The sequence below is a fragment of the Microcaecilia unicolor genome, chromosome 1 (assembly GCF_901765095.1).
Source record: "Microcaecilia unicolor chromosome 1, aMicUni1.1, whole genome shotgun sequence".
NCBI lineage: Eukaryota > Metazoa > Chordata > Amphibia > Gymnophiona > Siphonopidae > Microcaecilia > Microcaecilia unicolor.
The window spans coordinates 694076129-694316922 of NC_044031.1; the positions used below are offsets into that span (position 1 = coordinate 694076129).

Consider the following 240794-nt stretch of genomic DNA (forward strand, 5'->3'; position numbering starts at 1 on the left):
TCTGCATTCTGACCTCTCTGTGACTTTCTTACTTGCTCCTGTTTCTGCTGCTTCACTATCTGATGAAATGACATTCCTTTCTGTTTTCAAAGTTACATTGTAAACCTCCATGATTTGACCCAAGAAGGGTGGTATCTAATATAATAATTTGTACCGTCAACATTCTGTGGCTGACTGTCTGGGTTGTTAACATCCTGATGTCAGCAAGCCGCCAGTGTTCCATTCCTTCTCACTGTCCCGCTCTCATGTAAAGACGAATGACATCAAAGGGCGGAACAGTGAGAGGGAAGGGAACACTGGAAGCGAGCTGAAGTCAGGATGTTACGAATGCAAGCAAGACAAGTGAAGGCAACAGAACGCTGGACATGGAAGGGAGGACAGAATCGAGGGACATCGAGGGGAGGGGAGGGCAGGGCAGAGGAGAATTGACATGGATTGGATGGGAGGAGAGGAGAGAATCGCGTGACATGGATGGGAGGGCAGGGCAGAGTAGAATCGCTGGACATGGAGGGGATGGGAGGCAAGGGGAGAATCGCGGGACACGGAAGGGAGGGCAGGGCAGAGGAGAATCACTGGAAATGGAGGGGAGGCCAGAATCGTGGGACATGGAGGGGATGGCAGGGCAGAGGAGGATCACTGGAAATGGAGCGGAGGCCAGAATTTTGGGACACGGAGGGGACGACATGGCACAGGAGAATCACTGCACATGGAGGGGAGGTCAGAATCACGGGATATGGAGGGGAGGGGAGGGAAGAATCGCTGGACATGGAGGGGAGGGCAGGGGAAAGAGGAGAAATCGCTTTGATGAGAACCTTAGAAACATAATCAACATTACAAGATAGCCTTGCTAGCGCCTGTTTCATTTTTTTGAGAAATGGGCCTTTTTTACTAGTATAAAATATAATAAACATAAGCATAATCTGTGTCCCTTTGTTTAGGAGACAGTTACCTTTCAGGAAGAGCTACGCTGCCTCTTTAAAGTCTGCTGTAGCTAGCCCATGTCTGTGTCTTGTATGTCTGTGCAAAATGAACCAGAAAAAGTAACATGTACTGAAAGATTAACTCAGTCATCTAAATAAAAGACCTATTAGAAGAACTCAACTAACCCAAATGGATAGGAAACAAAAAAAATGCCAGGTTTCTTTTCCATTAATTGCTATTATGCAAAAGCCAGCCTTGATCTTGTAACCTTCACTTTGGAATGCAGCCACCACTGAGGAGGAACTATTCTGCTCTCAAAAGCCTGCTATAGCCAACCTGTGCCTAGCTGTGTTTTATATTTCTGGTAATCTTGGTTCCTGTTTCCTGACTGGTCCAGCAGAAGTCAGCTCAGGGCAGACTTCATTTCTGTTCCTCCTCTGGGCTTGTTTCCTGTTGCTTCATTATTGTTCTTGTCCAGTTGGACTTTAAAAAAAACGTATACAAACAAAGCAAGGCAAAATGAAAATGTACATAAAGAAAATGAAAGGGCCTGCAAATGGCACAGGGAACTACATTTTTTTCCTGCACATCCCTAGAAATAACACCAGGTAAGGAACCTTCCTGTACTACAAATTTCAATTTTCAAATTCATTTGATGTATGATGATATTTGATACACTGCCTTATAGTCAAACTATCAAGGCTGTTGTTGTTTTCATGGTGTGTCCTTTTGTTTTTGCAATAGTTGTAAGGTTAAACAACTGTTCCCTATTTAACTGTTCCACCTCATTTTTTAGCCTGCAAGCTCTTTGGTCCATTTTTAAAAGGAACAGCCATGTATTATTCTCCTTTGAGAATTACCAGCCGCAAATAAAAGCTCTTATGTAATTTGTACCTGCTATTTGTATGGGCAAGAGAACGGAGAAGGGGTTAAATTAGCATGCATGTTTTTAAAAATGCCAAATCCACATGTGTTTTACTCATCAGATCTAAACCCACCCAAAAGATTGCCTGCTTTTATTGCAACTGAAAGTATTCCACTCAGAGAAGGGCAATTTGCACAGGTCAACTAATCAGGGTAAATCCATATTTACCTCCATAAATGGCTTTTAAAAATGTCCATAATGTATGTACATGGTGTTGCCAAGCTTTAGAAATTCATGGCTTCTAAAATATTGTTTCTGAATGTCTCAGAAAAGTACGCTGGGGATAATAAAAATACTGATGTCCTTTAAAAGACTGTAAAATAAATTTTCAAATGTGCTATGGAAACAAAAGGTAAGCAAAACTATTTCCACAAGGAAAGAGAGGTTCTATTATTCTGTCTTCCACACTGTCTTTGCACACTCAAAGATACTTAGCCCAGTCTTCCTCACTTATAACCAATGTTCCCTCTAATCTGTGCAGGAGTCCTCCAATCATATTGTTGCCAGTGGGGGATGTTGCTTCAATTTTGTGTTTTCAATCACTAGGAACAGACACGTTCTGGAGGATTCCAGAGGACGGACCTGCCTGTCCCTAGTGACAGTGTTGCCAATTACCCAGTCCCCAAACCCGCCCAAAAAGTTCACACCCCCGCCCCCGCCGTCATCAACCCCGCCCCTGCCGTCATCAACCCCGCTCCCACCGTCATCAACCCCACCGTCATCAGCTCCACCCCTGCCGTCATCAGCTCCACCCCCGCCGTCATCAACCACGCCTACTCCGTCATCAACCCCGCCCAAAACGTCATTAGCCCCGCCCCTGTGGCTCGAAAAACCGCACAAAAAACAGCACAAAAACCCCCAATAGCCCAAAAAACCGCGACCCACAGCGGACAAAAATTTCCCGCAGCGGGTTGCGGAAAACCGCCCAATTGGGCGGGAAAACCGCCCACCTGGCAACGTTGCCTAGTGATTGAAAGAACAATATTGAAGCAGTACCCCCTACTGGCAGCAATGCAGTTGGAAGACTCCCACACATCTTAGAGGGAACATTGCTTATAACCAGTCTGAAATGGAGGGGATGAGCCTGAGCACAATCAGAACAGCAAAGAAGCTGAAATACTGTCAGAATAACTGGGAAAGGTATCGTAGCACAACCTGGAACCAGAAATAAATCTAGTGTAGGCTTCTGATTTGTGCACTGAATTTCAGGAAGTCCATCATTTCCAATTGTTTTTGGGTCGTCATCTTCTCAAACCCCTGTATCAATGGAGATTAGAAATTAGTTTTCTAATTGAGACTCATTCTGATCTCCATATTATATATTGTACATAGTTCAATAATTCTACTGAACTTAAATCCTTAGAGGTAATATGCCTGTACTAGTCCTGAGGAACAGAAAATACATTTATTGATGTATTGGAGGGGGTTCCCTTGGGGCTCTCAGAAGTCCTTAAATTATTTTATGATAAACAAAGGGTGTTTCATTGAGTGGAGCCCCTTGACAAGAGGCTGGAAACATATCACTGGAAGTTTCCCCACTGAGATTAAAAAAGAAGAAATCATTCTGACATATGGAAGGTGGTCAGACACAATGGGCTCAGCTATTACTATTGTCTTTGTGCCCATCTGGTCTTTGAATCAGATCAGTGATCCTTTTCCTTGTTAACATCACATGAAAACAAGTCCTAACTCAGAGCTTCTTTTACATAGGAATTGAATGGGCTTCCTCTCATTTACCGCACCGAGAATTGGTATTACAGCTTTGTAAAAGAGGCCCTCAATGTTCTTACTTAGGGGCCTTTTTACTAAGCCACGTAAGCGTCTATGCATGCCCAATGTGCGCCAAAATGAAGTTACTGCCCAGCTACTGTGTGGTTCTTGAGGTAATTTCATTTTTGGTGCGTGTCCGATATGCCCATCTGAAAAAATATTTTTGGACATGCGTATTGGGCACGCGCCAAGTGGCATTTGATGCACATAGGTCATTACCATCCAGTTACCGCATGAGACTTTACTGCTAGGTCAATGGCTGGCGGTAAGGTCTCAGACCCAAAATGGATGCATGGCAATTTTCATTTTGCTGCATGTCCATTTTTGGCAAAAAATTTTAAAAAGGCATTTTTTGTAGGTGCGCTGAAAAATGATTCTGCACATGCCCAAAACACACGTCTATACTACCGCAGGCCATTTTTCAGCACACCTTAGTAAAAGGACCCCTTCGATGGGCAATAAGAATGGCACAAGCAGGCAGCTGGGCCTTCCAAACTTTATGCATTTCCTAGCTAAGATACTGTATTAAACATAGTGAAACTGTATAAAATTAAAAATCAAGAGAAGCAGCACTTCTGAAACATATGCTTTAACCTATTTAACAGTACACACTCTTCTTCAGCAGCCCTAATAAGGGAATTTGATCCAAATTGAAATTCTTCCGCTTGGGTACAAACATGCAAGCAACCAGACAGAATTTATTTAACCTTCAGCCAACTGCTCAACCAGCTTGAAATTATTGATAGCCCATCAGCGATGATCAAGATGGAGAGGTTCGATAAAGAGGTGCCTTTTTTTTTTTTTTACATTTTACAAGAAAACCATTGAACTGGTAACAGGACTTGAAAGGCCATGTCAGCTCAGCTAGCATGGTCAAGGAGCTCAGCTGCAGAAGGGAAATAAAACTGTTAGGTTATGGCTGCCCTCCAATCAGTCACAGAGGTAATGATGTTTGGCTTTATTCGGGTTATATGTCAGCAAATATACATCTTTCAGGCAGCCTCTAAGAGAGTCATAAGATCCTGCTTATTGTTTTATATAGATAAGGGTGAGATACTGATATATGGTGGTCACAGGCCAGGGAAATAAATTGTGCAGTGTACAGCAGGTAAAGTTAATCTCAATACACGAAAGACTGCAAAACCACTATTGATAAAATATTCATTCTATTGTTAGTGATGGGCTAATTTTTCTTATTTATGAGGTTGTGTAAATCAGCACACAATAGACTATTGTTTTATTTTAATTGATCAAAAGTGTTTTCATTGCACTGGAAAATAGCTCATCTCTATCCTCTGCATGTCTACCTGCAATGATAACATCTGATTCAAACATATTAACACTGTGGCAAAATCTTCACGGAACTGGGAACTTAATGCAGTAAGGCACTCTAGAGCTCATACCATTTCAAAATTACTCCATTGATACTTGATTTGTGGTGTTGGAAGATTATAGTGATGCAAAAAACTATAGAATAGTAGAGTTCCAGTTTGAATAAGTGATCTTGGGACAGTGATATCAGATTATTATGAATTGATTTAGCTTGCAGATTGAAGAATGTAGGAAACTCTCAAATTTTCATAGTAACAGCACTGGCAAATTGAACATTGTGCAAAATAGAGGTTTGATAGATTTCTCTATAAAGGGGTCATGGATTTAATATGCCGTCTTTCTGTGGGTACAGCCAAAACGGTGTTATATAAATGCAGATACTTTTTCTGTCCCTAGTAGGCTCACAAACTAAGGGCCCCTTTGACTAAGCCGCGTAGGCGCCTACACGCGCCCAACACGTTCCAAATTGGAGTTACTGCCAAGTTACTGCGTGGCTCTTGCAGTAATTTCAATTTTGGTGTGCATCTGAAAAATATATTTTTTCTTTTCTGGCGTGCGTAGCGGACGTGCACCAAGTGGCATCTGATGCGCATAGGTCATTACCGCCCAAATTCTTTCCCACTAGGTCAATGGGTGGTAGTGAGGTCTCAGACCCAAAATGGATGCACGGCAATTTTGCCACATGTCCATTTTCGGGAAAAAAGAGACCTTTTTTATAGGTGCACTGAAAAAAGAATTGGCGAGCACCCAAAACCCGCGCCTACACTACCGCAAGCCATTTTTCAGCGTGCCTTTGTAAGAGGACATAGTAACATAGTAACATAGTAACATAGTAGATGACGGCAGAAAAAGACCTGCACGGTCCATCCAGTCTGCCCAACAAGATAACTCATATTTGCTGCTTTTTGTGTATACCCTACTTTGATTTGTACCTGTGCTCTTCAGGGCACAGACCGTATAAGTCTGCCCAGCACTATCCCCACCTCCCAACCACCTGCCCCTCCTCCCAACCACCGGCTCTGGCACAGACCGTATAAATCTGCCCAGCACTATCCTCACCTCCCAACCACCAGCCCTGCCTCCCAACCACCGGCTCTGGCACAGACCGTACAAGTCTGTCTAGCACTATCCCCGCCTCCCAACCACCAGTCCCGCTGCCCACCACCGGCTCTGGCACAGACCGTACAAGTCTGTCCAGCACTATCCCCACCTCCCAACCACCAGCCCCGCCTCCCGATCTTGATTAAGCTCCTGAGGATCCATTCCTTCAGCACAGGATTCCTTTATGCTTATCCCACGCATGTTTGAATTCCGTTACCGTTTTCATTTCCACCACCTCCCGTGGGAGGGCATTCCAAGCATCCACTACTCTCTCCATGAAAAAATACTTCCTGACATTTTTCTTGAGTCTGCCCCCCTTCAATCTCATTTCATGTCCTCTCGTTCTACCACCTTCCCATCTCCAGAAAAGGTTCGTTTGCGGATTAATACCTTTCAAATATTTGGACGTCTGTATCATATCACCCCTGTTTCTCCTTTCCTCCCTAAGCTTGTTTTGTGATTAACCTCTACCAATAAAAGAGCTAAACTAGAGGCCCCTTTTACTAAGCTGTGGTAAAATGGGGACTGCAGTAGCGGTGCGTGCTTTTGACATGTGCCGAGGCCCCCTTTTACCACAGCAGATAAAAGGCTTTTTCTTTTAAGGAAATGGCCATGCACTAATTTCAGGGATTGGTACATGGCCATTTCTGGGGGGAGCCCTTACCGCCACCTATTACCTGCTCCCTCGACCCCTGCCCATGAAAGATAGTGCAGAAGGCAAGTATGGCTCTCATAGAAGGTGCCACTAAAATTTTGAACTCCTTTCTTTCTAATGGGCAACTGCCAACAGCATTGAAAAGGGCAGTGGTTCACCCTTTGCTAAAGAAAAACAACCTTGACCGTGACAAACTTGAAAGTTACCGGCCAATATCCAACATCCCATTTCTAGGGAAACTTATAGAACAGTCTATGTTTAACTTAATAATTAGCTAGAAGAGAGAAACTGGCTAGATCCATGTCAATCTAGATTCAGACCCAGTTATGGAACAGACACAGTCCTTGCATCCCTACTAGATGATCTTCACAGAAGCTGAGATAGGGGATTCGCCTTGGTGTTAGTACTGCTAGATTTCTCAGCAGCTTTTGACGCTGTGGATCATGATGTCATGCTAGCATGACTAGCAGAAACAGGTATCAATTGAACAGGCAACAATCCATAATGTTTGGCAGCAACTCATCGCCACCATGGGCACTGGCCTGTGGGGTACCAAAAAGATCGATACTGTCACCTATTCTGTTCAATATCTACCTCAAGACACTAGCCGAGTTGATTAGGTCAATGGACACTCAGTTCTACATCTATGCGGATGATGTGCAGCTACTCATACCCATTGAACCTGACTTACTTACATCCCTGCTGTGGCGTAGCTAGGGTTGTTGACACCCGGGGCTGGTCATTTTTTAACACCCCCCTCCAAAATCTAGTACGAGGCATGCCGAGAATACAAAACACTCAGGACCTATAGAGCAATTCTACCATAACATAAGCAGTCATTTCTACGAATCACACAAGGAAAAGGAAAGCATCTTAAACACTACAGTGAGCACTAGAACATCAATTCACCTATTGTAAAACGAAATCAGACAGAATAGTACAGATCGTCGATCCTGCACAGTCAATGCCAACTGAAAGCCATGTCTTTTTCACAAACACAGATACACCCTAATCCACTATAGAATAAGTAATAATAAACTTTCTAATTAGACAAAAATTAAACTGAACCCCCCAAGATGCCAGAGTCTGCATACAATGGAACACCACAGAAACAGAAAATGTCCCCTAGTACTGTGCAAAATATAAAGACAGCAGATGTAAATTTGAAAAAACTAACAAGTACCAATCACCACTTTACAAATTAACAAATAGAAATAAAACAAATATAGAAAATAAAATAATACCATTTTATTGGACAAATACATTTAGCTTTCAGAGGCCAAAACATCCTTCCTCAGGTCAATACAGTATAGTGCTGTTACAGTATCCTAGCCTGACCTGAGGAAGGGGGTTTTGTTCTCCGAGAGTTAGCCAAAATGTATTAAAATTAGGCCAATAAAAAGATTACCTTGTTTACATGTTCTATTATAAACATTTATTAACACGGCTACAATACTACTTTGTCCTAAAGCAAAAAAATATATATATTTTTAAATATTTTATTTATGATTTTACATTTACTAAACAACATAAATGTAATGGAAATATAAGAAATTGTTTACAAAAAGAAAAAATAAACATTGAAAATATTACATCTATTACTTTGTCCACAAATAAGGATCCAGATACTAGGCAAACAGGAGGAAATTAATTATCCATAAGCATGAAGAGCAAGTTTATCCTGCAAGCCAACTTTACAGCATATTACATTCTTTGGGGTTCAACTAAGGAGTATTAACACTTTCCTTTGCTGTTATAAATTGTTGCAGTTTCAAGGGGTCAAAGAATACATAATTATTTGATTGTAGGGATACTAAGCATCTACAAGGAAATTTCAGTTTAAAAACTGCGCCCAAGTTGAGAAGTCTTGCCCTATATTGCAAGAATTCTCTCCTCCTCTTCTGCGTGTCCCTCGCCAAATCAGGAAAAATTTGAACCCTTGAACCCCAAAAAACTGCATTAACATGTTGAAAATAAATCTTAAAGATGTTGTTCCTGTCCATTTCAAAGGCAAAAGTAGCCAGCAGTGTGGTCCGTTCTGTCACTACATCCAAGGAACTCTCTAAAAATTCAGTTAGATTTAGGTGCTGATTTTGCGGTTGTTGTTCATTTAAGTTATTTGTAACTCTTGTTATGTACTGGGCCTTAACAATGGGCGGAAAACCCTCCACTGGTAGACCCAGCACGTCACCAAAATATTTCCTTAACATCTCCACTGCAGGGATCAATGGCAACTTGGGAAAGTTTACAAACCGCAGATTATTCCTTCGAAATTGATTATCAAGAAATTCAATTTTTCGTGCTTGGATTTCTTTATCTTTAATTAAATTTGTCGTAATGTTCTTAAGTTTACCGACTTCTCCTTCCAACAATGCTGTTTTATCCGATTGTTCTTGAGCTTTGGCAGTCAAAGTTTGGGAAATTTGTTTAACCCCCACAATCTCATCTTTAAGAGAATTTGTTATCGTTTTAAGGGAAGTGTTTAGTCCTTGAATTGAGTCCCAGAGCACTACTAGTGTAACAACAGCCGGTCTTACCACAATCCCGCCACCATCCATGGTGTCTCCTCGATCTGAGAGCGATTCCTTCAGCTCTCCCTCTGTTGTTCCGATCAGGGTAGAGAAGCCAACAGGTCCTCCCAACTGAACGGGTAGGGGCTGCATACCAGCTTCCTCTATCCAGTTCCTCTCCGTCGGCATCTGAACACCTGTTCGTGGGGGGGGGGGGGCTGCCCCTGCGGAGGGACTCAGCGTCACCTCCTCTATGCTCTGACCCGTTCCCACAGAGCTTGCACTTCGAGCGGTCTCATCCCGAAGGCTTCTAGTGTGGCTTGACGAACAGCGGGACCTATAGCAAGGTTCGGGGAGGCTTGAGCCTTTGCTTTCCCCTTCCTTTTCCCCATTCTTCAAACAAAAATGGGGAAAGTCTGACATTTTACCACAACAATCCCTCGGAGACAAGAAAACGCCCACACAGCTCAAATCGCCATCTTGGATAGTTCAAAATGTATATTTTATTTACAGTTTGTTGTCTCTGGTTTCTGCTTTCCTCATCTTCTTTTCACTGTCTTCCTTCCATGCAGCATCTGTCTTTGTTCTCTCTCTGCCATCCAGTGTGTGCCCTCTCTGCTGTCCCCTCCATCCAATGTCTGCCCTCTCTCCCTGCTCCTTCCATCTACATCTGCCCTCTATCTCTGCCCCTTCCATCCACCATCTGCCCCTGTCTTCAGTCTCTCTCCCCCTTCCATTCACTGTCTGCCCTTTCTATCCCTTCCATCCACTATCTGCCCCTTCAATCCACCATTTGCCCTCCCTCTCCCATCCATCCAGGGTCTGCCCTCCCTCTCACTCCCCCTTCCATCCAGGATCTGTCCCCTCTCTCTAACCCTTTTTTCAGCCCCCAGTTCCAGCCCCACTATCCCACCAGTACCCAGTTTCAGCCCCAGCCCTTTTCTCCCACCAGTCCCGAGCTTCAGCCCCCAGCCACTTCTCCCTGTCCCCTTTTCAGCCCCCAGACAGTTTCAACCCCAGCCCTTTCTCTCACCAGTCTTGAGCTTCAGCCCCAGCCACTTCTCCCTGTCTCCTTTTCAGCCCCCAGTCCCCACAGTTTCAGCCCCTGCCCCTGCCCCTTTTCAGCCCCCAGTCCAAGTACTAGCCCCCTTATCCCACCTACCCTCCTTTTCTGCCCCCAGTTCCAGCCCCCTTCATCCACATGCCTTGCATTAGGGCCCCTCTTTTCATCCCCAGACCCATTCTCCCACCTGACCCAGGCATGCCCCATTTTCTCACCAGCCCCAGGCATGGCCCCTTCTCAGACGCTAGTTCCAGCCCCCTTCTCCCATCTGAGAACCCCCTACCCCATCCCCTTCTTCCATCTGGGCACCCCATCCCCTTCTCCCATCTGGGCTCTGCATCCCCTTCTCCCATCTGGGCTCCGCACCCCTCCCCACCCCATCCCCTTCTCCCATCTGGGCTCCCCACCCCCTTCTCCCATCTGGGCACCCACACCCCTTCTCCCATCTGGGCTCCCTACCCCATCCCCTTCTCCCATCTGGGCACCCCACCCATCCCCTTCTCCCATCTGGGCACCCCACCCCATCCCCTTCTCCCATCTGGGCACCCCACTACGACAGCCCTCTTCTGCTGCTCCCACCATGCCTTTAAAAAAAACATTCTGAAGCGGAGTCGCAGGCAGGCAGCGCCTCGCGTCTGCTCTGCTTGTAAAAGGAAACGCAGGCTTGCTGTCTTCACCAAATCTTTTGTGACACATCTCCCACCTGTTGGAGACACACCAGTGTGTCTCGACACCAGGGCTGCTAAGAGTCAGAGCCGGGCCCGGGGCAAGGACGCCCCCCCCCTCAGGACGCAGCCGCTGGGCCCCCCCACTCGGGATACAGCCACAGCCCCCCTACTCAGGACGCAGCCGCCGGGCCCCCCACCCACAGTTAGGACACAGCCACTGGGCCCCCCACTCGGGATGCAGTCACTGGGCCTAACCTGAAATGCAGCCGCTGCTGCTGCTGCCCCTCACTTTCTTGGGCTGCCATAAGAGATCCCAGAACAGGACCCCCCTTTGAGACTGGGAGGTGCTGACGCACTGATGTGAGGGGCCCCACCCCCTACATCAGTGCGTCTGCTCCTTCCCGGCCTCCAAGGGGGGGCCTGGCACCGCTGCCTGTCTCTCACATGCTCCAGTGTACCGGGACCAGTTCCCGATAGGAGTAGGAGAGAGACAGACACTGGGACCTGGTGCCGGGCCCCCCTTGGATGCCAGGCCCAGGGATTTTTGTCCCCCCTAACCCCCCTCTCGGCGGCCCTGCCCGACACAGTAGTTGAGAACTACACAGCTTTCAGGGAACAGTGTCTTTGACACTCAGGATCTATTGTTCTGTCTTGAATGCAGCTGCTCTGTGCTTTTCCCCCCCCAAACACACCTCCCCGCTCCCCCCATTTTCTATTTCTGTTGATAGCTCTCTCATTCTCCCTGTCCCCTCAGCTCGAAACCTTGGGGTCATCTTTGACTCTTCTCTCTCCTTCTCTGCTCATATCCAGCAGATTGCCAAGACCTGTCGTTTCTTTCTTTACAACATCCATAAAATCCGCCCCTTTCTTTCCGAGCACTCTACCAAAATCCTCATCCACACCCTTGTCACCTCTCGTTTAGACTACTGCAATATGCTTCTTGCTGGTCTCCCACTTAGTCACCTCTCCCCTCTCCAGTCGGTTCAAAACTCTGCTGCCCATCTCGTCTTCCGCCAGGGTCGCTTTACTCATACTACCCCTCTCCTCAAGACCCTTCACTGGCTCCCTATCCGTTTTTGCATCCTGTTCAAACTTCTTCTACTAACCTATAAATGTACTCACTCTGCTGCTCCCCAGTATCTCTCCACACTCGTCCTTCCCTACACCCCTTCCCGTGCACTCCGCTCCATGGATAAATCCTTCTTATCTGTTCCCTTCTCCACTACTGCCAACTCCAGACTTCGCGCCTTCTGTCTCGTTGCACCCTAAGCCTGGAATAAACTTCCTGAGCCCCTATGTCTTGCCCCATCCTTGGCCACCTTTAAATCTAGACTGAAAGCCTACCTCTTTAACATTGCTTTTGACTCGTAACCACTTGTAACCACTCGCCTCCACCTCTCGTAACCACCTACCCTCCTCTCTTCCTTCCCGTTCACAGTAATTGATTTGATTTGCTTACTTTATTTATTTTTTTGTCTATTAGATTGTAAGCTCTTTGAGCAGGGACTGTCTTTCTTCTATGTTTGTGCAGCGCTGCGCACGCCTTGTAGCGCTATAGAAATGCTAAATAGTAGTAGTAGTAGTAAAAGAAGTAAATCTGCTCCTCCTCGTCGGAGCTTCCATCACTATGTCCCGCCCTTGCGGAAATAGGAAGTTACCTCAGAGGAGGGCGGGACACAGTGATGGAAGGCACAACGATGAGGAGGAGGAGCAGATTTACTTCTTTTACAAGCAGGGCAGACGCGAGGCGCTGCCTGCCTGCGACTCCGCTTCAGAAATTATTTTTTAAAGGCAGGGTGGTGGGAGCAGCAGGAGCGGAGCACCCCCCCCCCCCCCCCCCCACCTGCTCACACCCGGGGTGGACCGCCCCCACCGCCCTGCCCTTGCTACGCCACTGCATCCCTGGATAAACTGATTATCTGTCTAACATCAATTCAAGAATGGGCTAAACACAACAAACTTTGCCTGAACCCAAGTAACACCAAGCTTCTCTGGGTCCCTATCTCAAGTGGACATGTACCTGACATCAAAATCTCTTTTGGGAAGTATGAACTCCCCCTCAAATCACAAGTGAGGAACCTTAGATTCAACACTTACTCTGATTTTCCCAAATCCAAGCAACCTTCAAGAGCTGCTTCTACTATTTATCACATCTATGCTGCCTCTCTCCTTAAATTGAAAAAGGAAAATCTTATCCCAGTTTTGCATGCCATGATAAAATCAAGACTGGATTACTGTAATGCACTCTACAATGGTCTGACTACAAAGGATCTGCACCAGCTCCAATTGATTCAGAATGTTGCAGCAAGACTCATAGAATGTTTCAAGCAATGTGACCACATCACACCATTTTTGCAAAAGCTGCATTGGCTACCAGTACAATACAGGGCTAAAATTAAAACTCTATATCTGATCTTCAAGGTCCTTAAAGGAAATGGCCCCAAATACTTGAAGAACAGGATGATCCTCTACACACCTCCAAAAACACTAAGGTCTTCCCAAGGAGTATCCCTAACCACACCCTCTCCAAAAGACATTACACGATGTGATACCCGCAAGCGAGCCTTCTCCGGAGTAGCTCCCACACTCTGGAATGCACTCCCTGAAAGGCTCTGCTTAAAACAAGACTATCTCTACTTCAGCAAGTGAAAGCTTGGCTCTTCAACCAGGCCTTTAATGGAAGAAGTAACTAACTTCTTAGTCTCTCTCACACACACAAGGAGTGACACAGGCTGCACATACTGCAGCAGGACATGTTTTTGCACTCCTACCCTTGCTGAGATAACATTGAATCATCTCTCTGACCTCATGTGTGACTCTTTTTAAATTTGTCACCTTATTTTCTAATTCCTCTTACGCTCTTACCTATATGTTCCATTTTGCTGACCCTACGCTGTCAATCAAAATGTTCTGTTACATATTGTGTTGACATTGAAAGTAGTATCTTATGCCATACTTTGTATTGTTATTTGAATATTTTTACTGCTATAATTGTCTATTGCTTATGTTTGATTTATTCTTACTGTACACCACCTTGAGTGAATTCTTTCAAAAAGGCGGTAAATAAATCCTAATAAATAAATAAATAAATATTTAGGTGATAGTAAGGGCTTTTGTGCTAACCCGGCAGGAACCGGGTGGCATGTGGCACTGCCCAGTTACTGCCAGACAAGCCTCGCCACTACAAAAATACAAAATATTTTTGGAGTGTCAGAAATGGGGTGCACTGGGGATCGGAACTACTGCCGGGCTTCTGCGATAGCCCGAGGTAATCCCAATTTGCGGTAAAATGAGGGTAGCTCTACCTCTGCTTTGTAAAAGGGCCCCTAAGTACTGAGTAGACAAGCTGATAGCAAGGACACACTGGTATGTAAAATTACTCTTGCTTTTGCTGTTAATGTAATCTAGTGATCAGAGTTTAGCGAGTTGAAACACAGAAATCCAGGCTTGAGTTCCATCAATCACACTCATTCAATTCTCCTGCACATATATGCTGTCTTTTTCTGTGCTTTCTTAAAAAATAGCTTTCTATCAATGATTTCTGGGGGAAGAGAGCCTAGCTACTTAATAATTATTGATATGGATTTGATCTGCTACCACATGTGATGTTCAATTCAAAATGAGACAAAGCCAACATTTAACTTCATCCATATACTAGGAAAGCCAAGTGAGCCTTATAGAAGGGAAAACAGTTATTTTCCATCAGATAGCATGTTTTCATTTCAAAAAAGCTATTCTACTGAAGCCTGAGTTCTACCTTTTAAAAAAACATGTGGAGGGACATTTTCGATATGACGTATGACGTCTAAGTCCGAGTTTGGAAGTTTTGCACAAAATCTGAATAAGAAAGAAGGTCATTTTTGAAAAACAAAAATGTCTATCGTTTTTTTTTTTTTTTTTTTTTTTTTTTTTTTTCAAAAATACTGTTTCCAACAAGGTGTTATGCTTTGGACATTTTGGTTTTTTTGGTCCATTTTCAAAAAAAAAAAAAAAAGAATAAGTGCAAAACATAGAGATTCATGCCATTGGGATGTAGGAAGAGCCAGCAATTTTAGTAGACTAGTCCCCCAGACATCCCAGGAGAGCAATGGGGCACCCTAGAGGGCATTTCTGTGCAATTCACAAAAATGCTCCTAGGTACACATCTCACTTTTGCTTGCTTATCTTGTCCCCTGAGCCCTCCAAAACTCACCCAAAACAGACTGTCCCCCACTGTATACCACAACAGCCCTTATGGGTGAAGGAGACACCTATATGTGGGTACAGTAGGGTTTTGACAAGTTTGGGAGGGGTCACAGTTTCCATCTCAAGTGTAACAGGTAGGGGGAGATAGGGACCTGGATCCCCCACTGTGTACTGCACCAACCACTACATTACTCCAGGGACCTGCATGCTGCTCTAATAAACCTGTTTTTAACATCTGACACTATCATAGAGGCTGGTAAGTCATATTTTTATTTACATTTTTTTGGGGGGTGGGCAGAGGTCAGTGACCACTGAGGGGGGGTATTGGGGGTCACCCCTGATTCCCTCCAGTGGTCATCTGGTCATTTAGGGCACCTTTTTGTGCCGTATTCATTCTGAAAACAGGTGTAAACCAAAACATCTTGGTTTTAGTCCCGGACATTTTTGCTTTGTTCCATAATAACTGTAAAACATCCAAGTGTTAGGCAAACCCTAATCCTGCCTTCAAAATGCCCCCAACACGCCGCCTTGTGATTTGGACACACTGCAGATGAATTACATAAATAAATGTCTGCAAAATAGGTTTCAAAAATACCAATTTGAACATTTTATTTTTTTATTTATTTATGCGTTCTTGTATCCCACTATTATCCTAAAGCAAGTTTCGGTTCAAAGTGGCTTACAATTTACAGTTAGGTTACAGAAAACGTCCAAATGGTGCTTTATGACACTTTATGGACATTTTTCTCTTTCAAAAATGAGCCCCTTAGTCATTAGATCATCAAAAGTGAAAAATCATCACAGTATTGTGACTGCTTGCGTCCTTCATGAATTCAAGTACTACCCAGCCAGTGACTTAAGAATTGTAGAGGTATCATTGTAGAATATATGCAGTTATGAATAAGGCTAACTTTTGTCGCTGGTAAGATGATACACCTTCCAGGATAAGCAATTCTAAGTTCTTTGTAGGACTCTGTGGTATGGTGCCCAGATTCTTCTAATTTCAATTTGTAAATTCTGGTGCTTTATGATCTTTTCCAATTCTTTTTCTGGAACTCAACTATTACGTAGTACTGTCAATTCAACAAACCATATGTATTTTGATTCTGTCACTATTATATCTGGCATATTGTAGCCTGTCATTCAGTTTGGATTCTAAAATCCCACAATATTTTTGCATTTTTATTTTTTCTGACTTCCTTATTTCACAATCCCAATAATATTTAGTCACATCAAATGCATTTTTTTACATAAATGCCAGTGAAATAATAAGTACATAAGTAATGTCACACTGGGAAAAGACCAAGGGTCATTGAGCCCAGCATCCTGTCCACGACAGCGGCCAATCCAGGCCAAGGGCACCTGGCAAGCTTCCCAAATGTACAAACATTCTATACATGTTATTCCTGGAATTGTGGATTTTCCCCCAAGTCCATTTAATAGTGGTTTATGGACTTGTCCTTTAGGAAACCATCTAACCCCTTTTTAAACTCTGCCAAGCTAACCGCCTTCACCACGTTCTCCGGGAACGAATTCCAGAGTTTAATTATGCGTTGGGTGAAGAAAAATTGTCTCCGATTTGTTTTAAATTTACTACACTGTAGTTTCATCACATGTCCCCTAGTCCTAGTATTTTTGGAAAGCGTGAACAGACGCTTCACATCCACCTGTTCCACTCCACTCATTATTTTATATACCTCTATCATGTCTCCTCTCAGCCGTCTCTTCTCCAAGCTGAAAAGCCCTAGCCTCCTTAGTCTTTCTTCATAGGGAAGTCGTCCCATCCCCGCTATCATTTTAGTCGCCCTTCGCTGCACCTTTTCCAATTCTACTATATCTTTCTTGAGATGCGGCGACCAGAATTGAACACAATATTCAAGGTGCGGTCGCACCATGGAGCGATACAATGGCATTATAACATCCTCACACCTGTTTTCCATACCTTTCCTAATAATACCCAAAATTCTATTCACTTTCCTAGCCACAGCAGCTCACTGAGCAGAAGGTTTCAGTGTATTATCGACGACGACACCCAGATCCCTTTCTTGGTCCATAACTCCTAACGTGGAACCTTGCATGACCTATCTATAATTCAGGTTCTTTTTTCCCACATGCATCACCTTGCACTTGCTCACATTAAACGTGGTGGCTGTGTTGTGTTATTTCCTATACTTGGTTTTAGTAATTCTCCTGCAGCTACTGATAGTGTGGTCTATCATTTCCTCTTACTATTTACACAATCTATATTTACAGTCATTAAATTTTTTTTAATTTTTTTTTTGGCTTGCTTGTTTTTGAGCAGCTAAATTACTGCTTCTGTTTCATTTTTTAGTATCCCAGTCTGTGTCCATTTCTATGTTAAAACATTGCCTGCAATTCCATTTCTATTTTTCAAATATTGTCAATGCAAATGTTTTTGTAATTTTGCGATTTATTTTTGGGTTTTTTTTTTTTTATTCTTTATTCATTTTCACTTATACATTTACATAAAATAAATGCCAGAAAAATAAAATATCATACCATAATTACTCAAGTTAAATAGCAGGAAAAATAACATTTAAATTCGTCCACAAATAACTCCAAGATATAAGGCAATTATTTAAAGAGAAACGTATTATTTCAATCTTTAACAAAAAGAGATATTATGAGAGGCTAGGACTCATTACACAACCCGTGGTTTCACCTACCTGTTGGAGCAGTCAAGGGCCGCTCAGTTGTGTCACTTTCCTTATGGGAAATAAGTTGTGCCAATTTACCAGGGTCAAAAAACACATAATTAACTGAGTTCAGAGAAATTAAACATCTACAGGAAAATTTTAAAGTAAAAGTACCTCCCAGTGCTAAAATACGTGGCCTCAGCACTAGGAATTCCTTTCTCCATCTCTGAGTAGCTTTACTTAAATCCGGAAAAACTTGTATCTTAGACCCAAGAAATTGTTGAGAAATGTTTCTGAAGTAGAGCCTCAAAGCATTATTTCTGTCAGTCTCGAAGGCGAAGGTTACCAATAAAGTTGTACTTTCTGTAATTACCGTACCTCCAAAGAGGTTTGCAATAACTCAGATAAATTTTGTGATACAGGTGGGACAGACGATACTCTCTGTCCTGTAATATAATATGCCTTTATAATAGGTGGAAATAAATCAGTTGGTATTCCAAAAATTTCCAAGAAATATTTTCTCAACATTTCTATTGCAGGTAACACTGGTGACTTTGGAAAGTTCAGGAATCTGAGATTATTTCGTTTTAACTGATTTTCTAAGTATTCAGTCTTCTTCTGAGTCTTATCAGTATCAGCAATCAGGGTTTCAGAGCACACTTTTAACTTTTTAATCTCAGAACTATTAAACTCACATTTTCCTTCTTGTATCTTCACCCTTTCGTCTAACGTATGATGTTGAAGTTTCCTTTCAGCTACTTCAGCTTTAAGCAAATCATTGGTTTGTTGCACAGTCGAACTCAAAGCCTGGATTGCCTCCAACAGGGTTTCCAATGTAACAACGGCAGGGCTTACGAATCTTCCAGGACCCGTCGCTGGGGTCGCCAGGATAGGGGAGGCCTGAAGAGGTATTCCCCTCAGGCCACCTTCAGTTGATAAGTTTCCCGGCGTTGACGTTCCCGCAGGGCCTCCTGTAGATGCTGTCGATATCTGCAGCAGCTCTCCTTGCGGGACAATCACTCCAGCAGGCCTTGGAGGTGCCGTTTGTTGAGGCGGGCTCAATGAGACCGTCTCTGAGCTAAGATTTCCAGAAAGGACCCCCAGAGACCCAACCAAGGTCGGTAACTGTAGTCCTTGTGTTGGGGTGTAGAACGTCTCCATCGGGTCTGATGCGCAGCAGGGATAAAACCCGGGCTAGAGGAGGCTTTAGCCACTGTTTTCCCCTTTCGTTTCCCCATTAGGAGGTTAGAAAGAAAGCTTAGCGCAGATTGGTGGACAGTTAAGAACGCTCACAGCACAGTGCCTCTCACGAACGCCATCTTGGAAAAGGCACTTGTCTTATCTTATTTTTGGTTTCTTTTTGTATTCTTATTTAGTTTCCATAGATTTAAATATGTCTTCATTTCATACTTCTAACAATAGTTCTTCTGTGTTGTTTATAATTTAATCATTTAGGCCTCTTTTCTCTTCTTCCACAGTTTGTTTCACTTGTAATAAACCTCGTCCACCATTCTTCCATGATAAAGCCTATCTATATCACTTCGTGGGTTAAGAGTATGATATGTGGAGGGGCATAATCGAACGTGAACGCCTATCTCCATGGGCGTCTATGTCCGAAAACGGGTACGTGAAGAGGAGGGACAGACCGTATTTTCGAAAAAAAATGGACGTCTTTGTTTTGTTTCGAAAATACAGTTTGTACGGATCAAATGCCATGGATTTGTTCGTTTCTGAGCTGGGCGTTTTTTTCCGATAATGGAAACTAAAACCGGCCAGCTCAAAAACGTCCTAATCTGAGCCATTTGGTCGTGGGAGGGGCCAGGATTCGTAGTACACTGGCCCCCCTGACATGCCAGGACACCAACTGGGCACCCTAGAGATCAGTGTGGTGGACTTCAGAAACAGCTCCCACATGCATAGCTCCCTTACCACGAGTGCTGAGCCCCCAACCCCCTCCCCCAAAACCCACTACCCACAAATGTACAACACTACCATCGCTCTTAGGGGTGAAGGGGGCACCTACATGTGGGTACAGTGGGTTTTGGAGGCCTCCCATTTACCAGCACAAGTGTTACAGGTAGGGGGGATGGGCCTGGGTCTGCCTGCCTGAAGTGCACTGTGGTACCCACTAAAAGTGCTCCAGGCCTCTAGGACTTGTTGCTGCTGTAGAACCTTGGCACACCAGTTGACACCTGAAGACTAATGTCTCCGAAAACGTCCTTTATTGGAATAAGCACGTTTACTCACAGTTAACTGTAGATCAGAGGTTGTGCCCCACTGGCAAAAAGTCTCCCTGGTACTGAGATTAGCAGTAGGTCAGAGCTGGCAGAATGCTGTACAATGCCCACTTTCAGTAACGTGGGTAACACATGAAAGGGAGCTAAAACTGGCTTACAAAAATGGCCACTACCTCATGGACTACTGGAAACAAAACAGGGCACACTCTGACCCAGTAAGCAGAGGGAAAAGCACCATGGGAGTAGAGCCTACCAACTACCAACATCGTGAGCATTTAACACAAGCTAGTGGAATCACGGAGCCCAATACCCTACACCCACCACAATGCATTGCTGATGTGACTCTGCAGTGCGCATAACAGAAAAGGTGTCACACTCACCCGAGAGCCACATCAGAACCAGGGAAAGGCTATCAGAGGATAAAACACATTCTGCTGTCATGGAGGTGGGTACGGCATTTGAGGCTGGCATACAGGCTGGCAAAAAAGTTTGTAAAGTGGGTTTTTTTTGGTGGGAGGAGGTTAGTGACCACTGGGGGAATCAGGGGAAGTGATCCCCGATTCCCTCCGGTTGTCATCTGGTCAGTTTGGGCACTTTTTGAGAACTTGGACCTGAAAAAAAAGGGTCCAAATAAAGCGGACCAAATTCTCATCAAAAACGCCCTTCTTGTTTCTATTATCAGCTAAAGACACCCATCTCTCCTCGGCCGATAACCACGCCCCAGTCCCGCCTTCACCACGCCTCCGACACGCCCCCGTCCACTTTGTTCGTTCCTGCGACGGAGTGCAGTTGAAGACGACCAAAATCAGCTTTCGATTATACCAATTTGTTCGCCCACGGGAGAAAGACGCCCATCTCCCGATTTGGGTCGAAATATGGGCATCTTTCTCTTTCGAAAATAAGCTGGATAGTCATTAGCTGTCTAGTTTTCTGGTCTAGACTGTCTAAATCTGATTGTGTCCATTCAGCTATGTCAGCAGTGTATGCAAGTATGGGCACAGCCCATGTATTTATTCCTTTTACCATAGTTCCTCCATTGAGTTTGGCTTTAACGTTTTCTGAACAGACATAACATATTCTGTCATAGTTTTCTTTTTAATCTAATCATGCATAATTTCAGAAATTTTGACAATTCCTAAGTTTTTGTAAGTTTCTTCAAATGTTAGTCCTTTAATGATGCTACAATTCAGAAGTTTGATTTCTTCTGTACTTTTACTCTTTTTACTGATAAAGTCACACATATGTCAAGTTCAGATTCCATTGAAGTATCCTTACTGAAAATGTGGTGTTGAGTAACTACTCAAGTTCAGTCTTAATTTTCCATATAATTTCTAGTCATCCATGGGAGATTTTCAGACTTTGCTTTGAAATTTGATAACCATGATTGGCATTGTTTAATATTTTTGTTAGAGTGATCAATGATAGAATGAAGAGCAAAGGTGATAATCTCCTTGAATAATGCCTGTTCGAATGTACACTGCCCAACTCCTTACTATTTAGCATTAGACTTTTTTTTCCAAAATGGCATTGTTTAAAAAATTTCTGTATATTTTCACTAATACCAAATAAGAGGTCCTTTTTTCAAGCGGTGGTAAAAGGACCCCTGTGGTGGCATCAGTGCATGGGTTTTCCATGTACTGAGTCTTTTTTTTTACCACCGCCAGTAAAAGGACTTTTTTTTAAGGGAAATGATGGTGCAGTAAGTGTACCAAAACAGAAGAAACTAGTCCTCGCAAAAAAAAAAAAAAAACAATAAACAACACAGCGAAGATGACACATGAAAAATAAAAGAATATAAAAAGAAAGAAAATATATATATATATATATATAAAACAAAAGAAAAAAACTATTGAAAAAACAAGACGACACTTCAAACAAAAAAATATATTAAAATAGCGTGGAAATTTATTGAAAGGTGATATGACTCGACACAGCTGTGTTTCGGCCCAAGCTGGCCTGCGTCAGGAGTCTTTACACCATGTATGTATTTTCTTGTCTCTTTAAACCATACATACAGAGTATTCTGGAAGCCAGAGCTTTCTTTGAAAAACGGAGTCTTAATACAGACTCTATACGTACCGACTTGTAACAGTCTCCGTGTGGAACTGTTGAACTCAAAACAGCCGGAGCTGTGTCTCTCGCTTCAAACAACACTTGCTGCACAGCCATTTCCAGAGGGATTCCTTACTGCCTCTTATTTAGGAAGCAGTAAGTGCTCCCACGCTAACCTAGCGGTAACCGTGCAGAAATAAAAAAAATAGTTTTTTGACACCAGAAATGCCATGTGGTAGGAGTCGGTAGCCCAGTGGTAGGGCCAAATTGTCGCATGTCAAGCCCAAAGTAGTCCTCCTGCAGCTTGGTAAAAGGGCCCGTCAATGTATTGTATGATCCAGCTATTTTGTAAAGAATCAAAAGTGTTTCTGTAATTAATGCATGCCATATGCAAGTTTGTTTTTCTTCTTCTGCATTTTTTTAGGATCATCGTGACAATTAGTAATTGATCCAGATCCTTTGTTCCTTTTGAACTCCTGCATTTTCCCTTTTGCTCCACTGGGAAGAGAATTTGTTTGTAGGGAACTGGGAAACATAAACTGACTTAGCTAAAATTCCAGTAAACAATTTGAATGTGGTTGATAAACATGTTAAACTATTTATTTTAGAGGCTAAGTTTTTGTAGCTACATTCAAAGCGGTTTACTTAATTCAGGTACTTATTTTGTACCAGGGGCAAAGGAGGGTTAAGTGACTTGCCCAGGGTCACAAGGAGCTGCAGTGGGAATTGAACTCAGTTCCCCAGGATCAAAGTCCACTGTACTAACCACTAGGCTACTCCTCCACTCAAAGCAATAACAAAAGTTAGTTTGCCAACATGGGAGCTCATGAAGTTGTGGTAACAGCACATTTTGACTAGTTTATATTAGAGTAACAAATCTAGTCTATACTACAAAGACTTCTTTTTACAATATCAGTAAAGAACTAACAGAAAGCAATAATGAAATTAGTTACACAAAACTCTGTAATAAATTATAGATAAAGTGGGCCTGGATGGTATTCCAAAAATATATAGGACATGATGTACATTCAGCATTCTGAAACGTATCAATGTTCAGGGCATGCTTTCCTTGGAGGAAGTGTTTTCAACTGATTTCTGTACAAGATGATTATTCTGTGTTAGGTGGGGAGGATACAATGCATACCCAGTTACATGGCACAGTAGTTTTGATTCCTGCATGACTGGTAAAGCTATTCAGAAAATACTAGAAAGTGCCTATTGCCTCTGTGATGTGTATTTCTCATCTGGAATGCTTTCTAATGTGGTTGTTTTATGTATGTATGTATGTATGTATGTATGTATTAATTTGTGACATTTATATCCCACATTAGCCCAAACACATTTGAGTTCAATGTGGCTTACAATAAACAGTATAGGATACGTAACAAAGAATAATGCATAAGAAAGTAATTTGTTGTAAGAATCCAATTTTACAATACAATATCATAAACATACTGGGATAGCTTTGTATGTTTAACATTTAGAAAATCTATTATGAATGAGAAATTGTACATGAAGCAATGAGAAAGTTAATGGTAAATAGAGTAATAACCAATTCGAGTAATAATTGTTTGAGATATGGTCATTCTTTGTGAGGGTTTATTTTCTAGGGAATAAAGACAAAGATAAAGTGCAGATACAATGAAAGGGGTAAAGTAAAGAATTAACACTGGAATGTGAACACAGTATAGGGAAAAGGAAATCCAAAAAACAAAACTCTAAGCAAACATATATACGAATTTCAAACTCTTGCTCTTTTTTGCTACATAACGTCCTCTCCTGATATTTTAATGATCTGATATATGTGTTACTAATAAATTAATTGGAAAGGTAGAAGAATGGATCACCATATTGTGACTACTCCAATTTTATAAGAACTACAAGCAATGTTAGTAGGCATGAGACCAGAATGGGAAAGAATATGAAACAATTTCCATCAACAAGCATGAAAAGTGTTAGATATACAAGTGGGTGACATCATCCAACAGCACCAGGACAGAACTGCTCTCCCAGAACTCAGAACTTTGATGTAAAGTTCTGAGCATGCATGACCTTCCCCTGTGCATTGTTCTCCTCAGCTCCTCACACTCATTTGAACAGATGTGAAATAAAGTTCTTATTCATTTCTTCCTAAGATATTTACCAACTTTGTGAAGGAATATTTCAAAAATCTATTTGATATTCCTTCCCTTCTGTGACCTAAAGAGCCATCCCACTCTTCTCATCTTACTCCTGCAGAGAGTGCTACCTATTCTGATTCTATTTTGTCCATACTATCTTCAGATTTCGGAGCATGAGCCTGTTCATTTGCTTCATCCTCTCCAGACTCTTTTGTCTAATGTTGAGGATCTCCTAGATCAGTGGTTTCCAAACCTGGTCCTGGAGGCACCCCAGCCAGTCAGGTTATTAGTATATCCACAATGAATATTCATGAGATAGATTTACATGCAGTGGAGGCAGGGCATGCAAATCTCTCTCATGAATATTTATTGTGGTTATCCTGAAAACCTGACTGGCTGGGGTGCCTCCAAGACCAGGTTAGGGAACTACTGTCCTAGATCTTGATATTCAGCTACCCTTTATGAAACATGACGAGGAAGGATTTACAGGAATTCCATCTGACCCATCTCCTCTACCTCAAAGGAATGAGCCTCCATATGTGGGGCATATACAGATAACAACCTTCTAGGGATTATTGGGGAACCTGACACTTAGAATAAATCACAAAAAGAACAGTATTTTGTCATGGTTTATTACAAGAAGAGCTAGTGTCAGAAGCAAGTGTTCCCGCTTATCCCTATATCCATGCTAAAAATGCCCAAATGATAAACAGAACTAACCCCACACCAAGGGTATTATAAAAAAAATAAGTACTCATTTATTTACAATAGCAGCAAGAACAAAATGAAAATGCAAATCATGAAACAACAGTGATTTTATCATGAGAACAGCATAGAGTAAACGCACACTTCCCCAAAGGTTCCTAATGTGGCCTGTAACTATAAACCCACAGCACTACACAAAAGATACATGGCAAACACAGGACCTTGGTAGATGATACAGGCATCCAGCAGATGTCCGATGTCAGCTTATTCCTCAAATAGTCAAACAGATGTGGAGGTGGGCCACACTTCAGATGGAATTCAACCCCCGTATCCTAGCTTGCAGCCCCTCTTATAGTGAAAGAGCCCTGCTGCAGCCAGGTTGACATACATTCTTGGCCTTGCTGTCGAAGCACAACAACTGTTTGTCTGCAATGCTGTGGCTCTAGGGGCACCACAGTGAAGGGCACTCTAACTATGAGGTCAGTGTTTCAGGTAAACAAGTGCTTTTCTGGGGTGCAAAGGTGCCACTAAGTCTGGAATAAAAGGCCTGGGACTTTCCAGTACTGATTTAGAGAACCAAAGCAGTACATCACATTCATTCTACCAAAGAGCGCATTATCCAATAACAACATCTTGTGTCACTCTGCTGCTCCAGCCATTATGTTGGCTTAGTCACCAAGGAGATTTTTAGGAGCCCTTGGCTGGCTGGCTGGCTGGCTGGCTGGCTGGCTGACAGTCCTTGATGAGGTTTTTGTATTGCAAGGGTTTTGCTGACAACACACATATTCACAGGCCTTAGCAACAAGCTTCAGTAATGAAAGATGGAGTTAGCTAAAGTCTGTATGTTAAAGTTCAGGTTGAAATTGCCATATAGCAAGTAGTACTGCATATAGGTTTTTATGCCTGGCCCTTTTGCTCCCATACATACAAGGAAATTTCATATCTAAAGTTTGTCAGTAAAATGGCTAAGGACATTCATGGCTAAGGAGGAGTAGCCTAGTGGCTAGTGCAATAGACTTTGATCCTGGCGAACTGAGTTCAATTCCCACTGCAGCTCCTTGTGACTCTGGGCAACTCACTTAACCCTCCTTGCCCCTGGTACAAAATAAGTACCTGAATATATGTAAACCGCTTTGACTGTAGTTGCAAAAACCTAAGAAAGGCAGTATATCAAGTCCCATTCCCCTTTCCCTTCAGTAGAAACAGAACCCAGATAAGACCTCTTTAGATTTAGAGATGGGAGTAACTAGCGAAATAATTAAATTTGCTGATGACACAAAGTTATTCAAAGTCGTTAACTCGCGACAGGATTGTGAAAAATTACAGAAGGATCTTACAAGACTGGGAGACTGGGCGGCTAGATGGCAGATGACGTTTAATGTGAGCAAGTGCAAGGTGATGCATGTGGGAAAAAAGAACCCGAATTATAGCTACGTCATGCAAGGTTCCACGTTAGGAATTATGGACCAAGAAAGGGATCTGGGTGTCGTCGTCGATAATACACTGAAACCTTCTGCTCAGTGTGCTGCTGCGGCTCGAAAAGCAAATAGAATGTTGGGTATTATTAGGAATGGTATGGAAAACAGGTGTGAGGATATTATAATGCCATTGTATCGTTCCATGGTGCAACCGCACCTTGAATATTGTGTTCAGTTCTGGTCACCGCATCTCAAGAAAGATATAGTGGAACTGGAAAGGGTGCAGCGAAGGGCGACTAAAATGATAGCGGGGATGGGACGACTTCCCTATGAAGAAAGACTAAGGAGGCTAGGGCTTTTCAGCTTGGAGAAGAGACGGCTGAGGGCAGACATGATAGAGGTATATAAAATAATGAGTGGAGTGGAACAGGTGGATGTGAAGCATCTGTTCATGATTTCCAAAAATACTGGGACTAGGGGACATGCGATGAAACTACAGTGTAGTAAATTTAAAACAAATCGGAGACAATTTTTCTTCACCCAACGCATAATTAAACTCTGGAATTCGTTGCCGGAGAACGTGGTGAAGGCGGTTAGCTTGGCAGAGTTTAAAAAGGGGTTGGACGGTTTCCTAAAGGACAAGTCCATAAACCGCTACTAAATGGACTTGGGAAAAATCCACAGTTCTAGGAATAACATGTATAGAATGTTTGTACGTTTGGGAAGCTTGCCAGGTGCCCTTGGCCTGGATTGGCCGCTGTCGTGGATAGGAAGCTGGGCTCGATGGACCCTTGGTCTTTTCCCAGTGTGGCATTACTTATGTACCCTTTTAAAATATAAAGACAACCATAGCTGTATCTATATGTGGGATAAAGCTTCTACTGTGCCCTTCTTCATTCCTTGCCATCACTGCCTCTAACATCGCTTTCAAATGACCCAGGTGCATGCCATCGCAATCTATCTCTGCCATCAGTTTAAATCCCCTTGGTTGTCCTGCATGGACCTAATATACCCATACCCATTTGCTTCTAATGATTCCATCTCCTCTTTGAATCTTTCTTTACAGTTTATAAAAGAGATTCTGTGATGCCTAATTATGATAATGAAACATGGTTACTTGCAGTGGTGACTTTGACAATATTGGTTATCTTTCTACTAGTCTTCTTGCTATCTTGTTCTGTGATCAGTGTTTGTGTGGGTAGATGCCAGTTTTTCCCCTCTACCTGTTTTGTGCCTTTCTCTGTGTGTTGGGTTTCCATTCCTCGATTTCTAGTTCACCTTTATCCCTTCTGCATTGCCTTGGGGTGTTCTTCCCTGCATGGTACATACTGTAGGAGAAATGATTGCTGCACCTTCTAGCCCTAATTACCAAGTGTCTTGTAGGAGAACATTTTGTAGACTAATACATTGTGTGCATACAAGTACCTCAGGAGATCTTGGAGTATGGCTGCCTCTTAGAAATGTCGCTCTGCCATTGACCTTTATAAGAGGCCTTTTATGTGGTAAAGCAGGGTTTATGTGTGAAAAACCCTTTATAAGTTTACCCCCTAACTTTTTAAGGTACACTAATGAATCGCATATGTTCTAATGCATGCACATCCTTACAGTGACTTATGCTACAATTAAATCTTTTCTTAGCTTGCAGATTTAAAATGATCTTCCGTTACTGCCAGAAAAAATTGATTCCCCGTTTGTTAAATGATGACCCCTTTCCATATCCAATATTTTAAATAAGGACTCTAAATAGCAGGCCAGTACAGTGGGCAGTAAATAATCCTTCTAAATTGTAATCATCTTTGGTTTTAGCTAATAACCCTGCTTCAAGTAATATGCAGTAAAATCAAAAATGGCAGTGTTTGCAGTGTGTGCATATCACTCTTAAGACCTAAAGTACTGAGGTAAGCCCATTTATTAATGAATTGAAGTAAGCTAAACACTAGGAATGTTATTAATTGCTCAGCCTCATTAGTTTAATGTTTTTAATTCTTCAGTTTCAGTTTCTGACCTCATTCTAGGAGGTACTTTTTGTCTTTCACTCATCTTTTTTTCTTGTATGACTAAATACGTGAAAGACTATTCTATAACTTGGCACCCATGGTTGCATGCCCCTTATCCCCTGGATTCTATAAAGGTTGCTCAAATTCGGATGCCCAAATTTGCATGTGATACTGGGATGTGTGAGCAACCTAATTGATTAACAAGTCAATTAACATCAGTAATTGGGCACTAACAATTATTGATGTTAATTGGCACAACCTATGAGTTGCACGCACATCTGGCTGCACACTATTCTATAATGTGGCATGCCTAAATTCCATAGACTGCAACCCAAAAGGGGACATGGCTATGGGAGGGGCATTCTCAAATTATGCAAGCGATGTTATATAATTCCAGGAATCTGTGTCCAACTGCTCAGTGTGCAATAGAGGCTAAGAAAGCAAATAGAAAAGGAATGGAAAACAAAACTGAGAATGTTATAATGCCTATCACTTCATGGTGCAACCACACCTCGAATACTGTGTGCAATTCAGGTCACCGCAATCTCAAAAAAGATATAGTGGAATTAGAAAAGGTACAGAGAAGGGTGACAAAAATGATATAGGGGATGGGATGACTTCCCTATGAGGAAAGACTAAAGAGGCTAGGGCTCTTCAGCATGGAGAAAAGATGGCTGAGGGGAGATATGATACAGGTCTATAAAATACTGAGTGGAGTGGAACGGGTAGACGTGAATTGCTTGTTTACTCATTTTCTATATGCGTTTTATAAGTGAAGTATGTAATAATAGTTCTTTTATTATATCTTAATATTTTATATGTATTGTATTATATATTTCTAATTGTTGTTTTTTTATAATTTGTTAGATCCCTGATGCAGGCGTCTTATCACTGAAATATGGTCTGTGTCGGGTCTTCTTAATAAAGATCAACCATTGTCCTGTTCCCAGAAGTCCACTTGTGCTTTTTTCTGCTAAAAGCGGTTATCAAAGCAGGGTTTAAAATAAATTTGGATAATTTCCTAAAAGAAAAGTCCATAAGCCATTATTAAGATGGGCTTGGGAAAATCCACTGCTTATTTCTAGGATAAGCAGCATAAAATCTGGGATCTTGCCAGGTACTAGTGACCCGGATTGGCCACTGTTAGAAACAGGATACTGGGCTTGATGGACCTTCGGTCTGACCCAGTATAGCAATGCATATGTTCTTATATAATGGCACCAGGACATCTAGGTGCCATTATAGAATACTAACATAACACGCCATTGCTGTGCCTAACATTTACACGGCCACAGTTACACTAGCCATACACCCAGCATCATTGCGATTACATAAATGCAGCAGGAATGCGCAGAACTGTATTCTGCAAATTATGTGGGTATGTAGGAGTCCCCCATCCATGTCTTGTCCATGTGAATGTCCCTCTTGCATTTATGTGCTATGCCACTTAGGTGAGCCTTTACAGAACAGTGCTTAGGTACCCTGATGCAGGGGCGTAGCTAGGTAGGACCGTGGGGGCATAGGCCCCTACATATTTAGTCTTGGCTCCCTCTACTTTCGACTCCCCCGCCGACCCTTCCCGCCACTTTCGACCCGCTGCCGCAAGGTACCTTTGCTGGCGGGGGTCCCCAACCCCTGCCAGCCTTACTCTTCTTCAGCGCCGGACATCAAGACTCACAGCACAGATCAGCGAACGTGCCGGAGACCGGCGCTAAAGAAGACTAAGGCTGGCGGGGGTTCGGGACCCCCGCCAGCAAAGGTTCCTTGCGGCGGTGGCAGGGGGGTAGAAAGTGGCGGAGGCAGCGGGGGGAGGCAGGCTAAAATGTGCCCCCCACCACCTTGGGCTCTGGACCCCCCTCCCGCCGAGGTCTGGCTATGCCCCTGTCCTGATGGCACTTTTTGGGTAAGTTTACACTTCTATGAATAAGTGCTAGTATTCTGTACATTTTAGCACACAAGAGGCGTATAAATGCAGCACCCAATTATACAGTTGTCCTTAATATGCTACAGTATAGCAGCATGTCAATCATAACAACCAACTAAAAGAGATTAAGCCTATGGGCCCTGTTTACTAAGGTGCACTAGTGTTTTTAGTGTGCACTAAAAATTAGCATGCCTTAATACTACAGACACCCATATATTCCTATGGGTGTCTCTAGTGTTAGCACATGCTGATTTTTAGCATGCGCTAAAAATGCTAGCGCGCCTATAGCATGGCTTAGTAAACAGGGCCTGTGAAGAAATAGTGTGTTTTAAGCCTGTAAAATGTATTGGATATTTTCCTGTCTTAAATATGTCTGAAGTGTATTTTCCCTGTTTGTCCAGCAGATGTTGCATGTTTATGCTTAAAGCTATTACAGAGGACTGACTTCTCTTTCTTTTAGTTGGCACACAGATAATAGGAAATGCCTCTAGTGATGTAACCAGTTTTTATTTTAAACTTGACTGTTCTGGGCGCTGATTGGCCTGCAGTTTGAAATTATCCAGCATATGCTGGCTGTTGCTTCAGTTTCAGCCTGAGAGGAGAGAGAGAGAGAAAGAGAGAGAGCTGTTTGGTGAAGCTCTGTAAAAAAACAGTTATAGTTGATAACTGGTGAACAACTATATATGTCCTGATCTCCCCAGGTACTTTCTAGGAAGTATGCAAATGTTTAGTTAGTTTTCTAATTGATCCATTTTCAGTTACTTGTTACTGTTTGCTATTTGCACATTTTTTTTGTCCAGTGTTCCAAGTTCTGAGAATAAACACATTTGCTTGTTTGTTCTGCCCGTCTGGACTGATAAAGAATCCTGGTGGTTTGTGTGTAGGGTCTGTGAGTGCTTTATGAGATTTATTTTCTGCTTTATTGAAGGAATTCACTGAAAGCGGTGTACAGCATATATGATCACATATCCTTTTTTGCTTTTAATGTGATTTAAATGTGATATATATATATATATATATATATATATATATATATATATATATATATATATATATATATATATTAATGTATAATAGACCCTGACACAGGCAAGGTGCCAAAACACAGTTCATGATGGGTCCACTTCTACAAGCACTTCAGTAAACATCTTTTATCATTTTGATAATTCAGCATTCTTCTTTCTGTGATCAATTTCATTACTGGTTAAGGGTCTGATCTACTACTACTAATCATTTCTACAGCACTGTACATATTATATACAGGTGCTTTCTCTGTCCCTAGGGGGCTCACAATCTAAGTTTTTTGTACCTGGGGGAATGCAGGGTTAAGTGACTTGCCCAAGTTCACAAAGAGCTGTAGTGAATTGAACCCAGCTTACCAGGATCAAAGCCGGCTGCACTAACCATAAGGCTACTCCTCCAAAGCATATAAAGGCCCTGATCTATATGGTCAATTTCCTCTCTTGACCGGACTTTTATCTGAGGGGGACAATATACTTAGTTTAAAAGAGCATTTATATAATATTTTTGAAAGAATAAACAATTGATTTGCATTTAGCTATTTCACTCTACTCATTATTTCAGCCCTCTATTATAATCTGCCCTCAGCCATCTCAGAGCTAAAAAACCTTAACACCTTTAGTATTTCCTCTTAAGGGAGCCATTCCATCCTCTTCACCATTTTGATCATCCTTTTCTGTACCTTCTCCAGTTCTGTTGTATCTTTTTTTTTTGGGGGGGGGGTGACTAGAACCATACACAATACTTAGGGTGCTATCGCATTATGGAGCGATAGAGAGGCATTATGGTATGTAGGTCGCTATATATCCAGGAGGACAACTCCTAATATATATCCAGAGGTACTTAGCTGACAGAACACTACTAAATAGCAATTATTCTGGACTCGTGTCTAGGGGAAGCGTACCTCTTTGGCCCAATGGTTAGCTAGTTGTGCTGGAAAAAGGAACAATGCCACATTTGGAATATATATTATTTATTAGGTAAAGAAATATGTATATATAAATAGTTCTGAAGCAAAATGCCAAGCAAAATACCAAAACATAGATAATGAAATATGATTATCCTAATGGACTAACTAAATGAGTGATTACACAACCAATCACAAATACTGATATCCTAACGATTATTATGAGAACTTACACCACACGTCTTATGCAAAATACACAGTTAGCAGCTAAATTCACAGACCAGAAGTCATGACATAAAACCCATCTGTCTCAGACAAAAAGCCAAGGACTAATTATCCCCAGGACCATAGGTAGTATATCCTGTTATCTCACCTTGCCTGTCTGTGGCAGACTTCCAATGGCAAAAAAGCGGATTCCTCCTCTGAGACTCAAGCTGAAGCCTCATCGAGTCTCTCAGTCCAGGAATACGTCCGAGATCTGTATTCTGGATACAGATGACACAGTCATTAGGTATTGTAGCTGAGCTAACCTTGTGAGTTTGTTACAAAGTATGCAGTTTACTGGTGTTTAGGAAAATCAGTCTCCATATACACGCCTACACGGTTAGCGCTCGCGCTAATTGTAGGCATCTTATCAACGCTAACATGTTTTAGTAAACAGGGCTCTTATTTGTAATTGTGAGCCCTCCAGGAACAGAAAAATACCTACTGTACCTGAATATTACTAAGCCGCGTTGGGCCAGTTTTTACTGTGTCCTGGATAAAGGGCCTTTTTTAAGGGGCCGGAAAATGGACGTGCGGCAAAATAAACACCAGCACACATCCATTTTAAGCCTGAGGCCTTGCTACCACCCATTGACTTAGTGGTAAAGTCTCAAGCGCTACCCAGGCAGTAGGCATGCTGCATGCACCCATTGCTGTTTACCACCAGGTACGCACCATGTGGGAGAAAATAGAAAATATTTTCTACTGCGTGTCTTTGGCACGCACCAAATTCAGAATTACCACCCGGGGCACACAGTAGCTGGACGGTTAATGCTGATTTGGCATGTGCTGGATGCACATAGGCCCTTACGTGCCTTTGTAAAAGAGCCCCTTAGGGAGGAGGCAGCAACCACTGGGGAATTAAAGAGGCATCATGCCTTAATCCCTCCAGTGGACAGCTGCTCAATCAAAGCACCTCTCTGTATCCTGGATGTTCCTGAAACAGGTCTAATTAAGGATGTTCTTCCTTTTAAACTTGGACGTTTCTTCCCCTTCAGTAATTGCTGTTGGACATCCTGATTTTGGACCGTCCCTTGTCCCCCCCAAACACACACCCTTTCTATTTGGAAGTACAGTAATGTTGGACGTCCAAATCCTGCCTTTACAAAATTAGGATTTGGACATTTCAGCACATGAACATATATGTCAGCCTCCGTTTCCCCAATGCACTTAACCCTCTATTGCCCAGGTGCAAAATAAGTACCTGTATTTAATATGTAAACTGCTTTTGATTGTAACCACAGAAAGTTGGTATATCAAGTCCCATTCCCCTTCCCTAAGTGTGCCTATTGATCCACATAACTGATAGTTTTCTATAAGTTCCGTGTGTCACACCCAGATCCATCCATGCTCCTCTCATGTTGATGCCTACCTTGAATTTATGTACCATAGAACTTAGGTGCTTACTTTATAGAAGAGCACCTAGTATACTTATGTGTGAAACCACCAATTAAAGGTGCCTTTGATGCACATAAATGGGCTTATAGAATTGCCCTAATCTGTTTTTAAGTTATATATCAGTGGAACATCTTTTTTGATTGGAAGGGGTCCAAAGAAATCCTCTAGTTTGGGGGCCCATCCTCTAGATTTTTTAGCTGCTAATGCTGTATGGACAAAAAGTTGAGTCATAGTCCCTGTGGCCCAACCCATTCCACTGCCCATATACTTTACGCATTAGAACTGCTAAAGATTAGCTTAAGTGGAAAAATGTTATTGAAAAAGCCAATACTGACACAAAGTATATGACCATGCATTTGGTAATAGTTTTAATACATCCCTACTGTCAAATTTGTGCATTTGTCTAATAATTTTATGTGACAGTGTAATTAAAGTGGAAAACAATTCCCATTTCCTATGTGTTTTATCTATTTATCATCATTTATTTCTTTACTTTTGTTCTTTGCAATAAATATTATTGTAAGGAGAGTTAAATAAGTTAAACCAATGCAATTACTTTTACAGATTGAAATTAACTTCATATATCAATTTATACCGGTTTGTTTGTGGCACCTATGAGTTGCCCTGTGCAAATAAATGCATTTCTTGCAGCTTATTTATGATGTCACCGTGGTTTCTGTGTTTGCAGTCCTGGTGAATAATGATCTGTATGTTAAAACTTGACATTTTAACAGTATTTTCAAACAATTTCATTCATTATCAAATAACCATTTATTACACTATGGCAACTTCACACCATTTACTGACCTCTTTAGACATTGCTAAATAATGATTTATCAACCAACGTGAACATTTTAATGCTTATCACAGCAAATATATAGGCAACAGCATTAGCTAGTGGCTTGACAACAGCTCGGTGTAAATGATTTTTCTTTTTTCAATCTTGATGAGTCATGTTTAGTAATAGCTAGTTTGCCAGCTTATAAATGCATTGGATATCAAGGGCAATGGGCTATGCTGCTGCTGTCTAACATTTAAAAAAAAGTTAATTATGACGCCTAAGAGGCACACACTGTGCTGTAGATATTTAAATGCAGTCTTGCACTTTGAAAGAAAATGGTACATGCCTTCTCTGCTTTGTGAAACACTTCTAAAGTAGATCCATGGTAAGTACAGCATCATAATTTTGCACAACACATTTGAAACTGGAATCAAAACAACAATGAATGCCTCACCTAGTGACTGAATGCAGTTCATTAAAAAAACAAAACATTTCCTGGTTGATATACAAAATGATTTAACAGGTCTGAAATGGCTGACCAGTTAACTCACTTGTTTGGGGCTATCCGCTGATTTTCAGCAACACTTAGAGGGTCTTTTACTAAGCTGCAGTAGTGTTTTTAGCTCATGGTAGAAATCAACTGATGGTAAATGCCGAGATGCCCATTATATTCCTACTAGTAAATCAGGCCCGTTTCTGACACAAATGAAACGGGCGCTAGCAAGGTTGTCCTCGGAGTGTGAATGTTTGAGAGTGTGTGTGTGAGACTGACTGTGTGAGAGAGAGAGAGAGAGTGAATGTGCGAGTGTGTGTGTGTGACAGAGAGAGAGACTGGGTGCGAGTGTGTATGTGAGAGAGTGTGTGTGTGAGAATGAGAGTGTGTGCCATGGGCCCCCTCCCTCCGAGTTCCAGGGTCGCCCCCTCCCTCCCTCCAAGTTCCAGGGTCACCCCCTCCCTCCCTTCGAGTTCCAGGGTCGCCCCCCCTCGCCCTCCAATTTCCAGGGTCTCCCTCACTCCCTCCCCCCGAGTTCCAGGGTCACCCCTCTCTCCGAGTTTCAGGGTTCCCCTCCCTCCCTCCCAGTTCTAGGGTTGGCTATAGAAATGCTAAATAGTAGTAGTAGGAGTCATCCCTCCCTCCCTCCCTTCCAGTTCCAGGCACACTCGCTCCAAATTGTAAAAATCATCTTCACACAAAAGCAGCGTTAAAAGGTGTGCAGCCTCGGCCCTTCTCTCTGTGTTAGCTCTGGTCCCACCCTCATTGCGGAAACAGGAAATGAGGGCGGGACCAGAGCTAACAGAGAGAGAAGGGCCGAGCGTGCATGCCTGGGGGCGGTGATCTGGGGGGGGATGTGGCGTTGCGGCGAGGGCAGCAGGGGCGGGGCCTCATGCTGGTGTCATGCTGTTGGTCAGTGCTGCGGCTGACATACCCGGAAGTACATGACGTCGGTTCAGTAGATGGAGCCTCACAGAGCGCAGGAATGCTTCAGCCACGGTCCACGGAGTCAATGTCAGAACATTGGAGGTGCGCTTTATTAGATAGGATGAGCATCTCAGCATTTACCTCCAGCTGATTTCTACCGTGAGCTAAAAACACTACCCCCTTAACCAATATCACCGCTGAAAATTAGCAGCTATTTGGGGGGCATTCCAAGAGCAGAGTCGGCATGGTAAAGTGCCAATATTCAGCACTTAACTGCCCACAGTAACTGCATAAATGGGACTTTATGTGACAACCCATGGCCAGTTAAGTGCTGAATATCAACTTAACTGGCCATGTGTTAGCCAGTTCCACATAAACCAAATATTCAGTACCAAAGCCCGGACATAACCTGGCATTGAATATCCAGGAATAATACTGGCAGCCGTTAGCAAAACACAAACTGCCACTGGTTAAATATTGACCCTTTTGTTTTTGAAAATTCCAAGGAAATGTTTTCTTATTTTTAAAGGGAGAGATTACATGTGTACTGAACTAGTCCATCTTGAAGAGTTTATTAAATCACAAAAGCAGAATTTGGATGAGTGGGGTAAATGTATTAGCAGTTTAATCAGCTGGATGAGTTAAGTAATTTAAGTAGGGCCTTTTATGCACTTAGCAAGCTTTTATTCAGACTGTTTTCAAATATTTAATTTCTGTCCCCCAATGTTGTGGTCTCTGAAACACTAGTGACATGATATGTATTCTTGGGGGGGGGGGGGGCAAGTTATTAATGTGCTCAATTTTCCTCAGAGTTGGCGGTTAAGTCCCAGGTTCAACAAAACTTGACCCAGGCTACTTCTCAGAGGGTGGAAGCTTTGGAACAGGAGGCAAGTCTTCATTGGAATAATAGATAAGTCTGCTATACATAGAAAGATTGAGAATATGGAAAATGCAGCTAGGCATTTGAATATTCAAGTGCTGAATTTTCCTCAAGTACTTTCTATATCTGCTAAAAATCTATGGGGTCCTTTTACTAAGCCATGGCAAAAAGTGGACTGCGGCAGTGCGAGTGCATCTTTTGGGCGCACGCTGGGACATTTTTTGCCGCATCCTGGATAAAGGGCCTTTTTTAAGGCGCCAGAAAATGGATATGCGGCAAAATAAAAACCAGAGTGTGTCCATTTTCAGCCTGAGATCTTACCGCTACCCAATGACTTAGCGGTAAGGTCTCATGTGCTACCCGGGCGGTAGGCATGCAGCGCATGCGCACTGCCATTTACCGGCAGGTAAGCACAACGATGTAGAAAATAGAAAATAATTTCTACAGTGTGTTTTCAATGTGTGCCAAAATCAGCATTACCGCCTATGTTAAGTCTCTGTGGGATTCAGCAAGTTGCATCTTCTAATGGAACATTGAAACTAAGTGAAATATGCCTTTACTGTTCTCTTGGCTGTTCTTTTGGATGCATAAAGTTTATTATTGAATTGAAGTCCGGTTTATTCTAAGTTAAATTAAATTCCAGGACTTTTTTCTCCACTGTGTGAAGAATTAATGTTTTATGCAGAGTTTTTTTGCCCAGATTCGTGCACCGATGATTGAGTGTGCTGTAGCCTCTTGTTTGAACTCTGATTCTGGTGGAGGTGTTTAGCTCGGAGATCTTTTGCAGTGATCTCTGTATGTAATACTTACTCTGTAGTGTTAATTTGGCTTCTCGGGAGAGGCAGTTCCACCTTATATTGTTGGTTCGGATTATCTTCTGTGCTCTATCTTTATTTGTATTACATATGCCATTTTATTAGAGTCATTTTACATGTGTATCTTGCCATATACATGTAAAAATAACTTTTAAAAAATTAACCTCAGAATGGGAAAGGAGCTTTGATAAGTCAAACCCTTAAATGTTAAAAAAAAAAAAAAAAAAAGAAATTTAGAGCAGTAATTATCAAACCTGGTCCTAGAGGCACTCCACCCAGTCAGGGTTTCAGGATATCCATAATGAATATTCATGAGAGAGATTTACATGCACTGCCATCACTGCATGCAAATCTCTGTCATGATTACTCGTTGTGGATATCATGAAAACCTGACAAACTATGGTGCCTCCAGTGCCAGGTTTGGGAACCACTGATTTAGAGAGAAAAATAAAATTCCACTTTTGAAAATAGCCTAGACCAGGGGTTCTCAACCCCATTCTTGGCATACACCCATCCAGTCAGGTTTTCAGAATATCCACAATGAATATGCATGAGATACATGTGCATGCACTACCTCCATTGTATGCAAATATCATTCTCATGCATATTCATTGTGGAAATCTTAAAAACCTGAATGGTGGTTATGTCCTATGGATTGGGTTGAGAACCCCTGTCCTAGACACATACCTTGACTACAAATATACCTAACTAGATCTCTAAGCAGTCCATAAGTTTTAGAAAATTTAGTTCATTCTTTTGATTGCATCTGTCAACATGTAGGAAGCCTATTATTATCTACATTCCATAATAGATTAAATTGACACTAATTGAAAAAAGACTTAGCTTAGTCAGTCTCTGTAGAATTCTATTTGAAAATGAAAATGAATGACTAGTAGTAAAACAAATACATTTTTCACTAGGTAAAGAACTGGAGATTAAAACAATATTCTGAGGCAAATCCTTTTAGAGGAACTTTCCTCTAAAATGGACGTGTGCTAAAGCCATTTTTAGCACAGCTGGAAAATGGCCAATTTTCCATTTTCCAAATTAATAGACATGCACTAATATTGCCATTAGCGCATTGCCAATAACAAAAATTAGCACATGAGCTCTTACTACTTATTTTGTAGGCAGTAAGGCCTCACATGCTAATCAGTTAGCGTACAGTAATACAGGCATGCTAACTTATTAGCACAGAAGTACCCACTCTCTGCCCCAAACATGGCCCTTCTGCAAAAAAAAAAAAAAGATAATAAAAGGGGCATGGATTTCATAATGCAGTTAATGGCACAAGTGTCAGCATGCAGTACTTACTGTGCACTGGCACATATGCAGGTACTTACTTGCACTGGCACTTATGCAGGTATTTATTGTACACTGACACATTTAATTACTTACTGTGCACTGGCACTTATACAGTTGCTTATTGTGATTTGGCATATATATAGTTATTTATTGTGTGCTGGCACTTATACAGTTACTTATTGTACACTGACACATACAATTACTTACTGTACACTGGCACTTATACAGGTATTTTATTGTGCACTGGCACATATGCAGGTACTTACTGTGCACTGACACATTTAATTACTTACTGTGCACTGGCACTTATACAGGTACTTATTGTGCACTGGCACTTATAGAGTTGCTTATTGTGATTTGGCATATATATAGTTATTTATTGTGTGCTGGCACTTATACAGTTACTTATTGTACACTGACACATACAATTACTTACTGTGCACTGGCACTTATACAGGTATTTTATTGTGCACTGGCACTTATACAGTACTTACTGTGCACTGGCACTTATACAATTAACATTGGTCAACTTAACACTTCTTCAATCAGGTTTACCTGTGGTAGGACAGATTGCAATACAATAATTTCCACAAGCACCCCAACAATTAGTGCGCAGCCTTTGCATGTACCAGGCATTAATTTTTGCTGATAAGGTGTTTAAATGCAAAAGTGTTACACACAGTAATGGGGCCTGTTATTGAGATCATAGGAGGGAGCCTGGCTAACTCCTGCACTCAGCGATCAGCCCAGATATTCAGTGCCATGCCAATTCCAGTGACCAGCACTGAATAGCCGGTCTATTTTTGGTTGGTTTAAACTTAACTAGCCAAGGTGATATTCACCACTGGCCAGTTAAGTTTAAACCAACTAAAGATATTCTACCTATTTCAGCGATCTAATTTGGCCCCCAAACTTAGCCGGTGATGAGCTGAATATCGGTGGATAGCCAGTTACATTGCGCGATATAACCAGCTATCTGTTATACGTTGACCGCGAATATTCAGTGGGACTTATTTGGCTATGTCCCACTAAATATTCACAGATAGCCAGTTAAGCACTAATAACTTCCCCTCTCAGCTGTTCTACTAGCTATTTTTGTTATTATTCTACTCTTCATTTATGTAACCTTTGTTCTCCAAGGACAAGCAGGCCATTAATTTTCACGATTGGGTATGAGGCACCGCATTGTCTGGCCCAGAGCTTTCTACACCTATCCGAGTCTGGTCTCAAGACCAATTCCGTAAGGGTTCACCTCAGTGCAATTAGTCTTGTCTTACCACCATATAGAGGGTAAGCCCATTTCTGGACAGCCTCTAGTTGTTTGCTTCATGAGAGATTTGCTTTTGTCAAAGTCCCCTGTCAAACCTCCACCTGTGTCATGGGACCTCACCCAGCTGATGAAAGCTCCTTTTAAGCCACTGACTTCCTGCCATCTGAAGTACTTGACCTGAAAGGTCATTTTTCTTGGTGGATGTTACTTCACGTAGAGTCAGTGAGCTTCAGGCTCTAGTAGCGCCTGCTCCTTATATTTTCATCAAAACAGAGTAGTCCTCCACACGCACCCTATGTTCCTGCCAAAGGTTGTGTCGGAGTTCCAGTACTGCAGCAGGAGGTTGAAAGAGTACAGTACAACCGGTACTCTTCCTCGTCTACGAGCGGGACTTCGGGAAGCTGCTCGGTCCGGACCCATATGACTGCTGAAAGGAACGAAGGGAGAGGAGGGTGGAGGTGGGGTTTAGGGATGAGGGGAGGTACTCCAAGAGTCCAGGGAAGGCATTTTGCGGGTGGTGGGGACACATTTTGGGTGGGTTTTCTCGGACCAACAGTTGGGGAAAGAGGCCATGGGAAGATACATTGAGGGGACCCCGGGGGTGGGTAACTGGGGGCCCCATCTTCAGGTCTTAATGCAGCCGTGGCCGCTGGGTGAGGTGGTGGAGGCCATTGGGGCCTTGCGGTGCAAGACGGCGCTGGGGCCGGATGGGCTCCCGGCGGAGTTTTACCAACGGTTCAGGGACCAGCTGGCGCCGCTCTTGTTGGAACTCTGGGAGGAGGCGCGAACAGGGGGATCCTTGCCGGAGTCTATGGGAGGATCAGCATTGGTCCTCCTTAGCAAAGGCAAGGACCCTCAAGACGAGGCGAACTGGCGACCAATAGCACTACTGAACAGCGACCGGAAGATCTTTGCCCACATGCTTCATGCTCACGAGGAAGGTCTCCGTGGAAGTGCTGGCAGTCCTGCAGGGGTGTGGGGTCCCAGGAGGGGGGGGTGCTGGAGGCAGTAGCCTGGGTGAGGGAAGGCTTGGAACATAGCCGGGTGGGAGACGGTAGGTTGGTCGTGGCCTTGAACCAGGACAAGGCTTTAGACCGAGTGCAGTGGGGGTTCTTGTGGAAGGTCCTGGATCACTATGGCTTCCCGGGGGAGTGGATCGCACAACTGCAATTGTTGTATGCTGGGGCGCGAATTTTTCCCCTGGTGAATGGATGGAAGGGGGCAGAGGTGGGGGTCACGGCAGGGGTGCCCATTGAGCCCCCTGCTGTACGCTTTCGCCTTAGATCCCCTGGTGCGGAGGCTGGGAAGGGGGGGGAAGGAAGGGCTCAGAGGGGTAGAGGTTGGCAAAGGGAACGTATTGAGAGTCATCACTTATGCAGACGATGTCACCATCTGGGTGGCAGACCAGAGAGAGAGGACGATGCTGCGGGAGACCCTTGAAGAATATTCCAAGGCATCGGGGTCACAGGTAAACCTGGGTAAGAGTACTAGCTTGAGGGTGGGTCCAGAGGAACGGCGGTTTAACCTAGGGGGCAGGTTTCCTGCAGGGATTGAAAGAATGCGGGTGTTGGGAGTGTATTTTGGGGGGGGGATTACGGGCGGGAGAGTTGGGAGCAAAAGATATCGGAGGCAAGGGAGAAGGTGGATCGTTGGAAGGGGTGGCGGATGTTCATGGCGGACAGGGTCCGGCTGTTGAAGGCCCAGATAGTCCCCATGTTTCTCTTCTTGAGTTACATCTGCCTTTTACCGGAATGCTGTTTCACTTCATTGTACAGAGTGTTCTTTCAACTTTTGTGGGGCAACTGGATGAACCCGGTAAAACGCAATATTACTTACCGTTCACGGGAGGAAAGGGGGGTGGGGTTGATAAACCCTGTCTTACTATTCTCCTCCCTGTTCATCCAGCTTAACCTTGGGTGGGGGGGGGGGGCTGGAGGCCCCAGGGTGGGCACAAAGCGTTGTACAGTGGTGGGAGGGATTTTGGGGCCCTTGGTGGGGGAGGGGGGAAGGTGGGGAGGTTGTGGAAGGGTTTCCCGGGGGGGGGGGTAGGCTACTACAAATCCTTAGTAAAGCTGGTCCAGTTGTGGGACATTACATGGGAGGAAATAAGGGCGGGGGAGAGGGAGAGCTGGGTGGAGCAGGTTCGCTCCCAGCATTTCTCATTTCCCCTGACTCTTAGGGATGCTCCAGGGCCCGTGCTGAGGCAGGGCCTGCACTTTATTTCATCTAGACGACTCCCGAACAAGTACAGGGACATTGCCTGGCTGTCCCTTCACAGTAAATTGTATGTTAGGGCAAATATGTATCGAAACATGCAGGACCGAAACTGCCCGAGGGGGGAGTGTGCTGGTCAGCTGGAGACGATGGACCACTTCCTTATGGAGTGTCCATTCTCCAGAGCAGTTTGTTGAAGAGTGGCCGCCTTGCTGGCCATCCCCGGCTTCACGTCCTACACCTATGCAGATACGGGAGACAGCAGGGGACGGGGCGGCTGGAGCCAGGTACCGCCTTCCTCATATCAGGCGACCCTCAGGGGGAGGAATGCTGGCTTCAGCCTAACCCCTGGTAAGCCTTTCCTCAGCTGAGAGGTGCCTAGCTCTACCACCGGCTGCCTTTCAGGTGCTGTGGAGGACTTGCAGCTCATCTGCATATCCTTATAGCCTTCTCCGGGGTGACACCCAGGTCCACTCCGATCCACTCAGGGCCTCTGCTCTAGGTGCCGCGCGCCGGGGCATTTTTCTCTTTACACCTAATCTTCTTCCCAGTTGCTAAAGTACCTCAGTCGTTTATGGCCCCTATTCACATTCTCTTCCTAGCCCTGTCCCTTCCTAATCTTTTCCCTCACCCCCTACCTCTCTCCGCTACAGGAACTCACTGCCCATCCATCGACTTCATCACCTCACCTTCTCTCCTACCCTCTTCCTCCCTCTTGGCTTTTAATCTCCAGCTCTTTCTTCCCTCCATTTTGCCTTCCCCATTCCACCTAAATACCTCTCGCCTTCGATGCCACACCTCTCCTACTCTCCTCCGCTCTCTTTTACTCCTTCTCTTACTCTCAGCCGGTGACATCAATCCCAAACCTGGCCCCCCTCACCAACTATTATCCCAACTCTACAGATCTCACCGCGACCTCTCTAACCTCATCTTTATTCCTCTACTCCCCTCCTCTTCTCTGCCCTTCTCTTGCACCCTATGGAATGCCCGCTCTATCTGTAACAAACTCCCCTATATCCAGGACCTCTTTATCTTACGTCACCTCCATCTGCTCGCCATAACAGAAACTTGGCTCTGCCCTGATGACTCTGCTTCAGTCGCAGCCCTCTGCCATGGTGGTTATCTTTTTTCACATACTCCTCGCCCTGCTGGTCGCGGGGGTGGTGTTGGACTACTTCTCTCTCCCTCCTCCAGATTTCAACCCCTTCTTCCACCTCAATCTCACTGTTTTTCCTCCATTGAAGTCCACTCTGCCTGCCTTTTCTCTCCTCTGCCTCTTCGAATAGCGGTCATTTATTGTCCCCCTGATAAGTCCCTTTCATCCTTTCTCAGTGACTTTGATGCCTGGCTTGCCTTCTTCCATGATCCTTCCTCCCCCTCTCTCATCCTTGGTGACTTTAATATTCCTGCTAATGATCCTTCCAACTCTTATATTTCCAAATTACTTGCTTTAACATCCTCCTTTAATCTCCAACTATGCTCCACCTCCCCCACTCATCAAAATGGTCACTGTCTTGATCTCATCTTCTCCTCCAACTGTTCACCCTCTAGTTTCCTTGCCTCTGATCTTCTCTTCTCTGATCACGATCTTATAACTTTCACACTTAAATCTCCTCCCTCCCAGTCCCATCCTATCTTATCTAATTTATCTAGGAATCTGCACGATATTGACCCTTCATCTCTATCCTCCCATGTTTCAAACCTCCTCTCTACTGTGGCACCATCCACGTCTGTCAACGAGGCTGTTTCTTCTTACAACAATACTCTATCCTGTGCCTTAGACACTCTTGCACCTTTGATGACCCGCCCTATAAGGCGTACAAAACCCCAACCTTGGCTGACTTCTAATATCCGCTACCTACGTTCCTGTACCCACTCCGCCGAATGCCTCTGGCGGAAAGCTCGGGCCCTTGCTGATTTCTTACACTTTAAGTTCATGCTGACCTCCTTCCAATCTGCTCTTTTACGCACCAAACAGGATTATTATATCCAACTGACCAACTCTCTTGGCTCTAACCCTCGACTTCTCTTCATCACATTGAACTCTCTCCTCAAGGTGCCCCCTCCCCCAACTCCCTGACAAGGTTCAAAAGATAAACCTTGAATTCTCTACCTCGCCATCTCTCCCTCCGCTAGTCCGTTCCCCTCTCTCTCCTTCCCCTCATTCTTTTTCCTCCTTTCCTGAAGTTACTATAGAGGAAACTACACTTCTCTTTTCTTCCTCAAATTGTACCACCTGTTCCTCTGATCCCATTCCCACCCACCTTCTTAATGCCATCTCACCTGCTCTTATTCCTTTTACCTGCATCTGCAGGGGTCAGAAGGGAGAAGCGCAGGAGTCATGGAGCGATAGAAGGATTGGTGTTGAACTCGCTGGGGATTGAAGAGGGGGTAGTTGTGCTGAACTCACTGGGAATGGAGGGGTGCAGTAGTGCTGGACTCACTGGGGATATACGAGGGGGGGAGAGAGGGAGAGATTGAGGTTCAGGACCTGTAGGGGGAGGACAGGAGAGATGCTGAACTATGATTTGATTTATTTATAACCTGCTCTTTGGGTAAGGGAACAGGGGAGAGAAGGGGGGATGGTGGACTGGGGAGGGGGGCTGGGTCAAGGGGGAGGAGACAAGGAGAAATTCCAGCCTGTAGGGAATGAAGAGAAGGGAAGCGATGCTGGACAGGGTCAGAGAGGACAGAGACAGAGAGATGCTAAACCACATGGGGGTGGAGTGGGTGAAGCGTAGGCCAGAGAGAGACTATATTGGGCAGGAAGGACAGAGAGCAGTGATAAGGAACAAGAACACAGAAGGGAGATGCTGGGTATGGGGGAGCACTGGAACATGGACACAGATGGGTGATGTTGGATGGGGTGGGAATGCAGGACAATGCTGGATACAGAGAGGGGGTATGAACAGGTACACAGCAGTGATACAAAGGGGTGATGCTGGACATAGGATAAGGAATCAGGGACAATCCTGAATGGGGGTGGGGTGGGGGGAAGGAGACAGAAACTGCACTTACTAAACTGCACTTACTAAAGTCTCCAATGACCTATTACTGGCTAAATCCAGAGGTCAATATTCCATCCTCATTCTTCTTTATCTTTCTGCTGCTTTTGACACTGTCGATCACAGCATACTTCTCGATACCCTGTCCTCACTTGGATTCCAGGGCTCTGTCCTTTCCTGGTTCTCTTCCTACCTCTCCCTCCACACCTTTAATGTTCACTCTGGTGGATCCTCTTCTACTTCTATCCCTCTGCCTGTCGGCGTACCTCAGGGTTCTGTTCTTGGTCCTCTCCTCTTTTCTATCTACACTTCTTCCCTTGGTTTATTAATCTCATCCCATGGCTTTTCCTACCATCTCTATGCTGATGACTCCCAAATCTACCTTTCTACCCCTGATATCTCACCTTGCATCCAAACCAAAGTTTCAGCGTGCTTGTCTGACATTGTTGTCTGGATGTCTCAACGCCACCTGAAATTAAACATGACCAAAACCGAGCTTCTCATTTTTCCCCCCAAACCCACCTCCCCACTCCCCCCGTTTTCTATTTCTGTTGATGACTCTCTCATTCTCCCCGTCTCCTCAGCTCGAAACCTTGGGGTCATCTTTAACTCTTCTTTCTCCTTCTCTGCTCATATCCAGCAGATCGCCAAGACCTGTCGTTTCTTTCTTTACAACATCCATAAAATCCCCCCCTTTCTTTCCGAGCACTCTACCAAAACCCTCATCCACACCCTTGTCACCTCTCGTTTAGACTACTGCAGTCTGCTTCTTGCTGGCCTCCCACTTAGTCACTTCTCCCCTCTCCAATTGGTTCAAAACTCTACTGCCCGTCTTGTCTTCCGCCAGGGTCGCTTTACTCATACTACCCCTCTCCTCAAGTCGCTTCACTGGCTCCCTATCCGTTTTCGCATCCTATTCAAACTTCTTCTACTAACCTATAAATGTACTCACTCTGCTGCTCCCCAGTATCTCTCCACACTCGTCCTTCCCTACACCCCTTCCCGTGCACTCCGCTCCATGGATAAATCCTTCTTATCTGTTCCCTTCTCCACTACTGCCAACTCCAGACTTCACGCCTTCTGTCTCGCTGCACCCTACGCCTGGAATAAACTTCCTGAGCCCCTACATCTTGCCCCATCCTTGGCCACCTTTAAATCTAGACTGAAAGCCCACCTCTTTAACATTGCTTTTGACTTGTAACCACTTAAACCACTCGCCTCCACCTACCCTCCTCTCCTCCTTCCTGTACACATTAATTGATTTGATTACTTTATTTTTTGTCTATTAGATTGTAAGCTCTTTGAGCAGGGACTGTCTTTCTTCTATGTTTGTGCAGCACTGCGTACGCCTTGTAGCGCTATAGAAATGCTAAATAGTAGTAGTAGTAGTTATTATCAGGTACTGCCTATAGGTGGCCCGATGCGGGGTGTCTATGCGCCAGGAGTGCAGGTCTGCTGAGCAGGTTGCCTGGGACGTTGTCCGAGCCGTCCAGGAAGTGGCGCGCTGGGAAAAGTTGGAGGGGGGGGGTACAAAATTTTGGGGTTTGGTGGAAGCATGTACGCTTGAAGTTGATTTGAATGTATGGTGGGGGGGTCGGGTTTTGTAGGTTTTGTATAAAAGTGTAGTGGGGCTGGTTTTACAACTGCATGATGCAATGTCTTGAATATTGTTTTTTCCGTTTTCATTTAATAAAGGCATTCTCCAAGCATCCACCACTCTCTCCATGAAAAAATACTCCCTGACATTTTTCTTGAATCTGCTGTATTTTCTCAGAATAAGAGCACTATAATGCGTATGTATTTCTGCTACCAAAATACAGATTTGTTTTGGGTGGCAAGATCTGAATATTTAATGATGTGTGTAAAAAGACCCAGGAGCGTAGAAAGCAGCTTCTTGACCTTAGGCAGGAGGTGCTAGCCCCGGGGGCTAAGAGTTTTGTAAAATAACCTTGCAAGTGTTTAATACAATTGGAGGGAAGCATCTTTTTTTTTTCCTATATCTGGAGCAACTGTGGATTTGTGTACACAGTCAGTTATCAAGTACACCAGCAGCTAGGTCTGCTGGTACTGAGTAGGGAATTATAGTATTAGGCTTGTGATTTATGAGTAAATGTCTTGTTTGACTTATTTCTTTATGGAATTGTTCTCTGATTTTTTCCAATTCTTAGATCTCCATTGTCCTGGGCTAGAGTCTCCAGAATGTATATGTATTTGTTTTTCTTTTCTTCTATTTACTGTTTTTTCTTCATCTGGAAAATTTCCTTTCAAGATTTGTGATGTCTTGATATTGTACAAAATCAATAAAGATAAAACAAAATATATATATATTTAATTTATGCATGTACCTGTGTTCATCCACCAGCAAATTATGCACATCAAATCATGACATGTACTATTCTATTAGTCAGTATTCTATAAGAGACCATTTATGTACCTCAGCAGCCACTTATACATGCATATTACTAGAATACCACCAGTTAGGGGGAAGTTATCAAGCTGCATTAAGGCCTTAAGTTGCATTATTTGCCCTGTGGTTACATAGTACTGAGATGCAAAACATGAAAATTTAAAGCAGCTCATTACTCTGTAAAAAAAAAAAAGTTGTGTTCCGGGCATAAAGGGACCCTTTTAGAAAGCTGCGGTAAAAGGGCCCCTATGCTGGCACCGGCGCATGGATTTGCCGTGCATTGAGGCCCCCTTTTTACCACATCAGGTACAAAGTTTGTTTGTGTTTTTTAAAAAGGAAATGACTGTGTGGTAAGTGAACCACTTGCCGCTTGGCCATGTCCCAGAGAAGCCCATACCGCCACCTATTTAGGAGTTGGTAGGGGCCCCCACATTAACCTAGCAGTAACCAGGCAGTGGACAGGGCTGCTCAATTACCACCAGGTAAGTCCATGGTGCTAAAAAATATTTTTTAAACGCCAGAAATGGCGTACGCTGGGGGGGGGGGGGGGGTAAGCACTATCACCGGGATCCTGTGGTACCCCAGCGGTAGTGCCAAAATGACACATGGCAAAGTGGTGGTACGGGTACCTACGCTTTATAAAAGGGACCCAAAATGACAAAATAACCCCAGCCAAAAGCTGGAGTTATTTTACCGTGCAGGGCCTTGATGCTCCCAGGCCAGATCCTAAAAGGGAAGGTTCCCCCACCATCTTCTTGGGCCTACCAGCACAATACCTAGTGGTCCAGTAGTCTGTGGGCAGGAGTGATCCTCATTCGGACTATTGCTGATGACCAGCTATGTAATGGGGCTGCCCTGGACCTCCCATAACCCAACCAATTAAGAAATGGCCACTTAGCAGTGATATTCAGTAGCACTACCAGTTAAGTCCTGCTGAATATTGGTGGCTGGCCAGTTCATTGGGATTTACTGGGCAGGAGCCTCTCCTGTCTGGTTAAACTCTTTGAATATTAACCCCTAAATACTCATTTCTAACTTATGGGCATGCATTTTCACTGTTACACCAGTATTCTTTAAAGCAGGAATTCTCAACCCAGTCCTCGGGACACAACCAATCAGTCCTGAGGGAACACCAAGCCAGCTGGGTTTTCAGGATATCCACAATGAATATGTATAAGATAGATAGATTTGCATACATTGCCACCTTGGTATGCAAATCTCTCTCATGCATATTCATTGTGGATATCCTGAATACCCAACTGGATAGAGAGTGTCCTGAGCACTAGATTGAGAAGTACTGGCCTACAGAAGTTATCCTGCTTGATGGGCAGATGATCAAAAGCCCCACAGCTGTAAAAATAACACTGGAACAGCGCAGGGCTTTACCGCCTCTATGAGCAGAGATAATTGCATGCAAATTTAAGCACACAAATCTCTATGACCATAGGGTAGAAGTGCAGGAGAATGGTGCCTGAGCACAATCCTCCTGCACTTGTTTGACAAGTCTGGGCTGTGTGAAGATGAAGCTACTACTCCTACTCTCCAGCAGGTCTCACTAGCCTGTAGCCTCTGAACAGGCCTCCAAACAGACTCTTTCTAGCATCCTGAGCAATCCAACTTCAAGCTGCTGGGCCCCTTTCTCACTCAGGGTGAGCTGGTTCTCAGTATGCAAATTGTATGCAGATTAGCATGTTATCCTTTCACGCTCAGGGTGACCTGGTTCTCCAGAGGCAAAATTAAACAGGTCTTTCCAACAGCATATTCAGGCAATTCTTTATTCCAGCCCCTGGGCACAGTTCTTCTAGCTTAAATACTTTACACATTTACATATCTTCACACTGAGCCTCCCCACACAGATTCCTGGGCTCAGCATTAACCTCAATACTTTGGGGACTTCTAACTCCAGGCTTTGCAGCCTGCTTCTCAGTACTGGGACACACAGCCCTACTTCTTCTTTGGACACCCAATCCTTCCTTCCTTTAGACTCCCAGTCCTTTCTTTGAACACACAGTTCCTCTAACTGAGGCTACACAGTCCAACACTAATGCTTTAGGGACTTCTTACCCCAGCCTGTTTTTCTTCCTTGACCACACAGTCCACCACAAGTCCATAGGGTTTAGTCAGTTCTTTCCAGGGGGATTCTCTTTCTTCAGCTGCCAGCTCTCTTCTCTTCCTTTCCCATCTCAGGTGGGGTATAAAGTGGTTAATTAGCTACACAGGACCCAGCCCATAACCTCCTACACCTGTGGACCTCCCAGGGCTCTCCCCGATCCTAGTGACCTCCATCTATTCTCCTAGCGCCCTCTAGTGGCCTACCCCAGACATCCTGGACATTTTTAGGGGAACAGAGCCATCTAGGGGCCTGCCCCGGCTAGGACAGCCTCTTATTTATCACAGCTGTCAAAAGCCTAGACCTGTCAAACACAGGGGCTGGAGGTCCATGGGACCACCAGACCCCAACTACCCCCCGCCCTGAGCCCTCCGACCCCCCCCCCCACAAGTTTGGGGAGCTAGAGATCTGGGGGGGATTCTCCAGCCCCTAATCCCCTGACACAAGCTTGGGGGGGCTGAAGATCCAGGGGGTCTCCAGCCCCCTTCCCCCCCAGCATCCTTCAGATGTCCCTAGTGGCCCAGTGGACCACAGGCCAATCTCCCCCACCTGGTGGTCTAGTGGGCCTTCCCCACCCACTTACCTTCAGTTGGAGGAAGGAGGTGGCCTCCCTCCTCTTCCATTGGCACCACCTCGAAAATAGCAGCGCCCAGCCCTGCCCAAGTGCATCCTGGAATGTGCTGGGCAGGGCTTCACAACCTATAAGGGAGAAATATGATGTGAAGCCTCGCCAAGCGTATCCAAGGATGCACTGGGCAGGGCACTGCCCTTTGAGGTGGCACTGATGGAAGAGGTCACCTCCCTCCTCCAACTGAAGGTAGGGGGTGGGGAAGGGCCGCTAGACCACCAGGTGGTGGAGATTGACCCACAGCCCACTGGGCCACCAGGGGCATCTGAGGGATGCTGGGTGGGGTTAGGGGGGACTAGAGACCCACCAGATCTCCAGCCCCCCGCACCTGTGTCGGGTGGGGTCTGGAGGACCAGAGGTCCACCAGACCTCCATCCAGTCTCTGGGGGGGGGGGGGTCACAGTTCCTGCAGGGGCTGCTGCATTGGGGGGAAAGGGGACCTGCTAGCATGTAAATGCATGCTAGACAGGGCTCACCATTCCTCCCCAATGGTCTGCAAACCCTAACGCCAGCTCCGAGCTAGCGTAGGGTTTGTCACAGATAGTGTGCCAATCTTTGGCATGCTGGTCGCTGATCATTGGGGATGAATAGTTTTGCATGCATTTGCATGCTAGTTGCATTCAGAGCCCACGAGCTCGTTGTTTCATGCACTTGGGGGCTCTGATCATGGGGCGGTAGCAAACGCAGGCGCTAACAGTCTCTAGCGCCTGCATTTGCTTCTGATCATCGGCCCATGAGTGATTCAGAGTTAACAGTCTACGGCTTTTTGTGCTGTTGAAGACTTCAGTTTGGATCACGCATTTACCAAGTCAGACTCTGTGACTCATTCAATTACAAATTCTTGTAAGTGTAGAATGGGAAAAGGCTTTTTATTGTTTAGAATCATTTGGAATTGTAGCTTAGAAAATTATACAACCAAACGGTGATGAACCCAAATAGTGGTGAATAAAAACAATCACATTCAATGTAATCTCCAGAAATTAGGAAATTGTGAATAATGCTAACATGGTGTTTTCTTCTAAAAGCTCAATCATCAGCATCAGTGCAAGCTAAAGTTTTTAGATATGCTTCTATAATACTTCCCATTACAAAGACATTCTGCTTCCTACTAACAGATGTACATTCAAGAGAAATCAAATGTGCTAACTATAATTTATATTACAATCTGGCTGCAGGACAGGAACTGAAAAGTGATGCAATTGAAGCAGGTCTTTAAGGGAGAATTTATCAATGTGGGCCACCATTAACATATGTTATTTTACTGTTTACCTCAGTTATTAGTAACTAGGTCTCACTGCATAAAATGGGACCTGTGCTAAAAGAGCACATCTTAATGGCTCATGTTATAGTTTATTCAACTTGACATTCCACTCCTCAATGAAGCATAGCAGAGCAGTTTAAATTGATAAAATGGAAAAAAAAAACAAGAAAGAAAGAAGAAGGAACGCCATTATAAGTAGAAAAGAAAAGGTAGGGAGCAGGAAATGGTAAACTACCTAATGTTGACTGCCCTAGATCTTGTGAATTTTTTTTATTTATTTTGTTTTTGGTTTTTTGCCCAGCAGTTTCCTCCTGTTCTTTTCAGGCTTCAAAATCAATCAGAAGTAACCTCTACTGCAGTGGTTTTCAATTTTCAAGGGCCATAACTGGGTGAGGTTTTCAAGCTATTCCTAATCAGTATGCATACAATAAATTTGCATGAATATTGCCACCACTGTATACAAATTTATCACATACATATTCATTGGCGGTATCCTGAAAACCCAATGTGTCTGAACCCCTTGAAGACTGTCACCGAATGTCATGCTAGTGGGCTACGGTAACAGAAGCCTCTATCCTCCACTATCTAGGGATTCCCTCCTCCCCCCACCACCACACAAACCCTGTCCATCACAATTCAGCCATCAGTGACAATCTTGAGCCAGGATCCTGGCTAATGTGGTTTGGCCACTAGCTGTTGTCATTGTGCCGTCAAATATACAAAGGAACAAACCAGGCTAAGTAATATGTAACAACTATAACCAAACAATGCCCAGGCTTCAATGCTTAAGGTTCTTGCATTCATGACTATCAGGCTTATTTTCGAAAGAGAAGGGCGCCCATCATTCGACACAAATCAGGAGATGAGCGTCCTTATCTCAGGGTCGCTACAATTGGCATAATCGAAAGCCAATTTTGGGCATCCCCAACTGCTTCCCATCGCAGGGATGACCAAAGTTCCCGGGAACGTGTCGGAGGCGTAGCGAAGGCAGGATTGGGGCGTGCCTAACAGATGGGCATCCTCAAGCGATAATGGAAAAAAGAAGGGTGTCCCTGAGGAACACTTGGACGACTTTACTTGGTCCTTTTTTTTTTTATGACCAAGCCACAAAAAATGTGCCCTAAATGACCAGATGAAGGACGTCCTCAACTGCCATCATGGAGGCATAGCGAAGGATATCCTTCACGCATACTCTAAAAAAAAAAAGACAAAAGTTTTTAAAGTTGTTTTTTCCGGGGTGGGAGGTGGTTAGCGACCACTGCATGCCTTTTTCCATTCAGTTAATGCATCAGTTAGTCCACTGTAGTGCCCCAAAGGGTGCCCGGTTGGTGTCCTGGTATGTCAGGGGGACCAGTGCACTACGAATGCTGTCTCCTCCCACGCCCAAATGACTTGGATTTGGTCATTTTTGAGATGGGCGTCCTTGGTTTCCATTATCGCCGAAAACCAGGGATGACCATCTCTAAGGTCGACCTAAATGTTGAGATTTGGGCGTCCTCAACCATATTATCAAAACGAAAGATGAACGCCCATCTTGTTTCGATAATACGGGTTTCCCCGCCCCTTCACCGGGACGTCCTTAAAGATGGGCACCCTTAGAGATGGTCATCCCCATTCGATTATGTCCCTCCATATTTCTCAAAGGACGAAAAAAAAAAAGACCACACACCCTGTTTCAAACAAAAAACTTTTTGCCCTACATGCAACCTTTTGCTTGTTGCTAGGCTGTGGTACCCTTCATAGGTGTAAAAACCTCCAGTGAGCATGTGAATTTATATTTGAATTTATTGATTATTTTACTTTTAACCCCATAACATATACAAAAAATAAGGGATCATGAATTTGATATATCGCCTTTCTGCGTTACAACCAAAGCTGTTTACATTTATAATATACAGGTACTTTCTCTGCCCCTAGTGGGCTCATAATCTAAGGGCCTCTTTTTCTAAACCACACAAAAGATTCCCAGTGCAGCAAACAAGACGAAGCCCAGTCAATTCCTATGGGCTTCCTCTCATTTGCTGAACAGGAATCACTAGCACAGCTTTGTAAAAGAAGCCCTATGTTTTTCTACCTTTGATCATTCCATCTGTGGGGTTTTCTGTCAAAATAAAAAGTTGTTTTTAACTGAAACATTTTTTGCAACTGTTGTGGGTATAAGAGGAAAATAATAAAAAAAAACAGTATTTATAAGCAAGATGCCTAAGCATTGAGGACCAGTCATTGTTTAGTTATATGTTTCTTGTACCCCAAGGTAGTGAACCTTGTCTTCGCATTCCCAGTCTACAGTGTCCTTTATACAACAGTGTGTAGCGCCAAGCCAATGCTACACTTTTAAATCTTACTGATATTTATTTTTAAATAGTTTGTTTTCTGTAAAAATAAAATCAATATTTTATGTATTTGGTGTTTAGACTAAGAATTTCCAGTGGAAAGATTAAATATCTGAGCAGGAAGAATACCAAAGTTCTGTAACCGTTGTTTCTACAGTGTGCATGATAAATGTTAATGAAATGTTACTACCCCCACAAAGCTGTTCTTTTCAGCGCTGTTCTTTCACACAAGATTCTGCTTGTGTTTGCAACATTTATTTGATGTTAATAAAGTTACTTCCTCTACTGTTCTGTTGTCTCATTTCTAGGTGACATAATTCAGCATGTTGTTATTTCAAATCATCTTCTGCCACCCTGTGGAAAATACAAACTACTGCAAAGCATTAATGATGCAGCTCGGAAGATTACTGCCCATGAGTAAGAATAGTTTCCGTTCATCTGCAACTGGGCCACAGATCACACAAACGATGCTCACTGGTTTTATTGCAATCTCACTGTTGCATATACTTCTGGAGGAGTAGCCTAATGTTTAGTGCGATAGCCGGATAACCAGGGGAACTGGGTTCAATTCCCACTGCTGCTCCTTATGATTACAGGCAAGAACCCAATTGATGGCAGGATATTTCAGTTAAATTATCACACGGACTGTTAATCTTCATATGTGATTTATATTTTAAAATGTGAGTGCCAGAAAATATATGTGGGGAAGATCATGAGAGCTTTACATTTAAGGATCACTAAACATCACTCTTGTGTAGCTTAGCAGAGTTTAAAAAAGGTTTGGATGGCTTCCTAAAGGAACAGTCCAAAGATCATTATTAAATTGGACTTGGGGAAAAATCCACTATTTCTGGGATAAGCAGTATAAAATGTTTTTGTACTTTTTTGGGATCTTGCCAGATATTTGTGACCTGGAATTGGCCACTGTTGGAAACAGGATGCCGGGCTTGATGGACCTTTTTTCTGACCCAGTATGGCAATACTTATGTACTTATGTGTAAAGAATATGAAAAGGGGAGCACCTCTAGTTGCACATTGCCAGGAAAGACAACGTGGATTTGAGGCATTTCAGTGCTTCGTGATAGATTAGATCCCTCCCAATGTGAGAAGAGGCGAAAGGAACAAAATATTGGTGAGATGGGAACAACGCTGGATATTTACTTTAAAATCACTTGAACTTTCAGGTTTGAATTCTCAAATTGAATGGTCTGTATTTTTTAAAGCATATTTAATAACATTCAAATTGTAGATAAATTCAGGTAATGTGTGTGATGTAATCCCAGTTCCAGTCTTTATAAAACAGTTACCATCTTGAAGTGAGAAAACGCCATTTTAAAATACAATGAACAAGGATGGATTAGTAAGTTAATCATGCCACTGTTTCTGTCTCATAAAATTCATTATGGGTGTGGATGACACAATGTTTTTCTTGTAGGAGAAGCACTTAGTCCCCTGAAGAAGCCTTCTATAGAGTAAAACGGAGAGCCCCGTTGGGCAATTTGCAAAGGTAAGTGTCTTCATTCATACTCTAGTCACAAAAATGTTTTGAAAATTTAAAAGAAGAAATGAAAAGTTTTGGAGTTTATTCAAAATAAGTGGAGGATTTTTTGACTGATGATAAGATCGGAGTCTATGAAGTGCCAGCATGAAGAAATTAATCTTGCTGCTGTGCAACGACTTTTAATGTCTTTTTTTCCTCCACAACTAATAATAATTTTTTTTTAAAATGATAAAAAAACGTTTTTAACTATCAGGGCAGTTTGAATGGATGAAAAATAGTGTTAGTTTGTTTCAGCTTTATAGGTTGTTTATAACAAAAGTTTTTTTGCTGAATTTGTGTCGATTTTTGATTTGAACTTTGTATCATCAAGAGGGGCATAATCGAAAGTTTGGCTGAGGATTTCCTCGTAAAACGTCCCGATGGAGGGGTGGGATCGAAACATGATGGACGTCCATCTTTCGTTTAGATAATACTGTCGGGGAAGCCCAAATCTTGAAATTTAGGTCATCCTTAGAGATGGTCGTCCCTAGACTTGGTCGTTTCTGATTTTTGGTGCTAATGGAAAACAAGGACACCCATCTCAGAAACGACCAAACGCAAGCTCTTTGGTTGTGGGAGGAGCCAGCATTCGTAGTGCACTGGTCCCCCTGACATGCCAGGACACCAACCAGGCACCCTAGGGGGCACTGCAGTGGACTTCAGAAATTGCTCCCGGGTACATAGTTCCCTTGTGTGCTGAGCCCATCCAAAACCCACTACCCACAACTGTACACCACTACCATAGCCCTTACAGGTGAAGGGGTGCACCTAGATGTGGGTACAGTGTGTTTCTGGTGGGTTTTGGAGAGCTCACATTTACCACCACAAGTGTAACAGGTGAGGGGAGGGATGGGGCTGGGTCCGCCTGCCTGATGCACTGCACCCACTAAAACTGCTCCAGGGACCTGCATACTTCTGTGATGGACCTGAGTATGACATTTGAGGCTGACATAGAGGCTGGCACAAAATATTTTTTTTGAGGGTGGGAGGGGGTTAGTGACCACTGGGGGAGTAAGGGGAGGTCATCCCCGATTCTCTTCGGTGGTCATCTAGTCAACTCGGACACCTTTTTGTGCCTTGGTCGTAAGAAAAACAGGACCAGGTAAAGTCAGCCAAGTGCTCGTCAGGGACACCCTTTTTTTTTCCATTATGGGTTGAGGACGTCCATGAGTTAGGCACACCCGTCCCGCCTTCGCTCGACCTGCCTCCGTGAACTTTGGTTGTCCCTGTGACGGAAAGCAGTTGGGGATGTCCAAAATCGGCTTTCGATTATTCTGATTTGGATGACCCTGTGAGGACGCCCATCTTCCGATTTGTGTCGAAAGATGGGTGTCCTTTTTCGAAAATGAGCCTGATCGTCACTGAGTGGAGTGGCCTAGTGGTTAGTGTGGTGGACTTTGGTCCTGGGGAACTGGGTTCGATTCCCACTGCAGGCACAGGCAGCTTCTTGTGACTCTGGGCAAGTCACTTAACCCTCCATTGCCCCAGATACAAATAAGTACCTGTATATATAATATGTAAGCCGCATTGAACTTGCTATGAGTGGGAAAGCGCGGGGTACAAATGTAACAAAAAACAAAACAAAACTTAACCCTCCACTGTTCCAGGTACAAAGTAAATATGTATGTAATCTGTAAACCACTTTGATTGTAACCAGAGAAAGGCAGTATATCAAATCCCATCTCTTTCCCTTGTTATTAGCAACCTATATTTTTGTGTTGTCACTCATAAGTGCTACAAGTTTGTTTCAAATCATTTTTATTAAGAAAATCCATACAATACAAAAGCTCCAGTATAACTGTTTGCTTTCAACATGAACCCCTCCCCCCCCTTCCCCTCCGATGACCTCTGCAGATATAACTTAGCATAAAATATATAAAAGCTATGAAGGAGAGTGAGAATATTTGAGCTAAAAGTTCAGTAAGCTACTGCATGCCTGATGGGGCAAAGTCAGCCAAAAGGTCTCCCAAGTATAAATAAAATCCCAACCAGAAGGGCTATTAAGATTATGCACTCTTCAAGTGGTCCATACGCAATTGCTCAATCATATTTGCTCTCAAGTGCTGAGAAGAAGAAAGCTCAGTCTGCAACCAGGCATGCAATATACATTTAAGGCCAAATAGGCGGGACAGTTGCAGAAAACACTTAAACCCCAGTGGAACTGGATCATTTAGCACACAATGACCAAATAGAATGTGGGGTTGGAGGGTAACCGTACATGTGCACCATTGATGAAGGGACCCAACCAAGACCTGCCAAAATAAACGTACCTGTGGACAATGCCAGAACATATGGCCCAAAGTTCTGTTCCCCAAAACACATTTTAGACAGGTCCTCCAGAAGGTAAGCCCGCTTTGCAAGCTCCAGAAGGAGAAACATAAAGCCTCAATGCAAATTTGGATTGAGTTTCCTTATTTTACACATTATTCATATGTTTGTGAAGGCAACTGATACAATCCTGCAACATGCGAGATGTAGCTAAGAAGTTGAGATCTCTCGTCTAACTTGCTGCAAGCACTGCATAATCAGTATCTGTAGTAGTATCCTGGAGAAAACAGTGATAAAAAGTTAAAGGTACATCCTGCAGAACCCCCAAGGTCAGGGCTTCCGCAAGAGTGTCCTACATGTTCTCTGTTAGGTCAGTCCATAACAATGTAGAAATATAACGTAAATACATTTATGCAAAATAATGAGAAGAGGGTAAATCATAGGCTCGTTACAAGTCCTGAAAAGATTGAAGTTTACCTTCCTCTCTAAGCATATTAAGTACATACTTGGACCCTTAAGCAGCCCACAGAGAGAAAAATTCCTCAAACCTGCCCTGTTGGGAAGGCTGGATATCACAGATGGACATAAAAAATTCCTGTACGTAATGGACACGTACCATGTAAAATGTGACTGATGGATCCAGGGGACTAGACCAGCCTCCAATGACGTGATGGAAAACTGCTCTTCTTCTTGAAGCCAATCATGGATGTGTCTCATTCCACTGGACACTGCCAAGTGTCTAATATTAAGTAAACCAATTCCCCCATGTAACTTGATCTTCTGCAGAAGCTGATTCAACAAACGTTCCTCTCTGGTTCTGAGATATAGTAGCAGGAGTTGAAAAACAAAGCCCACCTTCAGACTTATGCTCCCCTCAATCAACTTTTAGGCCCTTAATCTGTGTGTGTCTGAGGGCAATTTCTAAAAGCCATTTACCCACATAAATGGACTATTTGCAAACTGACACTTCCTGCAGGTAAAAGTGCACATTGATGGTTCTTTGAGTTTGTGTGACTGTCAGGATCTATTATTTCGCTTTGACTAGGGCTACCAGACATGCCCAAGTCACATGTAACATAGTAAAAGAAGGCAGAAAAAGACCTGTACAGTCCATCCAGTCTGCCCAACAAGATAAACTCATTTTACATGGTATGTGCTACTTTATATGTATACCCGAGTTTCATTTGTCCTTGCCTTTCTCAGGGCACAGACCATAGAAGTCTGTCCAGTACTGTTTTTGTACTAAGTTTTGAAGCTAACATCGAAGCCCTTTAAAATTTACACTCCAGCCCATCCCTATCTATTCACTCTCTGGCATGTGACAAATGCAATCGGACCCCTTCTCCAGCTCACACAGTTAAGGGACCTGATCTCGCACAATGGCATCCTCCCCTTGCCACCCAATACAGCATCTTTCTCTTTCCTTTCCTCCTCTCTTCTTATCTGCCACAGTACTGATGTCTCTCTCCTCTACCCCACTCCAGCACTTCTCCCTTCTGATCCCTGCGGGTGCAGCTCTCCTCTCTCTTCCGCCCTCAGCGACCCTTGTCCTTAGGCTTCAAGCCTTTCTTCTTTGCTGGTAAAAGGCATAAAAAATGCAGCCTGGGCCGGCTCCAGCTTCTTTCCTCTGCCACAACTTCCTATTTATGCTTGGGTGGGCAGCGGTAGAGGAAATAAGCTGAGGCCGGCCCAGGCTGCATTTCACTGCCTTTTACTAGCAAAGGAGAAAGGTTTGAAGCCTAAGGATGAGGGTCGCTGAGGGAGGGAGAAGGGCTGCATCTGCAGGGGTCAGAAGGGAGAAGCGCTGGAGTCATGGAGCGATAGAAGGATTGGTGTTGAACTCACTGGGGATTGAAGAGGGGGTAGTTGTGCTGAACTCACTGGGAATAGAGGGGTGGAGTAGTGCTGGACTCACTGGGGATATACGAGGGGGGGAGAGATTGAGGTTCAGGACCTGTAGCGGGAGGACAGGAGAGATGCTGAACTATGATTTGATTTATTTAAAACCTGCCCTTTGGGTAAGGGAACAGGGGAGAGAAGGGAGGGATGGTGGACTGGGGGGGGTGGGGCTGGGTCAAGGGGGAGAAGACAAGGAGAAATTCCAGCCTGTAGGGAATGAAGAGAAGGGAAGCGATGCTGGACAGGGTCAGAGAGAACAGAGACAGAGAGATGCTAAACCACATGGGGGTGGAGTGGGTTAAGCATAGGCCAGAGAGAGACTATATTGGGCAGGAAGGACAGAGAGCAGTGATAAGGGACAGCTAGTCCATTGTAAGCAAGGAAACCAATTAGGACAATATGAGTTTCCCCTTCCCAGCATGGCCATCATCCCCGTTTACTCAAAACAAAGCAAGCAAGCCTATGTAGTGCTGCATCCACATTGTCGTTTTTTTTTTTATTTTTTTTATTGTTGGTCTATCTGCAACAAGTCTAAAGATATTTCAATTGGATAGGCAGTGCCTTAAAAGGTGGAGGACAAAAGTTTTTTTTTTTTTTAACTTATTGGACAGATTTTTAATTTATTTGAAAGCTTCCCATATGTAGACCTGTCGCTTCTTCCTCTTTAACATCAGCAAAATTCGCCCTTTCCTTTCTGAACACACTACCCGAACTCTCATCACCTCTCGCCTTGACTACTGCAACCTACTCCTCACTGGCCTTCCACTTAACCATCTATCCCCCCTTCAATCCGTTCAGAACTCTGCTGCACGTCTTATATTCCGCCTGAACCGATATACTCATATCACCCCTCTCCTCAGGCCACTTCACTGGCTTCCGATCAGATACCGCATACAGTTCAAGCTTCTCCTTCTCACCAGTCTGCAGCCCCTTATTACCTCTCTACCCTCATCTCCCCTTACGTTCCCGCCCGAAACCTCCGCTCACAGGACAAATCCCTCCTCTCAGTACCCTTCTCCACCACCGCCAACTCCAGGCTCTGCCCATTCTGCCTCGCCTCACCCTATGCTTGGAATAAACTTCCTGAGCCCTTACGCCAAGCCCCCTCCCTACCCATCTTCAAATCCTTGCTCAAAGCCCACCTCTTCAACGTTGCCTTCGGCACCTAACCTTTATACCTTTCAGGAAATCTAGACTGCCCCTACCTGTACATTTGTCCTTTAGATTGTAAGCTCTTTGAGCAGGGACTGTCCTATGTTAAATTGTACAGCGCTGCATAACCCTAGTAGCGCTTTAGAAATGTTAAATAGTAGTAATAGTAGTAGTAGAAGGAACACAGAAGGGAGATGCTGGGTATGGGGCAGCACTGGAACATGGACACAGATGGGTGATGTTGGATGGGGTGGGAATGCAGGACAATGCTGGATACAGAGAGGGGGTATGAACAGGTACACAGCTGTGAAACAAAGGGGTGATGCTGGACATAGGATAAGGAATCAGGGACAATACTGAATGGGGGTGGGGGTGGGGGGAAGGAGACAGAAACTGCGCTTACTAAACTGCGCTTACTAAAGTCTCCAATGACCTATTACTGGCTAAATCCAGAGGTCAATATTCCATCCTCATTCTTCTTGAACTTTCCGCTGCTTTTGACACTGTCGATCACAGCATATTTCTCGATACCCTGTCCTCACTTGGATTCCAGGGCTCTGTTCTTTCCTGGTTCTCTTCCTACCTCTCCCTCCGCACCTTTAGTGTTCACTCTGGTGGATCCTCTTCTACTTCTATCCCTCTGCCTGTCGGCGTACCTCAGAGTTCTGTTCTTGGTCCCCTCCTCTTTTCTATCTACATTTCTTCCCTTGGTTCATTAATCTCATCCCATGGCTTTCCTACCATCTCTATGCTGATGACTCCCAAATCTACCTTTCTACCCCTGATATCTCACCTTGCATCCAAACCAAAGTTTCAGCGTGCTTGTCTGACATTGCTGTCTGGATGTCTCAATGCCACCTGAAATTAAACATGACCAAACCCGAGCTTCTCATTTTTCCCCCCAAACCCACCTCCCCACTCCCCCCGTTTTCTATTTCTGTTGATGGCTCTCTCATTCTCCCTGTCTCCTCAGCTCGAAACTTTGGGGTCATCTTTGACTCTTCTCTCTCCTTCTCTGCTCATATCCAGCAGATCGCCAAGACCTGTCGTTTCTTTCTTTACATCCATAAAATCCGCCCCTTTCTTTCCGAGCACTCTACCAAAAACCCTCATCCACACCCTTGTCACCTCTCGTTTAGACTACTGCAATCTGCTTCTTGCTGGCCTCCCACTTAGTCACCTCTCCCCTCTCCAATCGGTTCAAAACTCTGCTGCCCGTCTCGTCTTTCGCCAGGGTCGCTTTACTCATACTACCCCTCTCCTCAAGTCGCTTCACTGGCTCCCTATCCGTTTTCGCATCCTGTTCAAACTTCTTCTACTAACCTATAAATGTACTCACTCTGCTGCTCCCCAGTATCTCTCCACACTCGTCCTTCCCTACATCCCTTCCCGTGCACTCCGCTCCATGGATAAATCCTTCTTATCTGTTCCCTTCTCCACTACTGCCAACTCCAGACTTCACGCCTTCTGTCTCGCTGCACCCTACGCCTGGAATAAACTTCCTGAGCCCCTACGTCTTGCCCCATCCCTGGCCACCTTTAAATCTAGATTGAAAGCCCACCTCTTTAACATTGCTTTTGACTCGTAACCACTTAAACCACTCACCTCCACCTACCCCCTCTCCTCCTTCCTGTACACATTAATTGATTTGATTACTTTATTTTTTGTCTATTAGATTGTAAGCTCTTTGAGCAGGGCCTGTCTTTCTTCTATGTTTGTGCAGCGCTGCGTACGCCTTGTAGCGCGCTATAGAAATGCTAAATAGTAGTAGTAGTAGACAGGGACACAGAGAAGCAATGATGGATAAGGGGGGATAGGGATACAGAGGTGCAATGCTGAACATAGGGGACAGGATAGACACAGCAAAGAGATGTGGATAGGGGAAGATAGGGACACAGTAGAGATGCTGAACGGGGGAGAGGGCAGGAATACAGGGACAATGGATGATATACTTGAAGAAAGAATAAACATCAAATGGACAGGTTACACTGGCAAGAAAAAAAACAGAAACCAGAGACTAGGACCAACACAATAAGAAAAATGAAATGACCAGACAACAAAGACAAAAAAAAGAATTTTTTAGTTTTAGGAATGTGCATCATAATCTGCCAGAAGTAGTTGGCTAGGGCCTGTGAGAAAAAACTCACTCATTGGCCTTCAAGCTCCAGCACTGGGATGGGTCACCCTTGGTGTCTCTGGGATACTGTCTGCTGTCCCCACAAACAACTGTCTAGCCATATCTAATGGTTGGACCCACACTACTCACAGACTCAAAGAGGAAAGACACAGCACATGGAGCCAAAGAACCCCAGGCAGGCAAAATGCTATAAAACAGACTTGAGTGAGTTTTTGCAAAACAAGCAGCCAACAACAAACAAAACCTGAACATTATAGCTCCTGCTCTCTTCCTAGTCTTTCCTCTTTGGTACTGTGTATTTCACAAAAAGATCAACCTTACGCTTTCCAATGCCTGCCTTTCTTAGAAATATCTAAAACCAATTAAACCCATACATAAAACACATTTTTATATCAAGAACAACCAGCCTTTTCTTTTATTGAGACGTCTAACGCCAGTAACTCCAGGGAATCTATTTTCTTTATGCCGAAAAGATCATTTATCCTGACTTCATATTCTCTGGCTTCCAAACTCCTCCTCTGAGCTGCAGGCAGCAGTCATCATACTGAGAAGAGAGATCAACAACCTAAACTTCAAAAACACAAAAGAAGTAGGTGGGGTGCAAGGAAGTTTAAAAGAACATGAGAGGGCAGGAGCGTGCTTGGCCCATTCTGTGGCCTGAAGCCAGTAGGTGGAGTTTGCCGCCATACTGAATCAGCCAGAACAATAGCAAACTTTATTAGAAACAAGGAAATAACAGACTATGCATGGATCGTCACTAAAAAGACTTTATCATAAACATTTAAGTACAACACTGTATTTTTAAAGCAAACTTAAAACATGATTTTCCATACTAAAAAAACCTAATATTACTACTACTACTACTTAGCATTTCTATAGCGCTACAAGGCATACGCAGCGCTGCACAAACATAGACAAAAGACAGTCCCTGCTCAAAGAGCTTACAATCTAATAGACAAAAAATAATTGCCATGATTCAGAAACCGTGAATTAGACATACATAATATAAAAATCAGAAACTGTTAACTCATCACACACAAGGGTCTTGTTCTGAATGTGCAAATACAATTGAAGTGAATATCAACCATGTGCCGCTACCAATAAAGGGCTCGGGTAAAATGATCCATATTTTACCCAAACCCATCAATAAATGCCACAATCCAAAAGTCAGACAACTCAACTTATCCAGAAGTATCATGGACCAATTACAAAGGATGAGCAGCATTATCTGATGTTCTTATCAAGCAAGAATTACCCTTAGGACTTCACCTCACAAGTTGCCCAAGAGTAAAGCTGCCAACTCACAAGTAAGTATTGGAAATTGGTCTAAATCATTCCAATGGACTTTGGAGACTATCCAGCTCGTCACAAAAGTACTGGTCTGAACACTTGCCTCTCAGTAAACTTGTTTGCATCTCATCAGCAGGAGGTGACAATAAATGATAAATGATGTTACATGTTAAAAAGAAAAAAGCACTAATTTCTGTAGCCAGCTGCTGTACCTTCAAGCATGAGCAAAAATAATACAAGATAATGTGAATAATGAAAGATAAGAGTGGATAACACTATTCTCAGACATTTGCAGAGATACTAAAATACGCTCACAGGCCGAGCAACCCTCTTCACATGCATTCAAGGACTCGGGACCCCCACCTGTAGTTATGTCATTTCTCCCTTCTTCCATTATCCATGGCTCAGCAGGTCCTTCCCGTCTGTGGTCCGGCAAACCGCATCTGTCTCCCTCCACTCCCCTACCCCGTCCGTGGTTTGGAAGCTCTCCCAACTAGCCTAGCCCTAGGCTGTTTGGTGAGAATCCACGAGTCCCCACCCACAGGCGTTCCATCATTGCTGTGCAGCAGTAGGTAGTCCAGCATGCTGCTAATCTGTAGTGGCACTGGGACACTGTGCAGTGGTTCACTCAGCGTGGTCCCTCTCTAGGGATCCCACTTTTACCGCTGTTGCCATTGCTGCAGCTGCTCTGCTCAGCTCCTGCTTCACACAACCAGTATTCCCAGAAGGGTTGGAATATATAGTAACATAGTAAATGACGGCAGATAAAGACCTGTACGGTCCATCCAGTCTGCCCAACAAGATAAACTCATTTTACATGGTATGTGATACTTACTTTATATGTATACCCGAGTTTCATTTGTCCTTGCCTTTCTCAGGGCACAGACCATAGAAGTCTGCCCAGTACTGTTCTTGTATTAAGTTTTGAAGCTAACATCGAAGCCTCTTAAAATTTACACTCTAGCCCATCCCTATCTATTCAGTCACGATCAGGGCGTTGACTACTACTACTATTACTATTTAGCATTTCTATAGCGCTACAAGGCGTACGCAGCGCTGCACAAACATAGAAGTCTGCCCAGTTCCCGTTTTATTTCCAATTACCGGCATCGCCACCCAATCTCCACTAAGATTCAAAGGAACCATTCCTTCTACACAGGATTCCTTTGTGTTTATCTCACGCATGTTTGAATTCCATTACCATTTTCATCTCCACCACCTCCCGCGGGAGGACTTTCCACATATCCACCACCCTCTCCATGAAAAAATACTTCCCGACATTAGTCCTGAGTCTTCTCCCCTTCAACCTCAATTCACATCCTCTAGTTCTACCGCCTTCCCGTCTCCGGAAAAGGTTTGTTTGCGGATTAATACCTTCCAAATATTTGAACGTCTGTATCATATCACCCCTGTTTCTCCTTTCTTCCAAGGTATACATGTTCAGGACAGCAAGTCTCTCCTCGTACGGTTTGCAACACAAATCCCATACCATTTTCGTAGCTTTTCTTTGCACCACTTCCAGTCTTTTTAGATCCTTTGCAAGCTACAGCCTCCAAAACTGAACACAATACTCAAAATGGGGCCTCATCAACGACTTGTAGAGGGGCATCAACACCTCCTTTCTTCTGCTGGTTATGCCCCTCTCTACGTAGCCTAGCATCCTTCTGGCCACGTCCAGGTTTTAACCCAAACTGGCTCAGTCTGTTCTCCTTTTTCTGGAGCCATATAGTACTGTATCCCAGAGTCCCCCGGTGTAACACAGGTGTGGGTTTGTATTAATCTGGACCGGGGTAAATCTCAGGTATGCAGCCATGGCACAGGCGGATGCTCTACTCCCCTTCCTAGAGAATAGATGGCTCTGAGAGCAAGAGACTGATTTCCTAAACACCAGTGAACTGCATACCTTGTAACAAAACTGACAAGGTTAGCTCAGCTACAATACTTGGCCTCACCCGAAAGACTGTGCTATCAGTATCCAGAATACAGATCTTGGACTTTATTTCTGGACTGAGAGACTTGCTGGGGCTTCATCTTGAGTCTCAACAGAGGAATCTGATTCTTTACCCTTGGAAGTTCAGGGTTTAGTTAGTTCATGGTTTTATCTGTGACAGATTGGTTTTTCAGGACTGGTGATCAGGAAATCATTAGCTGGTAAGAGTATTTTGCACAAGACACATTAGTTGTGTAGGTTCTCATAATCTCATTAGGATATCAGTATTGTGATTAGTTGTGTGATCACTTAGAGGGGGATAATCAAACGGGGCGCCCATCTCTAAGGATGGCCCTGTAAAGGGGCGGGGCAACCCATATTATTGAAACAAGATGGACGTCCATCTTTCGTTTGCATAATACGGTCGGGGACGCCCAAATCATGAAATTTAGGTCGACCTTAGAGATGGCTGTCCCCGGTTTTTGGCGATAATGGAAACCAAGGCCACCCATCTCAGAAACAACCAAATTCAAGCCATTTCGTCGTGGAAGGAGCCAGCATTCATAGTGCACTGGTCCCACTAACTGAATGGAAAAAGCTGCTCCCGATCCGGAAAGGAACGGGCATGCATGAAGGAAATTGCATGCAAATGAGCTGCTTGCTGTTAGCTCATTTGCACACGATTTCCTTCCTAAGGAGGGGAAGCAACGGCAGTTGAGGCTGTCCCTCCCTGTGACGGCAGTTGAGGACATCCAAAATGTGGATGTTTCTGTGAGAAGGACATCCATGCCTTTGCTATGCCTCTGACACCCCCCTTTATTTATTTATTTGGATTTTTGATCACGAGTAGCAGCAGTGGGATTTCAACCAGTCACCTCTGGATTGCAAGACCAGTGCTCTAACCACTAGGCCACTCCTCCACTCCACTCCCTTGAAATTTGGCCATCCCTGTGGGGGGCAGTTGAGGACGTCCAAAATGTCTGAAAGAAGGATGTCCACGCCTTTGTTATGCCTCCACTGACACACACATACTCCCCCCCCCCCCCCCACAGGGATGGCCAAATTTCAAGGGAATGGAGTGGAGGAGTGGCCCAGTGGTTCGAGCACTGGTCTTGCAAACCAGAGGTGGCCGGTTCAAATCTCACTGCTGCTACTTGTGATCCAAAATCCAGACAAATAAATAAAGAGGGTGTCGGAGGCATAGCAAAGGCATGGATGTCCTTCTCACAGAAACATCCACATTTTGGACGTCCTCAACTGCCGTTGCAGGAAAGGACGTCCTCAACTGCCATCGTAGGGACGGAGGCATAGCGAAGGTCATAATCTTAGAAAAAAAAAAAGACAAGTTTTTGAAGTTGTTTTTTTCGAAGCGGGAGGTGGTTAGTAACCACTAAGTTAGGAGAGGCCATCCCCGATTCCCTCTGGTGGTCATCTGGTCAGTTTGGGCACCTTTTTGATGTTTGGTCATGAAAAAAAAGGACCAAGTAAAGTCGGCCAAATGCTCGTCAGGGACGCCCTTCTTTTTTCCATTATCGGCCAAGGACGCCCATCTGTTAACCATGCCCCCGTCCCGCCTTCGGTACAACTGCCAACACGCCCCCTTGAACTTTGGTCGTCCCTGTGACGGAAAGCAGTTGAGGACGCCCAAAATCGGCTTCGATTATACCGATTTGGGCAACCTTAGGAGAAGGACGCCCATCTCCTGATTTGTGTCGGAAGATGGGCGCCCTTCTCCTTCGAAAATAAGCAGGATACTTAGTCTATTTGGCTAATCATATTTCTTTGTATATATCTTGGTGATAATATATTTTTGGTAGCATAAGTCTATTTTTGTAAATCTGCTTTGCATCTGCCATATAACTATTACTTTTCTACCTAATAAATAATATATTTCACCCTGTGGCATTGTTCCTTTCATTGGTACAGCTAGCTAGCCTAAGGGCCAATTAGGTACTGTCATATTCCCTGAGCAAACGAGTCCAGAATAATTGCTTTTGCTGATATAAATGTACCTTACATTAGTGGTTCACTACTCGTTTGGAGCACTATTGAGTCCTGGGAGTTGTAGTACATATATATGGCCAAGTAACCAATGCAGTTTTCCCAGAAACACCAATTCCCAGCGTCCTATAGGTGTGCTTGTCTTGTAAGAATGAAAAGTTTCAGGGAGTTATTCCTTAATTTCCATCTTGGCCTGCAGTAGTTGACACTATGTTTTCTTGCTAGACCAGAACAAATCCCTCAGAAGCTTACTATTAATAATGTTTATTTCCAACTTTCCTCAGTTATTAAGATTTTGGGGGTTCAAATTAACAGTACTCTCTTATTAAAACCACAGGTAAATTGTGCAGTTTATAAAGTGTTTTGTTTTGCAGAAGAAGTTTCGTACAATTAGGAAATTTTTTGAACTTAGTCAATATGAACAACTGATACCCTCTTTGTTGTTGTCAACTCTTGATTACTGCAATTTGATCTCTCTGGGTTGCTCTAAGAGCTCATTAAGAAAGCTGCAAACAGTGCAGAACACGGCAATCAGATTGATTTTTGGTTTATCTGAGTTTGACAGCGTTTCTTTTTTTCTATATAAAACTTCACTACTTGCGTGCTGCAGCCGGAATCTCATTTAAATTAGCTTGCTTTCTTTTTAAAGTGTTACAAGGGCAGATTCCTAATTGTATGTTGACTCACTTTTGTTTTGCTTCCTCTAATAGAGCCTGGAGATTTATTGCTGATAATGTTTTCATATTTTCTACAGTTAAAGGAAGGAAAAGATTAGGTCTTTTTGATAGGTTACTAGCAGTTCAGGGAACCCGTTTATGGAAATAAATTGCAGGATTGTTTTTTTTCTATTTCAATCCTACTTGTCATTTAGGAAGCTTATAAAAACCCATTTATTTCGAAACTTTTTTTAACTAAATTGTTTTCTTTTATTTTTCTAGTGCTTCCCAGAAGTTTGTTCTGGTTTCTTTAATTTGGAACCTGCTTAGAACTGCAATGTGTTAGCAGGATAGAAATCCAGATATAATTTAATGTAATGTGTAATACTGTCCATTTTCTTTCAAGTTTCCAAAAAAAAAAAAAAAAAAATCTTAAATTTTCAAAAGCTCTTTGTCAAACCAATTTTGCCTCACTTTGTCAGGTCACTTGCTATGCAGTGGTGCTATTTCATCAGATTTTTCTGCTGAGATCATTCCAGGTTAGTAATAAAAAATCAGCTTCTTGTTCTAAACTAATCTACCCTACTCCAGAAAGTATTATCAATTTTACCTCTTATAATGTAATTATTAGTTGACATGTTGAAATGTTTTTCATAAACTTATAAAATATAGTCTGTAACGACAACTGACTGAGTCACAATGTTGTCCTGATACCAAAATATTATTGAGTATTAGTTTTATATGCAAAGATATCTAACTGATGACCCTTTGAATATGTGGTAGTGGTTGGGGGTAATGTATTTAATGAGTTCAGAAAGGAATTTACTGTCCTGACCTTAGGATCAGTACCTTGTTCTAAATGTAGATTCAAGTCTCCTAGTAAGATAATATTGGCATATTCCATATTAACTGCTGATATAAAATCTACAAAGTACTCATGAGCAATTTTCCATTTCCCTGGCAAACAATAAAATAGGATACAATACAGTGAATCATCTGAACAGTACAGGATAACATCTCTAATGAAGATGACATAAAAGCGAGCTTCCTCTGAACACTGAGGAATAACTATAGATGAATGCTAAGCCCCCTCCCTTTCCTTATTTCCCTGGGTTAGTGAATCAGCTTATATCCATTTGCAGGATTATCAAAAAGTTATAGCCAGGTTTCTGAAATGACCACCAGGCCTGGTTGTTCTTCCATGTCAACTGGCATGCAAAACCCACGTTCACGTTTCTAAATCTGTTATGTTGTGTCTTCTGTGTCATATGATGATATTACTTCTACTAAATTTGGCATAACCCTCACAGTCAAGTAAAGCATTATGACTATGAGATACATAATACATTTTAGGCTGACTTGAGGTATAAAACGGTCAGTATCTGCCAACCAAGAACGTAGAAGATATTGCTGTTTCCCAGAAGTAAGATAAACAGAAAACAAGCCAACTATCTCAGCTTCATGGCCATGCTAAACTCACAAAATTATCTCACCACAATAAAAACAAATTAAAAGGAACCTTCCAGCCTGCAGTCTTAGTGAAGTGACCACAATAAAATACAGTCCTACATAACATTACTAAAAAAACGTATTCCAAAGCCAAAATCAAACTTAAAAATTGCACACAAAATTGCGTTTGGAAGCAGTTTCTAGAATTGGATCAGGAATGATTATCTTTCAACCAATCTGTTCCAATAAGGGACCCAGTTTCTGAAAAAATGCCACCATCTGTCAAAGTTACCCCCAAAGGGCAGGCCATGCCCCTTTGATGTGCCCCTTTGGTGGTGCGCCTGAGGCAGTGTGATTCATTCTTGGTGCGCTTTTCAGCTTGAACAGGTAGGAAGAGATGACACAGTGGGTTCAAGCCACACTGCTGGAGATGTTGCCGTGCATAGTGAAAGAGGGTAAGATAACAGCACTGCTGAAATAAGATGTTACCAACAATCAGGATAAAAAGCACAGTTCAGAGGGATAGTAGACAGTAAAAAAAACCTTCCTTGGCCCTGGCTTGCTTTTAAGCTTGAACAAGCAGGAAATGATAACACAGAATGGAGTGGGGCTACGCCACACTACTGGAGATGCTGCTCTGCACAGTGAAAAATGGTAAGATAATGGTGCTGTTTTCTTCAGATGTCTGAAGCTAGTAATTCCTGGGAACTGGTTTTCTTAGTACAAGCACCACAAAGCTCTGAATCGAACAGAAAAAATAAGTGGAGACACCAGAGTCTGCCTCATTCATGACTTTGTTTAAAGGTATGAGGCATTCTGAACAAAAAAGAACCAAGTCACGAATTTACACACTTAAAATATCACATCCTCACAGACAGGCAGGTGCTCTGTTCCATTCCAGCTGGCTAAATGTAGCCTGTGTCGGTTACATCAGCTACAGCAAACTAGGGCTAACTACAAAAGCTTCCTACAAGCCGGTAAGCTGCATAGTGAGTGGCTCTAGCTGGACAGCCAGCGTGTCCTTGATGTCTCCTTACTGTAGTGGTGACAGATGTACCATGTGAATCTGTAACTTCTGTCAAATGTATAGTCAAATATGGTTCCATGAAAGATATTAATAGTAAGAAGAAACTTTGAGTGTAGATCTTGTTTAAGATTTGTGTCTGTTGTAAATCTAAATGCTCCTGGAACACAGTACTTTTTTGCTGTTTGTTCGTTTTATTGCTGACATATATTTCTTCTCAATTTTCTGTCCTGGTCTTCCTCCTAGTGTGGGCTTCATAGATGCTATTGAGATTTATTTTCTCTATTATATATAATTTTTCATTTATAATAGTTTGTATCTTTAGCATTTTCTGTACAAATGTATACTGCAATATGTACATTTAAAAACAGAAAAAACATTGTCCACCTCGGACTGCGTTGGCATCTGTGGCAGGTATCCATGCATGTTCATCACTTCCACAGTGTTGTCTTTTCACCACGTTTCTTCCCCACCTTTTGTCAACATATCTGCTGTTCTTGCTCATCGGTCAAGTTCGCATTGATCATGAGTGCATCCCTTGGGTGGTGTGGACCATCATCTGAGAAATGCCAACAATTTTTTTTTTTGGTAGCACGCCAGGGATATCTGTCCTAGTCCATCACTTACGTCTTTTTCAGTGCATCCTAGAAAAGAAAGGAAAATGAATATTAAATTCAGACAGCAAAAATATAATAGAAATATATCAATATAGTACTTATAAACCACTAATTTCCCTAAAAGGGTTCACTGTGGTGTACAAAAAATTAAATGCCAACTGATTTTTACCATGAGCTAAGCCTTCATTATGCGGCAGGGTATGGAATGGATCGCTCCTGTAAATGTTACCTCCCCGCCCAGATGGTTCACCTTTGAACAAGCCCTTATCGACCCGTTAAAGCATTCCCATATAATTGGCATGCGCCTTACCAAAAACATTGTTTCTAATCCGATAATTAACACTGCATATAAATTAATGGTATCCTTAAATAAATCGATGGATATCCCTTGGTCTGACACGCCACTCACCCCTATACATAGGCGCCCAGTATAAGAGGCTTGGAGAGAGGCTAAGCCTCCCCTGCTGTGCTCTGAGGGGTTTAAATTGTTGATTTACCTCATCCTCACAGCAGGAGCTGCAGTGAATGCCCTCTAGCCTTGTGTAACCAGTTGTAGAAATTGGTTTATGGTTTGTTTACCTTACTGCTGGGAGAGCAAGGGGGGTTGGCTGGAGGTGTCTTGGGTTGCCAGGGAGATATTTAACGACGATGACTTCCTGACCTGCACTGAGGACAGATAGCAGCAGAATCGATACTGGGCCAGCATGATCAGAAAAAGTCACCAGACAACAAAGGTAGAAAAGATCATTTTATTTTCATTATAGTGTTTGGAATATGTCCACTTTGAGAATCAGGTGCTCAACATTAAAAGCTTATATTTATTTACGGCATTTTATCCCACATTAAACATGAATTAGGGTGTTTTGTGGCTCTACATGAGAATTGTGATGATATGATCCCTTGTTTCATATTGTTGACGGTCTGCAGTTTCTGTATGTGTGGTATATTGGTGTATTAGGTTCTGCCCAGTGTAATATTTATGGTACAGTAAGGTTCTGAGTGTGTTTTTGCACAAAGTTGTGCATAGTGTTTTGCAGTTGAGCGATTGTGCTTAGAATATGCTTTGAGCAACCACTTTATTCTTTGACATATGATACATATCTAATATCTACATTTAATAAAAGGTATTGTGAATTTTATTTTTATTTTCTTTCTACTACTACTACTACTACTACTTAGCATTTCTATAGCGCTACTAGGGTTACGCAGCGCTGTACAAGTTAAAACATGGGGAAGGACAGTCCCTGCTCAAGAGAGCTTACAATCTAAAGGTAACAAACTATGTAGTCAGTGTATCGTGAATGGGGAAGGTGGTTAGGCGCCAAAAGCAAGGGAGAAGAGATGGGTTTTGAGTAAGGACTTAAAGATGGGTAGGGAGGGCGCATGGCGTATGGGCTCGGGGAGTCTGTTCCAGGCATAAGGTGATGCGAGGCAGAAGGGACGGAGTCTGGAGTTAGCGGTGGTGGAGAAGGGTACAGATAGGAGTGATTTGTCCTGAGAGCGGAGGTTACGGGTGGGGACATAGGGGGAGAGGAGGGTAGAGAGGTAATGGGGGGCTGCAGATTGAGTGCATTTGAAGGTCATTAGGAGAAGCTTGAACTGAATACGGTAGTGAATCGGGAGCCAGTGAAGCGACTTGAGGAGAGGGGTGATATGAGAGTATCGGTTCACGCGGTAGATAAGACGTGCAGCGGAATTTTGGACAGATTGAAGGGGGGATAGGTGGCTAGGCGGGAGACCAGCAAGGAGAAGTTTGCAATAGTCAAGACGAGAGGTAATGAGTGAGTGGACGAGGGTTCGGGTATTGTGAATTTTATTTTTATTTTTTTTCTGTGTGTTATCAGACAATTATGGATTTAAGCTCCACCCCTGGCCTCACCCCTAACCCCACCCCCTTTAGCCTTCCCAAACAGTTGGGCCACCGACCGCCTATGCCCCTATATGGAATAACCCTAACTTTAAAATTGGCAATAAGCAAATTTTGTGGGCTCAGTGGCAGCGTATAGGAATTTGGTCCTTAAAAGATATGATCCACATAAGTGGACAGACATGGAAAACTTTCTCAGATCTGAAAACAGAATTTGCATTATCAGACACCCAATTTTACCACTGGCTTCAGATTAGCTCCATGTTAAAAAAGAAAATTAAAGGTAGATTACAAACACAGTTCCAGACCCAAACCCCAGAGCTTATAGATTTTAATTTGAAGCTTCAGCATACTGGTCACGCTGCTTCCCACATTTACAAATACCTTCTCAGCAAATCCTGCACTAAATGTACAGGATTACGTAGATGTTGGGAGGAAGACATAGAGCACCCTACATCCGATGAACTGTGGGAACAGCTTTGGAAGTCCCTTTTCAGATGCTGTAACTCTTCTTCTACTTCTACACAGTCTATGTATTTCTTTATGCACAGATCTCTATGGACGCCACATAGGTTACATGTTATTTCTCCCTCTAATCCTAGTGTATGCTGGTCTTGCAACTCTCAAGTGGGTAATATAAAGCATATATTTGACTATTTGTGCCTTCGTAAATACTGGCTAGAAATATGGTCACAACTGAAAACACTAGCATGGCTTTGTAAATGGCCCCTTAGTATTTCAGGAAATGATTAAAACTTGTTTATTTGAGCGACCTTTGTAAAAGACCCCCTAAATAACTCATTGCTGGATTTCTAGTTAACTACACAAATGACTACTAATACCCAGTTCAGCTTTTTTCCAAATGTTTGGCTTATGAACTTAAGCCAGCCATTATAGCTTGTCTACATAAAGGCTGAAAAGTGCTTCTGCTATATTTTTTATTATATTTGGCAAATGTTGAAGACATCTTTCATGGAAAAGACTCCTCATCTAAGTAAAATGCTTCTATGGCCCTTTCCAATTTCTACTAATTTACATTCTGTTTTGGATTTACTTAATGAGCATGTTTGCAGATGAAGTGTTATAATGGATTTCATGACCTGTTTACACAGATGGGAAATTCTATACTTTACCTTGAAATCTCCCATAGCCTCTCTTAGTGCTGTCAAGTTCATCAGAAGAATCTCACATAAGTAAACTCAAAGACAAAACCCATGTCTTATGTTCCCACTGTTCCAATGGAATAATACCCCAGTGCTCTGGAGGAGAGGGATGGTGGGTGAAGCAAAGGCAGCACTGTTTCCTCAATCTGGTGACCTTCCACCGACACCTCCCGCACTTCTGAAGGACAGTTCATCTCGATATTGTTTACTGTAGGAACCAATTCACACCCAGGGAACCTTCTTTCTTGACAAACCTGTTCTGAAAAATTAGAAAGAGTAAGAAACTCAAAAGAAAAAAACTGAATTCAGTGGCTTTTTATAGGCAAGGATGGAAAACTGGCACCTATCTAAGTACTTTCTTGGGAAATTCTTACTTGATCTAATAAGAGATATTTCACTGCCTGCAAAGAACTGAACAGCAGCAAATTTAAGAACATAACAATAAGGCAAATCAGCCAAAAAAGATTTAAGGCTTGACCACCGTCCTAAAATGAGAAAGAGAGAAAAAAAAAAGCTTTAGTAAACCAAACCACTGAACAAGCTAAGATTAAAACAAATGGTGAAAGTTATTCATACCTGTTAATTTCCTTTCCTCGAGTCCTACTAGACAAATCCATACCAGTGGGTTAAGTCCCTTCCTGACCAGCAGGTAGAGGTAGAGAAAGCTGAACTATTCCTATAACATCACTAGTGTAAAGTCTGGTGCCTGCCGGAACCCTTCAGCATTTATTTTGCTCAAGCAGTATAATATCCAAACCAAAAACCTTTCCCTGTAAGGATAACCCCTACAGAACATTATAATTAATAATTTCTTGCTTCAAGCAAAGAAGAAACAGCAGTCTTCCAGGACAGGCCTCGGACTGTATAATAGGGTTCATGGAAAGGAAATTAACAGATATGAATAAAATTTTACCTTCCTTATTGTCCCATTAGACCAGTCCACACCAAAGGAATATACAAGAGCAGTCCCGTAACAGGAGGGGGTAAGACAAGGCCCCCTGAATGAGTGTCCTGCCAAAGGTCACATCTTATTTGGCCAGGATGACTATTTTGTAATCTTTTACAAAGGAATGTAGCAACAACCAGTAGATATCTTTTTGTGGAATGGCCCGAGCCTCTTCCCAGGATGCTGCCTGGGCTCAGGACAAGTAAGCTTGCAGCTCCATCACAACAACCTTGCATCTCACTATGTAGGCTGCGACAATGACCAGTTTAATCCAGCATGCTATAGAGGCCTTGGATGCTGCCTCCCCCTTATGCAGCTCCTGAAACAGGACAAAGAGCTTGTCTGACTTTTGAAAGGGACTAGTCACCTTCAAATAGTCTAACATCCCTGTTTGCATATCCAACTTATGGACCTTGTTGAAGGAGTCAGAACCAATGTTCTTCATGAAGGCTGGCAGAACCCCGCCTAATTGAGATGAAAAGAAGAGATCACCTTGAGATCAAAATAATGTGCTCCAAAATACACGTATGGGTCCTTGCAGAAGGCCAATCTGGCTGAACATACCGCCTATAGTAAAATCATCTTCAGAGTAAGATCCTTCAGGGTAGCATGCTTCAAAGACTCAAAGAGGAGTGCTGAGGGTCCACCTAAGACACTGATAAAATAGGTCCCACTGAGGAGGGCCGAGATGTTTGACCCCCTGCAAAAACCTCACCTCATCCGGACGAGTCCTGGACTTTCTCCTAGAAGCAAGAGATGTCTGAAGTCAGGAGTCCCATAAGTCTCTTCATTATCTGCCCTTTTATTTGTTTCTGGTTCCAGTATGTAAACAGTTGACAGGGTTGGGCATTAAGTTATCGTTTATATGCTGATGACCTTCAGTTTTATTTTCCTGTTTCATCGCAAATTGGGGAAGGGGCCAAATTGATTGAATTTTATCTTAGAACAATATTGATCTGGATGAATAACAATTCGCTCTCTTTGAACATTGGCAAGATTCAAATTTTGTCGTTATCCCGTTCTGGTGAAAGATGCCTGGTTTCCACTTTTCAGTTTGAAAACATATCCCTGCCTATATTAGGCTCAGTGAAAAGCTAAAGAGTGATTTTGGATACTGCTTTTGTTGTTTAAGCAACAAATTTATGCTGTTATTAAAGTTGTGTTTTTTGAAATACGTTGGTAGTGAGACTTAAAGGTTTGCTTTCTGTGGAAAATTTTCAGTTGGTAATGCAGAGTTATGATCTGCTCCATTTGGACTACTGCAACGCTCTCTTTTGTGGTCTTCCACAAAATCTTTTAGGGCATTGCATGTAGTCCAAAACTCTGCTGCTTGGTTAACTGGGGATATGAATAGGGTTGAATATGTGACTGCCCAATTGCAAAAGCTTCAATGGTTGCCTATTTTTTGGCGCATCAATTTTAAAATTTTAAATTTTAAAATCTAAATCCTCATCTACCTTCAGCTTATTATCGACTGTATTTAAGATTATGTAATGACTATATCATTATAACACTCTGTAAGCCACATTGAGCCTGCAAAAAGGTGGGATAATGTGGGGTACAAATGCAATAAATAATAATAATAAAATGTTGTTGACAGCTTTTAAAGTCCAACAGAATGAAGTTCCTTTAATCATGGCTCAGAACCTTAAGGTATCAGCCTTCAAGGGAATTGAGATCTCAGGGATGTAATCTTTTGGATGTGCCTTCCATTCATCAAGTTCGTCTTGCAGAAAATCATGTTCGTATATTTCGGGTAGCAGCACCAGTTATGTAGCATGACCTTCCGTTAGAAATGCATCAAATTGTGTCGTTACCAATGTTTAAAAAACAGTTAAAGACTTTTTTTTTTTTGGTTTTGTGATGCATTTTTCTGATTATGCAAGTAATTCTATACTACACTTTGTTGTCAGTTTTGGGGAAGTTGTATGTTCTTTGTTGCCTGTTTTATTTTATAGTATATTTTAGTTTTGATGTTTGATTTATTTTTATGAGTGCATGTTGTAACCCGCATAGATGTATTGGATATACAGGATATAAATTTGATAAATAAGATAGTCGCCACCTGGACAAGGAGATAAGGGCAGATCTACTATTAGTGACCTGTAATATGTCATTATCATTCGTGGTACCTGAATGGTGGACAATATACTGTCAATTATTATAAGTGTTCCAGGAGTGATCTGGGAAATTACATACCAGTACTGATGTCAGTCCTAGGCAAAATGATAGAAATTATAAAGAATAAAATTAACAAAAACGTGGAGGGCCATTTTCAATATGACATCTAAGTCCAACTTTGGACGTTTTCGTCCAAAATCTGAATAGGAAAGGTAATTTTCAAAAAAGAAAAACGTCTATCTTTTAATTTGAAAATACCGTTTTGAACAAGGCTTTGTGATTTGTATGTTTTGATTTTTGGCCCATTTTTGAAAACAAAAAATCCAAGTACAAGACGCACAAAATCAAGCCATTGGTAATGTAGGAAGAGCCAGCATTTTTAGCAGACTGGACCCCCAGACATCCCAGGAAAGCAATAGGGCACCTTAGGGGCACTGCATTGGACTGTAAAATGCTCTCAGGTACACATCTCACCATTACTCACTTTTCTTGTCTGCTGAGCCCCCCAAAACCCACTACCCCAACAGTATACCACTATCATAGCCCTTACGGGTGAAGGGGGCACCTATATGTAGGTACAGTGGGTTTCTGGTGAGTTTTGGAGGGCTCATAATTTCCTCCAAAAGTGTAACAGGGGGAAAGGGAAGTATGGACCTGGGTCCACCTGTCTGAAGTGCGCTGCACACACTACTACACTACTCCAGGGAACTGCATGCTGTTCTAATGGACCTGAGTATAACATTTGAGGCTGGCAAATAATGTTTTAAATCACATTTTTGGGGGGTGGAAGGGGGTTAGTGACCACTGGAGGATAAGGAGAGGTCATCCTTGATTCCCTCCAGTGGTCATCTGGTCATTTAGGGTACCTTTTTGTGCTTTATTCGTTATAAACAGGTCTAGCTCAAAACATCTTAGTTTTAGTCCTGGACGGTTTTGTTTTGTTCCATTATGGATGAAAAACATCCAAGTGTTAGGAACACCCAGATCCCACCCTTAAAACGCCCCTGACATGCCCTCTTGTATTTGAATGCATTTCTGGACTTCATAGAAAAATGTCTAATGATTGGTTTTGAAAATACCAATTTGGATGTTTTTGTAAGAAAAACAACCAAATGCAGATTTATGCCGGTTTTTGGACGTTTTTCTCTTTTGAAAATGAGCTCCATAGACAAACATAGTTTAATTGCACAGGGGTAATGGTGAGCTGGTTGATGCAGGGTATCTAGATTTTCAGAGAGCTTTTGACAAAGCCCCTCATGAGAGACTCCTAAGAAAATTAAAAAGTCATGGGATATGAGACAATTTTCTGTTGTGCATTGGGAACTGGTAAAAGAAAACTAAAAGTAGGATTAAGTGGACATTTCTCTCAATGGAGGAAGGTGAACAGTGGAAAACCCCAGGAATCTGTACTGGGACTGGTGCTTTTTTAACATATTTATAAATGGCCTGGAAACAGGAATAACGACTAAGGTGATCAAATTTACTGATGACTCAGTTATCCATTGTTAAATCACCAGATGGTTGTGAGAAATTGAAAGACCTTACAAAACTGGGTGTCCAAATGGCAGATTAAATTTAATGTGGACATATGCAAAGTGATGCACATTGGGAAGAATAATCCAAATCGTAGTTACTTGATGCTAGGTTCCATCTGGTTCCATCTTAGGAATTACCACCCAAGAAAAAGACCTAGGTGTCTTTGTGCACAATATATTGAAATCTTCTGCTCAGTGTGCGGCAGTGGCCAGGAAAGCAAATAGATTGCTAGAAATTATTAGGAAAGAGATAGAAAATAAGAAAGGAATAATATAATGTCTTTATATCACTCCATGGTGCAACCTCACCTGTGTGCAATTCTGGTCACCATATCTCATTAAAGATAGTGGAATTAGAAGAAGTTCAAAGGGCAACAAAAATGATTAAGGGGATAGAGCTTCTCTCATATGAGAAAAGGCTTAAGAGGTTAGAGCTCTTCGGCTTGGAGAGGAGACGGCTGAGAGGAAGGATATGATTAGAGGTTTACAAAATCCTGAGTGGAGTGGAACAGGTAAACGTGAATCAACTGTTTAATCTTTCAAAAAGTTAAGATGACAAGAAGACACTCCATGACGTTACATGGTTAATAGTTTTAAACAAATAGGAGAAAATATTTTTTCCATTCAATGAACAGTTAAGCACTGGAACGCATTACTGGATGATGATGTGTAAAAAAGGAATTAGCATATCTGCATTTAACAAAGTTTTGGACAAGTTCTTGGAGGAAAGCCACTACTACTACTACTCATTTCTATAGTGCTACTAGACATACGCAGCACTGTACACATTATATGCAGTTACTTTCTCTGTCCCTAGAGGGCTCACAATCTAAGTTTTTGTACCTGGGGCAATGGAGGGTTAAGTGGCTTGTCCAAGGTTACAAGGAGCTGCAGTGGGAATTGAATCCAGGTCCCTAGGATCAAAGCCCCCTACACTAACCATTAGGCTACTACAAATGGTTAGTGCACTGCTATTAATGTAGACATGGGGAAAGCTACTATTTATCCCTGGGGTCGGCAGCATAAACACATTTTTAAATAAAAGTCATTTCCATGTGTAGAATACGGCTCACACACAAAAAATGCTTTAAGAAATTACATTCAAAGTGGTTAAAAGGGGATATCCCGTTTTCAAAATTGCAGTAACACTAAAATAAAGCTACAGGGCAGAGAAAGGTCATGCATTTACATATTCCAAGGCAGTAAGTGTGAGAATGTAAAATGCATGTGTAAGTCCATGCATACATGCATAAACATGAGCAATACAGGAGTCTAGGAGATGCCCTTTACTGGACACACACAAGACCTGCAGCTTGGAAACAGATGGGTGCTCTCTCCATAGAGATATTCAAGGACGGGTCCTGTGCTTTTCCTTCAGGCAGCTCCCAGACAACCCCAATACAGGGATTCAAGCAGCCGAGGTTTTAATGCCTCCTAGGGGCTGATGCTCAAAACTAATACCAGCATTAAAAAGCTGTTGGTGCCTGATTTTCACGCACATTATTGTGTACAAAATGTTCAAAGGGTTCGAGCACCTGTCTTAACATGTACACTAATCACTGCAAATGCATTTAAATGGATGCAAATGAGGTCAACCAGTATTCCTTCCCAATGCACCAAAGGAAATAATGGCCAATAATGCTGAAAATTTACTGCCAGGTCAGGAGCGGTGTAGAAGGTTTTGAGAAGATTTCTTGTCGAGTTTTCATCTTCTTGCCCTTGCAAATTTGAGCACTGCTAATGAGAACCAAGCATGTGCACAAGCTTGACAAAAAACAAAGTGAAAGCACGCTTTGGTGCCTGTTTTTTTGCGCTTAAATATGAGTCTTTCAAAAATTTAAAGTGCAGTTTTTGAAAGACTTATTTACAAGAGCAGATGAACAGTGTCGATGTGTGCTTGCACTTCCAGGTTTGACTAGACATGTATATAAGAACCACGCTTACTGCAAGTCCTTTGTTCGCATGTGCTAGGCACAATCCTCTCCTTGCTTTTGGTTTGTTAGCACCGATGAACTGCAAATTATCATTTGCATAAGATTTCTCTTGAGCATCGCTTAGCTATTTTTCTGTGCTGTTGTACCATAGGCTTTTCCATTGCAGGTATTAGTGCCCAGCTTTGAGCATCAACTTCCCAGTGTGGCAAGAGGCAAACCAGAAGAAGCAGACTGTCTTGTCTGGAAAGAAGGTGAGCCCTTAGGTCCCGCAAGGCCCCGAAGGACCTCAGAAGACAGCCGTGCAACCCCAAGACTTCACCCGCGGTGACCGCTGTTCACCGGGGGTTGAGCCAACCAGCTGCAGGCGGCCAACGGGACTTCCGGAACCGCAGGGTTGACGAACTGACCCAGAACCGGAACCGGGAGCGGGAAGGGCAGGTGGAAATCAGAGTAGTCCAGAAACAGGCAACAGGTCAGGGCAGGCAGCTCACAGCGTCGTCCAAACACAGGCAACAGGTCAGGGCAGGCGGCTAGCAGAGTTATCCAAAAACAGTCCAAAGGTCAAACCAGGAGAGCAAGGGAATGTACAGAAAACAAGAACACACAAAGACTGGCCTAGGGAAAAAGAACCTGAAGCAACGTCCTGTTTCAGCCCCGCTCCTTAAATACTGTTAGCATTCAACCACCCAGCCCCAGCCGACATGGCCAGCCAATCGGAACCCGGCTACTGAAGAAATCCCTCTGGTTGGTTCTGTCCGGCTTCCCAGGCGGGCTACAGCACCGGCATCCCAATCTGGTTCCTCTGAGGCGGAGCTTCGGGCTTCCGCGCCCGAATGTGGGGAAGACGCCGGCCATCACGTCTCGGCGCCATCCTCCCCGCTGGCGCAAGCACGGAGCCCATAGCCGGCGACCGAGAGCCCGGAAGCCGCGATCGCCGGCCCACAGGCTCGGCCCCGGACAGGGCGGCCATCGCCGCGGCCTCAAGAAGGCCGGCCATCGAAGCAATGGACAACCGGCTCGGCCCCGACTGCACCCGAAACAGGCGCCCATCCAGGAGACCGCGGGTAAGCCCTCTCTGGCTGCGGGTCCTTCCTCCCGGCCCTTGCTTCCCGCAGAGGAGCAGCCGGAGGGAGCGACGGATGTGACACAGACACTCAACAACTCACACTCCACACCCTCCCCCTCTATCCCTATTTGGTATCTCTCCCTCTCTATCTCAAACCCAAATCCCTAGCCCTAATACAGCATCTCTCCCTCATTCTCAACTCCCCACCCCCACGTCCCACCTTCCAAATAGAAAGCCGTGCCACAGAAATTTCACCCATCCCCACAATTAATCTCCTCCATCCCCACCTGTACCCATAACCTTCAGAAGTAGTTATTTAATTTAACTATGTTACTGAAGTATGTATTCTACCCAATTAGTATTTCCAAATAAGCAAAGGCACGTTATTAACATGAAAATATTAATTGGGAAGAATACATACTTCATAAATGAGTCTCTGTCAGAGCCTCGAATGTATTCTGTACATGTAAGGGGTCAGTCTAATTCTCTCTGAAGAAGGTTTGCATTACTTTGTTTGAACCACATATTGAATTTGTGCTCACTCTAATTGACTGCATTTTTCATTACATCAAAATATAGAAGTACTTATGAGTGGCCTTGTGGTTAGGGTGGTGGACTTTGGTCCTGGGGAACTGAGGAACTGAGTTCGATTCCCGGCACAGGCAGCTCCTTGTGACTCTGGGCAAGTCACTTAACCCTCCATTGCCTGCCGCATTGAGCCTGCCATGAGTGGGAAAAAGTGCGGGGTACAAATGTAACAAAAAAAAAAAAAAATCAAGGCAGATCATACATAAAAAGAAAGAAAATTTAAAAGAGAAAAGTGGAAGAAAATTTAAGTCACTGCATAGTACAATTCCCTAAAAACATACCTGTACCAGAATGAACCACCAGAAAACTAAGAGGGAAATTCATCAATAAGTGTTTAACCTTAATGCACATTAAGGGAATTAGCGCATGACTTAGGGGCTTTTAGCACACGTTTATTCCTTTAATGCACTTTAAGGCCATAACACTGCAGTTAGCAAGCACTCTTGCAGCCAGGATAGAATTATAATCTAAGCAGGAGCAATAACTATAGTCGATAGAACCTGACATTGTCTTTGCCTTTATAAATTCATTTTACTATTATTATTTTATAAGTTATCTCTTTCTGCACCACTTTCTGCTCATATTCAGTGGTTCTATTCATTTAAATTGCTACACTCATACATGGATTAAGTGATGGGACTGCCTGCTAGTCTATTTTAAAGCATGGAAACAAATGTTAAAAATAAAAAATAACAAGAATAAAGTGATACTCTTTTTCAAATCAAACTAACAATCCATATAAGTCTGCCACCATTCATGCATATAAAGTAGACCTTTTATTTAGTTGGCTTCTTATCTTCAAAGTAGCTTAATTTCTATGTTGACTCCTAATCTGCCCTTAACTACCCAACCAGCATAAACTTTAAAAAAACAGTAAAATAACTCCCAGTGCATTAACACTTACGGCTTTGGTGGCAAACAGCACCATGCAACAAGTTCTCCTAGTCCTCACTTCAATAATTCAGCCCGGCCACACTTGCACTCTCTGCCCAAGCTCATGCAAGAACCAATGTTGAGTTTCATCTCAACTGGCACATTTGTTTATAACTAAAAGGTCTTTTTTAAGACCATTCTGTATCTTACCATATCAAGACATTTGCTGTTTCTCTATTTAATACAGACTCCTGATGCAGGCCTAGTGGCCGAAACACAACATTGTGCCGAGTCTTTTTATCAATAAACATTTTTTACTCAAGCACGAGTGTCTCCAGTCTCTGGTACCCGTGGTAAATCCCCCACCTTTTTATTATCTTCTGTACTCTCCCATGGGACACTTGAGTTCTCCACTTCTGCGGATTCTCCTGGGCACGTGGAGATCAACACACACATGCACCAGTAGATCAGGTGACCTCTGATGCTGCTGGCACATGGATGTGACCAAGGAGGTTGAAGAAAACAGGAGGCGGGTTGTTCCTATCTAGTCCATTATATGGGCTGAAGCCAGTAGGCAGAGCTTGCCAGCAGTAGGCAGAGCTTTAAGTTCACCCAAAACAATAGCAAAATCTATTGAAAACAATAGCAAGAGATTATTAAAAATAAATGCGTGGTCCATCTGTAAAAAGCCTAAAGCTGTTCCAGTTGGATAGGCAGTGCCTTAAAAGGTAGAGGAAAAAAGATTAAACATATTTGTAATTTTATTTTGCAAAGTACAGGAGAAAATGCATTTCTGTTTCTTTCTTTTTTTTTTTTTACCAGTATTGCACTATTTAAAGAGTCTGGCTTCCTTGGGCAGAGAGGAGGGGGTTCTCTATTTCAATGTTTGTTGGTGGTTTCTTTTGGTTTTTTTTTTATTTTTATTTTTGTGGCTCCCTATTCTGTATTAGATTGAAATATTGTCACAATTTGGGTTTCTGCTAGGTGCTTGTGACCTAGGTTGGCCACTGTTGGAAACAGGATACTGGGCTAGATGGACCATTGGTCTGACCTAGTATGACTACTCTTATGTTATATAGATGAGGGTCTGTCCATGTTCTGCATGTGTGTCTGAGGTGAAGGATTCTGCTAGCATGTAGCATCTGTGTAGGAATGTGTAACAGTGCAGCTTGTTCCAGTTTCCTAATAGTAGGTTAATTGGTGCTCTAGAGCCCAGTGTAATATATATATAGCACTGTCTGTTCATAGGTAGGTTAGGGCTGTTATGGTGTGGTAAGTTTTGTGTTCTAGGGTAGTGTTTCCCAAGTTGGTCCTGGAGTACCCCCTTGCCAGTCAGATTTTCAGGCTATCCACAATAAATCTGCATGACATTGATTTGTATATACTGCCTCCATTACATGCAAATCTTTTTCATGCAGATTCATTGTGGATAGCCTGAAAATCTGAATGGCAAGGGGGTACTCCAGGACCATATATAGGGAAACACTTCTCTAGGTCCCACTGTAATATTTATAGCACTGTCTTTTCGTGTGGTGTGGTAAGTTTTCAGTATAGGTTTTGGGTGTCTTTTTGTAGGGGTTTGTGTTATTTCACAAAATGTCTAGCCCTATTTGAAAGTAGGCTCTGGGGCAAGGGCCGCCTTTGGTGGCCCTTGTCACCCAAAATAAAAATACTCAGGACTAGTGTTCTTCACATCCTGTAGAATCACCACACAAACAAACGCCCATCTGATTTAAACAAGGTGTCTAGCAGTGGAAGGAATGTGTGTGCTATTCCTGAGGTGATGGTCACGATTTGAATATTTTTACTTTGTAGTTAAGAAGACAGGTTGCCTGCTCTGGCCAGTCCAGGGATCTCTTCTGCGACCTGCCTCTCGATGTAACTTACTGTTTCCTTGTAGGCAGGATGCAACAGAGACAGCCTGTATTAATCAGTGCCCGCTATAGCCCCTGAGCAACACCACAGACACTGATGTGTAGCTGACACCAACCGGCGCCTATTTTATAAAAGTCTGCTCCCCCTGAGATCAAAACCTGGCTACACCTCTGGATGTAGGCACAGGAAAAAAAAGAAATGCTCCCAGTTTCAACCTAATTAATTTTTGTTTAAATTGTACTTATAAATAGTGATTCTCATAACATGATGTCTGTTTTGGTGGCCGTTTACTAAGTGAAAACATCTCTGCATGAATAGAAGGAGTCCCTATGGCCAGCCCATCCAAATGACACAATGATTTAAAATGTAGAACAAATTAGTACTCTACCCAATGAAACCAATACTTCCTCTGTGTACATCTGTATGCTGCACAAGCCAGCATGTTTGAAAATATAAGTGGAATTAAATAAAAATGCTACCAACAATAAAGAACAACAATGCGGATGCAGCAGCTCATTTGGAATGGGGTGGCCTAGTGGTTAGAGCACCGTCTTGCAATCCAGAGATGGCCGGTTCAAATCCTGCTGCTCCTTGTGATCTTGGGCAAGTCACTTAACCCTCCACTGCTCAGTTACAAACTTAGATTGTGAGCCCTCCTGGGATAGAGAAATATCCAGTGTACTTGAATGTAACTCACCCTGAGCTACTACTGAAAAAGGGGTGAGCAAAATCTAAATAAATAAATGTTTGCTTGGATTGTTTTGAGTGTACTAGATGACGGCTGCGAAGGTAAGGGGAAACACAAACCTAATTGGTTTCAACTTTTTGACGTCATCCCGCCTCCTGTTTTCTTCAACCTCCTTGCCTGTGACAGTGTGCTCTTGGTCATAAATTTCCTTGATATAAGCAAACCGTTGCATCAGCCCCGGCAGAAAGCAAGTGCGGCTGCGCTGAATATATCGCATGGAAAAAGTTCTTTTCGATTGCAATCACAGCAGCACACCGTACTGGTGAGTTTCAAGCGCTGGTACACTATGAACCATATAAAATACTGCATAATAAGATAGTCCTTCGACCACACCCAACATTTCTTCCTGAGGTGGTGTTTCCATTTATTTAAAATCAATCCATAATAATACTTCCACTATTCTGTCCATCTACTCATACAACCAATGCTAACCAACGTCGATTATATAGATTGTGCGCGATGCGCGAGCACTTACCATTTAACTCGCACATGTCCAGGCCACCCATCTCAGTTTTCTTCTTCTACGAGAGCAGCAGCTGCCTCAGCCAGTCACAAAATGTACTTTGTCGCAATGGATAGCGGCTTGTTATCTTTTTCTACTATGAAAATGCAGATTCCTCAAGACACAGCTCATCGTCTTCGGACTATGGCTAATAAAAACGCATCTTCATAGAGATTTGTAAAGAAGCAATATGGGTAGCCTTACATACTTTTACGGAGCACTAACTGCATCAATACAACCGAAGAAGCCCTGCTGCGCTTCTTGCAGCGCTCGTCTGACGCAACTTCCTGTTTCCTACAACAGGGCGCAGGATGTAGAGAGAGAGGTATTATTTGATGTGTTTGTATCATAGGGGACGGTCACGGGGCACCGGAGAAGAAAAGCTGTGAGATTGCTAGTGGCTGACTTCAGAGTCAGGTATGAATTTGATCGGGGGAAGGGAGGGGTTGAGGGACAGGTGTCGTATCGCGGACAAGGAGGAGAGTGGAAGATAGAGGGCGAGATGGCAGGGGGAGGCCGATCCCCGAATGCGCGTGAGGTGGTGGGTGTTCGTCGTGCGAGTGTGTCAGTACAGCCGAATGCGTGTGACTTGGTATCTTTGCAAATTGACAGTGTACGAGACTGTTGCAAAATTATTGATTGCAGTTGACATTGCGTTTCTAATAACGTTTTTTTTTTAATATATCGGTTTATTTTGGTATGGAATGTTTGTTTACGTGCTCCCGAGTGTGCTTCAGTTGTTTTAATTTTTACATTGTTATATTCTAGGAAATCCGTTACTTGGGTTATGTTTACATATGTTTGCTTGAAGTTGAGGAGCAATCTGTTCTGTTAGATATCTGATTATAGTATTGTGTACAGAGATAATATGCTTTAAAGCAAAATAATGTACAATAATATGAAGCAATCTGTACGGGGATTTTTTGATGGGGGGAGAAGGGGGCGTTCAGCTGAATAATTTCTGCTTCTCCTTTGGCTTGCTGCTCAAATCAGAATTGGAACTGTGTGATCGAGTGGAATGAACCTTCACGTTGGGTTTAGATTTGGTTTGTCCGATTCCTTTCTAGAAATTATATTCAGGTATAGTGGTATTTTCCTGCCTCTCAAAGGACTTATAGTTCATGTTTGTACCTGAGGAAATGGAGGGTTGAGTGATTTTCACCAAGACGGTTTTCAACCCACTGCTCTATTAGGTTACTCCACCGTTCTTAACTGCCTGGGGGATGTTTTAACTTTATATTTCTATTGCCTACCAACTTAATTTAGTCCAGTGCTTGCAGTCACAGCCCTTGGCTGGAGACCAAGTAGAATTTTTTTTCCTTTGCAGTATTGTAATCTTGAGTTCAGAATCTGTTGGCAGAGTGGACCAGTGTAATAAAGTTTACGAGGCTTTGTGCACAATTTTTTGTGTGTGGCTGAATTCACTAAATACTATAACAGCATTGGAGCAGATCAATATTTGGATTGCAAACTTCACTTAAGAAAAAAAAATCCTAGACTCCACTCACATGCTCAACTTGGGTTTTCTTCAGAACTTTAGACCCTTAAGTACAGAGGGTGGAAACTGGAAAGGAGATGTCTTAAATTCCCCTCCCCCCAACCAACCTGCCCTGAATAGTGTTACCAACAAAATTGACTTCACCAGGATCTACAGGCAGTCTTGCACAGTCTCCTATCAGTTAGCAAGACATGCAAAAACTTGTCCTCTCCATGCACAGACTTATGGGACTCAACCTGATATGTGGAGGGTTGATACAATCCTGAGAGGCCTTTGACTGACCACCTGCTCCTTCACCTGCCTATTAGAACAGGTGAGCAGGGACCTTTATGTAAAGGGCCACAAAAATCATGAACTTCTCACTTCCTAATGGACAGCTATAAACAGCATTTAAAAAGAGTAGTAGTGTTCCCTCTGCTTTAAAAAAAAAAAAAAGCCTAGGGCATGCTGGAAAATTACCAACCAGTATTTTATTGTCTGCATTCAACTTGGTGACAGACTAGAAGAAAGAAACTAGATGGGTCTGTATCAGTCTCGATTCAGATTTGGGAAATGGAATGGAACAATCCTGTCTCTGCTAAATGATCTGATGAGATCCAAAGATATAGGATCCAACTTGGTGCTAGTACTGCTATATTTCTCATCAGCTTTTTACATTGTGGACCACAATATTATGCTAACATGATTGGCAATATTTTATTTATTTATTTGCTGCATTTGTATCCCACTTTTTCCCACCTCATTGCAGGCTCAATGTGGCTTACATTATGAGTAATGGGTATCTGTGGCACAATACTTGCCTAGTTCAGGTCTTATCTATTGGTAATAGTCCATACCATACTGTTCAGCAGCACCTCATGGACACTGTAGGCACAGACCTGCAGGGCACCCTAGGGATCAATACTGTTGCCTTTTTTTGTTGTTGTTTAATATCTACCTTAAGCCATTAGAGCTGATTTTGTTGTTGTAGAAGAGTGTATCCATGTGGATGACGTGCAGCCACTTATACCTGTTGAACTAGGCTTAACCTACACCTCCTGAATAAACTGACTGCCTGTCTACCAGCAATTCAGGAATGGGTTAAAACCAAAGTAAAACTGGGACCCACAAAAACTCTAACACAAATGGTCACATACCTAACATCAAAACCCCTTTTGAAAGCTACAGATTCATGCTTAAATCATTAAATCAGTCCAGTGGTACCCCAAGGTTCCAGACCTGTGAACACTTGATTTGATTCCTCAAATTCAAGTAACCTTCAAATATTGCCTCTATCACCTGAGACAACTATGCTATCTTTATACATTGAAAAAGTGAGTTGTCACAATGGTTACACACCATGGTAACATCAAGGCTGGATTGCTGTTGGTCACTCTGCGTTATTGCTGTGACTACGAAGAGCTTGCACCTCTTCCAATTGATTCTGAATGCCACAGCTTGTAAGCGATATAATATCACATCATTTCTGCAAGAGCTTTACTTTCTAGCAGTAAAATACAGGGCTAAATTCAAAAACATGTCTGATCTGATTTTCAAGGCGCTTAAAGGAAATGGGACCAGAGTTCTTGGAGAATTTAGTGACATGGAGGTATGTGTAGATCCTGTTCAGGGAGTATCCCTGACCGTATACCCTGTCCAAAAGAAATCATGCAACACCTGTCAAAGAACCTTCTCTTGAGTAGCCCCCACACTCTGGAACACACTGGAGAGAGGTTTAGGGCCAGATGCACAAAGGCAGCAGTAAAATACGGTAGTATTGGTAAAATTTACTGATTCGCAAACAGCAACCAGTGCACAAAGGGAATTGCGTGCAAATGAGATGCATGGATCCCACTTCACGCATCGGTCGCTGTTTGCGACTTGAAGCTGTCGAATGCATTTAACAGCTTGCACACAAAATCCTGGTGGTCCAGTGGACCGCCTCTTGACGCCCCTGCCAAAACTTTCCATTTGTGGTCCAGCGGACAGTACCCTGGCAAATGACCCTGGTGGTCTATTGAACTCCTTCCCAGTACTTTAAAAAGGTTAGGCAAGAGCAACATCGCCTGCCTCTGGCCCCGCCGCTTTCAAAATGATAGTGGCCTGCCCCTGCCCGGTGCATTCTGGGATGCACTGGGCAGGGCTAAACACCATATAAGGTCTTGCATTAGGCAGTATGTACTTCAGGAAGGAGGCAAGAGTTGTTTCTATCAGAGGCTTTGGAGAAGATCAGTTAGCATTGGCTGCACATACACAGGATTCTTTTAGTTCAGGGGAGCCCATCATATGGTTTGCTACCCTAATTAGCTAGCATATGGGATTTCTGAAGACTTGAGGACTTATGTGGATATGAGGTTATTTCAGGAGAGGTTTTTGAATTTTTGAGTACGAATCGTGTTATAATGCCATAAATTTGTATGGCCCACAGGCATATGAACATCTGATCATATAGACCACTTGAGAAAACTTGGATGCCCCTGTCTTAATCAAACAGATATTTCCATGGGCCACAGGGGCCATGTCCCCACCAACATTTTACCCACACAGCATTAGCAACTAGAAATGGAGAATGGGAGCAGAGATTAGTTTGCATGTGTGTCCCCCCGTACACCACCACCACCAAAAAAAGGTGTTCACTGCCCTTGGGTGGTATGGTCCAATTCTGCAAAATTCAATGGCCTCTATGATCTTAGATTTATATCCGTAAAAATGGGCAAAACTTGTGTGTGAAGGCATCAGTGTGTGAAGGCATCAGTTCGTATAATGGAATCCATAAACTTGCAACCAGGCAGGGTTATTTTTTAGTTTACATTGTCAATACTGCAATGTAATTAGTCTAAATTGCTTGAAGAAATACAGGAAACTATTACAAAACAAAAAGGTGCTAAAGAGAAGATTGGGGACTAATCAATTGGTACTGAAACAGGTGGGAAATCAGGAGACGAAAGGCAAATTTTGGTTCCAAACAAGGCAACTTTATTGCTAGCAAGTGAACAGCACCGAGTAGCCTCGGGACACTGTGTGTCATAAATCATCTGACGCTTACATTTATACTTCCCTACTGGGCCTGCGCATTTGGCCCTTACACGTCATACTTGTCATGCGCAGTAAACATTTGTAGTTCTTACAGTACAAAATTGTAGTCCCAGTACGTACACACGTCATAACACTGAAATGATACTGGCAAGAAAAACGAAACTTAGCAGCTTATTCTGTACACACACAATGCTCCTTTCTAGCACAGGAGATAAGGTGCGGCTCAGGAATGCAGGGGGGTGTCAGCACCCTCCAAGGTCGCCTATTCAGATGGCGTTGCTACGTGCAAGCTGGTCTTGTATAGGCCTTGCAAACTACTGTTACAAGCTATATATCTAATAGCCCTGCATTCTGTCTGTACATTAGTAAACAGCAAACTTGTCTTGTTAGTAAACAGTAAAACTGGATAAGGCACAAATGTCCAGTGCAGTAATAAGGTGTGGCCAAATAGCCAAAAGCAGAGGTAGAGTGCATAAGTAAAAGTCCATCAGTAGGCACAAAACATGAGGTTGTCCTGTTGCTCAGTAGCATTCAGGTAGTACCGGCGTTCCACTCCTTCATTCCCCCCTTTTGATACTTGAACATCCATTCTGGTGGAGAGTATCACCTCCATGAACCCTGAAAAGGAAAGAAAGGACAAGGATAGTTAGCGAGGGAGGCAACAAGCGAGCCCTAAGCCCTTGCGCAGCCGTTGGTTGCTTCGCCGGGGTTGAGACGGAGGGCCCCTAGTGGAAGCCCCCCCCCCTTTGTAGCCGGTCTTTTGCTGGCACAAGGGTGATGGCCCATTGAGTGACTCAGGGGGTTCAAAGTGCATATCAGCCACAAGGTGCTTCATCGTCAGCTTCATCAGACTGGGGAATGGGGGAGTACATCTGGAGAGCCATAAGTTGGGCAGCAGCACGGCGGTCAGCGATGCTTTCCATGGTGGAGCGGAGACACCTGAAAACTAAGGGGAGAGACAAAGGTATTATTAGGCAAGACAGCAAGAACAGGCCACCCATGACGAGGAGGCCTTGCAGGCTCCCGGAGGTTGGGAGCCAGCTGGTGAGGGAGGAAGTCCAATCCCAGGCACTGTTCCAGGTCTGGACGGGGACGTGGGCTAGTTTGACCATCCGGTCAGTTATCTCCCTGATGACATGGCTCTGGTCATCAATCTGTAAGCAGCAATTACTGAGGTTAAACTTGCCACACACCCCGCCCTCCTGGGCTAAGAGGTAGTCAAGAGCCAAGCGATTTTGGTAGACGGCGGTAATGAGCTTAGTGTTCTGTCGAGCTAGGATATTGAGGGCCAGGGCAGAATCGTTAGTGAGGATTTCGAGTACGGCCTGTAGGCGAATAATGCGATTCAGCATGTAGATAGGGGTGCGGTACCCGTATGTACCATCTTCAGCCCATGTGGCCGGTCCATAGTAGTGAATGATACGTTCAGGCGGCCACTCGTTGTCCTTCCAGTCTCCAATCTGTACTTTGGGCTTGATGATTGGGAAAGACCGTTTTCGTCGGGTAGGGTTATCAGGCCCCTTTTCCACGTATAGGGGGATTCCCAAAGTTTCGCCGACTTGTATGGGCAGAAGGAAAAAACTAGGTCGGACCGTGCCCAAGAGGCAGGTACCGTACCAGCGGGTCGGGAGTTGTTCATAGGCCCGGCGTCCGCAGATATAGTAGTAGCCCGCCGGGGCTACCCACTTGAGGGAGGCGTTCCCTCCGTATGTCCATGTCGTGTTCAAGGTGGGTTCTGTCCAGATAGGCTCCGGGGCGGGCAGGTTGTCCGTTTGCCACCAGGTCGTCCGGCTGCCATTATACTGAAGAACCCCCGTACAAGCAGAGTCTCCCACTGGTACAGAGTAACGCTTCGATGGCGCTCGACTAGCGCAGAGGGTACCTATGATATTTGTTCTCAGGGCCCATTCGTATGGCTTCGGCCGTTGGGGAAAGGTAATGTTAGTGGTGTTGAGTGCATCCCATGTGTGTTGTCGAATCTCTCTCGCTTCCCAGGGCCATTGTTCACCCATGTCGGTGCCTCCACAGACGAAACAGTTGGCAATTCCGAGGGAGAGGGCGATGTTTTCAGCCAAATTGAGGAACATATTTCGGGCTTCTGGGGAAATGGGGAATTTAGTTTCGGTCTGCTCAGCACGAGCAATTTCATCAAATACGTCTTGGTAGCCGACAACAGTAGTCTGGTAGTGCGTAGGAGGCTTCGTTTCGAGACTCTGATATATGGTAATATATGTCAACGGATCCATTCCTCCGCCGTCAATGCCGAGGCCCCACGTTCCTCTCCAGGGCATGTCGTGTCCTCGGATGGGCCAGTCTAGGGACACATAGTTACCAGAACCTCGACGAAATTCGCCCAGGCCGGCGCATCCGGCATATCCTCCTCCCGTATAAGCACATACTCGGTCCCAGCCCGAGGCTCGAGTGTCGCCGGCGCATGGGAGCCACACCCACGGGGAGCAGCATCTCATGTCTGGACTGAAGGGGCAGACATACTTGTGGTCCTTAACGTATGCCTCTCGCCAACTCTGGCTACCACACTTGCGAGACCAAGGGTGCTTGTCCATGGCGGCACAGACGTCGAAGGTGAGGGTTGCTACAGTTTGGATGCCACCGACAAGGATACGAGTAGAATTAATGTAATACAGAATGCCATCTCCCTCGACTCCCGGAGGTCCGGCCACATACGCAGGGAGTCCTACGCTGAGGGTGACATTGTAGTATCTTGGTTTGGTAGGGCTGTGGCAGATAGTGAGATTTCCTTGGAGGCATCTGTGGAACTGTTGGAGGCCATTCGGAGTGATGAGGGCACAAGTCGGGAGAAACTGGCAATCGCCTTCCGGGGGCTGCGTCTGGTGAATGAGGGTAGTGACTAGGTGATATCCTCCCTCTATACGGTGGCGCACGAGGCGCAAACATTCAGTACAGTTCTGGCTCAAGGGGTAATAGCTCGGGACTGAGCAAAGGAGGAGTAGTAGGCTCAGCATCATATATGCGGTGGAAGGTATCCGAGCCTTTGCAGCAAGAAGATGATAAGGCCCACGATTATGGCTGCGATAAAGAGAGAGCCAAAAACGCAGTGGGTCCAGAAACTGAGTTCCTGTTGCTGGGCAGGCATGAATCTGGTGGTCACGTCTTTCTTAGAGTCAGCCGTAATGGAGCGTCAGGATGTTGGTGCGCAGTCCAACGCTTCAGGGAGCTGCTAGTGGGAGCAGCAGGCTTCAATCGGGTCCAATGTATCCACACTGGGCTTCCTGCAATTTTAACAGCGGTGGAGGTCGTTAGGAGAACAAGGGAGGGCCCCTTCCATTTTGGCTTTAGGCAGTCAGATTCATCCCACTCTTTTACCCAGACCTCGTCTCCCACCCTGAACCTGTGCGTAGGATTGGTGAGGACCAAGGGAGCTACTCTTTCAGTGTACTGCTGGATGTCTTGCACTACCTGGTGTAAGGCTCTCATCTGTTTCACTAAGGAACTCTCACCCTGTATCTGCAAGGAGTCGGGAAAGGAGGGTAGTGGTGGTGGCCTAGCATACATCATCTCGTAGGGAGTAAGGCCGGTAGCCTTGGGGGTACACCTAAGATGCAGCAAGGCCAGTGGAAGCAGGTCGGGCCATTTGGCTTTTGCTTCTTGGCATAGCTTGGCTAGCTGGTTCTTCAGGGATCGGTTAGCCCTCTCCACTACTCCACTGCTTTGGGGTCTCCAGGCACAATGCAACTTCCAGTCGAGACCCAGCCTTGTACTGAGTTGTTGTGTTACTTCACTAGCGAAGGCGGGGCCGTTGTCAGAGTTTATTTGCTTGGGGAGGCCGTATCTGGGTAGGATTTGATGAAGCAGTAGGGAGGTAACTTCTTTAGCCATTTCCGTTCTAGTAGGCTGGGCTTCAATCCATCCGGTGTAGGTACACACGGCGACGAGGATAGCTTTGTAGCCGCGCGCCGGGGGCATGTGTGTGAAGTCAATCTGGCACACGTGGAAAGGGCTGGTGCCTCGGAGAACATGTCCTGGCATAGGGCCGGGCCCCGTTCGAGGGTTGTTCTGGGCACAAGTCGCGCATCGGCTGGAAGCGTTTTTGGTCCACAGGGATAGTTTGTTGATGTAGTAGGTCTTCTCAAGTAAGCGCCCCAGGGCGTCCCTTCCCAGGTGGGTGCGGTCGTGAGCCTCCTTGGCCACCGTCCAGGCCAAGGCTTCGGGTATCCATATGCGCCCATCCTGTAGTATCCACCAGCCATTGCGTGACTGTAGACCCTCTTGTTGGGCCCATTCCGTTTCTTGGGGGGTGTAAATAGGGGTCTCCGTAGGGAGCTGGACGACGAGTACGGGGTCAGGAGGGTGAGAGGAGTAGGGGAGCTGACTTGCCCTTTTTGCAGCGTCGTCTGCCCGCTGATTTCCCCGGGCGATAGGGTCCGTTCTTCCCGTGTGGGCCCTGCAGTGCATCACAGCCACCTTCTTCGGCTTCCATACCGATTCGAGTAATTGGCAGATCTCAGCGGCATTTGCAAGTCCTTTCCCTTCTGCTGTCAAAAATCCCCTCTCCTTGTACAAGGCTCCGTGCACCTGGAGGGTGAGGAAAGCGTATTTGGAGTCGGTGTAAATGTTAACAACTTTTCCTTCAGCCCACAGGAGGGCTCTGGTGAGGGCGATTAGCTCCGCTTTCTGGGCTGATGTTCCGGGTGTCAGAGCCATAGCCTCGATCACATGGTCCTCAGATACCACCGCATAGCCAGCTCTTCGAATTCCCTCTATCACCTGGCTGCTTCCATCGGTAAAAAGGGTGATACCCCCTTGCCAGGGTTGATCCTTCAGGTCAGGTCTGCTCGAGTGCACAGTGGCCATTACCTCTTCACAGTCGTGGAGTGGTGGTTCAGGGGCCGGAAGGAGGGTGGCAGGATTGAGGTTGGTCGTGTCCAGGATCCGCACCTCCGGATTTTCGCACAGGAGGGCTTGGTATTTGACCAATCGGGAGTTGGTCATCCATCTGGGTCCGTGGCTCTCGAGTAGGCCGCGGATGGTGTGGGGTGTGGTCACAAAAAGTGTTTGGCCGAACGTGAGTTTATTGGCCTCGTGTATCAGGAGACAAGCAGCCGCAATGCTTCGTAGGTAGCCCGGCCATCCTCGTGCCACGTTGTCCATGCTCTTGGAGAGGTATGCTACAGGGCGTTGCCAGGTACCGACCAGTTGGGTAAGGACTCCAAGTGCCAATCCCTTCTTTTCGTCGATGAACAAGTAGAACGGCTTAGTCACATCTGGCAGTCCGAGCGCTGGTGGGGCCACAAGGGCCTCCTTGAGGTCCTGAAGGGCTTTCAGTTCGTGTTTCTCCCACTGGAGATTTTGGCCCTCGAGTTCAGGTCCTTTCAGTTTGGCGTACAAACTGTGGGTCAGGATGGCAAAATTGATAATCCAAATGCGGCAATATCCAGCGGCTCCGAGGAGTGCCCGTAGTTCCTTCTTATTTGCAGGAGTGGGTTGGTTGCGGATGGCTTGGGTTCGGGGGATACCGAGCCTTCGGGTTCCTTCTCGGAGGCGAAACCCCAGATACTCGACTTCGATCTCGCATATCTGCGCCTTCTTGCGACTGGCCCGGTACCCCTGGGCTTCCAGGGTCTTCAAGAGGTAGAGTGTAGCTTCAGCACATTCGGTGTACGTTTCACGGGCCACCAACAGGTCATCCACGTATTGGACGACCGGCCCATACTCGTCCTGATACGTCTTCAGGTCCTGGGCGAGTTGGTCGCCGAAGAGGGTAGGCGAGTTCTTGAACCCCTGGGGAAGACGGGTCCATGTATATTGCTGCTTGGTTCCCGTCTGCAAGTCTTCCCACGTGAAGGCAAACAACTTCTGGCTGTCGACAGCAAGAGGGATGGAAAAGAAGGCGTCCTTCAAATCAATGACACTGTACCACTTGGTCTGAGATGGCACTTGGGCTAGGATGGAGTATGGATTTGGTACGAGGGCAACTATGTCGGCTACCTGGTTGTTGACTTTCCTCAGGTCCTGGACGGGTCTGTACTCGGATGTTCCTGGTTTCTTAACGGGCAACAATGGGGTGTTCCATGCGGATCTGATTGGTTTAAGGACTCCCTGTTGAAGGAGTTTCTGTAGATGTGTATGCATACTATGCCGGGCTGCATAGGGGATGTGGTATTGTCCTTGGTTGACAACTTGAGCATTTGGTTTGAGCTCAATCCAGATGGGGATAGCGTTAACGGCCAGTCCGCCGGGGTTCAATTCTGCCCATACATCAGGCACTTCATCCATTATGGCTCGCCTCTGCTGGGCGAAAGGGGTGTTCTGGTCGTAACGGCAGTCGCCGGGTCCTACAGTTGGGGGAACGTGTAGTCTCCATTCTTCTCTTACTGGACAGATAAGTGTCACTGGCCGATCTTCAAAGCGAGCTTCCACTTCACCCGTAGTCTTGAACTTCAAGGTGGCCTGGAGCTTACAGAGTAGGTCTCGACCAATCAAGGGGACCGGGCATCCAGGGATGTGTATGAACTGATGGGACACCATCGTCCCTCCGATCTGGACTTGGCGCTCTTTGAGGAGGGGGGCCGCAAGGGATTTCCCGGAGGCTCCCACAATTGGTATAGTTTCTTTCGTGGCTGGGGCTATGGCAGTGGTGATAACAGATCGCTGGGCCCCCGTGTCTAGTAGGGCCTTCATAGATTCTGTCCCCACCCGAATTTCCACCAGAGGGTCAGTGGGGACTCTGCCCTCCCGGTTTCTTCATGCTGTGCTGTCTCGGGTAGCGTCCACAGCCATCTGCCATTCCCTCCGGTCATCCCGTCCTCTCTCTCTTCGGCCCCTTCCCCGGCCTCGCCTAGGGGCCCCCGTGCGGTCTCCGGTCTCCTCCTCTCTCTGCCGGTCCCATGATTCCTCTTCTCTCGGGTTGTCCCGCATCTCCTCTGGACAATCAGCCCACCAGTGTCCTTCTTGTCGGCAATTTGCACACTGGTTACGCCCTATGGGGGACCGCGTTCCTCTTGTTCTCCTGCCCCTCCCCTTTGGTCTAGACCTCATTCGTTCTTCCAACACCGTAGCCAATACATCTGCCTTCTCCCGCATCCGTCTGGTCGATTCCTTCCGGGCCTCCACCTTCTCCTCCTGGTCGCGATATCCGAACACGCGATCAGCTATAGCTTTCAGTTGGCTTAGGCTCATCCCTTCGAACCCCTCCGTTCTCTGTAGCTTTCTTCGTATATCCGGTGCTGACTGGCTAACAAAACTCATAACCACGGTTGGGAGATTCTTAGGGTCCTCGGGATTTATCGGGCTGTGCCTCCTAAATGCTTCCATAAGTCGTTCAAGGAAGTCCCCTGGACTCTCGTCCTTTTGTTGGACTACACTGTGGATTTTTCCCATGTTGGTAACCTTCTGCTTCCCCTTCTTTAAGGCGGCCAGGTACGCCTGTTGGTATCGGCGGATAAAGGTTTGGCCTTCGGCGGTTCGGTAATCCCACGTGGGGGCAGCGATGGGTGCCTCCGTTTCTAGTAGGTTCTGTAAATTGGCATGGGCCGGATTCGCATCCCGGATGGCTTGCTCCATATTTTGTTGTAAAAGGCGGCGTTCTTCAGAGGTCAGGATGTGGGCGCTCAACTGCCTAAGGTCGGCCCAAGTTGGATTGTAGCTGTATATAATGCCTTCCACCAGCTCTATCAGCTGCTCGGGTTTCTGGTCGTAGGACGGCCCATGGAATTTCCAGTTATACAAATCGGCACTTGAGAAGGGAACGTGACTATAGACTGTTGATTCGATGGGCTGGCCCCCCCCCCTCTGCCGGGTTAGGGGTATAGGTGGTGGACTGTCGGACTGGGAATAAGTGAGAGGTTCCCCCTTTTCGGCTGGACGGAAGGGCCTGTTGCGGACTCGATTGGGGGAACCGAGTAATGTTCTTCACAACCCGTGTACTCTTCCGTGTGGTTGCGAGGCCAGGTGACTCAGGTGAGGCTGGGCGGGACGTCTCCCCGGCATCCGACTCTGACCCGGAAGTCTCGGCGCCAGCGGGGCCTTCTGCTAGGCCCGTAAGGTCAGGGTACATAGGAGCATAGGGCGGCGGCGCAATGTCGTCTTCGTATGCCTCCGCCGTAGCAAGTATCGGGGCTTTTGGAGGCTTCTTCTCGGCCGAACCCTGAACTTTCCCTGCGGTTTTCTTCGGGGGTTTTTTCCTAGAAAGTGTGTTGGTAGTACTGGGCGTAGTTCCTGCCTTGACTCTGGTAGCAGGGGGCGTGGTCTCAGTGGCTTCAGTGCTAGGGGCGGTAGGCCGTATGGGGGCGGTCCCTGCGGCCTTCGGGACGGCAGCGGTTGCCGAGCTTTGGAGAGCGAAGGCATGGGTCGGCAGGGTTCTAAGTTTGGTTTTCCGGCCTTTTCTCTGCTTTACCAACATAAGGGCGGCCTTTTCTACCTTCCGTTGGGCCCAAGCCGGCGGATCCCGGACTACATCCAACCACGCTTCTATGTATGGAATGTCCTCGGGACAGCCGGGGTTTCCCTCAATTATAACAATATTCATGACCGCCGCCACTTTTTCATACTCGAATGACCCTTCCGGGGGCCATCCAGCAATTCCTAGCCCTGGCCACATAAATTGACATCTCTGTATCATCCCGGCCCTGCTACATTTATCTAGGTCGAACACTTCGCTAAAGTGTTCCGTCATTAAATCTAACGGTGAAGACCCACCCCCGCCCATCCTAACCTGAGTGCCAAAGGACAGGTGACGGACAAAGGGGGAAAGGGGAGGTGGAGGAGTAAGGGGTCTCGTTCCACCAGACACAGAAGGGTCAACACTCGGCCTGACCAGGACGCGGTCGCCCGGCCTGGAACTGCAAGCCCACTCACACACTTTCATACGCCACAAGAAACCCCCCCGTTCGTTCGCCGCTCGGTTTCGTCGCCGGAGCCTAGTGAGTTTCGGGACCTAGTCGGATACCAATAGTCCGTATTAGTCACTGGCTAAAAGAGGGTGATCACGCCTCTTCTTCGGTCCTTACTGGGCCGGTCACTACGTAGAGTATACTCGCCTGTCCGCCGGGGTCGCAGGCCGCGCCGTCGTGCGCTTCTCCCTGAAATGGAAAAAGGTGCCTTGTCGGAACCACACAGCCCCCTCTACAGTCAGGCGGAGTGGATCGGCCCTCCTCCGGGAGATGGACGCTGAAATCAGCGGTGGCCACTCACCACCTCCTCGGGTGGGAATCGATGACCCGATCCGACTGCAGTGGGGGAGGGGAAGAATATAATCCGATTCCCCTTTCTACTTCTGTCCCATCTGGGTCGCCAATGAAACAGGTGGGAAATCAGGAGATGAAAGGCAAATTTTGGTTCCAAACAAGGCAACTTTATTGCTAGCAAGTGAACAGCACCGAGTAGCCTCGGGACACTGTGTGTCATAAATCATCTGACGCTTACATTTATACTTCCCTACTGGGCCTGCGCATTTGGCCCCTTACACGTCATACTTGTCATGCGCAGTAAACATTTGTAGTTCTTACAGTACAAAATTGTAGTCCCAGTACGTACACACGTCATAACACTGAAATGATACTGGCAAGAAAAACGAAACTTAGCAGCTTATTCTGTACACACACAATGCTCCTTTCTAGCACAGGAGATAAGGTGCGGCTCAGGAATGCAGGGGGGTGTCAGCACCCTCCAAGGTCGCCTATTCAGATGGCGTTGCTACGTGCAAGCTGGTCTTGTATAGGCCTTGCAAACTACTGTTACAAGCTATATATCTAATAGCCCTGCATTCTGTCTGTACATTAGTAAACAGCAAACTTGTCTTGTTAGTAAACAGTAAAACTGGATAAGGCACAAATGTCCAGTGCAGTAATAAGGTGTGGCCAAATAGCCAAAAGCAGAGGTAGAGTGCATAAGTAAAAGTCCATCAGTAGGCACAAAACATGAGGTTGTCCTGTTGCTCAGTAGCATTCAGGTAGTACCGGCGTTCCACTCCTTCAGTACTAACTGATCAAGGTACCCTTTTACTAAAGGGTGTTAAGCCTTTAATGCACATAGGATACCGTGGAACCACATTAAGGGGTTTTGTGGCAGTTTACCTGTTTCCACGTGTTACTGCATTTTTTCAGAATTTGTGTCATGGGCAGAGAGTGGGCATGAAAGCATTAGCCAGCTAGCACGTTACACTTATCACGCACTAACTGATTAATGAAAACTTAATGTGGAACCACTTACCACCTAAATACGAGGCGGTACGTGATCCTGTTAGTGCACAGTACCTGCTGAGTTACTGGTAATGAGAACACTAACGCGTGACCTGAAGTAAAAATAGTGGGAATGTCCCATAAAACTTATATAAGAACATGAGTAGCCATATACTGGGTCAGACCAATGGTCCATCTAGCCTAGTATCCTGTTTCCAAACAGTGGCCAAGCCAGGACACAAGTACCTGGCAGAAACACAAATCGTGGCAGCACTCCATCCTACAAATCCCAGGGCAAGCAGTTGCTTCCCATGTCTGTCTCAATAGCAGACTATGGACTTTTCCTCCAGGAACTCATCCAAACCATTTTTAAACCCAGATACGCTGACCGCTGTTACCACCTCCTCCGGCAAAGAATTCCAGAGCTTAATTATTTGTTGAGTGAAAAAATATTTCCTCTTATTTGTTTTAAAAGTATTTCCATGTAACTTCCTCGAGTGTCCCCTGGTCTTTGTACTTTTGTAACGAGTAAAAAATCGATTTTACTTCTACTCGTTTTACACCACTCAGGATTTTGTAGACCTCAGACTTATCTACCCTCATCTGTCTCTTTTCCAAGTTGAAAAGCCCTAACCTCTTTAGCCTTTCCTCATATGAGAGGCGTTTCTTTTGGTCACTCTTCTTTGAACTTTTTCTAATTCTGCTATATCTTTTTTTTTTTTTTGAGATATAGCAACCAGAACTGAATGCAATACTCAAGGTGCGGACGCACCATGGAGCGATACAAAGGTATTATAGTATTTTCTGTCTTCTTAACTATCCCTTTCCTAATACCATACGGTAAAATTCTTCATTAATCGCAAATGTTAGCGTGTGTTAGTAATAGGCCCCTAAGTGTTTAAGGATTCTATATACATAGCATAGAGAAAACATTGCCACTAGTTGGAGGGATAGAATCCCTATTTATATCACCTAAACTTATCAGCTGCATTTGACATTCCAAATCAGACTGCTTTTTTAGCACACCTTAATTGACCTGGGATTAGGTAAGACCATTTTAGGTTGATTTGTATCATTCTTGTTTAATCAACCCCAAAGGAGCTGATGTAATAAGCTCAACTAGTCTCTGTTGCATGAGTTTATTACTGATTTCTCTGAGCTAATCTTATTTCCAGTACAAGAAAATCAACAGCAGAAACACTGTGCTAAAGGGTAGCGTGGTAGGCATGTAAAAGCCACATTGTAAAAGGCTTCCTGTATGTGAAAAAGGAGAAGTGTTAAATCTTTGGTGTGGTGTTTTTTTTTTTTTACTTGTAGCACTTTAATCTTTACTGTAGCTTGGGGCTGAAATAAATAGGTCATATAAGGTGAAATGTAGCACTTCATCCCAGATGATCATCTCCCCCCCCCCCCCCCCCGCTCAGTGTGTATATTTCTGGTGGCCCAGTAAATCACTGGACTCCCCAAACCTCCTGCCCAACCTTTTTAGAGTTGAGAGGCAGGAGTGATGCCCCCATGCTCCTGCCTCCAGCATGACCATCTTTATAAGATGGTGGCACCTGACCCAAGCGATACATCCGGACAAGTCACTAGGGGTCAGGCACAGCCATTTTACAAGATGATAGTGAAAGGAGCAGGACACCACTAGGCACGTCCCAGGACCTGGTGAGTATCAGTCGGGGTGTACCACTGTATTGAGGGTCTCTTGAGGGCCGTCCTGTGTTGGATGCCTCCCCCTCCTCCCCAAATGTCCCTTTAGGGCACTGTACTCTGAAATTTACTGTGTTATTTAATGCACAACTTATTACATTAGCCCCAAAGTGTTTGAGGCTTTGCAGATTGAGTTGGTAGGATACTACAGGATTTTGTTGTCCCCTGTTCTTTTTCCTTCCATAGTTACAAGTATAATACAGGTCTGATCTTCAAGACCCTTAAAGGAAAAGGATCTTTCTCTATAAAACTAAGGAGTATCCCTAACCACACACTCTCCAAAGGACATTGCGCAGTGTGATACCTGCCTATGAGCCTTCTCGAGTAGCTCCTCACACTCTGGGATGCACTCCCTGAAAGGCTCTGCTTAGCACAAGGCTATCTCTTTACTTCAGGAAGCAAGTGAAAACTTGACCGTTCACCCAGGCCCTTAATGGAAGAAGTAACTAACTTTGCTTGTCACACACACAAGGAGTAACACTTGCTGCACATAACATGAACATTATTTCAGCTAGGATAGGATTGGATAAGCAAGCATCTTTCTCACTTCATGTACAACTTTCTTTAAATTAGTCCTCCTTATTTTCTAACTCCTATTACTCTATATGTTCCATCTTTGCTTAAACCCTATGCTGTCTGTTAAAATCTTTTATTGCGTATTGTGTTAGCATTGTAATGTAGCTTGCCATACTGTTTATTTGAAGGTCTAACCTAATGTTTAGTGCTGTTGAGAACCAGGGGAACTGGGTTTCCTACTACAGCTCCTTGTGACTCTAGCCGAGTCACTTAACCCTCCATGGCTCCAGGTACAAAATAAGTACTTGTATATAATATGTAAACTGCTTTTCTTGTAACCACAGAAATCCCATTCCCTTTCCCTGCTGTAATTGTCTATTGCCTATGTTTGACTATACACTGCCTTGAGTAAATTTCTTCAAAAAGTGGCAAGTATATATGTTTAGTGTCATTAGCACTGTTAATTGAGAAACTCAGCTTTGTCACATTTTTGCTGACCCTCAGCTTGTAACTTGTTGAGAACTAGTAGGAGGGAATTTCTGAACCAAACGTGTTTAGAAGCACTTTCCAACAGGCTTTACTAATGTAAAGTCGAGTCCTATGAAATTTGAAGGCTTCTGGCTTTTCTTGAAGAAAGAGTATTTACTATGCTACTGATTTTTATTTCTAGTGTTGCTTGGAGTGGAGGAGGAGCCTAGTGGTTAGTGCAACGGACTTTGATCCTGGGGAACTGGGTTCGATTCCCACTGCAGCTGCATGAAACTCTGGGCAAGTCACTTAACCCTCCATTGCCCCAGGTACAAATAAGTACCTGTATATACTATGTAAACCGCTTTGAATGTAGTTGCAAAAACTACAGAAAGGCAGTTTATCAAGTCCCTTTCCCTTTCCTTTATAAACTCTCAAAAGTCAGTAGCCATCTTGGAGTGGAAGCTGTGTTTTCAGTTGTCCATGATTCCTCAAATCTTTGGTTCAGTTTGCTCTTTATTACTTTTTCCTAGGGCTGTAGATGTTAATGCTTTTTTAACATGATTAACATGTTAAAATGGTAACTCACATTAATAATTATAACGCGTTAATTGCATTACACTCCCTGCTCCTTGCCCCGCTACCTGTGTCTCTCCCATTGTCCTTTTTTTTCCAGCTTTCTTCTTTCCTGCTACCGCTGCCCTTCCTCCTTCCGTACACACACAGCTCTGGTATTCCCTCTCCCTCCCAGCTTGCCTTTACTGTCTGCAGCACCATTCAGATTAGTGCAGTACTAGACGCACGCTGCTTCTTTCAAGCTGGGAGCCCTCCATCTGTAGCTCCCGCCTCTTCTGACAGGACACTATAGAGAAAGGGCTCCTGGTTCGAGACAAGCGACAGTAAAGGCAAGTAGGGATGGTTGAGGAGAGTCAGATGCCTGAGTGCAGGGGGAGAGGAGAAGCAGAGAAAGACGCTGGGACCTGCGGGAGAAAACTGAGAGATTGGGGGGTGGCTTGTAGGGGGAAGGAGAGTGCGAGATACCAGAGTGCAGGCAAAGGAGAGGGGAGATGCAGCCAGACCCGGCAAAGATGACATGATCTGAAATAGGGAATGGGATAAACAAACAAGAGAGAGATTGTGCCCATGCAGGGAAGGAGATGGTGCCCTTGGAGAGGGGAAGAGAGCAAAGGGAAGAAAGAAGAGAAAAGATTGTGCCCAGAGAGGGAGGGGAGAGGAAAGGAAAGGAGAGCTGGTGCCCATGGGGGGAGGGGAGAAGAGAGGAAATTGTGCTCATGGAGGGGAAGGGAAGAAAGGAGGAGATGGTGCTCGTGGAGGGGAGGGAAAGGAAAGAGAAGAGGGTGCTCAGGGAGGGGGAAGGGAAGAGAGACGAGAGGAGAATGGGGCCCATGGAGGAGAGTTGAAGAAAAGAGAATAGATGAAAACTAGACAGATTTCAGGAGGAATAAAAATGGAAGAAAGTTGAACTTGAAAGATGAATATAGGGCAGGAAGTGAAGAAGAGAGAAAAATAATGAATGGATAGGATGCCCTGGAAACAGAGTTCAGAGCATAGACAGAGGGAAGCAGAACCAGAAGCAGGGAACAAGTGATTAGAAAAATAAAATCACAAGGCAGCAAAGGAAAGAAAAATTATTTTATTTTCAGTTTATTAATTGAAATAAATCAGTTTTTAGAATTTACATCTGCTCTGTATATTTTTCACTGTTCAGGAGGAAATGTGAGGGGGGACCCTTTTATGTGATTAAAAATTTTAATCGATATACAGCCCTACAGTTTGCCTAATTCACCAATTAGACCATACTTGGAAATAAAGATCAGGCAATTGTGCTACAGTAAGTTGGTTAGTTAATGAAAGTAATACTGTATATCAGGTGCTCCCTCTAAGTAGCCTAAAGCAGTAGTATGCTGAAGGGCTGGGGTGGAGGGACATGGCCCCAGAGCACTAGTCTTGGGAAGGGCGCACTGAGTGACCTAGAGTGGTGGAAGAAGCAGCAGATGGAAAGAGTATAGGCTGGGCAAGAGTGGCAGTGTACATGAGTGACAGACTGGGGAGTTGCTGGCTAAGGTGAAGAGGAGAGACTGAGGGGACTGATTTCGGGAAGAATTATAAAGAGGAAATTACTAGAATGCTTAGAGTGGGAGAGAAGATTGGTTGGGAGATAGGTGAAGGACCTAGAGGCTGACTGAATTTTGGTTATGGCTTTGGTACCGAAATTGTCCTGAAATTTGTGTTCCGCCTTCTTTTGGCTGAAAATGCCAGTGCATTTTCGTCTGGAATTGACACTCTTTTTCTTTGTACTAGATCCCCTAGCTCTTTTGCGCCCCCCCCCCCCCCCAAGCTCTTCTGCTTCCCTACCCCATGTCCTTTATACTGCCAGAATGGCTGCTGTGATCTGAGAGGACATGGGCAGGAGCAACTGGGAATCACTCTTGCCCTAACTAGCCACTCAGTAACCAGGAGATGTACAGTTGGCCAGGGGGTGGGGTGGGGGAGCTCAATCTGTGCTGGGCTGGGCCCTAGCAGCCAGTTTTAGTTTTGGCCTCAACTGAAATCAAGGGCAAGTTTTGGCCACAGATGCAGTTTCTGCTGAAACCGAAGAATTCAGTTTCAGTTGCCCTCTAGAAGGAGCGCATGGGAGAGAAGATGTGGAGATAGATGATGGCCAGCATTTCGTTATAGCTGTGTCGTGGATCTATAAATGGAAAAATAGAGACAAGTATATTTGCCAAAACAGCTCCATAAAACATTTACTTCAATGAAGCTCTGTTACATCTTATCGGAGCAAAAAGGCAGCCACAGTCCAAACCAAAAGCGTATATATAAGGTGACATCAGACGCCAATACACTAATGCACTAATCATCAAGCAAGCAGACCCGGCTTTAAAAAAAAATGCCTTTTTGAAAAATTGGCACCATTCAATTCTGGCATCTAAACCAGATGGAGCTAAAGAATTAAGCTGAAAGATCCACTACTGTTCTCGTTGTAAGAGAACACATCGTCTATCCCTCCTCTAGAAAATGATTGTATCTGCTGTAATATCACACACTATCAAAAGTATGGTTTAAAGCTACACAATGAACTGCCAGTGGAGATGTTGTCTTCCGGGTGTTAATTGTACTCTTGTGCTCCACCAAATAAACACAGAAGCATCGCATTGTCTGTCCCACATAAACCTTCTGGCAGGGGCATACAATACAGTACACCACATGCTCAGACTAACAGGTAGTATTCGTAAACAACTCTTATTCTTTATTGGTTTGTGAGTCTATAAACACTCCGATTTCAGTCATCATGCCACACATTGCACATGTATTGCACTTCTTATGCCCACTAAACACCTTTTAAACTTGCTTATTGGTCGACAAAATGGAGGGTCATAAAAGCTCTTTTAAATTTCTCCCTCTGCTATAGGCAAAGCAAAGATTCAATTATAAAAAATAGGCAGTATAGTCAAAATATTCCAGTGTCTCCTGATCACCTTTGCAACATTAACAGCTACAGAGGTTAATTTCAAAACACAAGTAAAAATATCATCTTTTTTTCTATTGAAGGTCGTGTGATAAAACCATCGGCATATGCCTCGTCAGATGAAAAATCTCTGTCTGTAAAAGACAGGTAGGTTCTCTTCTAGTTCAACATGGTTCCTTTACTTAATTGACATCACACTTCCATATCATAAGATGTACGATCCTGTACTACCACTGCCCACCTTTGTCTTTCCTTTGAATGACAGTTTGTAGATTCTTCATCAGACTAGACATAGCAGCTGGTTCCATTTCTGACAAATTCTTGTAACATCTTGGTTTTTCTACTTCCATTCGTTTCAAGTCTTGAAGGGAAATGGGACTTGATATACCGCTTTTCTGAGATTTTTGCAACTACATTCAAAGCAGCTTACATATATTCAGGTACTTATTTTGTACCAGGGGTAATAGGGTTAAGTGACTTGCCCAGAGTCACAAGGAGCTGCAGTGGGAATCGAACTCGGTTCCCTAGGATCAAAGTCCACTGCACTAACCACTAGGCTACTCCTCCACTCACCATGTGCTTAAAAATTGACAGTGCAGGATCTTTAAAAAGGTTGGACAAGTTCCTTTTGAAAAGTCCATAGTCTGCTATTGAGAGAGATGTGGAGAAAGCCACTTCTTGTGTCTGGGATCTGTAACACAAATCTTACTATAGGCCACAGTTGGAAGCAAGGTACTGGGCTAGGTGGACTATTCGTCTGATCCAGTATGGCTATTATGTTCTTACGTTCACAGAAGAACATGCGGAGACCTGTATGCCTTTCTTTCTATCCTCTGCTAAGGTCAGTGTTCATGACTCCAGAATAAGAAAAGGACGAGACAAAAATGGGATTCATGAGAAAGTAGCAAGGCGGAAACCACTGTTATCCAAGAGTAACATCAGTGCTTATCTTACATTTGCAAAAAGACACATGGTTGATTTCCAGCCTTTTGGGATAATTGTTCTATGGACAGATGAGTTAAAATGTGGAATACTTTGGACAGCACAGATCGTGTTATGTCTTCAAATACATTACGTGGTAAGAGCATCATACCAACAATCAAACATGCTGGTAGGGTGATAGTGTGGGGTTGCCTTGCCATCTCAGGACATGGAAAACTTGCCATTTTTGAAGGAATTATGAATTCTGCACTGTATCAGAAATTTCTTAGGGAGAATGTTGGATCATTTGTCTGTGACCTTAAGCTGAAGCGCAATTATTTATTTATTGCCTTTGTATCCCACATTTGCCTTCCTAGTGGTGGGTTCAGTGTGCTAATAGGAATAGCAGTTTACAAGTTCAAAGGCATAGATGGAAGAAGAGATGAGATATGTTCTCTTTGGGGGGGGGGGTGGGGAGGGGGTTGTGTCTTCCAGTGTGAGTGAGCTAGGTCCAGTTTCACTTCTTGTTTCTTTTTTCATTTCTCATTTTGTTCATTTTGAGGTTCATGGTTGTAGGGGTGTTGTCTGATTAGTTGTGTGGTTAGGTTATGTAGCAAGATAGTGTTCCAAAACATAAGTCTACATCTGAATGACTGAGTACAAAGTTTAAAGTTTTGGACTGACCTAGTCAAAGTCCTAATTTTCTAATTTAAACCGTAGAGATGCCATGCAGGACTTGAAACAAGCAGTTTATGCATGAAAACCTAAAAATGTGTCTGAATTAAAGCAGCTTGGCAACGAAGAGCAGGTTAACATTCCTGAAAAGTGATGTGAAAGACTGATTCCAAATTATAGATGGTTTATGGCTAAAGGTGATGCAACCAGTTAAGTTTAGGGTATAGCTACTCTTTCACATTAGTAAGATGGGTGTTGGAACAAAGCTAAACGAAGAAGTAATTTAAAAATTGTGTGCTCAGTCTCCCTTTTTCTAATTAACATTTTCTTTAAAATCAGAAACCATTCAGTATGAGACAGATGCAAGAATGGGGGGAAAACTTTGACATCCTGTACCTCTTAACTAAGGGGCATGTTTTCTAAAGTTTATTACATGCTAAGTGCTGTGCAGCCCATTTTATTCCTATGGGCCATACAGCACTTAAGGTACATTAAGCTTTAGTAAACATGGCCCTATTATGTAATGAAAAAGAGATGACATTTTCTCTCTGGCTTTTAATCCATTCTGGATCAGCAGTTGCTATTTAGCTGCAGGTATTTTTCATTACAGATATGCTTTTTAATAATAAAATATTTATGGATTTTAAAAATCTTATTAAAGCTCCTCTCTTTAGGAAGACACGTTTGGTCATGTTTCCATAACACATTCTTCTAGTTTGATGACTCTCTAGCGTACAAGTAACCATTTGAAATATAATATTAGCTATTAAACTTCCATTGTTAGTAGTGGAAAATAGACATGAATGATAGTAAAGAAATATTAGGTATAAGGTTAAATGATACCAAGTAACAGCTCTATGACTCATTCTCTTCTTAAGTTTTATTCAACAGTCTTGGTAAAACAAGCGAGCATTCACAGTTCAGATAGTTGTGCCGATATGTGCATGAACAGCTAAAATAGCCAGTTAACCAATAATCTGCCCAACTCCAGTGGTGGGCTCTTGCGTAAACAGGGAACAGTAAAATCCAAGTCCAAGGCTTGTTATATTTTGAAAGACTCTACATACTCCTTCACAGCAGTACTCTGATGAAAACACACATTCTCCCATGCACCCCCTCCCACCCATCCATACATGCCTCCCATACTAAGGGAGATATAAGCATAGAGGAGCAATAGAGCAGCACATGCGATAGCTACTGTTGAGAATCTTGTGGAGGGATAGTTACCATGCACTTATAGGTTATTGCTTGTGGGTGATTGGGAAGGAGATACTGATAAAGGTCACCCTCAGACCATCTTTAGCATTAAAAAAAAAATTGTCCTTTATGCACTATTGGGAATAAATAATTTTATAATTTTGGAGACAGGAGGAACCTCTGAGTTACCATATGGGTCAGAGCGCTCATACAGTGTAACACAATTAGAACTTTGCTCATGTTGCGCCCCCCCCCCCCCCCCCCCCAGACTTTTCAATATGTCAGATATTGGAGAGAGTTCTCCTCCCTGGGACTGATGGGGCTGAGATGCACTTGTGTACTGTAGAGAGATGATGCGCTTGTCTTGGATTCCAGGGCTCTGTCCTTTCCTGGTTCTCTTTCTACCTCTCCCTCCGCAGCTTTAGTGTTCACTCTGGTGGATCCTCTTCTACTTCTATCCCTCTGCCTGTCGGCGTACCTCAGGGTTTTGTTCTTGGTCCCCTCCTCTTTTCTATCTACACTTCTTCCCTTGGTTCATTAATCTCATCCCATGGCTTTTCCTACCATCTCTCTGCTGATGACTCCCAAATCTACCTTTCTACCCCTGATATCTCACCTTGCATCCAAACCAAAGTTTCAGCGTGCTTGTCTGACATTGTTGTCTGGATGTCTCAATGCCACCTGAAATTAAATATGACCAAAACCGAGCTTCTCATTTTCCCCCCCAAACCCACCTCCCCGCTCCCCCCGTTTTCTATTTCTGTTGATGGCTCTCTCATTCTCCCTGTCTCCTCAGCTCGAAACCTTGGGGTCATCTTTGACTCTTCTCTCTCCTTCTCTGCTCATATCCAGCAGATTGCCAAGACCTGTCGTTTCTTTCTTTACAACATCCGTAAAATCCGCCCCTTTCTTTCTGAGCACTCTACCAAAACCCTCATCCACATCCTTGTCACCTCTCGTTTAGACTACTGCAATCTGCTTCTTGCTGGCCTCCCACTTAGTCACCTCTCCCCTCTCCAGTCGGTTCAAAACTCTGCTGCCCGTCTCGTCTTCCGCCAGGGTCGCTGTACTCATACTACCCCTCTCCTCAAGACCCTTCACTGACTCTCTATCTGTTTTCGCATACTGTTCAAACTTCTTCTACTGACCTATAAATGTACTCACTCTGCTGCTCCCCAGTATCTCTCCACACTTGTCCTTCCCTACACCCCTTCCCGTGCACTCCGCTCCATGGATAAATCCTTCTTATCTGTTCCCTTCTCCACTACTGCCAACTCCAGATTACGCGCCTTCTGTCTCGCTGCACCCTACGCCTGGAATAAACTTCCTGAGCCCCTACGTCTTGCCCCATCCTTGGCCACCTTTAAATCTAGACTGAAAGCCCACCTCTTTAACATTGCTTTTGACTCGTAACCACTTGTAACCACTCGCCTCCACCTACCCTCCTCTCTTCCTTCCCGTTCACATTAATTGATTTGATTTGCTTACTTTATTTATTTTTTTTGTCTATTAGATTGTAAGCTCTTTGAGCATGGACTGTCTTTCTTCTATGTTTGTGCTGCGCTGCGTACGCCTTGTAGCACTATAGAAATGCTAAATAGTAGTAGTAGTAGGTGATGAGGGCTACTCTGGTAGTCATTGCTGGCACATGAGCGTTTACTGACACTTCTTTAGCCCTCAGTCAGTGAGAGATTTGTTTCTCCTGCACACATATATTTATCAGAGGAAGTGATGATAAAGTGGGTAAGGATTTAAGTTGTAAACAAACTACATCACGAGACATTCAAAATAGAGTTCTGTTAAATTGCTGATTTGTTTCTCTTCCTTCCTCCTGTTACTTTTCAGCCAGGAAGTGTTTTCTGGAACTCTGGAGCGCCAGGAATCAGTGGCCACTACAGAGGCCAGGCTGAGGATGGAAGGTGTGGAGCTCAAGGAAGAATGGCAGGATGAAGACTTTCCCAGGTAAGTAGGAGGTGGTGTTAGGATTTAATACCATGTTCTTGCTGGAATGAGGCAGTTTTGTGTTCAGAACCTTTTGGAAGTCTGGGTTTTCTGTTTGTATTCTTGTCTGTTCTCTAAAACAGACATGCAGTATAGCTGAAGCTTGTGAACATTGGCTAGAAAGAATAAAACCATACTAGAAACACAACAGAATGCTAGTAAGAAATAGTATACAAAGGAGGCAAAATAACAACAGAATAGGACCACATTTGGCAAGGAGATAAACTGGTGAGAAGGTGGAATTTTTTGAAAATAGACCAGGTTGAGTTGGGGGTTGCATAACCCAACTCCCCCCCCACACACACACACTTTTTTATTTAAGCCCTATGTGTTTCTGTGGAAGAAGCAGTTCGATAGCTGCAGCATACAAACATTGTTGACATAATGGCTAGGCATTTGCACCTTTCAAAATGCCCTCTACTCTCTCTTATTCTTTGGGTCAGAAAGAGTCAGTTATAGAGATATATATGCACACGCATGCAAGGACTGGAAATAATTTCATCAGGCATACTTCTGAATGCTTTCTCCATCACACTTCCCAGCCCTGTCCCTGCTTACCTGGTTCTGTGTGATTCAGATCTGTGTTTTATTTTGTCGAGAGACAGCTAACAGTAGCAAACAGCAAGGTTCAATCTGCCTGCCCGTTAGTGATAAAGCACAATAATGACTGTTGCTATGGGATAGTGATGCTGTGGTTAAACTGTAAAATCCGATCTGATTAATTTCTTTGACTGGGTGACTATAGGAGACTTTTAAATAAGTGAGTACCATTTAATATGGGCTTTAAAGTAACCGACTGGGTTAGAAAATAAGTGGAAAGTAACAAAGGGTAGTTGTCAGTAGATTTCAACCTGAGAAAAGGGGCATTATCAGAGGGTGCTGCAGGGATTGGTCTGGTTCCTTTAAGAATTTGTAAATAATGTTGCAGAAGGACTGTCAAGGTTTGTCCTTTTCTGGATGTTGGGAAGGATAATATAAAAGATATTGCAAAGCCTGAAGAATGATCAAGAATTTGGCAGTTAAGATTTAATGCTAAAACATTCAGGGTCCTACATGGGGCTACAAAACCCCAATGTAGTAATAACAATATAGGGGAGTTAAGTACTTCTATGCACAAAAGAAAAACAGGACTTGGAGTTATCATGTTTTATGATTTCAAGGTAAACAAACAGGTAGAAAAGGCGACAGCAAAAGCAAGAAAGAAGCTTAGGTGCATATGGAGAGGAATGACTAGCAGGAAGAAAGAGATGATAGTGCTTCTGTACAAGTCTCTGGTGAGACCTTATTTAAAGTACTGTGTACAATTCTGGAGATCACACCTTCAAAAAGATGCAAACGGGGTGGAGTCAGTCCAGGGGGTGCTACTAGTGGTCTTCAGCATAAAACATATAGGAGGACACATATCTCAATATGTATACTTTGGAAGGGAGGAGAGAGGAGACATTTTAAGTACTTCCATGATATAAATGCATGGGGAGTGGCCTCTTCAATTGAAAGGATGCTCTCTGGAACAAAGGGTTGTAAGATGAAGGTGAAAGGGGATAGACTAAGAAAATATTTTATGGAAAGTGTGGTGGATGCATAGAACAGCCTCCTAGAGGATGGAGACGAAGACTGTATCTGAATTCAGGAAAGCATGGAACAGGTACAGAGGATCTGTAATGGATGGGAAAATTATGTAAATTCCCAGGCTGAGGTAATTTTCTTTGCTTTAGTGGCTGCAGATGAATCCAGAAACCTGTGGGTTGTGTCCATCTGCCAGCAGGTGGAGATAGAGGGCAGTTTTGTGCCCTGTGCCTTATAGGGTATGACACTCCCTGGCCAGTCAGTATTACTTGTACCAAAGCAGAAGGAGAAGACCAAAGTCCACAGTCTAAGGAACCCCTCCTCACAGAAATTCAATGCACCAGGAACGCAAAGACCAAGATCCTAAATAGGAGAAACCACACAGAGACCCCACATCCCAGAAAACCTTGCAGCAACTCATGCAAGAAAGAGGTATTAGAAGCAGACTCAGGGAAACTGAAAAGGGTGGGATCCTGGATTCATCTGCTGCTGCTAAGGGAAAGAAAATTATTAGGTAATTTTACATATTTTTTTTCTTTCCTTAGCATGAGCAGCAGATGAATTCAGAAACCTGTGGTATGTAGCAAAGCAGTATCTAAACGTGGGGGGGAGAGAGACAGATGCAGGCTCAGCCGCGAGGACCACAGAACCAAAGGCAGAATCCTAGACCAAGTTGCTGCTCTGCAAATCTCACCCAGATTCACAACACTCGTCTCTACCCTGGGAGACACCAAAGCACGAGCTAGCAACTGGTTTGGAGGAGAACGCCCTGCCAGAAAAATAGGCAGAGGAAATCTCCTACCGAAGGCAATGGGCAATAGAAGGCTTGGAAGCCGTCTTGCCATGCGAGGGCCCGCAAAGAGCAACAAAAGATGATCAGATCAACGAAAGTCATTAGTAACTTCCTGGTACTGAAGAAGAACATGCCGAACATCCAGAGAGCACAAGCGCTGAAAGTCCTTTGGATACTGAGCCACCTGAAAAGCTGGCAAAAACAGCTGCTGATTAAGATGGAAAGGCGAAACCACCTTAGGCAAAAAGGAGTGAACAGTCTGGACCATCACCCCAGCAGGTGCAGAGAAATGGGTCTCTGCAAGAGAGAGCCTACAACTGTGAAACTCTGTGAGCAGAAGAGAAGCCACTAGAAAAACTGACTAGAGGGTGAGGTCTGCACCATGACTGAACATAAAGGGTCAAATGGAGGGGCTTGAAGTGTCCTCAGCACAAGATTCCAATTCCAAATCGGACACGGATGAAAGACAGGAGGCTTAGGCTGCGCAGCTCCCTAGAGTAAGCTATACAACCCTGGTAACATAACATAACATATACATAGTAGATGACGACAGAAAAAGACCTGCATGGTCCATCCAGTCTGCCCAACAAGATAAACTCATATGTGCTACTTTTTGTGTATACAGGGCAGCTGCCTGAACCCCTAGGGAGTTGGCTGCCAGGCCATTCTGCAACCCAGAGGGCAAGAAAGCCAAAATGTACGGCAAGGTGTTATGATTCTGCCGGTTTGGCTGAGGGGGAGGGGGGACGTCTCTTCTGATTGGCTGCCAGGAGTTGTGCTGACGTCAGGGGATAGTACTTTAGCCTGCAGCTGAAGAGTTTCTCTGCTTTTGCGTTACTTATTTGGTGGTAACAGGAAAGCCTGATAGGTTTCTCTCAGAACGTGCTCTAGGTTCTGACAGGGATCTGTGTTGATTTAGAGTATTCTTTTCCTTCCCTCTGGGTTAGCTGCTGCTGTGTTTGTGTGTGTGTGTGGGTAGCTCTGTAATCAGGGTCAGCTGCTCGTTTGTTTAGTGGGGGCTGGGCATTGCTCAGCCTCCAGGGCTCTGGGCTGAGTGAGAGCGTTCTCCTTTGTTTGTTTGTTTTAAAGATTTCTCTTCCCAGTGTCCCGGCCTGCTGGCTCAGTGAGTTTAACCCTTTGTGTACTGTGTGTATTGTATTCCTGCCTCTGCCTATGTGTTTGTTTGGATGGGCCTCACTCCCTCTGATTGTTTGTTGATTTATGTCACTCTCTCTCTGCTGGCTTCAAGCTTAACCCTTTGTGTTCTGGGTGCCTCTGTCTACAGTGGGGTTGAGGCAAAGGCTTTCTGCCTTCCTTTTGTGTTTGGTTCCTCTGGTTTCTGCCTGGGGCTCCTACCCTGGTGGGGGGGGGGGGTTGCTGTGTTAGTTTCCCTGTCCTGCGCTAGTCTCCTGCGTGGGCGTGGCCCGCTCTGGTCCTTTGTTTCCCCCTCTGCCCTATTGCTAGTTTTCAGCGCGTGTCTGGCCTCTTGGGGCCCTCTGGGTTCTTTCATCCCTCCCTGTGTGTGATTGGGTTCCAGTTCAGCCGTGAGGCTCGCACCAGTGGCTCTGTCTGCGTGGGTTCCGGTTCGGCCGCGAGGCCCGCCTGTATGCCTATTTCCCTTCTTCCTGAGGGACTGTGGGGAGGGGTAGCTTAGGGGGTATTGTGTAGCTGGGGTGTGCGGTGGTGGGTCGGTCTCCCCTTGGCCTGGGTCGGCGCCCTGCTGGCCTCGGCCAGGGCCCAAGGGCTCACGACCAACCCAACGGATTACACAAGGAAGCCGGAAATGGCGAAATTGCACTGTCGTAGCAAAAGGATTCGAAGTGCTGCCACACTCTAGTGTATGCTGCTGAAGTAGATCACTTCTTGGCCTGAAGCAAAATGATGATGATCGGGTCAGAATAACCCTTCCTCCTCAATTTCACCCACTCAAGAATCAGGCCATAAGAACAAAGCGAGAGGGATTTTCCCTGAGGACCAGATCCAGACAGAGAAAGTTGGGCATCGGTGGAAGATGCAATGGCCCTTCTACCACCAAGCGGATCAATTCCACGAACCATGGACTTTTGGGCCAGTCTGAGGCCACCAGAATGACCCTGCCCGAACATGGCGGAGAACTCTGTTGTTCAGTATCTACTTAGGAAAGACATAAAGTACCAGCTTCGCTGGCCCCTGTAGCAGTAGAGCATCAGTACCGCGCTCCCGTCGTCTGCTGAATAATCGAGAGACCTAGCACTGGCCGCCATTAAATACAGCCCGGGGTTCCCCCAGCGCTGGGCGATCAACTTGAAGGGAGAGAGCTCCCATTAGCGTGGATCCAAGGCGTCCTGGGTCAGAAGTCAGCCTGAACATTCTCTGCTCCCACAAGGTGTGCCGCAAAGAGCTGCAGCACATGAGATTCCACTCACTGAAGAAGTAGACTGGTGTGCTCCGCAAGGAGGGGACTGTGAGCATCCCCTTGGCGGTTGATATAAGAAACCGCTGTCAAGTTGTCCAAGAGAATCCTCACTGGTATCCCCAGGAGAAGTAGCTAAAAAGCCAGAAGAGCCTTGTGGACATCCCGAAGCTCCAATAGGTTGAAGGGCCATTGAGCTTCCAGGGGGACCAAAGGCCTTGTGAATACTGGGAGAGACAATGTGCTTCACCCCCGGAAAGGCTGGCATCCGAGATCACCACTATCCAGTCGGGAACCTGAAGGGCACAGCCCCGAATCAAACTGGCTGACGGAAGCTACCAATGCAGACTGTACCGGGCAGGCAACTTCCAAATGAGACGTCTCTCATAGTCCTTAGAGACTAGGGACCAGCGGCTCAACAGAGAACACTGGTGAGGATGCATGTGGGCCCAAGCCCACAGAACAACCCCCAAAGAGGCTGCCATCAGACCCAACATTTGGGCATTGTCCCAAACTCGGGGGACACGGTTCCTCAACAGGAGGAGCACATGGCTTTCAACCTGAGGCGTCTCTGGTGCAGGAGAAACACCTGGCCAAGAGTAGAGTAAAAAAGAACTCCCAGGTATCCCAAGGTCTGAAAAGGCACCAGGTGGCTCCTGGGGAAATTGATCACCCAGCCCAAAGGTTGGAGTTAGAGACAGTACACAAGCTGTGGCCTGTAGGCTGTCTTGGACCAAGAAAGCCCAGATGAGCCAATCGTCCAGACGGGAAAGAACCCAAATCCATTCATGGAGCAAACCTGCCGCCACAACCACCATCACCTTTAAAAAGGTCCTTGGCACCATTGCCAGGCCAAGAGGTAGTGCTTGAAATTGGAACTGCTGTTCCACGATGTCAAAGCACAGAAACTTCTGGTGAGGAGGCCAAAAAGGGAAAATGCAAGCAAGACTCCTTGAGATCTAGGGAAGTGAGGAACTCCCTGGGCTGCACCACAGCAGCAATGATAGATCTCACGGTTTCCATGCGAAAAAAGGCATATGCGCAAAGGCTGATTTCACCCTCCTGAGATCTAGCCTGGGCCAGCAGGAACCTCCCTTCCAAGGCACCATGAAATAAATGGAGTAACGGCCGAGCCCATGCTCTACACTGGGTGCTAGCACAACAACCCTGAAGTAAAGAAGTCGAGAGAAGGAAGAATGGACTTCTGCCCGCTTTAAGGAAGCGGCGCACAGATGCTCCAAGAAAGAAATCTCTGATGGGAGAAGAGAACTAGAGTTTGTAGCAGTCTAGAACAAACGCTAAAATCCACTGGTCCATGGTCAGCTTGGCCCACTCCTTGAAATAGCGGGACAAACATCCCCCTACCATGACCTTGGAGAGGACCAGCACCTCATTGATGCGAAGGGTGGGAAGGGACAGGAGATCTACCTGCAGCCCCAGAGGAGCGTTTATCAGCCCGATAGGACTGCCGCTGTGGAGGTTGAGATTTTACCGGGAGAGAAGGATTGCCCAGGTGATACCTTCTGGTATCACGAAATCATGACATTTTGTTGGCTTCCCCACAAAGAGGAGCAAGGCCTGTCCTCCAGCAAGTGCTGAGACTAGAATCTCCAAAGTCCTTGATCAACTTCTCCAAGTACTAGCCAAACAAAAGGTTATCCTTAAATGGCAACCGGACCAAATGTTGCCTGGATGCTAAGTCTGCAGCCCAGTGGTGGGTGACGGCTTATCACTGTTAAAACCATTTGCTTGGCTGAAGCTCTAAGTCATAGAGCGTGCCTGCTAAGTAAGCCAACTCCATTTCCTCATCAGAAAACTCAGAGGGAGGTAGTATTCCAGAGACGAGGAAGAAGGCAGCGCCTACTGTTCACAGGGGGACTGTGTGGGCCGCAGAACAGCAGACAGCCGGCTGAAAGCAAAGGCTGCCACCTCAAAGGACATTTTAAGAGTAGACTCGAGTTTATGGTCCTGCATGTCCTTGAGGGCTATACCAGTTTCCACCGGCAGCGTGGTCTTCTTGGTCACTGCTGGTACCAAGTCATCCAACTTAGGCAGCCTCAAGTGCTCCAAATCATTGTGTGCTGTCGGGTACAGGCAGGCCATTGCCTTCGCCACCCGAAGCCCCACATCCAGGATAGACCACTGTGCAGAGAACAACTCATGCATGGCTTCATGAACAGGGAGGGCCTTAGAGGGCCTTCTAGAAGTAGCCACCTTGGTGTTCCAGGAAGCCACCACTTGCGCATCAGGAGAAGGAATATTTAAAGTCTGTATAGCTTTGGCGAAAAGGAAAGGCAACCCATCCTTATGGAAAACCCGTATTGCTGAGGGAATGTTCACCTTAGATGCAAGCGTCTCCGTCCTCTAAAAAGTCCAAGTCTGCCGCAACCAGAGAGGACGAGTCCCTGCCTTCCACAGAAGGTCCAGGAGAAAGATAGGCATCCAAATCCCCATCCAAGCCAGACTCCCAGCGCTTAGAAACCGTAGCCTCCGACCCAGTCACAGGGAGGCTCACAGTGGAAGTGAATTTGGCAGGAAACATCAGCCCCGGCGCAGATTGTGTCAACAAGAATGGAACCTCTGATTCCTCAACAAGGGAATTCCCTTGAATTGACCCAGCACTGCCCGCGGAAACCATGAGAGTGGGAAAAGCAGCAAGCTGGGGTAAGGCAGGCTGCGCCTCAACTGCGGTAACCGTGGGGGGCGAATTCGAAATGACCGCTGGTTCTGTCGTTGAAGGAGCAAACATCAATTCCCGTAGGTGGGAAGACTCGGCCTCAACCTCAGAGCCTGAAAAATCCAGGGTCTCTTGACTTGAGCACCCTCCTGGACAAAGACTGGAGTCTCTCTGTTTACCACAGCAAGAGCAGCGCTTCACCAATTAAGCCACCATAGAGAAGAAAAAGAGATGCTTGAAGGCAGAAAGGAAAGATACACTCACCGCAACTAAACCTACAGGTGTCAGCAGGTGTGAAGGAAGGATACTGGAGCCAACCTCACTCTCACCATGGCTGGCAGGCACAAAAAGTGCGAGCCCACCGCAAGGCACCTTCAATTATTATTATTATTATTATATATACTTTTTTTTTTTTTTTGCATTTCAAAACTGGGCAAATCTGTGAGGAAGGAAGGGCTGAGGAGAAGGGGTGAGGGAGGGACCTGGGAAACAGGTGTCCCCCTAAAGCTTGACACCGTATTCCCAGAACACCCCCAGCTCTACTGAACTGGCCAAGCCTGAACAGGAGCTATCCAGAAGCCAGGAGCCTGTGGCACACGTCCATCCGCCTGCTGGAGATAGAGAATGCTGACTGGCCAGGGAGTGTCACGTCTTTTAAGGCACAGGGCAAAACATTGTTCTCTGACTCCACCTGCTGGTAGATTGACACAACCCATAGGTTTCTGGATTCATCTGCTGCTCACGCTAAGGAAAGTAGACATTAGTTGTGCTGTAGATAAGCAGACTGATTAAGCCATGTGGTCTCCATCTGCCATCATTTTCTGTTTTTCCTTCAAAATCTGGTAATGCTGTGCTTCTCAAGCCTCTCCTGGAGACACACATCCAGTTGGGTTTTCAGGAATACCACAATGAATATGCATGGTAGATTTGCATTCCATGACTTTCCAATATCTATCAAGTACATATTTGTAGTAATCCTGAAAACCTGACTGGCTAGGTGTGCCTCCAAGAGAGGGTTGAGAAGTACTGTCAATGTATCAAAGCCAGATGTCGCTATGGTGCTCATTTTCAAAGCACTTAATGACCTATGGATAGAGTTACCATATGGCTCCAGAAAAAGGAGGACGGATTGAGCCAGCCGGGTTTTACTTCCATTGCTTTGCAATGGAAGTAAAATCCGGCTGGCTCAATTACTTCCATTGAAAGCAATGGAAGTAAAACCCGGCTGGCTCAATCCGTCCTCCTTTTTCTGGAGCCATATGGTAACCCTACCTATGGAACTTTGCAAGTCTAAGTGCTTTGAAAATACACCTCTAACTCACTTTCACTTTCATTTTGTTACTGTTTCTAAGCAGAATATTTTCGCTGTCATTCCAAATCACACTTCCAATTTTCCTATTGTTACACAAGACACACAGACACATTCATGATTCACGCTCTGCGTGCTCTCCCCACTTCTTTTTGTCTCAGAGCTCAATAACTATTCTTAAGTGTTTTGTTTTTTTTTATTAAACCTGCTGGAGTCCCTTTTTTGTGCAACAGTCAACTCTTTAAGGTGCTCCTGACCCCTTCTGGATGGAAAGGGGAGTAACAACCACTTGTTGCTGCCCCAGTGGAATCATTTTGAAAGGGCACATTCTGATTCCTAAGGGTATTGTTCTGTAGGTTAGTAATGTTATAAGCATCAGTCTGAGCTGTGCAGTGCAGCACCGTCAAACGTCGAAAAAGCAGCTTTTTGCATGCAAATACAGATCAATGTACCACCACCCATCGCCCCTGAGCGTCATGGTAAGATATATGCTTTACAAAGGGTAATGACTTATTGACGAGGATTGCAGTGCCTGCCCATCTGAGAATTGGAGCTGCGGAATAGTAATGGCTCTGGAGTTTTTGGTGTTCAAGGTCACTTAAATGGATTTCCTGCAAAAATACAATTCCTGCCCTCAGACGGCGCAGCTCCACCAAAATCTTTTTGTGTTTAATCGGAGAGTTAACGCCACAAATATTCCATGATATGACATTAACTGTAATCATCCCCAGAGAGCAGGAATCCAAGTACCTACAAGTCTAGTTCTCCTATGAAAATAAAAGACAAAGGGTATAGATTGCAGGTAAATCTGTAAGGCAAAAAGCACACATAATAGGGACAAAGATATAAACTTGAATATCCTTTTTATCCCATACCCCCTCCCCCGCCCCAACAATCCCCAAACATTGTCTCATTAGAACACCAGAACAAGCCCCTCCATTAAACAGTTCTCTCTTGTTTACTTTGCACTTCAGTATAGCAATCAAGCTACAACCATAACTATATTAATTATGGGTTCAATGACAAATCCCAGAGAACACCAGTTAAGATCTAAACAAACTGCAAATAAAATATTTGAATTACTGGTACATGAAAAAAAACCAGAGCAGGTCTGGAATTTCTCAAAAGTCCTTAAGAGTAAGGTCCCCAGACTCCGAGGCTTCCAAAGATTATCTTTTCAATCTGTTGCTGCGCTAAGGAACTTGATGCCATCTTGGAGTGGTCGAGTGAGTTATCAGGGATGCAGAAGATATGTCAGGTTCTGGATCTTTCCATAAGCCTGCACCGCATAATTGAGTACGAGCCTCAGAAGCAGTTTTAACCTGGTATGTTTAGGAAAAAAAAATCATTTATAATGGATTTGCTCTCTCTATAGTAATGTAGTGACATCTTTAAAATCTTTCATCCTTTTTCAAAAATTAAAGCCAACAAATCCTGATGGATTTCAATAATCTTCCTTTGATAATGCAAAACTCCCAGTTTGCAAGCAGAAGAAAGCACTCTTTCCTTAATTACATACGAGAGGAAACAAGCTATAAAATCTCTAGGCTTATTGTTGCGTTGGGGCCCCAGGGCCCAATGCACCCTGTCAAGTTTCAGCTCTTCCAAGGAAGTTAACAGGCGCTGACATATATCCTGAACAATGGCTCCACAATTTTCCTCTCCCTCTGTTTCCAGGACCCCTCTTAGTGGCCCGTAGTCTTGCACAGTCCATGTGCGTCTCGATTTGTTCAGTTTTTTTTCTGTGCGGGAGCCCAGATCTTCCAGGCCTCTGCACAGATCTTGTATCAAGGCCTTTAACACGCTCATTCTCGTCATGGAATCTTGCTGAAGGGCTCACTTAAGTTCATTCAGCATTGGCTGTAATATGGGTTTGTAAGTGACACCACTGCATCACAAATCTCAGAATCCTCCAAGGCATCCAACTGTTCCACATCACCACAGTTCACATATGCCTAATCCAGATCTGTATCGTCACTGCCAGCAGCCAGGAAATAATGCTTAATTTCACCAGGACATTTTTTTTGGACATCGCAGCTACCAAGCAAGTATAATAGCGTTCTTAAGGAGGGAATCCCAAAAATCCCACCTGTAGTATTGGGGCTTGACCGGAGCTTCAGGCTGTTGCTGCCATCTTTTTGATGTCACGGAAAGGCTCTGGCCTTGGAGTTAAATATGTTTGTGTTAAAGTTCATCCTTTTTCATGTCCCTAATACAAATGGGGAAATCTGATAAATCATAGATTCATATCTGGCTACACGTAAGAGGCAGTTGAGTGTTTATATAGCATTAGGATGAAAAGTATAAAGGTAAAATAACTCAAATGTTTTATTTTAGTTTTGTAAGATTTCATGGCTGCTTAAAAGCCATGGGTTCCCTTCTGTACCCTCTGCATGCCAGTCCCCACAATCTCTTCTTCCACTCTACTGTTTTGGCTCCGTCCCCACTTGCTTTCTAATGCCCAATTCCACTCTTTCACAGTGTGTTCCTCCATCATCTTTCTCTACTCTTCTTACCTTAGAGAGCACACCAACTCCACTGCTTTAGCCCCGGCTGAGCCTTTATCTTAGTTGGTGAGGCTTTGGAAACACTGCTGCTCTTGCCGCTGGCATGCTTTTGTTTTCTGCTTGTGAGTACAGCAAACCAAATACTATGCATGTGTTTTAACATAATGCCCACTTATGCTTTTTTATAAAACTTTAATAAAAATTGGGAAAAGAGAGCCAAGCTTGACCTGACTATTGCCCAAGTAAGTAATGGGGCTTTATGCTGGCAGATGGGAGACACACACATGATTCTGAAATGTTACTTCTAGTGCTGGGACCAGTAAGGACTGGAATTGCTGCTTCAGCGGGAAGAAAGCAGTCCTAACTATTGCACAAGAGCAACAACTATTAGTTGGTTTAAGAGTGTGTATGTATTAGGGTTCAGAGGAGCTAATGTCCTTGTTCCTGAGCTAGAAGACTGCTGCAGTGGCCAAGGTAGACAGGTGTGAGGGAATAAGAGCTCATGACAGAGAAGACTTGTGGAACTAGCCTTTTTTGGCGCTTGTTTTATTTGAATTGGAAGCCTTAAAGACCAAGAGGAAAACCCACAAACAAAACAAGAGCAGGCCAATATACTGGAACATAATATTTATTACAACATCTGCCCGATGTGGCCATGTTTCGCCTTCCAGAGGCTGCGTCAGAGGCTCACGCTGGCCAATCAATATACATAAAGTAAAATTCAAAACATCACAAACTGAAAAAACTCACGCTCATACATATAATACATTTAAAATAAATTAAAACTCACAAATATTAGAAAAATACTTTGTAAATAAAGTCAGAGCTCATGAATACCGTATGAAATAATATTTCAAAATAAGAAGGAGACATAAATCAAGGTCTCCATTAATCCGACTAACTAGATGTTCACAATAAGTTAGTGTAAATAAAAATATACATACAAAGCATTTGATAAAACAACATTTAAAATGGACAGGTACCTATTGGGTTCCCAAAGGGCACATACACTTAATAGGGGGAAATATATTCAAAGCAAGCAGCAGCAAAATCTCAAAAAGCTTAAAAACAACCAGAAGCATATTACAAAAATGAATTAAAAAAAAAAAAAAGGGGGATAGCGCAGAACTACCTAAACTGAAGGTGGATAATGGAAACCTTGATTTATTTGTGTTCCCTTCTTAATTTTGTTTTTCAAATATTATTTCATATGGTTTTCATGAGCTCTGACTGTTTTTATTTACAAATATGTTTTTAATTAATATTTTCTTAGCTCTTTTGATGAAGTATTTTCTAATATTTGTCAGGGTTTAAAATTTTTTTTTCTTTGATTGGACAGTGCAAGCCCTTAACTCAGCCTTTGGAAGGTGAAATGTGGCCACATCGGGCAGATGTTTTAATAAATATTGTGGTGTTCCAGTATATTGGTCTGCTCTAGTTTTTTTGTGGATTATTTACGTGCAGATTGCCACCTCTGCTGTTTGTGCCAAGAGTAGACCCATCAGACACAGGGTCTGTTGTTCCATATGTAGAGATTAGTCTCTGGTGCAGCATGTAATATTTTTGGTTGACTGCTCAGATAAGTTTAAAAACAAAAAGTCAAAATAATTGTTTTATAGAAGCTTGACAACCATCTGCATTTTACTGTTGCTAGGCCACTACCAGAGGATGACCAGCTTGAAGGAGACTTCCTAGCATCAACTGAAACAGACAGCCATTCAGGTAAGAACCATTCTTAACGTAGTAGATGACAGCAGATAAGACCTGAACAGTCCAGCCAGTCTACTCAGTCACATTTGTTATCAATTCATGATTAAACCAACAATGAATGTGGTATAAAATACATGATTTTGATCTTTCTTTGCCATTTTTGGGACACAGACTGTAGAAGTCTTCCTGTCACTGACCTTAATTCCTCGCAACTGGAGTTGCCATTTAAGCACCACTCAACACAACATCTGTGAGGTCAAATTTTTTTTTTTATTTACCATTCTTCCTAATTAGGGATCATCTGTGTTTATCTGGCACCTTTTTGAATTCATTGCTGTTTTAGTCTTCACTACCTCCTCCTCCAAGCATCGACCATCTCCATGAAAAAGTAGTTCCTGACTTAAATCCTAAGTCTGCCACCCCTACAACCTGAATTCATGTCATCTAGTTTTACCATTTTTTCTCATCTCTAGAAAAGACTTGTTTGTATATTAAAACTGACATTTAAATACTTGAAAGGTATGGTATCTTTAGGTTATACATGTTCAGGTCTTCAGTCTCTTCTCTTTCGTCTTTTAACGCAAATCCAGTACCGTTTTTGTTGCCTTCTTCAGAACTGCTTTACGCCTCCAAAACTGAACACAATATGCAAAATTGAGCCCTTGCCAACAACCTATACAGGGGCATTAATACTTCCTTTCTTCAGCTGGTTATGCTTCAGTTTCTACTCAGCCTTGAGATCATTAGACACAGTCACCCCACGGGTCCCTCTCTCTGTTCATGCATATCAGCCTCTGTCCTAGCACATACTGCTGCTCCCTTGGATTTCTACTCCCCAAGTTCATCACTCTGTTCTTCTTTGCATTAAATTTACCCCTTTACCCAACTTCCAGACATTACTTTTCACATCCACTCTATTGCAAATTGTGGTATCATCCACAAGAAGGCAAACTTTACCTTCTAACCCTTCGGCAGTGTTGCTCGCAAATATATTGAATAGAATTGGCCCCAGCACTGATCCTTGAAGCACTCCACTACTCATCCTTCTTTCCTCCAAGTGAATTCTATAAACCACCATCCTCTGACAACTGTCAGTCAACCAGTTTCTAATCAAGTTCACCACTTTTGGTTCTAACTTCAGACCATCGAATTTATTCAGAAGCCTCCTATGAGGAGCCATGTTACATAGTAACATAGTAGATGACGGCAGAAAAAGACCTGCATGGTCCATCCAGTCTGCCCAAGATAAACTCATGTGTATACCTTACCTTGATTTGTACCTGTCTTTCTCAGGGCACAGACCGTATAAGTCTGCCCAGCAGTTTTTCCTGCCTCCCAACCACCTGTCCCGCCTTCCATCACCGGCTCTGGCACAGACCGTATAAAAGTCTGCCCTCCCCTATCCTCGCCTCCCAACCACCAACCCCTCTTCCCCCCCCCCCCCCACCTGCTCTGCCACCCAATTGTAGCTAAGCTTCTGAGGATCCATTCCTTCTGCATAGGATTCCTTTATGCACATCCCATGCATGTTTGAATTCCGTTACTGTTTTCATCGCCACCACCTCCCGCGGGAGGGCATTCCAAGCATCCACCACCCTCTCCGTGAAAAAATACTTCCTGACATCTTTTCTGAGTCTGCCCCCCTTCAATCTCATTTCATGTCCTCTCGTTCTACCGCCTTCCCATCTCCGGAAAAGATTTGTTTGCGGATTAATACCTTTCAAATATTTGAACGTCTGTATCATATCACCCCTGTTCCTCCTTTCCTCCAGGGTATACATGTTAAGGTCAGCAAGTCTCTCTTCATACGTTTTGGAACGCAAATCTCATACCATCCTCGTAGCTTTTCTTTGCACCGCTTCCATTTTTTTGACATCCTTCGCAAGGTACGGCCTCCAAAACTGAACACAGTACTCCAGGTGGGGCCTCACCAATGTCTTATACAGGGGCATTAAAACCTCCCTTCTTCTGCTGGTCACACCTCTCCCTATACAGCCTAGCAATCTTCTAGCTACGGCCACCGCCTTGTCACACTGTTTCGTCGCCTTCAGGTCCTCGGATACTATCACCCCAAGATCCCTCTCCACGTCCGTGCCAATCAGACTCTCCCCGCCTAACACATACGTCTCCCTTGGATTTCCCTAAGTGCATCACTTTGCATTTCTTTGCATTGAATTTTAATTGCCAAACGTTAGACCATTCTTCTAGCTTCTTCAGATCTTTTTTCATGTTTTCCACTCCCTCCGGGGTGTCCACTCTGTTGCAAATCTTGGTGTCATCCGCAAAAAGGCAAACTTTACCTCGTAACCCTTCTGCAATGTCACTCACAAATATATTGAACAGAATCGTCCCCAGCACCGATCCCTGAGGCACTCCACTACTCACCTTTCCCTCCTCCAAGCAAACTCCATTCACCACCACCCTCTGGCGTCTGCCCGTCAACCAGTTCCTAATCCAGTTCACCACTTCGGGTCCTATCTTCAGCCCATCTAGTTTATTCAAGAGCCTCCTGTGGGGAACCGTGTCGAAAGCTTTGCTGAAATCTAAATAGATTACGTCTATAGCACGTCCTTGATTTAATTCTCCCGTCACCCAGTCAAAGAATTCAATGAGATTCGTTTGGCACGATTTCCCTTTGGTGAAACCATGTTGTCTCGGATCTTGCAACTTATTTGCTTCCAGGAAATTCACTATCCTTTCCTTCAGCATCGCTTCCATTACTTTACCAATAACCGAAGTGATGCTTACCGGCCTGTAGTTTCCAGCCTCTTCCCTATCACCACTTTTGTGAAGAGGGACCACCTCCGCCGTTCTCCAGTCCCTCGGAACCTCTCCAGTCTCCAAGGATTTATTAAATCTTTAAGAGGACCCGCCAGAACCTCTCTGAGCTCCCTCAATATCCTGGGGTGGATCCCGTCCGGTCCCATGGCTTTGTCCACCTTTAGCTTTCCAAGTTGTTGATAAACACTCTCTTCCGTGAACGGTGCTCTATCCGCTCCATTCTCAGGTGTACTTTTGCCAGTCCCTCGCGGTCCTTCTCCAGGATTTTCTTCTGTGAAAACAGAGCAAAAGTATCTATTTAGCAAATTGGCTTTTTCTTCATCATTTTCTACATAGCGTTTTGTTGTATCTTTTAGTCTCACAATTCCGTTTTTAGTCTTTCTCCTTTCACTAATATACCTGAAGAAGTTTTTGTCTCCCCTTCTTCCATTTCTAGCCATTTGTTCTTCCGCTTGCGCCTTCGCCAGACGTACCTCTCTCTTGCCTTCTTTCAGTTTCATCCGGTATTCCTCCCCGTGTTCCTGTTCTTGAGATTTTCTATATTTCTGGAACGCCAACTCTTTAGCCTTTATTTTCTCAGCCACTTGCTTGGAGAACCATATCGGTTTCCTTTTTCTTTTGCTTTTAGTTACTCTCCTTACATAAAGGTCTGTGGCCCTATTTATTACTTCTTTCAGCCTGGACCACTGTCCTTCCACTTCTCGTACGTCCTCCCAGCCCATCAGCTCCTTTCTCAGGTATTCGCCCATTTTACTGAAGTCAGCACGCTTGAAATCCAGGACTTTGAGTTTAGAGTGTCCGCCCTGCACTTCAGCCGTCATATCAAACCAAACCGTTTGATGGTCACTGCTTTTCAGGTGTGCACCCACTCTGACATTTGACACACTATTCCCATTTGTGAGCACCAGATCCAACGTTGCTCCCTCCCTCGTGGGTTCCGTCACCATTTGTCTGAGCAGAGCACTTTGGAAAGCATCCACAATCTGTCTACTTCTTTCAGATTTGGCAGATGGAACCTTCCAATCTACATCTGGCAGATTAAAATCTCCCAACAACAGCACCTCTCTTTTCTTCGCCAACTTATGAATATCAGCGATCAGATCTTTATCTAGTTCCTCCAATTGTGTCGGGGGTCTGTAGACAACGCCCACGTGGACAGAGGTTCCATCTCTCTTTTTAAGGTGATCCATATCGCTTCTTCCTTTCCCCAGTTTCCTGTCATTTCAGTCGCTGCGATATCATTTCTCACATACAGAGCTACTCCTCCACCTTTACGCCCCTCTCTGTCCTTCCTAAAAAGATTATAGCCTAGTATGTTTACATCCCATTCATGGAAACCATTGAGCCATGTCTCTGTGACTGCAACTATGTCCAAGTCTGCCTCCAACATCAGGGCTTGAAGGTCATGAATTTTATTGCTTAGACTATGAGCATTTGTGGTCATCGCTTTCCATCTACATTTCCTAGTATGTGTTTCGGTTTTAGTGATTTGGGGGTGTCTTTTCTCTTTGGGTACCTTCTTATCTTTTTTTCCACCTTCCTTGGTTTTTGTTCTGCCTCAGTTTTATTTTCAGGAACATCGCAATGCTGTAGTGGAGCAAAAGAATTTTGTAGTGGCAACACTTGTGCTGGTGGATGCTTTTGTGTCACATGACGAAGTCTGCCTGAGCCTACTGTGAACCATCTGTTCTTATGTGGTTTTATTTTTTGAGGCAGTGGTGAGAAGTTATGATTCTGCACAGTCCTATAAGTTGCTTTAATTGCATCTAATTCTTGCATTACTTTTAGAGCTCTTGTTTTAAAGTAGATAGCTGAAGACAGATAGGACAAGCTTTCAGTCTCCAGATGATTTGCCTTGAAACTAAAGCACCACAATTATTGCAGAGAATAAAAGTCATCCTGATTGGTTGAAATGGGTATGAACAGGTGTACTATGTTGGAGTTAACAGGCTGCAAGATTGCCTGTGTATGATTGAGGAGTAAAGTTAATGAGGTTTGGTTTGGCTATAAATGAGTGGAAAACCCTGGGGTGGGTGGGATTATAAGTCCCCAAGTGTCAGCTAACTGCTGTTTTATCAAGGGAATTCTCTAGCTGGGTGGGATCAGGACCAAAGAATTTCCAATTGAATTAACCTTTAAAATTGTCTAAGAATTATAACTTTTTAATCTAAATATTCCCAATAATTACAGCTGTGTAAAATGTTACTTTTGAGTCTCAAATGAATTCAATGCTGTTTTAACAGCCTCTCCTCTCTCTTCCTATCAATCAGAGCTTGGCAGGACAAGATAGAAAGAAAGAAAAGGTTTCACAGGGCTAATTAATTAATTAAGCAATAAGCATTAAATTTAAGAGAAGAATCAGGTATCTCACCTCTAGCCTGAAAGTTGAGAAGTTTGGACTTTATTTTAAAGTCAGAATTTACTTTAGTGTGCAGGGGTCCAAATAACCTGGAAAAATTTCAAACACAATTGGTTTGTCTCCCCCTTCAAGGCCAATCTATCTCCTGTTGTGCAGTGAAATGGTCCCCAGTTTCTAATCAAGTTCACCACTTTTGGTTCTAACTTCAGACCGTCGAATTTATTCAGAAGCCTCCTATGAGGAGCCATGTTGTTCTTTGCTGAAACCCAAATATAGTACATTTAGCACGTGTCCTCATTCCAGTTCTCTGGGCACCCATTCAAAGAAATCAGATTCATTTGGCATGACTTTCCTTTGGTAAAACCATGCTGCCTTTGATCTTGTAACCCATTGGTTTCCAGAAAATTCAGTATCCTTTCATTCATCAGCACCTCCATTGGTTTTCTAACCACTTGATAAAGTAAGGCTTAAGGCCTATAGTCTCCTACTTCTGTCACCACTTTTCTGTGAAGAAAGATCACACGGCTCTTCTCCAGTTCCACAGAACTCTCTTGTCTCAGATTACTAAACATATCTTTTAAGAGGACCCACCAGAACCTCTGCACTCCCTCAGTATCCCAAGGAGAGGGATCCCATCCAGTCCCATAGCTTTGTCCACCTTCAGTTTTTCAAGCTTTTCATAAACACTTTCATCCATGAATGGTGTGATATCTACACCATTCTCATATGTATCTTTTTCAACTTTCTAGTTGTTATGCAAGTTTTCCTTCCATGAACACAGAACAGATGTATTTGTTTAGCACATCTGCTTTTTCCCTCATCACTCTCCACACAGCGGTTCACAGCATCTTTCAGTCTTAGTCTGAAATTCTATTTCTAACCTTCCTCCTTTCACTAATATGCTTGAGGAGTGTGTATATGTGTGGGGGGCACTCAAGGTGAGGAGGGCCAAAAAGAACACTCAAAAAAAAAAAGCAACTAGCAGTGGGGAGGGGGGACCAACCGGCGAGGCAGAAAAAACCAAAACAGTAACCTGCAACCTTGAAAACTGCCCACAGCGAGTTTAAAAGAGCTGCCCAATTCCTCATTAAAACCATGGAGTTGGCAACTCTGGTCATATGGATAAAGGCTCTATCTTCTCTTTTCAAGGCAATCCATATTGCTGCTGCCTGAATTTCAGTCACTTTAATATTATTTCTCAAATACAGAGGTACTTCTTAATCTTTTTGATCATTTCTGTCCTTCCTGAATAAATTATAGCCTGGTATGTTTGCATTCCATGCATGGGAGTCATTGAACCATGTCTCTGCGATAGCAACTATATCTTAGTCTGCCTCTGATATCAGGGCTTGCAGATCACAAAATTTGTTACTTAGACTGCAAGTGTTTTGTGGTCATTGCCATTCAAATGTAGCTGGAAAGCAGTCTAGTCTTTTGTATAGTTTTTTGCTTACTCTCTTCTTACTCTGGTGTTGAAGTGAGTTGCTAAGATGATGGTTTAAATTATTTTCTTTGCTTGCTGTCATACTCTTTGCTTTTGCAGGGGGGTGATTACATGAAATGACCTGCTTCCTTATGCCACCCCTTAATTTTTAGTTTAAATGCCTAGAAACATTAAGCTTTGCTTTTTGGGGTTTATTTATTTACAGGGCTTGATATACCACTATATGCCAAAAATATGGCTTCAAAGTGGTTCACAATAAAAGACAATGATATGGGGAGGCAGAATAAAATCTAGGGGTCAGCAGGATAGGCTAGGGAAAAAAGATTTTTCAGAGAGGATTTTAATTTAGTTAAGCAGGATTCTGAGCGAAGATGAGAGGGCAGGGCGTTCCAAAGTCTGGGACTAGCATAACTGATGCATGTGTAGGTTCAAGTCAAATGACAGATGGAGGTAGAAGTTGAAGCAGACCAGCATTTGTGGAGCAGAGTGAGCGAGATGGTGTATAGGGTATGAGGAGGCAGGAAAGGTAGTCTGGGGCAGCTGGGAGGTGGGATTTGAACACTAAGATTAGAAGTTTAAATTGAATTTGTGCTGAAAGAGGTAGCTAGTGTTCTTGATAAAGCAGAGGCATGATAAGGTCAAAAGGCTTTGCATGATGAAGAAGGCAGACCGCTGTTGATTGAACTAATTGAAGTCATTTTTTAAAGCGTGAAGTAAGCCTGCATATAGTGAGTTACAGTAGTCCAGATGAGTAATTACAATTGACAGGAGAAGGGCACAGATGGATGAAAATGAAAAGAGTGAATATCACATATACTACAGAGTGTAAAGAAAGAAACTGTGTTGATATGTGATTTGAAAATGAGCTGGCTATCAAAAAATACTCCAAGGATTTTGACTGTCTTGAAATGCTAAGGAACACTGATCAAGAAGGGGTAGAAGAGTATGGATTAAGGAAGTGAATGGCTTCATGCTTCTGGGAATTAAGAGACGGTGATCCCAGCGCCAGATAGAGACTTTTTAGAGAACTCAAGTTTGGATAAATCCGACTGTGAAGGGGAGATATGATAGAGAATTGGATGTCATCAGCGTAGCAGAAAGGTAGACAGTGATTGGACTGGATAACAGTGAGGAGTGAGGCAAGAAAAATATTGAAGAGAGTTGGGGCAAGGATAGAACCCTGAGGGACACCAGATTTGACAGAGAAGGTGTGAGATTGGATATACTAATGAGCATGATCAGAGAGAGAACTACAAAACCATTGATAGAGTACTGATAGAGTAGAGATGTGATAAAAAGAGGGAGTGGTCGACCAGATCAAAAGCAGAAGATAAGTCCAAGGAAACTACTATAACCGAAAAGCCCTTGTCTAAAAATGTTCTAAAAGAATCGTGGAGAGCTGTAAGAAGGGTCTCTGTTCTATGACCTTTATGGAAGCTAGCTTGATATGGATGAAGAGCAAGTGAAGTTTCGAGGAAATCAAGGTGATGATGGACAATCTTTTCCAATATTTTTGAGAGAAATGGAAGATTTGAAATTGTCTGGTAGTTAGCTGGGTCCAGAGTGGGTTTTTTTTTTTTTAAGAAGAGGAGTAATAAGAACATGCTCCTGAGAGGTGGGAATTTGGCCAGTGAATAGACTGAGCTGAATTAGAGGGAGGGTATAAGGTGAGATATGTTTGAAAACAGATGCTGGCTATGGGTCGAGGGCAGAACTGGAAGGGTTTGTGGTGTTGCATGCTTGAGGAAGACCAGCTGTGGTGTGGTGAAGGGTAGACCAAGAGGAAGAAAGAGTGAGCCAGGGAGGAGAGGGAAGATACAAGGGGGGGTGACAGGTGAAAACCTGGGAGGAAGGTGCTTGGAGAGAGGAGCGCAGAGCTTGCACCTTTTGCTCCCAAAAGGTGTCTAAAGTGTTGGGTGAAAGGATAGTGGAATCATAAGAAGGTAGGCAGGAGCCCAAGGGGGCGACTGATTTAATGAGCTGGAAAAGAGCGCGAGGTTTAAAAGCCACATTAGAGATGCGTTGAGAAATTAAATTTCTCTTCATTTGGTGTAAAAAGAGTTGTATATTGATAGCAGCTGGCACAAAAGATGTCCAGAGTAGCCAGAGAGTGACATTTATGCTAAGCACATTCCGCACTATGGAGCTGTTTCTTGAGCAGTCTTAAGGGACAGTGGCTGAATAGGTGCAACGCTGTCAAGAGCTTGGCAGAGAACTGTTCCTTTTCTGAACCAGGGGAGGGAGTGGGAGGGGGATGGGTGATGCTAAACGTGACAGAGAAGGAAGAAGAGGCAGTAAGGACGAAAGAATGTCATCACTGAGCATTCATTTGGAAGGGGGGTTGAGTCACCAAAAGGGGAAGGGGAAAGTGGAGAGAGCATGATCAGTTCAAGGATACCATGCTAAATCCAGGTGTGAGAGCTGGAAAGAGGAAGAAGAACATACAACTACCAGATCCAAAGTATTACCAGCTGTGTGGGTGGATACAGATGCATGTTTTGTAAGATAGTTGCTCCAAGAGAGTAAAAGGAGAAGTAAAAGCCAGATGTGGGAATATTGAAATCGCCTAAGATGAGAAGTGGATCAAAGAAGGTACTAGTTTCAGAAAGAGAAGCAGAGATCTCCTCTAAGGAGTTTGAGGTCAGGGAAGGGGTATGGTAAATGGTGGTGAGGTAAAAGTAAGAACTAGAGGTAAAGAAGCATAGGATCCCTTCATCAGAAAGAGCAAGAGGGGTAAAGCTATAAGGAGAGACCGAAGGGAGTTAGAATAGATGAAAACCATGCCCCCACCTTTCTGTTTTGGAGAACTGGGAAAAAGAAAACCTGGGAGAGGATGCATCCAAGAGAATCGCCGTGTTGGCAGGATAAAGCCATGTTACAGTTAAACACAGTAAATCTAGAGAATGATAGCAAATAAGGTCAGCCACAAGAGAACCCTTGTTGTGAAGAGAACAGGTGTTTAGTTGTCCTAGATTCAAGAAGGAAGGGGGTGGTGTAGATAGTGAAGAAGCTGTAATGGATGAAGGAGAGTATGGTGGAAGGCTTGGCATGTGTGGAGGACACCGTCCCCAAATAACACGGTTGGATGACATAGTTGGACCGGAGGAATAAACCAAGACAAGGAGAACAAAAGAAACCGTTAACAAGAAAAGAAAGAGGAGCCGTGGCCAAAGGCAAATATGGGTTGGACCTAAGGAGCAGATATTGAGGATTACATTAGAGTGCTAGTTGCATCAAACCATCTACAACTACAGAACCTTTAGCATTTGTGCCTCCCCTCCCCCCTTGAATCCCTTCCAAAACTTTCCTAGCCACCCCCATCTCATCACATCAGCTCCTAGATAAAAAAGAAAAAACATTCTTGTTCCAGGTATACTCCTCACCAGAGTGAGATCGTCAAAAAGTGGTGGTACTGTCTCCCTCCCCTCACCCAAATAAAAACACTTTTTTTTTTTTTTTTGCATAGCCTCCAGGGACTAATCTGTAACCCTCTACATTAATTCAGTATAAGACTCCGTGCCCTTGGCGACGTAGTTTTTAATAAAGGGGACCAGATTATCTGGAACAGCTTCCAAAGACCTAGGGGTTTGTTCAGTACCCCTATCCTATTTCAGCAACCTGCATATATTCAACATTTTATTAACTCCAAACCAAAACTGGCTTCAAATTTTTAAACACTGTAAAAGCCCTGTGTCACCGAGAGCTATTTATTTGGCATCTACATACTTCATGCTCGCTCTATGGCGATAACCCATTCTTTATCCTACAGGTTTGTTGAAGCCTCACTCACTTCAGGGAACTACAAAAGGGGCAAATTCAGTACAAACTACAAGTGTTTGCAAAATTTTTGCTTCTTCTATCTTATTAAAGCAAAATTGCTTAACACTGAAACTGCTAGTTCATTTTGGAAACACTGTCCAAAGCACTGGATTCTAAATGGTTTATTTTGTGAAGTCTTGTTGCATTATTTTGATGACTTGGAGCCTATAGGTTGAACTGCTTGACATTTAGTATGATTGCTGGTTAGAAAATGCTGACTCTGACTCTGTCAGTGATTTCTAGCTGAAATTATGACCTTGCCTCCTGTTGTGAGGGATACTTTTATCCATAACAGGTTTTTATTTTGCTTTTTAAAGAAATTCTAGTTTCTTTGCTGATATAGACCAAAACCTGGCTTGGTTGCACCTTGAGTTTGTATGTCTGTTTCCTACTTCAAGTCAGAGCAATCCAGTTTTCCATTACATATACTTCACACTATTCCAGGATGAGTGGGAAGTTATGTCCATCGACCAGCAGGTGGAGATAGAAAACACAGAACTGAGCCCACTACTTAGCCTCGTGCTAGCTGCCCAGTTCCTCAGTATCTTCTATCTTCAGCAGGTTGATGGACATACTGCGTCTGTCTCTGGATTTTGGTAGGTGTCTCCTGGTCCGGTTGGTGACTGGCTCCCAGTTGAGCAAACCCTGAAGAAGTTCAGACGTACCTGGTGGTGCTGGGTCCCTGTCTGTCTCCTGGCTGAAACTGTTTGATTTTGTTTCCTTCCCTGGTCTCTTTTTTGCTTGGGCTGGTTCAGCAACCAAAAAAAAAAAATCTTGTTGCTCGGAACTAGGGAGTGTGAGGCCTCTGACCGACGGTGTCGGTCGCGCTCAGAGGTTACGGGGGTTTTGAAACCTCTCTTCAGTGCAGGATCCAGGCGGTGAGTGTGTGAGGCTTTTGGGGCCGTTTGGCAGCAGCGCGCCCTTTCCCTCCTGTCGGTGCTGTTTTGGGCAGGCGCTGGTCTGTTAGCGATGTCTGGTCCTGCAGAAGGGGTGAAGCGCTGCGCCTCGTGTGAGGGCCAGTGCTCCTTGGGGCGCTGCAGGAGGTGTTCCCGGTGGCGTTCTGCTCCAGGAGGCAGGTTCGGGGATGCAGTCCAACTCCCCAGTTGGGCCCCGTGCCGTTCCTTCGCGTGCGGAGGCGGGAACAGTGGCCATTTTGTCTCAGGCAGTACGGCAGCAGTCTCTGCTGGTGGCAGGGGAAGGGGAGAGTTCCTTGGGGAGCTTACCTGCGCAGGGGGGCGCCGTTTTCTCCAGAGTTTGTCCTTTTGCTTCACCAGGCCTTTCTTTTATTATTATTTGTTACATTTGTATCCCACATTTCCTTGTCATCAAGCAGATGAAGCCATTACGTATGGGTTGTGTCCATCAACCAGCAGGGGGAGATAGAGAGCACTCAACTTTTCACAGTGCCTCATGGCCAGCCAGCTCCACTGCCTCTTCAGTATTCTCTATCTCCCCAAGCAGGGTGGCTGCAGCTTCTTTGAGCTCCATCAGAAATCTGCCTGGGGGTGGCTCCTGGCGTGCCATTTGTTAGCCGGGGTGTTAGAGGCTATAGCAGCTTCACTTTGAAGGCACATAGGTTAGCCCTTTCCCTGCCTTACCCATGCCCCCGTGGTTGTGGACATATTAGCTTGCTTTTCCCTGTCCTTTCCCACTCAGTGGATGCAAGCACATTGGTTCGCCTTTCCCTGCCTTTCCCTGCCTTTCCCACTCATCTGAGCCTCCGGAGTTCTTATTAACTCTGCTTTCCTCACAGCGTAAAAAAAAAAATGGAACAGAGGTTTTCCTTTGATTCTTCTATGGGACCGGAGCTGTGATACTCGGTCTGGTGAGGTAAGAGTGTTTTCTAACTCCTCCGGGGTGGGCCCGCGATCGGGGCGTTTTTGGCGCGAAACTGCCATTTTGAATTTTCCCGCCGTTTTCGACAATGGCTGCAGAGAATGTAAAGCGCTGTTGCCGGTGTGGCAAGCGCAAATCAGCAGCGGGGCTCTGTAAATCGTGCTGTACAGGTGTAAGAGCTGGCCCGAGCATGGCGAGGATGATTCTTCCCGCTCAGAACTGGCAGCAGACGCCATTTTGAATTCTCCACATGGTGCGGCCTCCGTAGAGACAGAGAGCCCTGAGCCCGGGGGGGGGGGGGGGGGGGACCTCGAATTGAGGCTATTCAGGGAGCGGCTAGCCCCGGACGGGATCTGGGTGCCCAGGGCGAGTTTTTCTCCCCTGATTTTGTTGTGTTATTGCATAAAGCATACATGCTGAAAAGAGCTCTCCCTCAAGGGTCGTCTGAGGCCCCTTCTATTGTCCCCCCCCCCCCCCCCCCCCCCCCCCGGTGGATTCTTGCCTGGGACTGCCTGCTGAGGCTATTTTCCCTGATATTTGGCATAAAGAAAAGCGTAGAAGGGCTAATTCCCCTTCAGATTGTGGTGCACCTCATTCCCCCCCCCCCCCCCCCCCCCCCCCCCCCCCCCGTAGTTGGGCTGTGAGGATTCGGAGAGTTCTGGCAGGCCTTCGTGGTCTGAGGAGCCAGAGCCAGGTGCAGAATTACCACATGATCTGGATGATCCCTCCGCGGTGAGGATTGTCCACCGTGATGAGCTGCCAGCACTTATTTCAGATGCCCTACAGGTCCTTTCTATTGAAGAGCCTGACAGTGGCACGGCCTCCTCTGTGAATCCTAGGATAGCTAGTACCAAAAAGCCTGCTCGAGCCTTTCCTTTGCATGACTCCATCCAAGAGCTTATTTCCGCTCAGTGGGCTGACCCCGAGGGTCTTTGAAAGTTTCCAGGGCTATGGGGCAATTATACTCTCTGCGTGAGGAGCATTTGACTCGCTTTGCAATGCCTAAAGTAGATGCCCGTCACTGCAGTGACAAAGAAAACTACCCTCCCTGTGGAAGGAGGAGTTGCCCTGAAGGATATACAAGACCGTAGGCTGGAAGCAGCACTTAAACGGTCCTTTGAAATTGCAGGTCTTACTGTTCGGGCGTCTGCATGCAGTTGTTATGCTGCTAGAGCCTGCCTGGCGTGGTTGCAACAGGCAGTGGAACAGCCCGGAGATGGAGCGGAGCCCTTCTCGGATGTGGCTCCGCAGCTGGAGTCGGCCTTGTCTTTTTGGCTGTTGCCCTTTTTGATATTGTCAGAGCTTCGGCTAAACAAATGGCAGTAGCAGTGGCGGCTCGCCGTCTTATTTGGCTACGACATTGGGCAGCGGACATGGCCTCTAAGCAAAGGTTGGTGAAGTTGCCCTTTCAAGGCCTTCTCCTATTTGGTGAGGAGTTGGGAAAAAAAATTGTTAAAGGCCTGGGAGATTCTAAACCCCAGCGCTTGCCCGAAGATAGGCCGAGGCTTTCCTCCAAGGGCCAGGCGGTCCACTCCTCTTATAGACCTCGCTTCCATGAAGCTAGAAGGTACCGCCCGGTGCGTTCTGCTGGGTTCACTTCTCGTGCCCGTTTTTCAGCAGAGGAACTCCTTTCGCTCGAACAAGCGTTCCGCAGCCACCAGCTCTAGGCCTGGAGTTCAGGGGCGACCCTCTCAATGATGGTGCGCCGGCCCCCTCCTCGCTTCCTGCCATCGGAGGACGTCTTTCCCTCTTTGCCGAGGAGTGGGCCAATATTTCCTCAGATCAGTGGGTTCTGGACCTGATCAGAGATGGCTACAGAATAGAATTCAACGCCCCAGTAAGAGACGTGTTTGTGGAGCCCGATGCGGTTCTGCCGCCAAATGGGCGGCGGTAGAGTAGACTTTGCAAGGTGTGATTCAGTTAGGGGCCGTGGCCCCGGTACCTCCCGCCGAACACGGCTACGGCCGATACTCCATCTACTTTGTGGTGCCGCGAAAAGGTGGGTCTTTTCGCCCTATTCTGGACTTAAAAGAATTAAACAAGTCCCTGAGAGTGCGGCATTGCCACATGGAAACCCTGCGCTCCGTCATTGCTGCGGTACAGCCAGGAGAGTTTCTCACGTCTCTAGACCTGAAAGAAGCTTACGTGCACATACCAATTTGGCCCCCAGAAGTTTCTGCGGTTTGCGGTGTTGGGAAAACATTTCCAGTTCCGGACCTTGCCTTTTGGCCTCGCCACAGCTCCCCGAACCTTTTCAAAGGTAATGGTGGTAGTAGCTGCTTTGCTCGGGCGAGAAGGTATCAGGGTTCACCCGTACCTAGACGACTGGCCCATCAGAGCAGGCTCTGTAACACGGAGCTATCAAGCTACAGCCAGAGTGGTCTCAGTACTTCAATCTCTAGGCTGGGTCGTCAATATGGCCAAAAGTCACCTGACCCCCTCGCAATCTCTAGAATATTTGGGGGCCAGGTTCGACACAGACTCGGGCTATGTATACCTACCCGAGCTAAGGTGGTGCAAGCTTCAGAATCAGGTCCGTCTGCTCCTGAGGATGCCCCGCCCGCGAGCTTGGGACATTGTCCAGCTGCTGGGATCGATGACAGCCACATTGGAAGTGGTGCCCTGGGCGAGAGCACACCTGAGACCTCTACAGTATTCCCTACTTCAAAGAGGGTCTCCAGTTTCTCAGGATTATCAATGCAGACTTTCTTGGCTCCCTGCAGCCCGACTCAGCATGGAGTGGTGGCGCTCCCCGATTGGTGTCTAGTAGTGACAGATGCCAGCCTGAAGGACTGGGACACACATTGCAAGGGGAAGCATGCCCAGGGTCTATGGACACCCGAGGAGTCGGAGTGGTCCATCAACCGTCTGGAGTTGAAAGCGATGTATCAGGCGCTTCTGGCCTTTCAAGTGACCTTGGAAGGATTGGCTGTCAGAGTGATGTCGGACAACACGACAGCAGTGGCCTACATAAATCGACAAGGCGGCACTCAGTGCAGAGCACTGGCCGCGCAGGCCGAACAGATTTGCCACTGGGCCGAGCTGCATCTTCAGTTTCTGTCGGCAGCTCACACTGCAGGTCAGAGCAACGTGCAAGCCGATTATCTAAGCAGGCATCAGATCGATCCAGCAGAATGGGAACTAGCAGACAAAGTATTCCTGCAGATATGTGCCAAATAGAGCAAGCCCGTGATGGATCTTATGGCGACAAGTTCAAATGCCAAAGTCCCGTGCTTCTTCAGCAGACGGCGAGATCCTCGCTCGGCAGGGTTGGATGCCTTGACTCAGCCCTGGCCTCCGGGCCTACTAAATGTGTTCCCTCCGTGGCCCTTGATAGGGCGCGTGCTCCTGTGGATTCGGCTGCACCCAGGAGAAGTGGTCCTCATCGCCCCGGATTGGCCCAGGAGGCCTTGGTATGCGGACCTCCGACAGATGCTAGTGGAGGCTCCCCTTCCTTTACCTCTGGTACCGATCCTGTTGTCACAGGGCCCGGTAGCCATGGAGGACGCCTGCCACTTTGGTCTTATGGAATGGCGATTGAGAGGGCGCAATTGAGGGACAAAGGCTATTCAAACACAGTCATTTTCACTCTCCTGCAGGCCTGCAAGCGTTCCACTTCCGTGGCTTATGCCAGGACTTGGCGCCAGTTTGAGTCTTGGTGTGCTTCAAAAGCGATCACACCCATGCGGGCTCCTGTCTTGCCGACTCTGGACTTTTTGCAGGATGGTGTACAAATAGGCTTGGCCTATAATTCCCTGCGGGTGCAAGTGGCAGCGTTGGCCTCCCTTCGTGGTAAGGTTGAAGGCGTGTCTTTAGCTGCTCATCCAGATGTGGCACGGTTTCTTAGTGGGGTGCTTCGGCTCCGGCCTTCCGTGCGAGCACCCTGTCCAGCTTGGAACCTGGGGCTAGTTTTGAAGGCCCTGCAGGCTTCTCCTTTTGAACCGCTTCGGCGAGCATCGGAGAAAGATTTGACACTAAAGGCTGTTTTTTCTTGTGGCCATTACTTCGGCGAGACGGGTGTCAGAGCTCCAGGCACTGTCCTGTAGAGACCCTTTTCTGCAATTATCAGAGTCCGGGGTCACGGTTCGGACCGTGCCTTCCTTCATGCCTAAGATGGTTTCAGCGTTTCACCTAAACCAGCCTATTTTCTTGCCCTCCTTTGATGAGGAGTTTCAAGAATCTTTTGGGCAGTTGCACCTGTTGGATGTGCGCAGGACTCTGCTGCAGTATCTGCGAGTTACTATCTCTTTCAGGAACTATGATCATCTGTTTGTTTTGCTATCAGGTCCTCGCAGAGGGTCTCCAGCGTCTAAAGCCACTATTGCCCGCTGGCTCAAAGAAACTATCTTTTCAGCTTATCTGCTTGCCAGCCGGTCTCCGCCTGTAGCCTTTAAGGCGCATTCTACCAGAGCGATTTCTTCCTCTTGGGCTGAAACTGGAGCACTCTCTCGTCAAAAGATATGCAGTGCAGCAACATGGGCTTCTAAGCTGTCTTTTGCCCGACATTACAGGCTGGATGTGGCTGCTAGGAGGGATGCGCGTTTTGGAGCACAAGTGCTAGCGCGTGGTGTGACCTGTTCCCACCCTATATAGGGATTGCTTTGTTACATCCCATACGTAATGGCTTCATCTGCTTGATGACAAGGAAGGGAAAATTAGGTTCTTACCTTGGTAATTTTCTTTCCTTTAGTCATAGCAGATGAAGCCATGAGCCCTCCCTGTATGATTGTCTGTATGCTGTGAATCTGTTTCAGGTTCTGTTCTTGTTTCCTGAAGTTCCTTCCTTGGGAGAAAGTTGGAAAACAGTCTTCAGGATTCATGTTCACTTATAGGAGGATGAGTCCATTCCCTCCAGTTTATGTTTTGGAGGATGAGTTTATTCCCTCCAGGAGGTTGTGTGTATCCCCCCTCCAGTTATACAATAAGGAGGACGAGTTTATTCCCTCCAGGAGGATGTGTTCATTCCCTCCTTTTGAGTTCATGCCCTTGTTAAGGGGCCATCGTTCGCTGTGAGGAAAGTTCATGTTATTCCCATTGCGGTTTGCCATACTGCTTTGGAAGCTTCAAATACTGAAGAGGCAGTGGAGCTGGCTGGCCATGAGGCACTGTGAAAAGTTGAGTGCTCTCTATCTCCCCCTGCTGGTTGATGGACACAACCCATACGTAATGGCTTCATCTGCTATGACTAAAGGAAAGAAAATTACCAAGGTAAGAACCTAATTTTCGCTTTCCCACCTCTTTGCAGGCTCAATGTGGCTTACATAGTATCGTAAGCGGCCTTAGCCGATTCCAATATGAACAGATACAAGGTATGAACAGTTACAGGTAATATTATGGTAGAATGAAGTACATATATGATAAGTACAATTGGGGGGACTTAATTAGGGAGAGGAAGAGCTAGGATATGTCCATTACGGTCTTTGGTTACGTTGTGTCGCAGGCGCCAGGTTTTTTATGTTGGGTCGGTGGGGTATACCCTTCTGAACAGATATGTTTTTAATGCTTTCTGAAAATTCAGGTAGTTGAGCGTAGTTTTTACTACTTTAAGTAGTGAGTTCCAAATTTGTGTGCTCAAGTAGGAGAAGTTGGATGCATATGTGGATTTATATTTGAGTCCTTTACTGCTTGGGTAGTGGAGGTTTAGGTATGATCGTGCTGATTTTATAGTATTTCTGAAGGTCTGTCGTATATCCTGGTGCCTTGCCGTGAATAATTTTGTGAACTGTCGTGCAGATTTTGAAAGCGATACGTTCCTTAATTGGAAGCCAGTGCAGTTTTTCTCGCAGTGGTTTGGCACCGTCAAAGCGTGCTTTTCCATATACAGTAAAACCTCGGTTTTCGTCAGTTTTTTCTTCGAAACATTTGTCTCGGTTTTCGTCGGTTGCCTCGGATTTCGTCGGCATGCCCAGGCTGCTAATTTTGCGTTCTCTTGTGGCGCTTTTTTTTGGCGTTCTCCTGTTACGTTGTTTCTCATTGTGTGATCATCACCCCTAGCTCCATCATGGGGCCAAAAAAAGTTTCCACAGCCAGCAGCCCTTCGAAGAAGAAGGCCAGGAACAAGATCGAGTTGAAGAAGGAAATCATTGAAAAATACGAGAACAGCTTTAAGATCGCCGAAATCGGCCTCTTGGACGGGAAGTCGCCATCCACGATAAGTTCCATTGTGGCGAAAAAGGTAGCAATAAAGGAGACTAATGTAGCGAAAGGCGTGAATGTGCTAACGAAACAGAGATTGCAAATAATTGAAGATGTGGAACAGTTATTATTAATTTGGATCAATCAACAGCACTTAGATGGCGATTCTGTTTCTGAGGCCATCATATGTGAAAAGGCCAGACTGTTGTATGCTGATCTCATTAAGAAAATGCCTGGGACGAGTGCTAGTCTACTTAGATTTTAAGGCCAGCAGAGGCTGGTTCAAAAAATTCAAAAGGCGCACTGGCATACACAGTGTCACTAGGCACAGCGAAGGTGCAAGTTCGGACAAGTCTGGGGCCGAAAAATTTGTGTCCGAATTCAAAGATTACGTAGAGGCTGAAAGATTCATCCCCCAACAAGTCTTCATCTGTGATGAAGCTGGCCTGTTTTGGAAGAAAATGCCAAAGAGGACGTTCATTACACAGGAGGAAAAGATTGCCAGGACATAAGCAGACCTCTTTGGACTGCTTTCTTGTGCGACAAGGGTCCACTGACTGAAGCTGGCCCTAGTGCCAAAATACCAAGAAGACAAGTGACCCCAGATAGTGCCTTGATACCTAGGGTCCCTCAGCTGTGATCAAACTGGCATGTTAAATAAATGTTCCTTTATTCTTTACATTAGTCTTTTGTATTCATCATTTTATATAAATCTCTTATTGCCTTGGTTTTCGTTGGTTTCAGATTTCGCCGATTGTTTTCGGATTGGTTATCGACGAAAACCGAGGTATCACTCTATAAGTCTTGCTGCTGTGTTTTGGGCGGTCTGAAGTTTCTTTATAATTTGTTCTTTGCAACCTGCATAGATGCCATTACATTAATCTACATGGCTTAGGACCATTGACTGTACCAGGTTGCAAAATATTTCTCTCGGGAAGAATGGTTTCACGCGTTTAAGTTTCCACATTGAGAGAAACATTTTCTTTATGGTGGTTTTCATTTGGGTCTCTAGTGAAAGATTTCGGTCGATTGTTACTCTGAGAATTTTCAGACTGTCTGAGATAGGGAGGGTATATCCTGGGGTGTTAATGTTTGTGGGTTTGTATGTATTGTATTGGGATGAGAGGTGCAGGGGGGTGCTTTTCTGCCTAGCCCAGGGGTCCTGGGGGGCGAGGAGTCGGGATTGGTTGCCCTTTCCGCTAAGAGATCACGCCCTGTTCTGGCGGATGACCCCACGAAGGTCTGTTCCCCGGTGTCTGAGGGGGGTCCGTTTCCTCAGATGGTCCCTCTGTCTTGGGGCCTTTGGAGGAGGGGAAGCTTCCCTCGAGTGAGAGGGACGACCCTAGGATGCTCTGTTTCAGAGAGAGGAGTTGGCTTCTTTAATCTCTGAGTCCTTAGTGGTTCTCTTCATTTCAGAACCGGGAGAGGGCTCTGCGGTGGCCCCACAGTCTGGACTTATGCGGAGTCTTCGAGAGCCCTCTAAGGAGTTCCCTATGCATCCGGATATCCAGGACCTGATTTCAGCTGAATGGTCTTCCCCTGATTCTGGCTTCCGAGTAGGAGAGCCATGGCCCGTCTCTACCCGGAAGAGAAGGAGAAGTTGATCTTCCCCAAGGTGGGTTCTTTGGTGATGGCGGTCACCAAGAGGACCACCTTACCTGTGGAAGGTGGCGTTGCCTTGAAGGATCTCCAGGACAGAAAATTGGAGCAGGCCTTGAAGCAGACCTTTGAGGTGGCTGCCTTAGGATTGTAAGCGGCTGTTTGCAGCTCCTTTGTGGCCTGGGCCTGTTTGCAATGGCATCAGAGGTCGGGGGCCAGGAGTGGCTCCCGGGCGGCTAGGATGGAGGCGGGTCTCGCTTATCTGGCTGATGCGGTGTACAACATCCTGCGGGCTTCAGCCAAGGGAATGTCGCTGGCGGTCACAGCAAGACGTCAGCTGTGTCTTCGGGCTTTGTTGGCGGATGCAACCTCTAAGGTTGGTCAAGCTTCCCTTTTGGGGGAAATTGGTTTTCGGCAAGGACCTAAGCACCCTGGTCAAGGAGCTTGGGGAGTTCAGACCCCAGCGGTTGCCGGAGGACCAGCCTAGGCCGTCCAGCAGGGAGCAGTTCGTCCTCGTTTTCAAGACACCAAGAGATAGAGACCGGGTCGCCCGGCCTTTGGCCAGCGGCCTTGGTTCCAGATCAGTTAGTCTTCCTTTCGAGAAGACAGAATTTTGGAAAGTCAGGTCGGACGGGGCCTGCGGCCTGTCAGTCGCAATGATGGTGCGTTGGTCCACACATTCGAGCCAATAGGGGGACACCTTCAGGCGTTCCAGGATGTGTGGGCCTCCATTACCTCTGACCAGTGGGTACTGGACATTCTGCGCGAAGGTTACCTGTTAGAGTTCTGTCGCCTGGTCGTTCCTCTCTTCTTGCAGTCTCCGTGTCAAGGACCTATCCACGAGGTTCAGATCAGATCCACGGTTCAGTCACTTCTAGCCCTTCCGGCCATTGTTCCCGTTCCAGTTGGCGAACTCGGACAGGGGTGCTACTCCATTTGTTTCCTGGTTCCCAAGAAGGAAGGCTCGGTGCAGCCCATCCTGGATCTCAAAAGTGTCAAGTGTCTGCGGGTGACTCATTTTCAGATGGAAATCCTCCGGTCCATCATTGCATCTGTTCGGGAGGGGGAGTTTCTTACCTCTCTCGATCTTAAGGAGGCATACCTCCATATTCCAATTTGGGGGCCCCATCAACAGTTCCTCCAGTTTGCGGTGCTGGGTCAGCATTTCAATTTTGGGCCCTTCGGTCTGCCTACAGCCCCAAGGACCTTTTCCAAGGTGATGATTGTGGTGGTGGCCTTTCTCCGCAGGCAGGGCATTTGGGTCCACCCTTACCTGGATGACTGGCTCATTTGGGCGTCGTCTTATCAGGACAGCCTGGAAGCGACATCGTCAGTCTTCCGCTTGCTGCAGTCCTTGGGGTGGGTGATCAATTTCGAGAAGAGCTGTCTGACTCCTTCGCAGCGCCTGGAGTACTTGGATGTCCTCTTCGATACCCAGTTGGCTCGGGTTTTTTTGTCCAACGCGCAGTATGTGAAGTTGGTAGGTCAGGTGAGGTCCCTTCTGGCGGCCTCCAGGCCATGGGTTTGAGACTATGTGCAACTCCTGGGCTCCATGACAGCGGCCATGGAGGGTGGTCCCTTGGGCTTGGGCGCACATGCGGCCACTTCAGCAGTCCCTGCTCTCTCGTTGGTCTCCGGTGTCGGAGGCCTACCATCTCCGTCTAACGTGGTCGTTGGAGGCTAGACAGAGCATGAGGTGGTGGCTTTGCCCTCAGTCCCTTTCTCGAGGTGTACCCTTCCCGATTCTGCAATGAGAAGTGGTGACCACGGATGCCAGCCTGTCGGGCTGGGGGGCCCATTACAGGGGCCGTCTAGCGCAGGGTCTGTGGTCTCCGCAAGAGATACGCTGGCCCATCAATCTCCTGGAACTCCGGGCGTCTGGCTCTGAAGTTCTTTGCGCAGTTGCTGGAGGGGGTCAGCGGTCCGGGTTTTCTCGGACAACACGACGATGGTGGCTTATATCAACATTGAAGGGGGTACCCGCAGCAGCCATCTGGCTCAGGAAGCAGCCCTGTTGATGGTTTGGGCGGAGCGCCATCTGTCTTGCCTGTCAACAGCTCACATTGTGGGGGTCCTCAATGTAGAAGCCGACTTTTTCAGTCGCTATGTGTTGGACCCCGGCAAGTGGGAGCTGTCGGACGCAGCTTTTCAGCTGGTGGTGTACCGGTGGGGCCTTCCTTGCATGGATCTGATGGCCACGAGGGCCAATGCCAAAGTGCCTTATTTCTTCAGCCATCGCAGGGAGCAGGATTCCTTAGGTCTGGATGCTCTTCTTCAACCGTGGCCACAGGAGGGTGTCCTGTACGTTTTTCCTCCTTGGCCAATGTTGGGTCGTGTTAAGAAGGGTGGCGGCCCATCGGGGCAGGGTGATCTTAGTAGCTCCGGATTGGTCCAGGTGTCCTTGGTATGCCGATGTTGTCAGGCTCCTGGATGGCCAGCCCCTGCGGCTTCTGCAGGAGAGGGGCCTTCTTTGTCAGGGTCCGGTGGCCATGCAGGCTCCCTCCCACTTTGGTCTTACGGCTTGCCCCTTGAGAGGTCTTGCTTGAGAAAAAAAGGCTACTCAGATCTGGTTATTGCAATTCTGCTCCAGGCTCGAAAGTGTTGGCCTATGCACGGGTTTGGCGTATTTTTGAGGGATGGTGTGCGGAGAGGGGTCTGTACCCCTTTCTCATGTCCGTGAGTAATATTCTAGTCTTCCTGCAACGGCGTGCACAAGGGCTTGGCGCTGGGGTCCTTGAAGGTTCAGGTGGTGGCCTGGGCCTGCTTCCGAGGGCGTTTGCGTAATTCCTCGTTGGCGTCGCATCCGGATGTGTTGCATTTTCTAAAAGGGGTGTGTCGCCTCCGGCCACCCTTCTGGGCACCCTGCCCTGACTGGGACCTTAATCTGGTTCTTCAAGCACTTCAGCGTCCTCCTTTTGAACCTCTTCGCCAAGCGTCCCTGAAAGATCTTAATTTTGAAGACTTTCTTGTTGGTTGCTCTCACTTCAGCCAGTCGTGTTTCTGAGCTTCAGGTGCTTTCTTGTAGTGATCCCTTTCTCCGTTTTTCAGAGTGGGGGGTTCTCTGTGGACGGTTCCTCATTTCTGCCTAAAGTGGTCTCGATCTTTCACGTCAGTCATTCTGTGGAGCTTCCTTCCTTTCGTCGGGAGGATGTGGGCAACCAGTACGCCTCCTTGCGGTTCCTGGATGTTCGCAGGGCTCTTATGCGTTTCTTGGAGGCGACCAACGACCTTCGTTGTTCAGATAGATTGTTTTGTTTGGTAAGCAGAAGTTGGGGCTCATGGCTTCTAAAGCTTCCATTGCCCATTGGTTGAAGGAGGTGGTGTCGGCCGCATACATTCTGGCAGGGAAGGATTCGCCTTTGGGGTTGAAGGCCCACTCTACTCGGCGGGTAGCGATGTTGTGGGCAGAGATGTCCTTGTCTTCTCCACAAGACATTTGCAAGGCAGTGACTTGGTCTTCCTTGCATTCTTTCAGCAAGCATTATCGGGTGGATGTGGCTGCACGGCCAGACGCGGCCTTTGGTGTGTCGGTTTTAAGAGCAGCAGGACCGATGTCCCACCCTCGTAGGGATTGCTTTTGAACATCCCACTCGTCTTGGAGTAGTGTGAAGTATATGTAATGGAAGGAGAAATTAGGTCATACCTGATCATTTTCTTTCCATAAATTCTTCACACTATTCCAGGAGCCCACCCGTTCTGTCGGCATGATTTTTCTGTTCGCCCTGCGAACTGTCCTGGATCCTGTATGCAGGGATGTTAGAATTTCGTTGGCCCGTTGGGCTAGTTGGTTGCTGTTTGGGCACCTGTTGTTTTTGTTGGCTTTTATACGATACTGAGGAACTGGGCAGCTAGCACGAGGCTAAGTATTGGGCTCAGTTTTGTGTTTTCTATCTCCACCTGCTGGTTGATGGACATAACTACCCACTTGTCCTGGAATAGTGTGAAGAATTGGAAAGAAAATGATCAGGTATAACCTAATTTCTCCTTTCTTCTCTCCTGGGGTAGGGGAAAAATACTTCCTAAACTTTGGAGAGGGGGGTTGTTTTGTTTTTAGGACCAGTCCAGATACTCATGGTGTATTGCGGGGCTTGAGGACCTATGTTCCCCAGGTCACCCATGGCTGGGGATACGCCAAATGCAGCATTCACAGCTTCTGGGAAGAGTAACAGCAAATGAGTCCTCATGACACCATTCAGACTTTAAGAAATGTAGTTTCATCCCAGAAATTTTTTAATTGATTTGTAATACACTGTAAGTCAGCTTTGGACATCCTACAGCAGTGATTACCAAAGTTTTTACTATGGCGAAACCCCTAAAATAATTTTTAATATACAGAGGAACCTTCGGTTTATGTAAACATATATGTTCATACAAACATTCTACAATCTAATTTTCTTGAGGAATGCCTTAAGAGAGTTTGAGGAATCACTGTACTACAGGATTGAAAAGACAAAATACAGGAGTACAGTTAAATAGAATGGGACAAGAGGAAACGGCTGTGGAATATTTTGTAATTAGCTGGCTTTTGGTCAATTATATTTAATTGCTATTTTAGAATATTCAATTTTTTTTGCTTTGGTTTCATAAAAATATATATTTTTTTAAATAAGCATGGAAAAATGAAGTTATTGACTGAATGGCAGTGCTGCTTGCTGGCATGTGAAAGAATGGTGTTTAGTTCCTTGGTCAGATCCTCCTTCCCTTTCCCAGGTCTCACTGAGTTGGGAATATTGCTCTCGCAGCCTCTGGGGGGGGGGGGGAGGGAGTCCTGGTACTATTTTTTTAATAGGTTAGGTGAAGGACCTGCAAGAAGGGACTCTATGTTGGGTTTTGTTATGGGAATTTTTATGTACTGTATCTCTACCGAGTGGACAGATTATTGCTGGGTAGATTGGAAGGGCCATTTTGGTAATCTGCCATCACTTTCTATGATACTGATACTTGGTCCTCAGCCAGGAACTGTCACCATTGAGTTGGGAGGAGAGGAAATGGAAGGGGGAGGGGAAGAAACAATCCCCAGGAGGACTATTCTCATTTTGTAATCTTTTATTCTGATTTAATCTTCTGTAGTATGTGCAACAATTTGGCTGCTATTCTCAGATGGAAGAAGAGGCACTCTTTTTGGAATCGGCTATTTTAATAGCCAAAGTTGCTAGACCCTTTAAAATATTGAGGTGACTGCATTTTGTTCTTTTTCTTGTTTTGCTAGCTCCAAATCCACTGGAAGTGAACGAAAATAAGAGAGGGAGAAAAAAACTAATTGCTCCAGATATTAGTTTAACACTGGATCGTAGTGATGGTTCCATTCTGTCTGAGGATTTTGATAGTACGGAACTTGATCTAGATGGCTTGGATACACCTGAGGACAGCAATGAGTTTGAATGGGAAGGTAAATATTTTTATTTTACTTTTGATGTTTCACCCTGCCGAGTCAGTTTTAGGCATATTGACCAGTGTGTACTACTAAACTCATAAAGAAAGCTGGATTTGGAAGGTTTAGAATATGAGATTCCCAAACTTGGGTCATCCTGACCACACTGTTTACAGGATGTCCACAGTGAAACAAGCATAAGATGGAAACTGAAAATTTTAGCTGGTGTATGTTGAAAATTAACTTGAAAACCTGACTGGCTGTGGGGCACCACCACAGATCAGGCAGCCCTGTACTAAAATAAGTTTGGGGAGCATGGATGCTTGTAGAATAATATTTTTGGCAGCTTTTAAAACTCCTATCTGTGTGATCTTGTAGTTCTTAACTAAAATGTATAGGTCTAGTAGTTATAGCGTAACGTAACATTTTTAAACTGGCAGCCCTGGAAATAAAAGCTGCATACCCTGGGGTCTGAGTAAACTGTCCTATTAGATAATTATGAATGAAACATAGTAAGTAGGAAGTTGCTGGTCAGTTGCTCTCATTTTATAGCTGGTTTCTGGATAAGTGCCCCCTGAACATAACAGGTTATAGAGTTATCTGGCTAATTTTAAGACAGCCTTCTGAAGTGACCAGACATTTTGGCTGAAGTCTAACCATGTCTCTGGAATTCCTACTGCACTGCCTTTTTGCAGTGGCTAAATTTTTTTATCAATCACATTTGACCTTGCACAATTGAAATGCTCGGCAAGAGGAGGGGGATTTTGAAAGTGAAAGATTCCTGAACTTATCCCCGCAAATCTTTTGACTATCTACCTCCTTAAAGTATTACTCGATTTTTCTGAAATTTGATGGTTAACATGCTCTGGCAACTCAGTCCCCTACTAGTGTACTTAGCCCTCTCTTTACCTATCAAGCAGATTCTTTAATAGAAAACCAACCTAGTGGATGAGTAGAGATGGGACCTGTCTCTTCATGTTCAAGTGTACAGCGCTGCATACGTCTAGTAGCGCTTTAGAAATGATAAATAGTAGTAGTATTTTAAATAAAGTATATATATATATATATATATATATATATATATATATATATTAAGATGTAAAGTTCTTATCTCAAGTGATGTCTTGCTAAATTGCCCACCCTTAGATTTTTTTTTTTTTTTTAATTTTTTTTTTTTTTGTTACATTTGTACCCCGCGCTTTCCCACTCATGGCAGGCAGTGGAAGGTTAAGTGACTTGCCCAGAGTCACAAGGAGCTGCCTGTGCTGGGAGTCGAACTGTGTTCCTCAGTTCCCCAGGACCAAAGTCCACCACCCTAACCAAAAGCATCCAGGCTATGAGTAGAAGATAACACAACATTCTAATTACCGTATATACTCGAGTACGTCAGTTTCGACCATAGCTGCCAACAGGGGAGGGCAGGGGGGGGAGGCAAAATTCCCCGGGCCCGGGTCTGCAGGGGGGCTGCCCAGCACAGGGGTCTCTTTCTCTCTTTCTGCTTCTGACAGGACCCGTGTGATCGCGTCCCAACAGGAGCAGGAGAGAAAGAACTCCAGTGCCGGGCCCCCCTTGCATTGCCTGCCTAGCAGCTGCTGGGCCCTCGGGCTACGTATGGCTCAGTTTTGAGACCAAACGTGCAACCTGAGAAAAGCAGGGGCAGGCAATGCTGGGCAGAGGAAGGAGCCATGCTGCCTGCAGCTGTTGGGGCCAGCCAAGGTACTTTGGGTGGGAGGGAGGAGGGCTGACGATGACCATTTTTGGGGGTGGCAGCGGCGGTGATGACAATTCTGCCCTGGTACCGGCTCAGTCTGTCAGTGGCACTGATCTCGAGCATAAGTCAAGGGCAATTTTAGACATAAAAATGGACACCCATGCTATGACCCATGTATAAGTCAAGGCTCCCCTCCAGCCCTCCTTTCCCTTTCACCTCTGGAGTCCAAAATTGCTCCCTCTCTGCCAGCCCATTCAGCATCTTGGTCCCCACCACCCTCTCTGTTTATCTTCAAACAGATCTTCTGTAGAGCAGCGGCAGTGCAGCAATACTCTTAGGCTGTCTGCGGAGCACACTCTCTGATCCTGTCTTGCCTCCTCTGACTCAACTTCTATTTCTGCAAGGGTGGGACAGATCAGAGAGAGCGCTCCACAGGCAGCCTAGGAGTATTGCTGCACTGCCTCTGCTCTGTAGAAGATCTGTTTAAAGGTACGGGGGGGGGGGGGGGGGGGGGGGGGGGTGATACCCGTAGATAAGACAACCCTAGTTTTGAGGCATTTTTTGGCTCTAATTTCTTGACTTAGTCAAGTATATAAGTACCTGTTGTTTACCAATATAAAATTTAGGCTCTTAATATGCATAATGGAGAGGACCACATTGGAGTCCCCAGGCAAACTAGTCCTGAATATTCTTAATTTTTTTTTTTTTAATTGTATGTAAAGTTTCAGCACTCCAGTCAAATTGAATGTGTCATTGAATCCTAAGTGCAGTCACAAAGAGAGGGTATTACAGCATACAACACAAACAAAAAAAAGCAACACTGGGCCTTCAGGAAAGAGATAACAGCCGTCCTTTTTGGCGGTTTTCAAAACAGATAGCGTCTGACTTGATTGAGCGTACATCCAGCGGTTGCTGGCATTTTATATAGACCATTTGAATATCCCTGCCTATATACTGTGAAGATATACTCTTGACCCCTGAGGCAGGCGCTTTTGCGCCAAAACACGGTCCGTGTTGGGTCTTTTTATAATAAAGGACGGCTGTTATCTCTTTCCTGAAGGCCCAGTGTTGCTTTGATTGAATCCTAAGTGAACAGAAGCTGACAACTTCTATGTGGTGCAAAATTTTAAACGTGCAACAGAGGCAACTACTATAAATCCAAGATCAGCCACCACTATGGAGGAAAGCAAAACATAGTGAATGGTAGTCCTTAAAACCCTTATTAACAGGATTAAAAACAGTCAAAAAATCAACCAGATAACATTTTCAGCATTCACCTGCTTTGGGCCAAGTTGAGCTTTGTGATTGACTACTGCAGTTAATTTATTAACAGGATTAATAAAGTTTGGCAGTACTGTCAGCTGCGTTTTGTTTTCTTCTACCGTCGTGGCTGACAAAATTTGAAATATGACATATTTCTGCAATTCTAATGCATAAATACTAGTTGCAGTTTTACAGCTTCAGTTGGACACCCTTCCACTCAGTGTGTTGTAACACCTCCTTTGGCAGAAATATCAGCTTGCAGACATTTCCTGCAGCCAGCTTAGTCTTTCTGTTCATGCTTTTTGGAAGTTTTCCTTGCAGAACTTGCCTAGCTTTGAAATACATTGCATGGTGGAGATCTTCCTATAGAATTTCAATATTTAAATCTTGAGATTGTATAGGCAATTTGGAAACCTTTATCTTTCTTTCTTTAAGTACTTTCTCAGTGTATTTTTTTTTTAAGTATTTCCTTTTTGCCCACCAGACCAGTTCAGAAAAAAATGGGTTATGCTCCTCATCCATAAATACATAAGCATCGCCATGCTGGGATAGACCAAGGGTCCATTGAGCCCAGCACCCTGTCACCTACAGCGGCCAAAAGAACAAGCAATTTGTCCTGCCCCTCCTAGAAATAGTGTATTATTACCTCGTCCATTCAATAACATTCTATGGCCTTTTCCTCCAGGAAGTCGTCCAGCCTTTTTTTGAAGTCCGCTAAGTTAACCACCTTAACCACTTTTTCCGGCAGCGAATTCCAGAGTTTAACTACGTGTTGAGTGAAGAAAAATTTCCTCCGATTCATTTTAAATTTACCACACTGCAGCTTCATCACATGCCCCCTTGTCCTAGTATTTTTGGAAAGCGTAAACAGACGCTCCACATCGACCCGTTCCATTCCACTCATTATCTTATAGACCTCTATCATATCTCCCCTCAGCTGCCTCTTCTCCAAGCTGAAGAGCCCCAGCCTCTTCAGCCTTTCCTCATAGGGAAGTCGTCCCATCCCCTGTATCATCTTTGTCGCCCTTCTCTGCACCTTTTCCAATTTCACTATATCTTTTTTGAGGTGCGGCGACCAGAATTGAACACAATACTCGAGGTGCAGTCACACCATGGAGCGATACAATGGCAGAATAATATCCTTATTTTTGTTTTCAATCCCTTTCCTAATGATACCCAACATTCTATTTGCTTTCCTTGCCGCAGCAGCACATTGAGCAGAAGTTTTCAGCGTATCATCAGTGATGACACCTAGATCCCTTTCTTTGTCCGTGACTCCCAACGCTGAACCTTGCATGACAGTTATAGTTTGGGTTCCTCTTTCCCACATGCATCACTTTGCACTTGTTCACATTAAACGTCATCTGCCATTTAGACGCCCAGTCTCGTAAGGTCCTCTTGTAGTTTTTCACAATCTTCCTGTGATTTGACGACTTTGAATAACTTTGTGTAATCGACAAATTTGATTACCTCGCTAGTTACCCCCATCTCAAGGTCATTTATGAATATGTTAAAAAGCAGAGGTCCCAACACAGATCCATGAGGGACCCCACTTACTACCTTTCTCCATTGCAAATATTGACCTTTTAATCCTACTCTCTGTTTCCTATCTTTCAACCCGTTTTTAATCCACAGTAAGACACTACCTCTGATCCCATCCAACAGACAGAGACAGAACAATAAGTTGTAGGCCTTGCCCAAATGGCCGTATAGGGTGCTATGCAGCTACCATATACTCCGTATTATCTGTCTTCAGCAGGTGGTAGGTTCTGTGCAGAATTCTGACTGGAGAGGCTCCCAGCCCAATTTGGAGAACTTAGTTGTGGTTGAATGAATACAATTTGGAAGCATCTGGGGTCCAGCTAGTGGTGGCTGCTTGTTTTGGAGCACCTGGAAAAGTCCATGTCCATCCTTATATTCTTCACTGGGGATTTTTCTTTCTCCTTGTGTTGTGAGAGGCCTTGGTTGTACCCTGCCCTGTCCCTTTTTCTTTTCAACATGAAAAGAAATCATAGTCAAAAATGGAATAGAGAGGGAAACAAGGCCTATCTGAGCACATGATCCCTCAGGTGGAAGGTCAGGTTGCTAGGCCTGACAGAAGTGGCTGATCACCCGAGCCTAGGGATGGCGGAGAGATCTCCTGCATCAGGCTCAAAAAAAAGTACCAGAAAGGATCTGTGTGTAACATAGCAGCAGCATACTGGCTGAGGAAAGAAAAGTGCAGAGCTGGCAGGTGTGTATGGAGGCACCATCAGAGCAGCAAAATGCTGTGCCCAGTTCTAGCCAGCATGGCTCTTCTCGCAGATTGTGCGGGCCAGACTCCGATGGTTTCAGGGCTTTGGGTGCTCTGCTCTTTTAAACAGTGATGGAAAATGACACACGATGGCACTGAAGGATTTTAGCTTTTGATGGCTTATATGTTAACCAAGCAAGTATTGGAAGTAGGTTTATGGAGCTGGGTGATTTTGGTTAACAGTTCCTTTCTTCATTCCTTAAGGTAGTTTCTACCTTTCACAAAGACCTGGATTTTCTATCACATTATAAACTATAAAATTATATTGCTTTGTCACCCTCTGATCACCCATCCAACTCTCCCTGTTTCTCACTCCCCCCCCTCCCACACACACACACACACACACTATCTTCCCCATGAGAATGTCATTGGAATGCTTTTATGTTTCACAGATATATTCTGATAAATGCATCATTTTGCTCATTTCTGATCTGAAGAAGGGTTGCTAAAAATGTATTAGTCCAATAAAAAAGATATTTGTTTTGTTTTATATCTGTTTATTACCTTTCACCTAAATCGGGTGGTCTTGCTGCTCTCCTGGGAAGAAATGTGGAGAAGAGGTGGTTGTCTCTCTTCTCCCCTTCTCTCTCTCCCCCCTCCCCCCGGTTCTTGGCACCCTGAATGTGCACAGGTCTTTTATCTGATACCTAGAGAATACCAATACATTTCATAAATTGGATAGGTTGTGCTGTTTGGGGAGCAGAGAAACTGAAATGGCAATAAATCAATATTAGCACAATCCTTGTTGTTAAGGAGGTGATTTTGCAAGCTTATCCTCAAAGGCAAATTCAACCCCACTTCCCTCCTCCCCCCCTCCACCCGAAGCAATTGGGATGCATTTAACTAGGAATTTGGCTGCATCTTGGCAGAATCTAATGCCTTCTCTCCTGTGGACATCTGTAAGGCCACAGCATGGTCATTTCGCACACTTTTGCTAAACATAATTGGATGTGCTTACTGAGTGAGATGCACTTTTGGAATAGGAATACTTTAGAGTAGAGGGTCTCAGGATCTTGCCCACTGTGAGTATGGTTCAGCCCATTTGATTAGAGCTGGTCTGGTGAATGACAAGGAAGGAAGAAAGAATTAATTCATTCTTTCCATATTTCTACCAGAGCAGTCAAGAAACTCACTGTTTCTTGTTGAAATTTTGAAGGAAATGTTAGCTAGGGTTTGGACCTCAGATTTTCGACTGTGTACGTCTCCCAGGTGATGGGATCTTGGATTCTGCCCTGGAAGTAGAGAGGGAGGGGGGAATATTAGCTGTTTCCATATCATCATGCTGATCAATCCATAGACTGGTGGGTTGTGTCCATCTACCAGCAGGTGGAGATAGAGAGCAAACTTTGCCTCCCTATATGTGGTCATGTGCTGCCGGAAACTCCCCAGTATGTTCTCTATCTCAGCAGGTGGTGGTCACACACAGCAGCAGCTCTGGCTAGGCCTCCAAGCCTAATTTTTAGGTTTTGTTGAGTGCCTGGGGTTGAGGGCTCTTCTTGAGCAAGTGCAAACCTGGTGGCGCCAGGTCCCTCCTTTTCTCCCCCTTCCCGCTGGCTCCGTTTAAAAAAAAAAAAAAATTTTTTTTGAACGTCCTTAAAGGCGTTTATTTCGACGTTTATTTAAACGTTTATTGCAGCTACTCACTGGGACACCAGGTCGTTACAGCTCGGAGCGGACAGCAGGTAATTTTTACCTTTTATAGCGGGCAGGGGGTTCCCCGATTGTTCTCCACGTGGCCTATGGCGTCGGAGGGCAAGGGCGCAAAGAGTCGCTCCCCGGATCGCGTGTGCGCTTCCAGAGGGGATGCGGGGGTCTTAAAGTCTGATTCGCCCTTGTTGGGTGACAGTTTCGTGACCGATGAGTGTCCCGGTCCTTCCTCCGGTGTGGCGGTTTTTCCCGCCATAAACGCCCATCCCCCGCGGCTCGCCTCCGCCATATTGGCCGGCCACGCGGCTCGGACAGCTTCTTCTTGGGCCGCCCTTGAGGTGGGAGACATTGATGCCATGAACGCCCTTAATTTGGGCGACGGCACAAAGCGGCTAAAGTTAAGCGCCGTTCTTCCCGCGCGGCTCCTTCGCGGAGTGTCGCGCCGGACGCCATCTTGGATGCGCAGCATGTCTCTCCCCCGCTCTTGCGAGCGCCGGTTGAGGGTGCGTCTAGGGCTGTAGCCCAGGCTGCGGAAGTGCACAGTATGCGGGGTTTCTCCCCCGAGTTTGTTTTGCTGCTGCATCAGGCCTTCCTTATGCAAAACGCTGCCCCTGCTCCCTCGTCTGGTAAAGAGGTTGAGGCCCCCGGAGGTAAACGCCCTCGGGTTGATTTCCAGGCCTTGGAGGACTTTGTCTCCTCCGATGTAGATGAGGGCAGCGTATCTGAGTTCTCCCAACGGTCCTTTGCGGATTCCTTGGAGGAGACGGATCCCCGCTCGGATGGAGCGGATGACCCCTCTGCAGCGCGGCTCTTTAGCTCAGAGGATTTGCCCAACCTGTTAATGCAGGCCATGGGCATTTTGAAGATTTCCTCTCCGGAGGACGTCTCTCCCTCAGCCCCTGTTGGCTCTGCCATTATGCTGGGGACGTAGCGCCTGCATAGAACCTTCCACGTGCATGATGCCGTGCACACCTTAATTTCGGCTCAGTGGGATGTCCCGGAAGCGAGCCTTAAAGTGGTTAGGGCTATGTCCTGCCTCTATCCTTTGCCTGAAAGTGAACGTGAGGCCTATCTGTGGCCTACCGTGGTTTCTTTAATCACTGCGGTGACTAAGAAAACGGCGTTGCCGGTGGAAGGTGGCACGGCCCTATAGGACGCCCAAGACAGAAGATTGGAGGCGGCCTTAAGGTCGTCCTTTGAGGCGGCTGCTTTAAGTTTGCAGGCCTCAGTTTGCGGCTCCTATATGGCCAGGGCGTGCCTGACTATGGTGCAGCGGGCTTCCCCTTCGGATCATTCCTTGAGGGCTGATTGGCCGGCCCTGGAATCGGGCTTAGCCTATTTGGCAGACTTGCTGTATGATGTCTTGAGGGCCTCAGCTAAAGGCATGGCTCAGACAATCTCTGCGCGGCGGTGGCTTTGGCTGAAGCATAGGTCTGCTGACCACGCCTCTAAATCCCGCCTGGCTAGATTGCCTTTTAAAGGCAAGCTGCTCTTTGGGGTCGAGCTGGACAAAATCGTGACCGATCTCGGCACGTCTAAGGGCAAGAGGTTACCAGAGGTCAGGGCTCGGGCTAGTGCTCGCCCCGGTACCTCCAGAGGACGGATTCAGGAAGCCCGTCGGTACCGCCCGGGCAGGTCGGGCTCCTCTGCCCCCTCTTCCTTCAAGAGGAAATTCTCCCCCAAGCAGCATTCCTTTCGCAGAGACCGCCGTCCCGGAGGTGCTCCCTCCGGTCCTCCCCTAGGGTCTCGTACCCAATGACGGGGCCTTGGTCCACGCCCCAGTGCAGATTGGAGGACGGCTGTCCTCGTTTCTGGGCGAGTGGATCACAATAACTTCAGACGCTTGAGTGCTGGAAGTCATCAGTGACGGCTACAAGCTAGAGTTCTGCCGACCCTTAAGAGACGGGTTTGTACTCTCTCCCTGCAAGTCTCCGGTCAAAGCTGTGGCAGTGCAGCAGACCTTGGACAATCTGATCCGCCTGGGTGCAGTCGTTCCGGTGCCAGAAAATCAGCTTGGCAAGGGACGTTACTCCATTTACTTTGTGGTACCAAAGAAAGGAGGTTCTGTACGGCCTATCCCCGACCTCAAGGGGTCAATCAGGCTCTTTCGCATGGAGACCCTCCGCTCTGTTATAGCGGCAGTGCAGGCAGGAGAGTTCCTGGCATCCTTGGACATCAAGGAAGCGTACTTGCATATTCCCATCTGGCCTCCTCATCAGCGCTTTCTGCGTTTTGCAGTCCTGGGCCGACACTTCCAGTTCAGAGCCCTCCCGTTCGGGTTGGCTACTGCTCCGCGGACCTTCTCCAAAGTAATGGTGGTCATCGCGGCCTTCCTGAGGAAGGAAGGAGTACAAGTCCATCCTTATCTGGACGACTGGTTGATCCGAGCCCCCTCTTATGCAGAGTGTGGCAAAGCTGTGAACCGGGTGGTTGCTCTTTTCAGCTCCCTGGGGTGGATCATCAACTGGGAGGAAAGCCAGCTGCGCCCAACTCAGTCCCTGGAGTATCTGGGAGTTCGATTCGACACCCAAGTGGGCAGATTGTTCCTGCCAGACAATCGGATTGTCAAGCTTCAGGCTCAGATGGACCAGTTCCTAGTAGCCTCTCCTGTTCGGGCTTGGGACTATGTGCAGCTGTTGGGCTCTATAACGGCCACGATGGAAGTAGTGCCCTGGGCCAGGGCTCATATGAGACCACTACAACACTCTCTGCTGCAGCGCTGGACTCCGATGTCGGAGGATTATGCTGTGCGCCTTCCCTTGGACCCAGCAGTGCGCAAGGCGCTGAGCTGGTGGACGCAGACAGACAAGTTGTCTGCAGGAATGCCTCTGGTGACCCCGGAGGGGATTGTCGTCACGACGGACGCCTCTTTGTCGGGCTGGGGAGCCCACTGCTTGGGAAGGACAGCGCAGGGGTTCTGGTCTCCTGCAGAGGTAAAGTGGTCTATCAACCTCCTGGAACTCAGAGCCATTCGGTTGGCGCTTTTGGAGTTCATCCCGGTACTGGCGTTGAAGCCTGTACGGGTCCTGTCGGACAATGCCACGGCTGTGGCCTATGTCAACTGCCAGGGAGGTACCAAGAGCGCCCCTCTAGCCAAGGAGGCCATGAATCTATGCCAGTGGGCGGAAGCGAACCTGGAACAGCTGTCAGCGGCCCACATTGCCGGAGTCATGAATGTCAAGGCGGACTTTCTCAGTCGCCATACCTTGGAGCCCAGAGAGTGGCAGCTATCTGTTCAGGCGTTCTTGGACATCACGAAGCGCTGGGGCCAGCCGAGCCTAGATCTGATGGCGTCATCGGCCAATTGCCAAGTGCCGCGCTTTTTCCGCAGAGGACGGGACCCTCGATCCCTGGGAGTAGATGCTCTTCTCCAACAGTGGCCGACACAAGAGCTTCTCTATGTGTTCCCGCCCTGGCCCATGTTGGGCAGGGTGCTAGACCGGGTGGCAAAGCATCCGGGCCGGATAATCCTGGTGGGTCCGGATTGGCCCAGACGTCCCTGGTATGCGGACTTGATCAGGCTCTCAGTGGACGAACCTCTGCGACTGCCAGTGGAGCAGGGCCTGTTACATCAGGGTCCCGTGGTGATGGAGGATCCCTCCCCCTTTGGTCTTACGGCCTGGCTATTGAGCGGCAGAGTCTGAGGAAGAAGGGCTTCTCAGACAAGGTCATCGCCACTCTGCTGAGAGCGAGGAAGCGCTCTACTTCTACTGCTTACGCCAGGGTTTGGCGTACCTTTGCAGCGTAGTGTGAAGCAGGTTTACTTTCTCCATTTACTGCTCCAATTTCTTCAGTGCTGGCGTTCCTGCAAGAAGGTCTGGAGAAAGGCCTGTCGCTCAGTTCCCTGAAAGTCCAGGTAGCGGCCCTGGCTTGCTTCAGGGGCCGCCTGAAGGGTGCTTCCCTGGCTTTGCAGCCAGATGTGGTGCGTTTCCTAAAGGGAGTTAATCACCTGCGCCCTCCTCTGCACTCAGTGGTGCCTGCGTGGAATCTCAACCTGGTGCTAAGAGCCTTACAAAGCCGCCTTTTGAACCCTTGTCGAGGGCATCTCTGAAAGACCTGACGTTGAAAGCAGTCTTTTTGGTGGCTATCACTTCAGCCAGAAGAGTTTCCGAGCTCCAGGCACTCTCTTGTCAAGAGCTTTTTTCTGCAGTTCACTGAGGCAGGAGTGGCTATTCGCACAGTGCCTTCCTTCCTACCCAAGATTGTTTCTCGCTTCCTTGTGAGTCAGCAGCTCTGTCTCCCTTCCTTTGGTAGGGAGGACTCCCCAGAAGAGTATTCTGCTCTCAAATATCTGGATGTGAGACGGGTCATCATCAGATACTTGGAAGTGACCAATGATTTCCGGAAGTCGGATCATCTGTTTGTCCTGTTTGCAGGTCCTCGTAAGGGTCTGCAGGCTGCTAAGCCTACAGTGGCAAGATGGGTCAAGGAAGCCATTGCAGCGGCTTATGTGGCCGCAGGGAAGGTGCCGCCTATTCAGTTGAAGGCCCACTCCACTAGAGCTCAGGCGGCCTCGATGGCAGAGGCCGGGTCCGTCTCCTTGGAAGAGATTTGCAAGGCGGCAACTTGGGCGTCGGCCCATACCTTCTCCAGACATTACCGCTTGACTGTGGCTGCTCGGGCGGAGGCCCAGTTTGGAGCTTCAGTGTTGAGTTCAGGGATTTCAATGTCCCACCCTGGGTGAGTACTGCCTCGGTACATCCCACCAGTCTATGGATTGATCAGCATGATGATATGGAAGGTAAAATTATGTATCATACCTGATAATTTTCTTTCCATTAATCATAGCTGATCAATCCATAGCCCCTCCCAGATATCTGTACTGTTTATATTCTGGTTGAATTTTAGGTTCAAGTTTAGTCTTCAGTTACTTCAGGAGGACTTCGTGTTCAAGTTTTTCACTTGGATTCTTCAAGAGTTGAGACGAGTTTGTGTTACAGTGAGCTGCTGCATTCCTCTCCCCTCCGTTTTACGGGGCTGGATTGAGACTTAAATTCTGCCGGCACTCCCTCCCGCTTCGTGCGGCTGTAGGGCAGCTTTGTACCCCTCCCGCTTCGGCGGTGTTAGGGTCAGTCAGCTCCTCCCGCGGTTGCGGTTGCAGGATAAGCCAGATCCCCCCGCATCGGCGGGGTGGTGTCCCTCCCCCGCTCCGCGGGGATGAGCTGGACGGATTCCCCTCCCCCACTTGTGTGGGGATGAGCTGGGTTAATTCCCCTCCCCCGTTTCGGCGGTGGTGAGCTGGGCAGAGTGTCCCTTTGTGGGTGTAATTCTCTAAGTGCTGAGTCTTGCGGATGGAGCTTTGATATCGACATACTGAGGAGTTTCCGGCAGCACATGACCACATATAGGGAGGCAAAGTTTGCTCTCTATCTCCACCTGCTGGTAGATGGACACAACCCACCAGTCTATGGATTGATCAGCTATGATTAATGGAAAGAAAATTATCAGGTATGATACATAATTTTACCTTTACAGTGATACTGAGCACATGGTGGCTTAACAGCACCCTATATAAGGCAGCTTATTGTCTCCATCTTCTTGAGGGGCATAACCCATTTCTTTTAGACTGGTCCTGGCAGAATTTAAGGAAAGAACATTTAGCAGGTAGGAATATCCCCCCCCCCCCCCCTTGGATTGTTTTACTGGAAATCCAACTCCTCAACTTCAATTTCTTCATTGACTTAATGGACACTAGCTTTTAGAATATGTTCATAGTTGAGTCAGTTTATATCACTCACATAATAATCGCAGTGTCACTGACTGCCACACAGTCCCAAAACACATAATAGATCCACCCCTGTGCTTTTATTCCAGTGCTTCACCCTTTTTCATTCCTGCAAATGTGTTGTGTGGTTGTGGCGAAACAGTTCATTTTGTCTTGGCCAAAATACTTCTCTAAAATTTCACGCACTTGAGGTTTTGGAAAATGACTTTTGTGATGAAGCTCATAGAAAAGTTTTCCTTCTGATAATTCTCCCATGTACTATATTATGGATCTATGGACAACTACTCCAGTATGAGTAAGCTTTTCAGCTGGTTGTTGCAGTGATTGTTTGCAAGAACAGTAGGTTGATTGTTTATACACTCTTCTAGCTTTATCTTTTTGAGACTTTTAAAAATAGCCTTTCCATCTTTCTCTTTGAGATGCTCAGACTCATGGTTGGTGTTGTACTTTTTGCAATCACAGCCTGAGAGGTTAAGCTCAGAATATTTTGTTCAGTTGACAAGAGTTTTGCCTAACTGAAGGCCAACAACTTAATAAAACAAAAAAAAAACCAAAACGCAGCAGATGAATCAACTTTTACACTTGAAATATTCATTGTATTTTCAATCCCGCAAACTAGTAATTTTTGGATTAAATATTGCAAAAAGAGGTAGTTAAATGTAACGCACCTCTACATGGTACAGTTTCTGTCGGGGATTCAATGAAACACTATTTGACTAAGGGTGCTAATAATTTTACAGACAACTGTGTATGTGATTCTGTATTTATGTACATAATTAGAAGTAAGCACTTAGTTTTACTCATTTGAATTTAGGTTGCACCTTTTTCAGTAGAAGCTTAAGGTGAAATGCATTCAGGTATGCTAGGTATTTCCCTGGCCCCCAGAGGGATTACAGTTTTTGTTTTACTAGGAAACAGCCTAGTGATTACAGCTCCTTGTAATTGTGGGTAAGTCACTTAATCCTCTCCCCCCCCCCCCCCCCCCCCCCCCCCGGATTGTTTCAGGTACAGTCTGGTCATAGTTATAACTTGCTCTGGGCTGATTGGCTGTTGGTGGACAAGAGTGAAAGCCCTTTTTCATTGTGAGGCTGCATTGAAGATCTTCAGCAGGCCTTTGTGGAATGTCTAGCTCAGGATGCAAGCAAATGCTAGAGTAAGCATCCTTTAGGGTTTGTGTTATTCTTAGATTTTTTTTATTTATTTATTTTTTTAAAGAAGCCTATATTCACATAGTCCAGAAGGTAGTATTTTTTGAGAATCTCAAATTACAGCAAGATTTGGTCCACTGGTCGTGAGGGGAATATGTGCAGAATTCTGTAGAGGGTCCAAGGAAGCAGCATCTGTTTTTAAGACCCTTCCTGTCCTTCTCCCCGGGACCCGTTGTTTCTAACCACCGAGTGAGCAAAGTATTGCATCTTGGTTTTCAAATTGTGATTGTGCTCTGATTCAAAGAAACCCATAGTCATACTGTCTGGAAGTTTGTGTGTGTGTGGTTTCCCCCCCCCCCCCCCCCCCCTGAAGAAATCAGAAAATTACACTTAAGAACATCCTTTGGTAGATGTTGCACACAGGCTTGTTGAAGATCTGTAATCCAATCCCTACAACAGGAGCTTTACCTGGGGAGCCATAAAGTAGCAGGCTGCACCAACATGCAGTTGTATTCATTGTTAAAATGAACAAGCACATGGGTACAAGGGAGAAAAGTGGCAATAGGTGAGAAGACTTTGTCCTCTTAAACTTTGTTGCTCTTTGTGCCTGGTTTGTTCATAAGCTTTTCCTTTTGATACCAAATTTTGGTAAAAGTAACCATAAAGGCTTTTCTGTCTTTCTCTTATTTTGAAATGCTGCTGTCTTCATTTGCCTGGAAGGATAGCTTTCCTTAACAGCTTTGTCTTGGAAACAGACAAGTAACATACAGTAGGTCTCTTTGCCCCCATCTTGTGGTAAGAACAATAACTGTTAATCTTGAAAAAAAAAAAAAAAATGGAAAACACAATCTTGCTGTGGAAGAAACAATGTCTACAGATTTGCTCTTTCTTTATAATTTTTCCACCTCATGATTTGGCTTGTACTCATTGATCCATTCTGAATAACTTATCTGCATGTGTGCTTCATACATAAATCTAATCAAGCCTGAATCCAGATCACTAAGTTATTATCCACTTTGTCTTCTGTGTGACACCTCAGACTGATCTTGACATTCAGACCTTTGGAAGATTTGCTAGCTGTATTTTTAAATCAAATTTGAAATTCTTGTATAAACGCCTCCAAAGGATTAAAAATATAGACTACCATTTTTCTTTAATTACACCTAGAACAGCTTGTCAACTCTAATTTGCAACAGCTGTCAGAATTTTGATTTTTATACAAGATATGGCAACTCGTTATATTTTTCAGATACTCTTGAGGTAATTTCTGTAGTGATGCCTTTGTATTGGACTTGGCTTGTTTCCATCCTGTCTTATGAGGCCTATTGCCAGTCTTCAAATGCATGACCATTTTTTTGTCTGCCCACCCATATGAAACATTTCATTTGTAAGACTGTCTCACTTGTCAGTGAAGACACTGGTGGAATGTCTGATATAAAGGTACATTTTCAGAGTCATTTCAACATGGCGGAAACTTTGCAAACCCTGGCATTTAAGTGATGTTTCAGCACATGCTAAATGTTAACCTCCATTAGGGTCAAAACAGATCAGACCATTGCTAGCCCCTGCCTCTCCTCAGGATATTCTCCCACATTTATTGAATTTGTGATTATTTTTCCCCCAAAACATCTGGGTTTATAAGTCCCTGGGGTTGGGTGTTTGTCTTTTGTTTTGTTTTTTTTTCTGTTTTAATATGCACAGTGTCCCCCCCCCCCCCCCCCCCCCCCATGAGCCAGAGTAACCCCCAGCAAGGTGTTATTGGATACTGGGATCCGGCGCCCGACGATTGCCCCCTTTGGGAAAGTAGTCGCACAACAAACCATGCCATAAGTGAATCTCGTGATCTAGAGGGAAGGGTTTAATATGACAATTGTTGGACATAATTTTGTTCCATACCTGGTTTACTCAGATACTCCTTTACTAAATCCTAGTGCACACATTAACTGCTAAGAAGACTATTTTATACCTGTGAGCATCTTAGCATTAAGCATGTGCGGGCTGCTTAGTTTGCAAGCACATTGAAATCCTCAGGCAGTTCTACAGTTTTTCAGCAGCTTTCATTTTAAGTGTTCTACAAATCATGCATTTTTATAAGGCAGTTTAGGATCGGGAATATATGTAATGCACATCAAATCCTCAGTTCTCGATTTTCCATAGAATAAAGAACTATTTTGTACACAACTTTATTGGACAGCCATTTTTTTAAACTGGTTTAAATCGGGGATTAACAAATCCTGGCTGTCACTGTTCCCTGACACCTGGGATTTCATTCTCCTGAAATGTGGGTTGTTTTTTTTTATTGTGGGGCTAAACAAAATGGCATGTTTCCTACCTCCCTGCTTTCATTAGGCTTTCTTGGGACCAACCTGATCTTCATCATATGGTCGTGCTTACAGAGATAATCATGATAGAGAGACAGCATGGTGAGGGTAATGTGGCAGGTTCCAAGTCCATTAGTTGCTTGAGGGTGAGAATGAGAGACTGGATGAAGGGTGTGTTAGTGGGAGAGAGAGGGAAGGACCATAACCATAAACATGAAGATATGTGAAACGGAGAAGGGAAGACTGCTGTCGTTTAGCAGTGATGTGCATTTTTGTCCACAGACACAAAATAGGAAAAGACCTAGTAAATCAGTTTCTAAAAGAAGTTGCTGATCTAGGAATGGATTGCCCCTTCCCTCATTCAAAGCTCACTGGTAAATACTGTGGAGGCAGGAGGGAGGAGAAGTGAGGATTTAGCCATTGACGCCTAGATCTGACAAAAATTGTTGAGGCCTTGTCTAAAAACCATACTTCCCTCTTCATCCAGTTAGATCAGTCCATGCCAACGGATCTTGTCCCTGCCTATTTAGCACATGGAGGAAGAGGTACTGAACTGTTCAGTGACATCACAAGTATATGGGCTGGATATATTTTTCTACCTTCAACAGCTGGTGAAGTTGGGATAGTGTTAGGTAGGCCTAATCCCTTGGGTTACAGACTATGGCCTGCATACCCGGGGCTGGGTTTTGAGCAGTGTGCTCTTGGGATTTGGACCACGGTCCTTACCCCAGTAGAGACAGGAGTGCTTGTGGGCTGTAGCTCACAGAACTTGACAGGGCCCCTATATTATATATGCCTGCAACAGGGGAGTGGAGGGGGAGTTAGGTGGTCCTTTTCTCCCCCCCCCCCCCCCCCCCCAAAAGTCCCAAAGCTTGAAAAAAATGTTATTTGGGCAGGTTTGTTCCTTTAGCTTGCTGGAGGAATAGTGCAGGTTTGGGATGGGTGAACCTTTTTTTGGTGGGGGAGGGGGGGTGATCTGCTTCTTCCGGTGTTAGGTGTGTCAGGGTCAGGTCTGGGTTGGGAAGAAGTTTTCTTACCACTGTGGATTCTGCAGGATCCAGCAGCTTAATTGCACTGCCAGCTCCTTTTGTCCTGATTGTAGCGAGGCAGGAAGCTCCATAATCAGGCTGGTTCTCTACATGCAGGAGCCACAAGAACCAGAGAGTCAGACGCCTCTTATGGCAGCCACTTGATGATCTCAGCTCCCCTCCTCCACCATAGACAGGAACAGCGGACATTTTGATGCCAGCTTACTCACACTCGGACATTCTGTCTCCATTTGGTACTCTAGGGAGGATCAGATGTGTAATTCATCTTGAGGGGAGGAAATAGTGGTCCTTTTTCCAGGAGGAGGAAGGGTACTCCTTGATAATTACCATATTACAGGAGGTACCCACAGATGGATAAAACCATCCTGGAGGGTATACACATGTCCCCCAGAACTCTTCCTATACATAGGGTGTTGGACCAGATGGTTCAGGTGGAAAGAATTCCCTGAAGGAATTCTCAGGGGTACCAAACTGAAGGGTCCTTTTACAAAGGCGCGCTTGTGTTCTTAGTACACACTAAATGCTAGAGACGCCCATAGGGTGTATGCTTATTTTTAGCATGCACTAAAAACGCTTGCATGCCTTTTGTAAAAGGACCCCTCTACAAGATGTAGCCCCCTTATTGTAGATTACTGGGTAAAAAGGCACCCGACATGGCTGTGTTTTTGCCCAGCAGGGCTACCTCAGGGTTGATACTTAAACTAATAGAACATATAAAAACATAAATTTAGCATAAAAAGCATAAACCATAAATAATGTTAGAAACACAAAATTATAAACCTAAGCCGATGCAACTTTAAACTAATTTTTAGAAACACAGAAATATAAACCAATATATAAACACATTCATTAGCGTATGCAGCAGATGAATCCAAGAACTGGTGGGTTTCTGTCCATCTATCAGCAGGTGGAGATAGAGATTACAAAGCTGAAGGCAGTGATACCAGACGGCCAGCTCCTCCTTCCCCTCAGTACATCTCTATCTCCAGCAGGTGGTGGATGGCGCTTCAGCAGCACCTGGATTTGTCTGTTGGGAATACTCCTGGGTCCTGTGGACCAGTTGAGTTTAGGGGTGTCTGGCTGGTGGTGCCGACTTTGGGGGCATACTCAGTCTTCTGGATCCCTGCTTCACCCTTTCCCCCCCTTGCCTCCCAGTCTTTAGAACTCTAGCCTTCCTCACCAGTAAAAAAGAAAAACAAGAGAGCTCCTTTGCCTTCATTTGGTGTTAAAAACAGAAGATTTCTGACAGGACCGGGCCAAAGCCATGGGACTGAACGGGATCCACCCCAAGATATTGAGGGAGCTCAGAGAGGTTCTTGCGGGTCCTCTTAAAGATTTGTTTAATAAATCCTTGGAGATGGGAGAGGTTCCGTGGGATTGGAGAACAGCGGATGTGGTCCCTCTTCACAAAAGTGGTGATAGGGAAGAAGCTGGAAATTACAGCCCGGTAAGCCTCACTTCAGTTATTGGAAAAGTAATGGAAGCGATGCTGATCGAAAGAATAATGAATTCCCTGGAAGTCAATAAGTTGCAAGATCCGAGACAACATGGTTTTACCAAAGGGAAATTGTGCCAACGAATCTCATTGAATTCTTTGACTGGGTGACTGGAGAATTGAATCAGGAACATGCTATAGATGTAATCTACTTAGATTTCAGCAAAGCTTTTGACACAGTTGCCCACAGGAGGCTCTTGAATAAACTTGATAGTCTGAAGATAGGACCCGATGTGCTGAACTGGATTAGGAACTTGTTGACGGACAGACGCCAGAGGGTGGTGGTAAATGGAATTCACTCGGATGAGGGAAAGGTGAGTAGTGTAGTGCCTCAGGGATCAGTGCTGAGTCCGATTCTGTTCAATATATTTGTGAGTGACATTGTCGAAGGGTTAGAAGGTAAAGTTTGCCTTTTTGCGGATGACACCAAGATTTGTAACAGAGTGGACACCCCGGAAGGAGTGGAAAACATGAAAAAAGATATGCAGAAGCTAGAAGAATGGTCTAATGTTTGTCAATTAAAATTCAATGCAAAGAAATGCATGCACTTAGGAGTAGAAATCCACGAGAGACGTATAAGGTGGTGAGAGTCTGATATGTACAGACTGGGAGAGGGATCTTGGGGTGATAGTATCTGAGGATCTGGAAGCGATGAAACAGTGTGACAAGATGGTGGCCGTAGCCAGAAGGATGCTAGGCTGTATAGACAGAAGTGTGACCAGCAGAAGAAAGGAGGTGTTGATGCCCCTGTATAGGTCGTTGGTGAGGCCCCACCTGGAGTATTGTGTTCAGTTTTGGAGGCCGTATCTTGCTAAGGATGTAAAAAGAATTGAAGCGGTGCAAAGAAAAGCTACAAAAATGGTATGGGATTTGCGTTACAAAACTTATGAGGAGAGACTTGCTGACCTGAACATTTATACCCTGGAGGAAAGGAGAAACAGCAGTGATATGATACAGACATTCAAATATTTGAAAGGTATTAATCCGCAAACGAACCTGTTCTGGAGACAGGAAGGCAGTAGAACTAGAGGATATGAAATGAGGTTGAAGGAGGGCAGACTCGGGGGAAAAACGTCAGAAAGTATTTTTTCACAGAGAGAGTAGTGGATGCTTGAAATGGCCTCCCGCGGGAGGTGGTGGAGATGAAAACAGTAACGGAATTCAAAAATGCGTGGGATAAACATAAAGGAATCCTGATCAGAAGGATGGATCCTCAGAAGCTTAGCAGAGATTGGGTGACAGTGCTGGTGGTTGGGAGGCAGGGCTAGTACTGGGCAGACTTCTACGGTCTGTGCCCTGAAAATGGTAGATACAAATCAAGGTCAGGTACACACATAAAGTATCGCATATGAGTTTATCTTGTTGGGCAGACCAGATGGACCGTACAGGCCTTTTTCTGCCATCACCTACTATGTTACTATGTTTGAAGGGGTACTGTTTTTTTTTTTGGTTTTTTTTTAAACAATTTCTGCCTGTAAAATCACCCTTGAGGTGATTTGAAATTCTGCAGAAGGGGGTGGTGGTATATGCATAAAAAATGGGCACACAGAATGCACCCTCTTTACAATCTACATATATTTGGTTGCTATTGGTGCTGGTCAGGGTGCTTGCCTTATATGAAGGCACATAGACACCCTTTTATAAAATTACCAATTTTGTACCTAAGCTTGAAAGAAGCTGTGTTCCCATAGCACTGTGTATCACTTGGATATATTAAACTATGGCTGGTGTGCCACTTTTCTCTGTACGTTTGGGACATATGTCTTATTTGTAGTTTAATTAGAACTAGGGTCTGGTGCCATGAATCTTCATCTGCAAGTACTTGAAATCTCTTTGGTACAATACAATAAAAATGGCTATTCCACTATTTACTGCCAAAGGATAAATGCAGATTACAATATAAATAAAAACTAGGCCAACACTAGGAAAAGGTACATAATTCATAATCTATCTAAATGTAATACATCAAGAGGCATATTTTCAAAGCACTTAGATGTACAAAGTTGCTTAGTAACCTATGGAACTTTATAAGTTTTAAGTGCTTTGGAAATGAGCCCCTAAGAATTTCAATAAACTATTTTAGATAGCAAATAAATCAGTCAGAAACTTGCAAAATCTTAAGTCATTCTCAACTCCAAAGGAAGGGAGTTCCAACATTGCACTGAACAGAATCATGGAAACATTTGTATTTCACATTTTTTACAGTAGGAAACTGCAGCAAACAATGATCCCTAGATCTAAGAGAATGACCTCCAGTGCCCATAGCAAATAACTCCACTAGATAGCCATAAAACAGTTTGTGCACAAGAGTGCAAAGCTTAAACTTACACTGAGCCTCAATTGGAAGCCAATGAAGAGATCGCAAAAGGGGAGTTACATGATCAAACTTAGGTCTACCACAGATCAGTTTTGCTGCTATGTTCTGCAAGATCTGCAGGCCAATTGCAAGGATGTCTTGGAGCATCCAACATAAAGTGAATTATAAAAGTCAAGCTGAGACAAACCAATGCCTGAAATGAAAATGGGCCCGTCTCATCGCATGTTTAATACATTGCAGTTGTCTCAGCCTGAGGAAATTTCCTGGTTAACTGAGAAATCTGGCTTTTCATGGTCAAACCACCAGTCCAGAAATATCCCCAGTACCCTCAATGACGTTTCCAAGAAAAGTTAGCACCCAAGATTTTCAAAGATGTGCTAAGAGGAGCCCTGGTAGGGGAAGATCAGCATAAGATCTTTGTTTTGTTAGTCTTTTAAGTTTATATCGGGAACCCCATTGCTTCATCAGTCCTAGGTGACTAGCTATATCACACTGTCTTCAACTAATTTGAACAATGGAAGTAAGATCATTGTGTTGTCTGCATACAAATATATATATTATCTTTAGAAAAATCAAAATATTCCTTCTTTCAGCATCCTATATACTTCCCCCCCCCCCCCCCCCCCACCTTCAGAAATCCCTCAAACCATTGTATTGCTTCTCCTACTAAGCCTATGTTACCTAAAATATCTAATGAAATGCTATAGAATATTCTACCAACTCAAAAGCGGAAGGCAAGGCAAATTGCAATAAAATGATTTGGTAACCTCAAGACAGTAAAACTCTTAACTTGCGCCATCAGTGGACTTAATAATGTTTCAGTGCTGTAACCATGCCTGAAACCTGATTGTGTTCACAGGAGCAAATTATGTCGATCCAAGTAATCTTCTAACTGCCTAGCTACTGATCTTAGTAAACATTGGTAGATTGCTGTAGGTCTATAATTTCTCGTTAAAACAGTATCTAAAGAGGGGTTCTTTAGAATAAGTCTAAGCAAAATATCCCCTAAACTTTGTGGAAATAACTCAGCTGTTAAATGATCTATAATTATGGTATAAAGCCATACCTTGAATGTTGCAGGGGCAGTTAGCAAGGCAGCCTTCGGATGCATATCTAACTGACAACAGGATTTGGAAAACTTATACAATGACAGGCAACTTGGTATTTTGAATTCTGAGCATAAACGATCAGCTGGAACAACCAGATCTTCAACCCCTGAATTTGCTGAATCTGATAACTACAGAGGGATAGAAGTCAATTGATTCAGCAAAGTTTCAACTTTATCTTGAAAATAGTTTTCAAAATCCTGCGCTGTAAGGACCAATGTTGGAGTTGGTTGTACAACCATAGATAATTCCTGTGTAACTAAGGAATTAACTATTTGAAATAATTGGTTAGTATTAGAACTTGCTGAATGAATTAAAGAATCATAATATTCACATTTAACCGGCCTTACTTTAACTAGGATCAGTCCATCCTAGCTGCTGATTCTTGAGTTTTTACTCATCTTTGTTGTAAACAATGACTGGATTGTTTTAAAAGCAGTAGATAGTGATTAAACCAAGAAACACTGGTCCGAGGGAAACAAGATTTTTCTCTTAATAGAGCAATCTGATCTAATACTGTCAAAATTTAAGTTCCAGTCATCAAATATTCCTATTTTTCTGTTAATAGAGCAGTGTCAGTTTAAGCTCTAATTTTGATTTCAAGTGTTCTCATTTACCTCACATTACATTCTTTTAAACAATTAGTTTAATTTTCTTGTATGATTGTCCTTTTAATATAGAACCCAATAGTTGGAACAAACAAACATGCATTCAATTTGAATGCTGCCTCCTTGACATCTACAACTCTGGTTGACCTGGGGAACAAGACCTGAGCAGGGAATCGACCCCAGGCCTTTCCACATGGCAAGCTGCTGAGCTGAACTCCAAAATGGGTGTTTTCAATTAACTTGATGTATATGAGTAAACGATGTTCATTGGTGTGTATCATTCTGCCATCATTTTGTTTTCATTTCATGAAGAATTAAGGTTTGATTTGATAGCACTTAGATCTGCAAACATTGATTGAGGTGAGAGGCGATGGTAAATCCTTTTGCACACTTGTCAATTCAGTGTTCAAACATTGTTAATGCAAATTTGTTTCAGTAATAATAAACAAGAGAGGTGTATAACATATTTCTTTTAAAACAGATGATCTTCCAAAACCAAAAACTACTGATATCCACAGAAAAGGGTCTATCCCAGAATATACTGCATCCGAGGAGAAGGAAGATAGCAGACGATGGCGCATGTTCAGGATTGGAGACCAAGATCATAGGGTGGATATGAAGGCTATAGAACCTTATAAAAAAGTTATAAGTCATGGAGGTAAAAGTTGAGTTGATAGGCAGATTTATATGTGTGTTCTTCTTTTTGGATATTTACTTGCTCTGGCAGAGTGATTCCCAAACAAGGTACAACAGCAAGGGCATTCCATACAAGGAAATGCTGTTAAAACATAATCATACCACAATATGGCAATGTTCATAGAACCCATTACCACAAATCAAATAGTAAAATAATTATACAGCAGAACTTAAATTGGTGTGGCCCTTTTTCAAACTGCAGACTGAATATCTTCTTTTATGTATCTTCTTTTATCATATTAGATCAGCCCATACTATTGGATGGTGTCCTTCCCATAAACAGATGGAAGGTAGAGATAATAAACTTCTTCCAGTGACACCACTAGTATAAGGGGCTGGTTCAGGCTTTGAATCCTTAAATATTTCTGTACCTCCCAGCAAATTGTGAGGTTGGGCTGGTGCGGCAGGACCTTTGGATAGGTAAGCCTGAGCCCCTGGTCACATGCTGTGGCCTGCGCCTCATGGTTTGGTACTTGGTCTGAGCCCCAGGAGCTACTGTCTCAATGTCCTTGCCCCAGTGGAGTCAGGAGATCTCTCTGGTGAATCTAACTGCCCTGAGCTTTGGCCAGACCCATTTGAAGAAATTTCCTCCCAGAGAAACCTTCATGAAGCATTTTTCAGAGCATGTGTTGGGGGAAGAAGTGACACTCATTCTGCATGCTTTTCTTTTCTCCAGTAAATGAGTGACAGTGAATCTGTTAACTTGTCCTCCTTTGTGTGCGTGTAATGGTTGAGTTTCTCTGTATATGATTTTGTCATTAGTATATATCGCTTGACAATCCTATCTAATTTTTTTTAGGTTATTATGGAGATGGTTTAAATGCCATTATTGTATTTGCTGTTTGTTTTATGCCTGAAAGCAGTCAGCCCAACTATCGATATTTAATGGACAATCTTTTTAAGTAAGTATCTAATTCTGTAGGCATAATGTTATAAATGCATTTTCTGCATGTTTACACATGGAAAATGTTGATTCATAAAATTAGATGTGAGGCATGCACTTTGCATCAGGGTTGCATAAGTGTGCCTACTTTGTGCTTTACACATATATATTCCTAAGGGAATAGTTTGGGCAGGGGTGGAGTTGCCACGTACACACTTAATAGTATTACCGCCTGTGTGTGTGTAAATGTAGATTTTATGAAATGGGTGCCAATTATTTACACACTGACCATACAAAAATGATTAGAATAACAGGCGGTTAGCTTGGCAGAGTTTAAAAAGGGGTTAGACGGTTTCCTAAAGGTTAAGTCCATAAACCGCTACTAAATGGACTTGGGAAAAATCCACAATTCCAGGAATAACATGTATAGAATGTACGTTTGGGAAGCTTGCCAGGTGCCCTTGACCTGGATTGGCCGCTGTCGTGGACAGGATGCTGGGCTCGATGGACCCTTGGTCTTTTCCCAGGTTGGTATTACTTATGTACTTATGGATATATGTGCTAAAATTCCAATTAAATGCTATTTTGTAAATATATGCATATCTTGGCACATATTAGACAGATGGATGTACACATCTGCAGACTCACATTTATGCATGTAATCTTGTAGTATACTTGTTACACACATATCTCTGATATGTAGGCATGAGCAGTTAGATTAGCTCTGTGGCAGACATAAGTACTCATGAGTAAATGAAGGAGTATGTTTTACTTGTCCACTAGTATTCTCTGAGCTATCTACACCCAAGCCTTTGTTATTTAGAGCACCCTATAGTACTCTAATCACCGATGTTCTCCAATCTTTACGTAAGGCCTGTTGAAGTCCGGACCCTTGAATCCAATACAAAAAAAAAATCTGTGGGGAGACTTCCAGACTGCAGGCCATATAATTCCTATAATTTATTCCACTGTAATAATACATTTTCAGATAAGGGGAAAGACCTCGGATGCCTACACACAGATATATAGATTCAACCTGCTATCATATGGCTCTTTTTTTTTTTTTTTTTTTTTTCTTTCATCAGTCAGAAACCCTTTAAAAAAACAACTTGTGCAATCACTGAATTGTATAAGGCATTGCTTCTTTCACCTTCTCCCTTTCTGCACCATCTTCACAAATGGGAAAGAGCTTTGGGGCAGCATTTTAAACCACTGGGAGCAACAAAGGAACAACATAAAATTGCCACTAGCCTTTTTACTTCTAGCAGGCTTGTTTTAGCGGCTGCTTGGAAGCAATCCCAGGCACCCCATATGGACAAGGTCCTTCAGAAAATGGATTATATTTACCAGATGACTGAACTTACTGCTACTACTACTACTATTTAACATTTCTAGAGCGCTGCCAGGGTTACGCAGCGCTGTACAAATAACAAAGAAGGACAGTCCCTGTTCAAAGGAGCTTACAATCTAAAGGACAAAAATGTAGTCAATCAGAAATCAGGGCAGTCTAGGTTACTTGGGTAGAGGTACTATGGTTAGGTGCCGAAAGCGACATTGAAGAGGTGGGCTTTGCGCAAGGATTTGAAGATGGATAGGGAGGGGTCTTGGCGTATGGGCTCAGGAAGTTTATTCCAGGCATAGGGTGAGGCGAGGCAGAAGGGGCGGAGCCTGGAGTTGGCAGTGGTGGAGAAGGGTACTGAGAGGAGGGATTTGTCCTGTGATCGGAGGTTACAGGTAGGAGCGTAAGGGGGAGATGAGAGTAGAGAGGTAGTGAGGGGCTGCAGATTGAGTGCATTTGTATGTTAGTAGGAGAAGCTTGAATTGTATGCGGTGCCTGATCGGAAGCCAGTGAAGTGACTTGAGGAGAGGGGTGATATGAGCGTAACGGTCTTGGCGGAAGATAAGACAGGCAGCAGAGTTCTGAACAGATTGAAGGGGGGATAGATGGTTAAGTGGGAGGCCAGTGAGGAGTAGGTTGCAGTAGTCAAGGCGAGAGGTAATGAGAGAGTGGATGAGAGTTCGGGTGGTGTGCTCAGAGAGGAAAGGGCGAATTTTGCTGATGTAGAGAAAGAAGCGACAGGTCTTGGCTCTCTGCTGTGTATGGGCAGAGAAGGAGAGGGAGGAGTCGAAGATGACTCCGAGGTTGCGGGCAGATGGTACGGGGAGGATGAGGGTGTTATCGACTGAGAAAGAGAATGGAGGGAGAGGAGAAGTGGGTTTGGGTGGAAAGACAATGAACTCGGTCTTGGCCATGTTCAGTTTCAGGTGGCGGTTGGACATCCAGGCAGCAATGTCGGATAAGCAGGCCGATACTTTACACCAGCCGATACTTCAGCAGGATCAATTGTTTTTCCTTTCATAAGACTTGGGACATATATCACCATTGGTGCTCTTCCGGGAAGTCCTGTCAACCTTCAAGCTCTGGAATGCTATAGTGGATTGGATAGTTTTGTCTGGGGGAGTAGGGGGAGGTGCTTACTGGCCTGTACCCTTTTCCATTTTGGGGAATTTTAGGAAATGGAGGGAGGGGGATTTGAATCTGTAAAAGGGTGACCTGTTGAGGTTATATATTTAACAGTTCCAATTTTTGTTTTTTTTCTCATAAAATTATAAATCTTTTTAAAAAAAATTTTGTTCAAATATATAATTTTTTATATAAATCAACCCTTGTGTTCAAACTATACCAAACATGCACTTATCTTAATCTTGCCTAACTGGGCCTGTTACACCTGTGCAATATCTGGTTTCTTCAGGGTTTGAACCTTATCGATTCACTCAGTGCATGCAATCATGTTTTTCTGCACTACTCCTGAAGTACACATTTACATTGTTAACTTCTGCACATTGACAATATTCCTTGGAACCACTCTTGAAGAATAGGCAAAACTAAGATAAGTTCATGTTTGCCAATATACAGCTTTATAAAGATGTTGAACACAATGGTTGATTTTATATAAAAATATATTTATTGCATAACTTGTTTTGAAGGTTTTTGACCGACGAAAGAAAAAGGAGCCCTATGATAGGTTTAATGTATGTATCTGTGTGTGGGCATCTGAGGTCTTTTCCCTTATCTGTACATTTATTATTACAGTGGAATAAGTGATGAATTTAGTAGTCTATAGATCTCATCGTGCTTGATAGATCTCATCGTGTATGAGTTGATACTTGGTTTATCGTTATATATTCTTCTGTGCCATTCAGGTTGCCCCATGTGAAGAAATTATAGCAGAACTAGAAAAGATAGAGTAGGGCAATAGAGAATGATAAAAAGCTATAGAACAGCATTATTATGGAGAGTTAATGGGTAGGACTCTGCAGCTTAGAGTAGAGATGACAGAATAAGTGAAGCTCTTTTCAAGATGGGAATTATCTGCAGTCTAGAAGTCTTGCCACAGATTTTTTTTTTTTTTTTTGGACTCAGGTCTGGACTTGAACTGGTCTGCTCAGGCATTCACTTTCTACCTTTTTTTTTTGTTTTTTTTTTTAAGCCACTTCATTTTTACTTTGTGCTTAGGATAATTGTCCTATGTAACAGAATCTTCACCCCAGTCCCAGGTCTAACAAAATTTCCTCCAGAACCCTGTCTGCACTTTGTACTATTCATCTTTTCTTTTGATTTTTACAGGCCTCCCTATTCTGCTGCTCCAAAGCACCTCCATAATGTGATACTGCCACCACCATGTTGTACTGTAAGGATGGTATTAAGCAGGGTGGTGATCTGTATCACGTAGCATTGGGATCAAAAAGTTCCACTTTGGCCTCATATCACACAGCCACCTTCTCCACATGTGTAGTGTCCCTGAGGGGGGTGTATGTGTATCATAAAATATATATCATTTTGGAACCGGTGTAAATATGCATTTTAACATTTGTGTGTTACAGAGTCTGGTTTGGAACATATTTTATAAAGGCAGATACGCACTTTCAGCATTTTGCTTTTTTTTTTATAATGTAGGACTCAACATACATGTCCTCTATGGGCCTGGGTTTAAAAAGATATCTTTCAGATAAGTACATAAGCATTGCCATGCTGGGACAGACCAAGGGTCCATCGAGCCCAGCACCCTGTCACCGACAGCGGCCAAAAGAACAAGCAATCTGTCCCGCACCTCCTAGAAATAGTGTATTATTCCCTCGTCCATTCAATAACATTCTATGGCCTTTTCCTCCAGGAAGCCATCCAACCTTTTTTTTGAAGTCCGCTAAGTTAACTGCCTTAACCACTTTTTCCAGCAGCGAATTCCAGAGTTTAACTACGCGTTGAGTGAAGAAATATTTCCTCCAATTTCTTTTATTATATAGGTCATTAGCCATATAACTTCATTTATTTGGATTTGTCTTGTGCTTTTTTTCAGTTGTAGCTCAATGTAAGTTACATTCAGATACAATAGGTATTTCCCTGTCCCTGGAGGGCTCAGTCTTAAGTTTGTACCTGAGGCAGTGGAGGTGTAAGTACAGTGGTGGAAATAAGTATTTGATCCCTTGCTGATTTTGTAAGTTTGCCCACTGACAAAGACATGAGCAGCCCATAATTGAAGGGTAGGTTATTGGTAACAGTGAGAGATAGCACATCACAAATTAAATCCGGAAAATCACATTGTGGAAAGTATATGAATTTATTTGCATTCTGCAGAGGGAAATAAGTATTTAATCCCTCTGGCAAACAAGACCTAATACTTGGTGGCAAAACCCTTGTTGGCAAGCACAGCGGTCAGACGTCTTCTGTAGTTGATGATGAGGTTTGCACACATGTCAGGAGGAATTTTGGTCCACTCCTCTTTGCAGATCATCTCTAAATCATTAAGAGTTCTGGGCTGTCGCTTGGCAACTCGCAGCTTCAGCTCCCTCCATAAGTTTTCAATGGGATTAAGGTCTGGTGACTGGCTAGGCCACTCCATGACCCTAATGTGCTTCTTCCTGAGCCACTCCTTTGTTGCCTTGGCTGTATGTTTTGGGTCATTGTCGTGCTGGAAGACCCAGCCACGACCCATTTTTAAGGCCCTGGCAGAGGGAAGGAGGTTGTCACTCAGAATTGTATGGTACATGGCCCCATCCATTCTCCCATTGATGCGGTGAAGTAGTCCTGTGCCCTTAGCAGAGAAACACCCCCAAAACATAACATTTCCACCTCCATGCTTGACAGTGGGGACGGTGTTCTTTGGGTCATAGGCAGCATTTCTCTTCCTCCAAACACGGCGAGTTGAGTTCATGCCAAAGAGCTCAATTTTTGTCTCATCTGACCACAGCACCTTCTCCCAATCACTCTCGGCATCATCCAGGTGTTCACTGGCAAACTTCAGACGGGCCGTCACATGTGCCTTCCGGAGCAGGGGGACCTTGCGGGCACTGCAGGATTGCAATCCGTTATGTCGTAATGTGTTACCAATGGTTTTCGTGGTGACAGTGGTCCCAGCTGCCTTGAGATCATTGACAAGTTCCCCCCTTGTAGTTGTAGGCTGATTTCTAACCTTCCTCATGATCAAGGATACCCCACGAGGTGAGATTTTGCGTGGAGCCCCAGATCTTGTCGATTGACAGTCATTTTGTACTTCTTCCATTTTCTTACTATGGCACCAACAGTTGTCTCCTTCTCGCCCAGCGTCTTACTGATGGTTTTGTAGCCCATTCCAGCCTTGTGCAGGTGTATGATCTTGTCCCTGACATCCTTAGACAGCTCCTTGCTCTTGGCCATTTTGTAGAGGTTAGAGTCTGACTGATTCACTGAGTCTGTGGACAGGTGTCTTTCATACAGGTGACCATTGCCGACAGCTGTCTGTCATGCAGGTAACGAGTTGATTTGGAGCATCTACCTGGTCTGTAGGGGCCAGATCTCTTACTGGTTGGTGGGGGATCAAATACTTATTTCCCTCTGCAGAATGCAAATAAATTCATATACTTTCCACAATGTGATTTTCCGGATTTAATTTGTGATGTGCTATCTCTCACTGTTACCAATAACCTACCCTTCAATTATGGGCTGCTCATGTCTTTGTCAGTGGGCAAACTTACAAAATCAGCAAGGGATCAAATACTTATTTCCACCACTGTAACTTGCCCAAGATCACGAGGAGCCTGCCTTAGTGGGATTTGTACTGGGCTTCCCTGGTTCTCTGCCTGATGCTCTAACCATTAGGAGCTACTCCAGGTTATGCAGATTTTCAGCCAGGCAAGCTCTTTTTGTTTCCATGGTTGAATAAAGTTAACTTTCTGAGCCCACCTCACTTTCAAGGACCATTTTACTAAAGCTTATTAAGCACTTAACCCGTTAGTGCCCAATGTTCCCATATAGCGGAGGAGTGGCCTAGTGGTTAGGGTGGTGGACTTTGGTCCTGGGGAACTGAGGAACTGAGTTTGATTCCCGGCACAGGCAGCTCCTTGTGACTCTGGGCAAGTCACTTAACCCTCCATTGCCCACCGCATAGAGCCTGCCATGAGTGGGAAAGTGCGGGGTACAAATGTAATAAAAAAAAATATATATAGGAACTTTGGGCACTAGTGGGTTCATGCTCATCTTACGCCATATTAACTGCTAGTGCAGAGCCACATTAAATAGCCTTTTGGCAGTTAACACGCTGCACCAGGGATTGGCAAACTTGGTCCTCGAGGGCCTGGGCCAGAACACAATTGTGTTTTCAGAATTTCCCCAATGAATATGCACGAGATCTATTTTGCATGTGCTGCCTCCATTGTGTGGCGTGCTTATTCATTGGGGAAAACCTGACTGTGTTGTGGCCCTTAAAGACTGAGGTTGCCTATCCCTGCGCTGCATTTATCACACACATGCTACTTAATGCAGAGTTAATGAGGGACCACTTACTTCCTCATATTTAGGAGACGGTAAGAGGTTTTTTTCACATTAATTGGGAGCAGGTACCACATATTTAATCAGAATGTTAATGCATGACCTGCAATTAAAATAATTTAATTAAATAGTAGTAATGTCCTTGAAGGTGCTGTGGGAAGATCCAGCCCGTTAAGTCCGAATCTTTCTTTACTTTAATAAAAAGGGGCTGTCAGTGACTTTATAGTATTAAGTGGGTTTGCTGAAAAGGACTTGTGGTCTGTACCCATTGCAGACACCTTAAGTGCATTTTGAATCTTTCCCCTATATATTTGAGATGTACCTTTTTTTTTTTTTTTTTTTTTGTCTCCTTGAAAGATAAATCCAAAATACTTTTTAATATTCTGTTTACAATTTTGTTTGAAAACTTGTGGCCAAATACTCATATTCAGTGGTCCAAATCAGAAGGGGGTGGGATTAGGGCATTCCTAACACATACACATTTTTCTGCCATAATGGAACAAAACAAAAACCATCCAGGACTAAAACTAAGACTTTTGAGCTAGACCTGTTTTAATAACGATTAAGCCACAAAAAAGTGCCCTAAATGACCAGATGACCATCGGAACAATAAAGGAATGACACCCCACCCCCAAAGATAGGAAAGCAACAGTACATACCAGCCTCTGACAGCTTAAGATGTTATGGCCAGTCGTATTGGAGCAGCAAGAGGGTCCCTGGAGTAGTGTAGTGGTCAGTGCACTGCACTGTGGAGAAGGGAACCCAGGCCCATAATCCACTCTGTTACACTTGTGGTGGAAAGTGTCTGCCCACCAAAATCCTACTATACCATATATAGGTGATACCTGTAGCCATAAGGGCTATTGTAATGGTGTATAGCTGGTTACAGTAGGTTTTTGATGGGCTTTCCATACAATATGTAGGGGTAACATTGAGATGTGTACCTGAGAGCTTTTATGTGAAGTCCACTGCAGTGCTCCCTAGGGTACCCCACTGCTCTGCTGGGATGTCTGTGTGACCAGTCTACTAAGAATTCTCCTACATCCATGGCTTGATTTTGTGCTTTTGTGTTTTTCTTGGGCGTGTTTTTATTTATTTTTCGAAAATGGACCAAAAAGATAAACGCACAGAGTACAAAAACATCGAGTAAGTGGCCATTTTTTTTGGGGGGGGGGAGAAGAAATGTTTTGTTTCAAAAATTGCTGTATTCGCCACCTAGATTCTGGATGTTTTGGACATGATGTCATATTGAAAATGACCTTCCAGGTTACACTATATTTGCTAACAGAGTCTAGGCACCTAGATGCCATTATAGAGTTGCTTTTCACTGCGTGGCATTCGAATGCCACTTACAGAATTGCCCCCTTTTAGTGGGTAATTGATAAATTTGTAGCTTTGATATAATAAATTAATTAAATAGCAAGAAAGGTAACGCTTTAAAATAACTCATTAGTCTGGGTTTTGAGATGTAAAAGTAGGACAGAAGACAGTTCTTCCTCCTCTCTGAATGCAAGTTGTTATTTGTAGGTAGGTAGGTAGCACAAATGTCTCCTAATATGAAAATGTAGGAATAAATTAGGTAGGGGTCTCAGGAAACTGACAGTTGGTAAGTCCAAAAAGAAGCCCTTACCCGCATTGCACTTGGAAAAGCCACATCGCCAAGTCTCGCTGACAATGAGAAGAAGAAAGATATGCATACCTAGATGACAATCACTGACCTAACAAAGTAAACCCTCTGAGTGTATTGCCATGCCCTTGGCTGACTGCAAGTACCCCTCCACCATGAGAACTAAGTTGGGCAATCCAAGTTTGGGACTAAAACTGAGCATCTGGCATTGCAGAAAGATGATAATGAAAAATGTAAAAATAATATCTATATAAATAATTCTCACCTCAAACATTCTGAAGCTCACTCTGTGGCAGGGAAACACTGAAGCCCTGCACTGTTGGTAGGCTAGGCTGTCAGCACCACTCACTGTCACTCATGCACCACTCACTGTCACTCAGAGACCCGCCCTCAGCCACGCCCCTTCCGCACATAATTCGCAACCCCAACGTTCTAATGAAGCTGCAACTTCTGAGGTGGCATAGATCGGAATTTTCCCAATGGATGTCTGCCCCGCCCTCGCGTCACAACGTTATGATGTCGAGGGCGGGGCTATGACACTCAGCGAATCGCATCGCTCAGCACTACGCCCCTCCCCCACGTTGCCACCGCTACCACCCTCCACCACCACCCTCCACCCCCCCCCCCCCCCCCCCAAGGTCACCGCACCCACTACTCAACCCTCCACCTATAATAAAAAGCACCTCCAACGTTCTGAAGCTGGCAGTGTGGACAAAAACATTGAAGCATTCGTGCTTCTGTATCCATCTGCTAACACGATGACATCTCCCACTTCCAGCAGCGACCGTGCCCAATCAAATTATACTAGCGCCAGCAAATTCCAACACAGTAAAAAAAAAAAAAAAAAAAACCTGCCAAAGGCTCAAAAACTTCTTCAAAGGAAGAAAGGAAAGGGCCATCAACACGGCCGGTAACAACGGATTAACCCACACACACCCGCGACAACCCCCCCTCCCCCCCTGTGTAAAATCCATCGCACATCCAAAGTCGCCAGAGGACATCAACCAGCCACAGCCACCCTCACCCACCCTCCTCCCCAAAACGCACCCGCAAACCTACCTCTCTTCTCTGACCTCGGAACACTGCCCTCCACCTCCTCCCTCCCTCTCTTCAACAACTTGAGAACACCGCCCTCTACGTCGCTGTGCTCCTCCAGGTTTCTACTCCAGGGGCAGTGACGCGAGAGGTGAGAGGAGGAGCGGATGCAGAGCTCACAGCGGATGGCTGCCTGCTGTGCCCCTAGGAAATTATATTCTGAAGTTCCTGACAGCCCAGGCGTTAGGATATTAAGAGGAGCTTTTCACTGATCGAGCTGTCAAGCTGCAGGCTTCCTCTGACTATGCCAAGCATGGATGTTCCCGGAGAGAAAGAATCGCGGATGTGACAGAAAAAAAAGCTCCTAGGTGTCTGCCTTCTCTTCAGTCAGCTCTGCCGAAGAAAGCAACTGAGCCACCTGTGTGCCGGTTTTTTTTTCCTTCTAAACCTGCCAGATTGTATATCATCGTTAATCAGCTAATCATGCAGCTGCTGTCCTTCCCTGTATTTGCCCCCTTTTCTCTCTTTTCCCCTTAGTGTCTCTTCCCTTCTGTCTTTTCCTTCCTCTCTCCCTTCCCATGTCTCTTCCTAGGATGCTTAGTTCTGCATGCTGAACCTACTTAGTGCCTGCAGCAGTTAGTGATCACAGTCTAGCAAACAAAAGAGCAGATTAGTAAAGATGAAGATTGCTCCAGGCTGCCTATTCCGATATCTAAAACAAGATTACATGAATTAATCATTTTTTAATGGTCATCTAGGCACTCTTCTTTGATAAATGGTGTTGTATATCCCTGAAGAAACAGCACAAGTTAAGAGGAGGGGGAGGGGTCCTGCGACCACAGAGGGGGAGGGGTCCTGCCACCACACAGAGGGAGAGGGAAGGGAGGTATCTCTGACATACACACAGTGTCTCTCTCACTCTCATACACTGTCTACCACACACTCTATGTCTCGCACTGTATTACATTCACTCTCTATGTGTCACACAGTCACTCTCAAACATTCTCTCGATCTCATACACTCTCGCTGTCACAGAGAGTCTGTGTATCGCACACATACTCTCTCACACTCTATCCGTCTCACACAAACACTCTCACACACACTGTATCTGTGTGAAGCACACTCACACACTCACTGTGGCTCACATACGCACTCGCACACACTCTCATTCTGACACACACACTCTCTCACAGACACACTCGCACCCACCCACACTCACTCTCTCTCACACACACACACACACATTCTCTCTCTCACACAGTCACTCTCACACACACTCTCTCAAACTTACACACTCTGAGGAAAACCTTGCTAGCGCCCGTTTCATTTGTGTCAGAAACGGGCCTTTTTTACTAGTCTAATATAATATTCTATTCTATTATATACTATTCTTCACCAATTAAATATAAGGTAATATAAGAATATGTAAGAAAAGGGGAATTAAATACTATATTTGTTGAATTACACTAACCTGCACTGTAAGGTTTAAGGACGTGCTCAGAACATAAAAACCATATATTTAACTTTAAAATGTTTATTTACAATACAGGTAATGTAATAATGTTACAAGAGAGAGGCAGCTTTTAGGGATCTTTCACAAGGGGAAATGTGCTTTTCAAGATTAAAAAGTCTGAATTATAAATTAAGCTGGATAATGGTAACTCACTTTGATGGAGGCTGCTGATTGGAGTGATGAAGGAGCTCCTTGCTGCTAAAGAAGTCTTTTGTTGCAGAGTTGTTGCTGGAGAAAATCTTATTTTAGATGTGTGTGAGTGAAGTCCAGCAGAGAGGCAAGAGGCAGAGCGAAGAAACGAGCCCAAGAGAGAGAACTGGGCATTTTCCAGGCTTTTTGTAATTTCTTGTTGGACCCTAGGCTGATGTCAGGTGGGGTGTACTCGATCCAATGAAAACTCAGGGGTAGTTGAGAACTGGCTTCATCTAGTTTTGAGATGGAGCATGGTAAATGGTCACATGTTTAATGACATCATAAGACTTTGGACATCTGCTGTGATATTTTTTTTTTTTGTTACATTTGTACCCCGCGCTTTCCCACTCATGGCAGGCTCAATGCGGCTTACATATTATATACAGGTACTTATTTGTACCTGGGGCAATGGAGGGTTAAGTGACTTGCCCAGAGTCACAAGGAGCTGCCTGTGCCTGACGTGGGAATCGAACTCAGTTCCTCAGTTCCCCAGGACCAGAGTCCACCACCCTAACCACAAGGCCACTCCTCCACTCCCGAAGGCATTTGATAGGTTTAAAAGAGTCTTTGAGAGTAGATAGGCTTTTTAGATGGAGTTTTGCTATCTTTTGTTAACTCCATTCTCTGTGATTGCTGTCCATCTTCAGAGTTTTGTTCTTTGGAGATGTGTTGATGGGCTTAGGTATCCACCCAGCTAGTTTTTGTTATCAGTAGTTTCCAGGGGGAAGGTGAAAGTTAAGTCTTTGCATCTGTATATATTTTATATTTCTATCTGATCCAGCAAAATCAATAACTCTGACAATTAAACTCATATCATCCTCCTATATAATAATTCTCACCTCCAACATTCTAAAGTAGCTGCCTGTGTCCGTGGCTCCTGGAGTTGCTGAGCTAGGCTCCGTAGTCAGGCTGACGTCACTCACAGCTGATTCCCAGGCAGGGGGAGGAGTAGGGAAACACGCGGAGCAACTTGCTACTCCTCCCCTTGCCTGGGAAACAGCTGTGAGTGCGCCGCTCAAACACCCCCTTGACGCATCACCCAAGCCCCCCCCCCCCCCCCGAACCACATCAACCCCCTCGCCGCCCGCAGCTGCCACTGGTAACACTGTCCGGCCGCTGCTGCTTCTCCTGTTGAGCAGCAGCAGCTGCTATGAAAAGAAAAAAAGAAAGAAATGTTTTCAAACCTCAAACGCAGCACCGTAGACAGCCATCAGGCATTGGCTGTCGGCTCTGCAGCCGCTCCTCCTCTCGCCTCCACGTCACTGCCCCTGGAGTAAGACCCCGGAGGAGCGCAGCGACGTGTGAGGCGAGAGGAGGAGCGCATGCAGAGCTGACAGCCACTGCCTGATGGCTGTCTATGGTGTCGCTCTGTCTGACACACTCTCTATCACACACACTCTGTCTCTCACACATTCTCTCACTGAAACACACACACACTCTGTCTCTCTCTCATTCTTTGTCTGACACACGCACTCCATCTCTCACACACACTCTCTCTCAAACATACACACTCCGAGGAAAACCTTGCTAGTGCCCATTTCATTTCTGTCAGGAACGGACCTTTTTTTACTAGTGCTACAATAAAACAGCAGGTAAGGCTCCAGTATTGGGAAGGAGAGATCTTGTTTGGCCACCAGTCTTCCTTGATTTGGGTTTTTGGAAAAGATTAATTCAATGTACCCTTTTAGGCAAAAGAGGTACTAGGTGAGTACAATACAGGCCATGATAGAATCTCTTGTGACAAAAATACTTTTGTTACTCTTTTCCCCCCCTTTATTTAACTGATATCCTGAGACCTGTAGGGGAAGGTGAATTCCCAAAACTGGGTGGGAGTGCCAGTGGTTGGAAGTACTACTGTAGGAGCACTTTCATTTGAAGAATAATATGGTTTCCCAGGATACTTTTAAGGATCCTGAGGCTAGTAGAGTGACTCCCTATAAGCTTGAGGGGGAAAGATCCTAACTGAGTGCTGAGCTGCAGATTTTAGTGAGTAGTTTTTGTTGTACTTCCTCCTTCCTTGTAAAGTATTTCAGAACAGCTAGTCAGACTGTGTAGAATTAGTAACAGTGTATTTCTTTTTTTTAACAAGCAGTACAGAAATACATCCAGTAACTAAACTGGAAATTTTGTATTGGTGCTTTGGAAACTATTTGGAGCTTTATTTATTAGGATTTATTTACCGCCTTTTTAAAGGAATTCACTCAAGGCGGTGTATAGTAAGAATAGATCAAACATGAGCAATAGACAATTACAGCAGGAAAAATATTCAAAAACAATACAAAGTATGGCATGGTATACTATTTACAATGTCAACATAATACGTAATAGAACATTATAATTGATAGCGAAGGGTAAAGCAAAGATGTAACATATAGGTAAGAAAGTAGGAAGAGTTAGAAAGTAATATAGGTAAGAAAGTAGGAAGAGTTAGAAAGTAAGGTGATTGATTTAAAGAAAGTTGCACCTGAGGTCAGAGAAATGGTTAAATATTATCTCAGCTAGGGTAGGAGTGGATAAACATGTCCTGCTGCAGTATATGCAGCCTGAGTCACTCCTTGTGTATGTGAGTGAGACTAACGAGTTAGTTACTTCTTCTATTAAAGGCCTGATTGAAAAGCCAAACTTTCACCTGCTTCCTGAAGTAGAAATAGTCTTGTGTTAAGCGCATCCTTTCAGGCAGTGCATTCCAGAGTGTGGGGGCTATTCTGGAGAAGGCTCACTTGCGGGTATCACATCATGTAATGTCTTTTGGAGAGGGTGTGGTTAGTGAAAGTCCTTGAGAAGATCTTAGTGTCCTTGGCGGTGTGTGGAGGATCATCCTATTTTTCAGGTACTCGGGACCATTTCCTTTCAGGGCCTTGAAGATCAGACATTGAGTTTTAAATTTAGCCCTGTATTGTACTTGTAACCAATGAAGTTTTTGCAAAAATGGTGTGATATGGTCACGTCGCTTGCAACCTTCTATGAGTCTTGCTGCTGCATTCTGAATCTACTGGAGCTGGTGCAGGCCCTTTGTAGTCAGACCATTGTATAGTTCATTGCAGTAATCGAGTCTTGATGTTATCATGGCATGCACAACTGGGATAAGATTTGCCTTCTTGATGTAAGGAGAGAGGCAGCGTAGCTGTCGCAAATAGTAGAAGCAGCTCCTGAAGGTTGCTTGGATTTAGGGAATAAGAGTAAGTGTTGAATCTAACTGTATTCCAAGGTTCCTGACTTGTGATTTGAGGGGGAGTTCATACTTCCTAAAAGGGATTTTGATGTCAGGTATGTATCCACTTTTGTTAGGGACACAGAGAAAACTCAGTTTTACTTGGGTTCAGGCAAAGTTTTTGTGTTTAGCCCATCCTTGAATTGATGTTAGACAGGTAATCGGTTTATTCAAGGCTATAGGTAAGTCAGGTTCAATGGGTATGAGTAGCTGCACATCCATGGTGGTGATGAGTTGTTGCCAAACATTATGGATTGTTGCCTGTCTGATAGGTAGGATCTGAACCAAGCAAGTACTGTTCCATTGATACCTGTTTCTGTCAGTTGTGCTAGCATGATATGATCCATGGTGTCAAAAGCCGCTGAGAAGTCGAACAGTACTAACATCGAGGTGAATCCCTTGTCCCAGTTTCTGTAAAGATCATCTAATAAGGATACAAGGACCGTTTCTGTACCATAACCAGGTCTGAATCCAGATTGACATTGATGTAGCCAGTTACTCTTTTCTAACCAGTCATTAAGTTGAACAAACTGTTTGTTCTATGAGTTTTCGTAGAAACGGATACTGGCCAGTAATTTTCAAGTTTGTCCTGGTCAAGGTTGTTTTTCTTCAGCAGAGGGCAGACCACTGCCCTTTTTAATGCTGTTGGTAGCTGCCCATTAGAAAGAGAGGTGTTCACAATTTTTGTGTCGCCTTGTATGAGGCCCATACTTGCCTGCTGCACTATCTTTGATGGGCAGGGATCGAGGAAGCAGGTAGTTGGTCGAAGGTCTTTTAGGATTTTGTCAAGGCTCTCCTCTGTCATTGGGTTAAAAGTATCCCATCTGTCTCTGTCAGGAGGGGGTGAGTTTGTGCACCCCTGGTTGACTGGTTGAGGTTTAAGTTTGTGCACCCCTGGTTGATTAACAATATAGCTAGAAATCAGTGGACTAAGAGTTGCATTGTCTATTTAGTAGACTAGATCTACATCAGAAGATAGTAATGGACGTAATCTACTTAGATTTCAGCAAAGCTTTTGACACGGTTCCCCACAGGAGGCTCTTAAATAAACTGGATGGGCTGAAGATAGGACCCGAAGTGGTGAACTGGATTAGGAACTGGTTGACGGACAGGTGCCAGAGGGTGGTGGTGAATGGAATTCGCTCGGAGGAGCGAAAGGTAAGTAGTGGAGTGCCTCAAGGATCGGTGCTGGGGCCGATTCTGTTCAATATATTTGTGAGTGACATTGCCGAAGGGTTAGAAGGTAAAGTTTGCCTATTTGCGGAAAGTTTGTCTATTTGCGGATGATACTAAGATCTGTAACAGAGTGGACACCCCAGAGGGAGTGGAAAACATGAAAAAGGACCTACGGAAGCTAGAAGAATGGTCTAAGGTTTGGCAATTAAAATTCAATGCCAAGAAATGCAAAGTGATGCACTTAGGAAGTAGAAATCCACGGGAGACGTATGTGTTAGGCGGGGAGAGTCTGATAGGTACGGGCGGAGAGAGGGATCTTGGGGTGATAGTATCTGAGGATTTGAAGGCGATGAAACAGTGTGACAAGGCGGTGGCCGTAGCTAGAAGGTTGTTAGGCTGTATAAAGAGAGGTGTGACCAGCAGAAGAAAGGGGGTGTTGATGCTCCTGTATAAGTCGTTGGTGAGGCCCCACCTGGAGTATTGTGTTCAGTTTTGGAGGCCGTATCTTGTTAAGGATGTAAAAAGAATTGAAGCAGTGCAAAGAAAAGCTACGAGAATGGTATGGGATTTGTGTTACAAGACGTATGAGGAGAGACTTGCTGAACTAAACATGTATACTCTGGAGGAAAGGAGAAACGGGTGATATGATACAGACGTTCAAATATTTGAAAGGTATTAATCCGCAAACGAACCTTTTCCGGAGATGGGAAGGTGGTAGAACGAGAGGACATGAAATGAGATTGAAGGGGGGCAGACTCAAGAAAAATGTCAGGAAGTATTTTTTCACGGAGAGAGTAGTGGATGCTTGGAATGCCCTCCCGCGGGAGGTGGTGGAAGTGAAAACGGTAACGGAATTCAAACATGCGTAGGATAAGCATAAAGGAATCCTGTGCAGAAGGAATGGATCCTCAGGAGCTTAGTCAAGATCGGGAGGCGGGGCTGGTGGTTGGGAGGCGGGGATAGGGCTGGGCAGACTTATATGGTCTGTGCCAGAGCCGGTAGTGGGAAGCGGGACTGGTGGTTGGGAGGCGGGGATAGTGCTGGACAGACTTGTACGGTCTGTGCCAGAGCCAGTGGTTGGGAGGCAGGGCTGGTGGTGGGGAGGTGAGGATAGTGCTGGGCAGACTTATACGGTCTGTGCCTGTGCCAGAGCCGGTGGTTGGGAGGTGGGGCTGGTGGTTGGGAGGTGGGGATAGTGCGGGGCAGACTTATACAGTCTGTGCCCTGAAGAGCACAGGTACAAATCAAAGTAGGGTATACACAAAAAGCAGCAAATATGAGTTATCTTGTTGGGCAGACTGGATGGACCGTGCAGGTCTTTTTCTGCCGTCATCTACTATGTTACTATGTAATGTTCTTTTGGATTGGTTATTCTGTACTGTTTTTTTAATGCAATTGCTGTGATAGTAAATGTCTACTTTGTTCTAGTTATTGCCCTAATCCAGTGGTTCTGAACCTGTTTTCAGCCATGACACCCTCACGGACCTTTTGATCTGATTACAGTATAGATGTTCTTATGAGTTAAATGTAAAAACACACTGCATCCACAAAAACCAATGTTCCTCCCCCCCCCCCCCCCCACAACAGGCACAGATTATAACTGCACATTTTTTTCCATGGAAGAGATACTATAACCCCCCCCCCCCCCCCCCCCCCCCCCAAAAAAAAAAAAAAAAAAATTATGGTTCTCATGCATATAAATCCACTCATGCATATAAATTAGCACAAAACCTGAAAAAATCCTAACTCAGTATACATGTAGGAAATCTACCATTCAGCAGTTACACTAATTCCTATGGTTCAAACGTGAACCCCTACCTAAGACTAGGCAGCACTACAAATATTGCACATAGCCCTAGAACACAATTCATCAACTACTCATAAAACAGAACAAGTGGGATTGCTACAGAGTTCTATAAGAAACTACATGCAAGAGAATGCCACACCTGAGTCACACTGAAAACACAGACAAACCCTAACTAAATACAGAAGCAGGCAAAAAAATCAGTTGGATCGCTAGATGCCCGAGGGGTAAAAGGGGCACTCGGGTAAGACAAAGCCATAGCGGAGAGATTAAATGAATTCTTTGCTTTGGTCTTCACCATGGAAGATTTGAGAGCGATACTGGTGCCAGAAATGGTATTCAAAGCTGATGAGTCACAGAAACTGAATGTAATCTCTATAAACCTGGAAGATGTAATGGCTCAGTTTGACAAGCAAATCGCTTGGACCGGATGGTATTCATACCAGAGTACTGATAGAATTGAAAAATGAACTTGCAGTACTATTGTTAGTAATATTTCTATTTCTACCTATTCATCTCACCTTTTATTCTGATATACTTAACTCTTACCCTCTAATAATAATCTGTATTCCTTTTACTATGTAAGCCGCATTGAGCCTGCTTTGAGTGGGAAAGCGTGGGTTACAAATGTAATAATAATAATAATCTTTAAAATAAGCATGGTACCAGAAGATTGGAGGGTGGCCAATGTAATGCCGATTCCTTTTTTAAAAAGGTTCTAGAGGTGATCCAGGAAATTATAGACCGGTGAGCCTTACGTCGGTGCTGGGCAAAATTGTAGAGACTGTAAAGTACAAAATTACAGAGCATATTCAAAAGCATGGATTAATGAGACAAAGTCAACATGGATTTAGTGAAGGGAAATCTTGCCTCACCAATCTACTTCGTTTCTTTGAAGGGGTAAACAACCATGTGGATAAAAGTGAGCCGTCGGTACTGTGTATCTGGATTTTCAAAAGGCATTTCACAAAATACCTCATGGAAGACTCTTGCGGAAATTAGAGAGTGATGGGATAGGAGGTAGTGTTCTATTGTGGATTAAAAACTGGTCAAAAGATAGAAAACAGGGTTAAATGGTCAGTATTCTAACCCTAACCCTTACCGTTCAGTGAATCCAGACTGCCCCAATTTGACTGCCCCTATCGAACCGACCGTTCACTTGTCTATTAGATTGTAAGCTCTTTGAGCAGGGACTGTCTCTCTTTGTTAAATTGTACAGCGCTGCGTAACCCTAGTAGCGCTCTAGAAATGTTAAGTAGTAGTAGATAGTGGGGTTCCCCAGGGGTTTGTGCTGGGACCGCTGCTTTCTAACATATTTATGAATGATCTAGAGATGGAAGTAACTAGTGAGGTAATTAAATTTGCTAATGACACAAAGTTATTCAAAGTTATTAAATCGAAGAGGATTGTGAAAAATTACAAGAGGGTCTTGGGAGACTGGGTATCCAAATGGCAGGTGACATTTAATGTGAGCAAGTGCAAAGTGATGCATGTGGGAAAGAGGAACCTGAGCTATAGTTGATGCAAGGTTCCACATTAGGAGTCACCAACCAGGAAAGGGATCTTGGTGTCGTCGATGATACTTTAAAACCCTCTGCTCAGTGTGCGACAGTGGCTAAGAAAGCAAATAAATGTTAGATATTATTAGGAAAGGAATGGAAAACAAAAATTAGGATGTTATAATGCCTTTGCATCTCTCCATGACCTCAAATACTGTGTGCAATTCTGGTCATCCCATCTCAAAAAAGATATAGTGGAATTAGAAAAGGTACAGAGAAGGGTGACGAAAATAATAAAGGGGATGGAACGACTTCCCTATGAGGAAAGGTTAAAGCAGCTAGGGCTTTTCAGCTTGGAAAAAAGACAGCTGAGGGGAGATATGATAGAGATCTATAAAATAATAAGTGGAGTGGAACAGGTACTCTTTCCGAAAATACTAGTACTTGGGGGCACATAATGAAGCTACAAAGTAGTAAATTTAAAACAAATAGAAGAAAATATTTCTTCATTCAACATGTAATTCATTTGCAGAAAATGTGGTAAAAGCAGTTAGCTAAACTGGATTTAAAGAAGGTTTAGATAGCTTCCTAAAAAAAAAAAGTCCATAACCCATTATGAAGATGGACTTGGGGAAAATTCACTGCTTATTTCTAGGATAAGCAACATAAAATGTACTGTGTTGGGATCTTACCATGTACTTGTAGCCTGGATTGGCTATTGTTGGAAACAGGATGCTGGGCTTGATGGACCTTTGATTTGTCCAAGAATGGCAACACTTATGTTCTTATATAACCAGGGATCACAGAAATAGAAATGTTTAAAAAAAAAAAAAAAATTTTGAACCGGGAACCCCAAGCAGTCAAACCAGGCATGCACCCACAACATAGGAGAAATAAAAGCAAAAACGGAAATGCATTTCCTTTTTTACTGAACAAAATACAAAGACATCAGTGATGCACGGTTCCCAGAGTTAACATATTCCTCCTAAAAAAATTAAAAATAAGCACTTTTTTTCTGCTTTTGTTGTCTGGGCATTTTATTTTTCCAAGCACATTGGTCCCAGTCTCTCTTTTCTGCTTTTTCCAGTGGGTGCTGTCCATTTGTCCTTTCTCCACTTTTCTCCTTTCTTCTTTCATTCCTTTAAAGACTAGCTTCAGTGTTCAGCAGGACAGCTGATTGAAGGGAAGGCAGGCCACAGGAAGCCAGCCTGGTGGCAGGAGATGCAACTACAAAAAATTCCTGATTCTATGCTCCTGGGTTGTATAAGTGGCAAACTGCACCAGAATTGAAAGCTTGCCAAGTGCAGTTTACCATCTGCATAGCATCAGGCTTTAGAAGTGTGTAGCCTCATCCCCTGTGGGTTCTAGCATCTCCTTCCATCCACAGTCCAGTCTCCTCCCTCCATGATCTTGCTTCTCTATAGCCCCCACCATATTTTCCTCCCTCTCCTCTTGTACAGGTCCAGCATCGGTCCTGTCCCCCTCTGTCCCTCAATTCCACCCCCCCCCCCCCCCAACCTAATGTGGGTGCAGCACCATTTTTCCTTTTCTTCACCAGCAGCGGCAGCCATAACAGGCTGCCTGAGCTGATCCGGAGCATTTCCTTTGCTGTCTCTCTGCCCTTGTGTACACAGGAAGTTGCAGCAGAGGAACTGTTCCAGGTCAGCCCATGCAGCCTGTTATGGTTGTCGCCGCCTACAAAGACGGTAAGGTTTCACAGATTGAGGGAGGGGGGAAGCAGTGCTGGGGGAGGATGAGGGTGAGTTGCTGGATCTGCAGTGGGAGGAGAAGAGACAGCAAGACAAGCTGCAGCCTTTACAAAAAAAAAAAGCTGCTTGGTATGCCGGCCTATGACTCATCGCCCGAGTGCTCATGAGACACTGTTTTAGAACCGCTGCCCTGAGCAATAGATAAAGTAGGAGATACTCTGTTGTAATAAACGAAGAGTTTGAAATGATGACCCTTGGACCTCCCAGATCAAGTTGAACTGTTCTTATGCTTCTTATTATGCAAACGTCTTTCCTCTTGGATTTGTTTTGGCAGGTATGTTATTGGCACTTTGGAGATGTTAGTAGCAGAGAACTACATGATAGTTTATTTAAATGGTGCCACGCCACGAAGAAAAATGCCAAGCCTTGGGTGGCTCAGGAAGTGCTACCAGCAAATTGATAGAAGGTAACTATAAATGTAATCAGGCAAAAGTTAATTTCCTTTCCACAGCTTTAAAATAGGATGACTAAGCCATGCTCTTTGTACACCAATTGCACCCTCCAGTATATCTGCTCTCTTTGACGATTACAGCACATGTGAAAAGTAGCCCATCAGTAGTGGGGTCCCTTCCCACCATATGGTGCGTTAAGACAGTTTGCTAAGCTTTAGCACACAGTATTCTAACACACGCTTAAATTTTATGTCCAGTGCAGTAGTCTAATGACATGCAAATTACAGCAGCATTAAGAGTGTGCTGACAAGAAAGGAGCACACACCAGTTTAATAATATGCAGCTTTAGAAAGGCACTACATTTTAAAAAGGATAGAGGATAGCAAAGTAGTGCAGAGTGAGGCACAGAGCACTCAGTCTGGATGTCAAGAAGCACTCATCAATATGTCAAAGTACCGCTTTGAATGTAGTTGCAAAAACCCAAGAAAGGCGGTATATCAAGTCCCATTCCCTTTCCCTATATGCATCCTTGAAAAGAAAGGTCTTAAGCTCACTTTTGAATATGTGAAGCTTCCAACCAAAGTGTTAAAGGTAGCGCATTCCAAAGGGTATTTATTTATTTATTTTATTGCATTTGTATCCCACATTTTCCCACCTATTTGCGGGCTCAGTGTGACTTACAATACATTGTGAATGATGGAAATACAATGTGTTACAGTACGATTATGGGTTACATTGTGAGGGGCCATGATAGTGAAAATGTGTATGAACATACTCTGAGAGAGAGTATGACTAATTGGTTAGAGTCAGCTAATAGGTGTGGGGGAGTCCTAGAAGGGGTTTAGGGAATTAATAAGTGGGAAAGATAGAATGGGGGTGCCAGAATTTTGGACTAGTGTAAGTAGCTTGTACGTGATCCTATGAGAAACTGGTAACCAACGTTCTGTACATAATAGAGGAGTGACAACATGGTCATATATGTTTTTGTCCCAGTTACTAGTTTTTTTTATTTGTTTATTTATAATTTAAATTTCAAGCAAACACTTGTACAGAAAATTAGTTAAATACAACATTATTTCTACAAAGAGAATTAGCAAGAAAAACAATGAATTCACATAATTGAAATTCATTACATATTATGTTTTTAACATACTCAAGTCCACAATCTATGATTCAAGATTTAGAAACGTGGAAAGCTGAAGAATAACATATGAAAATAAAGAAAAGATGAAACTATGTAGTTACAAGAAAGATTACTTTTTCAGGACTATTTGGTCTCTCTTTCAGTTCTCTTGGTTACCAAAAACTCAGTGAGATGTATAGGTTCAAAGAAGACATAAAGTTACTAGTTTAATGGTAGAGATTGGCTTATGCACTTACAACAAGGCAGAAATTTCAAAAAAGAAATAAGTTGGCTGGACCCTCCTTCCCCTAACCCCACTCTGCAAAATTTTCTTGGTGGCCAGTACACCTCAGGTGCACAGGGTCAGAGGCCCTCAACCATACAGCCTTCATAGTGGTGGTGAAGAACGCCCCCCCCCCCCCCCCCCAAACAAATTACACTTCCCTAACCTGGGAAGCGATCCAACAGCATCCTTCTCTTCATTCTGCCATCTTGGAAAATGGCAACAACTGTCTTCTAGCAGTATATCAAGATGCACCAGTAGGAATTAGTCTGGCAAATAAGGGAGTGCTTCTCTTATTTGGGAAGCATTGCCTTATTTGGTAGACTGACCCCTAGCAGTGCATCCTGAGGCATCACTAGGAGTCTGGCACAACTCTTTTTTTCCCAAGGTTGCAGCACTGAAGTGTGGAATAAGCAGTAATCACTCCTGCCTCCCAACAGAGGTGGGTGAGGGCTACCAGGGATTTTCTGTGGGGTGTGGGAGGAGGCTGAAAGGTTGAAGTCCGGGTACCCACTTGGCTTTCTTGAGTGATTAATGGTGAATAAAGTACTTCTAAACTGAACATTTTGCTCCTTCCACAATGAGAAGAGTAAAAACCTACATTACATTTTATTATTGTTTTGCATGCCCACTATGCTATCCTCTAGTTAAGTATTTCCGAAAACCAGTCCTGGAGTACCCCTTGCCAGTCAGGTTTTCAGGATATCCACAATGAATATGCATGAACTTGATGTACATGCACTGCTTCCATTATATGCAAATCTTTCATGCATATTCATTGTGGATATCCTGAAAACCTAACTGGCAAGTGAACTGACCAACTTCCGCAAACTACTGAAGACCCATCTCTTTGACAAGATATACCACAAAGATCAACACATGTGAAACTCCCCACATGTATCCAGAAATGTTTAATAATGCCTTCTGTTATATTACTATCATGTATTCCATTACCATGCAACCCAAAATCCTTCTGTAATACCAAATGTCTATTTTCTTATTTCCACTATCCATGATGTGTATTGTAAGCCACATTGAGCCTGCAAAGAGGTGGGAAAATGTAGGATACAAATGCAATAAATAAATAAATACTCCAGGACCGCACGTGGGAAACACTGCTCTAGTTCAGTGATTTTACCATCAATTTCGCATAGCAAAATTTTTTTTCCGAGGACAAGCAGGCTGCTTGTTCTCACTGATGGGTGACGTCCACGGCAGCCCCTCCAATCGGAAACTTCTCTAGCAAAGGCCTTTGCTAGTCCTTGCGCGCCCATGCGCGGCTGTCTTCCCGCCCAAACCGGCTCGTGTTCGTCAGTCTTCTTTTGTCCGCGCTCGGTACGGTCGTGTTACGCCGTTCGCGCCCCTTAAGTTGACCTCGCGCGTCTTTTTTTGGACTTTTCGCTAGTAAAAAAAAAAAATAAAAGGGAAAAAGGATTTCGGAAGAAGGCCTTTTCGGTCTTTTTCCCCTTCCTGTATTTCCAGTTTTTGCCCCATTAAGTTTCTTTTCGTTTTCGGGGTAGGCCCTTTTGAGGCCTCAGGTCGAATTTTTTTCTCCCCCTCTTTTTGGTGCCTAACCGCAATTACGAGTTTTGATTTCGCCGGCGTGATTTTTCCGCCCATGTCATCGAAGTCTCCCAGCAGCTTCAAGAAGTGCACCCAGTGCACCCGGGTAATCTCGCTCACTGACAGGCACGCGTCGTGTCTTCAGTGTCTGGGGGCTGGGCACCGCCCGCAGGCCTGCAGTCTTTGCGCCCTTTTACAGAAAAGGACTCAGGTAGCGAGATTGGCCCAGTGGAACGTTTTGTTCTCGGGCTCTTCGTCGGCATCGGCACCGGGAGTATCGAGTGTGTCGACGTCGACAGCGTCAAGACCTCCGTCCTCGGCCGCGACTGCATCGAGTGCATCGAGGCATCGACCCTCTGCATCGGGGCCGAGACATCGGAAGTCGGCGTCGGTGGTACCGGGACCTCCACTTCTGCTGATGTCGTCGGACGGTGGTGCTTCAACTGGAGTGCAGATGAGGGCTGTCCATTCCCCTGCTGGTGGCGGTGAGCCTTCGGGTGGGTCTCCCCCTACCCTGAGGGCTCCTGCGGTACAGCCCCCCCGAGACCGACCTTCTTCGGCCTCGGCCCCGAGGAAGCGACGGCTGGATTCTACGTCCTCCTCGTCTGTACCGGGAAGCTCCGGTGACATGCTTCGTTTGAAAAAGTCAAAGAAGCATCGACACCGGTCTCCTTCCCGTATCGGTACCAAGAGCTCTGGGTCGCCGAGGGAGTCGGCACCCAGTAGGCATCGGCACCGAGAGGACCGCTCACCCCTCTGTTCAGGAGGTGTCGATGCGCTCCACTTTGGACAGCCCGGAACAGTCTGCACGCCCGGAACAGACTCTGACATCGACACCTGCATCGGCTTCCATGTCTTTCTCTACAGCCGCTCTGCACGAGAGTCTCTGGGCCGTTCTCCCAGAGATCCTGGGAGAGCTGTTGCGCCCTTCCCCTCCGGTACCGGGGGTGCTTGCGCCACCGGTACCGTCGAGTGAGGCGCCGGCTGGCCCTTTGCCCGGGGTGAGGTCTCCGACATCGGTGCCGCTTGCGGTACCGACTGCGGTCGCCTCCCAGGAAGGCTCCCCGACGACGTCGGCGGAGGGAGCTTCGCCGGCGAGGGAGTCTACCTCTCGACGCCCACACAGTGGCCGTGGTTCCACGGAGTCGAGCCGGGCACGGCTTCAGACACAGGTCCGTGAACTTGTGTCTGATACCGATGGTGAGGCCTCATGGGAGGAGGAGGAGGACATCAGATATTTCTCTGACGAGGAGTCTGATGGCCTTCCTTCGGATCCCACGCCCTCCCCTGAAAGGCAGCTTTCTCCTCCCGAGAGTCTGTCTTTCGCGGCCTTTGTCCGGGAGATGTCTACGGCCATCCCCTTCCCGGTGGTTGTGGAGGACGAGCCCAGGGCTGAAATGTTTGAGCTCCTGGACTATCCTTCTCCACCTAAGGAAGCATCCACAGTACCCATGCATCATGTCCTCAAAAAGACATTGCTGGCGAACTGGACCAAGCCATTAAGTAATCCCCACATTCCCAAGAAGATCGAGTCCCAGTACCGGATCCATGGGGACCCAGAGCTGATGCGCACTCAGTTGCCTCACGACTCTGGAGTTGTGGATTTGGCCCTAAAGAAGGCTAAGAGTTCTAGGGAGCATGCTTCGGCGCCCCCGGGCAAGGACTCTAGAACCTTAGACTCCTTTGGGAGGAAGGCCTACCATTCTTCTATGCTCGTGGCCAAAATCCAGTCTTACCAGCTCTACACGAGCATACACATGCGGAACAATGTGCGGCAGTTGGCGGGCTTGGTGGACAAGCTCCCCCCTGAGCAAGCCAAGCCATTTCAGGAGGTGGTCAGGCAGCTGAAGGCGTGCAGAAAATTCCTGGCCAGAGGGGTGTATGACACCTTTGATGTTGCGTCCAGGGCCGCTGCTCAAGGTGTGGTGATGCGCAGACTCTCATGGCTGCGTGCCTCCGACCTGGAGAATAGGATCCAGCAGCGGATTGCGGACTCGCCTTGCTGTGCGGATAATATTTTTGGAGAGAAAGTCGAACAGGTGGTAGAGCAGCTCCACCAGCGGGATACCGCTTTCGACAAGTTCTCCCGCCAGCAGCCTTCAGCTTCTACCTCTACAGGTTGACGATTTTTTTGGGGAAGGAAGACTGTTCCCTACTCTTCTGGTAAGCCTAGGTACAATCCTCCTTCTCGACAGCCTGCGGCCCAGGCTAAGCCCCAGTGCGCTCGCTCTCGTCAGCAGTGTGCGCCTCAGCAAGGCCCCTCAGCTCCCCAGCAAAAGCAAGGGACGAGCTTTTGACTGGCTCCAGCAGAGCATAGCCGACATCCAAGTGTCAGTGCCGGGCGACGTGCCGGTCGGAGGGAGGTTGAATGTTTTTCACCAAAGGTGGCCTCTCATAACCTCCGATCAGTGGGTTCTCCAAATAGTCCGGCAAGGATACACCCTCAATTTGGCCTCAAAACCTCCAAATTGTCCACCGGGAGCTCAGTCTTACAGCTTCCAACACAAGCAGGTACTTGCAGAGGAACTCTCCGCCCTTCTCAGCGCCAATGCGGTCGAGCCCGTGTCATCCGGGCAGGAAGGGCTGGGATTCTATTCCAGGTACTTCCTTGTGGAAAAGAAAACGGGGGATGCGTCCCATCCTAGACGTAAGGGCCCTGAACAAATATCTGGTCAAAGAAAAGTTCAGGATGCTTTCCCTGGGCACCCTTCTCCCCATGATTCAGGAAAACGATTGGCTATGCTCTCTGGACTTGAAGGACGCCTACACTCACATCCCGATACTGCCAGCTCACAGACAGTATCTGTGATTTCAGCTGGGCACACGTCACTTCCAGTACTGTGTGCTACCCTTTGGGCTCGCCTCTGCGCCCAGAGTGTTCACGAAGTGCTTGGCTGTAGTAGCGGCGGCACTTCGCAGGCTGGGGGTACACGTGTTCCCATATCTCGACGATTGGCTGGTGAAGAACACATCCGAGGCAGGAGCTCTACAGTCCATGCAGATGACTATTCGCCTCCTGGAGCTACTGGGGTTTGTGATAAATTATCCAAAGTCCCATCTTCTCCCAATGCAGAAACTCGAATTCATAGGAGCTCTGTTGGATTCTAGGACGGCTCGTGCCTATCTCCCAGAGGCGAGAGCCAACAATTTGTTGTCCCTCGTCTCGCGGGTGCGAGCGTCCCAGCAGATCACAGCTCGGCAGATGTTGAGATTGCTGGGCCACATGGCCTCCACAGTTCATGTGACTCCCATGGCCCGCCTTCACATGAGATCTGCTCAATGGACCCTAGCTTCCCAGTGGTTTCAGGCTGCTGGGGATCTAGAAGACGTGATCCACCTGTCCACGAGTTTTCTCAAATCCCTGTATTGGTGGACAATTTGGTCCAATTTGACTCTGGGACGTCCTTTCCAAATTCCTCAGCCACAAAAAGTGCTGACTACGGATGCGTCTCTCCTGGGGTGGGGAGCTCATGTCGATGGGCTTCACACCCAGGGAAGCTGGTCCCTCCAGGAACGCGATCTACAGATCAATCTCCTGGAGTTACGAGCGGTCTGGAACGCTCTGAAGGCTTTCAGAGATCGGCTGTCCCACCAAATTATCCAAATTCAGACAGACAACCAGGTTGCCATGTATTACATCAACAAGCAGGGGGGCACCGGATCTCGCCCCCTGTGTCAGGAAGCCGTCAGCATGTGGCTCTGGGCTCGCCGTCACGACATGGTGCTCCAAGCCACATATCTGGCAGGCGTAAACAACTGTCTGGCCGACAGGCTGAGCAGGATTATGCTTCCTCACGAGTGGTCGCTCAATTCCCGTGTAGTGCAACAGATCTTCCAGGTGTGGGGCACCCCCTTGGTAGATCTCTTCGCATCTCGAGCCAACCACAAAGTCCCTCAGTTCTGTTCCAGGCTTCAGGCCCACGGCAGACTGGCATCGGATGCCTTCCTCCTGGACTAGGGGGAGGGTCTGCTGTATGCTTATCCTCCCATACCTCTGGTGGGGAAGACTTTGTTGAAACTCAAGCAAGACCGAGGCACCATGATTCTGATTGCTCCTTTTTGGCCGCGTCAGATCTGGTTCCCTCTTGTTCTGGAGTTGTCCTCCGAAGAACCGTGGAGATTGGAGTGTTTTCCGACCCTCATCACACAGGACGAAGGGGCGCTACTGCATCCCAACCTCCGGTCTCTGGCTCTCACGGCCTGGATGTTGAGAGCGTAGACTTTGCCTCTTTGGGTCTGTTAGAGGGTGTCTCCCGCATCTTGCTTGCTTCCAGGAAAGATTCCACTAAGAGGAGTTACTTCTTTCTATGGAGGAGTTTGCCGCCTGGTGTGACAGCAAGGCCCTAGATCCTCGCTCTTGTCCTACACAGACCCTGCTTGAATACCTTCTGCACTTGTCTGAGTCTGGTCTCAAGACCAACTCTGTAGGGGTTCACCTTAGTGCAATCAGTGCATACCATTACCGTGTGGAAGGTAAGCCGATCTCAGGACAGCCTTTAGTTGTTCGCTTCATGAGAGGTTTGCTTTTGTCAAAGCCCCCTGTCAAGCCTCCTACAGTGTCATGGGATCTCAATGTCGTTCTCACCCAGCTGATGAAACCTCCTTTTGAGCCACTGAACTCCTGCCATCTGAAGTACTTGACCTGGAAGGTCATTTTCTTGGTGGCAGTTACTTCAGCTCGTAGAGTCAGTGAGCTTCAGGCCCTGGTAGCCCAGGCCCCTTACACCAAATTTCATCATAACAGAGTAGTCCTCCGCACTCACCCTAAGTTCTTGCCAAAGGTTGTGTCGGAGTTCCATCTGAACCAGTCAATTGTCTTGCCAACATTCTTTCCCCGTCCTCATTCCTTCCCTGCTGAACGTCAGCTGCACACATTGGACTGCAAAAGAGCATTGGCCTTCTATCTGGAGTGGACACAGCCCAACAGACAGTCCACCCAATTGTTTGTTTCTTTTGATCCCAACAGGAGGGGAGTGGCTGTGGGGAAACGCACCATATCCAATTGGCTAGCAGATTGCATTTCCTTCACTTACGCCCGGGCTGGACTGGCTCTTGAGGGTCATGTCACGGCTCATAATGTTAGAGCCATGGCAGCATCAGTGGCCCACTTGAAGTCAGCCACTATTGAAGAGATTTGCAAAGCTGCGACGTGGTCATCTGTCCACATATTCACATCTCATTACTGCCTGCAGCAGGATACCCGACGCGACAGTCGATTCGGGCAGTCAGTGCTTGAGAATCTGTTCGGGGTTTAGAATCCAACTCCACCCCCCTAGGCCCATGTTTATTCTGTTCCAGGCTACACTCTCAGTTAGTTGGATAAATTGTTAGGTCAATCTCAGTTATGTCCTTGCCGTTGCGAGGCCCAATTGACCACGTTTGTTGTTTGAATGAGCCTGGGGGCTAGGGATACCCCATCAGTGAGAACAAGCAGCCTGCTTGTCCTCGGAGAAAGCGAATGCTACATACCTGTAGAAGGTATTCTCCGAGGACAGCAGGCTGATTGTTCTCACAAACCCGCCCGCCTCCCCTTTGGAGTTGTGTCTTCCCTTGCCTTTGTTTTGCTACATATGGGACTGACGAACACGAGCCGGTTCGGGCGGGAAGACGGCCACGCATGGGCGCGCGAGGACTAGCAAAGGCCTTTGCTAGAGAAGTTTCCGATTGGAGGGGCTGCCGTGGACGTCACCCATCAGTGAGAACAATCAGCCTGCTGTCCTCGGAGAATACCTTCTACAGGTATGTAGCATTCGCTATACTGTATCATGAGTAATATTGGCATCGGAAAAATTAAGGAGTAAATTGCGGCATTAAATGGTAGATGATCCAAAAAATACTCTCAAAGAATCAAAAAGTGAGTGTGGATAACAGAGAAATGCATACATATGAAAAAAAAAAAAACAATAATCTGTATAATTAGTTGGGTCTTTGGGATTTCAACGCTCTTCCTTAACTCACAGCTGAATAGAATCAGTATTCACAAACTGGCTGAAACTTCACACCATTATTGGATGCAACTGTGTGTGAATAAAGTTCATCAAAAAAATAATAAACAGTACTCAGTGAAAAAAAGTGTATGTATATATATAAATATGAGAAATGAATGTCTCTGTAATCCATGCAAACTAAAACAGAGTCAAGCTACAGTCACTGATAAGGAATCCAAAAACTGTTCACCAATAAAGAATTACCAAAAAGATTTTGTCAGTTCGGAATCGTCCAAGTCGCCATTTTGTAGAGCATTGCAGTCCCAGATAAGTTATCTAACAGATGTTTGATGTCGAGTTCTAATAATTGCTACTAGTTAGTTCTGAACTGGCCATCGGCAAGATTCTCTTGTGATGAGCAAAATCAAGCTGACACGTATGCTAATTTTTGATTTCTGTAGGACTTCCCTGGATAATGGACCACACCTGATTTGTTCAGGACTTTAAAAAAAAATGTACTAACGTACTTAAATTTTAATACTTCATTTTTTTTTAAGGTTACGGAAAAATCTGAAATTATTAATCATAGTTCATCCTTCCTGGTTTATCAGAACACTTCTGGCTATCACAAGACCCTTTATTAGGTAATGGTATAAAGTTTGTTACTTTTCTTCAGTGCTATGGAAATGAATTTCTTAGATGGTACACAAAGTTTTATAACTTACCTTGCTTTCTTTTTCCAGTTCAAAATTCAGCCAGAAAATTAAGTATGTCTTCAGCCTGGTAGATCTAGCTGCACTCATTCCTATGGACTACGTTAGTATACCTGAATGCATTAAGCAGTAAGTTCATTTGCTTCAGATGTGTGTATGTTGTGTGTGTATATGAGAGAGAGATAGGAACTGTACTAAAATATGTCAATTTTAAAAGTTTGTGCAGTATACAAACCTATATCTCTGCAGGCCGAACTGTTCAGCCATCAGATTTTTTTTTTTTTTTTTTTTTTGCATCTGGCTTTCAAGAACGGGGGGGAGTTAACCGGTGTTATTGCTCCTTAATATATGTTAAGATCCTAATGCCGTGCCTTAATGTAGCTATAATTTGCTCTGTTACATATTAATGAGATGCAAAACATGTAAAGCAGCTCATTACTACATAAATATAATGTGGCATGCAGTGTGCACTGGGTGCACACTTGAAGCTGCAATATAGATGGTAAAATAAATCTAGCTCAAAGCTTGGGTTATTTCTTTGCCTAGGAGCATCGGGCCGCTATACCATGGCCTGATGCTTGCAGTTCATCTTTTAAAGGGGACAGTAATGTTAGAAAACTGTTGGTTCCAGAGTGCCCTGCCCTCCTTTCCCAGTGTATTTTATATATTCCCTGGTGTCTAGTGGGCAGGCAGAAGTGATCCCCAGTTCCTCCTGCCTTGCCAGTGCTGGGATCCAAAGTGGCACCAGCGACCCCTAGCATCAGTCTCGTGGTACTACCACTAGAATAGACTTGTGTACCTTTTTTTTATATCAAAGGCCACATTTAATATTTCATAAGTACATAAGTACATAAGTAGTGCCATACTGGGAAAGACCAAAGGTCCATCTAGCCCAGCATCCTGTCACCGACAGTGGCCAATCCAGGTCAAGGGCACCTGGCACGCTCCCCAAACGTAAAAACATTCCAGACAAGTTATACCTAAAAATGAGGAATTTTTCCAGTCCATTTAATAGCGGTCTATGGACTTGTCCTTTAGGAATCTATCTAACCCCTTTTTAAACTCCGTCAAGCTAACCGCCCGTACCACGTTCTCCGGCAATGAATTCCAGAGTCTAATTACACGTTGGGTGAAGAAAAATTTTCTCCGATTCGTTTTAAATTTACCACACTGTAGCTTCAACTCATGCCCTCTAGTCCTAGTATTTTTGGATAGCGTGAACAGTCGCTTCACATCCACCCGATCCATTCCACTCATTATTTTATACACTTCTATCATATCTCCCCTCAGCCGTCTCTTCTCCAAGCTGAAAAGCCCTAGCCTTCTCAGCCTCTCTTCATAGGAAAGTCGTCCCATCCCCACTATCATTTTCGTCGCCCTTCGCTGTACCTTTTCCAATTCTACTATATCTTTTTTGAGATACGGAGACCAGTACTGAACACAATACTCCAGGTGCGGTCGCACCATGGAGCGATACAACGGCATTATAACATCCGCACACCTGGACTCCATACCCTTCTTAATAACACCCAACATTCTATTCGCTTTCCTAGCCGCAGCAGCACACTGAGCAGAAGGTTTCAGCGTATCATCGACGACGACACCCAGATCCCTTTCTTGATCCGTAACTCCTAACGCGGAACCTTGCAAGACGTAGCTATAATTCGGGTTCCTCTTACCCACATGCATCACTTTGCACTTGTCAACATTGAACTTCATCTGCCACTTGCACGCCCATTCTCCCAGTCTCGCAAGGTCCTCCTGTAATCGTTCACATTCCTCCTGCGACTTGACGACCCTGAATAATTTTGTGTCATCGGCGAATTTAATTACCTCACTAGTTATTCCCATCTCTAGGTCATTTATAAATACATTAAAAAGCAACGGACCCAGCACAGACCCCTGCGGGACCCCACTAACTACCCTCCTCCACTGAGAATACTGGCCACGCAATCCTACTCTCTGCTTCCTATCTTTCAACCAGTTCTTAATCCATAATAATACCCTACCTCCGATTCCATGACTCTGCAATTTCTTCAGGAGTCTTTCGTGCGGCACTTTGTCAAACGCCTTCTGAAAATCCAGATATACAATATCAACCGGCTCCCCATTGTCCACATGTTTGCTTACCCCCTCAAAAAATGCATTAGATTGGTGAGGCAAGACTTCCCTTCACTAAATCCGTGCTGACTTTGTCTCATCAGTCCATGTTTTTGTATATGCTCTGCAATTTTATTCTTAATAATAGCCTCCACCATCTTGCCCGGCACCGACGTCAGACTCACCGGTCTATAATTTCCCGGATCTCCTCTGGAACCTTTCTTAAAAATCGGAGTAACATTGGCTACCCTCCAGTCTTCCGGTATTACACTCGATTTTAGGGACAGATTGCATATTTCTAACAGTAGCTCCGCAAGTTCATTTTTTAGTTCTATTAAGATTTGGAGGGCCAAGACCTACTCAAGCTTGCTTTCACCCATTCCCCTTCTAAGCCTGTCTCTCTCATGTACTCCCCTCCCTCCCTCCTAACCTTTGCCCAGTCTTTTCCCCTCACCTGTCCTCAACAGCAGATTCTTGACATGGGATCCCCTCTCTTCCCTGCCACAATTCATCCTTGTGTGAGTTTGAGCCGCATGGCGCCCTAAGTTCGGGTTGGTCTTGTGATTTCAAGTCTTGTGCTCGCAAGACTTGAAAATGTGAGACCAAGCTCATGGATGAACAAGTCACAGCAGGGATCCTGCAGCTATCATCTCTTCCCCCCCCCCCCCCCCCCCCCCCCCGAAAAAAAAATTACCAAGCTTCTGCAGGCCAAGAGAAGGCACTTGGCAGGCTGGATTCTGGCCTGCAGGCTGTAGATTGGACAAGCCTGTGCTAGAGGGTCATGTTTCCATATAAGTGCGAAAAAGTCCTTATATAAAAACATAACCCCTAGTGGTAGCACTGCAAGATTACTGCTAGTGGTCTTCGGTGCCACTTTGGATCCTGGCAAGGACAGGAGCAATTGGAGATTGCTGCTGCCTGCTCACTAGACACCAGAGAATATGTGGAGTGTGCCGAGGGGAGGGGAGTGTGACAGGGTTTTCAGTGGAAGTTTATAATTTGGGGGGGCACATGAGAGCTTTTCTATTAGGAGGGGGGATGGCATTCTGCTTTAGGAGTCATCACCCAAGAAAAAAAATCTTGGAGTTAGTATGGATAGTATGTTGAAATGTGCTGCACCTGGTAGGAAAGCAAATAGAATGTTGGTTTTATTTGAAAAGGAATGAAGAACAAAATTGACTATCATTAATGTCTCTCTATGGATCCCCAGTGTGTCTACATCTTGGGTATTTTTATGCAGTTCTGGCTGCCCCTCTCAAAAAGGATTTAGTGCAACTAGAAAAGGTTCAGAGAAGGGGTGGCAAGGGATAAAGAGGGTTGACCTCCTCTGATGAGGAGAGGCTTAATAGGTATAGGGCTTTTCAGCTCTGAGGGGATATACTAGAAGATTATATAAAATTTGAGTGGAGGGGAATGGTAGTTTAACCTTCAAACCATAGGAGCCAGCTCTGTGGGTGCAGGCTCCTTTATTTGTGTCCGGGGAGGAATAATTTCTATTTTTGGCAACCCCCCCCCAACCCCAGTCATTTTGGAATATTGGTGCCTATGCTTCAAACACAAAAACAAGAGGACAGTCCATGAAACTAATGACCAGCAGAATGAAAACAAACCAGAACGAGAGGGTTTTTTTTTTTTTTTTTAATTGCAGCACATAATTTAAACTGTGGAGTCTATTGCCTGATGATTCAAATAGCAGAACTCAAAAGACAAAAGTTTATAAATTAGCAGCCAGGTACAATTGGGAGGGCATTATTCATCCCAAAAAGACATAGATCTTCTTTTGGCATCTGCCGAGTACTTGCACTGCAGACTGACTACTGTCAGGGAGAGGATGGCTGGGCTCAAAGGACTTTGGGCCGAATCAGCATGACTTGTCTTATGTTCTTGAAACTTGGGTTTGAACAGCTGTTATAGATCAGTTTGCATCACCAAGGTAAATGCACAAAGGGCTCAAAATGTCACAGAGCTGTTTATATAAAAAAAATAATTAATTTATGCAGCTTTCTTATATAAAAAAGATAGTCGGTAGTGATACTTTTTTCATCTGGAGGGAAGGAATATTTTTAGTAGGTATGTGCACGCATTAATTTATTAAATCCTTTGTTGTCTTTGTGTTTTTTTTGGATGTGTGCTAACACTTTAGCTGTTAGTGAATGTCAATCTACAAGCCTTGGCACAATAAATGAAACCGAGCACAAAGTACTTAAACATCAGCTGGGTGTGCAAAGTGTATTCCACCTCTGTGGAGGTATAGAACATCTGTTCTCCAGCACATTCCAGGAGAGAGGCTAATTGTAATTGTAAAAAAAAGGAGGGAAGGAAGCTGATTTATATTAAGCATTTTTCTAGTAGACACAGTGGTGGCCATTGACTACCAGCTTGTGTGTGTTTACACATGTTATTTGCTATGTGGTCTGTTATCAATAATGTACATCAGCATCAATGGTGTGTATTGTTGTTAACTGACTCCCAATATAAGAACCGTCCTCTAGAACATGAGACCTCAAGACTAGTGATCTCATTTTTATGAGACTGGGCAGATAGATCCTAAATAAGTATATGGAGTGGCATTTGTCACGCATGGCTGTGTGATCTTTTCTGCCTAGTCACAGCACTTCATTTCCAAGTGCTGTTTTATACCCAACAGTAAATGTTAGTAGTGACATCATCTGAATCTTTTGTCTCTGTACATTTATAATTCAGTTTTCTGTCTTATACCATAGTAGTCTGTATTTTTAGAAATTTGAAAATTGATTTATTACTAGAGTGCGAATGCAGATTACACATCCGTTCCTAACTAGATCTTTCAGTGCTGTTCTGCTGTGGTGCATTTTGATACAGTCAAGTTTTTATATAGTACAATCTCAGCAATAATCATCTGTGACAGTTGCATAGTACTGATTTATTTAACCTATGGGCCAGCCTGTATCAACATTCTTGTGGTATTCTTCATTGTTGTGGATCCCATCATTACCCTTCACAATTTAGATTTTATATCAAAAGGACTTGATGCTTGATGTAGATTTTTAGAGGGTGTGTGTGTATGTGTAGTTTAAATGCAGTTTAAACATTAATGCATAGTTTATACAGTTATTGTACAAGTAGCATTGCTGTAATGTTTACGTTGGAAGTGTTTATTGGGGGAAGGGGGTAATGAATATTTTTTTAAACAAATTAGTCTGTAATTGGCCATCATATGACTGAAATTTTAACTTTCTCTCACCAAGGTATGAAGAAGAAAAATTTAGAAAGAGGCGCAAAAGGTATATGCATATTAGTACTGGGGTTGTAAATTAGACTAGTTTGTGTGCACCAAACACACTAACTCCTTCCTTATTGGCTGGCTTGTAGAAACAGAAACAGTATTTGCAAATAAAGACATACATCACAAGACAGTTACCTAACCACTATGTCAATATAAAAATTGCACTGGTCTCTGTTTGCCTTTTTTAGCCTCTGAGTAATCATATGAAATCCATATAACATTTATACAGAGGTGGAGGGAGGGTGTCTTGAAAACTACATGAGGATCCAACTCTTCACTAAGGGCATATTCATTTAGTCTGGATCACCCAAATTTCCTTATTATGCCAACAAATTGGGTGTGCTGTCCTACAAAATTTGCAAAAAGCATGCTTTTTTCCAGCACAAGAGATCTGCATCTACTTTAATATGTAAACTTGGGGCTTTAGATTTCTGCTTGACTAAAACTTCTGTTTTAATTTAAATTATATATGTTAAACTAACAATTTTTAATGTCAGGAAATCAGGATAGCACACACTTGTTGCATCTTTGCTTCTTTTGGGGCTTTAATGCTTTTGTTTGTGGTTTTTTGCGGTTCTTGAATGCTTAACCTGGGCAAGATGTTATCTTACTGAATACTCCTCATATGGCATTTGTAAATGATACGTGTAAAGCTGTGCTAATAATCTCCCAATAAGATGAATCAAAATACTACTAACAAACTGCCTGCTGATGTAATAAAAGTTTGGAATCATGCGCACAGTTCTATGTAATCGCATATAGCAAATTCTTGGGATACTATTTAAGCCACATTGAACCTGATCTGTTGGGATAATGTGAGGTATAAATTAAATAAATAAACAAACATACATACATTAGAATGATGAATACAGCAATGTCTTTGGCTTCTGGTCTGTTTATAGACAAGCAGACCAGAGTAATCTTCATCTATAGGTGATGTCACCAATGGAGCGTGAAATAGGAAGCTTTTGAGCAGTCCTCACCATGTATTTACACCTGCTACTGTTGCAGGGGATCTCCTCGGTTTTCTCACATTTTGTTTTTTCCTGTGTAGCTGATAGGATCTGTTTTGGTGTTGCAGTTACGTCAGTTCTCAGTTGTTGTTGTTGTTGTTGTTTCACATTTTGTCGTATGAGTTAGTTGCAGTCATATGAATTAGCTTTACTTTGTTCCCTCTTAGATTTTTTTTTATTATTATTTTTGAAATTTTTATTTCTTTGCCTTAGCTCTTTTTTTTTTCTTACTGGGTATAGGCCTTGAACTCTTGTTTGGGTTTTATCACCATTGAGTAGTTCTGATGTCACTGTGGCTATTTTTCCAGATATGTCTCAAAAAACCCCAGCACCTTCAAAAGTTGTTCAGTACAAGAAGTCCTTATCCATTATAGATTTCCATTCTTGGAGCCTGCAATTGCTGGGACCTAACCATGATACCTCTCTTTGTATTATCTGCTCTGATATTAAAAGAAAGATTCATGGTAGAGAAGGCAGTATGAGAAGCTTTTTTGTCCCATCGACATCAGCATTGAAATTGGTCTCAGTGGGTCCAGAAGCAGCACTGGACATTAGGGATGAATTGGCATTGAGATTTTCTCAATCACCCTCAACACTGAGCATTGTAGAGGCCACTAAGAATGGTTATTGTCCAGATACCACTTGAAGAACAACTTTATCAATCTTAGTTAGTACCAAGGGAACACAATGGTGGATACCAGGTGGAGGCTAAGATGTCTGAGCATTGCTCCCCATTGAAGTATGAACCATATTACCAGTGTTTCCATGAAACACCCTTGATGCGAGGACTGCCACCATGGACCTGATATCCAAGTTCTGATACATACAAAAAGGTATCATAGGGTTCAAGAACATAATCAACCCTATGATACTTTTTTGTTGATGGCACCTTTTGAAGAGCTGATGGAGCACTTCTTCAGTTGATAACATTGCTGTAGTTTTGATGTCATCAGTGTTGAGGACAGTGTTAAGCCCACTCTTCTTTGCAGAACTGCTTTAATTCAGGTGCGTTTATAAGATTTTGTGCATGAACTGCTCATTTCAGGTCCTGCCACAACATCTTTATTAGGTTCAAGTCAGGACTTTGACTAGGCCAGTCCAAAACTTTAATTTTGTCTCTCCTTAGCCATTCAGATGTAGATTTGCTTTTGTGTTTTGGATCAGTTACATTTCAGCTTCAGCTCACTGACAGATGACCGGATATTCTCCTTCATTTTCTGGTACGATGCAGAATTCATGGTCCTTCAATAATGGCAAGTTTCCCTGGTCCTGAGGCAGCAAAGCATGCCTCCACACACCACACTACCACCACCATGTTTGAATGTTGGTATGATGTTCTTTGCTTTATGTTGAATGTAATGGAACCTATGTTGTCTAAAGAATTCCACTTATCACTCGACTATTTACAGAACATCTCAGAAGGCTCCAGGATCACCCAAGTGTGTTTTTGCAAATGTGAGACGAGCACAGATGTTACGCTTGCATAGCAGTTTCTACCTGCTGCTCTACTACTACTACTACTACTACTTATCACTTCTATAGCGCTACAAGGCATACGCAGCGCTGTACACCATACATGAAAAGACAGTCCCTGCTCAAAGAGCTCACAATCTAAATAGGACAGGCAAACAGACAGAACAGCTAAGAGGTAAAGGAATTAAAGAGGTGGGGATGAAAGGGTACAGGGCAAGTGAGTAGTGGTTTGGAGTCAAAAGCAGCGTTAAAGAGGTGGGCTTTTAGCCTGGATTTGAAAACGGCTAAAGACGGGGCTAGACATACAGGCTAGGGAAGTCTATTCCAGGCATGAGGTGCAGCGAGATAAAAGGAATGGAGTCTGGAATTAGCAGTAGAGGAGAAGGGGACAGACAAGAGAGATTTATCCACAGAACGGAGTGCTTGAGGGGGGACGTAGGGAGAGACAAGAGTGGAGAGGTACTGGGGAGCAGTAGAGTGAATGCACTTATAGGTCAGTAAGAGAATTTTGAATGCGGAAATGGATAGGGAGCCAGTGAAGTGACTTGAGGAGAGTGCTAATGGTGAGCATAGCGACTCTGGCGGAAAATGAGTTGCGCAGCAGAGTTTTGGACTGATTGAAGAGGAGAGAGATGGCTAAGTGGGAGGCCGGTGAGAAAGCAGGTTGCAATAATCTAGGCGAGAGGTGATAAGAGTGTGGATAAGGGTTCTGGTAGAGTGCTCAGAGAGGAAGGGATGGATTTTGCTGCTGATATAGAGAAAGAAACGACAGGTTTTGGCAATCTGCTGAATGTGCTCTCTCATGAATGCCATTTTTACCCAGTCTGTCTTAGTGTGGAATCATGAACATTGACCTTACTGCCCAGCTCTCTAGCTTCAATTACCTTTGGATGATGATGTGGGATGTTTTGCGATTTCTGGATTAATTTTCACTGTGACCCAGGAGTAATTTTGGCAGGCCCAGCCACTCCTGGGAAGGTTCACCTTTGTTCAGGTCTTCTCCATTTGAAGATAATGACTGTCATTGTGGTTCGGTGGAATCCTAGAGGTTTAGAAATGGCTTTCAAATCCTCTCCAGACTGAAGTTTTAGCTACCTTTTTTTTCTTATCTTTTCTGGAATTTCCTTTGATTATGGCATAGCATTCTTGTAGAAACTTTAGTATTGACTACTTCACTTTCATGGTAAGGTTCAATATATAATAAGGTTTAGATTCAACAGGGTTGGCTGAAATCAAGCCTAGCTATGTTCAATCAGCTGAATATAATTATCAATTAAATTTGGTCAGTTGGTTGATTGTGTAACTAAGGGGGCAGTTACATTTTCACATGGGTGTTATGGGTGTTGGATAACTTTTGTTCTTTAAATAAATGTTAAAATGTAATATTAAAATTGTGTTCTGTTTACTGAGGATCCCTTTGTCTAATATGTTTTGTTTAAATATTTCAGTGTGACGTGCAATAATAGGGGAAATCATGAAGGGGGGGGGGGGCTTTTTCACATAACTGTAAGTTTTGTATAAGATGCCCCCTAACTACTGCCTTGAGGGCATCCCATAGAATCCCTTCCGACACCTCCCCATTGTCATTGATTTGAAGATAATCTTGTATTATATTGCGCACATCCTGACAATCTTTTTCCTCCGCAATCAAAGTATCATTCAACCTCCACACTCGACCGCCACGCTTCTTTCCCAATTTTCCCACTATTACCCATACAGGCGCATGATCAGAAGCATGTATACTTTCAATTTCAGTTTCTTTTATAGCCCCCCCACAGTGACCGGCTGCACCATATTGCATCTATCCTAGTGTATATGTTTTGTGCATGGGAATAAAATGTGTAAGTCCTCTGGGATGTTGTAATCTCCAAACGTCCACCAGGTCTAATTCTGCCATTAGCTTAAGAAACTTCCCCCTATATTGCTTAGTTCCCTCAGCTCGTCCCAGAGACTGGTCTAAATTTGAGGCTGTGAAGTTGAAATCCGCCCCCAGTATTATGTGACCTTTCCCAAATGCACTGAGTTCTGGCCTGATGGACTCAAAAAAGGCACCCTGTCCACTATTAGGGGCATATATATTAACCAGAGTAATGTGTTGCTCTCCTATCTTCCCTTTCACCGCTAAACATCTTCCCTCTTTCCCTTTGAAAATATCTTCCTGAACAAATCTAAGATGTGCTTTAACAAAGATGGCAACTCCCCCCGTTTTCCCCCCCTTAGGGTCCGCCAGCAGAAAGCAGTCACCCAGTTGTTTACTTCTAAGCAAGTGTTCATCTTGTTTCCTTATGTGGGTTTCCTGTAACATAATCACATCCCATTTTAACCGGTTCAATTCTTTAAATACAATGCTCCTTTTCCCAGGGTTATTCAGACCATTGACATTCCATGCTCCCACCCGTAACCTTCCCCCCACTCCTCCCTCCCCCCCTGCATCTGGCTCTGTTCCCTCTCTGCCAGATCAGTCCCTGAGGAATTGAGCCAGCTGCCCCTCTGATATCCCTCCTCATTCGCTGCCCCCCTGCTTATATACCTCCTATAGTAACCAATCATCCTGTCACTTCCCTCCTATAGTTATCAACATTCAGTCAATAGATAATACTATTATCCTGTGAGATCCAATGTTGTTCCAGCCACCATGATCAGTCCACTCCGCTGGCTTCAGATCTGCGGCTATCCAAACTCGGGGACCCTTGCCCCTTCGCTCCACGTGCTTTGTTCCATCCCTCTTTCTGTTCTTAGGACTTGGTGTCCGCTGCTTGTCTGTCTGTTCCGCTGTGTTTGGCAAATCTGTGCACCCCATCTCCTTCAATGACTTCCAAGCTCCTTCAGTAGACAGGAATCTCCGGGTCTTATTACCCACTGTGACTTGCATGCCCAGGGGATAAAGCCATTTATATCTCAGTCCCTCTTTTTGCAGGTATCTGGTGATCTCCTTATATTCTCTCCTCCTCTGCAGTGTCTTTCTGGCCAGATCTTGAAATACCTGGGGTTTACAATTCTTCCAGGCAATCTCACCCAGTCTCCGGGCTTTTCTCCAGATTGCCTCTTTTACTCCAAACTCATGAAAACAAACCACAATGTCTCTAGGCTGTCCTCCCCTTTGGGGACCTAGACTCCTATGGGCCCAATCAATTTTAATGTGTTTGGAGTTTTGCTCTTCTCCTCCTGTATTTCCCGGGTCCATAATAAAATTACACAGGTCCTGAATTACTTTCACCACATCCTTAAACTCTGCCTCCTCTGGGATTCCTTTAAATCGCAAATTGCATCTTCGGGATCTGTTTTCGAAATCCTCCAACTGCAATTCTAAGTCTCTTCTCAGCTGCTGTTCTGCTTTAAGATCTTTCTGCAGGTCTCGCACCTCCTCTACCATATTTTCCACCCTCTCCTCTGTCTCTGCCACATGGTTCCCAATCTCCTTCAGCTCCTCATGCAGCAGTGCAACTGCATTTTGGATACTGGTTCTTGTGGCCACCATTTCAGCTTTTAAGTCTTTAAACCAGCGAATAAATGCTGTCTTACCACAGTCAGCCTCTTCCTCTGTTGGTTCCTCGATATCAGGGTCTGACTCAGAATCTCCAGCAGCCATCTTGGAGCCTCTCAAGCTAGCTCATGGCCCAGCACACTTCGAGGATCCGGATCCATCCAGCAGGTATTTAAACTTGGAGAGTCTTTTTCTTGCTGCCATGCTTGTATACACTACAGGAGCCTCTGCACTCGTGAAATCGCCGTGTTTTTCGGGGTTACAGCACTTATTTACTCTGTTCTCAGCAGAGCTCTGAAATCAGGCTGCCATCCCTTAGCGATGATGTCACTTACTCTCCTCACTGTAAGTTTTGATGTGCAAGAGCAAATTGCTTTTTTTTCCCTTCATATTTTTATTAAGGTTTTCAAGCATAGCACAAAACAAAAATTAAAAAAACAAAAGTAACAATAATCCATGGCAAAGAAAGAAACAAAAATGAAAAGACAGAACAACATACCATGACAATACCCATAGCAAAACAGCAATTATACAATTATCAGGTAGTGCTATTAGGAGTCTGACAAAATGAATCTAAACGAGCCCAGGTCTTCAAGACAGATTGAACACAACGGTGCTTATGGGCTAGAATAGTTTCATATTTCCTAATCACACACATGTTACTCCACCATTCATTATAATTGAGATGTACATTATATTTCCAGTTTGAAACAATTAAGTGTAAAGCAACAGCTAACAAAATATTAAACAATTTCTTATCGGATTCTAAGAGAGAGAGGTTAGGAAAAGAGGCCCTTAAAAGCACAACATCATAAGAGATCACGGTTGACGCAGGCAACTGAAAAATAAGGCGCAACTTAGCCCAAATGAGTCGCCAGTATGCTCTTACGTTCTTACAGTAAAAAACCATATGGGAAAGGGATCCATCTGATTCTTGACAGGACCAGCATTTGTAATCAAGACTCTTAGTAATCCTGGCCACTCTAGCAGGTGTCCAATAGGCACTGTGAAAAAGAAAATAGGAGGATTGGGAAATTGCTGCTGATTTAGTTGGACGCATTGAATGGACCCAAAAGGTGTACCAGTCAAAATCAGACGCATCAAGACTGAGATCCCTTTCCCAAGACAGCCATAATGGAGCAACAGCGTCAACACACGAATCCTGAAGTTTTTTTATAAAGGACAGATGCTTTCTTCTTACCAGTTACAATACTGAGACAGAGGGCAACAAAATCTGAAGGAGTAGTGAGCAGAGAATTAGAGACCTGAGAGGTCGAGAGAAAGGTAGAGATATCCTTCCACTCAGGAGAGGCCAGCAAAGAAACATCATATAGTGCAGCCAAAGCATCCGGTGACAACAACGTACCTGCAATATAAAGGTGAGATAACAGCCATATACCTCTCCGAGACCATTCAGCGTTTTGGGACTGCAGGAGAACAGACTGCAAGCTAGAGTTATACCAGAGGGAGACATCCTCCAGGGAGGTAGCGCTAACCCCAAGACCAGCCCTAAACGTACGGATATTAGAGGCAGAGGCCTTCAACATCTGCAAGTGTTTGGTATATGGATACAAATCTGCAGAGGGTAAAAGATATAAGGGGCAAGGGCGCACCAAGGCGGCCTCAAAAATCAGCCACCTAGGCGTCAGATGAGAGAATTCCCTTTGGAACCACATTAAAGACTGTGATAGGCGAAAAGCCATGTGATAATTTTTAAAATCAGGGATATTAAGACCTCCCAAATGAGTTGGCATCTTGAGTTTCTTGAGTGCAATGCGAGGTGGTTTTTGTCTCCAAAGAAACTTAAGTAACAAGGAGTCTATCTTGGCATAGAATGAATTTGGAAAAGGGAAGGGAGTCATACTAAATATATAATTCAACTTCGGAGCCAGAACCATCTTGATAGCCCCAATCCGTCCCCACCACGTCAAATAAAGCGGAGACCATAAACCCAGGAGTGAAGTGGTTAAATTCAAAATTTGATTCTGAATAAGAGACATGGTCTGATCCACCGATCTGGAATACCAAACTCCCAAATATTTAAGTTTAGAAGGTTCCCAGGCAAATGGATATCGAGATATCTGAGATCTATACACCAGGGAATTCAACGGCATGATGGCTGATTTAGACCAATTTATTTTATAGCCAGACAGAGAGGAGAAGGAATTGATTACATCCAAAATAATCCAAGAGCAAATTGCTGATGTGACGTGCTATAGAGAGAATCTCTTTGGGAAAAAAAGGTGCACGAGACTCCAAACTCTAGTTAAACAACACAGTGATGGTCTCTCGAGGCCCACTTTTGACCCATCCTCCTCTTATAGGATGTATCAGAGCACAGAGCAGTGAAGATCCTGTTCTTCTCAAAGGTGTAAGTATTATCCACCATTCTACTCCTTCCTAATCAAGACAGGGATTTTGCTCTTATCCCAGAGGGCCCAAAAGTCCTACCCTGCACCACAGCCAAAACCCTTTGAGTGCCTCCATGAGAAAATAGTTTCAGTTCCCTGTATCTGTATCTTTTTCAGCTGATCCTGCAGTAGGACGGAGGCTTTGTTTTGTAAACAGATGGCCCATACAACCTCAGAGTGGTGAGTTCTCAAAATAGTCCAGATTTTAGGTACTGTCTGTAGTGGATTAGCCTCTAGATTGCCCACTGACAGCATCAAAATTAAGTTTGTAGTATGTACAAAAGAACTCTTTTCCCTCTTACAGGCCAGTGTGGATGAGCCCCTGTTCCACTGTGGGAAAGAGTGCAGGATTTTACTCCAAATATTGCCTGATCAAAGAAAAAGGATCTAACCAAGCAAATGTTAGAATGATTCCCTAGGCTCCCTAATCCTTCCAAAGAGAGAGGGCTGGCTATGTTCTCAGGACCTAAAGTATGCTTATCCTACATGCAGATATTTCTGTGTCTTTATTTGTCATAGGAAAGCACCACTACCAGTATTGCTTTCTGTCATTGGGCCTTGCTTCAGCACTTCATTTTCACAAAATGCTTAGCATTGTATCTATGACATTTGGCTGGTAAAGCACACCTCTTGGAAAGGAGCAGTAAGATCAGTTCATTCAACTATTCAGGTGTTTGGGATAATTTTATAACAAACTCTAGCAACTCCCAAGTCTCCCTTAAGCACATCCACAGTATTGGAGTTCATAGAAACTTTGCTGTATATGACTCAAGCAACTGCCTTTCTTCCACAATAAAGAATTGTCATGTTGATATCCATTGTGAAAGAAATTCAGGAGAGTTGGCAAGTATGATCTGGACAAATATTGAGAATGCTGGGCCATATGGCATTAATGGTTCATCACACCAATGGCATGGCTTTTGATACGACACAATGAACCTTATTCAGTGGACTCAGTCTACAGGCAGCTTCCAGGATGTGGTATCTGTCATCAGTCCTCTCCAGGGACTTGCTGTTCTAGTGGATAAATAATTCCAATCTGGCTAAAGGAATTGCCTTCAAACTTCCTCAAACAACCTTAACCAAAATGCAACCAGACTGCTGGTGCTAACACTTAAAAAGGAGGTAGAACAGCTTTTAAACTAAAATGGGAAAGCTAACAGTCACCCAGGAGCGCATGGTTCAGTGTGGAGTATCCTTGAAGGATACTATTGAAACTGGATCTTTTGGGAATCTCGATAGAGAGATTTCAATAGCTGTGAAAGAAAACCAGGAGTGTTAAATGGGAGAACAGAGTAAAGGATGCAAATTATCCCCATTAACTTCAAAGCAGCCTGTAGAAGCAAGGAAAAAAGACAGTTTTGAAGTGTCTATACAGTGGGGGAAATAAGTATTTGATCCCTTGCTGATTTTGTAAGTTTGCCCACTGACAAAGACATGAGCAGCCCATAATTGAAGGGTAGGTTATTGGTAACAGTGAGAGATAGCACATCACAAATTAAATCCGGAAAATCACATTGTGGAAAGTATATGAATTTATTTGCATTCTGCAGAGGGAAATAAGTATTTGATCCCCCACCAACCAGTAAGAGATCTGGCCCCTACAGACCAGGTAGATGCTCCAAATCAACTCGTTACCTGCATGACAGACAGCTGTCGGCAATGGTCACCTGTATGAAAGACACCTGTCCACAGACTCAGTGAATCAGTCAGACTCTAACCTCTACAAAATGGCCAAGAGCAAGGAGCTGTCTAAGGATGTCAGGGACAAGATCATACACCTGCACAAGGCTGGAATGGGCTACAAAACCATCAGTAAGACGCTGGGCGAGAAGGAGACAACTGTTGGTGCCATAGTAAGAAAATGGAAGAAGTACAAAATGACTGTCAATCGACAAAGATCTGGGGCTCCACGCAAAATCTCACCTCGTGGGGTATCCTTGATCATGAGGAAGGTTAGAAATCAGCCTACAACTACAAGGGGGGAACTTGTCAATGATCTCAAGGCAGCTGGGACCACTGTCACCACGAAAACCATTGGTAACACATTACGACATAACGGATTGCAATCCTGCAGTGCCCGCAAGGTCCCCCTGCTCCGGAAGGCACATGTGACGGCCCGTCTGAAGTTTGCCAGTGAACACCTGGATGATGCCGAGAGTGATTGGGGAAGGTGCTGTGGTCAGATGAGACAAAAATTGAGCTCTTTGGCATGAACTCAACTCGCCGTGTTTGGAGGAAGAGAAATGCTGCCTATGACCCAAAGAACACCGTCCCCACTGTCAAGCATGGAGGTGGAAATGTTATGTTTTGGGGGTGTTTCTCTGCTAAGGGCACAGGACTACTTCACCGCATCAATGGGAGAATGGATGGGGCCATGTACCGTACAATTCTGAGTGACAACCTCCTTCCCTCCGCCAGGGCCTTAAAAATGGGTCGTGGCTGGGTCTTCCAGCACGACAATGACCCAAAACATACAGCCAAGGCAACAAAGGAGTGGCTCAGGAAGAAGCACATTAGGGTCATGGAGTGGCCTAGCCAGTCACCAGACCTTAATCCCATTGAAAACTTATGGAGGGAGCTGAAGATGCGAGTTGCCAAGCGATAGCCCAGAACTCTTAATGATTTAGAGATGATCTGCAAAGAGGAGTGGACCAAAATTCCTCCTGACATGTGTGCAAACCTCATCATCAACTACAGAAGACGTCTGACCGCTGTGCTTGCCAACAAGGGTTTTGCCACCAAGTATTAGGTCTTGTTTGCCAGAGGGATTAAATACTTATTTCCCTCTGCAGAATGCAAATAAATTCATATACTTTCCACAATGTGATTTTCCGGATTTAATTTGTGATGTGCTATCTCTCACTGTTACCAATAACCTACCCTTCAATTATGGGCTGCTCATGTCTTTGTCAGTGGGCAAACTTACAAAATCAGCAAGGGATCAAATACTTATTTCCCCCACTGTATATAAATGCTAGAAGCCTTGAAAATAAGATAGGAGAATTGGAATATATAGCACTAAATGAAGAGATAAATGTAATAGGCATTTCAGGGACCTGGTGGAAGGAGGACAATCAGTGGGACACTGTTAGCAGAGTACAAACTATATCGCAATGATAGGGTGGATCGATTTTGGGGGGGGGGGGGGGGGTTGCATTATGTGTTAAAGAGGGAATTGAGTCAAACAAAATAAACATTCTACGTGAAATTGATTACTGGGTGGAATTCCAGGTGTGAAGGAAAAGAATATACTGATAGGGCTGTACTATCGTCTGCCGGGACAGAATAAAGAGACAAATGAAAATATGTTTACAGAAATTAGGAAAGCTGGCAAATTGTGCAACATTATAATAATGGGTGATTTCAATTTACCTCAGTATTGACTGGATAAATGTTACATCAGGGAGTGCCTGGGAGGTAAAATTTCTAGATGTAATAAACAACTGCTTCTTGGATCATCTGGTCCAAGAACTGACAAGAGGGGTTGCTATTTTGAATCTAATCTTTAGTTGAATGCGTGGCATAGTACAGGAGGTAACGGTGTTGGATCTGCTGGGAAATAGTGATCATAACATGATCAAATTTGAGCTGATATCTGGAGTGAAGTCACTAAGGAAATCTACTGTATCAGCTTTTAATTTTCAAAAAGGCGACTATGACAAAATGAGGAAAATGGTTAAAAAGAAGCTAAAAGGTTTGCCGCAAACAGTTGGACTCTGAATCAGGTGTGGACGTTGATTAATACCATCGTGGAAGCCAAGACTAGATGTATTCCATGTATTAACAAAGGTGGAAAAAAGAGCAAATGAAAGCCAGTGTGGTTAAAATGTGAGGTGAAAGAGGCCTTCAAAAAATGGAAAAAGATCCCAATGAAGAAAATAAGAAGTAACATAAGCACTGTCAAGCTAAATGCAAAGCACTGACAAAGAAGGCTAAAAGAATATGAAGAAAACATGCCATGGAGAGGAAAACTCATAGTAACACTTTTCTACAGGTATATCAGAAGCAGGAAGCCTGCGAGGGAATCTGTGGTACTGTTAAATCAGGAAGGAGTAAAAGGAGCACTTGGGGGAGGACAAGGCTATAGTTAAGAGATTGAATGAATTATTTGCGTCAGTCTTTATGGAAGAAGATATGAGATCTACCTGTACCAGATATGGTTTTCAGGGGTGACAGTGCAGAGGAACTGAAAGAAACCTCTGTGAACTTGGAAGATGTACTGAGCCAAATTGACAAGTTAGAGTGATAAATCACCCGGACCAGATGGTATACACCACAGAGTACTGAAAGAACTCAAACATGAAATTGCTGTTCTAATCAGCTGCTAAGGTTAGGACACTAAATCAGGCGTGGATGTTATTCAAAAATACCATCTTAGAAGCCCAGACCAGATACATTCCACATATTTGTAAAGGTGAAAAGAAGAGAAACAATCGGCATGATTAAAAGTGAAGTAAACGAGGCTATTACAATCAAAAGATTGTCTTTCAAAGAATGGAAAAAGGACCCAAATGAAGAAAATAAGAAGCAACATAAGCATAGTCAAGTCCGATATTAAACATAAATAAAGAAGACTAAAAGAGAATATGAAGAGAAACTTGCTAAAACTCATAGTAACAACTTTTTCAGGTACATCAGAAGCAGAAAGCCTGCGGGGGAAGCTGTGGGACCGTTAGATCACAAAGGAACAAAAGGGGCACTCAGGGAGGACAAGGCCATAGCGCAGAAACTGAATGAATTCTTTGCTTCTGTCTAGAAGGTGTAAGAGATCTGCCTGTATAGGAAATGGTTTTCAAGGATGATGATGCAGAGGAACTGAAAGAAATCTCGGTGAACCTGGAAGATGTACTGAGCCAAATTGATAAGTTAAGGAGTAGTAAATCACCTGGATTGGATTGCATACATCCGAGGGTACTCAAAGAACTCAAGAATGAAATTGCTGAACTGCTGTTAGTAATATGTTACCTGTCGTTAAAATCGTCCATAGTACCTGAAGATTGGAGTGTGGCCAATGTGACGCCGATTTTTTTAAAGGGTTCCGGGGTGATCTGGGAATTACAGACCGGTTAGCCTGACATCAGCACCAGGCAAGATAATGGAAACTATTATAAAAATAAAATTACAGAATACATAGATAAACATGGTTTAATGGGACAGAGTCAGCATAGGGTCAGCCAAGGAAAGTATTGCCTCACCAATTTGCTTCATTTCTTTGAAGGTGTGAATAAACATGGATAAAGGTGAGCCGGTTGATGTAGTGTGCCTAGATTTTCAGAAAGCTTTTGATAGTTCCTCATGAGAGACTTCTGAGAAAATTAAAAAGTCATGGTATAGGTGGCAGTGTTCTGGCATGGATTAAGAATTGACTCAGAAAACAGATGGAAGGATCAAATGGTCATTGCTATCAATGGAGGAGGGTAAACAGTGGAGTGCTGCAGGGATCTGTACTGGGACCGGTACTGCTTAACATATTTATAAATTATATGGAAATCGGAACGAGTGAGGTGATTACTACTACTACTATTTAGCATTTTTATAGCGCTACAAGGCGTACGCAGCGCTGCACAAACATAGAAGAAAGACAGTCCCTGCTCAAAGAGCTTACAATCTAATAGACAAAAATAAAGTAAGCAAATCAAATCAATGTGTACAGGAAGGAGGAGAGGAGGGTAGGTGGAGGCGAGTGGTTACAAGTGATTAAATTTACAGATGACACAAAACTATTTGAGGTTGTTAAAACACATGCAGACTGTGAAATATTGCAGGAAGACCATCCAAATGGCTGATGAAGGATGCTAGGAATTATTAGGAAAGGGATGGTGAATAAAACCAAAAATACTATAATGCCTTTGTATCGCTCCAAGGTTCAACCGCACCTTAAGTATTGTGTTCAGTTCTGGTCACCCTATCTCAAAAAATGATATAGCGGAATTAGAAAAGGTTCTGAGAAGACCAACCAGAATGAGGAAAGGCTAAAGAGGTTAGGACTCTTCATCTTGGAAAAGAGATACGAGGGGAGATATGATTGAAGTCTACAAAGTCTTGAGTAGTGTAGAATGAGTAGAAGTAAATCGATTTTTTTTTTTTTACTTATTCCAGAAGCACAAAGACTAGGGGACACTCAAGGAAGTTACATGGAAATACTTTTATGTTTAAACTTATCTTTATTGCATTTCAACAGATATTCAACAATACAAACATAGATTTCATCAAAAATACAACCTCCCTATCCCCCTACCTAACACCCCCCCCCCTTCGTCCTTCCCCTCCTCCCAAACAAAACTACCTGCTATCACTACCCTCCCCCTTTTCCTGGAAATACATTTAAAACAAATAGGAAGAAATATTTTTTCACTCAACAAATAGTTACGCTCTGGAACTCTTTGCCAGAGGCTGTGGTAACAGCGGTTAGCGTATCAGGGTTTAAAAAAGGTTTGGACAAGTTCCTGGAGGAAAAGTCCATAGTCTGCTATTGAGACAGATATGGGATGGCAACTACTTGCCTTGGGCTTTGTAGCATGAAATGCCATGATTTGAGTTTCTGTCAGGTACGGGTACTTGTGACCTGGCTTGGCCACTGTTGGAAAAAGGATATTGGGCTAGATGGACCATTGGTCTGACCCAGTATGTCTACTCTTATGTTCTTATGAGACTGACAGGTTGGTGTTTTTAGCTATTTAAGCTCTTGTTTCGTATACTCCATATGGCATTATTCAGAAGAGATATGGAGTTGTAGCAATTTTCCTATCGCACTATTTCAATGTGTGGGGGTTTTTTCACTGCGACGAAGTAGGCTTTTGCCTCATTATCATTTATTGTGCACAGCCAATGTGCTATAGGACCCCTGATAAAGGCTTACTAGCTGAAACACAGCCCATGTAGTGTCCACCTTCAACCAGCATTATACGCTGTTTGTGCTCAACATCTTGTAATTGAGCATTTGCCAATAAAGAACTTGTTACTCCTGGAACATCTGTTTGGTCATTCCCACTCTCTTTTGTTCTGTGATTGGGACTGCGTGGGACTGCTTGGTTTTCCCTGTTGCTTTTTGGTTCACGTTATAGAATGCCTGATTTGTATTTTGATGTTGGTGATTGACGTGGTCACTTTTTTTTGCTGACTCATTTAAAATAGCTATGGTACTTGGTGTCTGGAGGGTGGCCTATATACTGTCAATCCTTAAAAAGGGCTGCAGGAGTGATCAGGAATCTATAGACCCATGAGCCTGTGGTGGTGACATTAAAACTTATTCTGAGAATCAAAATCGCTGACCAGATAAACTTAATGAGAATGAGTTAGCATCAGTATAGCATAGAGAAGCCTTATCTTCAGTTTTACACCTTCAAAGGAAAAGAAAAAAAAGCTATGCCTAAAGAGGAGCTAGTTGATATACAACTCTAATTTAGATAGAACGTATAGATCCAGAATTGATAACGTTCAAGTCAGGACATGTATAATTCTGGTATTACAGAAAAGGATCTGCCGCCAAAGAGCCTTTTCTGAAATTCATGCAGGAGTACACGTGTATTTTGCCTGGACATGTAGTAGGAGCTGCCATTTTACAAATACACATATTGAAAACCTGAATGGAGAAAATATAGCAATATGCATGTGTGTGTATACATTTACACGTGAAAGCTTGTATTCCAGAATCTAAACATGTAAATTGCATAGTTAATAAAACATTCTACTTCTAACGTGTTATTTTGCCAGAGGTCCCATTTTATGCAGTGAGACTCAGTTACTAATTGAGGATAACACTAAAATAATATAACTTAATAATTAGTAATTATGCCCCTGAATGGTAGCACTTTTGTCTTCAGGTGCTATAGCTATTTTCTGTCCCCTGGAGACAATGGACAGATAGGTGACTTGTCCATGACCACAAGGAGCCACAGTGGGATTTATCGTTTTATCATTTCTAAAATGAGTTTGATATACCGCCTCTTTCAAGCACAAGTCGAGGCGGTTTACATAAAATTGTACAGGTATTTGCATTATCTCTAATGGGCTCACAATCTAAGTAGTATATTGTACCTGGGTCAGTGGCGGGCTAAGTGACTTGCCTCAGGTCCCCCTTGTTCTCAGTCCACTGTTTTAACAATTAGGCTACTCCTTCACTTTTTACATGTGTATACCTAACATTTTGCAAATCTACACATGTATATGCAGCTAATTAATAGACGCCTTAATCCTTATATTTTTTCCAAATGGAGGGAGAAAGCAGCACTGAAAAACAAGAGAAGAAACTCCTTTAATCCCTCCCATTAAGGACAGGTCCAAAACAAGCACTTTTACAATCTACATGTGCAGGGGAACAGCTGTAAACCTAGGCATTTATCTATGGGGACATACACCTGCATTCTGTTTCTGAAATGGGGAATCCGTGTGCAGATTTTAGTTCATCCAGATGCTTCCCAAAACACTTCCCCTTGCACTAGATACACACATAAATACTGGCTTTCTAAAATTGTGGTTTACATGTTTGTGTGTGACAGAACAGTGGGTTTTTTAAGCCTGTAAAACTGCCTTAATTATTTCCTGAAGTGTATTTCTCTAGCTTGGCCAGCAAGTGGTGCATGTTTTTGTTTTGAAGCTGCTGCAGAACCAAGGCCGCCATCTTTGTTTAAGGCTTTTGGAAAGGCAGTCTTCTGCAGTATACTTTTAAAACTTGTTCTGGGCTCTGACTGGCCCAGGACCTAATTTCATTTGTGTGGTTTGTGTGTTAGATCTGTGAATGCTTTCTGGGAACTGTGGGACCACTGGGATTGTGGCCTCTAGTAACCTAGAAATCACTGGGCATAATTTGAGAGCACGAGACTCACCCAGAGGCGGTTGTGACCCAGTTGGTGGGAGGAGGGTGCTAGTGTAGAGCACAAGCGGCAGGTGCGGGCAGACCTGAGCTGTACTGGGGATAGACCCTCTAAGTGGCTGCGGGGTAGCCCCAGATGGGTGGCTAGGCGTTTCGTGACAATGTAATAAATGCAGGTATTTACTCAATTTAAATCACAAATTCAGTCTCTAAGGGTTAGAGTACCAAAATACCTTCTCAGAATCCAAGGTCCCGCCTGAAAAGCTCAGTAAATTAAGTCTGGATAGGAGGCAGTGCTCTATTGTGGACTAGAAACTGGCTAAAAGATAGAATAGGGCTTAATGGTCAGGTTTCTAAATGACAGAGTCAGTAGGGGAATGTATCTATGGTCTGTACTGAGCCCTGTATTTTCTAAAACATTGACAATTGATCTATAGGAGTCACGTGATGCTGTGCTGAAGAGTGGGTGCATGTGAGGAGTGCTCGAAGCTTTCCTGGGCCCTTTCTCCCTCCGGAGAACTTTCATTGTGTTAATCTTGCAACTGTTGGATGGTGAATTGATTTTGGCACAATACTCTGCCCGTTGTGGTGCGATTTATATCAAAATGTCCTCTAAACCGCCAAGGAAAACAATGGATCAGAGCTGCGCAGGAGACCACAAGATGGTGGAGGCCAAACAGGCATGTCCTCAGTGAGCTCCATATGGGCCATGGAGGTTGTGGCAGAGTTGCAAGCTCTTTTAGAGGACTCAGTGGATAAAAAACTGCAAACTATAGCAGATAAGATAGACTTGGTGGGGTCTCATGTGGATTCTATGCATACTGATTTACAGACCTACCAGCATCGACTTTCAGCCATTGCAGACACACTGCAACAACAAGAAGCTGGCCAACGCAATATATGGGCGCTTTTAATGAAACTCGAAGATAAAATTGAGGATCTCGAAAATCGCTCCAGAAGATGTAATCTCTGCTTTGTGGGATTGCCTGAATCCATACAAGAAGTAGATCTATGGCAGTTTTTGGAGAGTTGGCTGCCAAAGGCTTTGAAGTTTTCTAAATCGGCAGGCCCTTTAAGAATGGAGTGGGCCCACCACCTGGGACTACTTAAACTATCTGACACAAGGCCGCAGGTGATTATCTGTAAATTATTAAAAACTTTGTTCACAAGCAGAACTAATCATGAGGGCAATAAGAGCTGCAAGTACTTTACAGTATGATGATCAATGCATTATGTGCTTCCAGGATTTCTCTGCAGCAGTCTCAGCAAAATTTGAGGTGTTCAATGCAGTATATTCATTGCTCCATACTAAAAAAGTTCCATTTGCGCTGCCGTATCCAGCTGGGCTGCGGATCACTTTAGTTGGAAAACACTAATTTTTTTCTGAAGGCTGACAATGCATTGCAATTTGTGAATCAGCTGCTGGATCTGATGGATGGGGTTTGAGTCGGATAATGGCCATCTTGACTTCCTCAATTTATTTCAAGGTGTTAATGAAGGAATCCATTGAGTTGGATGGGATATCCATGACACCTAGGATGGTCAAGAGGCTTTTGCCATGAAAACATGGTGGTCAGCATTCTGTGTTCCAGCCTAACCTAATTATATGACTGGACTGGTTTTCAAAGGTTGCTGTTACATTTGCTTTGAGGGACATCTGATTTTTCTTCTCTTCAAATTTGCAGGTGTGTTTAGTATTAACAGGGGATTAAACTTTACTCTTTGAATGCTTGTAGACTATTCCCAGATACTACTATTTTTATTTTTTTGATCCTGGAAACTATTTTGCTCCTTAGTCACATTGTTTCCATTTTTTAATGCCTATGATGAACTGGTATCTAGTGCCTAATTACTAATGTTGCCTGTACATGTCATGTTGCTTATACTGTTTTACAATTCTAGGGGGGGGGGCATTCCTCACAGTGACTGAAGCCATTGGAGGTTGTAAAATGGTAGGACGGGGAAGTATTTTGGGTGAAATACAAGGGAAGTTGTTGGCTTTGGGCCTGTGGGATGGGGGGGGGGCTATTATATATTTTTTTTCTCTCTGAGAACTAGCTTGACCTCAAATTTCATATTTTGTGGTTGATTTGTACAGGGTGTTTTCAGTTTCCGGAGAAGAAATGTCTTTTTCTCTTTACAGTATTTTAAGTTTGGTTTTACCACATTGGAATCTTAGAGTCAATGGGAGAGTGAGGAGGGACTGGTGGCTGGGACATCCCTCCCTATATTTGTTCACCAAATTTTTCATTACAGATTGTTATAGGTTAACTGGATGACTTTCCTAAAGATTATTTCTTGGAACATAGGAGGCGTGACCTCTCCAATAAAGAGGCAAAAGATTCTACAGTCACTCCGTAGGCAGAGGGCTGACATTGCCATGCTACAAGAAACTCACCTATGCTCTGTGGAACACAAGAAATTCCAAAAATGCTGGGTTGGAGCTATGGTGAAGTCACGTGTTTTACATAAGAAAGCTGGGGTGCTTATCTTGTTCCGAAAGGGCCTGGATGTGCAGATTCAGCAAGTCAATGACCTGAGGGCCGCTGTGTTATGGCAGTGGTTATGCTGGCTTGTCAGAAATGTCTTCTCTGTAATTTTTATGCTCCCAGTGTTTTCTCCAGTAGAGTCTTCTGGCATTTGATAGGGCTCCTGTCTCCCTTGCAGGGTGACAACCTAATCCTAGCAGGGATTTTAATATATTATATGATCCCCAGGTGGATAGATCTAGTCCATCTCCCCAGGCATGTTTGGATACCTGTAAAGGCTTGCCCTTGCTTTTGTTGACACACTAGATGTCATAGATGTGTAGCAAGTTTTACACCCTGGGGAGAGGGACTATATGCACCTCTCCCGTGTACATTCAACTCAGTCCAGAATCAATTACCTTTTGGTGTCTAAAGGAATGGTATGGCTACAAATGCAGATTAGTGGTGATAATGTGGGTGGTTACTGTTGGAGATTCCTGGTGGAGCTACATAGAGATCAACAATGCCATGAATTTATACTTAAGAATAGAAAAATTACCAAATGTTTAACCAGGCTCATGTCAACACACCAACCCTTGTTTTGGGAGGCAGCTAAAGCTGTATTAAGGGGAGAAACCATAGCTTATGTCAAATATAAACAGAAGATGCAAGATCATCATATTTTGCGTCTAGAATGCAAAATAAGACAGGATAGAATTGCATTTGGGATGTTCCCTACTACTCATAACAAGGCATCTTTACTTGCCTCAGGTTGATTTTAAATGAGCTTCTTCACCAAAGAGTAGTTAAGTTGATAAATTATTACAAATTCCAACTTTATCTTCATGGTTACAAGAGTGGGAAACTGCTGTCCCATTTGGTACATACCCAAATAGGACATCAGAAAATACTCCAACAGAGATTCATCGGAGCGTCTGGTGCATTTGAATGTTGCCATAAATACCATTTTTAGGGACTGCTATGAAATGTCATATGGGGACTCTTCAGACTCTCTGATGCCTGGATCTCTAAGTAATTTGGAACTGCCAAGGGTTATTCCCTTCCCAGAGAGAGTTCCTAAATGGCCCCATAACTTTGAAGGAACTTCAGTTGGTATTCCAAAATTGTAAACTGGGTAAGGCCCTGGGCCCCGATGGCTTTAGAGCTGAATTTTACAAAATCCTGTTGGAGGCTGTGGGTCCTTCATTAGTGCTTATGTATGGTGAGATTTTGGCTACCAAACAGATCCCGAGCTCACTTCAATTGGCCCAGATGATTGTGCTGTTAAAACCTGGTAGAGACCCCTCAATCCATCCTCCTATCGTCCAATCTCTCTTCTAAACTTCGAAGCAAAACTATTTGCTAAAGTGCTGGTGAATAGGTTGGTTTCGTGCTGGGCTGCACAACATATTAGAGCAATATTGGTTTCTTTGGAGATTGTTCAGATGAATCAATGACCTTCCCTGCTAATTAGCTTCAATGCAGAGAAGGCCTTTGACTGGGTATCATGGGATTTTTTTAATTTACGGTTTTAAGTACTTACAGCATTCAAGGTTTTTTTTTTTTTTTTTTGCAGAGGTGATCAAATTATTATACACAAATTCTCAAACCTCTGTCTTGGTAAATGGCATTTCTTCTGCTCCGTTTTCCATTCATAAAGGCACCAGACATAGCTGCCCCGTATCTTTCTTTTTGTTTGTCCTTTCAATAATTTGATCAGAGACATAAAAACACATCTACAGATCCAAGGTGTCACCATTGGGGATTCCATTTTTAAGATCTCGGCCTTTGCAGACGATCTCCTAGTTCATGTTGCTCATCCCCACAAATCTGTGCCAGCTTTATTAGAAACCTTTACAGAATATGGAGACCATTCTGGGTTTAAATTGAGTTTTACTAAATCGCTAGCCTTGGCATCACGAGACAGAATTAGGAACGCATGGCGGGGGGGGTGGGGGGTGGAGTTTCCCCTTAAATGGGCAGACTGTTCTTTCAGATAGCTAGGCATATATTTAACAATGTGGACCTCACAACTTTATCAATGTGGATGTCTTATTTCATCATACCTCTACTACTCTATTAGGCTGGAGACATTTGCTTCTTAGTTTACATGGGAGGGTCTAGTTATTTGGGATGACTGGGATTCCCCATTGGCTATACGTTATGCAAATATTGCTTTTGAAACTACTGAAGTAGAGAGATATGAGAAAAGATATTTGCAGCATATATAAGCTATTAAATAACTTCTGTGTGTGTGTGGGGGGGGGGGGGTTCTGAACCTAAGATGCCTTTCCAGAGGCTCTTGGGATCATGGCAGATTGGTGGCATGAGTCTCCTAGTCATTAAACTATATAATAGGGCATGCTTACTCCATCACCTGGACGACTGGATCCTTGATACAAGAAGCTTTATACCTCTTGCTTTGGAGAGGCACTATTTTCAACCCTGGCATTTACAGTATTTATTACATGCACCAATTTCTACCCTTCCATTGAATACAAGAATGGTGTCTTATTGTGTCCTATACGAGATATTTGGTGAGAATGCACTGGTTACTGAGCAATTTCAGGTAACACATTGGATATGCTACCTTTTCAAGAAAATGCCACGTTTGAGCTGGGTAGGGATAATGAAACTTTTCATGTTTGGGGGCGCCAGGGTATTGCATTTCTGTCACATGTCCTGGGGCCTACAGGGAGGTAGAAACATTGGATCAACTGAATATGGACTCCACGCCCCCTTTGAGGGACGTTTTCGCTTATAATCAGCTATCTCATTATGTATCCTCTTTGGATTTAGTGGCATTACAAGCTGATCATTCAGAGAAATTTCAAGAGTTTTTTTTTGCCAGGGCCAGGGAGGAACAGTCTACTGTCTCTTTGTTACATTAGGCTCTGCTCCAAATTTGTCCTAGATGAGACGTTTTGGACCTGACACAGAGATAGAGTGTAGATTTGCAAAGGCCTACTGACTCTCTTAACTTTTTAGCTCTGGCTAACAGGATCCCTAGCCTTATCATTTATACAGACTTACGGGAATGTCAATTTCAGGTATTAAATTGCGCTTACATGATGACACAGGTGCAGTTATTTAAAATGGGGTAAAAGTGGACTCACCCCAATGCCCTAAATGTCATTCTGCTGAAAATACTTTTTTCCATGCCTTCTGGTCCTGTTCTGTAATACAGCACTTCTGGAAAACTCTGTTAGAATATTTAGGGGTCCTTCTACAATCTCCAATCCCCCTTTCCCCAGCAGGGCTTCTTTTAGATCATTTTGAGGTTTTTGTGCTGCTGGGTAAAGGAGTATGCCAATTGCTTTGGAATACAAGAATAGTTGGTAAGAAATCTATTTTGGGAATTTGGACAGTGCCAGATTCACCCTCTTTTTGTGCTTGGCGTTTCATGTTTTAATGACATTTGGAAGAAATCAGGCCAAAACCTCACCTAAATGCAATAAATTATTTCTTTCCATCTGGGAAGTTTATATTCAATCTTTGCCTCACAGGGCTCACAGCAAATTCTCAATTCCCTTTAGACTCTGTGTTTTTTCTTTTTTTTTTTTTTTAGTTTGAGGGGAGAGAAGGTAGTGAAGGAGTACTGATGGAAGACTACTTGGCATAATTTTAACAGAGTCTTTTTCTGTTATAATATATGATTCGTTAATGGGTTTACTTTGTTCTCATGATGGGGAAGAAAAGGGAGAAGGGATGTAGGTCTGTTTCTGGAATTAGAGCACACTTTGTTAGGCTGGTGATGGGGCTAAAAGGAGCCAAGCCCTCCTCCATTCTCTACATGTTGTACTTTTCCTTTGCTCTGATGATGAACACTTGATTGTTGTTTCTGGAGATGGTTCATGTTTGCAACGTCAATAAAATAAGATTTAAACATAACAATTGATCTATAGAAAGAAGCAACAAGTGAGGTGATCAGATTTGTGGATGTCACAGAAGTTGTTAAAGTCTTGGAGGACTGAATAATTGCACAAGTATATTGAGAACATGAAACGAGGCTTTTTATGGCAGGTGAAGCTTAGTGTGGAAAAGTACAAAGTGATCCATGTAAGGAAAAATACCAACTACAGGTACACAATGCTGAGTTCTGAGTTAGGAGGGTCAACCTGGAAAAGAGACAAGAATGGATATCAGAAACTTATCAACATCATAAATTAAATGGCACAATTAACTTAGGACCAACTGTTTAATTCAGGGGAGGGCAACCTTTATACACAGAGGGCCACATGAATGTCAGTACTATTCCTAGCATGCTGTAGCATTACACAGTGTCACAACCAGAAATGCACAGATTTCCATAGACCTTTTGTCAAAATGAGTAAAAACTTTTAACTAAAAATGATGGAAACAAACTGCTAGAGTGGATATTCTGAAAATATTTCCTAAATACAGTATTTAAAATTACCAAAAACCTGGGTTAATGATGTTTTATATGTATATGCCCCTGGTCTTGGGGGCCACATAAAATTCAGTAGGGGTTGCAGGTTGTCCACCCCTGGTTTAATCCTTCAGACAGTACTAAAAGGACACTCATGGAACTAACAACCAGCACATTGAAACAAATTATAGAAAGTATTCACTCAGACCTTTAAGCAGTGGGATCTATTGTGAAGGACATAGTCAAGGTGACTAACATAGCAGAGTTAAAGAGGTTTAGACAGATTCCTAGAGAAAAAGGCCATAAATTATTAGCCAGGTAGACCCAAGGAAGCCATTGCTTGTACCTTGAAATAAGCCATAAGGAATTTGATTTATTTCGGATCTGCTGAGTACTTGTGATCCAGACTAGCCACTGTTGAAAACGGGCTGACAGGCATGATGGACCTTAATCTGACTCAGTATGGTTTTTTATGTTCTTGTCCATGATTCCTCCACTGAGAAGATGGTTAATACAACAGATTCAAGACTATGCTCATTAATATTTTATTTCTGTTGAGAATTGTTCTAATTTATGAGCAGGTGATTCTCCTATTACCTTCATCCTGTAGACCAAAGAATACATTTATTATTATTATTATTATTATTATTATTATTATTATCATGTCAGTATAATAAAAATAGGACTAAGAATCCAGCCATGGTCAGATCACTATAAGAAGGTTAAAATAAAGCCAAATGTGTTGGCTAAAATTAGAAAATGGATTTTATTTGATTGGCATTATATGCTAACTTTATGACTTTTCTACCAAGCAGAGTTGACAAAGAGCTTAACCGGAAGCAGGAAGAACCATCAAATGAACAGTCAGTCTGAAGCTCAAGTAAAACTGAAGAATATGCAGCTGGAATGATACTTGCTGTTTTGAGAGGAAGGGGACATGTTTGACTTCTACAGTGTATTAGGTCATCTCTATGTAATCTGTTACAAAAGGTGCCTTTTAATTACGTCAGCTATTGTACAATGGACTGTTTACAGCTGTACTGGTTTGCATAGCCATTTCTAAAGAAAACTCCTTTTGGGTGGACACTCAAATAGTAAATGGCAGCATTTAGCATTTTCCAGATACCGGAACTTTTTGCCTTTTTGGATTTCACGCTTAATATAGCAGTCTTATAGTTCCCCTGGGTGCTGCCATGGTGGAAGAATGCCAGTGTGATGTCACAATAGATATCAGGTCTGGTTAGTTCATTATCCTTGACATCACACACTGCATGGGCTTAGACTCCTGGTATCAATCACTTTGAAAGCCTCCTAGACCTTTTTAGGCCAATATTCAAAGCAAGTTATGCATTCACCTGTAGCTGATAAACTCATAACTTGCTTATCCATAGATATTTGGCATGATACAGATAGCATCAGGCCAAACGTTGTCTGAATGACACCATCTTTATAGTAAGGGGGCCAGGTCTAGGTGGGCTTTCAAATTATCCAGATAGCAGCTGAATAAAAAATCTAAACTAAACATAGCAGCAGTATGATGATTATATATGTATATTCAGTGCTGCTAAATATTTGTATTAAATGCCTGCTTTGATGTTTAATATGAAATTGACCCCTTTATTTCTACAGTTGTCTCTAACATAATTGGTTGCAGTTGTCAAATTGATACAATGCAAAAATTGTACCACATGTATCAAAAATGCCATAGCATAATTCTGAGAATTTTTGTGTTGAAGCCAAAAATATTGATGCCTCTGTACCTTATTTCCAGATTCCCTTCCAAAACCCTTTCTAGAATTTAAATTTCCTTTGTAGAAGTAGGAGAAATTGGACCAGAGTACTTTAGGTTGGCATTAGACCAGGATCTTAAGTCCATACAACTGCGTCATCCTGCTATGTCAAATACATTTAATACAAGCAAAGTGTGAAATGGATATATGTTATGAGAGGCCAAAGGCTGTAATGCATATTCATTGGTCTGTTACATTGGTAAAGATAAATTGGTTAGCTACATTCTTGAGCAGGGTTCTCCAGACTACCCTTTGGAGCTCATTTTTATAGCCCACCGCTCTTTCCTCATGGCTGTATGTGGTCCTGAAGGAAATTTACATTTTTTGCTTGATGGCAAAGGCAAGAAAACTGAGGATCCTAGGCTCCGCTAGCCAAAGATACAATTGTAGTATGGCATGGAAAGTTGGCAAACCAAGGAGAGGAGGGAGGGCGGCTCACTCCCTCTCCCTATGAGCTCCACAACTAATAACTTGTTCACCAGCCCTTCTGGTGATTGGGAATAGCCTCTGTGACTCTGCTGTTACTGGTGTCATTTGCTATTGCTAGCTCTGTAGCTCTTACAGGATCAAGGAGGTTTGTGTTGAAAATTGTCCACAATACGTTAAAAGTGCAATTTCAAATCCATAGAGTAGTATTCCATCCTAATTATATCTTATGAACATTGGAAACAATGCTCAAGGCATCATAAATGGAGTTTTCTTTTAACTGTTTACTTTTAATAGCTACCTTAATATTGTATTGTAACCATTTTATATTTTATTATGCTGTCAAGAACCACACTTTCTTTATAAAAAAAAAAAAAAAAGCACACTTGGCAATTGTTTATTTGAATGATGCATGTTCTTTGGTAAAATATTTATATTCATAAATGGTAAAGGACAGAGAATATATTTTTATGAGAGGTTTTCGGCAATATTTTATATTGTGCATCTGTAGAATGAATGTGTCTGTAGGCAAACAAAGGGCCCTGCTTACTAAGGAGCACAAGCATTTTTTAGTGCATGCTAAAAATGAGCATGCTTTAATGCTAGCAGGGGCGTAGCCAGACACCCAATTTTGGGTGGGCCTGGGCCCAAGATGGGTGGGCAGAAGAACTCTGCCTTGTCCCACAAGTTGATTTGGTCTCTTCCTCTCTCGCCTGCATGCCATATGATCTCTCAAACATCTCCCCTCCTCTGCATACTTTTTAAATAGCAGATTTTCACCGGCGGTGAGCAGCAGCTAATACACACTGCTCATGTTAACCCCACATCCTTCCTTCTGATGCAACTTCCTGTTTCTGCATAGGCAGAAATATATCAGAGGGAAGGCTGTGGGGCTGCTGCAGGTGAAGATCTACTATCTACAAGGTATGCAGTAGAGACAATTGCTGGGAGTTTGACTGGTGGGGCTTGGGGATCCCTGCCAGCCACATCATAGGTGTGCTGCTACTGGGTGGGCCTGAGCCCAAAGTGGGTGGGCTCAGGCCCACCCTTGGCTACACCACTGAATGCTAGAGACACCCACAGGAATATATGAGTGTCTCTAGCATTAGCGTGCACTAAAAACGCTTGCGCGCTTACAGTGTGGCTTAGTAAACAGGGCCCAAAGGCAATAAAGTCATCGTTTTGTATAGTGCATGATGAATGTTTCCCTGTAAATGGTTCCGTATGTTTTTCAAGTGTGTTAATGTTAATTAGTAATCTCATTGTCACATGCAGATGTGAAACTTTCTTGTTGTACATTATTAAATAGAAATACAATTTATTTATACTGCTAGCAGTTTTTTTGTAGGTATAGAATTTTTCATTTGCAAACTCTGTATTCTTCATTTCTCACAAAAATCACACCAAGTCACAAATCTTGCAGCAGTGCACTTTAAACCTTAATTTGCAAAATTGCTTTCATGAGGTAATGTCTCCAAATAGGTTTTAGTTTTCTTAGTTTAACAAAATTTTGTGAATTCATTCTAGGGGTTTTTTTCTCAGCACAGTATGCCGCAGTTTTTTTCTATGATCTTTCTAATTAATGATTTAAGTAACTTTTTAAATATTTTATTTTGCCATACTGTCTATAGGCACTTTTTTTTTTCTTTAGGCCACTTGTCCAGTCAGACCATCTAATCAAGGAAATTTATTTCATTGGGTTATCTTTCTCAGAATTTACTCTTGCTTTCTATTTACAGTTTTTGTGTAGTGAGCCAAAAGCCAGAGGATTTCAAGCTCTGTGTCAAGTGTAGAAAAATGTTGTCCATGTTCCTACATTTATAATTGGATCCTTTGTAACATATTTGTACGGATGTCACCAAGGAGGGTCAACTTGCCTGTAGTCCTAGTTTGAAGAGTTATATGATTTGAATCCACAGAGCAAGCACCACAATTTAAAGTAAAGCCAAAAGAAACACATGACTGTATTCTTTGATGGTGACATGGAAAAACAGAAGGAAGAGGCCTTGAAGGGACAGTGTGCTGAGGAATAAGGAAGCGCCATTATCCATTCTCTTTGTATTGCTCCGAGAACTGAGTGATCTACACTACACCTGGGACTAAACCCTGCCTCTCTGTTGGGCTAATTATATAACAGTTTCTAGAAGTCCAGCCTCTGAAGGTCATTCTGCATACTGAGGCCCATCATACTTTTAGCTTAGCAGTATTCAAAGAAAATAAGAAGTAGGTGCTGAGTAATGCAGAATGGCAGGTAACAGCTAGCTTCACGTGAGTGTCATGTGCTCTATCAGCTGCTGCCTCGTTTTTGCTGCTGACTTTGAGCTCTCTGTACCTAGAGTCTTATTTTGGCATCATGCACATAGTCTGAACCAGCCAGATTCTGAGGGAAGATTCTCTAGCTTTTCAGAAGCCATTGGTTGTGTGGCTCAGAGTTCAGTTGACTACCTTTGTACAGTGAAGGTCAGTGCATTGCTCAGTACCCATTTGTATCGTGTGGTTTTGTTGAGTATCTGAATAGTCCCTGTAGCTCAAAGAAGTTGAGCTTTGACTTGGAATAGACATATTCCCCTTGCTTCACCTTAGAAAACCCTACTCCACAGGCAGAGAACAGGTCCCCTACCCAAGGATCTTTCCTTTTCATATTTTGTGTATCGTTGAAGGAGAATACAGGACCCTGCTGCTTTAAGTACCTGAATCCCCCTCTGGATTTGGAAGCAGGACCCATCTGTATACTCAACTAAAATGTACTTAGGAGGATGTGGGAAGCTGCATACTACATACTCCTGGTTGGCTGTTTGGAAAGAAAGTGCCCAATGACATCACCAGCTTGGTGCCTCCTCCCCTTCCAACATGAATATCAGACTTTGGATTGTTTATTTT

General features: G+C 44.3%; 1 protein-coding gene and 2 long non-coding RNA genes across 6 annotated transcripts; 2 read left to right on the forward strand and 1 right to left on the reverse strand.

Moving 5' to 3' along the window:
- The first annotated feature begins 62476 nt into the window (after positions 1-62476).
- On the forward strand, positions 62477-71782 carry LOC115458556. Its single transcript, XR_003940086.1, has 3 exons — positions 62477-62486; positions 65315-65318; positions 71692-71782. It is a non-coding gene; the product is annotated as an uncharacterized LOC115458556 (long non-coding RNA).
- Positions 71783-72166: 384 nt separating this feature from the next.
- On the reverse strand, positions 72167-87664 carry LOC115458545. Its single transcript, XR_003940085.1, has 3 exons — positions 87413-87664; positions 75222-75510; positions 72167-72248 (listed from the first exon to the last, which is right to left on the reverse strand). It is a non-coding gene; the product is annotated as an uncharacterized LOC115458545 (long non-coding RNA).
- On the forward strand, positions 87128-238533 carry BNIP2 (BCL2 interacting protein 2). Of its 4 annotated transcripts, XM_030188456.1 has the most exons (12): positions 87741-87856; positions 108377-108440; positions 112932-113048; positions 125986-126053; positions 151224-151403; positions 174550-174726; positions 175564-175666; positions 196553-196684; positions 206124-206210; positions 206310-206408; positions 211607-211642; positions 236514-238533. In XM_030188456.1, exons 3-12 carry the CDS (start codon positions 112999-113001, stop codon positions 236569-236571), a joined length of 990 nt encoding a protein of 329 aa, XP_030044316.1. In that variant the 5' UTR covers positions 87741-87856; positions 108377-108440; positions 112932-112998; the 3' UTR covers positions 236572-238533. The 4 variants fall into 4 exon arrangements, with proteins under 4 accessions (XP_030044312.1, XP_030044313.1, XP_030044316.1 ...); XM_030188452.1 differs by lacking the exons at positions 87741-87856; positions 108377-108440 and adding an exon at positions 87128-87199; XM_030188455.1 differs by lacking the exon at positions 108377-108440.
- Positions 238534-240794: the final 2261 nt, after the last annotated feature.

Excerpts from the sequence above, each read along its gene's own strand:
- BNIP2 (XM_030188452.1), top strand. The coding sequence starts at position 87,153 with ATGGAAAAAGTTCTTTTCGATTGCAATCACAGCAGCACACCGTACTG. Across the intron at positions 174,727-175,563 it reads AAAAGTTATAAGTCATGGAG|GTTATTATGGAGATGGTTTA; the intron begins GTAAAAGTTGAG and ends AATTTTTTTTAG. Across the intron at positions 175,667-196,552 it reads TTAATGGACAATCTTTTTAA|GTATGTTATTGGCACTTTGG; the intron begins GTAAGTATCTAA and ends TTGTTTTGGCAG.